Consider the following 247,423-nt stretch of genomic DNA (forward strand, 5'->3'; position numbering starts at 1 on the left):
CGGGAAGCATATATCCAAGACATAATGTGTCTGACAACTTGGACAGCAAACATGCATCTTCTAAACGAACAACAGAAGTTGCACAAGTCAGAATAACATGTTAGGGGCAAAATTAATGTTCTTTGATGTCAATATACATTCAAAACAAGGTTTTTTGTGCAATGAGTGATGTGTGATTGGCAGCTGCTGCGATGCTCTTAGGGTCTTTACCTTCCTGGATCAGGCTGATGAAGTAAATAGGATGGCCAGTGCTTGAGCGACTCCACCCTAATTTAATGATTTCCTGCTGGGCTGCAAACAGCCTCCTGCTGTGTCTGTGTGAGTTAGTGTCTCCCAACTTCGCTCTCTCAGCCCGGACGCCAATGACAACAAGCAGCCAGACAGAACCAACATTGACTTACCCACAATTCCACAGGGTAGTGGAGCCAGGCTGATGGGGAAGGAAGGCAGTGGAATGCATCAGGTCTTCAACACACACACACACACACACACACACAAACACTGGTATTCCTATCACTGTGGGGATATTCCATAGACATAATGTTTTCTATGCCCTTACCCCAACCCTACCCCTCACACAAAACTTTCTGCATTTTTAGATTTGCACAAAACTTCTAAAAACAAAAATTCTAACCACAAACAAAGAAATTAAATAAATAGAAATAGTCAAACATGCATTTAACTTTATTATATATTCATACAGTATATTATGACCTCTGGATTTCATCCAAAATATCTTAAATTGTGTTCCGAAGATGAACGAAGCTTTTACGGGTTTGGAACGACAGGGGGGTAAGTGATTAATGACTAAATTTTCATTTTGGGGTAGAGTAACCCTTTAAAATCCTTTAATGCACGGCTAGCCGTTGATTATCCTGCTTATTCCATGGTCATTTGCCAAGTTATAGACAAGTTAAAACTTGTCTTGCTCGTTAGCGCTAGTATTCTGCCTGCTTCAAATCAGACAAAGATGAAATTAAACGTTAAAACCACATTTATTTGAATGAACAAAACTAAATAAATTCAACTCAAATCAATATTTCATGTCCACATATTTATTTATGTGTTAAGTAGCTGTATAATAATGTACAGTCATGATCACAAAATAAACCACTTTTTTACCATAGTACAAGTCCCCAAAAAACAAACCTATGGTAATACCATGATACGTTTTTGATGGTAAACATTCACTAACCCTTATTTGAATCAAATTAGAAGAAAAACACCTGAATAGCATCATCATAACCTGAACAAGAGGACCGGAGTTACATTACAGGAGCTGTGATACGCATCAGATTATTATTAATATTATTACAACCTTCCATCGAAACATTCATATCCATTATATCAAATCTGTATTCTTCAGAGTCAACAGATGTAGTCTGGCTGAAATTAAGGATGCTGTATATAAAGTAGAGATCAACCAAAGTGTTTTTTTTTTATATATATACCATTATTTATGCTAATGACCAATAGAATGCTGATATATATACACAATGCAATTTAATGACAGCAAATGAGATTGCTTAAATTAAATATATGCTTATTTTGCATAAAAATATTTAGGCCTAAATTGAATATTTATGTTTTTGAAATGCATATAAAATTTGGATTTAACATTAACAAATTTAATGTGACGCATATTTGTAAGTCATACAGAAATGAAACAGGTCTGCAAGCAAGAATCATAGTTTATTTGCATCTGTTTGATTTTATTTAAATAATAATAATATTTAATTCCTTAAAATCAGCATGCATTTGTGAAATCAATCACATTTATGCAGTTCAAAATGTGACTATTTAAAACAGAAACAAACAGGATTTATTAATAAATTAAATATATAAACTTGGTTAGTGTGCATTTAAAACACATTTAGGTTATTTGGCCTGTTTCATTTATATATGATAAATATGCATCACGTTAAGTTTAATCCAAAGTTTTTATGCAATTCAAATAAATAAATCTTCCATTTAGGCCTAAATATTTTGTTGAGTGCATCTATTGACTAAGATAAGGGGAACCATAACTAGTTTTGTTCAGTCAAGTCAACTTGGTTTTCAGCAGGTAATCTCCAAATGGCCAAATATCGGCCAATATATAAGTCTATGGCTAATATCAATTGTGCATAAAAAGAAACATGCATCTTAATCTGTGTGCTATGCTTCCACCTAGTGGAGGAGGATAAGTCAAGAACAGAAACGTCTGTAGAAACCTGCACAGACATCAGAAGTAGTATGTAGTATATGAAACCTCTGCCTATATCGGTCACACTGGTTTTCTAACATGGTTTTCACACATTTAAATGATCAATAATGATGAACGAAAGCCCTAGACGATCAGAAAGGACACTCGGAGTGGTGTAGCGTAGCGACTTGAGGATCCACTAAACGTCACAGCAGCATTCGCTTGGAAAATCCAATAAATAACATCAGTCAAAACACACTGTGGTGTTTAGAACTTGCTCACCTTGTGATTTACAGATTAAATGTTAGGTTTAAGAGCGATGAACAACATTCACATGCCATATTTGTACAGTAGCTCGGCTGCCGGCACCCTTTGGTTACACATTCATGATAAGTAAGCCTCAGTGTCGGCACTCTGTTGACGTATGCGACACAGTCCAGCGTCCGGGCCGTTAGCACTAAATCAAGGTAGGAAGGGGCCGTTTCTTGTACTCGCTCGGTCCGGAGAGCTTCATTGGACAGAATATAGCTGTTCATCATCCAGTCCGTCCTGCCTGCAGCACACACACACACACACACACACACACACAGGCAAGCAGGCAGGTTTACAGCCAGCATCAAGGCTTGTGCTTGAAATGAGCCTCAACTGCAAAGAGAAAGAGATACAGTCAGTTTCTCAGATTCTGATTTGGAGAGTTTCCTTCTGTCGAGCGAGTGTGTTTGTGTACCTGCGTACTCCTGTGGCATCATGGGTCGGTTGACGACTCTCTGAAAGGCAGCAATCCAGTCTTTCTGCTCCGCTTCAGTTTCACAAGCAAACAGGAACTTCCTGTCTGGGGTTTCAATGGTGATCCCGTACTTCCAGTGGTATCCTTGGATCGAGGGCGGCAGTCCGGGTACCACGGTATAGCTGTTCTCTTTACTGCCGATGAACACCTCGCCACGTGCATATGCATCCTAAAAGAGTCAATATAATATTATATACTAATTCAGAAATATAAATAATATATATTTTTTATTTTTTTTATTACATTTTTAATTGTATTATATTCTATTATATTAAATATGCAAAAACAGATAAATATTTTTTTCAAAAATATTTTTTATTATATTGGCATGTTTTTATTGTGTTAGTTAGCTGTATTTTTTTAGTTATTTTTACTTTATCAAAATAACCCCAATGCAGTTTGATTGAGTTTAATTGTAATGCAGAATAAAAAAACATGATTTTTGAGAATTGTTCAAACGGATTTATCTGTTTTTGCAAATGAACTCTTCATATATATTACATTATCAATGTAATGTAATATCATAATACAAAATAAAAATTACATGTTATAAAAATGATATTTCAAATTATAAACATTTTATTAAAATTATATTTTAGTACTACACATAGCATATTCTAATATATAATATAATATAAAATATATAATATAATATAATACAATAAAGAAATAAAGAACATTTTTTCTTGTATTATATTTTACAAGTATCTTAAATGTAGTACTACACACTAATATAATATAATATAATATAATATAATAAACTGTAAGTGATATTACATTATTTACATTATATATAATACAATATAATAAAAAATAAAATGTATAAATAAATAATAGAATATAAAAAAAAATAATAATAAATTAAATTATAAAATATTATTCAAATGAGATTTTAGTAGTTAACATTTAATATATATAATATAAAAACAATATTTTATTATGTTACATGTAATAGTATATTTAATGTGTACTAATATAATAAAAGTAAATAATAAATTATATTGCATAATATAATAAAATAGCAATTTGGAAATGGAATATAACCAGAAAAAAGACTAAATAGCACCACTTTTACTCACCAAGGGATCTTTAAAGTACATTAGTCTCCTATCATCCATGGTAAACCATCTTTTCTTAAAGCCCTCTGTGTGCTAAAAAAGAGACGACTCCAATATGAATCAATGTTTAGAATGGCATTAGTAAGGGATAATGTCCAGTCAGCAGGTCAGTATCGTCCCTGAGGACTTTATTTTGTGATAATGACCAGCTGACTAGACATTATCTGCCTTATTACACAGCCACTTATCAAATAAATACATGAAAGGATATGAAATATTGATTTCACTTAAAATTATTTACTGCGCCAGAAAAAAGAGTGAAATGAAACTAGCAGAATGAAGCATGATTTGGACTGCATTTCTTTTCTGAATATTTATTCAAGATGATAAGTACAAACTCTCACCCTTGGGCCTGTTTTCTCCATGTAACCTTCCTTCATGAAGTTCCTTGTGAGTCTGGGTACCAGCTACATCATAATCAACACAGACAGAGAAAACATATCAATAAGAAAACATATGAATAATATATTAGCATGTAAATAGACGTGGATGCTCTTTAAACATGCACAGATATTTAAATCAGTATTATTGACCTGGTTTCCAGTAAAAATGTCTATATACATATAGGCTACATTTACACATAGCAGATCAAATTAAAATTGTGTACTATACGACTTATGAAAGAATTAAATAGTTTAAAATATATACTTAAAACCTTTATGTACAATACATTATTCATGATTTACATTATAATGCATTATATTTGTTCATAAATAATTGTAACTAAATTTAAAATGCATTATAGTATTTGCAGATTCCTTGTTGCATCTGAAATTGGTTGTTTGTAATGCATTTGAATGCATTATACTGTATTTTCTAAAGGTGTAACTATGAATAAATAAGTATTATAACTGTGGTGCATTATTCATAAGATCATATTATAAGGTGCATTACAAAGCATAATTAATGCATTAAAATACTTTCATAATGCATTATAGCCTATATAAAGGCTTTAAAGTGTTGTTTTTTTCTTGTTTTAACTATAAAAACCTTATTAAATATGTTGAATCTATGCTTAAAAACAATAATAAAGCTTTCAGACGTCTTCTCCTAATATCTTATATAATTCAGCTTCTCAAGTAAATTTTATTTGTTTTTACAAGATTAAAATGTTGAACAAGACGATGATTGTTTGCAGTGTAAGAATGAGAAACGTGATTTAGTGCGTGCGTTCACAATCATACAGTGAGCTTCACGCTCATAACTCATTTTTATGTGTCAGTTACTGGAAGAGATTTGATTCACATACGTCCTCATCATTAGCTCCAGGAAATGCCACCTTCTGGTAATGAAACCGTGTTGCCCGGATCGCAGTGAACCAGTCCACCATTTCCTGCACACACACACACACACACACACACAATGAGGACTACAAGCAGATTTTGCAGTGTTTATCTGCAGCCAGCAGAGGATGCTTTATGGTGCAATAACTTCTGTATGACCGCCACACGTGACATTACAGCTCCACCTCAACCGCAGCCAGAAAATATCTCTTCATCTCTTCTGAGAGCCAAAGCAGTTTCTTTATATTTCAAGATATGATTCGTTTCAGGTTCTAAGGAATGATTAATATTCATGTTTGTGATAAAGCACACTGGTAGTGTGTGCGGTGAAAGAGGAAGAGCATTTTACAGCTCAAACCACTGATGTTTGTGGTAGAAGCGATGTATTGACCAACGCTTGACCCGAATACCCCAGCATGCTGCTCTCGCCAAATCTATCTTCATCCGGCATACAAATGAAAAGCCAAAGCTAAGAGGTTTACACATGGATGATCAGCATCTCATCTGATTGACATTGGGTGAATGCAGGTCTGATTGGGGGGGATGGGGAGGGCATAGATATAAAAAATATAATATTTTCACTATACAAATTTTAACTATAAACTATTAAACTATATTAACCCTGTGAAGAACATATCGTTAATTGGAGTTGGTACACAGCTAACAAAAAAGTAAGATATGTGTAAACTTTGTCAAATATATACACACTGTACTTGAAGACTTTGCAAACAGGCTGTTTTTGAGGAATAGGGCATTTAAATGATCATTTTCAACCCATCAATAAGTACTTTTGCTCATTTCACATTTACATTTCTATAGAAGTCTAAAAGGCCAAACATTAAAAACAGGCAATTTAATTATACCGGTTAGTCAGAGCGTGGAAAATGGTCATGAAAAACTAAAATATGACCCGTTTGGGAGCAAGACACATTATAAGTGGACCTCAGGGGAAGAAATGAAATGCAATCATATCAAACTGATTCCTCTGAATAATAAGAGTCTGAATACAGGCTGAAGCAGTGATGGTTATACACTGAAACATTTCACAATACGACCTTGAGAGAGACAGTGACTGTACTGTAGTCTATTGATAAACTGTGTTAGTTTGGAGAAAAGCATCTGGCAGATGTACAAACATTCAAGAGCACAAGCGAAGGAATTTGATGGGCCTGATACCTTACTGTCCTCATGGTACACAAAGATATTCCTGGTGCTGTTGTCCCTCAGATAGGTGATCTGCAGGCCGTAGGGGTTTCCTATTTTAGCCGGCTGGAAAGTAGCATTTAGAGTTTCAATCCTCATTATGGCCTTTGGTTCTTTTGCCTGGAGGATAAAAGAAAAATCTCCGCTATAAATGCACGCTTTCCGGACAACAACACATTTTGAGAACCAACCAAAAAGTCCCTGGAGTCACATTACAGATGTATAGTGCCGGTGGACCGGGATTGCTTTGGGTAAGCACAACTTACAGTAGTGTGTGTGTGTGTGTGTGTGTGTGTGTGTGTGTGTGTGTGTGTGTGTGTGTGAATTTACTTTGGAGACAAAAATTTTCTCTGATTCTCAGATGTTAATATGACAAATCCTTCCTTTGGTATCATCAGGGAACATTCTCAATGATAAATTCATTAAACTAAATATTACAATAAATATATTTTTTTATCAAATATATGTTACATATGTTTATAAATGAATGATAATTTCGTAAAACACACTTTAATATAAATTAAAAACTAGTGTTTTATGTTTATAAATTAATATATTTATATTCATCAGGGGGCATTCTCAATGACAAATGTGTAAATTAAAATATCAAATTAAATTTATATTGTAATATATACTAAGTGTGTATAAATGTAATATAGAAAATTTAATTAAATCTAAGCTGGCTCATTCCATACTTTCATATATATTAATATATATATATATATACGTATATTTGTTTACATTTGTTATATTTGTATAGTGTTATCAGTTTATATATATAGTTTTAGTTGTAGTTATTTTAGTACTTGAAATGAAAATTATATATATATATATATATATATATATAAAAAAAAATATTTTTTTTTTCTTTTTAGGTGACAATAATTACTTATATGGTCCTAGTTTTAGTTAACTATAATAACCCAGTTATATATAAAATATTTGGTAACACTTTTAGATTAGGGAACACTATAACTGGTTGCTTATTAGCATGCATATTACTAGCACATTGGCTGCTTATTATAATGCATATATTAATGTCTTAGTCTGCATAACCATATCTTACATCCCTTAATCCAACCCATACCTAAACTTAACAACTACATTACTAACTATTAATAAGCAGCAAATTAGAAGTTTATTGAGGGGGAATTCTTGGTTAATGGTCAACACATGTTTCCCTAATCTAAGGTGTTACAAAATATACTATATATTCTATATAAATCCAGCATGCATTCCTCATTCAGATGAGTAAGCGTGTGTGTGAGAGAGACTAACTTCCTGCTTGTTGAAGTACTTCAGCGCTCCTTCTCGTTCAGACAGAATGAACTTGCGACTGAGGAACTGCCCGTTGTCTCGACCACGTTTCCACAGTAAGCCCTCTCTGTACCCTACAAAAGAGCGAGAGCGAGAGAAGAGTGAAAAAGAAAGCATGAGGAGGAGTGTTTTCCACCTGCAAACTTTTGCAGCATCTATGAATATCTACATCCTTAAAATATTTTTGTAAAAAAGGAAGTTGTATCTTACTATACATGAGCAACGTCAAATCGGAAATAGATAAAAAATAAACACTAAAGGCATCTAAAGAGTTCTGCAGCTTGTAAGTCCACGTCTTTTAGCTTTAACATAAAGTAATATTCTCCTAAAGTATTGATAAACTGACTTTTAAAAGCCTCTGAAAACAATAAAAATGACTGATGACTCATCCAGTACTAGAGATTTCTGTCCAATCAAATGCTTTCTAGAAGGAGACAGAGGTTTAAAGGATTAGTTCACTTCCAAAATAAAATTTACTCACCCCCATGTCATCCAAGATGTTCATGTCTTTCTTCAGTCGAAAAGAAATTAAGGTTTCTGAGGAAAACATCCTGGGATTTTTCTCCATATAGTGGACTTCAATGGTGGCTAATGGGTTTTAGGTCCAAACTGCAGTTTCAATGCAGCTTCAAAGAGCTCTTATCTTAAGGGTCTTATCTAGCAAAACGATCGATCACTGTCTAAAAAAATAAAACATTATGTACTTTTTAACCACAAATGCTCATCTTGCACTAGCTCAGCGATGCTTGTCCATGACCTTGCATTAGGGATGCGCAACACCGGTATATATTATATTTCAAACGGTACGATATCATAATTTTGCTCAATTCTGTATTTCATACGCTGCAGTTGCTTCTCAAATTGCTCCACAACCAGTAAATGTGACAACAGAACAACGTGATGGATCATCAAACAGATTAAACTCTATCAACGCACCCAAAATTAATAAATAAAGAGAACAGTAGAAGTGAAATATGGCATTACTTTGCATACAAGTCAAGTCAAGTCACCTTTATTTATATAGCGCTTTTTACAATGCAAATTGTGTCAAAGCACTGCACAATATCAAAAAAAAGGAAAATAATGTGTCAATAAGTTTAAATAGTGTCTTTGCAATAAGGCATACAAAACAGATGATAAAGGTGAAGGAACTGAGCTTACTGCACCTGTATGCAAGCGTTGCTATAAATCATGTGTTTCCACACAGACAACACATCAAACATTTTTAAGCACTTGTCGCTTGCTCATCCTGATCTTTTCAGAAAATTAAGAGATCGACAGGTGAGTGCATCATTCATAAATTCAGATTTAATTTGAACTTTTATTTACATCTGATCAACGCATACAGTAAGCTCAAACGTGCGTGTGTGACGCACTAGAACCAGTGAAGTTTTGGTCACGTAATATATGTACAATCGAATATTAATTGGATTTGAATTGAGCAAGAATTTTGCTATATTAATTTTAGTATCAATAATATGAAGGGAATGTTTCTGGCAACCGCTAATATGAAGCAGCAGAGGGAGTGAGATTTATTTAAAATGCTTTTTCTTTGGTTGAGTCTGAAATCTGAAAACAATCTGAGAGAGAGAGAGAAATAATAATGTGATTTTGAATATTACTTTGACTGTTAGAATAACGCTTTACAATAAAGCAATATTTGTTGCATTAATTGCGCAACTTCAGTTGTATTTTTTTCTTCAAACTCAGTCAAAATGTAACCTATGTTCCTGGTAGGGGTTTTTTTTTGTTACATTTTGAGACATTTCCTTTGCACTGAAAATATAAGAAGATTTGAATATATATTTTCATCTTATTACTTCAGTTAGCCTATTTTTTTTTCTCCAACATCAAAATATAACCTATGTTCCCTGTAGGTTTTTTGTTAGTTTGATACAAAGGTATTAAGATATAAATGTGTTTTTATTATTATTATTATAATTATTATTAATAAAATTGTTTTAAATTCACTTATCTTTTGAGGTTGGTTATTTGTCACATGGTATCGATACCGATGTATTACGTTCTGCCGAAGCCAAAATTATGGTATCGAGCCATCCCTACTTCGCATTATCGGAAAGGGCTTTCTTTGCACCTTCACTTTGTAAACACTGGGTCGGTACTTCCATCTACATCATGTGTGACCTTTCCAACGTGACGACGTAATGCGAAGTCTTTAAGCTAGTGCAAGACAAGCATTTGTGGTTAAAAATCATATAAATGTTTATTTATTTTAGAAAATGAGCGATTGCTTTGCTAGAAAAGACCCTTATTCCTCGGCTGGGATCATGTAGAGCCCTTTGAGGCTACATTGAAACTGCACTTTGGACCTTCAACCCACTTTATGGAGAAAATCCTGGAATGTTTTCCTCAAAAAACATAATTTCTGTGAGACTGAAGAAAGAAAGACATGAATATCTTGGATGGTATGGGGGTGAGTAAAATATCAGGAATGTTTTATTCTGGAAGTGAACTGATCCTTTAATGCATACGGTTGGGTTTTAAAGTCCCTAAGCAATTGCAATGTTTACCTTAGTGTGCACTAATAAGGAGCTGGTCTCTATCTGTCTCTCTGTTTTCTGGTGCACTAGTGCTCATGAATCATTCACTCTGCATGACCTCATCAATCGATAACCGCGCCTCTCCACATGACCCATCAATACCACTATTGGTCAGCGGAGGAGCACACACATCACAGACTCCCAGACAAACACAGGTGATTGTGCGTGAGTGTGTCAACATTCACTGAGCTCACACACACAGCTCCACGTCTATCTGTCTATATATCAGTCTTGAGCTGTGCATCAAACGTAACAACACGTAACGAAACGTCTCGTCATGGATTCAAACAGGCTAGTGCAGGAGACGAGGGGAAAGGACAGCGAGCGAGAAGAGAAGAAAAGAGAAGAGAAGAGAAGAGAAGAGAAGAGAAGAGAAGAGAAGAGAAGAGAAGAGAAGAGAAGAGAAGAGAAGAGAAGAGAAGAGAAGAGAAGAGAAGAGAAGAGAAGAGAAGAGAGGGGAGGGGAGGGGAGGGGAGGGGAGGGGAGGGGAGAGGAGAGGAGAGGAGAGGAGAGGAGAGAAGAGAAGAGAAGAGAAGAGAAGAGAAGAGAAGAGAAGAGAAGAGAAGAGAAGAGAAGAGAAGAGAGGAGAGGAGAGGAGAGGAGAGGAGAGGAGAGGAGAGGAGAGGAGAGGAGAGGAGAGGAGAGGAGAGGAGAGGAGGGGAGAGGAGAGATATGGAGATTATAAGAGAGGCCTTTGATTCTTTATAAAGCACTTCTTCTGTTGGAGACGTCTGGATTCTGCTCAAACTGTTCTCCATGATAACAGTCCAGAATATGCAAAAACATTTGTATGCCAGAAATAAGTTTATAATTTGCTAAATTAATTTTTGAAAAATCCTACAATGAAAATAATATAATATAATAACATATACAAAACAATGTAGTACAAAATATTACCATTTTAGTTGGTAGCAATATAAAATACAGCTAGTTTAATTATATTATTAAATTTTATTATTAATATAGTAACAAAAATTCACATGTAATTATGTATGTACGGTATATAGTTTGGGGGTCAGTTTTTTTTTTTTTTTTGTAATGCAATTATTACCTTTATTAATCAAGATGCATTAAACTGATCAAAAGTGACAGTAAAGGCATTTATAATGTTACAAAAAAATTCAATTTCAAATTAATTCTGTTCTTTTGACTTTTCTATGCATCAAATAATTCTGAAAAATAAAATGTATCACCGTTTCCACACAAATATTCAGCAGCACAACTGTTTTCAACATTGATAATAATCAGAAATGTTTCTTGAGCAGCAAATCAGCATATTATTATGATTTCTGAAGATCATGTGACACTGAAGACTGGAGTAATGATGCTGAAAATTCAGCTTTACATTACAGGAATAAATGACATTTTACTACATATTCACATAGAAAATAGCTATTTTAAATCATAATAATATTTCATAATTTTCACTGTATTTTGATCAAATAAATGCAGCATTGGTGAGCAGATGAGTCTTCTTTCAAAAACATGAAAAAATCTCACTGGCCTCAAACTTTTGATTAGTAAACAAACTACTTCAATACTATTTTTAATACTTGAGATGGTAGAAGAAGAGATGAAGTGGGGAAGAGTGGGAAGGTGGAAACAGAGTGTCTCAAGCCGGCACTGAATTCAGTCTTGCAAAAATACCAATGCCCACGCCGTAGCCTCCAGACAATATACTCCAGCATTCAGATCGCACAGTTCTGTCGGGATCCAGCATGCTATTAGATTGCAAATGGCCACACTGTGTGACTAATGCTATTTACTGTACACCCACTGCAAAAACACCATTACACACACAAATGCCTTCAGTGTGAATATATAAACACATCAGCAAATCTCATGCAGTACAATGAAATTCCTGCAATGCAACACAGAACACAGATGCATGTATGTTTGTGCGTGCATGTGTGCTAGTGTGTATCAAAGATGAGATCATTGTCAGCCAATGAGACCTCGCTTCCCAATAAATAAGGCTGTAAGCCATGAAACTGGATATTCTGAGTGGTAATGAAACTGACTCTCCCAGTTAGACGCAGCATGGACCTCTGAGACAAAACTCACAAGGTCAAGTGTGCATAGTCAGGAACAAATAAACATCTAGAGATGTGACTGAAATGAGAGAATGAGACTGACCTCATAGTGCCCCGAACCCACAAAAACAAAAGCTAACTGCATGAGGAATCACAATGCACAACAAAGAAACAAGTGTGTTTGCACGTGCTGCACTCACCTGCTGAATAAGGCTCTTGTTTCTCGATGTGTATAAACTCCTGTCTCTCATACTTGGCTCTGATCCACTGCTCCCTCAAAATTCTGCCCATGAAAAAATATTCATATGTCAGTATTACATTGGACCCTCAGGCCATCCAAGATGTAGATGAGTTTGTTTCTTCATCAGATTTGGAGAAATGTAGCTCTTGCTCAGCAGTGGATGCTCTGCAGTGAATGGGTGCCGTCAGATACATGGATTTGTTTCTTACAAACATGCAGATTTTAGCTGCACAAGATGTTAACTGATGGACTGGAGTGGTGTGGATTATTGTGATGTTTTTTTCAGCTGTTTGGACTCTCATTCTGACGGCACCCATTCAATGCAGAGCATCCATTGCTGAGCAAGAGCTACATTTCTCCAAATCTGATGAAGAAACAAATTCATCTTTATCTTGGATGGCCTGAGGTTGAGGACATTTTCAGCACATTTATTTTTGGCTGAATTATTCCCTTCAAAAACTGCATGCACAGTGAAAGAGAAAATGCAGTCTTTGTTGATCTTTTGTTGGTGTAAACAAAAGCATTAATGCCTTTATGCTTTTTCTTATTTTGTTTAAAGATTTTTTTAACCACAGCGAGCCTTAAATCAACACTCACCACCTATTTTACTTCTGTAACATGACATATTTCCAAAATTGTGAAAGATCACACGATCATTTTGACCAGCCTTAGAGAGAGTAAAACAAATAAGAAGATAATTGTGACTTTGCTTCTTTCAGTCGTGTCTTATGTATGTTTCTGCAATGTCATAATTTCACATTTATTTCACCCAGTTGTGACTATATTGCTTGAAATTGTCACAATGTCACTTTATTTCATAGTGGGATTTTTTTTTTTGATCTGACAATGACCTTTTTTACTCTGAGGCAGAAAAAGGGTTCATACGCTGAAAAAATGGTGTACGGTTTACCAAGAAACAATATGTTTTACAACATTGAAAAATCCTTTTACAGTGTAGAAAATGATCCCAAGTAACATCCTTTAAAATGATTATCTTTTATTATATATAATATAATAATATATCTATTATTAGTCTAAAAATGGTCAAAACGAACATGTTTAGCATTTAAATATGGTCTTTATTTTGTTTTTCATAAAAAGAAGTCTACATTGCATGTGAACACATGCGAACAGAATATTTTGGCCAAAGTGCCACTCATCATGAAATGCAACCTACAAACAGGAAGGAAGTAAACATCTACATCACTGGACCACATTCTCGAGCCATGTGTGACGGTTCAAAATCCCCCACAATGCTGCTGCTGCTGCTGATGTCAGAATGACCACAAGAAAGCAAACACCACCAGAGCCTTAACGCTACAAGACTGTAAGTGCACTCAACAGGGAACAGGAAGAAACAAGCCTGGCACAGCAAGAGCAATCAGTGTGTTCTTGGAAACGATGCTGTACAGTATTAAGGTGTTTGAGTCCTACCTGCAGTCTGTGTGGGAGGGACGGTAATAAAACGGAGGAACTTGCTGTTCATATTTGGCCTTTGCTGCTTCATTCCCCATAGATGTGATAAACTACAGGAATAGAATGCACTGCATGATTTATAGGCACAATATTAAACAAACAGCAAACACTTGACAATATTTGTTAACATTAGAACTGTGAGCGATACATCAACAGCATTTATTAAAAGAATAGTTCAGCCAAAAATTTAAATTTGCTGAAAATGTTCTCATGCTCAGGCTATCCAAGATGTAGATGAGTTGGTTTCTTCAATCCATTACTTGTGGATTATTGTGATGTTTTTATCAGATGTTTGGGGTCTCATTCTGACGGCACCCATTCACTGCAGAGGATCCATTGCTGAGCAAGTGATGCAATGCTACATTTCTCCAAATCTGATGAAGAACTACATCTTGGATGACCTGAGGGTGAGGACATTTTCAGCAAATGTTCATTTTTGGGTGAATGATTCCTTTAATCTCAGCAGCGGAAGTCTTCATAGTTAGATAAACTTCTATATGTGTTCCCATTTGCTCAAACTGCAAGAGAAAAACTTCACGACTTTCTAAAAGAGGAAAAAATAGAAAGAGACTGATAACGTCAAATTTACCTTCACTTCCATAGATGCTGTGTTAGAAACACACTCGCATTAGAGTTAACTAGTTTTTCTGTAGTTTGATGCAAAGCTAAGATAATACACACTAAAGCTAAATGTACAAATGATATTTTAAAAATGAAAATATAAAAAATGTAACACTTAAAACGTGTAATCACAGTCTGTGAAAAAGGTTCGTAGACACTTTTTAATTTAATGATCCATTTACTTGTGCACCTCTTCATTATTCAACGGTTTGATGGCTCTGTTCAGATTATCACAAACATCAGCTCTCTTTGGATTCCCAAGCTTATGTTGAGCCCTAATGGTTTGCATCCTCAATCTTTTAAATAGGCAAAGGGCCAATCAATCTCTGTGGCTCTTGAGATTACTGCAGATTTGGATTTTATTCAGGAGATCAGAAAGAGCTGGTTTCTGCAGTACATCCAGCCTTGGAGCAGTAAACATCCTTCAGCCAAAAAATAGAAAAAAACCTGCCTGTGGATCGTCTGTGACTCACCTCGATTTCTTTATCTTCAAATGTGTCCTGGAGAACAGACTTCACCTGGCTGAGGTTTTCAATGCTTCTGTGGATGAGCGAGCATCCCTGACACACGAACACACCCAGCGTCACAGACACCCAATCCGGCTCTGAGGAAGAAAGAAGGAAGGAAGAAGATTTATAAATATTTGCAGTTTGCATACTTAGATGAAGTATGAACAGTTTGGAAATGCAGTGCGCTAAAAGGTTAATGCTGTATCGCGTTTGAAAATACTATTTAAATCTGATTTACTGTGTGGAGACGTGCTGATATCACATTTGGTCTCGTTCTGTATCGTGTATCTTGTCGCTTGCTTGGCCATTTGTTGTGGAAAAATAAGGAAAGTGTGTCCAGTTAAATTCAATTAGTATTTTGTTAGATGGGTATAAAAAAAGCTTAGTTTACCGCGGCAGTTGTCGTGTGAAGGCCTCCTGATGACCGAAGAGTGTAAAGACTCATTGAAACCGGCAAAGGATATAAGTATCACTTTTTATTTCTCCTCTTTTCTACTACTTGTTTCACTTCTGTTTCAGGCCTACATTACACGTGCAGCTCTGGCAATTTGCACTAGGTTGCACTAATTCTATTCTTGCTTACTATTTTTGATAGTATGCATATTGGCACACAGACAATAAAGTCATTACTATACCATTTATTTTTATATGTATCCGTATACAGACCTCTTGTAGAGACCAAAATACTGAACACTAACTGCAGTAAAACCTCTTTAACAACTGGTTAAAAAACAGGGTGGTCTTGTGTGTTTCTGTTCCCTTCACAGTTGATGCTGAGGTCTAAGTGGTTTAAAAACTACATACACACAACAGAGGTTATTTATAACAATAAACCCGTTAGTCTCAGATGAAGTGTTAAACGCAAGTGAACCCACAATACGATGGCGACAGGAAAGAGTGTAATGTCACCCACTACTCACACACACGCGCACAGACAACAGCTCAGAGAAACTGTGAGTTTGACACACTTCAGGTGCGAGTGTTGCTAAACGCTGGGAACTCCTTGAGTTGAACAGCCTGAGGCTCGCACGGGAGTATCGGCTGTGACAAAGCAGGCATAAACAGAAAGTCAGGTTTTTTGACTTGTTCAAGTGACGCAATCCATGAGAAACTGTGTCATACTAGTGTGTCTATAACACTCACTGTGCAAAAAAACACTGAGGTTATTGTTTGAACGAGAAAGAGGGGCGATTGGAGGGAGCGGCAGAAAGGAAGACAGAAGATAGAGAGGCTTGTGATCAAATAAAAACGGACTTTGTTTTGCCTTTTACCCACTTTTAGTTAATATTCTTGACCAGTTATCTGTTGATCAAGGTGTGGCTCCCTCTGCAAGCAGACTACACACCTTAAAACCAGCTGCCAGTGTGACTAGTTACTCATAAACTCATAAAGTTACTAGACTCTGTTTCACAGCTCGTTACACATACACAACACATACAAGAGCACAAGAGCACAGATTTTTTTTCACTTGGTCTTAAAGGCATAGGGATCGAATTATTATTCATTGTCATCCTTTACTCACTCTTATGTCATTCCAAACCCATATGACTTTCTTTTTTCTGTGAAACACAAAATGAGACGTTTTGAAGAATGTGCTGTTGCTCTTTTCCATGCAATCACTCTTAAATGGGACTTAAGCTTGAATGGACACAAAATCATTACATTACATTTAGTCATTTTGCAGATGCTTTTATCCAAAGCGACTTATAAATGAGGACAATGGAAGCAATCAAAACCAACAAATTAGCAACAACATGCAAGTGTTATGACAAGTACACGTAGCAAGGTTTTCTTTTTTTTCTTTTTTTTTAAGAAACAAGTAGATAGAATAGAAAAAAGAAAGCTAGTGTTAGTATTTCAAGAAAAGCTAGCAGTTAGAGAATAAAAATGCAATTGATAGAGGGTCAAGTGTGTGTGTGTTTTTATAAATAAAAAGAACATCAGATTTACGTCAGATTTGAGGGTGAATCATGCATACCATTTTTTGAGCCGCTCGACTGGATCAGTGAAAACAGGTAGAATGAAAATGTTTTAAACTGGCCTGACGACCTTTAAACTTTATAATGCATGTAAAACATTTGGCGCCCTGTTAGATCACAAGTGTAAAGATGTGAGTAATAGTTTAAAAGGGGTCGTAGATGATTTGACGTGTGTGATGGCAGTGCACTGAACGCTCTGACCTTTACTCATCGAGTGCCAAAGTGACAGGCACCAACAGCGTGCTTCACCAGAGACTGAGCTGTTGCACGCACCGCAAGAAGCGTCTGTGAAACCATAAAATACGCCAGCTTTCTGAATATAGATCATTGTGCTCTCTATGTGTTGCTCAGTGGCTTCAGTTATTCTGAATATGCCACATTTCTGAAAGATTTGATATTTTACATTTTGGGACAATATAAACAATCAAGCAGTGGAGATTTGCTATATGCTGTTGTGTATATCACTTTAAATGAATGTACTGTATGAATGTGGATAAAGTTGGACTTACTTATATATCCAGCTTTATATAGAGAGTGGGACAAAAATATAGTTACATTTTGTAAAATAAATAAATAGATTTTTGCTAGATTTTAAGATTTTCTGAATAAACTTGAGGGATGTATTTTGGGTGGTTGCCAGGGTGTTGCTGGTTTTTAAGGGGATTTAGGTATTCGCTAGGTGATTACTTCTAAGTCCATGATATTATTGTATTTAATTATTTATTTATACTGTTTGATCATCTGACCAGTTTAAAAATGAATAGCATACTGTATGAGCTTAATGCTAAGGGTTCGGGGTTTTATTTAGAAGGCCGTTAAGATCTCCCAACGTCTCACGGCTTGTCAGCTGGACATAAGCTCATTCTCCGTCCTCACCTGCTGCCTGTCCTCCGGTACCAGAACCTATGCAAACGGATACAAATCGCCTCTCACCTCAGGGCTGTGCCTCTACTGCGGAGTTCCGGGGCACTTCATTCGGGTGTGCCCCTCTCGCCCCCACGCCCAGCGGTGAGTACCCTCCAATTGGAGCCTGCTATCTCTACCTTGCCACTGCTCACGGTACAACTGCTCACCCCACGTCATTTCATTTCAGTACCTGCCCTCGTGGACTTGGGATCCTCAGGCAATTTCATCTCATCAGGAGAGGATTTTCTTTCTGGTACTAGAGGGACCTACCGTCGATATCATCCTTGGATGCCCCTGGCTATCTCAACATTCCCCTGAAGTCAGATGGGATACCAGCGAGATCCTCCGATGGAGTAAAACCTGCATCCAAAACTGTCTCTCCAACGTCCCTGTACCCCTGGTTAGTAACCTGAAGCTCCAAGTTCATTCCACCCTAGTGGAGAGCCCCGAACCTTGTGAGGTTCCGATGATCCCATCTGACTACCTGGAGTTCCTCCACCTGTTTGTCATCGTGTACATATACTCCCGGAACCTGGCCGAGCATCGCTATCACGTGACGCAGGTCCTACACCAACTCAGGAAACATCCCCTCTACCTGAAGCTTGAGAAGTATGAGTTCCACCGCCCCACGGTCCAGTTCCTAGGCTACATCCTCAGTGTGGATGGGATCCAGATGGACCAGGGGATGGTCCAAGCCATCCGGGACTGGCCCCAGCCTCAGTCAGTAAAGGAACTGCAACAATTCCTTGGCTTCGCAAATTTCTACCGGAGGTTCATTCTGAACTTCAGTCTCCTCTCAGCCCTCCTAACTTCCATGCTCTGTCAGAAACCCGAGTCTCTGTTCTGGAACTTCGAAGCTCAAGCCGCCTACAAGAAGCTCCAGGAGGCCTTCTGCACTGCTCCCATCCTCTCACATCCCGAACCCCAAATCCCATTCATAGTGGAAGTGGATGCCTCCACCACCGGCGTAGGAGCAGTGCTGTCTCAATACCATGGAGAGCCTCCCCGACTCCACCCTTGTGCTTACTTCTCCAGGAAGCTTTCCCCAGCAGAGCGGAACTACGATATTGTAAAACGGGAACTGCTCGCCATTAAACTGGCGCTGGAGGAATGGAGACACTGGCTGGAGGGAGCTCAACACCCCTTTACGGTCATCACTGACCACAAAAACCTGGAATATCTCTGAAGTGCTAAGAGGTTAAACCCCCGGCAGGCTCGCCGGGCCCTCTTCTTCACCCGGTTCCAGTTTTCCATCACGTATTGACCCGGAGATAAGAATGTCAAGGCAGATTTCCTCTCACGTATCCATGCCCCCGACGAACCCTCCACACCTGAACCCATACTCCCTCCAGCCATCCTTGTGAGCCCCATCTGGTGGGCCCTGGATGAACAGATCCGCATCGCCTCCATCACCGAACCCGCTCCAGTATGGCCCGGGATGTCTCCCAGTATGTTCATGGATGCTCAGTCTACGCCATCTCCAAGACTCCTCATCACTTACCCGCCGGAAAATTAGTCATTTACACTCAGATAAGCCCCAATAGACTTTTCCATTTCCCACCTACTTACCCGGACTTACTGCTCATCTCATTCCCCTCTGCTGCTTTTCAATAAACCTGTCGTTTGTATTGCCCTTACCTCTGTGTCCTGTGTCTATCTGCTGACAAATATACATATATAATATATATAGCATGTGTGTGACATGGGTATGACATAGGTATTACAAAGAGAAGGTGACTTATGAAGACATTGCCCCATGTCTCCATTTTTCAAAACGCTTAAAAATCATACAGAGTGAGTTTTTTGAGAAAGTAAAAATGCACAGTTTCCTGTGAGGGCTAAGTTTAGGTGTAGGGCAATAGCACATAACGTCTGTACAGAATACAAACCATTACGCCTATGGAATGCCCCCACCTTTTACAAAAACGTGTGTGTGTGTGTGTGTGGGTGTGTGTAATTTAAAAATAAACAAAAACTGAAACAAAGAGCAAAAACTAATATTTAAAATAAACAAAAACTTTACATGCACAAAAACTAATAAAAATGACAAAATCACTAAAACTTTAACAAAAAGCAGTTTGAATATTCACTATTTTAGTGATTTGCATCTACTATTGTATTTACTGGTTATTATTATTGTACAGAAACCAACACTAGGGTTATTATCATTAACTAAAACTAAAACCATAATAGAAATGTATTTAATACGTTCATTTAATAAAAAATTACTAAAATAAAAAAATTAAAAGTTGAAATAGTAAAATAACTAAAACAAAATAAAGCATATAATTAATAAAAACAATATAGACATTTTATAAATATGACAAAAACATAAAAATGACCAAAATCTGAAACTAAAATTTACTTCAAAATATTAACAAAATCGATAATATTATGTAAATGATAGTAAAATAACACTCATGTTCGCATCTCCCTTGGATCTAACTCCTCCATCATTCAACACTGACACATATACATCAGAAGTGAGGAAAACAGAAGTGTTAAGGATGTCATCTTCATTTGCTCTAACCCTGTTCACCCTGAATCATCTGAAGTGTCTAGCATGTGTCATTCAAACCACATCCATCGCTCCGTCTGGCCTATAAGCTGTGTTTTCCTCCGGCCTGTAAAGCGCCTGCAGTCGTAATACGGTCAGAATGGGCCCACATCCAACGCTGGGCAAAAATCCCAGAACTCTCTTGTGAGAGTCACCGTATTATTAGCGTCTTAATAGGACAGTGTGTATGTAAGCGTGTGTGTTTGTGTGCGTTATACTGTACTGAAATGCTGCAATGCAGAGAAATAGGTACAGTATGACACTGCATCTGAATGAATTTGAATGAATTTTCTTGCCTAAAATCAGTAAACACACACTCAAAAACGAGCTGGGCAGGTATAAGACCTGAGAATAAAGCTGAGTCACTCACTCTCTGTGACTCACACACACACACACACACACTCACACATCCCTCTGACAACACCCCTCAGATCTACCACAAACTCCTGTTTAACACCTCGCATTACAAACAACATGCGTGGCTCAGTGCTGTGTGTTACCCAACCAACTATGTGTGTGTGCATGGGTTAGTATGTAGAACAAAAATATTATTATCATCACATCATGAGGAACACATGTCTGCTCCTGAAACAAGAGCTCAGTGAAAATGAAAGCTCTGTGTTGTTTCCCTGTGAGGCACAATGATGACATGTGACTGTGGCTTCATACGCAATGCTGAATCACTTTAATGACACTGAAGTCCCCAATATGAAGACACAAACATGTGGTCACCGCTAAAGAAAGTGTGTAATAAACAACATTTATTTGGCATGAAATTACTTTGGAGCAGCTTACACGCTTTCTATCAAAATATACACAGCAATTAATAATATAATTAAAAATAAATTTATAAATGTAAATGTATATATAATTTTATTTTAATAATATAACAATATAATGTAATATAATGACAATACATTACGAAATTAAAATAGTAGCATTAAATACATTTAGATAATTACAATTTTATAAAATATATTTCATAAAATTTAAATATTAATAATGCTAATTATTATAATATTATATTATTTACAAGTTCTGCTATATATTAATATAACTTAACTTACTGTCACATTTATATTATTTTATTTTTAAAATATAATATAATGACATTACAAAGTACTTAATTAACAATTTAATAAATAACAAATAGAAATTAAAAAGAAACATTTCACAAATCAAAATCTTAAATATAATGCTTTATTTATTATTTATTATAACTTAACTTACTATATATATATATATATATATATCATTTTTATTCTACTAATGACATTACAATATACTTAATTAAAATGCAATAATAAATAACAAATAAAAATTAAAAACTAAATATTTCATAAATCATATTAAATGACCTGTATAAAAATATAACACGATTTATTATATATTATAACTTAATATATAATTTTATAAATAAATTAAAACTAAATATTTATATTGTATGTTTATAACTTTTCTTACTACATTATATAAATCGTTTTTATTTTAATAATGTACCACAAGTATAAATAAAAATAAATAACATAATAAATAATAAAAAATTCATAATATTTACTGAAAATTAAAGATATAGCCTAATCTTAAAATAAATGTTATAAATGGGGGTGGGAAAAAAATCTATTATATATTATATTATATTATTATATATTATATACCTATTATACTTAATATATATATATATATATATATATATATATATATATATATATATATATATATATATATATATATATATCATATTTTACATACATTTCATAGCATGTGTAGCCCTCTATGCTCTGGGCCTTTCACAGCAGGTGCGAGAGCGAGAACAGGTGCGGCGCCTCGAGCCTCTGTTGTCCAGGTGAGATGCTCTTACCTGCAGCGCCGCAGTCCGCGCACAGCTCGTTACCGGCTCGCTGCCGTAGATCGCGCAGAAGGCAGCTGCTCCGCTCGGGATCTTTCGCCATGACTCGCCGGAGGAACGGATCGATAGTCTCCGCTGGGCTTCTCTATGGCGAGCAGGTTGAGGAATGGAGCAGCGATGAAAACGTTCAAATAAGCACCAAATAGGCTCGTCTAGTTATGAAGCCCGGGGCTGTATGTCCACTCAGTGATGGAATAGAAATGGGTAAAAAAAATAAAGTCTTTCTCTTCCTCTTTGTGTTTGCGCTCAAGGTTCTGGCGGTGAAGAGAGAGAGAGATCCTTTCCTTTCACTCTAGAGAATTTATCAGCGTCTTATCGCCTCCCTCCTCATTATACTAGAAATACAGAGACACCTAGCGGAGACTTTCAGACTCACTACATTCTTCTGTTGAGTCAGTTTTAATATATATATATATATATATATTAAAGTCTGATATTTGATTAAAGTCTATATTTGACAAGTTAAAAATTAATATAATATTGTCATTATTTAAAATTCTGTAAATAAACATAAACTAAACATTTCTCCGTCCTACATGGAACTGTTGTTTAAAAAGCTGCAGTGTTATTCAATTTTTATTTTTTTGCTTGAAAATATCGGTATCGGATCAAAAATTTAAATACCCTGTACAACTTTTTTGCACATTATTTTTACACATTCCTCTTATTACTATTTAAGTCAACAACATACTGACCTGCACATTTATATTTATATTTTTTATCTTATCTTTTATTTTATTTTATTCTTCTATTTTATTTTTTCTACTTTTCTTCTTTTAATATTTGTATTCTATATAATTGCACTGTCCTTGGAGCGGACCTGACCTACATTTCACTGCTGGTTATACTCTGTATAATTGTGTATGTGACAAATAAAACTCTTGAATCTTGAAATAAAATAAGAGGTATCGCCCATCCCTACTACATTCTACCGCAAGCGCACGTGAGCTCAGCTGATCAGATCACAGACACAGAAAACAACACCCGGACTCTGTTTTGATCATTCTAGGGGACTTTAATAAAGCAAATCTCTCCCGTGAACTGCCAAAATACAGACAGCATGTTACATGTCCCACCAGAGACAGTAATATACTGGATCACTGTTACACAACAATTCAGGATGCATATCACTCTGTCCCACGGGCAGCTTTGGGGCTCTCTGATCACTGTTTGGTTAATCTCATACCGACCTACAGGCAGAAACTGAAATCAGCTAAACCTGTATTAAGGACTATAAAGAGATGAACTCTGAATGAGACAGAACGGGTTTTACAAGCTTCTCTCGACCTTAGTAAGCCATAAAATATATAATTAATTTACAGTGTGTTTTTTCCAATTTGATACACAATAAGCCATAAAATATATATAATTGGTTTACAGTTTTTTAGTCCAATTTCATCCTCAATAAACGATAAAATATATAATTGATGTACATTTTTTATCAATTTGATAAACAATAAACAAAAAAAATATATATATAGTTGCATGCGAAGGTTTGGGAACCCCTTGGAGAATCTGTGAAAATAATTTTAACAAAATAAGTGAGATCATACAAAATGCATGTTATTTTTTATTACTGTCCTGAATAAGATGTTTTACATAAAAGATGTTTACATTTAGTCCACGAGACAAAAAAATAGCTGAAATTATTCAAATAAACAGGTTTTTAATACTGTGTGGTTACCTGGATGATCTACGACTGTTTGTTTGTTTTGTGATGGTTGTTCATGAGTCCCTGGTTTGTTCTGAACAGTTCAACTGAGCTCTGTTCTTCAGAAAAATCCAGGTCCTGCAGATTCTTCAGTTTTCCAGCATCTTTTGCATATTTGAACCCTTTAGCAGTGACTGTATGATTTTGAGATCCATCTTTTCACACTGAGGACGATTGAGAGACTCAAACACAACAATTAAAAAAAGGTTCAAACCTTCACTGATGCTCCAGAAGGAAACACGATGCATTAAGTGGGGGTGAACATTTTGAACAGGATAAAGATGTCCACATTTTTCTTACTTAGTACTGCCCTTCGGAAGCAACAGAAGATACTTGCATGTTTCCCGGGAGACAAATTAAGTATAATTTACCTTGATCTTCAAATTCAAAAAGTTTTCACCCCCCGTCACCCACTCTCCGTCTTCTAGTTCCCTCACAGGTACATCACAAGCCCCATAAGAACACATCAAATGTCTATTTTTCAGCACTTTTAAGGCAGTTCCTAAGGATTTACAGGTAAATGACGGTGTTTCCTTCAGGTTTCTCAGAGGATGTTGGTGTGAAGAGAGGAGAGCTGATCCCAGAACATGAGTTTGCGTTCTATATAGGCCATTAGGCCTATATATATATGTATATATATATATATATATATATATATATATATATATATATATATATATATATATATATACACACTGTAGAAATATGGAAATCATAATATACTTTAAGAGAGTATACTTGCATGTGAACTGAATATAAGACACCTAACTGCATGGTATTTACAATTATATAAAAATGTATTATACTTTACATTTATAATGAATGGAATTATCTGAACTGATAATTTCTTCTGTTGTCTTTGAAATATGTTTTAAGTGTTGCTGCTGAATGTACTGAACAAGCATCATAAACTAAATGTATTGTCGTTTCTATTGAAACCCCTGTTATTTATTTAAATACATTTATAATTACACATTATAAATAAAAAACGTTGCAATTTTTTTTACATTTAAAATGTTAACTTTAAATGTAATATAAAATAACACTGGACTAACACTGTTCGAAAGTACTTTTTAAAAATGTACTTTAAAGTATAGTGCTTTACACTTTTAAGTGCACTTAAGTTTGAGAGAAAAACTTCCTTATTTTATTTTTTATTCAGTGGCGGACACGGGCTTCCATACATTAAGCGCACTTCTTTTTCACAAGCGTACCTGCAGAAGATGAATGATTTCCCATGAGCACAAACACAGTATGCTCCCTACATAGACGGTGTTGTCGCGCACTATCTAGTGTCACCGCGCTGGTTATGTGACGCGCCCGCAGTGCATGCTGGGATATGTCGAGCGCACTCAGCTCCTCCCCACGTGTTTGAGTGAGGGCTGCGATCAGCAACATGGCAGCAACATCTCTCATCTACACACATACAGAGATCCTCACACAGTCCAGCTGAAGAACTTCAAGACAACTTCAGTAACGCTGGGTTTAGAGCGGGGACGCGCACGTCTGCTGACGCACAGCTTAGATCGCAACTTCAGCGTCAGGCTCTTATTGATGTAGTGGACCAGCGAGGCCTCGGTAAGTGTGTGTCAGTTGTGTTCAGAACAAGCTGGCAGTCACAGTGTAGTATCAAAAGTTACATACGTATAAAAAACATGTATATAAACATACACAGATTGCTAATGTTATGAATTTGAGGCGTTCTGCGCGCGTGTTATGTTTATCTGTGGAGAGCTGCTAGCTCATCTTAGCATGTTGTTTATTTTGCTGACTCTCTTCATCTGTGATTTATTTAAACTTTTTACTTATATATTTAGTGTGTTTCACTGTGATCGTGTGTTATGGAGCTGCTGGCTGTCAGTGTCGTGTTACACGCATCATTCATTAATCAGGAGTCGCCTGCTAATTATCATGACAAACTGATTGATTGACGGTTACAAATGTGTTTATGAAAGTATGTACTTACATGCATGTTATTGAATCCCATAACACTGGTAATTAATAATTATGACAAATAGTCGAAACTGTGAAATATTATGAGGTAAAATAAAAAAATAACTTTTTTTGCCTCAGATATGACTTTTTCATCTCTGACATTTTATGTATTAAATACAATATATGTGTGTGTTTGCAGGTTTGAAGTCCACTAGAGGCGGTTCCTCCTCCGGTCTTCATTATGGCCAGCGGAGATGATGATGATCCAATTATACAAGAGGTAACGTTAGATGTGATGCTGAGTGATCAAACTGCAGAGTTGTTGTTGTTTTTTAGCATCTGTATCATTCTTACTGATCTCTCTCTTGTTAGATTGACGTGTATCTGGCCAGAAGTCTTGTGGACAAGCTGTATTTGTTCCAGGTAAAAAAAAAAGGTTATAGCTAGTGGTTCTCTCGTATCAAAACTGACATCAGATCTGTTAAAGCCTGTGTAAAGTCAGTTCTGAGAATTGTTTGTAAACGCATTATAAATGTTAGAAATTCATTGCTGAAGACTGTGAACTATATAGTGCTTAATTGTGGAGTTTCACAATTTTCGTGATCAGGATTTTTTGGGCGGGGCTAAATCATGACTCTGACGCAATCGAGCACGGCCCCTCCCCCAACACTATAAAGGCATCGCCGACGAATGTTGCTTTCACACCGAGCGCGAAACGAATCGCCTTGTGCTAATTCACGCTTGCACACTAGGGGGCGCCGCCCAACGATGTATTTTTCCTCCGATATGTGTGTCGTATATGGATTTAACATCTAAATTAAGATAAAGTTGGTTCTACACAGGGTGCGTATTACAGAAAGTTTCTTATCTTAGGTCTTAACTTAAGAAATTATATGTTAAATTAGGATTTTTCGCAAATTCGTATTACAGAAGCAAATCTTAACTTGATTTGGGATTCTTATCCTAGCTTACAAAATAGTATCTTATCTCTAGTTAGGAAATCTTAAATGGCATAATCAAGCTGGACAATCCACTCTCAGTCTGTTATCAAGCAACCAACACTGAGCAAGCTGCTGATGAGGGAAACAAAAGCTACTACGGCCCGAGTTTTCGCTTTGCGAAACTGAAAAGATTCGTCGGACTGGACGAAAAAAGAACTTTTGCATTTTCGGTGTGTGTGGAAGCATCCGTAGGAAGCTGTTGTTTTATTCCAGCAGGTCATCGCGTCTGAAATTCATTTAGCTTTTTCACGCTCAGTGTGGTAAGGCCTTAAGACACGTGTTCGAACTTGAAGCAGCGCTACAGAACGATCAATGTGTGACATCAAAGTACAGTGAGAGCTACAGAGAGCAGACGCTCCTGATGCTTTCGAATCGCTCTCGCGGTACTTTGATGTGATACACTGATCGTTCTGCAGCACTGCTTCAAGTCGAACACACCTAATAACTAGAGCGCACTAGTATCGGTGGTTCACGGCTCAATCGCGACTTACTGTCATTACCGTTAGTTACTACAGCCTACAGTTTGTTAGCTAGCTGTGCCTTCGTCACGTAAATGCATAATACCTGGTTGCGAGCATTTACAAAACAGCTCGGTCTCCTTATTAAATAAACTGCTAGAGGAAGACGGCAGCTTTCCCGAGAGTGGGCGTGGTTTCAGTGCCGCCAGTGGACACGCCCCCAGCGTTTGAGAGCAGAGAATACTACTTATTTTTTGGTACCTTATTTTATTTACTTGGCTTTTTTTTTTTTGGCATTCAAATTTGGCTGGGTGGTTAATAACACATTTTTCTGTGTTGTGACAAACTTTTAATTTTACTTTTAAAACTTTTTAAAACACATTTAATTTTTGACTTTGCACGGACTTTAATATTTATGTATTGGGAGTTTAATGATGGTCAGTACTTTTTTTTTTTTTTTTTTTTTTTTTTTTTTTTTTTAATAAAGAAGTCTTGTTTTGCTCACCAAGGCTGCATTTATTTGATCATAAAATACAGTAAAAACAGTAATATTGTGAAATATTATTACAATTTAAAATAGCTCTATTCTGTGTGAGTATATTGGAAACTGTAATTGATTGCTGTGATCAAAGCTGTATTTTCAGCATCATTACTCCAGTCTTCAGTGTCGCACGATCCTTCAGAAATCATTCTAATATACTGATTTGCTGCTCAAGAAACATTTCTGATTATTAGCAATGTTAAAAACAGTTGTGCTGCCCAATATTTTTGTGGAAACAGTGATGCATTTTATTTTTCAGGATCCTTTGAGTAGAAAAATCTTTTGTAACATTATAATTGTCTTCACTGGCACTTTTGATCAATTTAATTTCTTCTTCTAAAAGAAAAAAAAAAAAGTCATTCTGATCTTAACCTGTATTGTATTTTGCATCAAGAAATTGCTCATCCATAGGCAAGGCTGGACTTTTGAGTGTAATACAAAGGTCACAGTTATTGACTGATAATCGTTAAATATCACTAGTTGCATAACTTCTGTAGTCACTGCTGTTGATGTTTTGAACCTTTTCCTCTCCAGTATCCAGTGCGTCCTGCTTCTATGAGCTATGATAATGTGACTCATTTGTCGGCCAGAATTAAACCCAAGCAGCAGAAGGTAAACTGGTTTTCACTGTTCATTTCTAAAGTTTCTCCTGTTAAACACACACAGCTCATGGGTTTCTTCCCTGCATCCAGGTTGAACTGGAGGTGGTTATGGACACCATGAGTCCGAACTACAGCCGCAGTAAAGGCGAGCAGATCGCGCTCAATGTGGACGGCACGTCCTCGGAGGACTCCAACGTTTACTCGACGTGAGGAGCATCAACCTTTCTGATGTTTACAGCCAGACTTTGGTGTTCGTAGTTTTAATCTTTTCCTTCTGCTTACAGGAAAATGATGGACAAGCAAACGTTCTCCTCGATCCAGGCGACCACTAACACGTCCCGCTACGCTGCGGCTGTGTTTCACAAAGGTTGGCTTTTGCAGCATCGCATTCCTGATGAGTAGAAGCAATTAGCATGTATGTTGTGATGTGATGATCTGCTATTGATGTTTTGGTGGCAGGAGAGCTTCATCTCACTCCACTGCAGGGAATCCTCCAGATGAGACCCAGCTTCACCTACCTGGATAAAGCTGATACTAAACATAGAGAAAGAGAGGCGGCCAATGAAGGTGCGGGGTGTTTTGGGGTCACTTCTGGGGTTTTTTGGTACATTATCCTGTCTAGATTTGATCTTAGAGGGCAAATGAAGATTATATTTCTAAAAATTAACACCATTGAAAGAAACACAAACATTGTGTGAAATCAACTAAAATGGAAACTTTATTTCAGCTAGTTTCCAAGGCAGCATCTCTCATTTTAATTTAGTTTAACTTGATGCACTAAAATAACTAAAGCTGAATTAAAATTAATAAACACTATATATGTATATTTAAAAAAAGGACAAAAACACAACAGTTATTAAAATACACTAAAATGAAAATTGAAAATAGAAAAATAAAAACTGATTCAAAATATTAATAAAACAATTAATGTTCATAAATATTATATGATGGCAGTGATACTGAAAAAACACTGTTTAAAATCTATTTTATTTGTCACACATAACTATACATATGATGTGACGTGAAATGCTTTTTTCAACTGTCTAAACATTGATTACAATTTTACAGAAAAATAAAATAAGAATAGAAAATGTTAAAAAAATCTGAAATAGTTTTAAAACAAAAAATTATATATAGAAACATTTGGTAGATATATAGATACAATATACACACATACCAGCTCATATACTTACTTGCCAGCAACCTGCCAAAATAAAAGCTTGCTGATTTTAGGTTTGAAAATATTGAAAATTCAACAGTTAAAAAAGCAACAACAAAAAAAATGTAATTAGTATTACTATTACTATTATTAATGATATTGTTTATGGTTATATTTAGCGGGTCAAACTATGCAGTGTGAGCACCAAACCAAATCTCAAGATGCTCTCGTGAAAACCAGACTGGAAAACTGAATATTTCAATATTGTGGAGTTCAGAGCAGTATGTGAGATGCATTATTAAGATGAACTAATGAGTGTGTCTATTTGCAGCTGGAGACTCTTCTCAGGATGAGGCAGAAGAAGATGTTAAACAAATCACTGTAAGACTTCATGCAGTTGTTTTCTTTTTGGAAAGTATCGAACAGAATGCTGAGTCATGATCTGTGTTTGAGCCAGTGCTCCTGCTCATTGCTCTTATTGTTGACTTGCCCTTTAACCAGGTGAGGTTTTCCCGGCCTGAGTCAGAACAGGCCCGTCAGCGCCGCATCCAGTCGTACGAGTTCCTGCAGAAGAAACAGGCTGAAGAGCCCTGGGTTCACCTGCATTACCACGGTGTAAAGGTGTGTGTGATCATGTGACCCACCGCAGCACACTTGACTGACACACTCATCTCACTGTAAATCACATCAAACAAACACATGACATCTGCATCGTTTTTACAGCTCAGAAATCACATTTCTTACACTTACAAAGATTTTGACTTTGCTCCTGAAATCACAGTAAACTTGCCGTCTCAATGTTTGAAAGTGAAGAACTTAAGACATAAATTTTAGTATTAGAACTTGTGTAAAATAAAAATGTAATATTTTCTTTATTTTGCAGTGCAGTTGTAATTTATAACTGTAATAATAGCATTATTATAATTTTTCTTGTTATTAATGATAAAAAAATGATAGTGATTTTTGTTTCTAAAAAAATGGCTTTCCAATTGCATGTCATGTGACCATTAACTGACAGCAGAGAACTGTGAACATGCAAATGTGTTGTTAAATTATTGAAATATTAGCATTAAATCTCTGGGACTTCAAGTAAGGTTTGGTTTTCAATATGTGATAATATTATCAAAGATTTGTTTTTATTTTACAATACAATTTCAGTAAATGATGATAATAACATTATTATTAATAATAAATTATGATTGGGTTTAAAAAAAAACACAGTGAATGTTTGGAACAAGAAGGTGAAATGTTTATATCACAGTTCAAATCACAATGCAATCGCAATATTGTATAATGGCAAAATAATCGCTATACTGTTTCATTTTTGTTCAAGGCGTTTAGCCTATATACAAAATAATTCAAATAAATCACCAAAAGAGATTAAATATTTAACTGTAAACATTAAGCAGCATCAGAGAACTGCAAACTCAAATGTGTTAAATTATTGAAATTAACTTGGTCTCATCTAATATTTTATCTGACACAAAAACGTTTGGGGAATCATTCAGTGTGTATTATATTATTTCTGCATTCTCGTTTATTCTGATTCATCTTTAGGACGGGCGTTCTGAGCACGAGCGCCAGTATCTTTACTGCCAGGCCATGGACACTGCAGAAAACACAGAACTGGTGAAAACACCATGGTTAGTGCCTTCTGTCATTTACCCATGAACACTGGCGGATCAGTTTGTGAAATGTGTGTTCATCTGATGGATTTTTGTTTTCTTCTCAGTGAATATCTGTCCATGCTCATGCCTCCTTTGGCTGAAGAAAAAGTGTAAGTAGAAGAACGATGCAGTGAGGTGTTTGTATTTTTCCCATGTTCCTGTTCTTATGTTTTCGTCTCGTCCTCTAGCGTCAAGCCCATGGGTCCCAGTAACGTGCTCTCCATGGCTCAGCTCCGCACGCTGCCTCTGGGGGACCAGGTCAAGACGCTGATGAAGAACGGTGAGCTCGGGTTGCTTCATTGTATATGGTCTAGTTCAGGCATCCTCAAATTCCAACTGAGCTGTGAAACATAATGACAACAAGTAGCACCAATGTTTCTACCGTTTAAAGGCAGGAGAGGTGATTTATTTCAGATCATTTTTTGTTATGCTTGTTAAAAGTCTCTTCATATCCCGATAGCATTCACTAAGTGAAGTGGTCTAAATGTATTTATATCTGTGGAAGGCATAGGATCCTAAAATGTTCTATGATAGGCTGTATTACCTGCCTGTCAACGTATGTATTTGCCAGAGGTTGCGTTAACCGAACATTTTCTGTCATTGACGGAATTTTTTTAGCAGTGACGGAAAAATCTGAATGCCGTCCGTCCTTTTGACAGATTACACTGAGGGTGATCTTTTGTAATTTGTAACTGTAACTCCCACCCTTGTCCAGTTGGTGGCGAGTGCGCTCCAGTGTGGCAGCAGAGCGCGGGATCATCAGCTCAGCTCCAAAACAAAAATAAAACTGTCACAAGTCTTTTGCAATGCGTTTGATTACGTACAGGCGAGTACCCACTAGTACCCGAAAGCACTTTGCACTGCCTGCTTCGTTTGATCTGAGGCGGTCTATCACGCCACATTAAAGAGCGCCAAAACAGTATTTATTGCTTGAATTTCCTAATAAAATGGACCGAATTTGAAATCTGAGACTGTTTCATGTACATGTACAGTTCATTCATCAACTGAAAAAAACAGCATCGAATGGGGTTTAAGAATCGACATTGGGTCATAAACATGAGAATCTATTAAAATCGAGGGGGAGGACAAACTATTATGTGAATTAATAATATGATATAACCTGCGTAAGTTATCCCGAAGCTGAGCGAGATTTAATGAATCCTGTTTGGTCATGATGAACTAGCCTATTCATAAATTTCTCTAGACGACGAGATAGTACTTTAGCATATAATTTAACATCAGTCCCTATCAAAGAAAGTGGCCGGTAACTAGAACAGGAAGTCAGATCTTTATCTTTTTTTAACGAGAGAAATAACAGCTATATTAATAGATGGGTGAAATGAGCCTTGAGTAACTGCAACATTTATCATATCTAACATGAGGGGGCCTAAATCAGACCAAAAAGTAGTATACAATTTGATTGGAATGCCATCTATGCCTGGGGATTTCCCCTTGTTCAGAGATCGAACTGCTGACTCCAGCTCCTGAAGAGAGATCGGTTCTGCCAGGTATTCTGAATCTGACAGCTTGAGGATCATCCACTGAACCTTGGTTAATTTCAATAAATTCAGCAAATTTATTTCTGAACTGACTGCAAAAATTTTCATCCTGTAACAATTTAGTGGCACGAGATGGCCGATGGATCAAAGATAATCTGCACAAATTTCCATCATGATCTGACAGAGACGAGGAACAGATATCGGCATCACGAACAGCTGAAGATAAAGAAGTAGAAATGAAAATAGTCAATTCGTGAATAGGATTTATGAGTAGCAGAAAAGAAAGTGAAAGATTTAGCAGAAGGGTTTAATAAACGCCAACTGTCCACCAACGAGGATGAGGTTACTCATTGCCGAAGTTTGTCAGAACACAAAGCTTGAGAGTGATTCCTTTGGTCCAGATCTATCTAGGATATGCGACATTACAGAATTCGTATCTGCACCCAATACAATTTCAAAATCTGAAAACCTCGAGATAGTTTGACAAAACAGAGAAAAAAGTAGGGTCAGGAGTACAAGGGGCATAAACTGAGAGAAATACAATATTCCTATTCTCCACTATTGTTTTTATGTGTTATTCTACCGTCTGTATCACAACTTTTCTCTAAAATAGTAATATTTAAAGTCATCCGCACCAATATTAGGACACCCTTGGTTTTAGTATCCGAAGATGAGTGAGATGCCACTTCATAAAACGTATTATTACACCTGCGTATACAGTATATCCTCCTGTTTCAAATGGGATTCTTGAACTAACACTATATCAATCTTTCTTCTTCGCAAAAAATCCAGAAAACCTGTACGTTTGTGAGGGCCATTTAGGTGTCAAACAGAATTACTGCATAATAAGACAAAATACAAGTTTGAGAATAAAACCAGTTGAGTCTACCATTAAACCACCCCCCCCCACCCTCCCCGTTACCATTCAAAAAAACATAAACACATTCCCATGAACTATGACCCCTTAATATGGTCCGTGGCGTCAACAAAAACCTGCACATTACTGTAGCACCAACATTTGACCCTTAACTTCTTAGGATATTTCTTTTGCTAATTACTGCTGTACTCTTCCAACAAGCATTGTGCAGACCCCCGCTAAAACCAGACCTCTTTGTCAGAGGTATTCAACGAAGGTACTAAGTTTTTCTGTCTCTATATAAACGTTTTCTTTTGCTCGTAGTGAAGGTGATGCCGTTTGCCAATCTGATGGGGCTGCTGGCCTCAGGAACGGACTCCACCACAGTGCTGCGCTGCATCCAGCAGGTGGCGCTGCTCGTCAAGGGCAACTGGGTCGTGAAGAGGTGAGGATGGCATTTGTTTCCTTTCTGCATAGTTAATGCATGATGTTTTTGTAGATGAAGTGCTAAACTTCTGTGTGTGTGTGTTTTGTCTTTGACAGTGACGTGCTGTATCCCAAAAACACCTGTAGTTCCCACAGCGGCGTTCCTGCTGAAGTGCTCTGTCGCGGCCGAGACTTTGTGGTCAGTTTCATTTGTTTTCTTTATTTTGATTTTCTCCACATGAACTGATTGTCTTACAATTACAGATACTGTTGATTGATATCATTAGCTCTCTATATACATGATAATATGAAATCTGCCTCTCTAATTAATATTAAGGTCCATGCTGCAAAAGAAACAGCACAAGGTTACTTACAAGTAAAGTAGAGCAAGGTTATATGTGACCCTGGACCACAATACCAGTCTTAAGTCGCTGGGGTATATTTGTAGCAATAGCCAACAATACATTGTATGGATGAAAATTATCAATTTTTGCCAGAAATTATTAGGATATTAAGTAAAGATCATGTTCCATTAAGATATTTTGTAAATTTCCTTCAGTAAATATATCAAAACTTAATTTTTGATAGGTAATATGCATTGCTAAGAACTTAATTTGGACAACTTTAAAGGTGATTTTCTCAATATTTAGAATTTTTTTTTTTTTGCACCCCCAGATTCCAGTTTTTCAATAATATCGGCCAAATATTGTCCTAGCCTAACAAACCATACATCAATTGAACGCTTATTTATTCAGCTTTCAGATGATGTATATATCTACATTTTAAATAACCCTATAAATAAAATATTAATAGGAAAAAAAAACAATATTATAATAATGATAGTAGTTACATGAATAAATGAGCCGTAAATAGCTTGTCATCCAGCAGCATTTAGTTTAATTTCACAAGTGTAAGGGTGGGTTTTTTTTCTTTTTCTTCTCTGTTTTGGCTGAAATATGTGAAATATTGTGGTTACATAGCCTGAGATGATTCCTGTGTCTTGGTTTGAAAGTAATGACAAGCCGTGTCATATTTGGTGATCTGAAAAGTGTTGCTTTGTTGATTTTCATAAATACATTTCATCCTGCACTTTCAGATGTGGAGATTCACTTTAGAACGAACCCTGATGAGAAAAGAGGTTGCTGCCATCATAAAGGTTTGTGTGCTGAATTGAAATGAGTGCTTGAGTATAACAGAAGATGGCGCTGTAAGGACAAGATGTGATGTTTTACCCTTTATAGTCTGGCGATGAAAGCTAATTCATACATTTTAAGTAAAAGGTATTTTAGTGTAATTGAACAAACATCAGCCTTCAGCTGGTGCTTCACGTGTCTTTTCTCTGTCAAATCTTTACTGATTTTTATCAACTAAACGTAAAAATATCTTCAGTAATATCTCCAGATGAGCACTTACTGGACTGAAGCAGCTCAGCTTTACTTGATTCTCCATCAATCATGTCTTAGAAAAATCAGGGTGTCTCAAATCTGATCCTCAGGATCTTTTGAGGAGCGTTTGTTTCCAGAAGCTTTACTTTCACTGTTCCTCAGCGGAGGAATGATCTTCACAAACCTCCAGAACATCTCACGTCTTCTGAGGAGCGTTTATTTCTTCATCACTCAATCAGCATTGCATTATATGTTTGGATCATTTCAATCTCATCTCACTGAGACATATTATTGGAGATATAGAGTGACAACTGATATTTGTCATGTTATGTCAGTATCTGCTGTACTGTTATAAAGATCTCATTGATTTACATTACAAGCATCAGAATTTCATCTAAATATCAGAATCCGCACCAAATTGCATATTTTTGCTCAGTTTTTGCTTCAATTTCTCATTGTCAGATTATGAGCCTGATGTATCATATGAAACTTAACAAAAACACTGTTGCAATCTAATATATATATATATATATATATATATATATATATATATATATATATATATGTATATGTATGTTGTCTTCTGATGTTTTTCTCTGTCATGTGTCTACAGCTTCCTCCAGAGGACGTTAAGGACTTCCTGGAGCAGATGTCTGTCCCTCGATTAAACCGAGGCTGGGAGTTCCTGTTGCCCACGGATCATGATTTTGTCAGAAAGCATCCTGATGTGGCTCAAAGGCAGCACATGCTTTGGCTGGGCATTCAGTCTAAGTATGACATGACTTTGCAGAATTTGACATTAAACACTTATTTTCTTTATTCTATGAAACACAAAAGGACTTGGTCTGAATTTTGATCATCTAAAAGTGTGCAGGCACTATCGTACTTTGTACAGGTTTACAACAACATGAACATTTGAACTAATGCTTTCGCTAAATAAGATAAATAAAACAGAATATTAAAGATATCGTACATAGTTTAGTCTTAATAGGAAGTGAGAATCTCTGTCTCTGTTTTTCTAAATAAACACTATATTGCAGGTTGGAAAAAGTGTTTAACTTCTCCAAAGATGACTTCGTGCCTAAAAAGGATGCTCCGATGGGTATGTTCTGACTTTTTACTTTTTGAGGTCTGTAAGAATTCTTAAGCTCACAAAGGCTACATTTATTTGATCAAATTTAAAATAGCTGTTTTCTATGTGAATCTATGTTAAACTAATTTATTTCTGTGATCAAAGCTGAATTTTCAGCATCATTACTCCAGTCTTCAGTGTCACATGATCCTTCAGAAATCATTTTGCTGCTCAAGAAACATTTCTGATTATCAGTGTTAAAAACCGTTCTGCTGCCCAATATTTTTGTGGAAACCGTGAGACATTTTATTTTTCAGGATTCTTTGATGAACAGAAATATCAAAAGAACAGCATTTGTTTGAAATGGAAATCTTGTGTAACATTATAGATGTCTTTACTGTCACTTTTGAACAGTTTAATGCATCCTTGCCAAACTAAACCTGCTGAACCCAAACTTATAAACAGTATTATTTCTGCGTGTTCATGTGGTGCTGTGTTGTATGCAGAGCCCGTTCACATCAGCGGAGACCAGCGTCTGAAATCAGCAAAGGAGAATGCTAGAGAAAATCGCGCTGGCATGCAGAGGGAGCTGGACGCTCGTAGACTGAAGGAGTCCAGACACACGGGCTCGTCCGGTGAATCTACCGCCCCGGTGCAGGTCAAACAGGAGCCCATGAGTGACTCTGAAGAGGCCATGGACACGTCAGGCCCGTTCACAAACGGCTCCATCAACGGTTACCCCAACTCTACCTCTCCGGTCTCGGACCCTCATAACGGACACGGTCACGCCTTCACCCCGGAGCTCCAGGACTTTGTGCGGAGCACCTTCCAGAAGCACTATGTTTTGTGCCTGAGTGAAGTGAAGAGGCTGTTTAACCTGCATCTGGCCAGTTTACCCACGGGGCACTCTGTGTACGGCCATGTGACGGACCGCATGCTGCAGGACACCATCCTCCAGAGCCAGTGCAAACAGATCCTGGTGCCTGTAAGTACTGTGGACGATGGGCGTTTTTAGTGCACCACATAATGCTTTTTTATAAATGGATTTAAAATATGTATTTGGAAAACATGTATAGATGCACTGATATTAATATTAATTACAAACCCAATATAGATTGTGATTGAACTATTAAAAATATGCACTAGGGTTTGTCAGTATTTACATTTATTAATTTTAGCAGATAGAAAACTAAGCTACATTTACATCACAGTGATTTTAATTAATTTGACCATTATTTTATTACATAGTTTGGTGACACTAGTTTAGGGACCAATTCTTTAAAGGGTTAGTTCACGCAAAATTGAAAATTCTGTCACTAATTACTCACCCTCATGTCGTCCCGTAAGACCTTCATTTATCTTCGGAACTCAAAATGAGATATTTTGGACTACATCTGAGAGCTCTCAGATCCTCCGTAGACAGCAATGAAGCAATGCTCCCAGACCCAGAAACGTAGCAAGGACATCAGTAAAATAGTCCATATGACATCAGTGGTTCAACTGTAAATTTACGAAGCTACGCAAATACTTTTTGTGCGCAAAGAAAATAAAAATAACGACTTTATTCAACAATTCTTCTCCTCATTAGTGGTCGTCCGATTTTTTTATTTATTATTATTTTACAGCCGATGCCGATATCTTGGCATAAGCAGGGTGGCCGATATAATTTTGTTTATTTTAATGAATATTTAAGAAATTTGAAATCATTTGAAAATGGATTTAAAAATAAATGTTACTTATACTTTAGATGACGAAGTATTTTTCACACATAAATATTTAATAACCGTATAATTAAAAAGGAATAAACACCGTAACCAACAGGGCACTCAGTATTCTGGGAAGTTTGTGTGCATTGGGAATCCTATTTTTTTTTTTTTCAAATAAAGCGAAGATAAAACTCATTTTACATACAGAACACTGGGAAAATGACATGAATATGAAAGTGCAGCATAGTTGAAATCACGAGTTTAAAGTTTGTCGATCGGGCATCTCTAGTGAAGCTGAACTCTCCTCCTGTCCGCTTTCAATTCACACGGACCGACCGTCACACAGAGCACACGCGATCATGCAGGATACACATGCACACTTCACAAGATCTCACAACTGGATTCAACTAAGTTTGCAAGTTTTGAGAAATTAAATGTTCATTAGACATTCAAAGATTTGTTTAAATCAGGGGTAGGCAATGTCCTGATGTCCTGCAGAGTTTAGCTACAACCCTGAAGAAAACCCTCACCTGCCTGTAGCCCTAGTAATCCTGAAGACCTTGATTAGCTTGTTCAGGTGTGTTTGATTAGGGTTGGAGCTAAACTCTACAGGACAGCGGCACTCCAGGACCGATGTTGCCTGCCACTGGTTTAAATGATATAAATGCGTATTTGCTGAATGCTCACGGTAAACGAGAAAGTATTATAATGTTTTCCTTTGTTACTAATAATATAAAAGCAATTGTTATAATACTTTTTGTATGCACGTTAATTCCTTTGTTTAACAGTTCTATCTGATTATTAAACAGACCCTTCTCTCTGTATTAGATAGAACTGTTCGACAGCGAACAAGAGGAATGTGAGCATGTATATATCTATGAATGTGAGCACTATGTGCTCAGACGCTGCCGCTCTCAGCACCGTCAAAATAAATGTCAGGCGTGCTGTCAAAATAAAAGTATCGCCTCATGCATCAGCCAAACAGAAAAACTTATCGGCCGATGCCAATATCTGAAAAATACCAATTATCGGCCGATAAGTTTTTCTGTTTGGCTGAAGCATGAGGCGATACTTTTATTTTGACAGCACGCCTGACATTTATTTTGACGGTGCTGAGAGCATATATTTATCGGTGCCGATATATCGGCCTTGGCGCTATATGTTGGTTGACCACTACTCCTCATTCCGTCTGCAGCGGCGAGCCGCCATTGTGGAGAGAATATCACAAGGCATGCGCTGGTTTCCGGTTCATGTAAACAATGCATGCACACGGCGCTGCTGCTTACGTAATACGCACATGCATCAGCACGCGCATATCTTAATATTATATATTGATTGTATTCCTGTATTGACCAGTGCTATTATGGTCAGTGATGTGAGCAACTCTAAAAAGAGGTGAACCGTTTTCTGTTAGTTTCTGGCTTTAACTGATTTAAGTCTATGTCCTGCTCATTAAGTTAATGTGTTTGATTTTAAGATGTGGTCTGGTCCTTTGTTCTTAAGGCTAATTGGATTAAGGGTGTGTGTGTGTATAGCTGGTAAACAGTACTTATGTAACTACTCCTAATGGAGTTAAAGCTCATTACAAATGAGTCCAGAGACTCCAGACTCATTTCTGAGAGTCTGAATGATGTGTTCCTGTCTCTTTGATTCTTAAAGCAACATGTATATTCTGATGTCAGGATATACTTACAAATATAGTTATAATGCATTTCTTTAAAATGTCTTTGTTGCATTGTAACTGTCTCCAAATTGTCTGAATTGTGAGCCGAATTAACTTTCTCAAGAAATTGGTGCTGTCTAGGACTAGATGATAGTCAAATATAGATTCTGATATTTACGTGCATCTGTAAAATATTCTTATTGCTCTGAAATGGCTTAAAAGGGTATTTTTGGTCAATTAGATTGAAAATGTTTCCTGCTTCAAAATTATTTGTAATGATGCAACTAACATGCACTTAAAATAAATGGCCAAATAAAAAAGGATTAAAATCATGCACAATGTTCCTCAAACCTGAATAAGTCACTGTGTGGTCCAGGTCTGTCTGATGTGTGATCGTGTGTGTGTGTGTAGTTTCCTCCTCAGAGCAACGCTACAGCTGACGAGCAGAAGGTCTTTGGCCTGTGGGAGAGCGGAGAAACCTTCGACAAGGTGATTTCTGAGAGCTGCTGTCGGATTCATTGGGATTTTCACTTTTTTGCATGTTAATTGTGATTTTGAGTATATGAGTATATGCTTTTGTTCTGTCCGCAGCACCGGCAGGTTCTGTTCGAGATCTTCATGAAGAACTATCGCGTCAGAAGAAACGTGATCCAGACGCGCCTCACGCAGGAGCTCGGAGACGCCGTCACCAAAACAGATGTGGATCGACTGCTCAAGGTGCCGTTACGATATTTCATTCTAGAGTTGTCATGCTATAAAAATGTTTTAACTGTAAATACTTATTTTATTTAGTTTTTGTTGTATTTTCTTGTCATTGTAAAAACAATGGTGTATAACCTTCTAGTATTTCTCAATTAAGTAAATATCGTTTTTCCAAATAAAATTCCAAGTGTTAGACAAATAAAAAGTCAGAAAAATAAAGAAATAATAAATTTACAAGCAATAAATCAGATAAAAAATAAACTGTCGATAGCTATTTTTTCGTTCTTTTTGTTTTGTTTTATGAAAACAATGTCAACTTCATTTTTTTCTTTTTTTAAGTAAACATTGCTTTACACTTAAAACTATTTGGAAAAACAAACAAAAAGTCAGAAAAAGTAATTTTTCAAATATATAGTTAGACAAAGACAATCAGAAAAATAAAATTAATAAATCGCCCATCATGTAAAAATTTATTTTCACCAATAAAATGTTTTGCACCCATATGACAACAAATAAGAAAGGTCAAAATATATGTTAATGGTGATGCAACATGTCAGGCATATAATTTAGCAAAGTTACTGTCTGAATTTATTTTTTAAAACAATATATATTTAAATCAATTTAGCCTTCAAGTATTTTTCTGTTAAGTAAACAGAAACATTATGTAAATCCATAAATAAATGACGAATTACAAGCAATAAATCAAATAAAAGTAATGCAACAAATTTAAACATTCAGTAGTTGATGGAGAGAAAGATATTTCATTTATTCTTATTTTTTACATAAATTAAGTAAAGAAAGCACTTACATATTAATGCATGTTTTTAGGCTACCGTTAACAACCTGTAGAAAATAATTTTAAAACATTCATGTAATTGGTCGCTCTTTTGTCTCAATAAACTCCTAATTTGCTGCTCATTAATAGATGGTAAGGTAGTTAAGTTTAGGTATGGGGTAGGGATGTAGAATATGGTCATGCAGAATATGTGCACTAATAATCAGCCAATATGTTAATAAAAGGCATGCTAATAAGCAACTAGTTCATCATGAGAATTGCTCCCTATACTAAAGTGTTAGCATGTGTGCCAGTCATTGTTAACCCTTAAACCGTCTGCTGCTAGTAAAGTGTGACGTGCGTCTGAATGAAGGGTATTGTTGACGTGAGACTGGGCTGACAGCAGTGTTGTGTTTGGTTCAGGAGTGCTGCATGAGTTTGGGAGGGATGTGGTATCTGAAGGGAACCGTTCCCTCCTGACAGGAGAGCCGGAGCGCCACAGATCCCTCCCTCAGAGTTCAGTGAGAGTGAACGCAGAGCCAACACACCAACCAATCACTGCCCTCGGCTGACACCACCGGCCCGGGGACACGCCCACTCCGGAGCATCTGCATACGGTCACCCTTCTGGATGCACGTCTGGTCACATGAGCATCTCACCAAAAGGGCTGAAGATCCATTCGATCCTGCGTTTGCGGAAAATTGAAGGACTAGAAAAGGAGTTGTGTGTTGAACGCATACGATCAGTTATGCTGGTTTTCTTTTGCTTTCTTTTTTATGACCTAATATGAAAGTAGGTATTGCCAATAAAAACAACAGGAGATCATGATTCAGCTCATTTTATCCTGCTTGTGGCCTTTTGGAGCTTGTCGGCAGATTTTGGCCTTGTTTCTTACCTTTAGCTGACTGAAAAAAGATGTTTGGTTTGTTTTTTTTTTGTATTTTGCCCCACATTTAAGAATGACTTTACTGTAACCCAATGAAAACAGGCAGCAGGATACAGACACATTTGAAGAGCACTTGATTATAATAAATCCTCTGAAATATAAATTTCTCTCATTGGGTCAAATGAAGGTTATGAAGCTCCCGTTGAAATGTTTACAGCTACAACCAAAAGAAAGGACAAAACATTGGTTGAGTCTGGGGCAGTTTAGATCAATTCTAACAGACAAACCCTGAAAATCTAATATATCTCATGAATATTTATTGGACCTGAAGAGAGATTGACATCGGAATGTGAAGCTCTGAATGACATTTGCAGTCTTGTTCATTTTATTTCAGACCGTTTATGGCATTCTGCATAAATGCAGAAGCAGTTTAAACATAAATTTCTTTTGAAAAAAAAATTTTTTTTTCTCTCTCTCGTCATGCAAGTGATCTGGGATTTTTGCTGAAGTTGCTAAACCTGTGTTTGGGTGTGAAAGAAAGTGCCTCTTGGTTATTCAGGGGAAATATTCTATCAGTATGATTTGCAATCTTACAATTATGACTGAAATCACCTTCACATGCACATGTCTGTCTCTTCCACACCTGCATATAAAGCATTCACTGTCTGTTTGTTTATTAAGCATTCCACATATTCATATTCAGGATATCGTTGCCAGGTCTCACACTACAACAGCAGAGAACCCCAAATCTGACCTTTTTTATTTGTATGTCGTTCTGAATAAACGTTGCAACTGACAACTCCTCTTCAAAAGTTCTTGTTTTATTTTTTATCCCACAAAAGACAATTTCCATTCAATATTATTGATTTAACTGCAGTGGTATTATCGGATGAGAACAAAATGTGAAATTGAGCTGAAAAATTCAACTCTTGTCTTCTGTAGAGCTGCTTTGCAGCTGAAATTGATTTCATAATTGATCGATTCTACAGCATTAACACTGTTATTTGTCTTTGTTCACTGTCCTGTCTTTTTTGTTTGTTTTTAAGCTGCTTTGAAACAGTCTTTCACTTTAGTTTAAGGTGTCCTTGTTACGGTGTATTTATACAATTAAATACTAAACATTGTTAATATTAATTAGTTCACATTAACTTTATATAGGGTTTGGTTTAGATTTAGTTGCATGTAATTATGCATTATCTGCTGTTATTACTGTAAATACAAAAAATGTGCAACAAGGACACTAAAATACAGCCTGGTTACCACTTTTTTTTTTTTTTATCCTTCTATCACAAATTGAACAAGGCCAACACACTAATTGATAAACACGAATGCTCAGTTACCTACTAGACTGAAACTCACATTATTATACTTAATTTTTATTATTGATTTGTCAAGAAAATATTTTATGAAGTATTAAAGAAATACAGGGCTATATTTTTGTTTTTGAGGTTAATAATTTACATGTACACAATCATTGATTACAGTACTTCATATTTCTCCCAATATGCTAGAAATGGTTCTTTTTTTAAGTCTCAAAATAAGTCAATTCTTCTATAATGTATGTTTCCTTAACAAATTCTACCCAGTGTCTAAGCTTACAACATGCTTTGTAATTTTTCCATTTTAACTTTAAACCAGAGTGATCTCTAATGTGCAGTGCATCTGTATTGAAGATAACAGACGGTGCATGTCAGCCTGATAAATACATTACTTAATGCTGCGATGTCACTCAAATCTTATCAAGGGCCTTGATTACAAGCAGCCTTTCCTCTGGAACTGAAGACGATGTTCTCTGACGTCCAAGAGTCTGGGAAAGTCCATTTATGTGCAGAATAAAGTTCAGTCTTCTCATTTGCACTGATACAGGTGAAAGTTCAGATGCAAACACTCGATTGGAGACGCTTGCCCTGTTATGGGGTTATGAATGAATGGTACTAACATAACCTGAAACAAGGTTCAGGCTGAAATGTGAACTACTAGTGTCACAAAGTTCATGAGCCAATAAAGTAATGGTTTGACACCTTTAAGATAATGGAATTCTTTTAACAGATGCAACAAATGCACGGATCAGTAATGACTAAAACACTAGGCTTCATCGTAAATATATCATAAAACATTAAACAGAGAATATAAATAATCATTATTTTCATGGCAAATAAGCACTCTTTCACATTACTGTAATGCAGACCAACAAATGATGCATTTAAATAATAAAACATCTATATATATTTGTGTTCATCTAATGTTTGCATCTATTTCTGGTCTGGGTGATTTTCAAAGTAAAACTACACAATTGTAAGTATCTTTACAGAGCCCAATTTTATTACATTATTCTTCTTAGATCATTAAATAATGTTCATTGACAGTTTGACATTTTTAAATTTGCACAAAAGGCAATATTTTTATTTTTACTATTATTTTACTTTTTATTTATTGTATAGATTTATATACTTATAGAGTATATAAACCAGAATATACTGATTGTATAGATTTATAGAAGTAAGATTTATGCTAATATCATTTTTTCTACTGATTATGTGGTAATATATAACCTGGAAATGTTTTTGTGAGATTCACTGCACTATAAATACACAAAGATTTAATGTTTGCTTCAGAAATCAGTTACAGTACATTTAAGTTTACAGCTTTTTTTTACAGTAACATTTAGAAATATTTACAAAGTGCTTTATATACACTCACCAGGTAATAAAAGCAGACAGGACAGTATCTGGTGTAAACCTGTCGTATCAAACCTTTAAGATCTCGATACTAGTTCTATAGCTATAGACGCAGATCAGTGCCTCATTCAACCTGACCGGGCTTGATCCAGTTCTCCTTCAGGTCCTTTTTGCTCTTTTGGATAAAGGTGAAAATCTCCTGAAACAGGGCCTTGTACTCGGGCTGCTGGGAATCGTTCTGTGTGTTTACACCCGGCGAGTGTGTGTGCGTTTGGACAGTTTTTTGCTTCTCTGACAGCTCCAACATCTCACCCTGGCAGCGGCGCAGCAGCGTGTCGTATTTCTCCTGCAGGGCGGTGTATTGAGCATCCACCTCGTTTAGCAGAGAGATACCATGATGCTTCACTGCAGGCTGCTCGTCACTAAGCAACTGCCTCTCACTCAGGCTCCGCCCCCTGTGTCCGGCCCCGCCCGCTTCATCTTCCAATGGGAGGAACATGTTATCTTTGCTCGAGCGCAAAAGCAGGCGGAGCTCCTGGACTTCAGCCTCCTTCTCGGCCAGGCGCTCCTTGTAGACTCCGAGCAGCGCCGCTTTGGGCTCCAGCTGGCTGAGTTCATGCGCCAGAGCATCAGCTTCCAGCTCGGCCGTCTCTCTCTGAGCATGCTCTGTGCTCAGCTGCGCCTGCAGGGAATGAACCGAGCGCTTCAGCTCCCAGTACTCGTCGTGTTCCTCATGCTTCAGTGACGAGCGGCTGGTGGAAGCAGAGCGCTCATGGGAAAAGCACCTGAAATACATGCAGCATGGTTAGAAATCAGAGCCGTTGGTCAGATAACTGAAGATCTAAATATATGAGAATCCTAATGGTATGAATATATCAAAATAAATTTACAAATAAATAAATTCATGTTAAAAACAACAACAGACTACATTTGACTGAAATCTGGAGTTGTATAGACTAAAATATTTACTTTTTCTGAGATCAACCAAAAGAGACTTTAAAGTCAATATGAATTGCAGTTGGCAGCCTATTTTAGCGTATTTCAGAATATTCAATTAGAAAAACTGAAGGATGGGACTTAAAGTGTTAAATGTAAAGACACAATCACAAACAACAAAGTCACAATTGTTAGATATTAAGTCGTAAATTATAAACAATGAAATCCCGATTGTTAGTTATAAAGTCGCAGCTGAAGTTGCAACTATTTGATATAAAGTCTAAATTACATACAATGAAGTCAATTGTGTATTGTGAACAAAAAAGTCACAACTGTTAGATATAAAGTCGTAATTACGAAAAATTAAGCTGCTATTGTTAGATATAAAGTTGCAATTATGAACAATGAAGTCGCAATTGTTAGATGGGAAATAAAGTTCTGAAATTTAAAATTTGCAATTGCAAGGAATAAAGTTGGAAGTGTGAGATGTCACAATTGTGAGAAATAACATTGCAAATGTGAAAATTGTGAAATCAGACTTATTTTCTTGAGTGCATGTAACACAATATATATTTTCCTTTTCTTGCGCCAAACAACAATGACACTATTTCACGTTTTAACTTACTGTAGCACAAAACACTGTGGGGGTTTAAAATGTGCAAAAATGTATTGCAGAAACGTACTTGTGTAACTGACAGTTCTCCTTGCAGCATGTGAGACCCTGAACACTATCACCATCTCTGGACCGGGTCTGTTCAGCAGAAACCAGCTTCAGCTTCTGCATGTCTCTCTGGAGCTCCTCCACCAGAGTCTGCAGCCCTTCTACCGTCTCTGTGAGCCTGCCGTCAGGAAATACACCATTTAAAGCCTTTTATCCTTGGCTTGATGCATTCATTTACAAGCGTTTCTGAAGTCTTACCCTTCGATCTTCATCTGAGCCGCTCTGTTCTCCAGCACCAGTCTTTGGTTTTTCAGCTCCAGGCCTTGTGCGGTTGAATCCAGCTGCTCGTAGAGTTTAGTGTGCTGATCGTTCACTGACCTCAGCATATCCACCTGTTTAGAAAGATACTGAACAAAGGAGAAAGAAACATTAGACTTTAATCTAGCAAGTTCAGATACCCTTGCCTGTCTTATTTAAAGGCTTTTCCTCAGTTATTCTTAAAATCTAAAGTTTTATTGCCTTTTAAGAGAAGTCTGAATCAAGTTCTAGCTATACTTTTGTTCATTGAAACTGTTTAACCATTATGGAGGCACTAATGGCTATCAGTTGTGCTTTGCAAATATTGACACTAAGTGAAAATCTGGCACAATATCTAAAATATTAGGCAATACATTCTCTATTTATGGCCTTTAGCTACAATACATCTAGATATCTGTCTATTCCTGTGAGCATTGTATTTTAAAATGGTTTATCGCTGCATGGAACAGACAAAGATTTATAAAACCATAAAATCAACTGATTATACAGAGAATGTAGATGGAACCATGTCAATAAAAGACAGCTTTTCTGTGCATATGGTTTTGGTTTACTCAGAACAAAGGGTTATTCAAAAAATATATACATCATTTATTGATTCTCCCTAATTCTTCTTTTCCATCTTTTAAATGTTCCTTTCTAAAATAGCCTAAACTGCTTCCAGTTTTGTGGACATTCACGCAAACAACAGTCATTAGTCAGATGGATATATTTAAACAGAAAACTGAGACGCCTCACAGCATTTGACCACTGAACTTACAAAAATGATTTCAGTTTTATGAAGTGTTTTCTGCACTTTTCAACATTGCATATACTACTGATGAACACTAATTTATTTTTATTTTATTTATCACTCAGTGGTTATTTAACCATGTATATGTCTTCAGAAGGCTTTTGTCTTTCAAACACATTAAAATGCACAAATTCATATTATATTACTGAGATTTTAAGGTAATAAGTTAATAATTAAGTAACATTTGCATGTTCACAGTTCTCTGACATTGGTTAATGGTCACATGACATGCAGGTAAACAAACATAATATTTAATCTTTCATCAAGTGTTTTATTTCAGTTGTTGTTATTTTAAAATTATTTGTTTAAATTTTACATTTTTACGATTTTCATTAAACTCACAAACTCCCTGCAACTGATAAAATGTTAAATGCATTAATTTTGTTAATGACAATGAATGGAATAGATTTTTTGTATTTTTTTATCAGTATGGTACAAGATTATGCTCTTTATATCACTGTGACAAACCAGTTAGGTCAAAAGTAATCTAAAAGTAATCTAAAAGTAATCTAAAAGAGTGTAATGTAATGGATTTGGAATCACTAACCCACTACAATTTTCAAGTAATCTACCCAGATAAGATAGATAGATAGATAGATAGATAGATAGATAGATAGATAGATAGATAGATAGATAGATAGATGGACGGACGGACGGACGGACGGACGGACGGACGGACGGACGGACGGACGGACAGACAGACAGACAGACAGACAGACAGACAGACAGACAGACAGATAGATAGATAGACAGATAGATAGATAGATAGCAGCACCTCTATCTCCTGTATCTGTTCCTGGTTGGTGATGTTCATCTGTTGGAGAGTCTCTTCTAAGTCTCTGTTCTGCTCCAGTAAATTTTTACCCAATTCTGCGGCCAAATGAAGATCTGTATGAAGAACACGAGGAGAACATCTAATGAGCAACCAAAACTGAAGGCAAAAACACTCAATTAAAATAATTTTGAACCATTTATAATTGACCATTTTTAATTTATGCACAAGTATTTGTAAATCTGGTTGATGTTGCAATCATTTTGGCATCAGGTTATCTCTGTCAGGAGCTGTTTAGTAACTTCTCTTCTCCTTTTACTTCACAACTCTGTGGTGGAGAGTCGAGCACACACAACACACACTTCCTCAATCATCAATGCTGTTTTCATCAACTAATTACATTTCTTAGAAGACTATAATTAAATGGAGACTACTTTCTCAATCAATATAGACTTGTTCACAAAATAAGCTAGCACATTTTTCATTTCAAAAGTGTTATGAACTTACTTTTACAGAAAGTCAGATAAAGAATAACTCACCGTGTTCCAGATCTTGATGATCGTACCATGGTTCTTCTTCTTTAATATCAAATTCTCCTTCTATAATATCTGGGAGCATCTTTAGTCAGTCAAATTTCTCGTTTTTACGGTAAACTTCGAAATGTTTAATGTAGGCTACTTAATCTCCTGTCAGCAAATTTATATGATCTATTTCTTTTAATAGTTGAAAATGATTTCTCTGAGACGTAGCGTGTGTAGAACCACCGTCTCTGAACCTGGACTGTGCACGCGCACGAGCTGGAACTCGACGTGGAGCGCGCGCGCTGTGTGAACGCGCCTGTTATCTGCGCGCAGTGTAGAGTCTAACCTACAATCTCTGTGGATCTTTTTTTTTTCTGTGCACTATATATGAACGACTTTAGGTTGCTTTAAAAGTTAGCAGTTAAAAAGTACAAATAAAGTTGAGTAGGCTACAGTTCGGACAGAGATGGATCAGTCCGATCCAAAACATTTGATACAATTGCCTTCATGAATTTATACATTTATTTTAACTATTGGTAGCTGGAGCATCCTCTTGATGCGACCTTTTAGCTATTATGTGATTTACAGTGTTTGTTTACAATATAGTTCTAGAACGTTTTCAATCAATCAATCTATCTATCTATCTATCTATCTATCTATCTATCTATCTATCTATCTATCTATCTATCTATCTATCTATCTATCTATCTATCTATCTATCTATCTATCTATCTATCTATCTATCTATCTATCTATCTATCTATCTATCTGGGTGCCATTAGCTTGAAACTTCCCTTTCATATTTAACTATTTAAAAGGTAATTTTAAGATCATTTTATATATTTATTCATCAAGGTTTCTGAGCGGAAGATGGATGCATTTTTCTCAGTCAATTCATCTTTTAAAAAACGTTTAAAAACGTTGTTTTTGTTTTTAAGAAATCATCATTTCTGCAAGCAATGTGTACTTTCATATATATATATATATATATATATATATATATATAAAACACACACAAAGCCATTTTTAAATGCAATGTAATTTATTAAACGGTTGGATAAATGATGGGCAAAATATAATAGAACAAAATGTGGTTTTAACGTTGTATTTTTTATTTATTTATTTTAATAAAAACAATTTAGTAACAGGAAAGAAACGTAGTTCCTCACTAATTAGTTTAAAAGGCTTATAAATCGGCAATATCATGTTGCAAACATTAGAGCGCAAATAAAACAATCAAAAAACATGAAATATATGCATTTATGCAGATGCGATAAAATGCTGAATTTTATATCCTATACATCAGGGGTCACCAACCTTTTTGTGAGTGAGGGCTCCCTGAAGGGATAAAATGGTCACAAGGGCTACTTGTTTAATATACTCTAAATAAATATATAAATAAATAAATATCATTTTATTTATCATTGTCACATATACATACATACATGACATTACTGTTTTCTCACAATTTCTCTTTTTCTCTGCATGGCTATTTCATATGAAATAATAAAAACATTCTATACAAACACAAATCTCTTTTTTTAAGAACTGGTTTGACAAAAATATTAAATTGTTTAGTCAGTTATAAAACGAAGAAGGAACACTCTTATGAATTCCTTTCTCTTTGTAAAATATCAATTCCTCAAAGAGAGTTCTCAGTTATTATTGGTTCAATCCCTTCAGGTATCACATGTTAGGTATTGATGAAGATCAGCGTCTCTTGATGTTACTAATGTTTTTTATGTTGGTTAAATGTGTTTTTAATGAAGTAATAATAAAGCTATTCATACTTTTTGTCTCATTGGAACTCTTTATTAAATGGAAAATTGATTTGCTGGAGAAAAGTGTGGTTGTTACCGCAGAAATATCAGAAATAAAGAAGTTTCTTATCAGCTCATTCACAGATTTTAGCAAATCATTATTTACAAAAATTATTGTATTTTCTGCAATGACTATGAGGAAACTGCAGATATTTTGGCACTGTACATATTCACTTACACTATGGTGTAAAGTTCAACATTTTATCAATGAAAATATTCAGTGTTTAAGACCTTTTTTACTCCTATTTTACTTCTTTCCACAAGGAGCAGTATTTTGTACTTAATTTATTTACATATACTTGAACCAAATTTAATCTATAATAAGAATCTAATGTAAATCTAATAAGAAACCCAATTTATGGATTTGTTGGCTGAACTATATATACATATATATTGACAGTATCAGAGACTCTTAAGAAAGCTGTAAGGACTTTGAAAGCTTGCGAACTTTATTTATTTGATTTTGATATGTATCTTGTGTCTTTGAACTTTTATACTTACCTGGCAACTCCTATTTGTTGTAATTTATTTTTATGTTTTTTATGTTATTTCTTGATCAAATATTGTATGTTATTGTTCTTTGAATTTAAAATATAAATCGCGTTTCGAGGGGGTCCCCCGGTAAAATCCCGCCCCTGGTGCTTAAAGGTTACGTTTTTTGGCGAGGTTTCCCTGGTAAAATTCGCATTGCAGAGGCTAAATATCACTTTATTGGGTTCACTTAAACCCGTGGACATGAAAAACACCCGCGGCAACTGATTTAAAAGTAACTCAATTCCGAGGGAAAACCGCGGACCTGGCAACACTGATGTATCGGATATGAGCGGTCACGTGTTTTGTCGGGCTCTTTTAAATGTAGCACAGTCAGGAAGTCAATATTTGTATGCCACCCGCCATAAAACAAGAAGGTTTTTTTTTTTTTTTCCGAAGGCACTGAGCTGATTTGTGCCAAATGTGTTTGCCGTTCAGATTATGCATAATAAAGATGTGTTCGTGTAAACAGCACCACACCTTCAGGTTAGTTAGTTAGTTTGCTGTAATTGTGGTCCGGGTCATATTTCTTGACTAGTATCGCTCGTGCAGTCACACCGTCTCTGTCGCTATGTGTCATCCACAGATGAGGACGCTGATCTTCGTCGCTTGGCTGCTGTTTTATGTGGGTTTTTTACTGGGGATGAGAAAGATGTGGTCTGGACGGTATGTTCGCAGTCCTCTGGCTCGAGCTCTGATCATGAACATGGAGACTGAGACGGACTCACCTGGATCTGATGATGAAGCCCAGAAGGTCAGTGAGTGATGCAGGGCTTTCCAACACGAACTAATTTGGTATGCAATATGTTCAAACATTTACCACGGTAGCACCATGATGTGAATATATATATATATATATTATTTATTTTTTATTTTTATTTTTTTGTAGCCTACCATATGTGACCCTCTCTGTGAAATCCAGGCTAAAGTCTCAAAATCTAATAATGAGATAACAAGCATCAAAGTTGGATTTCAACCATTAATTTCACTATAATTGAAATCTTTGACATGGCCTTACTCAGTCAATATTAAAGATGTAAAGGTTAAATTTTCACAGGATGTTCTTTACCTTATGAAAGATGATATTGTGTAGAAAACAGTAAATTTCAAAAACATGACTTTAGCTGGGTTTTCACAGAGAGGGTCACATGTATATGAAAATACCACGGTATTGGAACGTGGTTCATTTATTCAAAGTACCTTGATAGTTTTGGTACTATGGTATTGGTATTTGAAAACATTGTTGTGGTTGCAAAAGTACCATGATATTACCATGTTTTTGTGAGATCATGATTTTGTACATTTATCTTTAGCATTGCTTTAAATCCATTGGAATGCCATGCATATGTAATGGCATGGTGTTTATCAAAATACCATGGTATTGCCATATTGAAAGCATTACTGTCGTGCTTGCTTTAACACTACTAAAATGTACCATGGTATTAGCATGTAAATGTAACCATTACATAATCATTACCACAGCCTTCATCAAAATACCATGGTAATAGGGTACAACGGGGCTAAAGGTACCCCTTAAGAAAAAATGGGCTATTCACTGCGCCTAAAATGTACCCCACACACGGGGTAAAATATGTTAATATTTAACATTAAAGTGTGTAATGTAATGGATTTGGAATCACTAACCCACTACAATTTTCAAATAATCTACCCACATAAGATAGACCCAGAGTGATGGGACAGGCAGACAGACATATAGACAGACAGGCAGACAGGCAGACAGGCAGACAGACAGACTGACAGACTGACAGACTGACAGACTGACAGATAGATAGATAGATAGATAGATAGACGGACGGACGGACAGATATATATAGACAGACAGACAGACAGATATATATAGACAGACAGACAGACAGACAGACAGACAGACAGATAGATAGATAGATAGATAGACGGACGGACAGATATATATATAGATAGACAGATAGACAGACAGGCAGACAGATATACATATATAGACAGACAGACAGACAGATAGATAGACAGACAGGCAGACATATATAGACAGACAGACAGATATATATATAGATGGACAGACAGATATATATAGATAGACAGACGGACGGACAGGTATATAGACAGACGGACGGACGGACAGACCATTTGAAACGGTCACTACTGCAGTTGCATTTACACTAACAAAAGTACCATGATGTGTTTGAAATCAGTGAAGTACTATGTAAATCTTATAGATCAAGAATACAGACCATCATAATAGTTTTTTTTTTTTGCAAAGGAACTTCTTATTATTGTTAGCTTCTTATAGCAAAGGAACTAGCTGTTGTTGTATAGTATGGATGTGTTTGCAGTGGTACCACTGCTGTCCGGACCTGCTCGGAGAACAGGTGCGCGCTCAGTTCATTCAGAGTCACCTGGACGAGGACACACAGGCTTTTCTCCGCCAAAGCGTGGAGAAATCCGGCTGGCTCTTCATGCAACTCTACCACTCGCTCTTCTCCACCATCTTCAGCCCCGTCGTGTCTCGAACCTCCATCAACGGGTAACCACCCCTGACTCTCTCGCAGGCTTCAGCGCTGCTTCAGATGAGCGGCTCCTCATGGCCTCCTGTCCTGTCCTGTCTGTCCGCAGCTTTTTGGGCCGTGGCTCCATGTTTGTTTTCTCAAAGGACCAGTTTCAACGTCTTCTCCGGCTTGAGCCGGAATGGAAAGGACAGAGGATGCTGGATCTGGGAGCCGGTGACGGAGGTGTGACTGAAGTGATGGGCCATCACTTTCACGAGGTGTTTGCCACTGAAGTCTCTACACCAATGAAGTGGCATCTCCAGAGAAAGAATTACAGGTACACACACCTCCTGCATCAGTAGAAATTAGGGATGCACTGAATGTTTGCAACCAAAATTATTTATAAGACCAAATAAATTGCACCAAACAATGATGGGACATGATCAAATAGAGGCGTGCGCTAATGCAGCAAACATGTCACAGTGTGGAAGCATTTATAACTGTCCGAGAGAGACTAAATAATCATTACAAGCAATGACAACAAGAGACTGTTTAGCGCTGTATCACATGTGTCCGATGACAAGAGGAAGGGTGGTTGTTGCTGGTTACCGTATGATGATTGAAATTGCGAAATAGCCTTAAACTATTAGTAAATAAACTGCAGAATGTTATGTTTTCTAATACACGCACGAATTGCATGCAGCGCCGCTTGAGCTTGTGAGGGTTCAAAGTCCAAAGCACAAGGAAAATCTGCGCTGAAATTATTTTTACACGGCATGTGACAATGCGATATGTGCGACAAACAGCTTCCGACATTCATAATGAGAATAATTCATAAATCTGCTGTTGTCAACAAAGAAGCACTGAGGTCTTCCTGCGGGTTTACGCCAAAATAAAAGCTCCATCGGTATTCATAAATCTTAGTATTTGTAATTTTACTGTTGTTCTGTAAAATAAAATAAGTTGGACAATAATCATGAAAATAATAATTACAACAGCTCTATTCATACATTTATTGTAACATTCACACGTAGTGTTCAAATTAGGATCTGTAATATTTCCAAGCTGCATTTATTTGTACAGTAAAAAATATAATTTTACTAATTTTAAGTTACGTTTTGCTTTGTTTCTATAATATCTGCTAGAATGTTAAAAAATGTTCAGTGTTAAGTATATATTTTAAATAGTTGTTTTTTCTTTGAAAAGCTAGACGAAACAGCACAAAGCACATTTTGGCTATTTAATTTATGTAATGGTGAAAACATTTGTAAAATACATGGGGAGGAAACGTGACAAACTGTATTCAGCCTTCGGCCCAGTGTTTGTTCGGTTTCGGCTTCAGCAAAGAATATTCATTTCGGTGCATCCCTAGTAGAAATGCTAATAAACTGAGGTGATTGTGAGCCTGTGCTTGACTTTGGATCTCCAGCTTGCTGGGAATCGATGAGTGGCACCGAACGGGCTTCCAGTACGATCTGATCAGCTGCTTGAACCTGCTGGACCGCTGCGACGAGCCGCTGCAGCTACTGCAGGACATCAGGAGATCGCTGCTGCCGCACACGGGACGCCTCGTCTTAGCGGCTGTGCTGCCCTTTCAGCCGTATGTAGAGATGGGTAAGATGATCGCTGCAACCACAACTACTGAGCAATTCATGAGTGTCTGCTGCTAGTTGCTTTATTATAGATTAGCACACTTACAGAGCTAACATCTTGTAAGAGGAAATGCTCGAGATTCGACTTGTCAGTGAAATCAGTATTTCATGTTTTTATTTTTTTATGTTTTTCACAGTTTACATTACAATTTTTATTATTAAATAATTAATAAATTTATTTGTGTTGCCAGCTTAACACACCATATTTTCTCTATTGTAATTTCTTAATTTAATGAGACTTGTCATAGCACTTGCTTATTATTGCTCTTTTGTTGATTCTGATTGCTTCCATTGTCCTCATTTGTTAAATCACTTTGGATTAAAGCATCTGCTAAATGACTAAATGTAATGTTTATTCAAAAATGAATACCATTATTAAAATGCATTATACATGCAATAAAACTCATAATTTTAATTCAGAAATAATAAAAAAAAAAAAAGTTTTAAAGAAACAAATTTAGAATTGGATTAATTTTTTAAAATTTATAATCTTGAAAAGAAAACCTTAAGTATTTTGGTATGATTTATAAATTATAAATTGTTATTAATGTTGGTAAAGTCATGTGAGGCAACCAACATGCAGAATAAAGCTATAAAATGGGAAATTATCTGATAGAGGAGAACCCTTATTTTATTAAGAATTAATAATTATCATTCTAAAAATAATTGTACTTTTTAAATTTTATTTTAACTTAATTCATAATTATAAATAATTGCCATGAATAAGGAAAATAAAGAATAATAAATGTAGTAATTATACAACATATTATATATATATCATGATTTTAAAAGATTTTCTTTCTTTTTTTGCTATACATTCTTGTTTCTGGTTTAATTTGTGACTTATTCTATTGTATTTGAAGGCGGGGCCTGGGTGCGACCCAAGGAGCACATTAAGGTGGAGGGCAAGACGTGGGAGGAGCAGGTGACGTACCTGAGCACAGACGTGTTCCTGAAGGTGGGGTTCGAGGTGGAGGCCGTCACTCGCCTGCCGTATCTGTGTGAAGGAGACATGTACAAGGAATACTATGTGCTGGATGAGGCCGTCTTCGTGCTGAAGCCTCAGGAATGAACCGGGGTTCTTTTAGGCAGAAATGAAAGGGCTTAGTATAAGAGGAATGGTGTTTCTTGTCTGTTACGTCTCAGGAAATTGAAGTCTTTGAGAAACAAATGATTATCTTATTGCAACTAATGAACAGTACTGTAAATGTACTACACGTGTAGTACAGCTGGTGGGAGGCGTTCCCTGTGGGGGAAAGATTAATAAAATATCATATCTAATAGAACATAGTTTTATTAATAGAGAGGTAGCTATTAAACTCAAAATCTCCTTCTGTGCCTCCATTGTTTTCTGCATTTGTAGTGAATTTCTCATATGAAGTATGAGTTGTCAGAAACATCTTAGGACCAATATAAGACCATTGTTTTCTTAATGAATAAATAAAATGATGTTTATTGTTAAGTGCACAACACGTGTCTCAACATACTTGTATGTAGGTAACAGTTAATTACGGGATGTGATGTTCTGTTTGTAAACATTTTTAATTTTGTAAATCAAGTATTCTCCTGTATTGATTATATTTACTGTGTAATAAATCCATGTTTGTTCTCAGTATTTGGTGTCAGCTTTCGTTTGTGATGTAATCTTGACAGTATACATGATGATGAGATGAGCAGAATTTTGTTTAACTTCTATATCCTTGTTTTAATGTTAATAAGACAAATAAACTTATTAAACAAAGACGAAAGCTAATTTAAATAAAGCTTTTAACTGAGAGAGATTATTGCGCTTTCAAAAATGTATTATAAAAACCTTTCTAATTGATTTTTTTTTTAATGCTAAACCAGCCAGTATTTCATGCACTTCTGGTTGATTCTGGCCTCAAATGAAAAGCTTTCCTTCTAGTATACATTCATAAAAACAATGGAGTTAAATATAAAATAAACAGCATTATGATGGAAATGAGAAGTGACAGAGAAACATTTCTGGCAAAGCAATGACGTGACAATTGCATATATAATATGACGATTTATTTATAGTCTTTATAAAATATATTAAATTCAGTTATTTAGTTTAACAATTTAGATTTTTTTTAAATACATAAGTACATATACATTATAATTAATACATATAAATACAATATTAAAATTATTACTAACTAATGAATACTATGAATCATTATGAATTAGTAATTAATTGAACATTATGATTAATATGAGTACACACATGTATGCAAGGTGTAAAAAAAATATTAAATTGTAACTTATTTGAAAATTTATTTATAGTCAATAAGGTAATTGATAGAAATGTGTTTAATTCAGTTCAAAAAATAGTTTTCTTTATTTTTTACTATTCATTTTATATGAATTACACTATATTTCTGCACATTCTTACATTAAGATTTCAATAACATTCAGACACACACGTATATATTTTTCGTTTGGTTTAGGTGTGTTTGAATAGAATTGGAATCTAAACTCTACAGATCCTCATGAGCAGGATCCAGCAAACTTCCCACACACCCTTCCCTGGCCACAAGTTTACAGAAACAGAAAGAAACCAGAGGAAAAGACATCGACAGGACAGGAGAGTCCAAACAGGCGGGGCTTATCCCTCATAATAATGCAAAACAGGAATTATTGTTGCACAGTGTGTAAGCTGCATTTCATGGCCACAAGGCATAAAGTTCAAATACAAACTATAATGGCACATTTCAACAACTGAACACATTATTAGTGTTGATACAGCAAAAAAAAAAAATAATAATAATTAAAAGAAAAAGAAGGGTGAGGGTCTTATTCTTACAAGAAAAACAAGTTTCTGTCCGTCATGTAATGAAGAGACTTCACAAATATCTTCAGTTCAGTCTTCCATCCGTTTAAGTGGGGGTTAACCTTTAAAAACTTACATCTATGAATAAAGTGTTTGCACAAAATAATTAAGAAAGTCTAGGTTCTTATGTTTCAACAATACTCCAACTTTAATTGAGACAACAGTCAAAGGGTGTATTGATTTATGTTTGGAATGAAGCCAGTTTTGAAATTCAAGCCAAATATTCTGTACAATTTCACACCGGAAACACATATTTGACCCTGGACCTCAAAACCAGTCATAAGGGTATTTATTATTGTTATTAACGAGATAGGACAATATTTTAAATTGATAGGACAATATTTGGCTGAGATACAACTATTACTGGGGGTGCAGAAATAAATCAAAGAGAAAAGCACCTTTAAAGTTGCCCAAATTAAGTTCTTAGCAATGCATATTACTAATCAATAATGAAGTTTTGATATGTGTACAGTAGGAAATATCTTCATGGAACATGATCTTTACTTAATATCCTAATGATTTTTGGCTTTAAAGCAAAATGTATAATTTTGACCCATACAGTGTATTGTTGGCTATTGCTACAGATATACCTGTGCTACTGATGACTGCTTTTGTGCTGCAGGGTCACATCTGTTCTGCTGTCCAGTAGCTAGCTGAGCTGTATGATGACTGCTTTTGTGCTGCAGGGTCACATCTGTTCTGCTGTCCAGTAGCTAGCTGAGCTGTATCCCTTCTAGCCGCAACCGGTTCTCGGAGCCTCCGTGCGCCCCTAGAGGAAAACCCCGTGTGTGCAATCAATATACTCTCCTCCCAATGATGAGCTCCGAGCATCATCCATCGGTTCAGCCAACCCGCTGTCTGTCAGGCGCCACGTCGCGCTGCTCTCGCCATCTTTCAGTCGGGAAAGCCGTGTTTAAAGCGCGCTGCTGGGGGAAGATCCGCACTCGAGCCGCTTCCAACAAACCCTTCACCAGAACCAAAGAAACATGAACATATTCAGACTGACGGGGGATCTCTCCCATTTAGCAGCCATCATCATCCTCCTGCTGAAGATATGGAAAAGCAGGTCGTGTGCAGGTGAGCAACGCAGCGATTTTAGCAGAAAACGCGCACTGGGCACTTTTTAGGGCTGTTTTTTGAGTGTAGCTTCACCTTTGGTCAAAGTCTGTTTGTGTGATTTGTTTCTGTGGCAGCTGATCCGCTCGTTTGTGTTGTAAACTCATGCACTAGGCCTCATTTGAGTGAATTAGAGCAAGTGTTGGTGTTTAACTTCAGTTGTTTTCATGCATGTGAGTTGGATTGCTCCTGAATTCCTGATGTTTTGTTTTAGAGTGAGTTGCATTGAGTTGTATGGCATATAAATGGAAAGCAACAGTGATTTGAACCAGATGAATGCTGTAAACTTTGGAGTTTTGCTCCATTTGGGTTATCAGGCTTTAGATAACTAGTGACTTCATTATTCATTCATTGTGATTGCATGCTCTGACCTCTGACGTGGCAGCAGGATCTCATTAGAATATTATTTATTTTACACTGACAGTCACTGTAGGGTGATCTGGGTTTATTGCAATCTTATTGTACAAGAACTCTTCACTTCTGCATGCTTTAGTGATGTTATAACAGCCTTATTCATGTTAATGACTTACTAAACAAACTGAAAGTGTGAAATGGGCTTCAGATTGCATTAAGGACAAAGAATTGTGTTGAAATTCATGTTGTTGGTGTGTTTTTCAGGAATATCTGGGAAGAGTCAGATTCTGTTTGCCTTGGTGTTCACCACTCGCTATCTGGACCTTCTCACGGCCTTCATTTCTTTGTACAACACCACCATGAAGGTGAAGATGAGCAGATTAAAGTTGTAAACATGCACACATTCATGCCTTTTTCACAAACCCAACAGACCTGTCATATAAGAAAAGAAGTGAGAAATCAATTAAAAGGGCCAATCAGAGTTTGTTTACTCTAGAATATGAATGTGCATGAAGTCCACCTTGTTTTTTTTTTGTGATTTGCGCTGAAATTATTTTCAGTGGTCAGAACAGAAACAGTAAGTGTATATTTTGTTTCTGTAATATTTATTCTTTCATATTTCGAGTTATTGGAGTTTTCATGGTGTCAATTATTTTTTATATAAAAGTGCAAATATTATAAAAAAAATAATAATATTCTAATAATAGTGTTTGTTAAAAGAGCAACACTTTTTAAAAAATCCAATGCTTGGTGATATACTGTATATCATTTAATTTATAAATGTTTTAATGTATTTTATAATTTTTATATATCATGACTGAGTTGTAGATTGTATCTCAAAAAATGCTTTATATTTTTAATTTCCATGGAGGTCATTTCTGACTGTAAAGTTTACAAGCGTATTCTAAATGTGGAGATGGTTAAAGGGACTTTTTTGTAACTCTGTTTTGTTGCATGTTCCCATGCAGGTCATCTATATCGCATGTGCCTATGCCACGGTTTACATGATATACGTGAAGTTCAAGGCCACGTATGATGGGAACCACGACACGTTCAGAGCGGAGTTCCTGGTCGTCCCAGTCGGCGGCCTGGCCTTCCTCGTCAACCATGACTTCTCTCTTTTGGAGGTGAGAGAGCAAATCTGCACCTGCATTCATTCACTCTCAAGTTTGTAGGGCTGCCCCCTAATAGTCGACTAACGAAGTCAACCAGAAGAGGCTTTGTCGGCCAAAATTTTATTAGTCGCAAAAAAAAATAAAAAATCCACAGGCGAAGTCACACAGTCCGTGACGGACAAATCATTAGCGGCTGGTTTGTGTGGTAAAACAGTACATCCAAACTATCATTCATTGACCTCAAATATGGCTTATATCATCTGAAATATGTTAGTAGCTGCAGCTTTAAATTGCCGCTCAATCTAATGTTAACCTAGAAAAATGTGCGCTATTGAAGTGTCTGTGTGGAAGGTGAACAGTACAGTACAGATGGAGGTGGTCACTTGCTCTTAAAATACGCCGTCATTTTTGCTCATCCAGATTAGAGTCTGTAAAGACTCTACGTTTATCAGCGTGAACTCACAATAACAACAAAACATTGCGCTTTTGTAATATAATGAAAGCAAGGATGCGTTTTAGGCCATCTGTGAATCTGAGCGCGAACTTCCAAAACTCTGTGTATACTTGCCTTACAAACATGAAAAATATATCTATAAACAGTGAAATGTCTATTCAAATGGAAAACAAATATTCTCAGATTATGTAATCCGTATGAAAGGAGCATCCACTACTGCGGAGATGACAAATCAGTGTCACTGAGTTCATCTCTTAAGCCGAAAACAAAGTTTATCAATAAATTATTAAAATGTTAATGACACATTCATAATCATTACTTGCTGTGGTAAGCTTTATGTGTGTACTGCATTGCATACTAGGCACATAAAGGCACAGTATTATGATTTAAATGGTTTATTAATAAATGTGCGATTAGTCGACTAATGCTTAAAATGAACGACGACTAGTCGACCACAAAAATCTTAAGTCGAGGGCAGTCTTGTCTCAAGTTTATCCATTTATAATGTCATCATCTCCTCATTGTAGATCATGTGGACGTTCTCCATCTACCTGGAGTCCGTGTCCATCCTCCCACAACTGTTCATGATCAGCAAGACCGGAGAAGCCGAGACCATCACCACTCACTACCTGTTCTTCCTCGGCCTCTATCGCGCCCTGTATCTCATCAACTGGATCTGGCGCTTCTACTTCGAAGGCTTCTTCGACATGATCGCCATCGTGGCAGGCGTCGTTCAGACGATCCTGTACTGTGATTTCTTTTATCTCTACGTAACAAAAGGTGAGTGTTTTTGGTTTAAAAACCCTCAGGTGTGTTCTTCGTTCAGACTCAGAATGCACCTGCTAGTGTAAATGGTTTTAAAATACAGCTATAGAAGTGATCAATCCTGAAAACATCATAACATGGGGGTGGTGATGGCGCAGTGGATAAGACACATGCCTTTGGTGTGAGAGACCCGGGTTCGAATCCACTGTGAGACACCAATGTGTCCCTGAGCAAAGACACTTAACCCCTAGTTGCTCCAGAGGCGTGCGACCTCTGACATATATAGCAATTGTAAGTCGCTTTGGATAAAAGCGTCAGCTAAATGAATAAATGTAAATGTAAATGTAAATAACTCGAGGTACTCTGTCAGGTACTTAAGTTAACAAAATGACAGAAATGTAAATGTAATACAGTGGTGTAGATCATGCATTCATTCAACCTGTAAGTGCATCATCACAAACTCTCATCCAGTGGGCTCTTAACGACATGCTTATCAGGATCTAAACAAATGCTTTGCAAGACTGTTGTAGCTGTCTTAATAAATGTTCTAATCTGATCATGGGAAGCAACTCAAGTGCTTCTTTTCATTATTTCAGTGTTGAAAGGAAAGAAGCTGAGTCTGCCAGCTTAAGTCTGAAAGAGCGCGACGCACGAAGCGGCACGGGACGCAGAGGACGAGTAAGATGCCTGAGACGGAGTGCGAAAGAAGACATCCAGTCCTGTTCACATCAGGTGCTCTGGAACGGCTCTGGATTCAAGATTCAGAACCACGGCTTCACAAAGTCTTCGGATTCCTGTTTTATGCATCTTATCTTACCCTTTTTTATTATTCTGTATCAAAGATAAGGTTTTCTACATGACACGTGTACTATGATTTGACCGACAGCATCATAAACGAGCTGAACGTTGCCTCAGTGCTAACAGGCAGGGACTGATTCTTATGATGAATATTGATTTTGTTTGTAAGAGTATTTTCAATCTGATTAAATGTACATGTTTTCAAAAAGATTATGGGAGTATTTGTAGCTCCATGGGATAAAATTGAATAAAAAAAAAAATGTTATTGCAATAATCCTTTGTTAAAAAAGGTCAGTCATAATATAGTGGTTCCCCAAACCTCTCATTTAATTAGGTTCAAACGGTACAATCTCAATGTTTGCAAGAGGGAAATGTCAAATTTGTACTTAAAACAGCTCAACTGTTGGGAACTGTCTGTCAGCGTACAGTATTGACACTGCCTTTATCACTGTAAATGGCTTCATGAACCAAAAAATAAATTGTACAAATGTTCTCAACGATTTTTATGCAGTTTATTTTATTTTTATTTTTTATTGATGTAAAATATGGTGCAATATGCTGGAATGTGAACTGATGGACAGACATTGATCATGAATTGATCCTGAATCACTTTTTCAGCAGGAAGTCTTTACCAGTATTGCCCATACTATATTAATATCAACACATGTATTGGTGAGATGTTCATTTTTTTTCTGGTCTATATGATCAGACTTTTAATGCACACTTTTTTTAAACACAATAATGACCACAGCCAGGTTTTAGATTTGCTTTGAATCAAGCTTTGCATGGTGGCACAACCTAAAATAAAGATTTTATGGGAAACGTTGCTTGTTTTGAAAATTTAATGCACAAATCATTTTTGATCACGACAGGACTCATGAAGCCACATAGCATCACATCATTAACATAAAAAACAAAAACAAGTTTGTAAATATCAAACAAGAAACTTGTCCTGTGACATTGTATTGTTGTGAACAAACCGGACCGGTTCAGTGCATCATTTATTGGTTTATTCACAAGCAATCTTTTCCAGAGGCCTCCCATGAAAAGTGGAGAATTGGCAATTTGAGTAATGGGAAAGGTATACATTAATTTTATTTATAATCCATATATATATATATATATATGGGTAGTTGATAAATAAAAATTGGACTGTGAAAAAAAACATACAAATAATATGAGATAATATGTTAGATAATATATATATAATAGATAATGTTACAAATAGCATGAGAGAGGTTTTTTGTTTTTACAAAAATAAATTTTTATACGTGTGTGTGTATATATATATATATATGTATATTTTATTTTATGTACACACGTATATGTATGTATGTGTATATATATATATGTATATATATATGTATATATACATACATACTGTATATATGTATACACACACACACACACACACACACACACACACACACACACACACACACACACACGAGTGTATATATATATATACATATATATATTAATAAAAATTACTTTTCAAAAACCACAAGGAAATTTAGAATGGATGTTTAAAACCGTTACATAATAAACTACATTTTGCTTTACAGTAACGCAATAAACAAACTGTACGAAATTCACTGAAATCAATCTTTCCATTATTAGATCTACTTGAATTCCACACGGAACTATTTAGCTCCTGGAGCGTCATCTGACGGAGTCGGACACATTTCGGTGCTACACAGAACAGGAATAACAAAGCGAGCAGGTCTGAGATGTTTGCTGATGCCAGACGTCAGTGAAAGAGGCGTTTATTACTCACATGTCGCAATATGAAGAGCAGTTACAGGCTGGCACAGTAATGGGGCTTTGTAATGCTTGCTGCCATACACTGATGACGGCGAAAGGAAATCTGTGTTGAAGTTGATCAGAGGTCAGTCAGGATGCCCGGGCTGGTGGTGTTTGGACGCCGATGGCGGATCGCCAGCGACGATCTTGTGTTTCCTGGTGCCTTCGAGCTGTTTATCAGAGCTGTGTGGTAAGACACTCAAAACAACGAGCTTCTGAGCTTCCTACAGTCTTTAATACCATAGTACACACACCGTGGTACCTAGAAATACCATAATACACAAAACGCACACTTACTGTGGGGGTGATGATAAGATATTCACAACTTCATGACCATAAATATATGTCAATACCATACTAATGATCTAATATTCAATTGCAGTACTATGTGCTAAAACCATATGTGCTCATAGGTACTTGAGTGTCATCTCTTGTCTTCTAGGTGGATTGTGACTTTAGTTCTGTACACTAACCATAAGGGACGATTTGACTGTCAAGGTGGTGCATATTTGCATAATTACCTAGTAGTTCTTCTGGTTCTGTTGGCTGTCATTATTTTGACACTTTGTGCAGTCGTCTACATCAGTGCTCAAGGTAAGCGAGCAAGCGAACGCATGCTGTGGCTTCTTCACATCTGGAGGGCTTGTCAGTGTAACGCTGCTGTGATCTGGTTTAGGAACCATCATGAATCCCGGTCCTCGGCGCTCTATGCCAGCTCTGGTGTATTTGCGCGCCCTCCTGTACTTCCCTGAGTTGATCTGGGCTTGTCTGGGGGCCGTTTGGGTGTCTGACAACAGCACAGGGTGTAAGCCGGAGGAGGTCAGGGCTGTGATTGGAGCTGTGGTTTCCAGGTAAGGAAGAAATCCTTTTACGAGATATTATTACTTTAATTCAGCAAGGATGCATCAAATTAATCAAAAGTGACAGTAGACATTTATAACGTTATAAAAAAGCTATATTTAAAAAAATGCTGTTGTTTTGAACTTTCAATTCCTCGAAGAATCCTGAAAAAAAAAAAAAAAAAAAAAATCAGTTTCCACAAAAATATTGGGCAGCATAGCTGTTTTCAATATTGATAATAATCAGAAATGTTCCTCAGCAGTTAATCAGTATATTAGAATGATTTCTGAAGGATCATGTGACACTGAAGACTGAAGTAATGATGCTGAAAATACAGATTTAATCACAGAAATAAATTAGATTTTACAATTTATTCACATAAAACACAGCTATTTTAAAATGTAATAATATTTCACTTTTTTCAGTATTTTTGTTCAAATAAATGCAGCCTTCATGAGCAGAGGAGACTTGAAAAACATAAAAAAGACTTTTGAACAGTAGTGCATGTTTACAAATTTAGCTGAATTACTTTTTAGTTTTCATAAAGACATTTTTCTAAACACTTTAAGTTTTTATGTGGATTTGTCCTAAATTGTGTTTAAATTGTGATTAAAACAAAATATAGGCACATAAAAGCTAGTATTCTCTCTTTATATTTCTATATAATAATACATTTATTGTGTATTATTATATAGGCTTGTGTCTCAACCTGTTGCAAGTGCATATGTTTCCACTTTTCTTCCCTAAATCAAAACAACTTTGTCATAGTAGCATCATCGTCCTTTCAAGATAAGGATAAGTTAATTTCTCACATTTCTCTTATTTTCTGTTATTTTTAAAGTGAATATCTGCATTAAATGCTCTTTCTAATTGGCACCTTGTAGTTTCACGACCTTCAGCACAAGCTTATAAAGTCAGATTATACTATAAAACTGTCCCTCTTTGAGAATACAAAATTATATCCTAAAATGTATTAAGATGAATTGATCTTATCATGAGATGGCACAATGAACGTATTATCATTTGCGTGATTGAATGTCTTTACTGGAAGCTGGCATAGAATGACTGAGATTGATTGTAAGCTTAGATAATCATACAAACCCAATCTTTCTGCAGGATGAAGTGTTTAGCTTTTAAAGCTCTGCGTGTGTGTGTGTGTGTGTCCTCAGCTGGATCATCCTCCTGTCTATGGTGGTCGGTGTGCTGGTTGTGTTCGATCCTCTGGGCAGTCAGAAGCCGGGGGCTCTGCCGGACGCTCCTCTGGGCGTCAGGGATCTGGAGAGCAGCGAGTCACCTCAGCTCACGGTGGCGTCTCGGGTGTGGGAGAGCCGTCTGCGTCTGCTCTGCTGCTGCGTGCCGCAGGACAACAACCACCGTGCCGCCTTCTCCAGCATCTCCCAGCTCGTCAGCGGCTTCTTCCTGGTTCGTTGTCTTTACCACATAACGAGTGCATTACACTGAAAAGTCACACAGTTCACATAAATCTCCTCAGGCTTAACTCCAGAATCAAAATCACTAAGGGTGCTGCTTATATTAGTGGCGTCCATTGCTATGGCGCAAAGAGCGCTCTCTAAAAAGTTGTCTCCCATCTTAGTTCACCATGATCTCACAAAGATACATTATCAATAAAGTTCTCTACGCTGCACAATGCATCAACACTTTGTTATAATGAGATGATTTGTGCTGAACACTATATCAGAACAAAAACTCCGGCGATTTGAGTGGTCAGTGGATCCTAACTTAAAGGGATAGTTCACCCAAAAATGAAAATTCTGTCATCATTTACTCGGCCTCAAGTATTTCCAAACCTGTATAGTATTTTTATACTATATAGTATTTTTTTCCTACTATGGAAGTCAATAGTGCCCCAAAACAGCCTGATTACAAACTTTCTTCCAAATATCTTCCTTTGTGTTCAGCAGAACAAACACATTCATACAGGTTTGGAAATACTTGAGGCCGAGTAAATGATGACAGAATTTTCATTTTTGGGTGAACTATCCCTTTAAACTATCCCTATTCAAGAAATCAACAGATATGTCTGATATTAGCTACATTGCTCAACGCTGCAAAAACACATTGAAATAGAAATCCATCTCCAGAGCACAAACCACAACGCACTGGATAATTTGCAAAATTTAAAGCAACTCTTACAAAAAAAAAAGAATTCTGGTCCAAAAGAATTAAAAAGCCTTTATTCATATTCTGGCCAACATTTACTATTGCATGTGTAATACAACAAAAGTTGTATCTGTTAATATTATTTAATACACCTGAGTTGATATGAATTAACCATGAACAGGTGTTCTTATTTAGTTATAAAAATAAAGTTAACAAAGATGAATAAATTCTGCAATATAGGTGTTTCTCATTTTTAGTTAACTAATGTTAACTAATGGGGCCGTATTGTAAAGTCACCTATAATTTTGACCAATACAATTAAGTTGTTAATAATAATATGTTATGGCTGATAACAGATAAATGGCTGATACTAAAATTCTGTGCTATATTGTCTAAATTTAATTAAAAATGAAACCCTAAAAACTAAAATCAGCCATTTTCAGTGCTATCAGTGAATTTAGACACTGATGGCGGTCTAAAATAGAGGAAGTGAGCATTCACAATTAAATATACTATATCATCTGATAGAGTTATTAAAAAAACACAGCAACATTGGTTTCTAACCTAAATGATACTGATTATATTTGTGCATCACTAAAAGTGTTATTTTAGTAAAATTGATATACTGTTGACTTAATTTTGAATTAGATTTTATTTTTATACTTCCTATTTTCACTTTAATTTTAGTTGATGTTTAGTATTTTTGTTGTCATTTCTATTATTCTTTGTTGCTATTGTTATTATTTTTATATATGTCTATATACTCAGCTTTTATTTATTGGTTTCACTTTGTTTAGTTTTAGTGATTTTAGAACTTCAACTAGTAGAAATAAAATATTTTTATGCTTGGTTTTATTTCAGGTTAAAGTATTTTTTTTTTAATGGTTTTATTTAGTGATAAAAACTCTAATAATGATCCTTCTTCTTGCTGAGTTTAATGTGAGGCTGACTTGTGTGTCTTGTCTCCAGGACACAGACCTGGTGCCCAGTGACATCGCGGCTGGTCTGGCTCTTCTGCTTCAGGAACAGGACAAAATGGAGCACTGCAGGGACCCCGATGAGGTCCTGTCCCACAGCCCGTCCTCCCCTATAGTGAGTCTCTATCGCTGCAGTAGCTGATGGATGTGCAGTGTAGTTTGTGCGTTGGGTGAGCTCACACCTCCTGTGTTTTTCTCAGAGGGAGGATCTGGAGCTTGAGCTTGAGAAAGCCACTCACTTTATGCAGTTTGCAGCGGCTGCATACGGATGGCCACTGTACGTCTACTCAAACCCGCTCACAGGGCTCTGCAAACTCAGCGGAGACTGGTGCGTATGACATTTGCCAGCTGAACCCTAGCAGTGTTAAATACAGAGCTGCACTCATCTGAGTCTGCGTTTCAGCTGTCGAAACCGTCAGGCGGAGTACGATCTGGTCGGAGGAGACAACCTGGGCTGCCATTTCACCTCCATCTTACAGAGCACAGGCCTGCAGTACAGAGACTTCATCCACATCAGCTTTCATAACCAGGTGACGTCTCGCGTGACTCCAGAGTACTTCAGAATGCCTGTGTTTCGAATACAAAATATCAAAATAAAAATGATATGGCTTTGTGATTTTCAAATTGTGCAGGCTGTGATTTAATTAAATAAATGCACAGTTTACAGAATGAAGCGTGACATTTACAGACGTGTGGTTCATGATACTATGTTTCAGTGGGGCCAATTTTTCTTTTTTTTCTCTCTTTTATTTGCTGGCAACCCGTCAAAGTAAAAGCTTGATGATTTACCATTTGAAAATCAAGAAATAAGACGCATATTAGTATTGTAATTTTACAGCAAATTAAAATATTTTATTATCCCTTGTGCATCCTTAGAGACATTTTTTTCTCTTTTTCATTTTTTAATATAAATTTAGTGAAAAATGCGTATTTTTATTGGAATTTTAATATTTTACCCTCATTTACTCTCATGAATGTAGGGCTGCAAAACGATTAATCTCATTCAAAATAAAAGTTAATGTTTACATACTATGTGTTTGTAATGTGGGTATATATAAGTACAGACACATATATGAATATATAAAAAAAAAAAAGTATGTATATACGTATATTTATACTAGTATATAATTTATATTATGTGTAAATATTTATATATAAATCTAACATATTTTTCTATAATATATACGCGTGTGTGTGTGTATATATACATAATAAATATACACAGTACACACACATAGTATGTAAACATTTTTTACAGTGAAATTGTAAAAAAATAAAAATTGTAAAGCCAACAGAATAATTAATTTTATTGTAATAAAATAATCTAAAAACTAGTAAAATAATACAACTTTTATTATATTAATGCATTTTTCAATAAAATTAATTTATTATATTAAAAGTTTTATTACTTTATTATTTTTTTAGATTATTTTTATTACAGTAAAATGAATCATTCTGTTGGCTTTACTATTTTATTTTTTCCTCTTGATGGCACCATTTTCTCAGGTTTGGCCTGTAGAGCACATACTCACTCATACATAGTTTTTTTGAATTTTTAATCAGAACTGATGTTGATAAAAAGATTAATATTTTTAGGACTGTGTTTTTTTTTGACATGGACATTTTTGCCCTCTAAGAACCACTGTGTAACTTTTTTTAAATTGACTCTCAAGGGTTGTTATTACTTCAAATATTGTGCAGTCTAAACTACAGCAGTGTCTGTTTACTCTGTAGATCTACGAGATCCCGTTTTTCGTGGCGTTAGATCACAAGAGAGAGGCGGTCCTGGTCGCTGTGAGGGGAACGCTGTCGCTGAAGGTGAGTTCAAGCATCAGTCCTACACTGATAATGATCAGAGAAAGCAAACATGCTTAATGAAGCAGCCTTCTGCAGGTGTGTTTGTGCTGAACGGTCAGGCTGATATTTCCCTAAACAAATCACACTCTTGATGCATGCCAGTCGTTCCTGAGCTGACCTTTTATTCACTGCTGTCGAGGTCATTTCATTTTCAAATGCGCCATTTCATAGTTTGCATAAAGTGTCAATATTAGTAGTTTTTTTTTCCTGGGCTTGTACTATAGCTCGTATTTAGGGTTGAGAGTTGCTAATCCTGTGCTGTTTATGCCACAGGCGTAATGATTCCTCTGATCATGTGGCTTTCTGAGGAGAGCTGTGATATAGTGGAAAATATTCATTTATTTAAATGTGCATTACCCCCCCCCCCCCATATTTTTTTACTTTTAAATGACTTCTTTTTGTTGTTGTGTAGCGCTCACTTAAAGTTGATCTGTTACATTTTATAGTATGATTTCATTTGTTAAAGGGGTCATATGGCGTTGCTAAAAATAACATTATTTTGTGTATTTGATGTAATGCGATATTTATGTGGTTTTAGGTTCCAAAAAACACATTATTTTCCACATACTGTACATTATTGCTCCTCTATGCTCCACCTTTCTGAAAAGCGTTGATTTTTACAAAGCGAGGCGTGCTCTGATTGGCTAGCTATCCAGTGCGTTGTGATTGGCCGAAAACCTCAAGCGTGTGCCTTCTTTCTTTGCATACTCGTTTGGGCGGTGTTATGCAAATCTTCCCACATCGTGAGGTAGACGTGGGGGTGTGTTTGAATGAGCCGGTTTAGGGGGGCGTGGTTGAGTTTTAACTTAGATATCTCTTTGGTTTTGAGACTTTAGTCTTTGCAACTTCAGGGATCTTATCTATGCACAAACAGCTTGTAACACCCCAAAGAGAAAGGAAAACTTGAAATCACATCATATGACCCCTTTAACATTACTTAACTGCATTAGTTAACATGAACTAACAATGACAGCAGTTATTAATTAAAATTATATTAAATGCTAAATAAATGTTAATAAAAAAAATTAAAAAGTGGAATCAACCTGATCTCTCTGTATTACAGTGGACTTGATGTGGTTTGTGTGTGTTTGCAGGACGTGTTGACGGATCTCTCAGCTGAATGTGAGAATCTGTCTGTGGAAGGCGTTTCAGGAACCTGCTACGCTCACAAGGTGACAAAATCACTTACATCTGTCTCAACATTAAAATCATCAAAACATCAGTTATGAAGCATGATCTCTCTCACTGAATGCTTATGTTTGCTGGAATGTCTCTCTATCGCAGGGCATTTGTCAAGCTGCACATTACATCTACAAGAGACTAGTGAACGATGGGATTCTGAGTCAGGCGTTCAACATCGCACCTGTGAGAGCGGTTCTGCTGCGCTTTCTTCATCCAGCAGGAGAATCGGCAGCTGAATGAAGGTTTCTCTTGTGCTTGTGTGCAGGAGTATACGCTGGTGGTCACCGGTCACAGTCTGGGAGCAGGAGCGGCGTCTCTGTTGGCCGTTCTCCTGCGCAGCACACACCCCACACTCCAGTGCTACGCCTTCTCTCCACCAGGGGGCCTGATGAGGTAAATCACACAGAAACACTCTCAATCTGAGCGCAGCGGCTCATGCACATACAGCCAGGGTTGGGAAGGTTGCTTTGGAAATGTAATAGGTTACAGATTACAAGTTACCTTATTTAAAATGTAATGCGTAGTGTGAAACATTTAAACCAGGCAGGGTTTACTGTAAGACTTTCAAAATCCTTCATTACTTAAATTAAGGTTATAATAATTCAATTTTAAAGCACAGCCACCACAAGACTTTAGCACCATCTTTTACTTTGAGATCAATCTGAGGTTAAATACAGGTTTGATATCATAACAAGAAATTGTTTAGATACTGTAGCTATGATACTGTTTTTGAAATCAAATCTTTGCACAGCTATGACAGAAAACACTGGCATCTAACAAAGCCTTGGAAAAGAAACAGTTTCATAGATAAAACAGTTATTGAATAAGCACGTGTCCTACTCTGTGTCCTAAACGCCTGAAACATTGGTGTCTCGGATTTTAGAGTCAATGCAATTTGCAAAAGAAATCAATTAAATGTTTGTGTGTGTGAAAATATTCAGATGTAATTTGTAATTTATTCCAGTCAAAACCCTTTGTAATCGTTAACATTTTCATAAGTAACATTTGTTTCTCAGTAACTGTAACTGAATACGGTTACATTTATTTTGTAATTAGGTAACTCCGTTCCATGTAACTAGTTCCTCCCCAACACTGCATACAGCGCATGTTCTGCTCTTACAAGACACTACTGTGGTGACGCCACTGAAGGAAGTACCAGAATTTGAGATATACACTACCAAAAAAGTTATTCAGTGGCGGCTGACGGATCCTCCTTTGCTAGACTTGACAATTATTTTGGTATAATCATATCAATATTAAAAAAGTAGCATTAAAAAGTTTAAGTAATAGTCTAATTTTCTACCATACGTCTGAATAAAATTAGCAGCTAGCTAACAAATTGCTTTGTGCTGGTTTCACCTCACTCCAGACTAAACTAAATGATTTTATAGATAATTTACTACACATTGAAACTGTGGATTATTAAGGCTAAATTTTGATTGTACAATTTTACAATCATTGAAAAGCATAAATCATAATGTTAATAATTAATTATACCATATAATTGATTATATTTATTAAAAATAAATTATGTAATTAATAAATGAATAATTTGCATAGTATTCATTTATAAATTACTTAATTTATTCCAGTCAAAAAGTATATTTACAAAAAATATGATTTTTAAAAATGCTTTTAAAGAAGTCCCTAATGCTGAAATATATACATATTTTTTATTTGCTCAAAATTACAGTAAAAATAGTAATATTGTGAAATCTTATTACAATTTCTCTGTGTGAACTCCAGTCTTAAGTGTCACATGATAATTCAGAGATCATTCTAACATGCTGATGTGCTGCTAAACGATCAATTATTGGTGGTACTCAATTATTAATAAGGGTTCTTATTATTATTATCAGGGTTGAAAACAGTTTTTGCTGCTTAAAGTTTTTTTTTTTTGTTATCTATTGTAACGTCTTTTTTTTTAACACGTTTGATCAATTTAATGCATTGTTTAATGCAATAATAATAGTATTATTTGAATTTTTAAATATAATTTTTGAATCGTAGTGTATCATTGTTTCCCAAAAACAAATAGAAGGGATTCCTATCCTTTTATTTTACTGGTAGTGATATATGATATAAGGTTAGGAATGGAGTACCACTATACATGTCTGTATGTGAAGAGTTCAGATTCACTGCCATTTGAAATGTTCTTCAAAAATTTGAAGTATGTAGGTTCAGTAGTTTCACTTTAATGGCAATAAAAAGGTTTTTCTCATTGCCATTAATGTGAAATAATTGAACATAAACATAGGAGCCTGATAAAAATGCTAATTTTAGAAGAAAGTTTCAAATGGCACTTTTGCATCTGAACTCTTAGTGATGGCCAACAATATTTAAACTAGTATTTTCAGCAGCTAAAAATGGTTTTAAGTCCGTTATTTCTATCTTTTACTGTAGTGTGCCAGTAGGAAATATCAGTTTATATTACCAAGCATTCATTTTGTCATTAATTGTAATAATCCAGTGAGATTTTTGTCTGACAACAGCCAGCGCTCCACACAGAGATCTGATCTGATCATCATCAGTCTGTCTGAATGACATGAAGAAACAGAACCAACTGAGACAGACTCAATCCAGAAGAACTGTGGCAACGTCTCCAAGATGTTTCAAGAAACCTACCTGCAAAGCTACAGTACTGTTAAAAGTTTTAGGCACTTGTGTAAAAATGCTGTAAAACGAGGATGCTGTCAAAAATAATGTCATAAATAGATTTTCTTCATCAATAAACCTCTATTAACTAAATTAAATCAACATTAGTTGTGAGCATCCTTTGCGTTTAAAGCAGCTTTTGCCCTCGGTGCAGTTGCGCATAGTTTCTCAGAGAGCTTTGCAGGTAGGTCCTGACAGTCCTAAAATACAAACCTAAAAACACTTGCAACCCTTTTACAGAGCAGTTTGCTAGCACCATTGTACACATCCAAAGAAACATAACGCTGTATGTCAGTTTAGAGTAAACAGCACAGTTTTAGCTGGTGTCTACTCTCTCTCCTCAGTAAAGCGCTGGCCGATTACTCGAAGCAGTTTGTCGTCTCGGTGGTGCTGGGAAAAGATCTTGTACCCAGGTGAGATTTAGTCAAACGGCCACACGGTCACCAATCAGATGCTTGCTTGATTTCATTTGTACGTGTTAAAGTGTGGCTATATTTAGAGCGCCTGCTTCTGGCTACTTTTTTCTGGTGGCTTTGATCGTATCACTTCCTCAAATTGTGCTCATTTTGTTTCTGTAGATTGAGTATTCCTAACATGGAAGACTTGAAAAGAAGATTACTAAAAATGGTTTCCAACTGCAGTAAACCAAAGGTAAGATCGTTCACTCAGTGTAAATCAGACACTCTGCCTGCCTTTACTCTATCAGTAATACATTTCTGTCTCTCAGTATAAGATCTTAATGCACGGCTGCTGGTACGAGCTGTTTGGAGGAACTCCTGATGATTTCCCTACGGAGCTGGAGAACCGGCGCGAGGAGGTGCTTAACCAGCCGCTGCTAGGCGAGGAGAGTCTGTTAGTTCACCGCTCAAACACCTACCAGAGCCTGTCATCCGACGACTCGCCCTCCCAACCCACACACCTGCCCCTGTACCTGCCCGGACGCATCCTGTACATCACAGAGGACGGGCCCACTCGCAGGTCAGTGATTTGATCAGACTTAAAGGGATAGTTCACCCAAAAATGAAAATTCTGTCATTAATTACTCACCCTCATGTCGATCAAAACCCGTAAGACCTTCGTTCATCTTCGGAACACAAATGAAGATATTTTTGATGCATTCTGAGAGCTCTCTGACCTCCATAGACAGCAAGGATCTTAACACGATCAAGGCTCAGAAACTTAGTACGAACATCGTTAAAATAATCCATAAATAAACCATACATTTACGAAGCTACGAGAATACTTTTTGTGTGCAAAGAAAACAAATATAACGACTTTAACAATTTGTCTCCTCCACGTCACCCACATATGTACGCGGATAAGTTGTTTACGTTCAGATCAAAGCATAAACAACATATCCACGTACATACATTGCATACGTTGTTTACATATGTGATGCTCTCCAAAAAGGCGCCAGGGTGATGCTGAGGAGAGGAATTGTTGAATAAAGTCATTATTTTTGTTTTCTTTGTGCAAAAAAGTATTCTAATTATTATAAACTTTGTACATTAACTGTAAAGTATATAAATCAACTAAATCTACAAATTTTAATGCATGTAAATTAATGAACAATTTATTTGTTGGTTCGTAATAATCAACCCTTTTAACAATCCTAATAGCTTTCTTTTGTAACATATATATTGGTTTTATATGTGTGACCCCACACCTCCACACAATAAGTAATGTATGGAATTATGAGCGCACAGTACATTATATATAAAAAGTTTTTTCATTCAAAATATGTTTTCTATTTAATATTGCAATGGATTTGGACATCTTTTTTTTACATGATTAATATGTGCTTTCCAACATCATTTATGATCAATTATTATTATATAATACTTTATTTTCGTACACCCTTTCTATTTCCTAATTATTAATCATTAGTTTGACTTTGTTACTTTGCCGATTAGTGAGTATTATAAACTTTGTTTTACTTAAATTCAGTGAAAGTCTGTTATCATCAAACCATTTTTTGAAAACCCTCATTTCGATTTCCACTGTATTCAGAAGCTGTTCCAAACTTTTCCCAGAACAATATAAATTAGTGTCATCAGCAAACAAAACCATTTTTAATACTTTAGACACTTTACAAATATTATTTATGTACAGTATAAACAACTTGGGGCCTAGCACCGAACCTTGTGGAACACCACAAGTAACTGTCATTAAATCTGATTTAACATTATTAATTTGTAAAAATGGAAATCTGTCATCGAGAGAACTTTTTATCCAAGCAAAAGCTTTCCCTCTTATACCATATCTCTCCAGTTTCATCATTAATAATCATAATCAATAGTGTCAAAAGCTTTTTTTTTTTAATCTAAGAACACCCCACAGTACATTGATTATTATCCAATGAAGAAGAAATCTCTTCTACCAGTTCCATCACAGCCATTGAGGTCGACCTGTTTGATCTAAAACCATACTGATGATCACTCAATAATTTGTGTTTATCTATAAAATTATCAAGCCTGCGCACAAATATTTTCTCTAAAATTTTCGAGAATTGGTCTGTAATTGGAAAAACAGTGACGATCTCCATTTTTAAAAATAGGAATAACTTTAGCTGTTTTCATATTTCTAGGGAATATTCCTGTTAAAAAGGACTGATAACAAATGTGTGTAAATGGTACTCTGTTCTATAATATTTTTTATTAACGACATGTCAATATCTTTACAATCAGTGGAATATTTAGTCTTACAGTTGTTAAAAATGCTGAGTATTTCTTTTTCATCAACTCCCCTTATAAACATTGAATAATCATTACTGGAAATATTCATTTCATTTATCCTATCCCCAGTTCTTTGCTCCACGATCACTTTTGCTAAATTGCTCCCAATATTTACAAAATACTCATTAAATTCATTGACAATGTCATTCATTTTATTTATTCTTAATTTATCATCATTAACAAAATAATTTGGGTAATCAACTTTTCCACAAAATCATCCTCACTTCTTGAAGACTCCATTTTGTATTGTTTTGCAATTTTTTACGCAACGGATTAGTTAATACGCATTGGACTCGGTGTGCAAGGTTTCTGTGCATGACAAATTTTTAGGATGACGAAAACTAAAAAACACATATGAAAATTTTGGACTCAGTATGCAAAGACCTTTCAGTAAAAATTCTAAAATATAATTGCAATTTAAAATAGCTGTTTTCTATGTGAAATTGTTAATGTAATTTATTTCTGTGATCAAAGCTGTATTTTCAGCATCATTACTCCAGTCTTCAGTGTCACATGATCCTTCAGAAATCATTCTAATATGCTGATTTTATCTTTTATCATTGTCGAAAACAGTTGTGGTGCCCAATGTTTTTTTTTTTTTTGGAAACTGATACATTTTATTTTTCAGAATTCTTTGATAAATAGAAAGTTCAAAAGGATAGCATTTATTTGAAATTTTGTATCATTATAAATGTCTTTTAATGTCACTTTTGATCAATTTAATGCATCCTTAATGAATATTTATTTATTTTTAAATGTAATGACCCCAAACTTTTGAACAGTAATTTATATATATTTATAGGAATATATGTATTAGGGGTGGACAATATGGACACAATCTTCTTCACAGATTATATATTTATTTATTTATTAACTTGGTTGCAAACCAACAAAACAAATGATTTGAAAATGAAAACAATTCCTCTGGAAACAGCGCAGTTAGCTTCTTCTAGTGCACTTGAGTTTAAAACCAAAGACTGGGAGCAATGAAAATGATATTATAAAATGTAATCGATAAGACAGCCTTGATAAAATAGCAGACATACTGTACAAACACCTGTGTGTCCTACAACTGATAACTACATTGATATAAAACTGTACTTCAACTGTAACATGGTAAATATTGTCATACTGTCCAGCCTTAATATAATTACTCCTATTGACATTTTTATTTTCTTGTCTTATTAATAGCTTATCACACTTTATTAGTTATATCTGACTGACTGCAATCATTCAAATAAAAAAAAAATCAATATATAATAAAAAACAATAAAATTTGACTTTTTAAAAATATAATTAAAAATAAAAGTTAAAAATCATTTAAGAAAATATTTAAAACAATTAAATGTATTAATGTCTGTAATTAAAAATATAATTATTAAACAGTAGTTAATAATAAAAAATAAAAAATAAAAAAAAATATATATATATAATAAAAACAATTACCTGTTACCAATTATCTGTAATTTAAAAAATAATAATTAAAAATAATGGTTCAAAAATTATTAAATAAAATAATGTACAAGATTTCATGTCTGGAATATAAAAAAAAGAATTAAGTAAAAATAATTGTTAAAAATAATAAAAAAATAATTAAATGAAATATATAATAAAAAAACAATTCAATAGTTTCATGTCTTTCTTTATTAAAATCTTTGACAGCTCTCTCTCTCTGTACACAGACACTGCTTCTCTCAGGTGAGATACCGTGCCGAGTGGTCGAGTGAGACATCGTTCCGTAATGTTCTGATCAGCCCGCGGATGATCACCGATCACATGCCTGATGTGGTTCTGCGGGCGCTGTGCAGTCTGACCCGTGAACAGCCGTTTGCTCTCTGTCCGTCCTCCATGAGCAACAGCCACCTGAACGTCATCTGAGCTTCACTCTGACCGCAGCATCTCACACGCAAAAGACTATCGGGAGCAAGTTTTACTGGACTCATTTTATTTTGCGTATTTATTTGTGCATTTATTCTCCCATTTGTGTGTCTGCTTTTTAAAGTCTTCATGAACTGCCATATATTGCCATCTTCCATAAAATTTATCATCACATCACATTATTTGCAATGCTGTGTTGTTCAGCTGTAGGAGTTACTTTCATTTTTGTGATTGTTCAATGAGGACTCAAGCAAGAAAATGTCAGTGTTATCAGTGTAATGGTGCGTGATGTTTTTTGTGATGTATCTTCGCCAAATGAGAATTGGTTGATCAGTTTGCAAAACGCCATATGAGACTTTGATGCATGGCACCAAGCGCATGAAAACCTTTCTTCTGATGTAGACGAGTCTCTTCATTTACTCCTCTGTTGCCTTTTCAGGATATCATGCATTTTTCAAAAATAAAAATGCTGAGAAAGATGGTCTGTTCATGTTGCAAAAAAGTGAGACTATGAAAAGTGCATGTTTGTTTTAGTGGTTCTTGCAAATAAGTCCAAGTTATATAGGAAACAGAATATCATAGGTGGTGGTGGTGGTGAAGAAATGAATCCTGGATCTCGCGTGTGTGTGTGTGTTTGCGTGCATGCGTGTGTGTATACATTTATGTTGTATATATATTAGGTCTTTCTATTCACCACATTAATTTACAGCCACATAGTATTCGTTTTTTATTTAGAGTATGAATTTGTTAAATTATTTCCGTGTGTGTGTGTGTGTGTGTGTGTGTGTGTGTGTGTGTATACTGTGTGTGTGTGTGTGTATGCTGTGTGTGTGTGTGTGTATGCTGTGTGTGTGTGTGTGTGTGTGTATACTGTGTGTGTGTGTGTGTATGCTGTGTGTGTGTGTGTATACTGTGTGTGTGTGTGTGTGTATATAGTGTGTGTGTATGTATATTCTGTGTGTGTGTGTATGTATATTCTGTGTGTGTGTGTGTGTATGTATATTCTGTGTGTGTGTGTGTGTGTATGTGTGTGTGTGTGTGTGTATACTGTGTGTGTGTGTGTGTATGCTGTGTGTGTGTGTGTGTGTATACTGTGTGTGTGTGTGTATACTGTGTGTGTGTGTGTATACTGTGTGTGTGTGTGTGTGTGTATATAGTGTGTGTGTATGTATATTCTGTGTGTGTGTGTATGTATATTCTGTGTGTGTGTGTGTGTATGTATATTCTGTGTGTGTGTGTGTGTGTATGTATATACTGTGTGTGTGTGTGTATGTATATACTGTGTGTGTGTGTGTGTGTGTGTGTGTGTGTATGTATATACTGTGTGTGTGTGTGTGTGTGTGTGTGTATGTATATACTGTGTGTGTGTGTGTGTGTGTATGTATATACTGTGTGTGTGTATGTATATACTGTGTGTGTGTATATATATACTGTGTGTGTGTGTATACTGTATGTGTGTGTATATACTGTGTGTGTGTATATACTGTGTGTGTATATGTGTGTATACTGTGTGTGTGTGTGTATATACTGTGTGTGTGTATATACTGTGTGTGTGTATATATATACTGTGTGTGTGTGTTTATAAAATAAATAAAAATGTAAATAAAAACATTAAAAATCACAACGCTAAAATATATAAATATGTGTTTGTTAATTTATATAGTTCGTGAAAATAGTTTGTAGAAACTGGTCACTTGTTGATTCCTTCTTGACACGTGCAGAGAATGAAATGTGATTTTCAATCAAAGAGCTGTATTTATATGCAAATATATAAACGCCAACTGCTGGAGTCAAATAAACGGAGCAGAAAGCATAAAGTTGTCAACAAACAGCATCGATCGCGTCTCGCGCCGCCCCTCGAGCTTCTGGCGCGTGACGTCATCATGTGACACGGTCAGGTCCACTAGTCGTCTCCTGTCGGGACTGTACTTAACCACCGCTGTTTAGTGCAGATTAACCCGGTCAAATAACTGTCCTCGAGGACCGGGTACGGTTAGCTCGGCGACGGAGCAGGTTTTCTCTCTCTTTACGTTGGAGTGGCTTCCTAAAAGTTCCTCGTAAATGTAGTCCAACAGCAGCAGACGTCGCGAAGTAAACAGAGATCTGGACAGTTAGCGAGCTGCTAGCGAGAGGAGCGCGTCTTAAAGACTTCGGAGGTCCAGACAGCGGGATAAAACGAGGAAAATGGAGTTAGAGGACGGTGTCCTTTACCAGGAGGACCCAGGCTCTTCGGCGATGATGTCCGAGCGGGTGTCCGGCTTGGCGAGCTCCATCTACCGCGAGTTCGAGCGGATGATCGGTAAATACGACGAAGACGTGGTGAAGGAACTTATGCCGCTCGTCGTGGCGGTTCTGGAGAACTTGGACTCGGTGTTCGCGGAGAACCAGGAGCATGAGGTGGAGCTGGAGCTGCTAAAGGAGGACAACGAGCAACTCATCACCCAGTACGAGCGCGAAAAAGCGCTGAGGAAGAGCGCCGAGGAGGTGAGATCCCAGCTTTTGACAACACGAGTCAAACTAGGCCACTTTAGTCGCTCCTGCGAGCTTTAAAAGTTCATATCATCGCGTACATGTGACGGAGAGAGTCAGAGTTAGACACTGAAGAAGAGTCTACGCAGACGAGGGGTAAATAAAACAGGTTTAACCTCTCAAGTGCCTGAGGGAAGGTCAGCTGCTTTGATTGTCATTATGACTCAATGCACTCATAAACATGTTTCTCTCAAGTCTGCAATCATAAAGTGTTTTTTCATGCACTGGAGATGTTATGCTAGTTTCAATGAGTCAGACTAGTGGCAAGACAACTTCCAAAGTACACATTTAAGTGTTGATTTTATTGTGCTTCATCTATTTGCGTCTTTATATGTGACCCTGGACCACACATTTTATGAAATTGAAATGTATACATCATCTGAAAGCTGTATGTATGGTTTAAGATACAACTATTTGAAAATCTGGGGGTGCAAGAAATTCTAAATATTGAGAAAATCGCCTTTAAAGTTGTCCAAATGAAGTTCTTAGCAATGCATATTACTAATCAAAAATGATTTGTGGCATAAAAGAAAAATCTATAATTTTGACCCGTACGATGACATTGTTGGCTATTGCTACAAATATATCCGTGCTACTTTTATGACTGCTTTTGTGGTTCAGGGTCACATTTCAATTCCAATACATGATTTTTTTTTTTTCTCCTGTACTGTGCCAGAAACTAACTGAAACCAAACTTTACAGTTTTGTTCCTATCTATATTATGAAGGATTTTAAAGAGGGACTTGTTCATATATAATGCACCTGATTTATATAACACTTTAATCCTAAAAACATGGTGATCTTTTCTGTCTGTTGACAGCATTTTGTGATTCATGAAGTGTCAAAAAATTCTGTCAACAAAAGCAAATGAGAATTTTGAATCTGGCTTTATCAGTGGTCAGATTTAGCTTCTGGAAATGTATGCAAATGACCTCATATGCAAATGAGGCATTGTCTAATTAAATATCTAAACATACCATTTTAGAAAACTATTAATACCAAACACTTGTCTTAATGTACTGTGATTAATCAGCTGGGCAAGTACGGTGGTCGATTATTGATTTTATTTTATTTTTTTATTTTTTACACAGAATCTACTTCCCTAACTAGTTTATCTCCAAATCTGTTCAAACTATATTGAACTACATCTAGTCATATTTGATCACACCTGACGCTGTTCATAAAAAGCCTCATGGAAAGCCTAGAAATATCAGGGGATTTTAAAATGATGATGCGGTCTTAGTGGATTTTTAGTGAACACTTCTTTGGCTGTAAATGTCTCTTTGTGAGTGCAGTCTCTATCAAAGTCCTTATCCAGTATTTAATGCATGGGGCAGAAGGTGTGGAAGCCTGTCAAGGTGTTCGGGTTCACCTGACAATGACAGGAAGATGCGTGAGACCAGCATTGGCTCATTGTCGCCCGTAAAGTGGCATGTACTGAGCAAAGGGACAAACCCCACAGAGTCTAAGTATAGCCGGCAAAACTATGATTATGTCAGAAATAGACTCATGCAGAATGTTTCCAGTGGTCACATTACTTCTGTATTTTTCTCTTTGGATGTGTCTGGCCGTCATGTAAGGAAGGGAAGAGTCTCGCTCATGCTTGCAGGTGTGACACACCTAATAGCTGTCAGGTCGAGCAAGCCATGTCTTGCAGCTGTAATGTGATTATGTATTACATTATGTTTGAGCCAAACACTGTTAATTTTCCTGACATAACTTTAGGACATTCGGCTGTGGTTGTAAGTGCTTTAGTCTACGCTGAATGACTTTTGGAGCATTTGGATATTAACAGGACAGGGAAAATATGCAAGTGCAATGAAGCTAATGCATTTATGGTCTGCTTGAAAATATTTATTTTAAGAGGAATGTGTACTATATCACAGCTTTGGCATTCAAATGCAAAGAGGATGTTTGCTGTCCTGCACACAAGATATATGGTTACTTGAGCCATATTAAATATATTAAATCAAACACTAATAACCATAACCTCCCAGTCTGTTTTGGCTTGAACACAGTTTGAAATTATTTTAATGCAACATGTTTTAAAATGTTACGGAAAGCACAGTTGTGCATTTGGTCAGGCAGTGAATCAGTGAATCGCCAACACTAAATGCTTCAGACAGCTCTGAACAATAACGTCTGCCAATGAACAACCGGTCAATATTTACACTAATTTAAGTTTCAAGAGCCTTAAGTACACAAAACACGCTTCATTTTGAGATAACGCCACTGAAAGTAATAAGCAGTAGTTCAGTAAGTGAGTCAGATGTTGATTCAGTAACTGCTGTGACTGATTCAGTGATTCATTCAGAAAATGATTCATCAGACTGCAAACAGGTGTTATGAATGTTTCTCTACAACAGGTTTTCTCATGCTGGGGTTAATGAGTTGGTAAATGTTCATAATGAATAAAAATAAATAATAAACATCAAAATAAGATTTTTTTTTTATATATAAAATTATAATTTATTAACTGATATCAGAGAACTGTGAACATGCAAATGCATTGTTAAATTATTGAGATATTAACCTGAAATTTTAGGGGGTACTTAAAGTAAATATGTCTAAGCTTTCAGAAAGGTTTGGACATTCCTGCTTTAAAATAAATGTCTCCTAAGAAAAATTAGTCTGAATCCGACTACACTGGTCACGTTGCAAGTACAGACCACTAGAACTGTTTTGGTACACTTTTTTTTTTTTTTTTTTTTTTTTTGTGAAATTCATTTCAGACTGCAAACAATTCATAGATTGGGTACAATATTTTATTTATTTAGGTAGTTGTTTGGTTGGTTAGTTAGTTGGTCAATGCTGTAAATTTAGTAGCGTCAGAGTGATGCCATTGAAAAGCAATGCAGGAAACACTGCTACTGGAGACATAGTATTTTGCAACTAATTTTTAAAATAAATTTTAGCTGCCCTCAAACTGCCAATATGCCAGGGGCTTTACTTCTCACTTAAGTCACCTGTTTGTTAGGAAACCAGAGAGACGGTGCCCTCCTTCTGCTGCTCGTCCTCCTTTATGTGCCTGTCCTTCTGTAGCCGTATGAATGCGCTCCCCTCTGAGACGGGTTAACTTTCAGCTCATGTGACTCTTTGTTGGGAGCGAGTGAAGTGAAGAGCCTGCCGCATGAGCATGTGTTCTGCTTTAAACTCCAGGCCTTTGTTTTGTTTGCTCCCGATGCTGCCCACTAGTCGTCTGTGCTTTCACTCCAAACACACTGTGCTACTCTTGTGTTTGAGACAGAAGCACACACTGAACACATACAGTACGAGCTTGAATCAAGAGCATTCGTTTGGCGAATCACACAGTATAAATGTCCAAGGGAGAGACAAGTAGACTAATATTACAAATCATCTGTACTGTTTAATAGGCTTGACCTCTGATGGGAAATTGAACTTTTGTTTGTGTGCTCATAGTGATGTTCATTAATAATCGTTTTAATGAAACCCCCAATTTTGTGAGGGCAACTCTTCTATAAAATAGGGATGTGCAAACTAGTCAATTAGTCATGGTGCATCATTATTATAAAATTAGGTGAAATCTGTTTTGTTTACTCTCAAATTCCATTTTTTTTTTTTTTTTTTTTTTTTCAAATTCCATGTTTTCCCTTTCATTTTTTTTGAGGATTCCATTTTAATGGTTTTATTAAATATTTAGTAACATCATTTTAATAAAAAGGGATGTTTAATAATTTGAATTGAGAACTTTAATCATTTCTGGAAACTTGTGCATTTTTCTGGATTCTGTGTTTTATGAATTAATGCAAATTTATTATCAAAAATTTCTGCAATCAAATGAAAGCATAACATTTTAACAATTGAATTGAATCTTTTAAAATGTAATCAAATAAAATTTTATCAATTCCTTTTAATTTTATTTTTGGCCAGCATAGTTCTGCACAATAGAGGCTTTCTGTTGAAATTAAAACGTGGAAGAAAAATTTTGAAATTCCTAAAGAATAATGTTTTAACAAACTATTATTGTTATTATTATTGCCTTGAAGCAATAATAAATGCTTTGAGAGTACATTTATACATTTCTGTCATCATTTTTGAGTTAAACTGAACTTTAGTTCACTCAGAGAAATGTTGGCAGGTTGCAGTGAAGAACTTTGAGTTTCTGTGTGTATCTGCCGCTAGTTTTCTCAAGTGAACGCAGCTTTGGAGATGAAGTTCATGTGACTTCAGATTTCAATGACATTCATTTTTTGCTTTAATATTAACAGACACTAGTCCAAATCACAACCTGATTGTGTAGCTACAGCCCAACTTTTGTGTGCCAAATTATGTGACATTGTATTTCTAACTGGATTCTGTGATTACGTCTTTGTTTTCTGCTTGGCGCAAATTATAGGGTCCTACATAATTGCACCTCTGTTCAATTTGCTTGATTGCTGTCATATTGACAGACTTTGACAGTGAGATGATGATGACTTGAATCAGTATCTGAAGTGATGCTGCATTATGAGTGTTCATTGTACCGTAGCTGTGCTTTCTGCTGGACATTCACGAGTTGTTTAAATTCATGGGCGGTTACTGTAATCCTGTGTCTCTGTGCATGCTAGAACCAGATTAATTGTTAATGTGACAATCTGATTACAGCTTGAGCGAGTTAGCGCTTTACTGTCAAACAAGTTTCACCTTTGTGTGAGAACATCGCTTAAGTGCCCCAGGACCTCAGAGCCTTAAACCTGTTTTATCACCCCAAACTCTTCTGTTTTCCTCATGCGGTACATCAGATTGTTTTTGCTCTCATTGCCAGGGGTCTTTTATGGCACACTGTAGGATATACATAATAGGAGTTTGTCAATATTCACAGTATTGATTGGGCGAACGATTGTGTCAATTATTCATAATCATCTGTAATATTGGACTGCTTTGGATATTATATTTTTTTGTATCATTTAACATTGAATAAAATCTGTAATAAATCCAAACATGAATCTCTAATATATTGTTTGTGTAAATGCACTGTTCTACAGTGGAAAGGTTTTTTTTTTTTATTTATTTATTTTTTTTTTTTTTAAGTTTAACATGGTTTGGAATTATTTTAAATATTAATACTAGGAATTTTATTCTTAAGGTTTTACCTTTTTTTTTTTTTTTTTTTTCTTTTTTTTTTTTTTAAGTGTAGTAGAGTGTGCATGATAAATAAATAACCCAGAAACTAGATGAGGTAAAATACACCCTGCATAAGAATTGATGTCCTCTTGATTTGTGTTTATGTGAAAGTGCAGTAAATCTGATAGTTCTAAAATGAGAACAATCATGATTAATAATTGTGATTTTTATAATTTTCGAGCAAAATAATCATGATTATCTTTGTGCAGGCCTAATATACAGTCAGGTTTCTCTGCCAAAAGTTTGAAGAGACTCTTGCTGGGCAGGTTAGGTTATATAAACATCTTCATATGTACCTCAATAATAATGCATCTTTTTAATATGCATAATTTTTTCAACTCCGTCACCCCCTTAAAGACTGATGTTTATTACTGCCGTAGTAACGCAAGAGCCATGTGAAGCATGGACAATAGTGCGGTTGCAGTGCATCGGTCAAGCATGTTTGTGTATTTTGCCTAGGGTCTGCTGTTTGCATTCGTATTTGTAGACTCTGGAAGGAAATGTCAGGGAAGGGCTTCGAATGTACCGGAAGAGGAGCTTCCTGAGTTCCTTTCTTCAGTCAGGATATTTCTGAGATTCTCGCTCTTTTCTTTGCAGTTCCTGAAGTTCCTTCACAGTAATTAGACTTCAACATGTGCCGATCTTACAGTCTTGCATATTTGAATAGAAAAAGCTTAACTCTGTCAGCCTAGTTTCCTTGTGCTTTTTAAAAGTTTATTAACCCTATAAATGGACTGTATAATATTTGATACATTAATTTCTAAAGCCTCTAAATGATCAACATGATGAAAACTGATAAACGTGTTGCACACAATCTACTCCATGCCTTCTGTTGCCTGATTGATAGTTATTTTTTATCAAGTAAAAGGTCTTTTAGGCTAATAGTACAATCATTCACCTTCAGTTGTCTTTTTGCTGTCAAATCTTTACTCATTTTTATAAGTAAACGTCAAAATAACTGTAGTAATATTTCCAGATGAACACTTACTGGACTTTTTTTTTAGAAAAATCTTTGAGTCTCAAATCTGATGCACGTTTGCAAGATTTATCACCCGGTCCATGCCTCACCTCATGTGACTCTACCTAACCCAGTTCAGAGTCAATGAATCCATGCATGACGCTCAGCTCAGATAACCGAAGCGAGGAGCTCCCGCACTCAGAGCGTCTCTCGTGACCGTTATGAACGATGGCTCTGAGCCCCAGGGGAAGTGCAATGAAGGCGCAGTTGACTTAAAGAGAGCTCTATCAATAGAGCGGCACTACACAGCAGCCTCTATCTGTGGTGGCACAATGGGGATATTATGTGGAGCGGAGAGACTGAAGTCTGTATGCAGCCAGACGCTCTTCCTCTGCTCAGCTGTCATATGAGCGCTGTCCTCCGGATCATATGATGAACGCGGACGCTTTCACAAGCCTGTGGCGCTTCGGCCGCTGTCAAACTTTTCAAACTGGCTTTCAATCAGACGGTCGTGCATAAGGACTTCCTTCGAAATGACAAACATCAGACCTGTCGTGTAGAGAAGAACAAGTCCATTATGTGTTTTAAAATTTGTCTTTATAAAGCCAGACCCCTGTGCTCTGGTCGCTAATGCCCTTATATTAGATTTTGTTCCAGTTTACTACTACAGTCACAAGTCTGTGCGTTTCCCATACAAACTGTGCATGTTATTTCTTGACCTGCATAATCCGTTCAGCATCCTTTCCTCTAGGGCTGCATGATGAATCGTGTTTGTATCGTGATCACGATTTCTGCTTCTCTCGATTATTAACCATAATCGCTTGCAATGTTTTCCCATTGGCTATTTATTCTGAATTTGTTTCATTTTAATTTGGCTTTTGCCTACATTGATAACGAGCCTCTGCAAGCTTTCATGGCTGCCAGATGTCAAGCGTTTAAATCCCCTAATCAGAGCTTTTTTAATAAATCTCTGCTCAGTGGATTACTTGATCTTCCCAGTGGCAACCATGCACACATGCTCTCTCTACATGATGGGGAAAAAAACACTGAGCTGAAAACACGGCAAACATGTAAATTTGGATTAAGATCATATTTTGCTTGAATAAAAATGGTATACATCCAATATGCTTTGCCGTTTGCTGCAACTAAATGACAATGACAATCTGTTTTAACTGTTATCGTGTAGCCCTACTTTCCACAGTGAGTGACTTCCCCTTAAGTGTTTTAAAGCCACTCTGTTATAATAAAGACATTCATATGCCAATTATGCTTTTTAAAAACCTTTGCTTTTTAATGATGGCCCACATGCATACTGACGAGAATTTCCATAATAAAAAAATCGAGATAGAGATTAGAGGTGGCATAATACAGTAATAAGTCTTAAGTATATATTAAATAATGATGTTGTGGTTGGTAATGTTGAAAGACTGCATATATCTGGTAAAGATGCAATAAAATTATTAAATATTGTTACACCTTAAAATAACTGTTTTCTATGTGAATATATTGTGTAATTTATTTCTTTGATCAAAGCTGAGTTTTCAGCATCATTACTCCAGTCTTCAGTGCCACGTGATCCTTCAGAAATCATCCTAATATACTGATTCGCTGCTCAACAAACATTTCTGATTATTATCAATGGTGAAAACAGTTGTGCTGCCTCATATTTTTGTGGAAACGGATACATTTTATTTTTCAAGATTCACAGATGAATAGAAAGTTCAGAATTTATTTGAAATAAGAATATTTTGTAACGGTATAAATGTCACTTCAATTTAACACATCCTTGCTGAAATTAACAGACCACAAACTTTTAAATAATAAATTAAGTCACTTAATTTAAATAAAATACTACTAACAAATCTCATGTATATCTGTAACTGCTTATATGCACAAGCAAGTAACTACAGTGGTTTAAGTCTTGCAAACCTTGTTGTAGATGTGTTGCAGTAAAATTAGAGCTATATTTGTCATTGCATGAATTTTGTGAGTGGTGGTAGGAGGTTAAGGGGTTCTCGTAGTTCAGTCAGAGGTTTCGCAGTGAAGACGTGTTTACTTGCAGATCTGAGATCATAAGATGCTCCTCATGCATCAGGACTCTCTGATGTCTCGGGGCCTGCAGCATATAATGGCTTTTATCAGCAGATACACAACACAGAATACACTTCTGTCTGTATGAAGTTAAAGGCGATGGCTTGATAATATCATCAGGTAGACACTCATGTGAGTGAGCTGCAGCACAGACTCTGAGGTTTGATGATCAAAATGAAAAGCTTTGAGCTGATAAATGTATGTGCTTCACATTTTTAGGGGTGATAATGATAAGATGTTCTTCTGCTGCTGCTTTTGAGTTTAACCCTCTAGTATTCTTAACTTAAGTGATCCTCAGCAGGCAAAATAGAAAGAATAACTTGTTTTTAAAATAAAGTACTATATTCTGTTGTAGTAATATTAATTATTTAATATTTTGTATTTTGAAGGGATGTCATGGTTCTAGACAATATTCACCTCTAAATTATGCAACATTTATTTCTATATCAAATACAAATATAACAATGTATATTTTATACAGTTTTCTGTTAATATAGTTTAATTTAATAAATCGCAAAGTTTATATGTATTAGGGCTATCAAATTGGCTGAAAAACTGGGAACATTAAAAGAGCTTAAAAAGAAATATAATTTATATTTCACACACTTTTTAAGCTCTCTTATTTTGTAATGTAATGCGTACCGAACCGAAAGCCTCGTACTGAACGGTTCAATATGAATACGCATATCGTTACACCCCTAATTACTTTTATTAGGTTTTTTTTATTTGATTTATATATTTAGACATCCCCATTTGTTTCCAATGGCGGTATGATTTTTGACCTGAAAGATGTTTTTTTTTTTTTTTTTTATTATATATATATATATATATATATATATATATATATATATATATATATATATATATATATATATATATATATATATATATATATATATATATATATATATATATATACACACACAGTATCTCACATTTATGTAAATATTTTATTATATCTTTTCATGTGACAACACTGAAGAAATGACACTTTGCTACAATGTAAAGTAGTGATTTGTACAGCTTGTATAACAGTGTAAATTTGCTGTCCCCTCAAAATAACTCAACACAGCCATTAATGGTGCACCCCCATCAACGCACATGGCAAACACAAAAAATGGCGGTTAGCACAGTTATTAGTGTTGTGGTCCATTGCACCATGTTGCTGCAGGGTTTGGGTGACATCTAACAATAGAGATGAGGACATGCTGTGTGTTTTGGAGCCTGGAAGGAAGGGAAATCCTTTCAGCTGCCCTCGTACACACAGGCCTCGCCCATCACTGGCGTGTTCATCTTTGGCATATGAAAGAGTGAAATAGGAATGAGTAAGCCGGGCAGGCATCCGCTCTGAGTCACTGGCCACTAGACTCCAGCCATTGCTGGGATTTCAGCTGTTTTCAGATTTCTGCTAGTAGCAGAAAGAGTTGATTATGACCCCTGGTTCACATCCCACTCAGACTCCAATGACTGCTGTGTTGACCTTCTGTTTTCATTTGACTCTTATGTGCTCCAGAGGCCTGACCCTGCTGTTTGTGCATGATAGTCTCATCCCATGTGAGCTATGTATGTGCTTTTTTTTGACCATGCATATTCCTTTTGACCATGCATATTTTTATTCCTCAAATACACACAAAAAAATTGAACAAAACAAGGAAAAGAAAAACACTTTATTTTTTATTCATCAAGGATGCAATGAATTGATCAAAAATGACAGTAAAGACATTTATAATGCTACAAAACATTTATATTCCAAATAAATGCTGTTCTTTTTGAACTTTTTCTTCATTAAAGAATCCTGAAAAATTAAATGTATCACAGTTTCCACAAATATATGAAGCAGCACAACTGTTTTCACCATTGATGATAATGAGAACTGTTTCTTGAGCAGTAAATCAGTATATTAGAATGATTTCTGAAGGATGCTGTGACACTGAACACTGGAGTAACGACGCTGAAAATACAGCTTTGATCACAGAAATAAATTGTTTTACTATATATAATATAGAAAACAGTTCTTTTAAATTGTAACAATATTTCAGAATATTCTGTATTTTGCCAAGTAAATGCAGCCTTGTTGAGCACAAGTAAACTTATCTCAAAATGTTAAAGGAACAATATCTCAGTGTGTAAAATCTCTTCTCTGTCTCCTCTAGAGATATATTGAGTCTGAGGATTCTCAAGAGCAGGAAAAGAAAGATCTACAAAGCCGTGTGCAGATGCTGGAGGCTCAAACCAGACAGATGGAGCTCAAGACCAAGAACTGCGCAGACCAGAGTAAGTGACCTGCGTTACCTCACCTCAGCTCTTCAGGGCCGGATGATGGTCAATATCCACAAATCATTCAAATAATTGCTTGCATAAAAATTATAAAGGTTCTTTGAAGGTGTCCTTATGGTGTTGTAATAACAGAGACAATTTTTTTAAAGTTGTAAATATTTTTTTTTTAAAGTTTTTCAACTTTAAAAATTCAGAGTGCAAGTTCTTTCAGTGGAAATTTTACATCAGTTTTATTTATATGTAGTAAGAAAAAGATTATTAGTCTGTATTATATTGGTGTATATCCATAAATGATTGTAGGAATGTATGAATTTAATATATAATTTCTCCATGTTCATGTAGGGAAAAACAATTTTCATATCCTCCTGTCGTCAGCCTGTGAGATCGCTGATACACAATATCATCGTGATAAATTAATTATTTATTTACTTGGTTTCATTGCCGGAAAGGGAATCAACTCCAGCGTAAGGATAAAAACAGCCTAATGTTTTTAATATGACTGAATTTGTATTTAACATTATAACAATTCAATAGAAACTTTGCAAGTTACTAATCATAAGGCTTTAATTTCCTCAAAAAGCAGCTACAGAAAATGAGCAAAGAACATTTACATTACCAAAGCACATCATCACTGACTCAGTCTAGCTTGAGTTCATGCACTTTAAAAAAAAAAAAAAACACTCCCATTATAATCTGTGTGATGAATAAATCTCTTATACTTGTATCACATGTACTTCTGCATCTGCAGGGTAAGAATTCAGTCAGCGCGCGCTGAACAACAAAACTCCGCTGTTTCAGCGACGACTCAACACCTCTGATTGGCCATTGCATTCGTAAGCTCAACATAATCGTGTGTGATTGGTTATAAAGCGCAACACTGTAAAAACGCGGAAAAAGAAATACATTGGAACAAATAGCCCTAATTAGGGATGCAACGATTATAGATTTTGCTGGTACGATTATTGTCTGATGAATAATCACGGTTTTACGATTATGACGATTATTAGGCATTTATTCATTTCCCAACATTAATAATGTATACAATCACATGAACACTCTTTAGATGTTAAAGTGTTATTTATTGCTGGCTTTTGAAACAGAAATAACACAGTAACCAACAATACAGCACAAAATAATAATAAACAAACAACAAACAAAAGTCCATCTCTTCCATTAGAATTAAAAAAGGTGACCGCTGCTCTGTAAACATCCATGACAGTATTTCTCTTTTGAAAATAATGAACGAAAGAACAATAGGTAGGTCCCATTTGTTAACATTAGTTAAAGCAGGTTAACATTAACAAAGAATATTAACTACTGCAACAATTAGCTATTGCACATTTTTAGTTAATGTTGATTAATAAAAAATACAACTGTTAGTTAATGTTAGCTCCATTGAATTATATTAAGACAACTTTTGATTTTATAATGTATTATTAAAAGTTGAAATTAAGATAGCATTATTAATAAATGCAGTGATTGTTTTTTTCATGTTAACTAATGGACCTTGTGTTACTGAACAATAATAACGAATCAGTCGTTGATGTATAGATAGGCCCACTGTTCTCTATTATAGATCAGTGGATGGGCCATGTTTTAGCTTAGAAACAATGTTTGAAAATAAATAGCTCATCAAGTTTTTAAGTAAGAATTATTTGATGCTATTGTGAAGACTAAAGCGAATATAAATATCTAAATGACTGTGAGTGTGAAACTTTATTTACACAGTTTTAGGAAAGTAGCGCAGCTGATTTATTTACTGGGTTACCGGGGTAACGGCAGCGCCCTCTAGTGGCGAATGTGCGTCATTCAGCGCGTCTTCACTTTAACTCGCTCCGCTTTTCTTCTCATCTGTGCTCATTTAAATTAAACCGTTGCCTTTTTAAAGTTCTAAAGTAATCATATGAGGCTGCATCGCAATTTTTCCATAAATAAACAGAATACATTAATATGTTTGTTATAGGCTACTGTATAAGTTAGGCTGTTTTGTATTCGCACTTGTGCTCCTAAATACATTTTCCAGTTCGCACACATCTATTTTTAGTCGCAAATGCGAGTGAAATGCTCGCACTGTCGAGCCCTGCACACTACTATCGACAGGCATTTCTCTGGTGGAAATAACGTTAAAGCTTCGCTGTTTAGTCCCTCTGTCACTAATTTAATTAGTGTAGTAGCCTCCGTGTCTCTGATAAGCACGTAATTTTAAGCTGGTGCACCACTAGTGTGACTTTGTTTTCATTTTGCACAAGCTGCAACAGTTCAGTTGCGTGCAACAGAAACACTCGGTTTTGCGAAACCTTTACGATTAATTAACCGTGACGTTTTAAAGCGCGGTTAATCGCGGAACCGGTTAATCGCTGCATCCCTAGCCCTAATATTAATTAGAATTAATAAAATACCATTAATATATTGATAATTTGTTAATTTAAATACTCTGAAGTCATCCTGCTGCAGAATTGATGCATCTACATTTTTACACTCTCTGTATCAAGATATATATACTGAATATCCTCAAAGACAGTAAAAAATATTGAGGTGTAAATTTATTTTAGCTGTCTTGTCTTCATAAATCAGCTGGAAAATGCTCCCTGTTTTTGGATATGGTGTTCAGCAGGTGAGCTCTTATCTGAAGCGAGACACAGCTTTCATTCTCTGGAATACCTGACCACAGTTGGTCTGAGAATCACACGCAGTGTTGGGCTGTGAATGGGCTGAGCTGGATTACAGCTTAAGGGCCGCTGAACTCGCCCACATGATGGGTGGATGACCGTGTTTACTGCCAGGCTCTGCTCCAGGTGGGCGGCACGTTACGTAAACACATCTAGTGAATGCCATCGGCGTCCTGAATGAGGATTAAAAACGTGTTCTCTGTATTTATGACATGAAGTGATTCAGTCCATTGTGTTTGTGAAAGAACTTCCCATTTTGTGGTTAATGCAAACACTTTTCTATTTCCCTACTGTGACCATACACTTAAGTTGTCAGTGGGTCAGAGGATTTTACAGTTTGATGTATTGGAGAAGTGTGTGATGATGAACGGCTTGTCATGGACACACACTTTCATTCACTCACTGTGTTCTCATATTCTCATAGTTTACTTTTATATGCCTAGATGTATAGCAAATCAACCTTATGAAGCCTTTATATTTTCTAAATAGTAGTTTTGAATTTTGACTCAATAATTGAACAATAATTAAGACCAATCCGCTTTTGCTGCCATATAGATTAACACTTTTTAATGCAAAAAAGAGAGATGCATTAGTCAAGGCAGGAAATTAGGAAGAATGATATTTAATAATTTTTGTTTGCATGCAGCTACAATACAGTTCAAAATTTGTATTCAGTAAGTTTTTTTTTGTTTTTGTAAGAAAATAAGTACTTTTGTTTATCAAGGATGCATTAAATTGATCAAAATGTCAGTAAAGACGTTTGTAATGTTACAAAAGATTTCTGTTTCAAATAAATGCTGCTTTATTTTACTTTCTATTCATCAAAAAAATCCTGAAAAATAAAATACATCAGTTTCAGTTTCAAAATATTCAGCAGCACAGCGGTTTTCAACTTTGATAATAATACAAATCAGCATGTTTTCTGAAGGATCATGTGACACTGATGACTGCTTGTAAAATGTAACTTTGCATCACCAGAATAAATTACATTTGAAAGTATTTTCACATAGAAAACAGCTACTTTAAATTGTAGTAATATTTTACAATATTACTGATTATACTGTGATTTTTGATCAAATAAATGCAGCCTTGGTGAGCAGAAGAGACTTTCAAAAACGTAAATCTTACTGAAACAATGCTTTTGAGCAGTCGTGTATATAACAAGAAATTGGAATAAACTATTGTTTTTTTCTAAAACATTTTAATACTAGAAAAATCTTGAGTGATGACATGAACACGTTTGAATCAGTTCTGAATCTATTCACTGATACACATACAAACTCTTTCATGGAAACTAATCTTGCCTTGTAAAGTTTACATCAGAGATGAGGATCCTGAAACTAGTGTCAAGACAGCTTTTATAGGAAGCTTGATAGTCATTAATCATCATATTCACAAAGTGGCTATATTTATTTGGTATCTCCAGTAATTCATCTTGAATATTTGAGTTCACTTCACCTCGGGTATTTACATACATTTATTGGCAGTAAAACCAAACATGATCTAATGAAGGCTTATTCTTATTTAAGGAGTGATAGGGTTCGGCTCTGATTGAGGATGATGATGATACACCACAGGAACTTCTGCTCTCTGTCATCCTCCTTCCTTTAATTCACAGTCATCAGGTCACATGGGGTTTTTCTCACAGTTTCATGCCACATGTCCAGCTATGAGACACGTTCCTTATCTGACCTCCTCTGAGATGACATATAGTTGTAAGGCCCTATAATAAAATATTTAGAAGATGAATTTTTAGTGTACGGAAGTCACAAGTTTCCTGGATCAGTTTTATTTCTGTTGCTCCACTGACCCCTTCTGGCTGTGTGTTGTTACTACAGCATGTGACCTCTTTCAGATCCTTACAGGAAAGCCTTTCTGTCTCTGAAGCTGAATCACAGTAGACCTGTGTTTATATTTAAACAAATAAAAATACTGCAATGTCACTCCTCTGTTTTTAGTTGGAAGATTAGAGGAGCGTGAAGCCGAGCTGAAAAAAGAGTACAACGCCCTCCATCAGAGACACACAGAGGTAAGAATTCCTTTGCATTTGCTTATGCATTTCAATAATTGCATAAGCAGTTTATTACAAAGCCAACAACAACAATTGTAGTATGCAATGCCATGTGTATAAAAAAAGTTAGATTAGGAGACAAGCAGAGCAAAGAAGAGAGAGAGGATTTATTTATTTGTTTGTTTTTCTTCAAGAGCAAAGGTTGTGGACCGTTTAAATACTGAAAGGTGTCTTCTGCTGCTTCTTGGCCCTGTTTACACATACTATTAAGATGCTAGAATGTATATGTGTAGCAGAATTATTTTAGTCATGCAGTAAACGTTTAAAAATTGTTTTGGGGGGAAAAAAGTAAAAACTGTTCAGTTCATAAGTAAATTACACAATCTTATTTTACAATATTAGATTGAAAGATCAGAAAAAGCTTACGTAGACTGGCCCATAGACCCTCCCCTCAAAAGAAATCATGAAGTGGGCCGAGGAGCCAGATTAAAACACCAGGTGTGAAAGGGAACTCTCATCTACTTGTGATCCGATTGACCAAAACGCATCTTAATACCAGGTGTAAACAGGGCCGTTTAAAGTTGTGATGGTTCAGCTGTTCTGGTGTAGGTTGTCCGCTCGTTCCACCAGAGAGGAGCAAAAAGGGTCTGGAAATAGTCTTTTGCATCATTGTGAAGAAACAAAGCCGTAAAAGATGCTTTTGCATACAGTCTTTTGCTGGTGTCATCAAAGAATACTGTGTGTTTGGATTCACAGATGATCCACAGTTACATGGAGCACTTGGAACGTACCAAATACCAGCAGATGACGGGAGAGACCACAGACACTGCGAGTCAGAGCAGAATTAGGTGAGGAGGTTTCTGATCTCACTCAGAAATACTACACTATATTTGATCCACCTACACAGTTTCTAAAACCAGTTTCTGTGTGTATAGCTATAATTAATAGTTTTTGCTTTACTGTTTATGCCAGTTCCATATAATGTGGCTGTGAATAACCCTAGTGAAGTCTCCCACATGCATGCACGCAAAATCTGTGAGCCTCCCCTAATGTAGGTCAGCGGTTTGTGTGTGTCTCGGCTGAGTGTGATATGAAGGGATTGAGTGAGAGAGAGAATCGTCTGGCAGATGTTAATGAAGACAGAAGCAGTGGGATGGATGGATGGTGATTCTGTTATAGACTGACAGCATGAAAACTGATGCATGAAAATGTGTATTTCACAGAGGCTTCTCAAGCATAAAGTGACATGGTTTCTACAGGGGTTTCAGTGATGCTCGGCTCTAATCTGTTCATGCTTATAGATACAAACATTGTAATAATAAGGATCCCTTAAATTGGTGATCCTATAATATGAAGGCAGTTATAGTTTCACTATATAATTGATTGCTGTGATTAAATAGAATTATCAGCATCATGACTTCTTCAGTGTCTCACGATTCTTCTGAAATCAGTCTAATTTCTAAAAAAAAGAAATAGAAATCTGTTGTATCCTTTTTGGTCAAATCTGTTGACCAATTTAATGCATCCTTGATCAATTAAAATAAGTAAAAAAAACAAAAATATAATGACCCAAACAGAGAAACAATTTAAAGTCCATTTACATTTATTTGTATAAATGTATAACTACATAAAAACATGCAAGTACAAACCGTTCTTCCTTGTTGTTGTTTTGGCAACACTCTACTTAAAGCTTTTATGTATAATGCAGTATAAAAGTAGTTTTAATGCATTAATTATGCCTTGTAATGCACCTTATAATGCATTATACAATCTCATGAATATTAATTGTAACCACAGTTAATGCATTATAACACTTTATCAATTCATTGCTACACTATGCATTTAGAACTTGATATAATGTAGATAAAACAAGATATAATGTATTACAGCGCACGAGTTATAATACATTATACCCTTTAATATCTCTGTATAATGCATTACATAAAGGCAATATACATAAACAATCACAGTAAATCTCATGATTTTCAGACATTAGAAAGCAGAATGAAACTGTAATAGTCAAATTCGGTAAATATTTGCTTTTTATACACTCAAATTTTTCAGTGTACCTCCAGACTGGACCACAGTTTGAAAACCCCTGTCCTAAGCCCTATTCGCACGGGATTAGTATTATCTCGGGACCATGTGTGATTTTGAAATTATTGAATTATTGAAATCCCCCCACATCTGCGTTTCGTGTGGTGCATTCGCACGGGATAAGCGAAGCCTGTGATTTTACTCAAATTTACTGACTTTTCTCCCGGATGTCAAGGCTTTGAGAGTCCTGTTCTATGGTGCAATTAGATGGATTTTAAAAAAAAAAGAAAAGAAACTAATATAGTTTGTGCCCCGCGTCATTTACATTTCACCAGGTTAAAATAATATCTCAAGCTTTATGCTTGATTTATTTGTAATGCATTAAACCTTTTCAGCTTTCTCTTTTGCAAATTGTATGGTGTAGTGATCTGACAGCACCCAAAATACTATCAAACACAAAGGCGCACAGGAAACAAAAACCTTGAAAAAATGATATACGACCTGCCAAATACTGGCCAAATCACAGAGATGCCGTTTCGCATGGGACGAAATATGGTAGGTCATTTGCGGGGGAATTTTTACTTTACAAATTACAGACATGACCGATTCGCACGGGATTAAGATCACAGACAACCTCCGCAATTATTACAAATGACTGGAGGTCACCAGGTAATACTAATCCCGTGCGAATAGGGCTCTAGACTGAACCATGTTACGAATGTTGTGAGAATCATGTGTTGCTTGTGAAGGACATGACTGTTGGTTTATAGATGGATTCGTCCGGAGAGTCCATCTGCTGAGAGGATTATGGGATTATTTTAAAAATGTGATCATGTCGAATCAAAGCATTCGGAAAAACAACATTATGTGGTTAAAAAGTCAGTCCTTTCACAATTCAAGCTGATTTTAACACTGATACTAGTTTTATTGTACAAAGAATTATTTTTATCTCAGCTCTGACTCTAAAGAACAGTCTGTTTTATATGGAAGCCTGTTTTTAGGCCACTGGTAATGCGCCTTTTTATCTCGCAGTTCTGACCCCTTTTCTCATGCTGATGATACACTTTTTGAGCAATGTTGTTTGGGCACTTTATCATTGAGAATGGGTAACAAATTTCCATCTAGATATTTTAGATCGTTCGTGGGCCCTGTGTTTCACCTGGTTGCCCGTTGATGGCAACATTTCCCAAAGGTGATGAGCAACATTGCTCAAAAAGTAGCTCAGTGTATCATCAGCCTCAGAATTGCGGGTTTCTATCATGCTATTCCGAAAAAAGAGGTCAGAATTGTGAGATAAAAAGGCACAATTACATGGTTTTGTTTTACTCATAGTTGCAAGTTGCAATTGTGAGATGTGTGAGTTTATAACTCGCAATTCTGACTTTATAACACGATATTGCGTGTTTATATCTCACAATTCAGAATTTATTTCTTGCAATCGCAAGTTTATCTTGCAATTTTGACTTTGTAAATCGTGATTGTGTTTATCTCACAATTCTGACTTTATAACATGCAATTGTGAGTTTATATCTCACAATTCTGAGAAAGTCAGAATTGCAAGATGAAATTTTTTTTTTTTTTTTTTTTTTTTTTTTTATTCAGTGGTAAAGTCAGAAAAACCTTGCTGTGTTTAATATGCATAATGCCAGAAAGCAAGTTGCACTTTGTTATATTTTACATTGCATAAATACAATACATGCACTTCAAAGTCAGGGATTGATTCACCTGACGCTTGTTAGCAGGTGGTTTGGGCTTTTGTGCTCTCTGGAGACGAGCTGGAGTGTTTGTCGTTCTCTCTGATCTGCATATACGCATCTATTCCCACAGCCAATCAGCTGTGGGATGGAAACCGGAAAACGCATACAGAATCAGTGCATAAGAGCTGTTCATTAGGCAACAGACCGAGGAGTGCGTGAGCAGCACAGAAGAAAAGACAGCTGCTGCAAAGCCGTTCGTGTGTGTGTGTGTGTGTGTTCGCTGCTTGGTGGAGTGGATGATGTCACAGCAGTGAGAGGCTGCAGAGCCGCACTCACACACGCTCTGATCCTCGCACTGCTGTGTCGGTGTTGATGGGATTGTTTTTGCATTTCGGGGGGCGGTGGGCGCCCCATAGTGCGTGGCAGCAGCCATGAGTCCGGGATGCATGCTGCTGTTTGTCTTTGGCTTCGTGGGGGGAGCGGTGGTCATCAACTCTGCCGTGCTGGTCTCTCTCTCTGTTCTGCTGCTGGTGCATTATTCTGTCTCTAACGGCCTGCCCGCCATCACACACTCCCTGCCCCGCATCAGCAGGTACGCAGCAACAGCGTGTGTGTGTTTGTGTGGATGATAGCCTAGTTTTATTTTTCACTGGCTGTGTTCTATCCTCATTATGTTAAGCTTCTATTTTCCCTGCATTTCTGTCAGCTTGTGTTTGTATGTTACTGCATTGCTTGTTTATCATGCGTTTAAGACCAGTCGAGAGAATGTAGTAAACAGGAGTGGATCAGGCATTGATGTGGTGAGAACTGGCAGAGCTGAGAGTCACACAGCACAGAGTTAATTTTTCTTGTCAACACAGTGCAGGTTTCTGTCTCTGTGCTGGTGTTCTGTCAGAGAAATGCGTATCATTCTATCAGGCAGACTGTTTATTCTGTGTGGCTTCACTTTGTTCTGTACTTCCATACTTCCTTAGTGCACTAGAGTTGCATTCAGTACAGCTGCAATTGAACACCTGATATTGCTTTGAAGAGCTTTCTGTTGATTGTTTGGAGATGTTAAGCAGGTTTCGTGTGTAGTGTAGTGTTCGGGTGATTAGAATTGTAAAACACGTAGACATTGTAACATGAGATTTAATATTTAAATTTAAAATAAAAAAATAAAAATGAATAAAGATAATAAGGCCTACACTAACACTACTGTCAGATACATATATAATATATTTATAAATGTATTCATCAAGGACACATTCAACTGATCAAAAGTGACCGCAAAGACATTTTATAATGTTACAAAAGATTTCTATTTCAAATAAATGCTGTTCTTTTGAAAATTCTCTTCATCAAAGAATCCTGAAAAATAAAATGTATCGTATCAATATTTCACAAAAATATTGGGCAGCACAACTGTTTTCAACGTTGACAATAATCAGAAATATTTCTTGAGTAAATCAGCATATTAGGATGATTTCTGAAGGATCATGTGACACTGAAGACTGGAGTAATGATGCTGAAAATACAGCTTTGAGCACAGAAATAAATTACATTATACAAAATATTCATAGACAACAGCTATTTTAAATTGTAATATTTCACAGTATTACTGTTTTACTGTATTTTTGGTCAAAATAGCCTAAATGCAGCCTTGGTGAGCAGAAGAGACTTCAAAAATCTTACCAACCTCAAACTTTTGAACTAGGCTATAGTGTATTTTAGCATCATTAAGATGACTTGGAGGTCACAATGTGCTTAATTGTCATGGCAGTGTGTCATAAAAGTTTAAATTAGTTTCCAATAGGCTTTATTTTGTTATGCTAATATTTATTGTTCTATCAGGTAATTCTGTAAAGCTGTCAATAGTTTTCTTTTCATGAGTAAAGCTTAAGTCTGATAAATATAATTTGGGTAATAAGAAAATGGATACAAATGTGATTTTAATATTCAACAAATACCCATTTCTGACTGTGATATGCTAACATAACTTCAATAAATGTTTATTGATTAACTTCAGAAAGCTTGTATCCTGCTGTTAACTACCTCTAATTGATCCTGACTCCAGAGAGCAGCTTGCTTTGGTTCATCGCAATAAATGAAATACTTGCTTTCTGTGTTTTGATTTAAAGGGAAATTGTTCTTGCTTTTGAAGACATCAAAGATTAATCTTTTTCATCTAGCTCTTATATAATTTAGTTGCAGAGAACTGGACTTGGCTTGCTGTTCCAATGCAAACGTCATTTTAGTTGTTTTTGACCAGTTTCCTCCAGGATTACTTCAGGTTCTGCTTTTATAAATAATCTGAAACAGAAACTGTCTGTGCTGTAATATCTCTTCATGAATTGAACTTTGGACCTGAAGTTCTACAACTCGACCTTTTTATAGCGTGAAGTGTGTGACTGATGCTACGTGTCCTCTGACGTGTGTGATTACGCAAGGTTTTGCCCTCAGCATGAGTATTGATATACATTCATGGAGCTCTGTTTGATGTACAAAGCTCTGATATGCCATGCAAGCCTAACTGCATTCATTATTTATTTTTCTCTTCCCACTTAACACACATCACTGAGGTGCACTCGTCTTTTGGGACGTTTGTTCCTCGGTAGAGATGCAGCACGTCTGATTATTTGCTTTATCGCAGATTTTTGTGGTAGTAGTTGAATTCACACTTCCTCAAATTTGGTTCTTGTTTCCAACCTATAGTTTACTCTTTCCTTAGTGTACTGTTCCAGCTGAATAGAGTGAATCCTGCTCATGTGAGCAGATCCGCTCTGAATGTGCAGTCAGCAGGTTCAGCCTCTGAATGCAGCTCTATGGCAACCCTCAACAGGAAGACAGACAATCAGAGAAGACAAAAGAAAAGTCCCATCAATCAAACGCTCCTCTGCTCTCCTAGAGGAGCTCTAGAGGCACATGCACCTAAAACTAAAAACCTGAAAATGTGCCCCATAGACTTCTATTGAGACATGTATTTGGATCAGAAAAGCATAAAGACTCATGTTGGCAAATTGCCAGCACCCTAGTTACTGGTCCAAAGACCAAAGACCTCAAAACACCTTATGAAATACTGGGAAATTTGTCAGTCCGGTTGTAAGACTGTAGCAATACGTTTTTCTCCAAAAACTATGTAAAAATGCAGTGAAACCAATGCGATATGGTTTAATTTCCACCCTAAACTTGATATGAAATTGTTGAGAAACATGCTCAATTCATATCTTTATAAATCTGAATACAGGACGATATGCAATCTATAATGTTTACTATTTAGTTCATAATTCGTTATTGCTGTTGCTCATATTTCTTACACCCAAAACAGACAAAAAATACAGACTTGCATTTAGATGTGGAGTGTTAGATGTCATCAAGACTTGAGTTCGCTTTTTGACTTGGCAACACCCTACTTACCTCGACAAACACCCTGGAAACCCCTTTAAACTCCTTATGAAATACTGGGAAGATTGTCAGTCCAATTGTAGTGGTACCATCATAGTGGTAGAGAGTCTTTAGTCAGAAAGCACCACTCACATTTCCTTCAGAAGAGAAAAAAATGGTATAAAAATCTAGTTTAAGCCAATGTAATTCTTGTTTTGGTAGCAGTATAGTGTCATTATCTACCAAATACTTGATATGAGCTGCTGAGAAAAATGCTCTGTTGATATCTGAATATCCAGACATTATGTAATCCATAAGGTTTCTTGCTTAAGTGTCCAATCGTATGTTTTGTGTGTACTCAGGAAGGAGCGTCCTGTCTCTCTGGGTATTTTTTCATTGCCGGGAAGTGATGTGATGACCCCTGATCTGCACAGGCAGGCTGTGGAGACTCCAGGAACGGACACATGGAGATATAACAATCTCAGCCACCCGCGCTCCAACACCAGCCTTAAGGTGAGAAACACACCGGTCTGCAGATTTACTTATATTACATCCCTAGTTTGGGAGCGTATGGTAAAAATTTACCTCATTTTTAAAAATATAAAAAGCCTTCAAATATTCCTTGAGAGTAGGGCTACAAATATATTTGTATCTAAATCTACATTTAGTATAAATGCACGAACGCTACAACTAAATCACAAAAAATACTGTATATTCCATTAATTCTATTTTCTACATTAATAATATAATAAAATTCCATATGAATATCCCACATTTCTGAGTCAAAGCCACGGTGCAGTTAGTTTTACTACAGTAAATCCATGCTAAATGATGATTTGTAGATTGAAAAGCCTTCTGACTGTATTGATACGCACAGTGTTTCTCCTGTTTGTCTGCCGTTTCATCTGAATTTAAACTAGCTTAAATCAGAGAGCCATTTGTGTTCTTCGCTGAATTAAAGCGCTTCACATTGGATCTAACAGCGCTGTTTAGTTCTCACGTGACTGATTCTTATCAGTGAATAAACGCATCTGCTCTGAGCTCACGCTGCGCTGCCGTTTGAACTTTGAGCCGAGAGGATAAATGCTCTGTGTAGTGCGCTTCAAATGAGTAGCACTGTTTCGTTCCACTTTTGCCACATAAACATTATTAATGGTCGACTGATATATCGGCAAGGCCGCTTTTTCTATTTGGTCGACCTGTTCGAGGCAGGACTTTTATTTTGACGGCACTGAGAGCGGCAGCGCCTGAGCACACAGTGCTCACATTCTCCCTCTTGTTTGCTGTCGTCATTAACAGCTCTGTCTAATACGGATAAAAGTCTAATAATCCGATAGAATGGTTAAACAAAGGAATTAAAATGTATACGAAAAAGTAGTCCATTTTAACGATTGCTTTTATTATTAGTAACAAAGGCAAACATTATAATACTTTCTTGTTTACCGTCAGCATTCAGCAAACAGTCTTTGAATGTCAAATGAACATTTAATTTCACAAACTTTAATTAACATTTAATTTCTTTTCACAAAAGATATATATATATATAATAGAGAGAGAGAGATATCTATATAGAGATATAGATGAATGGTTATCAAGTCAAATCAAGAGCTCGTGAATCGAATTGAATTTTAAAATATGTGCCAATTCCCAGCCGCACTAGCAAATCATCATGTGTCATCATCAGTGCTATTCTGTTGACAACAGCACTCAGAGCTGGCTGTTGTCTGCTTCCCAGAAAGTGAACATGGGTTTGGGGGAATAAAAGCGATGACGACACCGTTAGTTTGTATCGAGAGAGTTTCCCCCTCTGAATGGATCTGCGCAGAACATATGTTAAAGAAGCCTGAGCGGCACTGCCAGCGGGAAGGAAGCTCAATCTGAGGGCCTGCTGTGCCCTGCATGCTTAAACGGAGCCCTAACAGGGCCAAGAGCCAGACAAACAGGCCAAGTCTGATCCTGGGTCAGTTCTCGGCATTACAAAACATCCTCTTTTTCCTGCTCTGGAACCTTCCATCTCCCATAGAGATACATGGACTAGGCCCCTTCATACATATTCATGTTAATGAAGTAATCGTTTGCCATCAGCCTCTTCCTGCCGTGTTTGTTCACAACCCTCTCAAAACTCAAGACAAACAAGCCACTCAACTCATGTGCTCCCTAACTGGATCGTTCTCACCAGGAAGATTTTGAGGAACAATTGTAGAAGTTATAGAATCTGCCATTGGGAAAACCCATCTTGACCGACCATTAGACTGATCTGAATCCTTTCCTCTCCCCTGATTCACATTGATTTAGTCCGCAACGATGGCAATGTCAATCTCTCACGTCCTAGAATAGACTGACCTTGAAGCCTGTCTCAGTGTTGAGGCTGATGCAGGAGTTTTTGAAGGATGACGGTCATATTTCAGCTCTCAGAAGCAGAAGAGTGCTTACACTGCTGGAGTCTGATAGTGTGTGATGAGCATTTCTGCCCTCAGAAATCCTTGTTTACTTCTGTACCACCTCATTTTATTCTCCCCCATAATGAAGATTTAATTCTTTTCTACTTTATATGCACTTTTTACAGTTCCATATCTCACTGTTTTTCATATACCAAGTATTGCTTCTATATTTTCCCCTTAATTCTTGTTTGTGTGAAAAAAAAAAAATTCTTGACTCTGCTTTTTGTCACCATTTGACCTACTTGCTTTTATATTTTCATCTAGAAAGATATGAGAACAGAAGGTAAAATGGACATTATAGCCACACATTAATATTTTTTATTAATTCCCTCATATTAATTTTATTTATATCAAGAAGTCTTTTTTTTCCACTTAGTCATTGAAAATTACAGAGCCTCTTCATTCAAACTTATTATTTCAGTTAATAAGACTTATTACCAAACAATCAATGCTGTTTTGTATATTTTGTATGATAATCTTCATATAGTGTGCAAACAGCATTGTTTGTTTTGTTATAATGAACATTAACCATTCTTTCCAATTCATTTGCAAGAAAGTGCCCATCGTTTGGCAGCTTATCAGTTTATGAATATTATCTTTTCTGCTTTATCCGCATTACTTCATCGTGACTCATTGATACATTCATCAGTCTGATGTCAAAAAGTTGTGAAAGCTTAAGCCTTTTTTAATGCATAGTCTTTTGACTTCTGAAAGTCACAGTTGGAGTACATCAGGCTCTGTTCTTTCAAAAGATCAATTAATATTTGATTTCTCATAAGACCCCATCAAGGCCACTGGTGCGTCATCTGAGTTACAGAAGCACAAAGACTGCATCAGACTCCCACTGTGGACTGATACAGACTGGCCTTTGTGCGCTCCGTGACTCTGCATTTCTCTCCATATCATCCCCCAGAGTCTCAGCGCTGCTGCTTCTGAGAGAGATGAGAAACTAGGCCATGACTTGCTATCAGCCTCTCCTCAGGTTAAACAGCTCTGAACTGCCACATTGAGAAAAAGTGGGCACATGCTGCCATGGAAACCCGAGTATGGGAGCGTCTTGCAGCCAGGGTTTTGTGTGTGCGCACTTGTGCTTTTGTTGGCTTGTGCGCATATGTCAGGGGGAAGAAAGAGTGCTTTGAAGTTTATGCTTTCCAAACAGGAGTGTAAAACCTATTATCGGTTCCTGCCGCTCCCTGTGGATTAGTTGTACCTCCATAACCGATTGATTTTAACAAGAGCTTTGGCTCTTTTTATAGAGCCCAGTCACCAGGTGTAGTGCTGTTTGAAAAGTCACATTAATAAAACATCTCATTATCTGAAGAGCTGGATGGCAGTGGCCTCAGAGCTTGAAAACTGGCCTCACAGTTTGCCGCTGTACTATCTTTCCTCTGTGTAGACAAACAAAACAAGAAATATCAACATTCACATTTTCTCTCATGTATCTTCTGATATTCTTTGTCAATAGAGAGAGACATTCGGAGCATGTGAGCGTTCAGGCTCATTGAAAAAACGTAAAAATATACATCTACATACAAGTCACCGCAGTTTCCAGCTGAAATGAACATGAGTGGCAGTAAAATACCACAAACTTTTATTCCTTTTCAAACAAATTGATTAAAGTGGCAGATTATTGATTTAATAAAGACTTTTCACATAGTTCCTTACTATGCTATGAGCTCAGAAACACTTTTATTGTAGTGCATAATTTGTAAACCAATACATTTTGATATTTGTATCTCATAACTCACTTCATATGTTCACAATGTGTGTATGTGACCCAGTAAACTTGCTCGGAAACGCACCTGGTACAACATTGCACTTGTCAAGTGAAAACAGGAGAAAAAGTTGAAACGTGAGATAAAAGGACATGGGTGATTCAGCGAATGCGTTTTTTTTATCACATTATCGGGTTAGCTTTAGGGTCGGGTTAGGGTTCAAAATGTGATACAGCATTAACCTTTTAGTGCTTTTAGTGCGATTCACATTTATGTTTTGGATGAAACAAAATAATTTTTTATCGCCACTCACTGGACGTTTCACTTTGAAAGAGTATCTTCGCTGAGTATCTGGTTTGACTCGGAAATGCATCACATTATGGGAATTAAAATGGGTTCCCATTGTTATTTCATGTTGATTTTAAAAGCTTTAGTTCAATCTAGCTTCATTAAAAAAGTCCTCCATAAAATACACAAAGAAAGTTTCCTATAAACTGTCTGTCAAGCTTTTGATTGACCATGGGAGACAGAATATGTGTAGTCCTGGCCTACAGTTCATTTTACTGTAGTTACAGCTTAATCTGGATTTGACAAGCTGGCTCCTGGTGCTTTTTGGGGAAGGACTGGCCTGATTTTAATTTTATATAATGCTAATGCAGTTCCCATCTGGCTTCATGATAAACCGAAATAAGGGGCAGTGTCGCCCTACCAACGTATTGCTTACTGTACGTTTCTCTCTGGGCAGCTGGAGGCGAATGAATCCCTCAGGAGAGGGGAGGGTAAGAGTTCACAGGAGAATTTGGAAACCCAGTGGAGTGACTCCAGTAAGGTAGTCCCGTCTGCTAGTCCTGCAGTAACCTCCATGGCAGCCGCAGTGCAGCATAGTGTGTAGTGTGCTCTGTTTGGCTCGGCTCCACACCCCTTACTGTTTTTGTATCGATAGTAAAATGTGCATTCATAGTCCACAAACTGCTGGCTGCAACCATATACTAACATTTAAACAACAAATGGGTCAACTCATGGGAGAGACCACCGAATAAATAGCTTACAAATGTAGTCAATATCCCTGGTGATGTTTGAGTTAAACTGTAGTTTTGGTTGCAGTCAGCATCTGTGTGGTTGATGTTACTGCTTGCAGTTTCACTTGCAATTTTCAATGTGGTCAAAATAATATTCCCGGTTATTTTCAACTTCTAACTTCTCAAAATAGCAACAGTATAAACAGTCTTCACAGTGCTTTTGTATCCTTTATGAAGCTTGAAATATCTTTATTTAAAGCTTCAGTCTCTATTCATTGTATTGGGAAAAAAGGCCAGTAAATTCTACCGAATAATAACCTGGAATATTTAAGTTTATATATTGTTTATAATGCCACTAAATCATGTGTTTTGTGTGTCAGTGTTTATTTCCCCACTCAAATTCTGTACTTTCTGTCATGATTTATATTGGTAAAAGTTCAAATGAATTTCAAAATGGAGACAAAAAAAATCATATTTTGTTTGCTGCTTTTTCCTCTCTGATCATCAGTTTCTTAATGTTTTTGAAAGAACTCTCTTCTGCTCACCAAGGCTGCATTTATTTGATCAAAAATACAGTAAAAACAGTGAAATATTATTGCAACTTAAATATTAGTACAATTTAGCTGTTTTCTGTAAATGTAATTTATTTCTGTGATCAAAGCTGTATTTTCAGCATCATTTCTCCAGTCTTCAGTGTCACATGATCTTCAGAAATCATTCTAATATACTGATTTACTGCTCAACAAACATAGATTTTTTTGGAAACGGTCACATTTTATTTTTCAGGATTCACAAATGAGCAAAGTTTAAAAGAACAGCATTAATTTGAAATAGAAATTGCTATACATGTACATTTATAACAACATTACATGTCTTTACTGACGTTCCTGAACAATTTAATGCATCCTTGATGAATAAAACTATTAATTTCTGTAAAAAATAACTTCTGATATGTAAGTGAAGATAGTTTATCTCTGCTATATAGTATGAGTAGGGTTAATTTAATTTCTTAAAGCCAATTATCAATCTTTCTAAATGAATCTGCATGTCTGTCCTCATCGCAGGACGAGAGCATGGTGTGCAGAGCATGAGGTGATGATATTGTGTTAGTCTTCATGATTAATGTGGACCGTGCCCAGTCTCATTTAGCACATATGTGCGGTCGATGACTATTTATTCATAAATACTTGATGTGACTCTGTGCTTATCGCTTATGCTGCTGGTAATGCTTCATGGGTTTATTTTCAGGATGAACTTTCTGATGCCGGTAGGGGAGAGTCCAAATTCGGCACGCCCATGTCTGCAGCGACGTCAGATGTAGCGATGGCGTCGGTGGGCACGCCGCGGACAAAGGAGGCCGAGGGTTTGAACGGGAACCTGGACTCCAGCAGCGCTAAACCAGACAGCAGTAAGAACATCGGCGTACAGGGCGCTGTGGCATCAGAGACGCCATCTTCAGGTGACTCCTAATGTCACAGGCACAGTAGCCCATCCAAATGCAATTTGTTTCCCTCCCTTTAATGCTGTGCTTTCACTGCTTTGCTCAAGGTTTCCATTTGTTTTTAAGCCTTGAAATTTAGTTTGATCAAATTTAAGGCAATAAAAAGCAAAACAATCTGAGATGCACAGTTTATTTTATTGATATGATTTTTTTTTTTTTTTACAGAATTAGATTTACTTACATTCTTCATTATAAGTGCCACAATAAACTGCCTTTTGTGAGGCAGCAAAACTTGGAAAGACTTGGTTTTTATTTGATATTAGCACCATTTGCACAGTTTATTAACATTTTTGTGTCTATTTTACCATTTATTCTCCATAAATGGTACTGTGGCTCACTTAAATTGATGTCAGCTCCCGTTTGGAAACAAACTGCATTTATTTGATGTACATTTGATGAACTACAATCACACCGTCTGCACCAAAGCCTCTAGTGTGAAAGTGAAATAATGTATTATATAGATGAATTTTAACACGTTAGACCATTTGAAACGCATACGTTTTTGTGCTCAGGAGCTGATCAAAGTGAGAATGCAGAGCGCTCAGAGGTCCAGGCGATCATTGAGTCCACACCAGAGCTGGACATGGATCTGAGTGGATGCAAAGGCTCCAGGTGCGTCATCCACACTGATTCAGTCACTCACTCACAGTGCTTTCCTTATCCCACCGACCCAGCAGCTTATATTTTCTGCTCTCAGAGGTCCTTCAATCCATATGCACTTTTAGCAACCATCTGGACATTGTTAGGCGAAGTGGGTTTCTCTGTCTTATGTCTGTTCTTCATCTTGGTTTGTTTCTAGCACTCCCACTAAAGGCATTGACAACATGGCCTTTGACCGTAACACTGACTCTCTCTTTGAGGAGCTCTCGTCAGCAGGAACCGATCTCATAGGAGACGTGGATGAAGGCGCTGATCTACTGGGTAAGTTCTCAGTCAACCAGAGCTCAGATGAGCGTGCTTTCTGCCTTAAACTGAAGGAACAGTTCAACCAACAAATCAACATTTACTCACAAAACCTGTGACTTTCTATCTTAAATGAGGGATTTTTGAATAATATCCTGGCCACTCATCAATATTGTGAAAGTGAGTGAGATGAGGCTTTCATGCTTGATAAAAGTATCATAAAAATGATATAAATAACTTATGAAGAAAAGTTGTAAAGTTATTTAATTCGTTTCCTTGCATCTTTACAAGACTGACATCTGATTTATGAAGGAATTGGGAATTGTTCTCTTGAAACTTAACAAAAAAAAAAAGTGAAAGCAACATTAATAAACTTATTCAAAACATTGATAGACTAAATAGGCATATAAAAAAGTGTAATAAAAATGACAAAAACACAAAAAATTGGATAATTTACAATTGAAATGAAAACTGAAAATATTGAAAAGCTAGTTAAAAAATTTATAAAAAAAACTATACAGGCATATTTAAAAAAAAAAAAAAAATTACAAACTAAAAATTTTATTAAAATTAAGAAATATAAAAAAAAAATCTAATGCAAAAAATGAACAAAAACTGTAATAGTCTCTCAATGATACTAAAACGTCTACTTTTGAGTTCTCTGGAAGTCCAAATTGCATGTTTTGTGTGTGGCTGTTTTTATTTTTTCCTTTCCGGTTACTTTTGTTCATCATCTTATTTAAACCCATCATTCCTCACTGACATTCACAGCCCATCTAATCATGTTGTTTTTCCTCCATGTTTGTGGCGCTTCATTTGTGGCTTTTCTTTCCCCCCAGACGAGTTCTCTGGTGTGTATGCTTACACTCCTCTTTATTTTGTCCTCTCATTTTCATACATTGTATCCTCACCAGGTGCGATACGACAGGTTTCTAGCAAGTAACATGTCTGTCCACACTAAAGCAAAAATGTTGATTAAAAAAACAAAAGGAAAACAACAACCAAGCCACCAAAACAAAACCACTGCTTGTCGCAGCTGTTTAAGACAAATTCATTGTTGCTCTTTTTGTATTGCATCTGGTTAAGATACAGTTTTTATTTTGTAGATCCTTAGTGATTTAGTGTCACTCTTAATTATTTAGATCATTGACTGACCCTTTCCTTGTTTTTTGGTTTGCATGCCAATTTTAGACCTTAATTTCTTTGGTAAGCATGATTTCTTGATTATTTCTATTCTCCAGAAAAGTGCTCTCGGTCTCATAAATGGTCAAATCAGCATTTGTGCGGTTTTCAGAGACCTGTGCTTGATTATTTTGTGTCAAATGTAATCTTTGTATTGCTGTCATGTAGGTATGGGTCGTGAAGTCGAACACCTGATCCATGAGAACTCGCAGCTACTGGAGACAAAGTAAGTCATACTATGGCATTAGTTTGTGGCCTATGTCATCTGGAAAGCGCTTTGCATTTAGTCCAGTTTTACTCCACATGCAATGCTTCTACTGCCATCTGCTGTTTTAAAGGAGTTGCAGCAATGCTTGAAAGAAAATCGCATCAACTGGACTGAAAAGTCGTAATGACTGCAGTGATCTTGTTTTGCGAGACATTAGATTCAAATGCCATATATTACAACTGAATGCTAATATGAAATCAGTATGAAGAATATAAAGTACACAATTCTTGGTTCAGGTCTGACTGAAAGTAAAAATGGCGTTTCAGTCAATTAAAGACATTTTCACTGATAACTTATTAGTTAGGGACTGGATTGTGAGTCTTTTGAATGATTCATTGAAAATATTTGGTTCCTAAGAGTTAATTGCCTGTGAATCAGACATCACTGGACCTGCTGTATGTCTGTTGTCTGTCTTAATACAATCAAGGAGGGTCAAGCAATAGAAATGCATATTTAATATCTGTGTAAGGAGAATACTGACTGCTGTGCACAGGCATAAATTATAAAAAAAATACGCAGATATATAAAATGCTTTTGTTTCTGAAAGCTGCATTGCTGTGTTTGCTGCAGGAACGCTCTGAATGTGGTGAAGAACGATCTGATCGCCCGTGTGGATGAGCTGGTGTGTGAGAAAGACGTTATTCAGGGGGAGCTGGAGGTCCTGAGACAGTCCAAAGACAAACTGGAGGAGAAGAACCGAGAGCTGGAGGAGGAGCTCAAAAAGTTTGTCATTAGACACCGAGACATATATCAGCAATCCAGACGAACAGATTTTATTTTTATAGTGATTCTTGTATGTTTTTGTCCAAACAGAGTCCGAGCTGAGCTGGAGGAAGCCAAAGTGAAGACGAAAGAGGACGATGATGTAAGCCAGAGTTTTGGATGCAGTGTGGATAAGGATTGCAGAGCATTAGACTCCTCACTCTTCCATTAGATTTCAGTTCAGGAAGTCAAGATGTTATGCCAAAACCATTCTTGATGATTTTTAAATTAGTGTTGTCGCGATACTAAAATTCAATACTAACGTCAATACAATACTTTTGAATATATCTGTATTCAGTACCATTTTAGATACCACAGTGACAAATTGGCACAAGATTAAAGGCAAAACATTTCAACAGTATAAGATCTGAGATTGGGATATAATACCAACAACAGCAGCAACAACATCAACAATAATAGTAAAGTAAAATAAATGAGTATTTCATAAGTTTCAGTACTTCAGTACTTAATTATTCAGTACTTATGACTTAATGTCACTTGAAAGAATTAAGTTTTTCTTATCAACTGAAACCGTTGTATGATATTTAATAACATTTCTAAGACAGCAATATGTTACTGTTTTAATACAACTGCACTGTAAAATTAAAAAAAAAAGAATATTTCATAAGTATATAATTATTTTACTTAAAACTAGTAAATTTACAGTACTTATTACTTAATTTCTTCCTTTGAAAAAGTTGAACTCTCAAGCTTTGATATTTTCAAATCAACTGAGATTGGGACTCTATGATGATGATGATGATGATGATGATAATTGTTAAAAATATTAATATTATGATACAACTGCATGGCAAAATATAAATATTTATATTTTATAAAAATTATATAATCTTTACTTTACTGTAGTAAAATTACAGTACTTATGACTTAATTTCTTCACTTGCAAGAATTAAACCCTCAAACTTTAATATTTTCTTATCAATTAAAACCGCTGTCTGCAGTCTGAGATTTAATCATCCTAAAACAGAACAAATATTGCTATTTTAATACAATTTTTTTATAATAATTCTATTAATTTTTACTGTATTGTACAAAATTACAATATGAATGACTTAATTTCTTCTCTTGCAAGAGTTAAACCCTAAAGCTTTAGTATTTTCTTATCAACTGAACCTCTGCTGTCTGAGATTGAGAGAAAATGTTTCTAAGACAGAAATATATTACTACTGTTATGCAACTGCACTATAAAATAAATATTTCACAAGTATATTAATTATTTTACTTTGCATTACAAATCAGTTAAATGCTGCGTAAAATTGGGGGAAATTATGCAAATGTGAAACAAATGCATCATATGTGCACATTGTGTCCCAAATACAGGTTAACTCACAGCACATGCAGAGATGTATCGATGTATAAACAGTATTTTACACAATACTATTTCAATGATCAGTTTTACTGTGCTGAACAATAAGAGGCCGTGTTTCCAGCAGAGCGACGTGCCGACAGCCCAGCGGAAGCGCTTCACGCGGGTGGAGATGGCCCGGGTCCTGATGGAGAGAAACCAGTATAAAGAGAGACTGATGGAGCTGCAGGAGGCCGTCAGGTGGACAGAGATGATACGGTCCGTCACTGTAATCTCACACATGCTCAAACTGTCACAGCTCTGCCCTGCATCGACTGAAGTGTGTTTTGTTCAATGCAGAGCATCAAGAGAGAATCCGGCCTTGACTGAGAAGAAAAAGTCCAGTATCTGGCAGTTGTAAGCAGCCCTTTTTCGTTCTCCTCAAAGTTTGTGTTCTATTAGTTTGTGCGGTTTGGCGTTCAAACTTTGTTTTCCCCCTCTCATTTTATGTCCCTCTTTTATTTGTTTTCCTTCTAGGATGTAGGTAAATCTTAGAAATCCTAGTAAATCTTGCACTTGGTTTGATCCTTGAATCCAAAAATGTGTTCTTGGCCATGGGAATGGTGTTTCTTTAAAGCTTTAACAGCGATAGAACAAAAGCATAACAGGAATTTACAGCCAGACCGTTACATTACATTAAACTTTACTAATGCTCAAGCATTCATTAATCTTGTTTTTAAAGGATTTGGCACGTCGGTGTCAGTAAGCAGCCTGCGGGGGGCTTGTTTTTGTTGGTTTGAAATGCCATTCCCAGGTCATGCTGGTCTAGCTGGGGTTTTGCATTTGGGGGCATTTAAGGTTTTGCATCTATTTTAAACCCATTCATTCTTCTCTTGTGCTCCTGTGTTTTCTGTAACCCCGTTCATGTTGTCCTGTGTGTTTGCAGAAGGTGTGTTGGGTCAGGGGACGGAGATTTTTTTTTTTTAGATCTTTGAATATTTGAATATTTGTGGAAGGATTTGCATGGTGTGGTTTGATAAAGTGCAGTTATAGAAGATAGTTTCAGGTCACATTTGGCTAACAGCTCCTTCTAAAAGCCTTTAGGATTAAGATTATTTCATTACATAAAAACAGACCATAATATTATATCATAGTTTTAATTGTTTATTTATTTTAATTTCTTTTAGTTATTTTTTTCCTGGAAATTCATAATTTATAAAACAACTGTACACTACTATTCAAAAGTTTGGGGTTTGTAAGATTTTCTTTTTTTTTTTTTTAAGGTGCCATAGAACACATTAATACAATGTTTTAAATTGTTCTCTGATTTCTACATAGAAGGTATGTGGCTTAGGTAAGGGCAAAAATTCTCCAGAAACGGTTTTACTTGTCTATTTACAACCCTAATATTTCTCCCTAGAATGAAATCGTCTGTTGTTGGCTTATTTGGAAGGGTCATGAATAATAATGTTGAGCTCTGCTCTGATTGGCTGTTTCACAGTGTGGCTCATTTCAGTAGCTCACAGGAAGGAAACACAGGGAAAATATATATTTCAGTACTTTCTCGTGCAGTTATATCATCGGGTAATTATACTGTAAATCAATGTTGAAAACGGTTGTGCTCCCCAGTATCTTTGTGGAAACCGTGAAGCATTTTATTTTTCAGGATTCATAGATGAATAGAAAGTTCAAAACAGCATTTATTTGAATCATTTGCAACATTATAAATGTCTTTACCATCACTTTTGATCAATTTAATGCATCACTGATGAATAAAAACATCCCACACTTTTGAACAGCAGTGTATTGAATGGTGTAACACAGAAAGGAAGTGCCTCAGAGAAGGTTTATTTGCAGTGTTCAGCATGTGCTGTCTGCATGTTTTGGTCGTGGTTAGATATGTGACGGTTGGGTCAGTGGTTTGTCGCAGGACTGTGTGAAGGGCTTGGCACATGTTTGGGACGTGACCCTACAACCCCATAACGGTTAACCTTTGACCTCTAACTGCTGCTGCGCATGTGTCCGTATATGAGTCTCTGTGTCTGTGTCTCTCTCCCCACGTCCCTCAGTTTCAGCAGGCTCTTCAGCTCTTCAACCAGCACCTCAGCAAAAAAACCAGACGCGCCGGTTAACATGAAGTACAACGCTCCCACCTCACACGTCGTCCCTTCGGTGAAGAAGAGGAGCAGCACCCTCTCTCAGCTGCCTAGTGACAAATCCAAAGCCTTTGACTTCCTCAATGAGGAGTGAGTGACTTCCTGTCTGACCTCTCATTCAGATGACTTTACACTACATTATACATTGTGTATGTATTTAGATTTCTGTATTTTCTAACCTGAAGTATGACCCAATGACCCACGTGAGTTAAATAAAACCGAGGAGAAAAACACTGCTATAGCATTTTCAAAAATTAACACTTGACAAGCGTTGAAATGCTTTTACACGCAAGCAGCTTATGAATCCAGTGTTTTTAGTGTCGCTTTGGTTCAAAGTAGATCTCTGTCTGTGCAACAGTCCATTTCCAAATTTGTAATAGGAGTCGTTTATAAACCTATCCTCAACAAAAGTAGTTTCTGTAGTTTTACATTTGAAAGCAAAGTAATTAAGAGCCATATATATATTAGTATTGTAATTTTATTGTTGTTCTGTAAAATTAAATAATAATAATTGTTGTTTTTAATAAGAATAATACTAATACATGTTAAATTTACAGTACAATAGCATTTATTGATTTGATTTTTGAATTTTTATAATTGAAGCAATGATAAAATACAAATATTTTTCTGAAAAATAAAATAATTATTACTATTATGATTATATATTACAGTAAAATAGTATTAATGTAGTAGAATTATATTTCTTTGATTTGTCAAATGCTTTGAATTTAAGTAATAATAAAATAAAAAATATTGAAAAAAAAAACCAATCATTTTAATTTAATGCTTAGAATTAATTTTTTAAATATAATAAAAAAAAAAAAATTATTTTACAGTACAATAGTATTGTGTACAGTACACAAGTATATAATGTCCGCTGTATCTCTTTATTGATGATTATATTTATAATTTTAATGAATAATAACTGCATTATTATTATTATCGTCATTATCAAATAGTCTTATTGAATGGAGGTAAAACAGGTTTTCTTTTTTGTCCTTGAACTGATCAAATTTCTGTCATCTGTTGACTTTGTGTGTTTGTCCATGTCCCGTAGGGCTGAGGTAGAGAGCGTAGTGTCGCGTAGAGAGCAGAAGAGAGCTCAGTACAGACAGGTGAAGGCTCACGTGCAGAAAGAGGACAGCCGGATGCAGGCGTACGGATGGAGTTTACCTCCAAAATACAAGGTAACGTCTCTGACGCTGTGTAACAGAAACATGTGCCATGCATATTAGGAGAAAGCAAAGATCACAATGAAAAGTTGCCTATTACTATATTAAAAAAGTTAGTTTTTTTTATATCTAAAAAAGTATTTTATTTATCGTTATGCTGTTTTCAAAGGTTGCAAATGGTGGACAAGGAGATAGTAAAATAAAAAACCTGCCAGTGCCCGTCTACCTCCGACCGTTAGATGAGAAAGATGCTTCCATGAAGGTGAGACTGTTCTCTGATTGAGTCCTGAGCTCAGTCGGTGTTGTAGTTTGACGGTTTGTCGTTGTGTGTTTGTGTGTGTGTAGCTGTGGTGCGCTGCTGGAGTCAATCTCTCAGGTGGAAAGACACGAGATGGGGGCTCCATCGTAGGAGCGAGTGTGTTTTATAAAGATGTGTCTGGAGGAGAGAGTGGCTCCATAATCCCCAGGAAGAAGAGAGGATCACCGAGCAGCCTGGAGCGACTGGAGCAGGAACTCGAGGTCAGGAGCCCCAAAAATCACGTACAATATTCATATGTCATGAAGAAGGAAATGCATGCAAAACCATAGTTTTTTGGGGGTTTTTCACGCACTTGCCAATTTTGAGATTTTGCTTCCATAACACGTCTTCCTTCAGACTAGTAGAAAAATACACATTTAAGTGTTTATTTTACTGCACTTCATCTATTTGCATTTGTAGATTTAAATTCCAATCCATATGTTCTAAGGCTGTTTTGTTTTTTTCACTTTAGCATCACTTACATACACCAAACTTTACAGTTTTATTCCTGTCTATATTATTTGCATACACATATGCATATCTGAAGAGTTTTACAGAGGAGATTGTTCATATATCGTTTACCTGACTCATTTTATCCCCAAAAACATGGTTCTGTTTCTGTCTGTTGACAGTATTTTCTGATAAAAAGAGAAATACAAAATTCCATCTGGAAAAACCTATAATTCTAACATGTCAACAAAATCAAACAAGAATTTTGAATGTATCCGGTGTTCAGATTTCTGTTCTGGAAATGTATATCAAATATGCATATACACAAATGTAAAAAATAAAAAAAATAAAGGGTATTTATATTTTTCCAGTGTTCATATTTCTGTTCTGGAAATGTAAATAAAATTAAACATTATTAAAATATATGCATATTTAATTAGATAATACTTTGTGCAAAACTATTTTCATAATGTAAAATATAAAATAACCAAATTAATGTATATTCAATTTATATTTTTCCAATGTTTACATTTATTTTCTGGAAATGTAAATAAAAATAAAATTTTAAATTATTACAATTAAAATATATGCATATTTAATTAGATAATACTTTGTGCAAAACTATTTTCATAATGTGAAATAAGCAAATTAATGTATATTTAATTTATATTTGTCCAGTGTTTACATTTCTGTTCTAGAAATGTATATGCAAATATTTAAAAAAATCCCCTGTGTAAAACAATTTGTCAACAGAAATAAACAATTTTGAATTTATCCAATGTTTACATTTATTTTCTGGAAATGTATATGCAAATATGCCAATAAACAAATTTAAAGAACAGAAATCTGAACATTGGGAAAATAATCATGTTACGCTTCATTTGCATATTTCAACATAACATTTGAAAACTTGTAATACAAAACAGCTGTCTTAATGTACTGTGATTTAATCAGATGGGGAAGTATGATGATGTGTTTTCTTTAACATGTGTACTCTGTTCACCTGTGGGGTCTTGCCGTAGTCTTTAATGTTGTGTTATTGTGTGTGTGATCAGGAGCAGGAGAAGGAACTGCGGCATCAGGATGAGCTCTCCAGCCTGGTGTGGATCTGCACCACTACACACGCCACCTCTAAAGTCATGGTCATCGACGCCAACCAGCCCGGAAACATCCTGGAGAGCTTCTTCGTCTGCAACTCTCACGTGCTGTGCATCGCCAGCGTACCTGGTCAGACAATGCACTGAGACCGTATTGATAACCTCCACAAGTGTTCTTGATTTGAACCGGTTCTCTGTGTGTGTTTGTCAGGTGCTTGTGAGACGGACTATCCCGCGGGAGAGGAGCTGAGCGCAGACGGTGAGGCTTCTAAAGTCAGCTGTGCGGCAGCAAACAGCTCCACGGGTTTTGACGGAGGTCTGGATGGCATCACTGTCATGGGCTGCTTTGCAGAAGGAGCTGTGGCGATCCCTCAAACCATCTGCACCAACTCCATAGAGTCCTCAGACACTGGTAACACAGCCTCTGTCACAATAACATAATAGCAAAAAATATCATTAATGCATGTTTTATTTACTCCATTTTTCTCCATAGATACCTTTCCTTTAACATAATGAAACACTGTTCTATGGCAATAGCAAGAGTATTGGAAAAATAAGCCGGTTACACACACAAACAAAACACTTCACAAAAATTAATTAACAAATAGTTCCTTAACACGTACAAAAGACATGAACATTTTTACAAAAAAAAGAAACGAAAAAAGGGTCATGTTATCCACAACATGAATGTATGCAGAATGTTAATAAATATCCAGTCTCTAAAACAACTTTTTAACCTGCATTGTCAATTTGGATTCAGTCGATAAATGTATTTTTTAATCAGAATTAATGAGTTAATGTAAACTGAGTTGCAAACTGTATTTCATGTTGACTTGAGGACCCTTGTTTTATCTTATTATTCCTTGTATTACCTTAAGTTTGAAGCTTAAAAGATGAGTGTACTGATACACCAGATGAGAACACAACTTGAACTCAATTGAGCTAAATAATAACACCGTTATCTTCTGTAGAGCCACTTTATGAATTTGTTTCATAATTAATGAACTTTGCAGCATTGACACTATTAAACTGAATTGATCCAAGTAAAGACACTAGAGCATCTTTACAGCTGAAATTTGAAGTTGTTTCAAAATTGATGAATTTTACGTTAACACTGTTATTTTCCTGTTTATTAACTCTTTCCCCGCCAATGTTTTTTTTTTTTTCAAGCTGCCAACCACCGCTAACATTTTAGATTTTAGTTTAATTCTGGCCCCCAGAATATTTTGTTGTATGAATATCTGAACTTGCAATTTGTCAAAACAAAGAACACAGCCTCTGCTTAAAAAAGATTTTTAGCTTCATGCAGTCGTTTTTTTATTAAGCAAAATTTTAACAAAAAGCTGAGAAAATCCTGTTTTTGTAAAAGACACAGTAGATCACTTCCATCAACACATACAAAGCTTGCACGGTCCTGTACCATTTACTGGATTGACATTTCATTCAGTAACGTTAGACTGTTTTAAAATAGTGTTATTTTACACATGCATCTGCTTACATACGCGATTGCTTGTTTCTGCTTCGTCTTCGCCGTGTTTTGATCCAGACGCTCAATACTCTTTTAGCGCCTCCTACCATACACCATTGAAAACCCTGAAAGCCGGGAAATTCCATCAGTGGAGAGGAAAGAGTTTATGTAAAGCTGCATTGAAACGTTCTGTATTGTATAAAGCACTATAGAGATGAATGTGACGTTACGTCTGTCTGCAGATGAGGTTTTGGGGCAGCGGCAGCAGGACGGGGTAACGGCAGCAGAAGAAGCTCTGGAGGCCACAGAGAGCAACAGCAACACACCTGCAGACGAGAGTCAGCCTGGGATCTACACCGAACACGTGTTCACCGACCCGCTCGGCGTGCAGAACAGCAGAGACACGCCATCCAGCTACACACAGAGGTGTGTGGCACCTCGTGTCTCTCAGTCTGTGTTATTATAATGTAGCTGTATTCAGGTGTACTGAGATGTAATGTTTTGGCTCTGAAGGGAGTGTGATCTGGTGAAGGACGGCGTCAGCTCGATGCCCGATGAGCAGGATCTCATGAGAGAGGAAGCCAGCAAGATGAGCAGCGTTCTGCCTACAATGTGGCTCGGGGCTCAGAACGGCTGGTGAGTGTCCGGCAAACCCGCCCTCGGTGTTTCCACCAATCACCTGCAAGTGTGAAAAATAAACGGGGGCTGCATGATTAATCGAAATAAAACCAAAATTACAATATAGGTCAGTGAACAAAGATTTTTAAATGTATGTGCTGCATGTTTCAGAGTGAAGCTCAGCACTTGTCAGCAGCGTTTGCAGTGTTTTTAGCATCTCAGAGAAGCTCAGTTCATAGTAACTGCTGCTCCACGTGAACTCTGTCTGTCGCTTTAATGTTCATTTGGGAAACATGTCAACCATATTCAGCCAACTTGTAATGAGAAACGCTTATCAGCAAAAGAGAAGGTTTAAGAGCTGTCTTAGCGTCAGTTTAAGTTTAACATTTGAAAATGGAAATCAGATGACTGATATATTGAATATACTGTGTGTATAAATTGGATATGTAGGCTATATAATATTTTTATTGTAATTTGACAGGTACAATATAAAATAATTTATCATTATTATTAAATAATCAATTGTTTTTTTATTTTACAGTGAAATATAATAATTATTATTTCGTTTTTATTTACTTACGTTAATTTTTATTTAGTAAAAATATCATCAAACTTTTCACAAAATTTAGCAGCCCTTCAAACAAGCACAGCAAACCTGTGCATTTTTTATACGCATTTTAAAATGCAATTTTTGTTTTTGCATTCCCACCCAAAATCATTCAGTTCTAATTCCAAACAGTCTTGGAAAACCTGGAAATTAACAGGAAATTGGTGGTGTTTTTCTGAAAAAAGTCATTGAAATGAATAACATCATCATTAGACCAAAAAGAAAAAATCAGGTTAATTTCCCCAATTTTGTTTCCCCCCCCCAATTTTTATTTTCAATTTTTTAATTCTTTATCATATCTTAAGTCATGGATTTTTTTTTTTTTTTTTTTTTTTTTTTTTTTTTCTCCAAATATGCATTTTCCTAATTTTAATTCCATTTTAATCAGTTGGATGTCTCCTAACTAAGTAAAACTTGCTCTCAAGCTGTAGTGCTGTAGGTTAAGCCAGTTCATTTGCTTCACAAATTGGTCTGAATGATTCAGAACAAAATCAAAATTATTTGTAAAATCCTTTTTCAGTAATCACAAACAATAGGAAAGGTAATGGAAATGCACCGATTAAGAATGGAGATGTATTGAGTGTACTCTGTTGCAGTGTATACGTGCACTCATCTGTGGCGCAGTGGAGGAAGTGTCTTCACTCCATCAAGCTAAAGGATTCCGTCCTGGGCATTGTGTAAGGAAACTCTCATCATCTGGATACATTTACATAAATAAACTAAAGCGCTTCCTTCAGCGGCAGCTGCTCATTACTCATTCTTTTCTTCTGTGAAGTCACGTGAAAGGACGTGTTCTGGTAGCTTTGGCTGATGGCACGCTTGCAATCTTCCACAGAGGTGTTGGTAAGACTTATTTCTAAAAACTAATGTAGTACCTTACATTCACCCATACTACATATATAATGCACACCAGACCAGACCAGAATAAATGCTCTTTTAATGAGCAAGAGCTGATAAAAATGTAAAAACTGTAACTTGAATGCAATGCAAGTCGCTTTAGATAAAAGCGTCTGCTAAATGCATAAATATAATGACAGATATTTGTGTTACAGATGGCCAGTGGGATTTGACCAACTACCACCTGTTAGATCTGGGCCGTCCGCATCACTCCATCCGCTGTATGACCGTAGTGCATGACAAGGTCTGGTGTGGATACAGGAACAAGATCTTTGTGGTGCAACCCAAAGCCATGAAGATCGAGGTACAGTATGACTTTTCTGTGACATTTTGTGAGGTAACGCATAGATATATAAAGATTTCTATTTCAATTAAATGCTGTTCTTTTGATCTTTCTATTCATTAGAGAATCCTGAAAAATAAAATGTTTCCACAAAAAATGAAGCAGCACAACTGTTTTCAACATAGATAATAATCAGAGATGTTTCTTGAGCAGCAGATCAGCATATTAGCATGATTTCTGAAGGATCCTGTGAAAATTCAGCTTTGATCACAGGAATAAATTCCATTTTAACAGATATTCACATAGAAAACAGTTATTTTTAAATTTAGAAAAACTTCTTTCAAAAACATTATAAAACATTTTTATTTAATAAAAAAATAAAACGAGTATTATTTAAAGTATTATTTAATCATTTTATTGTTTTCTATATGGACTCAATCTACAAATGACTTCAATTCATATTTAAAAATCTTACCCAAAACTTTTCAACATTGGTCCATGTTCAACATTATTATTGAAACATGTTTTTTATTTTTAGAACTTAAATGATTATTTTTCAAAAATGCGGTTGAATTTTTCAGTTTAAATTTGTTTTTGTTTTTTTTTGTCAAATTACTACATAAACATGTATTTTCATGAAATGACATGCTGCTTCTCTTTTAAAATCAGACTCCTGCTCATGAATCCTCCTGCATGTAATGAAATCAGTGTAACTCAGTTACAAACCTTATTGGTTTACTGTGCCGTTCCTCATGTACAGAAATCGTTCGATGCTCATCCTCGTAAGGAGAGTCAGGTGAGGCAGCTGGCGTGGGATGGCGACGGTATCTGGGTGTCCATTCGTCTGGACTCAACCCTCAGGCTCTTCCACGCACACACATACCAGCACCTGCAGGATGTTGACATCGAGCCGTACGTCAGCAAGATGCTTGGTGAGCGCTGCGTTATCAAAGCATTTGAGAGTCGTGCAGTGCCGTTCAGATTGACTGATGCTGTGTGTGTCACAGGCACCGGTAAGCTGGGCTTCTCATTCGTGAGGATCACCGCTCTGATGGTCTCCTGCAATCGCCTGTGGGTAGGAACCGGAAACGGCGTCATCATCTCCATCCCTCTGTCAGAGAGTGCGTCAGCCGTGTGCTTCCAGTCATGACATCGATGGTAATGTAATTCTCTGTCATGAGAGTAATGTCATTTTTTATTCCCACAACAGAAAGTAAAGATGCAGCGGCGGCGGGCTCGAATCGTCCAGGCGGTGCGATCCGTGTCTACGGTGATGAGAGCGGAGATAAAGTCACGACAGGCACGTTTGTGCCCTTCTGCTCCATGGCTCACGCTCAGCTGTGCTTCCACGGACACAGAGACGCCGTCAAGTTCTTCACCGCAGTCCCAGGTACAACGGGTTCAAGCTTGTAGAGAACTATGAAATGTTTTAATTATTTTTTTTTTTTCGTAGGTTTATTTTTTCTAGGTGTTTTTTATATTCTTTATTCTTTTTATATTAATTTTTTTTAAACAACTTTTTAAAAATGTGGGGTCAACTAACATAGTAGTACAAGTAGCCTAGTACAATGGAGAGGAATAATTAGAAAACTAGACAAGTGTCCGTTTATTATGATTCCATTTAAATGGTTAAATTAATTTGTCTGATTAATTGAAATTATGAAAATTGCAATTTAACAGCAATTGTAACATGCCTGTGAATTTGTTTTGGTTTTTTTCCCATATATATATATTTATTTATTTATTTATTTCTTTGGAGGGGGGAAGGGTGCTTTTTTCACATCATTTACGTTTATTCTACACCGCTCTGTCCCTTCTCCTTTTGAACGCTCCAATGATTTCCTGGTTTTATGAAGCCCCTCCCTCAGAAATACGCGATGGTCTCTGATTGGTTAGCTGGCCCAGTGTGTTGTGATTGGCTAAACCGCCTCTAGTGCGCGTCTGAACATCCCGCCCCTCAGCTCAGCTGCATGTGCTCTGGTTGTATTGTAAACAACAGCGTCGTCTGTATTGCTTATCAATTTGAGCCCGATCGAGACGCAGAGAATTGAAGAGGATCGCGCAGAACCTGTGCATGCACGGCTCTTAATGGTATATTTGTTTTGTCTCATATGCTGTTATTTGTAAATGCTACTGCTTATGTTAGCTTTTAATATACGGTTTTATCCAGATTAAAGCTTTAATACAGTACGGCAACTGCACGCGCATCCTCATAGCTATGTGAAAAATATCTGTCTGTCTATATAAAGTGTAGAATTGGAGCTAATGATCAGGTGAGAGAGGGAGAGAGATGCAAAGCAGGGGGGCGCGAGGGACAGGATTAAGAACTGCTGCTTTAGAACATTAATTTTGAAACTTGTGAATCCATTAGAATTGTTAGAAGACAGAATCGCAATTCATATATGAATAGATTTTTCCATGCACCCCTAGTTTTGACGGAATGGTAACAACTTGCTGAAAAATGTTCTCGGGGGCGGGGTTTATCAGGGTTTGTGACGTCACAAACCCAGGAAGTATCTCATTGTAGTCCTACCAGCTGTTTTTGTAGGCATTAAACTGCCAGAATTTTAAAAGACTTTCAGCATCTTAACTTTGCAGACATTGCTTATGCTCAAACAGCAACATTACACACTAACTAACATTTAAAAAAGTGAAATCGCAATCAACCACCCCTTTAATCATTAAAATGTAATCAATGAAAATGTACCCATTTTTATTTTTTGGCAAAGTGCTGCATAACAGAAGTTTATTGTTAAAACTAAGAACCAGCTGCAGCTTCTGTGCCAAAGATGGATTTTGTTAATAACAGACCTATACCAAATGTTAGAATCTGACATATTAAATGTATGGGTCATGTTTTAAGGTTAGAAAAAATGGAGACAGAAATGATCCAGAAAGTTTACTTTTGTTGCTAAAACAATGTAGTTGTTGATTCTGAAAATTAGATTTTTTTTTTTTTTATTATTATTTGAAAATTTGATTCAAAACTTAGAATCGTGACCCTAGCGATTCTCATCCCCAATAAACACCCATGTTGTTTTTCTGTTTTGTAGGGCAGGTGATTCCATCTGCAGGGTCAGGGGTCGAGGCGGCTGCTGACAAATCCTCCGACTCACCCTCGCCAGAGCTGGTGAGGTCAGTGCTGGTCGTGAGCGGAGGAGAGGGTTACATCGACTTCAGGATGGGTGAGTCGGACGCCTCCCGGTGCTGCGGTCCCGTTTGAATCGCCTGATCACTCACACATTCCTCTCTTCCTATCACAGGAGATGAAGGAGGAGACACAGAGAACATCGACAAACCCACTCTGAACCTGCAGCCCTTCCTGGCCAAAGCCGAGCGCAGTCACCTCATCGTGTGGCAGGTCATGACCGGCGAGGAGTGACGTCGCTCCTAGGACCTCTTTTTCTCTCCCTTCTGCTTTAAGACATTTTGTGCAAATCACGATTATCGACGAAGAATGAAGTATTCATACTGTTTGTGCTTTCGCTAAGTTTTCTGAAGACCTTCTCACATCGTCTTTGGCAATACAACGGTTCCTTCACGCAGATAGGATGGCAAATAATGGGCGATTCAGTCTGGGCGAGAGCACAGCAGGCTGATGTACAATGCACTATATCGTGCCTAGAAGAGCTTTTGTGTTTGTTTTCGCTGAAGAAGTGCTTTCTCAATCCTTGAATCATCCGGATACTGTGAGCGCAAATGCAATATTTTCATATGAATGTCGCACGGTTACCAAAGGATCGAGAAAATGATTTAATAGCCTCATTGATGGACAAACTATTTTATCACTTCCCCGTCACGCAGGTCCACGTCACGTTTTGCTCGTTCTCCGTCTTTTTTAACACTAGAGTGGTTTTCGCAGAAAGTAGCGCGTAGATGAATGTGCAGAGACAAACGCTTATTTTTATGACACTTTTGTACACGTCTTTTTGACTCTAATTTGATTGTGATGGCAGGCGTCCTGCTGATGCTGCACTGCTGTTGTGCTTGCGTTCGTGCTGAGCTGCTTGGTTTGCAGGAGAGCAGAAACAACTTCCTATCGCAAACTAGCCATTGCAGTATTTATTTCTATGAACGAGCCTTTGTAGTTCAGAATGTAACTTTGTACATTGAATATAAATATATACGAAATACAGATATGTATATGAAATGTAGACTGCTTTGATTTGAGTTTTTTTGATAATGTAAATCAGGTTGATTTGATTGATTGTGGGCGGATCAATCTTAATAACGGACTACAGAAATGTACTTTCACAGAGCTATGCACTATTATTAAAGAACAGCGGGGGTGTGTTTGTGTGTGTGTGTTGTGTTTAGATGAGTGTGTTATGCCAGCATTTTGTGGACCGGAAGAGTGCGCTGTCCCATAATCCTCCAGGTTTGGGCACTTCCTGTCTGTAAGAATGGAGCGGACATCAGCGTCACCCAGTATCCTCTGTCGTCCCTTCAATATGTTCATCTCCTCCAAGCTCATCTTAGCCTTTTAGTAATCTATTAAACTGACATTTTTGGGGAACTTGGTTTGTTTTTATTATTATTATTACTACATTCAATATACAAGATTATTTACATTTAAATACAATTATTTATTTAGCATTTTTTCAAATGATTAAATGTACAAAGTTTGTCCTTTCCTGAGAAGTAAATAAGTAAAATAAAATAAAAAACTGATAATAAAACAAAGCAAATTTGATATAAAATTGTTCATTGAATCTGATGGCCCATTACATACTGCACAACACCCAAAAATGTATTTGGGTGCTAAAAATGTTCGTCGTAATTACTGTATATTTTACATTTACAACTTTTGCTCCAGAAATGAAGCCAAACCAGTTTTGAATCAGTTTATTGAATGATTCAAATTGTTCGTTCATCAAGTGTAACAATGTAACCTTCAAAAGATCAACACCTCTAAGGACAGTCTGTCTGGAACACAGACAAACGGAGTGATACAAACAATCAAGAGATTTCTTCCAAATGATGAAACAACAGATATATCGTTTAAAACGAAAACATCCTGGTTGTGAAACGTTGGTGGATCATATTGATCGTGACTAAGCATCTCTGCACGTTTGGTTCCTCTGCTGGACACCTTTGACTTTATCCACCTTATTTTAAGCATTTAGTCAGTGTGTGAGACTCATTCGCTTCGTTATTTTTAGCAGTACAAAATAGCTCCTTACACTGCTATTTCTTATGCTATTTTAATGTATTATTGTAGTCATAAACTGTTTTTATGCGCAAATAGTTTTACTGTTATTCTTGTTATTTACCTACAGCAGCTAATGAAGCAGAAGTCTTGCACGTTCACAGAAAACAGCTTACTTCTGTGGTGAAATGAGGTGAATACAGACAGCTGGTGATTAAAAATCATCGCATATGACTTAAAAAAACTGACATCATTCTGAAAAAGGTGTTCTTGTTACAGTGTAGTTACACATTCAAGTATTGAGTAATATTAATCGGTAACACTTTATTTTAAGGTGTCCATAATACAGAGTAATTACCTAATTAAGTACTTAGTAGTAGCCTTTGAACTTGCATGAAACAATGTACTTCCCATGTAACTAAGCTATGGAACAGCCTGTAATTACAGTTTGTAATTATGTAGATGTAAATAGCAGCTACTGTTACACATATAACAGACCAAGTCCGTTACGCAGCTATACGTAACCAAAAGATTGTTATATATGTGACCCTGGAGCACAAAACCAATCTTCAGTCGCTGGGGTATATTTGTAACACTAGCCAACTATACATTGTATGGGTCAAAATGATCAATATTTCTTTTATGCCAAAAATCATTAAGATATTAAGTTCATGCTCCATGAAGATATTTTGTAAATTTCTTACTGTAAATATATCAAAACTTAATTTTTGATTAGTAATATGCATTGCTATGGACTTCATTTGGACAACTTTAAAGGCGATTTTCTCAATATTTAGATTTTTTTGCACCCTCAGATTCCAGATTTTCAAATAGTTGTATTTCAGCCAAATATTATCCAAACCATTCATCAATGGAAAGATTATTTATTCCGCTTTCAGATGATGTATAAATCTCAATTTTGAAAAATTGACACTTAAGTCTGGTTTTGTGCTCCAGGGTCACATATGTGCTGCAGACTTTATACAACATAATTATAAACGTAAGTACACAGACATAAGCTACTTAAAATAAAGTGCATCAAGACTGTACTTCATGTGTATCTATACTGTACACCTTAGTTTGATTTAACCCACAGTACACAGCTTAAATACATATAATACCTGTCTAATTACATTACAATTACAGAATATTACACAGGCATAAGCTACTAAAAATAAAGTGTATCAAGATTGTACTTAAGTGTACAAGTATCTGTGTAACAGACTCGGTCTGATTCATATGTGTAACAGTAGTTGCCTATTACATATACATAATTACAAACTAACTACAGGCTGCACCATAACTTACATGGTAAGTACATTTTATTTCATGTATGTACAGCGACTACTACTCAGTACTTAATTAGGTAATTACTCTGTATTATGACACCTTAAAGTGTTACCCATTAATCAACTACATATACATACTTTATGGTTAGGTTTAGGATGAGGATTTGGTTATGGGTTAGTTGCATGTAATTATGCATAATTTATTATACTATAGTAAGTACATGTAAAGTGTAACAAGGACACTGTAAAAATAAAGTGTTACCAAAAAACTAGCTTTTTTTTGTAGGTGCTTCTTGGTTTTGATGTTTTGTTATGAACATGCAGACATTTCAAAGTGTGACTTAAGGCAAGACAGTAGAGGTTAATAGAGTAAAAATGATGTATTTTATGAAATGCTGTTTAAATGTTCAAATGAGGCGTTATCTAATTAAATATGGACTAATTTGCATGACTTCAAAAATCATGTTTTTTTTTATCCTACATTCCAATTAATATCTATCAAACTGTCGTTTTGATTAAATAACTAAATAAAATACAGCTAATTAAGACAATAAAAAACATGATTTATTAAAATTATTCAAAACGAAGTTTTTGCAAACGAACTCTTCATATATTTCCAGAACAGAAAAGAAATCTAAACATTGGATGAAACCAGATTCAAAAGTCCTGTCTGATTTTGTTGACATCAGATGTAAATTGTTTTTTTTTTTTTTTTTTTTTCATCACTTAATGAAAAATAAAATACTGTCAACAGAGAGAGAGAAAAAAAAAACCTTTTTCATGTTTTATAAAATATGATAAAAACCAAAAATGTGAACAAACCCTTCAGAATATAGACAGGGATAAAACTGTAAAGTGTCTGAAAGTGCTGCAGAAGTGGAGAAACGAAAAACACCACATTTAAACATATGAATTATTGAAATCTGCAGAAGCAAACAGATAAAGTGCAATAAAATAAACCCTTAAATGGGTGTTTTGAATGCTTTCTTTCCACTAGTCTGAAACAGTCAAATCTGAATGAAAAACAATGCTTTTTCCTGTAGTGTCTTGCCTTAAATGTCCAAATCCATTTCAGTATGTATAAACCTGATGCTGTAGAGGGCATCAGCGCACCGCTTCTTTACTGCCTTTGAAATGACTTTCAGCTGCTCCTCCCCCGTCTGTGATTGGCTGCCGCTGGTACACACAGTACATGTTCTGACACAACACACTATTGAACTTCTGAATCAGCACACAGGCATCCAATAACAATGCTGAAAACTGAACCATGAGTCCTTATGAGATGCCTCACTCGTGTCTGTCTCCCCAGCAGAAATCACCACAGCCCTGTACACAGAGAGGGGTGATCAGGTGAGACACGTGGAGCTCCAGCAGCCCTCCGTCTCTTACGTAACCCGTCCAGCTGGTGTATCCAGGGAGGTTTCCCAGGACTTAGGGGGCGTAATTGCCCGGCGCAGTGAGCATGCCTGGGGCTCCTGGACACTTCTGTGAGGTGTGAAGACTTTTTATGTTTGGACAGTCTAGAGATGAACTGACTGTGTCGTTCTCTTTATAAAGCTGCACATCTGTCATATGCAGAAGTTTCATTTCAATCCCTCGCGCCAAACAAATAAGCCCCCAGATTTGAGAATTTTAGAGCTTTGGCAGGTTTATATTGGATTGAGGTTTCATCATTTGGAGCGTTTCGGCCTGTGAATGAGCCTGGTGATATTTGCATTATTAGGATTTAGATGTTACATAATGCAGCGTCCCAGCGGTGCAAACTTGTCTGTAAACACTTTCCCGCTGGCGTTTTACTTTTCCACCGGCTTCATTTGCGGTTAGTGTATAAAATCAAAGTTGACTGTGTAATTGGCCATGAGAGATTGAGTGTAATTAGCCTAATGGAGCAGGAATTACATCTTTGCAGCTTTCATGGTAAACGCTTTTATTTCTATTTTGCAGAAATATTGTGAAGAAATAAATATGTAAAAAAAAAAAATGTCCCAAAATTGGGTAGATGACATGCAATATGTCCATGGACAACTTCAAATATAACTTTTACATAATTTTTAATCACTTTTTCCCTTCAGTAGTTATGAATGATCCTGCAGTGACACATAGATTTCTTAAAGTGAAAATGTATCACTCAACGAGGTCATAAATGTTGCATGCATATTTATTATTATTAGCAATATTAATATTATTATTGTGCACGCAAATAATAATGCCATCACTAAATATTTATCCTTGTAAATCATTATTATTTACATGCACCTTTTGTGTCATTTAATATTTAAACTTTTAATGTTATTAATATTTATTATTATTGCACCTAATAATAATCACTAAATATTTATTCTTGTTTTATTATTTTTTTATTATTATCATGTTATGTGCATGCAACTGTTGCTGAATATATATATATATACTTGTAAAAAATAGTATTTATTGTTATTATTATTCAATATATAGAAGAAAAGTTTCAGATAGAATATAGCACATCACATCAAAGGGCATGATTTTTACTACTTTTTTCATATTTCATGTTACTAATCCAGTTATAAAAAATGTCAATCTACAATTTCTCTCGTGCAGGGAATGAAATGAATTCATACAATGCAGTTATACAGTAACAAAGCAGAATGCAAATTCATTTTCATTTCCTTTGGCTCTTTATAAATATTTATGTTATCAAATCTCTTATCAGGATATTGCAGACAGCAGTGAATACTATTTTGGATGGCATGTATTGTTCAGAGATTGAAGTGTATTTGTTAGCAGCCGTGGAGAGATGATGCTAAGGCTAACATCAGGCTTGTTTTATCATCGACTGATGTATAACTGCTGGTAGGAAGTGACCTACAGGATCTGATGAGCTGCTGTGGAGCTCTTTATGGTCTTCTCTCTGGTAATGTGATGTGAGTTCTTCACGTCTGTCATGCTGGATCAAAGGTGAAAGGTGGTCTGGCCGTTCTCTCTCATTCAACCCTCTCAGACCGCTTGTGCTCAAATAAAGAGGAGCCCAAATTAGACTCCAGCAGGAACGTGTGAGACGGAGAGAGAGAATACATTAATTTTCACCTGTCTCAGACACCTTCCCTTCTACATTCATATCAATTGTAATCTAAAGCAAAAAGTCCATGTGTTCACTACCAGTCAAAAGTCTGGAATAATTATGATTTTTAACATTTTTGAAATAAGAGTGTTATGCTCGCCAAGGCTGCATTTATTTGATAAAAAATACAGTACAAAAAGAAATATTACAATTTAAAATGGCTGTTTTCTGTGCGAATGTATGTTAAAATGTAATTTATTTCTGTGATGCAGCGCTGTATTTTCAGCATCATTACTCCAGTCTTCAGTCACATGATCTTCAGAAATCATTCGAATATACTGATTTACTGCTCAACAAACATTTCTGATTATCATCAATGTTGAAATTGTGCTGCTTCATATTTTTGTGAAAACCATGATGCATTTTATTTTTCAGGATTCTTTGATGAATAGGAAGTGCAAAAGAACATTAAAAAGAAGTCATTTGTAACATTCTAAATGTTTTTTTTTTTATTATTATTATTATTGGCACTTTTGAACAATTAATGCATCCTTGGTAAATAAAAGTATACTTTTTTTTTTCTTTTTTTTTTGTAAAATCTTACCCAAAACATTTGAATGGTAACACATAGTTTGCATAAAAATAATTAGAAATGTTTCAAATCAGCATATGAGAATGATTTCTGAAGGATCCTGTGACACTGGAGTAGACTGCAGTAATGATGCTGAAAATACAGCTTTGGTCACAACAATAAATTACATTTTACAATATATTCACATAGAAACCAGCTATTATAAATTGTAATATGTCATAATTTTTACTGTATTTTTGATCAAATAAATGCAGCCTTGGTGAGCAAAAGAGACTTCTTTGAAAAAAAAAAATAAACATTGTAATTATTCCAAACTTTTGTGTATGTAATGCAATAACTACCCACATGTTGCTCTCAAACAAGGCAAGCACTCAGAGGATCAAAACACGCTTGCATTTGTGTCTTCTGACACTTCTAGTTTTTAAAGTTCATCTCCCGTAGGGTGTTTATGGACACTGCTAGACTGCAAATGAAATGTGCCGTAGTGTGGCTTCATCAGTTATCCGGTGAGCTGAGCGAGTGCTGAAATGTTTGGATTTGTGGAAGCCGCCATCTTGGCTCTGTGCCAGTGACAGCGGCGCTCCAGTGAGCATGATAGGAGAGCTTAATGAGGGAGAGTTATATCTGGAAAGGGGATATAACACCCACTGGACGCGTCCACCCTTCCTCGCTGTGGCCGTCCATCACTCGTGTCCGGTCAGAGATCCGCCGCCTCCTCACCGGTGAGAGCTTGAAACAGTACGTCACACGAGCGATGATCTTGTGCTCACGTTTCAGAGCACATCAGAAATGATCCAGGGATCCATCCATCAACATACAGTGTTCTCAAAGAACACAATGTGTACTCCTGTTAAACAACAGCTGCCCGGCAACGCACTATAAACAATAACATGCTGAATATAACAGAGACACTATAATGAAAGTGGAAGTCCACTCGATGCTGTAACCCTGTAGTCACACTTTACAGATAAAAGATCCATTTCATTTTAGTCGTACATTAAAAAGAGCCAATCACTTTTCTGATGGAAGAAAGTCCTGCCTTACAGTAAAAAAAGTTTTTTTTAATAGAGAACTTGAAGTCCCACCTTATATACAAGAGCCAATCAGCTTCCTGACAGAGAAAATTTCCGCATTACAATAAAAGACCCAATCACCATTTTGACAGAGAAAGTCCCGCCTTACAGTAAAAGAGCCAATCAGCTTCTTGACAGAGGAAGACCCGCCTTACAGTAAAAGAGCCAATCAGCTTCTTGACAGAGGAAGACCCGCCTTACAGTAAAAGAGCCAATCAGCTTCTTGACAGAGGAAGTCCCGCCTTACAGTAAAAGAGCCAATCAGCTTCTTGACAGAGGAAGTCCCGCCTTACAGTAAAAGAGCCAATCAGCTTCTTGACAGAGGAAGTCCCGCCTTACAGTAAAAGAGCCAATCAGCTTCTTGACAGAGGAAGTCCCGCCTTACAGTAAAAGAGCCAATCAGCTTCTTGACAGAGGAAGTCCCGCCTTACAGTAAAAGAGCCAATCAGCTTCTTGACAGAGAAAGTCCCGCCTTACAGTAAAAGAGCCAATCTGACAGAGAAAAGAAAGTCCTGCCTTACAGTAAGATCTAATCACTTTTCTGATAGAAAAAGAAAGTTAATTAACAGTAAATCAATTCTGCTGTTTTCCAGCAGTCAAGTTCAGTTGTAATTTTATTATACCAGGATTTTTAGTTGTTTTTCATGTAATTCAGTCTTCAGAATGAGTAAGCATACATTTCAGTCAGTAAGTTGCAAGTGGACTGAACTCAGATTTGTTTGAATTTGTTTTTAATCAATTCAGTTTCATTTGCTAAAAACAGTATGTTAACAGAGCTAGAGTAAATATTACAGTACTGTTGAGTTTGTTCAAATTACAACAAAATTGTATTTTCAAACCACATAGTTGTTTAGAAAAAGTGGTGGGAAGTAATTTAAAGGAATATCAGGTTCAGTGCTCGGTCAGATGAGCCTCAATGGCCTGTTTGCTCTCAGTCTCCGCTGACCTCGATGTGTGTACGCCACCTAAATCTGGACCTTTCCACTTGAGATCTGGGATGTTGGCAACAGAATCGCTGTCACTCTTATTGCCCGTTGGCTGCAGAAGTTCGTCGGAGTTTTGTCCATGCTGTGGGAGCGAGTTTGATGTGTATTTTGACAGCTGGAGGAGACTGAGTCACGGCCTTCTCTAGAGCAAGATGCTCTCTGGAGTTCAGAGATGATTCAATCGCCCATAGCAGACCGGACCACAGACTCAACTCCAAAACACACTCGGATAAACAAGCCATGTGCTTCATACAGGCCTAGCTGTGTCACGATTGGCAAACTCAAGCATCTGTACCCTCAGGTTGGGAGCCTGTGTGCTCAAACACTGAAAAATAGCTTGCTGGAGTCGACACATTACCATAGCTGTGGCCTGAAGGTCATCTGATTAACATGGTCCAGGCAGACCTGCTGGTAGATGTCATAACTACACCATTATGGACAAAAACACGTTTCTCCGTTGGCGACCATACAGATGTAGCTGAGTGCTTATTATAGCAACTGCAGCATGTTTGTCTTAAACATCATGAGCATCAACCTTAGAGCCGTATTTCACCCCAAAATGAAAATGTTTTAAACCGGCACGACTGACTTTCTTCTGTGGAATGCAAAAGAGGACATTTTGGACGCCAGTGTGGTTTGGTCGCCGCTGACTTTCATTGAAATCTTATCTTCATTGAGAATATCTTCTTTTGTGTTCCACAGAACAAAGATATGTTTGAGATATGCATTTGTACATTTAGCAGACATTTTTATCCAGAGGGAGTTACAAAAGAGGAACAAAAAGAAGGAATCAAAGGACAAACAATATTAATAATATAAGCGTGTTTTGATCATGAATTTAGTGCTGATAATTAATTGTCATACAAATAATTGTATTTAATGATTTTATTCTGTTTGGTTGATGTTGACGTTCATTTTCTTTTTACTTGGAATCATATATAATATAAAAACATTTATAATAAAAATGAGTTCCTATGATTTTCTTTAATGCTGTGAAAAATGTTTTTTTTTTTTTTTTAAATCATGAAGTTTTTACAATATAATTAATATAAGTGTCCTGTCTGGAAGGCAAAATGATATTGAAATTCATTTTTCAATTGCTAAATTATTTTTGTTATCTAAGATAATTGCGATTATATCAGATAAATATGATCAGATAAATCAATAATCACAACAGGCCTATGGTAAGAATCTTCCTAAATAAGGACGATTTTATTGTGTATTGTTCATGTCACTTACAATGTAAGCATTATTATTATTATTATTATTATTTTACTTAGTTTCATATGTAATGATAAAATGTATAACAAAAATAGGCCCATGTGGATCATTTTCATGCTATATATATATATATATATATATATATATATATATATATACATACACACACACACACTCACCGGCCACTTTATTAGGTACACCTGTTCAATTGCTTGGTAACACAAATTGCTAATCAGCCAATCACATGGCGGCAACTCAGTGCATTTAGGCATCTTGATGTGGTGAAGACGAGTTCAAACCGAGCATCAGAATGGGGAAGAAAGGGGATTTAAGTGACTTTGAACGTGGAATGGTTGTTGGTGCCAGACGGGCTGGTCTGAGTATTTCAAAAACTGCTGATCTACTGGGATTTTCACGCACAACCATCTCTAGGGTTTACAGAGAATGGTCCGAAAAAGAGAAAATATCCAGTGAGCGGCAGTTGTGTGGACGAAAATGCCTTGTTGATGTCAGAGGTCAGAGGAGAATGGGCAGATTGGTTAGAGATGATAGAAAGGCAACATTAACTCAAATAACCTCTCGTTTCAACCAAGGTATGCAGAATACCATCTCTGAACACACAACACGTCGAACCCTGAAGCAGATGGGCTACAGCAGCAGAAGACCACACCGGGTGCCGCTTCTGTCAGCAAAGAACATGAAAGCATGGATCCATCCTGCCTCGTCTCAACGGTTCAGGCTGGTGGTGTAATGGTGTGGGGGATATTTTCTTGGCACACTTTGGGTCCCTTAGTACCAACTGAGCATCGTTTAAATGCCACAGCCTACCTGAGTATTGTTGCTGACCATGTCCATCCCTTTATGACTACAGTGTACCCATCTTCTGATGGCTACTTCCAGCAGGATAATGCACCATGTCACAAAGCTCAAATCATCTCAGACTGGTTTCTTGAACATGACAATGAGTTCAATTTACTCAAATGGCCTCCACAGTCACCAGATCTCAATCCAATAGAGCATCTTTGGGATGTGGTGGAACGGGAGATTCATATCATGGATGTGCAGCTGACAAATCTGCAGCAACTGTGTGATGCTATCATGTCGATATGGACCAAAATCTCTGAGGAATGTTTCCAACACCTTGTTGATGGTTGTAATGCCACGAAGAATTAAGGCAGTTCTGAAGGCAAAAGGGGGTCCAACCCGGTACTAGCAAGGTGTACCTAATAAAGTGGCCAGTGAGTGTGTGTGTGTATATATTATGTAAGTTAGAATGTTACATATAACTAATATAAAATGTTTAAAATAAAATGTGATTAAAATGTAAACTAATTGCTAGATCAACCATATTTAGACTAATAAGGCTGAATATAGGTGAGAAAATTCATAGGGAGAATAGGCCTAAATGTCGTTTGGAAGCATGTTTTTCAGAGATGTCTCTGTTTTCCTGTCGACTCAGTGCTGCTGACTGGAGTTTGAGGTCCATGATGGTGGTTGTTGATCAGCCGTGATTTAGCGCTGGCCTGTAGGGAGCACTGACGTGTTATCAGTGAGAGATAAACACACAAACAAATGCACATGGAGTCTCCAGCCTGCAGCTCTGCTCAATTAACGCCTTGATGGTGGGGCTGGACATGCTTCCTTCTCCCACGGCGAGACCGGCTGGAGCTCTGTATGGGATATGCCGGAGAAAACCAACCTTGAAAACATACTGCTTTAGTATACTTACTTTTTCACATCCACTCATCTGCGGAGCGAGTATTGATCGGATGTCCAGGCAAGGCTGGGTAGATATTGATTTGCAGTCTTTGGCAAGGCAAATATATAGTTTTCAGTACTTTCGATGAAGTGAAACGTCATATGGCTTCCTAATTTGGGCTCGTTTTCACCTGCATGTGTAATACATTATGCATGTAAAAGTGCAATACTTTACAAAATCATCCCACAACCTCCAGTCTGATGCCATCTGTAAGCACAGCAGACATTGCACTGCAAATTATCTTCTTTCTAATACAAAAGTCTTGTTTTCTTAAGATTAAAACAAGAGAAAATGCCTGTTAATTGGGTAAAAAAAAAACTACTTTTCGCTTTGAATTAAGTTTATTTTTCTGACTTCATAGCCAGATACATTTTCTTTTTTAAGCTTAAACTTGTAAATTTGGATACGTTTTTCAGAAAACAAGACTTAATATCCTGTCATTTAGCTTGAATCTTGTTTTAAGAATGATTAGATATTTATACTGGAAAACAGGACAAAAATACTAAGAAAATAATGTTTTGCAGTGCAAACTCATTAAACCAACCCAGGCTCATTAAAAAGGTGCTTCTACCTGCCAAAAATGCACCTGTACGTACAATTAAGCTGAAATGAATAGTAGTGTAATTAAAACGCCAACAACTTGTACTCCTTTTTACGCAAATTATGATTATGGTGGCAGATTATCAATAAAGACATTTTAATGTGTTTTTTATGCACAATACTATGTTATGAGCTTAAAACACTTTCACTGTAGTGCATGATCTGGAAACTAACACATTTTGATGTTTGTATCTTATAACCAGCTCCTTATGTTGGGCTTTTCTGGCTTTTCTAACATAGTAAACTTGCTCGGTAGCGCACCTGGTACAGCTCTGCACGTGTGATGTAAAGCACTCGGGTACGAGTCCGTTAAACACGAGTCACGATAAAAGAGCTCAAAGACTTGTAGAAGCAAGATAAAATGACATGGTTGCTTCAGCAAATGTGTTTTTATCTCATGTTTGCTTTTGTTAACACCATCGGTTAACTTTAGGGTCAGGTTTAGTTTCGTTATTTTCAAACGGGATACAGCATTAACCTTTTAGCACATTGCATCTCCAAACTGTAGCTATATATACAGCAACCAACATAATATAACACTGCCAGATTCACATTAATCAGTTTCAAGTAAAACAAGTGTTCAAACAGTTTCAAGTGAACGCTTTTAGTGCCACACACTAGATATTTTACTTTGAAAGTGTGTGGAAACAATGTAATATCATTTTGCAGATATGCAAAAGCATGTTTTTCCAATGAGTGCGAGTTGCATTAAACTGTACTGACTGTAAAGATGACAGCGTGAGTGTAATTATCAGTAAAAATAGCAGTGTGTGTGTGTGACGGTGCACGTGTTTGTCACTTTACACACTATTGCTGACCTTTCCTGATGGCAGGATCTTCTCCGTTTCACTGAAAATGGATGCTGTTGATTTTCATTTTAGTTTACCAGCAGTTCGGTCTTGCTGGGTGAGTGAAATACAATAGCTCCTTGATAAACACACATATTTGTGAAAAAGGAGCCCTTTCACTCAAAATGGTGCACATGCACTGGCTAAATTTGAGCTTGTACTAACATATAATTTCAATATCTGATTTCTTTGGTCACGTCGCCTTATTTTCAAGGTCTCTGATGGTTTGTGCGGTAAGAAGCCATGTGATCACCACAAATGATATCTGTGAGAAAAGCGGCGGCGTCGATTGCAATGCTCACTGTTTTTATGAGGGAAAGATTGAACTGGAAGTGCTTAGTCATCTGTGTCCAACATAATTAGCACATTGCACAACTGAATTAGCATTAGCAGCTAATGTTGCAGTCCTATTGGCTCTCTTTACATCTGGCTTTAAAAGGATAGTTCGACCAAAAATTATCATTTTGTCATCATTTCTTTATCCTCATGTAATTCAAAACCTCTATGACTTTATTTATTTTGTGAAACGTAAGAGAAGATATTTTAAGAACTCTTTCTGTTCATACAATGAAATATATATATATATATATATATATATATGTATATGTGTATATATGTATGTCAAACCAAAATTTATTCAGATACCTTCAACATTTCTCACATTATATTCACTATAGTTTAGAAAAGAGTTAAACTGTCAGAACAAATTAATCTTGATAATGTCAGATAATTTTGATAGAAAGGTATATGTCACAGCTTACTTTATTTTGCTATCCTTATATAAATGAACTATAGTGTCCCGTATATTATATCTTATTATATGTCTTAGAAATATATTGTATGTACTATAGAGTATCTAATGGAAAATGTGTATATATAGGTGTAAATGCAGTTGTGCTAAAATGTATATCCAGATATGTTTGGATATGACACCACATGTAAATGTAATATGTCACCTCAACCCAGAGTACGATTTAAGTTGTTTTACTCTGTCATTCACTAAGTGCTTGTTTAATATTGTGGTTTATATAATGACCCCCAAAAATGTGGCCACTATAAACAGGACAGACTCGTACGTTTGCATGTTGACATCCTGAATGACAGAATGACTCCATGTTTGACGTCTCATCAGAGTTTCTCTGAACATCTCCCGCACGCTGTGGCTTCTGATTGGCTGGCGTGAGGTCGGGTCAGAAGTAAATAGTTTGTCTGGTTGGAGTGTGTTTGTCGTTTGATTGTGCTGAGCGCAGAAGTGATGTTCCTGGTGTGGTACTGTAGTTAGTAAGTGAGGTAATGAGATCTTCCCTGCTCAGGTTCACTTTGACCTAATTCTGTCTCCACCGAAGGAGTTTTTCCATATCTTTGCTGGACGCTCCGACAGATTCTTCGATTAATACGTATCTGGGGGTGATGCTGCTGAATCCCAATGTTCAAAAATCATTTCAGCACCTGTTCTGCAGCTCATATGAGCTCAGTCCAACAAACATCTGAAAACAAATAGATTGAAACGAATGATTCTGTACATCAGGTGAACCGCAGCCAAATGTGCAGCTGTTCGGCGATCTTTGAAATATACATGAAACGCTCCTGAGTGCCAGACAACTTAAACAGATGGCGTGTGTTGTTTTTATTTAGTTTTGCTCATCAGGTTTTTAATGCTTCAGCTATTGTTGTGAGGCTCAGAGCTGCCCTAGATGTGACCTCTTGACCTCTCGACACACCCTTCAGTCCACTGCTCCAATCACGCGGCTCATTTCCATCACAACACCCGGCTGGCTGAATGATTACATGGACATGGTCACCATGACAACATTAAAGGACATATGACAGAATAATTGGACAGGTGGACAGTGTTTGTGTGCATATCCTCTATTCATTCATATGTGATTTCTGTCAATGTGCATTTGCAGTATGTTTGCAGAAGGCTTGACATTTTATGACATTCATATCAAGGTTCAACAAACATTAACAGTACAAAATGGTACTGTAAAACTTCAATATTAAATTAGTAAAAATATTACATATTAATAGAAATGTAAGAAAATATACAAATGTTCAATTTATTTAAAAAGTTCCAGTGGCAATGGATATTATATAATGGATGGATTATTTTATATTATATTATTAATATAATATAATATTTTATTTTATATATATATATATATATATATATATATATATATATATATATATATATATATATATATATATATATAATTAATAACTAATTAATTGCACATTTTTCTGAAATTAATCGCGATTAATCCCACCTAACATTAAAGTTTTTAAATATACATTTATATTGCAATAATTTCACATTCAATCTTCAAAATAATGTTATAACATATTTTAAAATATTTGTTTAATGGCATATTTTTCTATGACTGAAGGCCAGTATCACTGATGCCAATTAATACTGATTTCCCTATTAAAAAAATTCCCCTAATATTTAACCATTGACTAAAGCCATTAAACATTACAGTATAATTAAGAGCTATCTTAACAATCTTCACAAACCCATTATAATAAATGTCATATTTATCTACCTGTGCCCCTCAGCAGAAATATACAGAAATTGAATAAAGTTATCAAACACTAAATTCTAAACTAAATACAGATAAACACTTACAGCTATATAAAAGTTATTGATTTCCTCTCTTTTTTCCACATCACAGCCTCTGGGTTATTTGCTTGTTTTTGGCTGCTATTTCTTTAAGAGCTGCAGCTGCTAACGTGACGTGGATCTGACACGCATCGTATTTTCTCTCAACTCTTATCACCTTTTCTGACCCATTTCAGTCTCTTCTAATGAGCTGACGAGTTGAATCGGGTGTGTTAGATGAGGGAGACAGTGCTAGGATGCTCAGGACAGTTTTGAAAACCATTTAATAAATAATAAATTTGCCATTTCCAAACATTCCAATGTGATTGACTTCTAAACTAAAATATAATGTAATTCAATTATAGTATAATAATTCAATGAAAACGTGCTCCTACCATCCTTGCACTTGCTCAACACCTGTCTATGAGAGAGGCCTCCTTGGCTCCTCTCTGGTCACTCAGAGAAGAACAATAGTGTCCTGTGGATCAGACACCCGTCCAAGGACTCGTGCCACCTCAGGCATGCAGAGTACAGCTGCCATCTGATCAAACTGTCATGAGTGGGAGGAACCGCTTGAAACACACCTTCAGAGTAATAAAGCGTATACCCATATATACCCATCTAACAAAATACTAATTGAGTTTAGCTGGACACCCTTTCCTTATTTTTTCACAACAAATGGCCAAGCAAGCGACAAGATACGCGATACAGAACGAGACCAAACGCGATACCAGCACGTCTCCACACAGTAAACAAAAGAAAATTAAGTTATAAGGTAAGAATTGTGTGATATAAAGTCTTAATTGCAAGTTTTAGTCATAATTGTGATAAAAAGCCACAATTGCAATTTATAATCATAATTGTGTGATATAAACTCACAATTTGCGAGTCAAAAAGTCATAATTGTGAGTTTTATTCATAATTGTGTGATATAATCGCAATCACGTTATAGTCATAATTGTGTGATATAAAGTCCGTTGCGTGTTGTAAAGTAATAATTGAATGATATAAAGTCGCTCTTGTGAGTTTGTGAATTGTGAATTTACAATTGCGATTTGTAGTCATATTTGTGATATAAAATCAATAAAAAAATCACATATTATATCATTTATATATTGCATATATCTCTGATATATCTCAATATTATAGTATCTTGCAAATCTTTTTTTTTTTCACAATATTAAAACTATTTAAAAAAAATTATAATTATCTCAATGTGGAAATGGGCTTCCATACTGAACTAAACTTTGTGAGTGATAGTGTGTGTTTGGCGTGGCACCTCCTGTTTGCTGAACAATGAGAGAGTTCTGGCAATCATAATGGTCCAGAGAACAAGCTTCTGTACTTAGCGCTTGTCTTGTTTGAGTGCTAATGCTAAGAATAGAAGTGTCCTGCTCCAAGCCACTGACCCATAGGCCCAGAGCAGAGGGATTGAGGTCAGCCACACATGGTGTCCAGGCCAAAGAACCTCTTAGAAAGTTGCACGATTAGCACTCGGCTAAGATTGGCTTGCATCTCTCATTGATCCTCAGGAAGACTTTACCTTCCAAGAAAGGAAGAGATGCCTGAGAAAGTCCTGGAGGAGAGAGCCATCTTAAACTATAGATAGTGATGCTTGTGGACTCACTTTGATGCTGAATTGAGAAAACCTAGTCTGAACGTTTAATGTAGTTTTACATTATAGGTTTTAAGGCTATGCTGCCTCTGACAGGCAAACAGACCAATAGATTGCAATGCAGTTGCTAGAGCTTTCTGAGCCTTTGCTAAGGCAGTGCTAGGGTGTCTGGGTTGTTGATAGGCGGTTACTAGACTGGGTAGTTGCTGAGGTGTTGATAAAGTGCTCTGGGTGGTTTCCAGGGTGTTTCTATGCAATTCATAGGATGGTCTGGGTGGTTTCTAGGGTGGTGTTGTTTTTTTGCGCTGTTGCTAGGGTGTTTTGGGTGATTACTTGGGCGTTGCTATGTGGTTGGTAAAGCAATCTGGTCAGTTGCTATGGTCTTTCCATGTGGTTGCTAGGGTGTCTGGGTTGTTGCTAGAGTGGCTGAATGGTTTCTGGGGTGTTGCTATGCAGTTACTAAAGTGTTTTGGGTGGTTTCTAGGGTGTTTCTATGTGATTCCTAGGATGATGTTGTTATGCAGTTGCGAGGGTATTCTGGATGGCTACTATGGTGTTGCTATGCAGTTGCTAGGGCTTTGCTATATGGTTGCTATGTTGTCTGAGTTGTTGCTAGGTGGTTTCTAGGGTCTTCTGAATGGTTGCCAAGGTGTTGCTCTGCAATTGCTAGCATATTCTAGGTGGATACTAGGGTGTTGTTGTTTTGCATTTGCTATGGTGTTTTGAATGATTGCTAGTACATTGCTATGCAGTTGGTAGGGTGTGTGGGCTGTTGCTAGTGCGTTCTGAATGGTTGCTAGGGTGTTGCTATGCAGTTACTATGGCTTTGGAATGCGGTTGCTATGGTGTCTGAATTGCTGTTAGGTGGTTGCTAGGGTGTTCTGAATGGTTACCAAGGTGTTGCTCTGCAGTTGCTATATTCTGGGTGGATGCTAGGGTGTTGTTATGCAGTTGCTAAGGTGTTTTGGGTTACTGCTAAGGCATTGCTTTGCGTTTGGTAAAGTATTCTGTTTGTTTGCTATGGTGTTGCCGTTTGGTTGCCATGCGGCTAGGGTATATGTGTTGTTGCTAGTGTGTCCTGAATGGTTTCTTGGGTGTTGCTATGCAGTTACTAAGGTGTTCTTGGTGGTTTCTAGGGTGTGTCTATGTGATTCCAAGAATGATGTTGTTATGCTGTTGCTAGGGTGTTCTGGATGGTTCCTAGGGTGTTGCTATGCAGTTGCAAGGGTGTTTTAGGTCATTGCTAGGGCATTGCTATGTGGTTGGTAAAGTATTCTGGTCGGTTGCTATGGTGTTTCCATGCAGTTGCTAGGGTGTCTGGGATGCTGTTAGGGTGTTCTGAATGGTTTCTAGGGTGTTGCTATGCAGTTACTAAGGTGTTCTAAGAGGTTTCCAGGGTATTTCTATGTGATACCTAGGATGTTGTTATTATGCAGTTGTTAGGGTGTTCTGGATGGTTGCTAGGGTGTTGCTATGTAGATTGTTCTCCAGTCTTCTCATGTCGTATGCTAGTTTTCTATGAAATTTTAGTTGTTGCTCATTGATAATCAACCTTAAAATTTTCCCAGCAATGTGTTTTGTGACTAATACATAAATTTCATTTTAACAGTACAAGAGTATTTACAGAAATACAGCAGTTATGCATTTGGAGACAGTGCACAGTTTTTGATTGCAGCTGCAGGAGTGAGTTTTGGAAACTCTCACAGGTCAGTGTGTTTATCCAGATGGTGAACATCAAGATCCACATGAGAAGTGCTAATTGTTTTCCAGTGTGATGCTTCGCTTTGATCGCTATCAGCTATCATTGTTCAATATCTCCCATCTGTCTGGAAGCATAAGGAGGCTGCTGGATCCAAACAGCGGGTTCTCTCCTCACTCTTATTCCTAATGACTTGATATCAGCAAGTTTTAGTGCACTCCCAAAAACTAACAAGGACATGACTGTGGTTATTAAGTTCATAAATCTTCTGATAAACTTTTGGCCTGTGATTGTTCTCGATACTCATTTTTGCAGCTCAGGAACTAACTGCTGTTATGATCTTTAACACAGTACAAAAGAAATTGTAAAAGCCTACTCACATGAAATAGTAATGCAGTGGGGGTTAAAAACACCAGTACAAACCTTTGCTTATATTGCTGAACATGTATAATGAAGTGATTTGGAATTCATCATAATTCCTTTTAATCTATCCGGACATAATTTTACATTACGCATTCAAGGCTGTGAAAATGTCTCCCAGAAGGCAGCATTGATGTTTATGTGCATAAGACTAGACTGGACTAACAATCAGTATGTCATTTTTCAAAGCCAATGTTTTTTGTTTTGTTTTTAGAGCTCATACTTTTCCGGGTTATAAGATGGACAACTGTCATAGATTCAGAGAACTTCAAGAGAATTATTACCACTCCAGTGTTGCATATTTCTCTGTGTCATTCTGTTCAGCAATATTCATAATATGGCCTTAGATATTTTTTAAATAACTTGCGGAATGTTCATAAACAACAATATATCATGATACACTGTGCAAAAGAAACAACATAAGCTCATATTTTTTGAAAACTCTACAATTCACTGTCGCTTCCAGCTGGCAGTAAAACACCAACCTTTTGACACAAATTATTATTACAGTGACAAATTATAAATTAATAAAGACCTATGTGTGATTCCTTGCACAATACCATGTTTTGAGCTCAAAACTCTTTTATCATAGTGCATGATTTGTAAACTAATACATTTTGATGTTTGCATCACATAACCAGCTCCATATGTTTGTCTTTTCTGATGTAGTAAACTTGCTCGGTAGCTCACCCGGTACAGCATTGCACTCGAGATGTGAAGCGCTCCTGTGATACACGAGTCACGATGAAAGAGCTCAAAGACTTATGAAGCAAGATAAAATGACACGGTTGTTTCAGTAAATGTGTTTTTATCTCACGTTTGCTTTTGTTAATACCATCGGTTAGCTTTAGGGTCAGGTTTAGTTACGTTATTTTCATACGAAAATCACTGGACATTTCCTTTCTGCACTGTAGCAAATTTTTTATTTTATTTTTCCCCAATGAGCCCGAGTTGAAAAATAATGACTGTTTTCAGACTATGTCCCTGGATACTCCATTAATCTGTCATTGGTCAGGCAAACAAATCCCAAACTCACACAATTGGTTGATTGGTTGCTATGTCAGAGTAGCCAGGATGAATAGAGAAAACAACAGTTCCACAAATAACTTAATTATGCTTGTCACTGCATAATAAATATTATTATAAAATTAAAATATATTACAGACTGATTATATTCTAAAAGAAACTTTCAGTAAGCACTCTGTATTTCTAAAATATTCCATATGGAGGGCTGTAAGGAGTTAATTGCACCAGGCACATATATATTTAGAGACATAAATGGGATATGACATTAGTGACAAGTCTATTTTAAATGTTCACATCACATGCTCATATTGACATGCACTGTAGCTCTATAGCAGATCCTCTTGTTTATAGCGCACAGCTGCTGTGTCACACAGTTGGAGGCGTCTGTTCGTAGCTCAGGCACCTTTGACCTTCTGACAGCGCCAGGCCTCGCCAATCCCTGATCATTTGGGAAACCCTTCCTGCTTTCCCGTTTCTCTCCATGTACATGAGCCTGTGACGACACCTAATCTGTCAGCAGCGCTCCTGTGTAAGAGAGTCAGGGCTGGAACTCCTGATTGGACGTAATGGTGGTACGCTACAGATCTGCTGAGGTGTCACCTGTGTACGAGAGCCTGACTGATTGCTGAAGCTCAAGGTTGCCATCGCTGATACCAGCTGCTGTGAAACTCCAGGAGTCAGAGGAAAATCCTCAGCACAGGGATATATATATTTTTATATGTACCCGTGCTTATTTTGCAGAATCCAGTTGTGGATGGCCTACACACCTAATCTTTTTTATGCAACTGAAGTGAAAATATCTTGATTTACTGTCCACTGATGGAAGGTTCAGCATTCAGACCACAACTTGTTACATAGTTAAATTATACTGGTTGTATGTCAGAGGTCAAAGAACATAAGGGTCAAAGGTCAAATGCATTTGTACTAAACAGTTGTACACTTACAGAACATTTGAGAAGTTCTTCATCCAATTCAATACGAAATTCTGCAAATTACAAAACCAAGTGAAAACGAAATATGTTGAGTGTCATGATAAAGTGGTTCTGATGATTTTATTTACAAAAAAAAAGAGTAAAATTTTATACTATCCTAATTACATACGACACAATAAAGCATTATATAATAAAGCAAACAGTTTTATCCGATGCATATTAACGTGAATCTGGAACCATTTTATTACGTTGGTTGTTAAATGTATTGCAACAGTTTGAAATAAAATGAATGATGCATTTATATAGTGCTTTATTGTGTATTGCTGTACACCCAAAGTGCTTTACAATCATATGGGGGGATTGTAATGTCTGACGTAACTAAACCCAACTGATAGGGTTAACAGAAGCAACCATGTCATTTTATCTTGCTTTTACAAGTCTTTGAGCTGTTTTATCATGACTCGTGTTTGATGGACTCGTACACAAGCGCTTCACATCATAAGTGCAATGCTGTACCGGGTGAGCTACCGAGCAAGTTTACTACATCGGAAAAGCATACAGAGCTGGTTATGTGGTGCAAACATCAAACTGTGTTAGTTTACAAATCATGGACTACGGTAAAAGTGTTTTATCCTCATAGGCATGATCTGCGTGAAAATGAATAAAAGCTGTTGGTGTTTTACTGCCACTAGTGTTCATTTCAGCTGGAAACTGCAGTGAATTGCATGTATAGGTATGTGGTCTGCATCTAACAATCCTAATAAGGCTCATTTGGTATTAATAGAGTGTTTTGAGGACAAATCCTTGGCTCAGTCTGACCGTTTGACTGATCTTTGTGAGCCAGTTTGTACAGTTTCAGTTTGCACCTGCTGTTGTTGAAATGCTCTGCGTATTTCTGCTTTCATACGTAATATGTATCATGAACATTTCACCAACCAGCGATGGGGTGCTTGCTCGCTTATAAACTTTAGGCTACATTTCAGAGGATTGGAGGCTGGCTGAGAAACAATAAATAATCATGATGTCTACAGTGTACTGAAACTCTATATCAGTAATTACTGAGAACATGTTTGCTATTCTGATGCTGACGGTGACTCAGCTAAACATACGGAGGAACGCCGATAACTTAAGCAGCTGTTCGAGCTTTTAATTTCCCTTTTCAGCCTCCTGTGGTTTGATTCACCTAAGAAAATCCTACTAGTGATCGCTTTGTGAAAGTGTATGGCACAAGGCCAAAAGAGAAAAATATGCTCTTTCACGATCCCCTGAAGCGCAAACCTGCCCGTGACAGTTGTCTCTACAGTTCACCAGATGTCTAGAAAACACACATGTCTGGTTTCCCGTCCAGCTTGGCGTGTGTGTTTTGTGTCAACAGGCAGATTCATCACAGTCTGCTATTCAACAAATTATCTGTGGATTTGAAAATGTATGACTTGGCTCAACGCCATGAGAAGAGAGACAAATTAGCTTTGGACTGCTCATCTAAAGCTCTGTTTACCAATTTCTTGGGAGAAAACATCACAGAAAACGGCAATTTGCGACGTGCAAATCTGCATATCGCCGTTTATTCAACTTAACAAGTCTGTGGCATGATTTGCGGCTGTAACCAGCGCATCGGGGTTTGCGTGTTAACCTGAGGCACTTAACAAAGAGTCTTACAGCAGAGCTAATCGCGTTTCGGACATATGAGAGAATGGCTGAAAGTGGATCTGTGTTCTGGGCTCAATAGCGGGACGGTTTGAATGTGTCCTGTCATTCTGGTATCTGGTATCTGACAGACTCCAGCACTTGCTGATGGCTCAGCTGCTGCGAACAGCTGACGCTGCAGGCCTCAATCAGGTCCAGAACACAACACAAGCAGCAGGTGCCAGCGCTCCGGCCTGGACAAACGCTTCCTTCTGTACGGTGAGGTGTGGATCCAGTAAATGCCCTTATCATTAACTAATCACTTATGTGCATGTTTGCCACAGATATAGCGTGCATATGTCAGCCCACCTGTTGCACTCGCTACCTCCTCCATATACAACATCACGAACACTTTAGCATATGTTTAAGAAGGAAATAATGTACGTTTAAGTGTAAATGATACGTTTTCAAATATTCATTTGCAATTAAATGAAAATGTGCTATAGTTCAAATGTACATACAATTAGAGTGCTTTTCTGTCCCACTTTATATGTAAATGCATAATGCACTGACAAGCATTTATGGTAAACTAAAATATACTTTAACATAATTTCTATTGATGTTATATTGAATAACAAACTACAGTTACAAATTATAATCTAGTTCTTTAAATGTGGTTCAGTATGTTAGACAACACATACAAATAAGTGCACTTCTTTAATGCACAACAAAACATACTAAATATAATTATTTAAAATGCATTTCTAGGTAAAACTTTTAATTTGATATTATTATAATGTATGTTTTGTACATTTTGTGTGTTAAGAAACTTAAGTTCTAAATTAATTTTCTCTACCTTAAAAATTATAGAGTGCATCACTGTTTTTAGGCAAATAAATGTAGATCTAAAATAATGAACATATAAGTATAAATATATATAATATTATATGTTTATATATAATAGTATATGTTCATATATTTTATATCTATATTTCTCTGCCTCAAAACAGTGATATTTATATATCTACATTCATAATTTTTTATCTATCTTTTATTTTTTATCTATATATGCACACATACAAAGACCGTATATATTTCTGGCCAAAAACAGTGATATTTGTACATATTTTATATTATTTATATAACAAATTATTGTTGAAGGTAACTTTAAGGTACAACTTATAATTTGACATTACAAAGTAGCTACTTAAGTGTCTTAAAACTCACAGTCATGAACGTGTCTCTCATTAAGCCTCTCAAATGGCCTTTTAATTCATTAGTATTATATTATCTGCAAGTATCCCTACAGTTTTTAAAAAATATACTTTTAAAATTAAGCACGATTGTATTTCACAAGGCTATTTTATTTGTTCATGAATGATCATTGCGGTCGGTTGGAGGCTGTTTATCTGAATAACCATTAGAGGAGTCCATCACTGTAAAGGTCACAGGACTTATTAAAGCACACACACCTATTGAAATGATAAACCGGACACTGAGGGTCCGGTGTGAGAGAGGATGAGGGCAGGTGCTTTAGGGGACAAAGGGTTTGGGTTTGTTGGCTCTGTGGTTCAACAGCAGCGTTGCTTTTCTCTTTTCTGTTTAAATGGCTGATGGCGGCAGGAAAAAAGAGTGGGGATGTTCTAGACTTTTCAAAGCTTTCACAAATGTTTCTTTTTCAAAGCGCACTTTAATTCAACACTGTGGATGGCCTGGGAGAAGATAATAAGGGACAAGGCATATTGTTATTCAGAAAAGTACATGCTGGGCCTGTAAATGAAGGATAGAAATCACATTCTCTTCGACTTGAATTTAATCAGTAGCATTTCTAACGGTCTACGTTTTCAACAATAGTTTTACTTTATTCTATTTCTTACCGTACCCTCCTGTTACTGTGAACCATTCATTGTGCATATAAATCCAGAGAATAAAACACTTTGCCTGTGTAATCTTCAATCAAATGTTCTTACGCGCAGGCTATTGGAAGATGTTTACCGATAGCCAAATAGCTTAATGGGTGTTTCACACTTTACTGTTTGCCAATTGACAAACAACTGAAAATCATTAATGAGAGTAGCTGAAACAAGTAATTATTATCAAACTGGCTGTTCAAGTCATTGCAAATTAAACTAACTTAAAAAATTTATTTCTTGTTCAATTATTTTGATGAGTTAAAAAATGGAAAAATATGTGCTATATCATGACTTATTCATCACATTTTTTTTATTTTTATAAATTTGTTTTCTGTTCTAAATGATTTTTGTATAAACTATTATACATATCACTGTTTTTGGCAAAAAAAACAAAAAAATATTATAAAATTGAATTAAAATAAATTAAAAAGCCGAACGTTTTTTTCCTCTTCATGATTTTATGTGTTTCAGATACTTCAAAATAATAAAATAAAAAGATAGAAAACATTCCATTTAAAATCTTTACCTATTTTTTTATAATAATAATAATAATAAAAATATATATCTTTTTTTGTCAAAATCAAATGATGTGGCCTGCGATGACCTTCTGACCTCCAGTGATAAAACAGCTGTCATTGTGAATGAGGCATTTGGTATCATTTTAGCAGGCTCATTCTTGTGTAACATGTCAAAATTACTAAAGGAAAAGGTTTGAAAGTGTGTAAGCAGAGATGTGTGATTTAAATACATTGACATGGACTCACACGAGCTGTTTTATGTGTGCCGGACAGAGGGCATGTTTTCCTCTTCACGATGGCTATTTGCAGTCTAGCGCACACGTCTAATGACGCATATATCTTTGTCAGATCTCCATGCTCACTAATGCAACAAGAATAGCAGCACCAGCCGGCTTTTTATGTGTGATACGCAGAGAGGAGAGAGGAACAAGCCTTGCAGCCCATTAATTCATCCTGTATTGTGTATATTGATGTGCAAATCCTGCCTTTGATCAATTGAGCAGTGTTTTGTCTTACAAGTGTGCAAGGGTTTACGCAGCACATCTCAAATAACCTGATGAGGAGCTGAGCTCCTAAAAACATGATGCACGTCAACATACAGAGCGATGACTTCGCAATTAACCAAACAGACGCCTGTTTTAAAGCATAGATGGAGAGAAGAATGAAAAAGAGAGAGATGAAGGGGCTTTTCTGAGATCATGGACTGAATTCAGATGGACTGATCTTGCCACCTGCTCATATGCACTTTCCTCTGTTCATTGGCTGCTCGTATTTGTAGCATGCCGTCATCCCAAAGTTCTGCTTTGATCGCTTTATAAGAAGTGCTAGCAAAAGAATTTAACTTAAAAGAGTCCATTATCATGAGGACTCAAATTTCCTTAATTTTATGAGACTAAAGAGCTTCATGCATTAGAAAACATAACTTTCAGAGCTCAGGATTTCTTTCCCAGTGGGGGAGAAATTAAGCTTTCATAACTTTCTGATGAAAACTGGACAATCTTTTCCACCTGATGAGAAGAAAATATAATGTAATGTTTTTAAATAATAAAATAAAAAAAGAATAAATCCCGCACACTATGTATCAAAACATAAATTCATTCATTTACAATATTTTGGTCCCATGAAAATTGGACAATCATTTCCAGCTGCTGAGAAAAAATTAAATGTAATTTTTTTTAATAATAAAAATGATAGTGTTAATAAAATGCAGACCTAAAAAATTATAATTTAATTTATTTAATTTACATTTCTATTATGAATGCATAATACATAACTTTCTGATATAAAAAAATTAAATGTACCATTTTTACATAATAAAATACACTAAGAAAATAATAAAATGTTAACTTTAAAAAAACACACATATAATATAATTTTTTATATATAATATGAATGTGTGAATATACAAATATTGTAATATGAATATATTTAACTGATTTATAATTAATTACATACTTTCATTTATTTAATTAAATAATTTTAAACATGGCAAAGGTAATATTATTATGGTTTCATTCATGCTTTTTAAAGCCCAAAAAGAAAAAAAGTCACGAGATCTTCAATATTTCTCAGAGGTTGGGTTTGAAGTATAATTGGTTTGAAGTAATGGTGCTTCATATAACGTTATCCAGAAACAAGTGTTCATGATAAATTCCTTGTGATGTTTGTACTGGATACTGTATACAGGCCACCAGGGCACCATACAGAATTATCAAAGAATTTGCTGATTTTCTATCTGAGTTAGTACTGGCTGCAGATAAAGTCCTTATTGTTAGTGATTTTAATATCCATGTTGATGATGAAAAAGATGCATTGGGATCAGCATTCATAGACATTCTGAATGCTATTGGTGTTAGACAACATGCGTCAGGACCTACTCATTGTCAAAATCATACTCCAGATTTAATACTGTCACCTGGAATTGCAGCAGAGTGATGATATCTCGGATCATAGTCTTGTGTATACTCCATATAGCTAAAGCTGCAAATTCAACTCCTTGTTACAAAAATGGTAGAACCATCACTTCTACCACAAAATACTGCTTTGTAAATAATCTTCCTGACTTATCTCAATTCCACAGCATATCCAATAGCTCAGAACAAATTGATTATGTAACAGAAACTATGGACTCTTTTCTAGCACTTTAGATACAATTGCTTCTTTACGCTTAAGGAAGATTAAGGAAAAGTGTCCGACACCATGGTATAATGAGCACACTACATGCCCTAAAGAGAGGAAAATGGAGCACAGCTGGAGGAAAACAAAGTTAGAGGTATTACGTATTGCATGGCAGGAAAGTACTTTCTCCTACAGAAAAGCCCTAAAAACAGCTAGATCTGATTACTTTTAGTCTCTTTTAGAAGAAAACAAACACAACCCCAAGTATTTATTCAATACAGTGGACAAATTAACTAAAATATAACATCAACATTTGCAGACATTTCCCAACAGCACAGTAGTAATGATTTTATGAACAACTTTACTTCCAAGATCAATACTATTAGAGATAAAATTGTAACTATGCAGCCGTCAGCCACAGTATCTCATCAGATGCACTGTAGATCCCCTAAGGAACAATTCCACTCATTCTCTTCTATAGGGAAGGAAGAATTTTACAAATTTGTTAAATAATCTAAACCATGGTTAAACCAAACCTTGGCATGGTTCAATTTGTACTTATCTGACCGCCATCAGTTCGTGGCGGTGAATGAAGAAGTATCATACCAATCACAAGTGCAGTATGGAGTACCTCAAGGCTCAGTACTAGAACCGCTTCTTGTCATGCTTTACATGTTATCCTTGGGAGATATCATTAGGAAACATGGTGTTAGCTTTTACTGTTATGCTGATGATACTCAGCTCTGGGTGTGCTGTTTGAATCTTTGCTCCGAAAACCACGTTTCAAGCTAATTTTTCCATCTCAAAAATATATCTAAATTATAACCTATGCTGTCCGTGGCAAATGCAGAAACGTTAATTCATGCCTTCATGACCTCAAGGTTAGATTAATGTAATGCTCTATTGGGTGGTTGCTCTGCGTGCTTAATAAACAAACTCCAGCTGGTTCAAAATGCAGCAGCTAGAGTCCTTACTAGACCCAAGAAGTATGACCATATTCTGTCAACACTGCACTGACTCCCTATTAGCTCCCAAACTCTGGAACAATCTATCAACACTATTCGGGAGGCAGACACACTCTGTCAGTTTAAATCTAGATTAAAAACCCATCTATTTAACCTGTCTTACACATAACACACTAAAGCCCTATTCGCACGGGATTAGTATTATCTAAGGACCTCGTGTGATTTAGAAATTACCCTCTAAATTTTGTGTGGTGCATTTGCACGGGATAAACGAAGCCTGTGATTTTACTCAAATTTACAGATTTATCTAACGGATATGATGTCAAGGCTTTGCATAACATCATACATCATAAACAGAAGAATGTTCCTTACCGCATGCTGCTATACATGACATCCATCTCCATCTAATCATTCTTGTTTTCACTCGTCTGATGGTTTTCAGCTTTCTTGTCATGAAAGTGCAAATTGTATAGTAATTTAGCTAGTGTATAGTGATACAACCCAGCACCCAAAATACTTCACAGCCTCCATTTTTCGCAAAAGATGAAAGGCGCTCAGGAAACAAAAACCTTGAAAAAAAAAATGATATATGACATTGTGAAATACTGGCCAAATCACAGAGAAGCCGATTCGCACGGGACTAATATTATCACAGGACCTCGTGTTCTGAGAAATATGGTAGGTCATTTGCAGGGGAATTTTTACTTTACAAATTACAGGCATGGGTGATTCGCACGGGATTAAGATCACAGACAACCTTCGTAATGATTACAAATGACTAGAGGTCACCAGGTAATACTAATCCCGTGCGAATAGGGTTTAACACATTTCTATCATTCAAATCCGTAAAAGGATTGTTAGGCTGCATTAATTAGGTCAACCTGAACCGGGAACACTTCCCATAACACACAATGTGCTTGTTACATCGTTAGAAGAACGGCATCTGCGGTAATATTAGTCCGTTTCATTCTTATTCCGAGGTCACCGTATCCACCAGATCCAGTCTGTATCCAAATCAGATGGTCACTGCAGTCTCCCGGATCTAGTCCATATCCAGTCCAGATGGTGGATCAGCACCTAGAGATGACCTCTGTAGCCCTGAATGTCAGCGGAGATCAGGACAACTAAGATGTACCCCAGAAACAGATTCCCTCCGAAGACCTCGTCACCTAGACGGCCATCGGGACAAGACCACAGGAACCAGATGAGTCCTCTGCACAATCTGATTTTGTTGCAGCCTAGAATTAAACTGCTGGTTTCATCCGGCCAAAGGAGAACAGAACACTATTTCGACACACTGTTTCCCTGTTTAATACTGTAAAGCTGCTTTGGCACAATCTGCATTGTAAAAAGTCCTATATAAATAATGGTGACTTGACTTGAGATTAATCAGAACAATTCTATAAGGATTATTGTTAATAAATTCTATAAACAAATCCTATGTTTTAGCAATACAAATGTTTTTCAGCTTTTTCTTTAGAACTCAAAAAAATATAAATGACAACTATTTTTTTTTTTTTTTTAAATGTTGCCTTTATAAAATATCACCCTTAAAGGTTTAGTTCAACCAAACATTATTATGTCATCATTTAATCAGCCTCATGTTGTTCAAAACTGTACCTCTTTCTTCATTCTGTGAAGCATATTTTAAAATATTATTGCTGATAACCACGAAAGAAAGAAAGTCATACAGATATAATATATCAAATATAATTTTATAAATCTAGGTTACGACATGAGAGGGAGTAAATGATGAAATAATGTTCATTTTTGAGAGGAGTAAAATCTATTTTATTTTTCCTAATTTCTTTCGCATTAAAAAGTTTGGATTTAGACGTGCATTTATACCTTCTAACCTTACTGTATTTCCAGACTAACTTTCTGTTTTTACACAAATCTTTTTCCTACAGTGTTTCCTGAACCATTAGGGAACATAATGGACACTTCTGTCTCATTCATCTCATATTTGTATTTATTTGAGCGTTGTGAGCTGCATCACGACTGCTGTCAGTGGTCTGCATTTCCTGATACGCTTTCTAAAGTGACTCATTCGACTGCATTACATTTGCATTCAAAGACATTGAGAATGTATGCACCTCCTCTGAACGTGATTGCTTTATCATGAAATATCATTTCAGACCAAGACCAGAGAAGAATCCACTTCTGGAATTGGTTTCGATGCATCTTAAGACTTAAGACATTTTACACAGACTTTCAGTAGTATTTAAATACATTAATAATGGATGCACTATAGTAAGCGTCTGCAGTCTGACAGGCCAGAATGAATGCATTCATTTTTCCTCACATCTTCCGTCTTGCAGTAACTTGCATCAGATCTTAGTGCGCTCCAAATTCTAATGAATTCCTATCAAACAGATCCAGTCTGTGAATTCAGTCTCGGCTCCAAGAAGGAATTAATGGCAGTCTGTGAAATGATTGAGCTCAGGACAAGGCTCGTGTTAAACACGCTTCTGCTTTGTGACCAATTAATGTTCTCGTGACTCAGAACACGCTTCTATCCGTCATGCATCAGAAACGCTCACCTTTACCTGCAGCTTCACACTGTGTCGTGACAGTAAAATCTATCTTTCTATCCAAACACTTCTATGTAAATGCAGCGTAACCCATAATTCTTCCCTCGGGTCCGGTTGCGTAAGCTCTCGCTCTTTCCCACACACGTTCACACACCTTTTAAACAGGATCGTTCCAGCAGAAGTTAAAGCCAAATTCAGATGGCATTAACTTTAAAAGCATTTGCTTTCTCTAATATTACAGATGATGAAAACAGTGACAGACGGAGAGTAGGCTTTAAAGCTTTGTGATTTTTCATTCTCTCCCTCTGTTTTTCTTTCTCTCCTTTTATTATTTATTTATGCATTTGTTAGGAAACAACATGCATATTATGGCAGAACAAACAGTAATTATAACCTGCTTTAACGGTAAAATTATTAATGTTCTGTCATCACTACTCTCTGCACAAAAAAAAAAAAAACAAATTCCAGTAGGCAATCTAAACATTCTTAAATCAAGATATATTAGCTTTATTATAAAATGTGATTTTATTTTATTTATTGTTTTTGGAAAATGTAGCATATTGAAGTGAGTTGTTTAAAAAAATATGCCAGTGGTTTAAGAAAAATAAATTAGTTTTTCCTATGAATTATGTTGATTTTTCTGACCCCATTGTCAGATATTTTGTCTTGTTTTAAACTTATTTTCCAGAAAGCTAGACAAGTCATTTTGTTTCTTAAAAAATGTATCTCGATTTAAAAATGTTTAGATATTTGTACTGGAAAACAAGACAAAAATACTGAGTAATAATATTATTTTTTGTGTCTTTCAAACCTCAAAAGCACTTTATAAATATAATAATATTTTGAATTACGTTTTATTAATTCTTTATTAATATTAATATTTATTTTAAATATGTTTACATTTTAATTTTAGTTAACGTTTTAGTAATTTTGTTTTAGTAAATTTGTAGTAACTTAAAATACTGTTTTTTATGTGAATATATTGTAAAATGTAATTTATTTCTGAGATCAAAGCTGAATTTTCAGTCTTCAGTGTCACATGATCCTTCAGAAATCATTCTAATATGCTAATTTGCAGCTCAAGAAATATTTCTGGTTATTATCAATGTTGAATACAGTCGTGCTGCCCAATATTTTTGTGGAGCATAATTACTCAAAAAAAAAAAGACCACGAGTGCATGGAAAATTTAGTCTTTTTTCATGGCCTAAATAAGTTGAACATATTGCTTATTCATGGTATTCTCAGTTATTTTATATGTAAATATCAACTTTGTCTCAGGTGTTTATCCTAAAATAGGAAAAGAAACACAAGACAAATCATGAGTACAGACCTATAAAGTATAGATGCTGTAGCTCAGAATTGGTCTTGGAGGAATTTTGATGACAGATCTCTGGCTTTTGATCAAAGACTTTGGTATCTTGGCAAATCGGAGCACAGTTTGAGACCTTGCTGAGAAAATGATGTGCAGAAACAGAGAGATGTGTCTGCTCTCTGTTCAGCCTCATTTGAGGGACTGAACTGAAACCTAAAATATATCTCAATATTCTCACTATCACAACACTTTTTTTCAAAGGAAGAGCACAAAGGTCTGACACATGCGCAAATGAAGGTCTCCGGGTCAGACCTCTGCATTCATGCATTACCTCATCGCCATTGATTTTTCCTTGTTGCTGTTCCTCTGAGCCATATTGATATTGCTCATATTGTTACTCTCTTGGAGATTATATTGCTTTCAAAAACAATAATTCCTGCGAGTGGACAGGCGATGTTTTGAACCAGTGTGATGAATCAATTTCAATTATCTTGCATGCAATAAATAACACTCTAAATGTTAGGCTCAAATATTTAACAATTTAGCCCGAGGATATTTTCCATCAGTGCACTAATTTGAAATTCAAACACGCTGACACTGAAGAGCAATGCATTTGCTGAAACAGACTGAATCAGAGCATAAATGGACTGAAAAAAAGCCTTGTGCAAATCACAATAGGTCTGTTTGCAAATGCACCATTTATTATGCAAATCGAAATCTGAGCTCAACTGTATTTGTGTCTTGTTTTCCAGTAAAAAAATAAAATCTAATTTTTTTTTGTTTTTGTCGTGCTCTTAAGTTAAGATACATTAACTTGAGATAAAAAATCACTTAATTATATATATATATATATATATAAAGAAAGATATATAAAGAAACTTCTCAAGTTATTGTATCTTGATACCCCACCAGTAGAGTCAGAAAAATCATTTCCCAGTTGATTTTTCCGAACCCATTGGCAGATATTTGTGCTCATTTTAAGCTAAAAGTCACCCCATTTTGATAATTTTTTTCAGAAAACAAAAAGTCAGTTTGCTTATGTCTTAATTTAACAATGTTCAGATATTTGTCCTTTAAACTAAGGCAATTTTAATCATTTGGAGTGATTTTATTCCACTCCAGGTCAAACATATTCAGCAACAAAGGGCTGCTAGTGAATCTTTATGCAATTGGTCACATCCTCAGGAGGTCTTATGATGTAACTTAAGAGATGGCCGGCTCTAAATTGCATTCTGCTGATCCTAAGTCTTCAGCTGGCTGTTCGGCTATAAAAAGAGCTTGTTTGTGCCGTGGGGTGAGACGCACCAACCCCCACCGCCCAAACACACAGGGCCACCTCATCTGTTATCCTCCCCAGCCCTGAGCTCACGGCCCGTGCAAACACCAGCCCAGCGTCGTGAATTAAGCAGTAAACAACCTTGGCTCTCGCATGAAATGGATCAAATGTTGAGGTCGTGTCGAGAGTGTTTATTGGGTCTTGCGTGTTGGTCGGTCATATGAGAGGTGCTATTTTCCCCGTGTCTGTCCACACACACTCACACACATACACGCCTCCTAATGGACACACTCTAGTTTAACCGTATCCTGTTTTGGTGAGCAGCAGCGATAGTATCAGTTCTCATATGACTGCGAGTCCAATGAGAGTCTTGACCCGGTGAGATCATGGCAAAATAAATTGTGATTGTTAAAGGAACAGTTCAGCCAAAAATGAAAATCCTGTCAACGTTTACACATCTGTTTCATTTGCACCCTCGTGTCATTCCAGACACTTTTATTCAGTTAAACACTGGAGAATATAATGAAAGTGAATGGGGACTGGAATTGTCAACCGTGCAAAACACCATTAACCCAGGTAACAAATTTAGGTTATAAAAAGGTTGTGGGAATATTATTTTGAAACGTTTCTAAAATGCTGAAATGTCCAGTTTTCTTGTGGGGATCAGAATGTTTTTTTAAAGGGTACAAAAATATTTCTTACAATATTCTACTAACTTTATTTTTACCTAAAATGCTCTTGTTGTAAATATAACGTTATTTAAAAGTTACAAAATAGTTTCTTAAAGGTTTCTCAATGTTATGAGAGCGTATATTAATAAAGTTATGGGAACATTCCATAAACAGTGCTTTAAGAACATTTTGTCCTAACATTTATAAAACTTTTAAGAAACATTACTGAAGTTTGTGAGAAGCAGGCTATATGAATGCACCTCAGGCTCACTGGAAAAACGTGCCTGTGGTGGCATTTCGACAAATTATATTCCTTTGCTTCTTGCCCATTTTGCAACACTTTTAAAGTGAAATGTCCATTGAGTGGCACTAAAAGCGGACTCCATTTTATCTGAAACTGACAGCATTTTATTACACTGGTTGTTGTTCATATAACGACAGTATCGAAATGAAATGTGCTAAAAGGTTAATGCTGTATCGCATTAAAAAATAATGTAACTAAATCTGATCCTAAAGGTAAATGATAGTGTTAACAAAAGCAAACGTGAGATAAAATACACATTTGCTGAAGCAACCATGTCCTTTTATATTGCTTCTAGTCTTTGAGCTCTTTCATCATGACTCGTGTTTCACAGGAGCGCTTCACATCACAAGTGCAATGCTGTACCAGGTGTGCTAACGAGCAAGTTTACTACATCGGAAAACATCAAAATATGGAGCTGGTTATGAGGTGCAAACATCAAAATGTGTTAGCTTACATATTATGCACTATGATAAAAGTGTTTTGAGATCATAACATAATATTGTGCAAGGAACCACCTAAAAATAATCAATAAACTGCCCTTGTAATCATAATCTGTATGAAAAGAAATAAGGTTGCTGGTATTTTACTGCCACTCGTGTTCACTTCAGCTGGAAACTGCAGTGAATTGGATATAAATGTACATTTTCTAAGTCTTGCAAAATTGAGGCACGTTTTACTGTTGATCCTGAGTCGTAGGAATCGAATACTATATTAAATGTCTGCTGAAGTAATACAGTTGCTTTGTATGAAAAACATATGGAAATGCAAAGGGATAGTTCACCCAAAAAGTGAAAATTCTGTCATCATTTGTGCCAGAATCTGATTGCTTATTCATTTTCATATATTGAGAAATCTGCCGATGACACGAAATGTCCAAAAATACAATTCAAGCTCACCAGAAAAAAACAACAACTGGGAGCAAGACTTGTCAGCTGTGAATTTTTCACCTTCGTTCTTAGTCATCACCGACTCTCTCTGGCTATTTCCATATTCATCGAGTTCATTTGTATGGCTCATCTCACCAAATTTCCACAGCAAACAAAATAGCCTTTCAAAGAGTCCTCTGAATGTCTGGTTACGTTGAGAGCTCCTGCTCGGCATGAAATATTGAGAAGTGAACCTCGGGAGCATTGAAAGGAGGGAGCGAGATCTCGTTCCTCTTGCACCTTAGCAGCTGTCTAAAGAACAAATGAGATTCAAAACACCTTCAGCATTTCTGCATGATGGACTTATAATCACACTAACAAACATGAAGGTAGTCAACTTAATTATGCCGCCTTCTAAGAGAGCTTTTTTGGCTAAATTCCAAGAAAGCTTTACATGTATCTGTCAAGGACAAAACAAACCTGGGATGCATTGCGAAAGTGACGTGACGTGGCCAAGTATGGTTACCCATACTCGGAATTTGTTCTTTGCAATTAACTCATCCAAAGTGCACACACAAGGAGCATGCTGCGGCGCCCGGGGAGCAGTTGGGGGTTCGGTGCTTTGCTCAAGGGCACCTCAGTCGTGGTATTGAAGGTGGAAGAGAGCGCTGGACATTCACTCCCCCCACCTACAATCCCTGCCGGACCTGAGACTTGAACTCGTCGCAACCTTTAGGTTACGAGTCCGACTCTCTAACCATTAGGCCACGACTTCCCCACAATGTGTTCAGTGAAAATAAATAAAAAATAGAAAATTAGGTAATCAATGCGTGTGTGTATAACTTTTTAAATAATTAAAATTAAATAAATTATTACATAAAAATAAAAATAAAGTTATTGACTATATAACACACACACACACACACACACATATATATATATATATATATATATATATATGTCAAGTCAAGTCACTATTATTTGTATAGTGCTCTTAACAATGCAAATTGTGTCAAAGCAGCTTTACATCGGCTTGATATAGAGCTGGGTGGCTTTATATCAGCTTTACAGTATTTAGACGGGGAAATAGTTTGTCGAAATAGTGTCATTCTCCTCTGGCCAGACAAAATCAGCAGTTTAAATCTAGGCTAAAGCAGAATGAGATCTGGTTCCTGTGGTCTTGTCCCGATGGCCGTCTTGGAGACAGGGTCTTCACTGGGGATCAGTCTCTGGGGCTCATCTAGGTGTCCTGGTCTCCGCTGACGTTCAGGGCTGTATATATATATATTAAAGCTATCACCGTGTGTGTGTGTGTGTGTGTGTGTGTGTGTGTGTGTAAATATACAATTTCTTCTGCTCACCGGCTTATTTAATCAAAAATACAGTAAAAACAGTAATATTGTGAAATATAATTGCAATTACAATTCTTATTATCAGTGTTAAAAACATGTGCTGCTTCATATTTTTGTGGAAATTGGGATATACTGCCATTTGAAAGTTTGGGGTCAGTAAGATTTGACTTTTATTCATAAAGGTTGCATTAAATTGATCAAAAGTGACAATAGAGACATTTAAAATGTTGCAAAAGATTTCTACGTCAAGCAAATGCTGTTCTTTTGAACTTTCTATTCATCTGTGAATCCTAAAAAATAAAATTTAACACGGTTTTCACAAAAGTGTCGGGCAGCACAATTGTTTTCAACATTGATAATAATCAGAAATGTTTGTTGAGCAGCAAATTAGCATATTAGAATGATTTCTGAAGATCATGTGACTCTGAAGACTGGAGTAATAGAAAACAGATGTTTTTAATTGTAGTAATATGTCATAATTTGTACAATATTTTCTGCCAAATACTGTAAATGCCGCCTTGGTGAGCAGAACAGACTTTATTTAAAAAATATATAGGCCTTATGAGGTTCCCCTTACAGAAAAACCACATGAACTAAACTTGTGAAAATCACATGTGACATGGAACATTTTCATGGTGTAAATGTGTGAAACCCGTGTGTTCACATGTGGTTTTTCTGTAAGGGTCTGTTTCATTTAGGATGCTGCCTGTAAACATGCGTGACATTAAGTAAGAACACTGTCATGTTTCTGTCCAGTAAGGCAGTGGCATGAAGCGCTGTTATTCCGCGTCTGTGAGCAGCGCAGCAGCAGACGGTGAGTTCGCGGAGAGCCGGTGTCCGCGGAGGAAGCGCAGGTGACCCGCCGCGATGCCAAGCTGCTCTGAGCGGGGGCTTTGCTTTTCCTCCCCCGGAACGGTCATCTGTGCCTGCGGAGAGCAGGTTTGGCCCTGGATCCGCACCAACGCCGCACAAGAAACAGCGCGTTCGCTCTGAGCACATTTCTACAAGATAATACCCGCTGTAATGTTGTGTCTGCACTCAGACCGAGGTCATTTGCATCATAACAGGACGCCCGTGGCAAGATTGCAGATGGCATCTCATTTAAAAGAACACGATGAGATTTGTAAACGTTTCGTTGCACGAGCGTACCTGACCCCGGATGTCCTTACAGTGGAGTTGCATGCGTGTGTTTGTACTGCAGCGAGGCTAGAACCTCATCCAGCAGCGGCTCTCAATAATGCATGATTAATTAGCGGACTCTGAACTAGGGCGAAGCTAAAAGAGAGACTGGAAACGGGAGAAGCACGGCGTCCCGAAGGGGAAAATGCGCACGCATGCACACGCACAATGCAAATACTGCTACGTCGGCTGTTTTTGGACTGTTTGTCTGGGAAATCGTGACTCTGTGTGTGCAGCGACCAGCACAAAGAAAGTGATCAATCAAGTTATATGTGAGCTGAAAAGCTTGCTGTGACTGTCACGCTCACACACATATAGGCTATATGAGTTTCTCTCACACTGGTTCACCTAAAGCAGAGGGCTTCACACTGGGGTCCATGGGCTGCTAGGGGGCAGATTAAAATAAATAAATAAATATTTTATTTAATACTTTTATTTTTCGTTTCTAAAAAAAAAAATACAAATCAAACTAAAATATTTTTTCATAAATATTTTAAATATTAAATACAAATATTTGTTTTTTGTTATTTACATTTATTAAAATAAAAATACGTTTTAAATACTTTAATAAACAAGTATTTTCACTTTCATTCAATATTTGTATTTTTCTATTTTTTAAATATATAAAAATGTAAATAGCTTAATTGCTAAGACTACCTAGAAAATAATAATAATTGTGACGTTTATTATGTGATGAAACACAAGCTACTCGATTGAAAGAAATATTTTAGAGAAAAAAGCATATCTATCTGTCTATCTGTCTGTCTATCTATCTGTCTGTCTATCTATCTGTCTGTCTATCTGTCTGTCTGTTCATCCAGAGAATTTTTCTTAGCATAAATGGTTATACATGAAAATGTATAACTGCCTTTGAGTTTTAGTGAGAGGTCCCATGCAAAGGCATCATCATATTTGGGGGTCTGTGGCATCAAACTTTTGAAAACCCCCAGTCTAAAACACTTGATGAATCCATCGTTATTTGCATTTGGCTATAAACAGCTACCAAAAGCTCTCAAATCATTTGCCAAGCACAGCATGTCAGTGTCTGGAGGATGAAGGACATTTGAGAATGTTATTACTTTTGAATAGAGAATTACTCATGCATGCTTTGTTTTGACCCTTGCGTTCGGTTTCTGAGCTTTAGAGACGATTACTGTAGAATATAGCAGAATTTTAATTTGTCATTCATAGAGGACATATTTCGGCTTTCCCCCTCACTTAATGTACATTGTTTTAAGCAATTCATATCACTGCACATTGTGCTATATTACTTTTCCATAAATAAAAGAAAATCTAACAAACTATCCAACACTACTGCAACTGATTTGAACCCTGTAAAGCCTGATATATATATATATATATATATATATATATATATATATATATATATATATATATACATACATACACACACACACACACACACACACACACACACGTCAGCTTTTATGGCTCATATAGTCTGATATAGTGAGACTATGAAGGGAAAAAACAGCTCAGTTTTATTCAGAGACTCAAACTGACCAAAAATATGCCATTCATTGCAGATGCTGATATTTGATGAAAGTCTGATGTTTGTAATGTAAATCAATGAGATCTTTATAGCAGATACTTACATAAAATTATATAAATATCATTCGTCACTCTATATCTCCAATAATATGTCTCAGTAAGATGAGATTGAAATGATCCAAACATATAATGCAATGCAATGCTGATTGAGAGATGAAGAAATAAACGCTCCTCAGAAGATGTGAGATGTTCTGGAGGTTTGTGAAGATCATTCCTCCGCTGAGGAACACTGAAAGTAAAGCTTCTGGAAACAAACGTTCCTCAGAAGATCCTGATGATCAGATTTGAGACTCTTTCTAAAAAACGACTGATGGAGAATCAAGTAAAGCTGAGCTGCTTCAGTCCAGTAAGTGCTCATCTGGAAATATGATTTAAGCTATTCTTACGTTTACTTAATAGTAAAGATTTGACATAGAAAAGATACGTGAAGCAGCAGCTGAAGCTGGACATTTGTACAATTACACTAAAAGAAAAGATCAATCAGAGACAGAAAGCATGTAGTAGATTGTGTGCGACAGCTTTAACAGGCCTCTTACTGTCTCATAATCATTTAATCATTTAATACACTGAGATAATGGAGAATCCTTTCATGTACAAGAAGAGCATGCAGACGGGTTTTGTGAATCTGGCCAGAGACGTGGTCAGACATCGTCCCATTGTTTGTTTTCCTCTTCTTTCGGGAGAGATTAAATATTCATATTCTCGCGTTCGCTGCTCGACATAAGAGCTGTTTTCAAACAGATGGGCTTATATAGTCAACTGACATGTGTTTCTCTGAAACGCTGGCAACACTCTCGCTTTCTCCGTTTCACACACATTCACATAGAGTTTCTGCTAAATACTCCTATTTTTAGCGTCGAAACAAAGTCTTTTTTGGACACGCCAACCTCTTCGGATGCCTGAAGAATATTCAGCGATGAGAAGAAGAGAAGTCAGTCTATATGTGTGCACAGGCCCTGTTTACTTTGGACTAAACCTAAACACAGGCTTCCCATGAAGAACCCAGCGTCTGAGGAGAAGGAAAGGCTTTAGTGATTCCTTCAATCTGTGGATTGGGTGATGAATGGCTTTTCACACCGGCTCTGAAGCAGTTAGCACGGCCGCGCGACATTCTGAGCTTAGCTCATCTCTACAGACAACAGCCTCTTCAGATCAGATTTCAGAGATGTGCTTATGATTTCATTGCGAGGGCCTACATTCAACATGCATGTATCTGAAGCCCCAGTGTGGAGCTTTTGGCTCATTTTAGGATCATTGAAGGGACAGTTCACCCAACAATGATCATTCTGTGATCATATCATGCCATTCCAAACCTGGAAGATATTTTGAAAGATACTTTAAAAACTGTTTTGTCCTCAAAGTCAGTGAGGCCTGGACTGGACACTGGACTTTAATTGAATTGAAAAAAAAAAATTTTGCTGCAAGTGACAAAAGTGTTTTTAATACTTAAATCCTAATTTTCACACTCATTTTCTTCTGACAGAAAAAGTACAAATATTAGTTTTTGTGTGTGTGTTTAATTTGACTTAATTTCTACATTTTTATTTTATATTATATTTTAATACACTGAAAAAATGGTGAAACGATATTCACTCAGAAATTGCTAGTAGACTACATTTCACAAAGAAATGGCAAGCAGCAATTAAATATGAATTAAACATTGAATTAAACATTTGAAACTTTTAAACGTTGAATTTCTTTCATTTAAACACAGTAAAAAAATTGAAATAATATTTCCTGTAAAACACTTTTATTTTATTTACATCTTCAAAACGGTGAATTAGTATTTAGTATCTTTGAGATACTAGTTTTTTTAATGTTTAGAATTTTATTGCATTTTATTTATATTTTCTGCTTTTATGCTAATTTTAGTTAATGTTTTAGTAATTTTGTTGCTTTTTAATTATTATTATTATTGTTTTGTTTTAGATATGTCTGTATTTTAATAAATGTTAATTTAGTTTTAGTTATTTTACACCCGGTTAAACTTAACGAAAATTAGAAATGCTGCCTTGGCAACTTGCTCAAATACAATAAGTTTAATTTTTTTATACATTTTATTTCAGTTAATTATTTCATTTCAAGTGAAAATTCTTATTTTTTTAATGGTTTTCATTTTAGTTTTAATTAACTTTTTATCATCCTGCTTTGAAATTTTTTTTTACAGTGTAAGGGGAAAAAGGTAGAAAAATGGATAATGTCCTGGCAAAAAATTACAAGTACATATTATTTTAATTTTACACATACAGTGGGGAAAAAATTATTTGATCCCCTGCTGGTTTTGTATGTTTGCCCACTGACTAATAAATGATCAGTCTATAATTTTAATGGTATATTTATTTGACAGAATAACAACAAAAAAATCCAGAAAAAAAAAAGTTATAAATTCAAATAAGTATTTGACCCCTTCGCAAAACATGACTTGGTACTTGGTGGCAAAACCCTTGTTGGCAATCACGGAGGTCAGATGTTTCTTGTAGTTGGCCACCAGGTTTGCACACATCTCAGGAGGGATTTTGTCCCGCTCCTCTTTGCAGATCCTCTTCAAGTCATTAAGGTTTTGAGGCTAACGTTTGGCAACTCGAACCTTCAGCTCCCTCCACAGATTTTAATGTGCTTGTTCTTGAGCCACTCCTTTGTTGCCTTGGCCGTGTGTTTTGGGTCATTGTCATGCTGGAATACCCATCCATGACCCATTTTCAATGCCCTGGCATAAAGCTAATTCTGATTCTGATTAAGTTGATGCCAAAGAGCTGGATTTTGGATGGAGACAGGTCTGTATATGTGCTTTCTTGAGCAGGGGGACCTTGCGGGCGCTGCAGGATTTCAGTCCTCCACGGCGAAGTGCGTTACCAATTGTTTTCTTGGTGACTATGGTCCCAGCTGCCTTGAGGTCATTGACAAGATCCTCCCGTGTAGTTCTGGGCTGATTCCTCACCGTTGTCATGATCTTTGGAACTCCACGAGGTGAGATCTTGCATGGAGCCCCAGACCGAGGGAGACTGACAGTTATTGTGTTTCTTCCATTTGCGAATAATCACACCAACTGTTGTCACCTTCTCACCAAGCTGCTTGGCGATGGTCTTGTAGCCCAATCCAGCCTTGTGTAGGTCTACAATCTTGTCCCTGACATCCTTGGACAGCTCTTTGGTCTTGGCCGTGGTGGAGAGATTGGGATCTGATTGATTGATTGCTTCTGTGGACAGGTGTCTTTTATACAGGTAACAAGCTGAGACTCAAATACTTATTTCACTCATTAAAATGCAAATCAATTTATAACTTTTTTGAAATGCGTTTTTCTGTTGTTTTTTTTGTTATGCTGTCTCTCACTGTTCAAATAAACCTACCATTAAAATTATAGACTGATCATTTCTTTGTCAGTGGGCAAACGTACAAAATCAGCAAATAATTTTCCCCCACTGTATTTCAAACCTTAATGTTTTTTTACAGTTGTTTTACTTGTATATTGCTAGTGTTTATAGCAAAAACTACTAAAACAATCTATATGGAAAAATCCTTTGTATTAACATAGTACATTGGATCCTTTTTTATAGACTTTTCTTAGAGTTTAGATGTAATCCACCAAGGGTTAAAACTGAATCTAAGAATTAAAAAGAACCCAAGATTTAGTGTAAAATGTAATCGTTAAGCTTTAGAAAGACAACAGAAGGAGAAAAAGACTAGAAGGTCAGTGTAGCGGTTTCTGGTCTAGACCGCTTCAGTCCCCCTGAGAGAGCTGAAATAACAACTTATAAAGACGGGCTGCGACAAAAGAAGCTGTAATTGAATTTGAGGACAAAAACAAAAAGGGCAAGATGATGTGCTCCTGAAACAGCCTTTACATTTCATAAATCTCACTGACATTTTCCTCAGTGAAGAGGCTGTAATTAGACTGTCCACCTCGAGTGCAAGCACGCTTAAAACCAGAAGAAGAAAGAAACACTTCCATCAGGAAACAGCCATCAGAGAGTCACAGACACTAATGGAGCTGAGATTCCCGAGGAGCAAAACTCACAAAATATACAGATTCATGAGGATTTGGTTCGTTTGAGATTTTAAAAGGTTCAGGTCAGCATATTGGTTTTAGTTTGCATCTGCTGACATGAATCAGTTTGATCTAAAAAAAAAAAATGTGGGACTAAAATCAAATTCAAACCTGAACAGAAATCTTTAGGATGAAAAAAATAAAAGAAACATTCTGAAAATGTTTTCCATTTAAGACTAATAGACAGTTTTTCACTCCATATGTTCTTTGGATCTCAAATCATGGAGAACATGAGCATCAGGTTTCACGAACTAAATACTAAAACATTATGAAATACATGAGAATTTATCCAACTTTTCACTCAATTGTTATGCTGATAATAATGGTCATAAGAAAAATATATTAAATTAAAAATAAGTTGTAAATAATACAGATTATTGGAGATTTCACAAGAAAATACTACTTCTTTCTACTTCAGAACTTCACATTTGATTTGATGTGTTACACTGAAAAAAAAACTGGTGTAGAAACAGTTTTGTTTCAGAAATGGCTAGTAATTTACACAAAAAATAAATAAAGAATCAACAAATGATGCATTGACTGAAACATACAGATTTAAGCAGAAAGGCTATAATAGTATTGTCTTGTAAATTTAGTATTGTTATTGTTAATGTATTGTCATTTTTATATTTTTTGTTTTAAATATATCTATATATTTAGTTATTTTAGTACATCAAGTTAAACCAAATGAGAAATGTTTCCTTGTTAACTATCTGAAATAAAATATACTGTTTTTTATTTTATTTTAATTAACATTTAATTTATTTCAAGTATTTTTTATAGTGCTGTCAAACGATTAATCGCATCCAAAATAAAAATAGTTTATATATGTATATATACTGTGTATTTTTATTATGTATATATAAATACAAACACATGCATGTATATATTTAAGAAAAATTTTATGTTTATATATTAAATATATTTGTATTTAATATAATATAAATTTAATTTAATATAAAAATATAAGAATATAAATATATAAATGTATATACATGTAAAAATATATTCTGGATGTGTGTGTATTTATATATACATAATAATACTATATATAAAAAATATAAATATACATATAAATATACATAATATACATAATAAATATGCACAATACACATACATATATTATGTAAACAAAAACTTTTATTTTGGATGCGATTAATCATTTGACAGCACTAATGTTTTATGGATTTAGTTTGTTTTGATGATCTATAATAACCTTACCTCAATTGTATTACTTTATTTATTTATTTATAACAGTGTAGGTAAAAATTAGAGAAGAAAATACTATTTCTATCTACTTCAAAATGTCACTGTTACACTGAAGAATCGGCAAGTAATGCACTGAATAAAATAAGATATTTTGAAGTAGAAAGGCTGAAATTATATTTTCTTGTACTCCAATGATCTTTGCTTTATTTACAACCTGGAAAAATCTTTTTTTTACCATGTACCTGTTGTTTCTTTGTATTATTAGTGAAATTTACTCGCAATTTTGAAGTGATTTTTTTGCACAGACCTTAAAATGCTTCTCTTATGGCATCACGAAAACTTTACCTTGTTCTGTGAGGCTGTGAAACTCCTTCTGAATGCTTTACTTTCAGAACAATGTTGTTGGTTTTGGGAGGATCCAGATCTGAGGACTCCACCACATCTCAACATCCAGAGAAGACTTCACTCCATCCTGGAGGTTCTTGTTAAGGCTCTGCTTGGTGTTTGTTAGATAACCGGGGTCATTCTTCTGCAGGACGTTAGGCTCTTATCACTAACTAAACTGTTGGCGGGGCATGATATGAGCTCATGTGGACTCGCCCTGAGAGACAGGAGCGACCGGCCGGTCAGACCACACTGACCGCATTACCATCCAGATATATAACCTGTCAACATCAGCTCACAACAAAACACATTATTATATTATCATAACTGACTGTACTGGGATGGAGGAAACGCTGTGCTGGACTCATGAGTGACGATGAAGTGGGACACACTATGCTTCTGTAACGATGGGCCAACAAGTACTTTATTTTTCTGACCTCACTGGCACAAGTTCACAGCTATAGCTGAAATAAAATAAGCGTATTTTTATTTCAGTTAGCATTTCTTTTATTTAAAGCAACAATGATGTTATATTGTGCAAACAATAGAGCGTCGAAAGCATTTGTTCTCCTCCTTCCTCTCTCTTCTGTCATCTGTCAGTGAATCCAGCTCATTACACCTGCAGTGTGTTTAGATTTACATGAGAATAAAAAGATGGAAATGTAGATTTGAGTGCTTTAGGAGGCATTCAGTCACTAATAAACATTGAGTCGGACCGCCAAACTTCCCTTCTTTCTGATCATTGGCAGCTATAATGTGTTGCATAGTCAAGTGTAAAGCTGTTTCTGATCACTAACTGAGAGCAGAGCAGCTGATCTGCTAGAGCTGCAACACAGATGTAAATATTATAGCGTCTGTATGATTTGTACGGTGGTGTTCAGGCCTTTGGCAGGAGCCTGTGACTTCAGTAAAGCTCCTCATTAAACAACTACTGAATGTGAAAGGGACTTTGAAATATGAAGGTAATGATAATAAAAAAAAACGAGATATTATTCCATCCGGCATTGTTTCAAAACAAGTTTTTTTGTATTATTATTTTTTGCTTATTTTATACTGTTTTCCTTCCAGTACAAGATTACTGGAGATGCAAAATGACTTGAGATACTACAGTAAGTCTTGTTTTCCAAATGAAAATAAATAAATAGTTCGTTTTTGCTTACAAAAACAAAAACAAAACATCTGACAATGGTATAAGAAAAATCATATTAATTCAAAAGGAAAACAATATTATTTTTCTTGCCCCCTGGCAATGTTTTTTTTTTCTTATTTTAAAAACAAAAAACTTAATTTTGATTCATTTATCAGAAAACGAGACTTACAAGACTTATGACTTTTGCTAAATGTGTCTTGATTTAAGAATGTTTAGATATTTGTACTGGAAAACAAGACAGATTGTTTATTTATTTATTTTTTTGCTGTGTAGCACATTTAAATACACACAACAATACAGCTTGTAGTATATAGATCATAAATAAATAAATAGTGCAATTAAAAGTTTTAGGGTCAGTAATTTTTTTTAAAGAAATTAATACCTTTATTAATCAAGAATAAATGTTTTTCCCTATTCATCAAATAATCCTGAAAAATAAAATGTATCACATTTTTCACAAAAATATTAAGCAGCACAACTGTTTTCAACATTGATAATAATCAGAAATGTTTCCTGAGCAGCAAATCAGTATATTATTATGATTTCTGAAGATCATGTGACACTGAAGACTGGAGTAATGCTGAAAATACAGCTTTGATCACAGGAATAAATTACAGTTTAACAGAGATTCACATAGAAACAGTTATTTTAAATTGCAATAATATTTCTTAATTTTTTACTGTATTTTTGATCAAATAAATGCAGCCTTGGTGAACAGAAGATACGTCTTTCAAAAACATGAAATCTTACCAACCCCAAACCTTAGAAGTGTGTGTATAAAGCTATAAGACATGGACTAAAATCTACAAAAAGTCTTATTTTGATTAAACTGAAAGCACGTGTGCCGTATATCTCATTGCTAACAGTGTTGTGTTGTTGATGCTCTCATCACTTCATGTAAACGGCCTGTTCCACCTCCACTGGCGGAGCTCCAGCGTGTGAGTCAGTGAATGCTGGAAACGCTTCATTCACACCCCTGCAGAGGAGCAATCTGGGATCTCGTACCCTTCTCTACCTGTTCAGCCGTCTAACAGCATCTCAAACTCACGGCGTTCCTTATATCTCACTGCATCAGCGACAGAAGCATAACAGATGGAATGAGCAGGAATGCAAACATGGCTGGAATGTAGAGCGGCCGCTACGAACTCCTGAAATAACCTTAAGAAAGAGCAGGGTGTGATCAGTGTTGACTTCAAGTGTATGTCATGAGCAGGGAGGAGCCGCCGTTTGTTTTATCTGGGTATATTTGTTGTTGCTATGCTACAGCTTCTACGTCATATTTATGTAAGGAACAGTAAAGAAAACGTTTCACTTTCACGTCATCCATCAAAACTAAATCCAAAATCTTTCAGAAAATAAAAATGTAAATGTATAGGTCAAGTTTTGTAAAAAGGATAGTTCACCCGAAATAATCATTCTGTCATCATTTATTCACTCTCATGTTGTATGACTTTCTTTCTGCTCTGGAACATAAAAGAAAATATTTGTTAACCAAACAGTTTCGGTGCCCATTGAACAGAAACATTTCTCTAAATACCTCCTTTTGTGTTTCGCAGAAGAAAGAAAGTCATACTGCAAATAAAAATAAAAAAATAAAAATAATAATAATATATATATATAAATATTTATTTATTTTTTGAAGACTTGATCAATTTAATCAATCTTGAGATGCACAATGACACAAGATATTTTGTGTCCTGCAGAAAACTAGGTGAGTTTTTGCTTAAAACAAGAATAAATATTCCCTTATAATATTTTTATGACCACATTTTTATTTTTATGTTTATTTCTATTTCCCTGGCTGACATTTTTGGCAAAAACAATCTTAATTTTAACGATGTCTTGTCTATACCTTGAAAAGATTAGGTACTCATTAAGAGGATCGGGAAAACAATTCTTTAAGACGTGGCAACCTTTCATTGATTATGCTGACAATTTTAAATAATACCCTTTCATTGATTTGAATTTATATTTTGTTTTTTTTTGTATTTTATCTATTTATTTCCCTCTTTTCCCAGATGTAGACATTTATATGCATGCACTGATTTTTTTCTTTTTTTTTTACAATTACTATCATCATTATTATTATTTATTTATTTATTTATCTTTAAACCTGTAATTCCTTTTTGAATTATTGGACAGCATGAGAGTTACTCTGAGGTTGGTTGGGAGATTGTTAAACTAAAAAAATATTCAAACCAAAAACACACTTAATTTTAATAAATCTGTCAGAAAATCATAAATATTTTGTGTCATTTAGAAAATTTAACGAGCATAAACACTTAAGAATTTTAGCTTTTCAAGTAAATTATTAAAAAATCTTGATTTGAAAAATGCTTAAATATTTGGATTGGAAAACAAGACTAAAATACTAAGTAATATAATTTTTTTAGTGCACAGAACAATAATAGGATGAGTAAATGATCATAGTATTATCACCAATTGCTTTATATAACATTCAGCTTCTAATAAACTATAGCACACAGATTTAGATGATTGATATTGGATAATGGAAAGCTCATTTGAATTACGAAACGGGGTTTTACAGCCTCACATATATGCTGAATGACAGTGTTTGGCTTCCTAGGCGTCATAAAAGCATTGAGTGTTTTTAATTCCACAACAACCTTAGAGACAGGCCGTCAGGTCACATTTCACTAACCACCTAATCAGCAGTCAATAGAACCAAAAAAGGTAATAAGCAGGCGGCTGATTGGCCGCGTCGCTCCTCCCTCCTCCCACGCTGGCTTTTTCTGAACTTTGAACGTTCACAATATCCCTGCTAAGCAAATGAGCTTATCCTGACCGCCGAGTTTAGCATTCTGCAGTCATTAGCATGTTCCTTGGTGTCATTAGGCCAATAAGAAAACGTTGCTTAGACAAACACCAGAGTAAGAGAATAGATGCTAAAATACACAATTTGGGATTGCATTAATTTCTGTTTAAGCCCAGAGTGCAACTCTCTTATAAAACAGAAGCATCATGGTGTTGTTTTGTGAGCCTGGAGTCATTTCCCAAATGTAGACAGAACTGGAGTGTATGATATTCCTCTGCAATCCTCACCCATATGGAACAAAGTTTATTGTGTACACAAAGCCTATATTTGGATGGGCTTATAACAATTCATGACGCCAAAAACCTTAAACCTCTTGCACATGGGAGCTTGGTTTACCCAGCAAATGAAATCTGAGACGTGTAAGGCATCAACATACTGATACTATACACGGTTGTATTGTGTTACTATATATGTAGCACAGATGTATAGGCTAATTGGGTTTTGATTTACACTCAGCCATAGACTATGCTTTAATATAGAGCTTGTTTTTTGCAAGTTATTTGACTATTTTTGCATTATATGCATGTCGTTTAAAAAGCAATGCATAGTGCATAACTTGAAAAGTCACAAGGTAAACCTACAGAAATGAGTGTACTAGTGTATTTGCATAGATGATGATGACGAAAGCACGGCCAGCCAATAGAGTGCCAGGATCAAAACACACAAGGGCAGATCACACCTCAGTGGACAAATGACCAAAGTCACTCCGCTCTGCGCTTTATGTGTTTATTTACAAATTTTTATGAATCCAAAAGATCCATTATTCAGAGGGTTTTATAAGGTTTATATATAAATATCGTATTATACGCTGCAGCGCTATATCAGATTTAGCGATAAACTATAAACATCGCGAGGTGTCTCGATAAATCAAATACACAAAGGAGCCAGTGTATTATTATTATTATTATTATGTTTAGATCGCCTACGTATGGGAGGAAGGCACATAACTAGAAACGCCAGCCATAAATGTACTAAACGCTTATTGGTCGAGGGGCGGGTCTTTTTGGTTATCGGCGTAGCTCTGAGCCAATCAGCACGGAGAATTCGGAGGCAAATACATGACGAAAGCGCGTTTGTCCAATCGTAAGCGACGTTTGGGTTTTGACCTCTGAAAACCGCATCACCGCCCCCGTCATGTCCGTGGCGGAGGAGCGCTATAAAGGAGTTCCAGTCAGGAGTTTAAAGGGCAGAGTTGTAAAAACTCCCAGGCAGTGGGGAGTCGGAGCCTGACGATAGACTCCAAACAATACCACAATTCTCAAAAGAAAAACAGCTAATATTGATGCAACCTAACTGGAATAATCTTTTCGATAACTGTTAGCTAGGAACCGAAGCGGAAGCCACCAGGAGACAAAAACACGGTCGTTTAATGTAAGTATCTGGCATTGAACAGTCGCAATGTGTCAAACTGAGGCGTTTGTTGTGGGTTAAGCAAACGTATATGTATATATATATCGTTGCATCTCAATGGCATTGCGTCAAAATGCTTGTTTACTCCAAAAATGTTGTATTTTTATGTGGACCACGAAAAGAGGCGTCAATGACAGCCATTCGCTTCATACAAAATACCTCGAAAGTCAACAGTGACCGAAGCTGTCAGTAACGTTAGTCTAAAATATTCATTTTGCGCTCCTCGAAAAGAAGGCAAGAGCAACGAAGGCAAACATCCGAGTGAATTTCTATTTGAGTGCGCTATCTCTTTAAGAAGCCGATTAATTCCGATTCTATTGCCTGCTTGAATGAAGACCTGGCTGTTCTTGATAAATGATCGGTTTTCGCATTAATTCGAGGCTCTCTAAAACCGTGCAGTCATGTGAGTCTCTCTCTGTTTTCAGTGTGTAAATGTTGTCTTCTGTTAGAATCCTAAAACATGTACAGCGTCGAAGTTCATGTATGTGAAACCCGTCATTTATTTGTCTGGAGGCTCGGCGCTATGTGCTGTATATTTCCAGAGCTCGTCTGTTTACAGAAGACGTCCAGAATGTTCCCGATCCATCTTCATCATAACAATGGCCGTGTCTCAATATCTGCGTTCGATGCTCACTAGTAGCCGAACAGCTGAACAGACGCACTACTTTACGTCTTTCGCTCGCTCTACGTGACCAAATATCGAAGCTCTATCAAATATTTAGCGTTATATTTGGTGTATATTTGGTCAAGGCTACACACCCCGAGCGGAGCGTCACGCTATTGGTCGCGACCGATCTGTTGCGCAATGTGTGTCGCATTGTGTTCGCATGTCCTATATTAACATAAAGGCGTTTTTACCAACAGTTGACGGAATAAAGCAGGGAAGAGAATCCTTATGTAATCTCCCTCGAATCCTGTAGATGCACGGTGCATTTAAACCGACTTGAGCACGCATTCAGGCCTTTTATTGAGCTGTGTTTGTTTACATGGGTGACCCTGGACCACAAAACCAGTCATAAGGGCCTTTTTTTTAAAAAAAAATAGATAATTATACATTATCTGCTTTGCTTTCCATTGATGCATGGTTTGAATATGACATTTGGCAGAGATCCAACTATTTGAAAATCTGGAATCTGTGGGTAAAAAAAAAAACAAAATATTGAGAAATTCGCCTTTGAAGTTGTCCAGATGAAGCTCTTAGCCATGCATATTACAAATCAAAAATTAAGTTGATATTTATGATAGAAAATTTACATCTTTGTGGAACAAGATTTTTACATAGTATCCCACTGATTTTTGGCGTAAAAGAAAAATCTATAATTTTGACCCATACAGTGTATTGTTGGCTATTGCCATAAATATACCCGTGCAACTTATGACTTTTTATTTATTTTTTTATGCTGCAGGGTCTCATTTGTAGGCTGATTAGTCACATTCATCTCAATACTTTGCCTCTCTTCCCCCTTCAAGGAGCACGAGAAGATTTTCCTGCGGAGCGTTTCTCGTCCACCAGCACTTCTGAGTCCCCACTGATCACTACTGCCTTGGAGGTTTCTGCAGCACTCAACGAAAGCAGCTATGCAGCTTGAAATCCAAGTAGCGCTGAACTTCATCATTTCATACCTGTACAACAAACTCCCGCGGCGGCGAGTCAACATCTTTGGCGAGGAGCTGGAGAGGCAGCTGAAGAAGAAATATGAAGGACACTGGTACCCCGACAAGCCATACAAAGGATCCGGGTTTAGGTGCATCCACGTGGGAGAGAAGGTGGATCCGGTCGTGGAGGAAGCAGCCAAAGAAAGCGGGCTGGACATCGAGGACGTCCGCAATAATTTGCCTCAGGACCTCAGCGTTTGGATCGACCCTTTCGAAGTGTCCTATCAGATCGGGGAGAAGGGAGCGGTTAAGGTGCTATACGTGGACGATAGCGGCGAGAACGGCTCCGAGCTGGACAAGGAGATCAGAAACAGTTTTAACCCGGAGGCTCAGGTCTTCATGCCAATCAGCGACCCGGTGGGCGTCTCATCCGAGTCCAGCTCGCCGTCGCCACCGCCATTTGGCCAGTCGGCGGCCGTCAGCCCGTCCTTCATGCCGCGCTCCACCCAGCCTTTAACCTTCACCACCGCCTCGTTCGCTGCAACCAAGTTCGGCTCCACCAAGATGAAGAACAGCGGCCGAAACAGCAGCAAAGTCGCACGCAGCTCTCCCACCAACCTGGGTCTGAATGTCAACAGCCTCCTCAAGCAGAAAGCCATCTCCGGCTCCATGCATTCGCTCTACAGTTTCGGCCTGGGAGCTTCGCCTCCGCAGCAGCAGAAGGCATCTGCGCTCTCGCCCAACGCCAAGGAGTTTGTGTTCCCCAACCTGCAAGGCCAAGGGAGCTCCGGAGGCACGACGTTCCCGAGCGAAAACCCGCTTAGCCTCAGTCCTCTGCAGTACAGCAATGCCTTCGACGTGTTCGCGGCCTACGGGAGCATCAATGACAAGTCTCTCATGGATGGCTTAAACTTCAGTCTCAACAACATGCAGTATTCAAACCAGCAATTCCAGCCGGTCATGGCTAACTAATGATTGTTGGCAAAAGGAAAACGAAAGGCGAAGACGCACAACTGTGGATGTGGAAACCAAGATCCCTATTAGTCACTGATAAGCGCATGTGCCCAAGGGTGTTCGTTTCACTTTATTTTTTTATTTTTTTTTAACCCTTCGATCTCTCTCTCTTCCCCCTTGAGTTTGTACTAAAGCTTGTGTTATATACACACACACACACACACGTCCACGGCCAAGCTCGGTCAATACGCGTCATTTCTTTTCCTTTTTTGCCAATAAAGCAAAAAATGAATTTTTTACTAGCCTTTTGGAAGAAAACTACTCTAAAACATTGGGAAAAAAAAGAAACCGAAGCTTCAAGTTCTGGCCTCTTACAGTATTTTAAAGTTGGTAGGACTTGGCTGATTTTTAAGAAATTGGCTCTAATGCATATATATCTGGGGTTACGTGGTCTTTTTTCTAATTGTATAATTTAATTGAGTACAGAGTTTGTAAAATATCAGAGTATATATATTGTTTCTACAACATGGTATTGCATTTATATCTTTTTACTACTCCAGTGATCTGTGATGGCTGCAGAAGCTTTATGTTATAATATATTTTGTTTTTCTTTTTTTAAATTGTTAAATTCATCTTTAAAAACTAGATCAAATTCTAAAGATTGTGTACAGAATATTCCTTAGTGTTGGAATTTCAGTGTAGGAATATTTGCTTTTTTGAAACAAAAAGAGTTGTATTTTCTGTTAAGAGTTCAACAGATTTTTGCTATATTATGGACAATGTAATCGTATATATTAATTTTGTACCTACATTGTGCAATACTTGATAAAAAAAAAAAAAAGTGGTATAACAAAGTATTTTGAGTCAGTGTCTTACATGTCAAGAGGGACTGAAATAGTTTATTAAGTTTGTATTAAAATGCTTGAAATATATGCTTGTATTTTATTTTTGTTTTCTTTTTTTATTTGACCTTTGCACCCTGGCCTTTTTCAATAAAAGAAAATTTAGGCAAGAATAAACCAATGGCGTTCCTTTTTCTTCCATGTTACGAAATAAGCATTGTTCATGAAATATTTAATAGTCTTGTTCAATTTGGAGGATCTTACCTCACTACCTCCACATGCCTAAATAAAGATTTTCAAAGAGAATATGATTCTGATGCAAAATGATCGCCAAATCTAAAACACAAAATGGCTTCTAATGAGGAAGAACATGTAAGTTACTCAAAAACGGACATTTTTCCTTGTTCTTGAATGTTTGTAGCAGATTAACGAGGACAAGAGCAAATGATGAGCCAATATGTGTCCATGCAGAATCTTGTTTGACCTGCTCGTAGATAAATGCATGCATTAAGAGACTGAACTTGATTCCTGTCTGAAAGCAGCTGAATGTTGTGCTAAAGAAAGTCAAACATTGCATTGCAAAATGAAAATGAAGTCTGTGAATGTGTGCTTTCTGTAAGGTGCGGCGCAGGTGACCTTTAAAAGACTAATAAGAGCTTTGGCTGATTCACCACCTCTCATTCATTTCTGTGTCTGTTATAACTATAACTAATGATCAGGTGACATTTCCTCATGGCTTTCAGGTGATAAACTCTTCAAGATCGGAAGTGTAAACCATTTTGGAGCATGTTGGTCTCAAATGCGGTGAAGGTTGAAAAATCACTTGTGTTTGCTCTCATTGCATTGCATTTCAGCTCCTGCTGTGAGAGGCTTATTGCTATAGTGCAGAGCAACAATTAAGCTTCAAATGGCCACTTTGTTTTCGCAGCTGAAGTGCAAAGCCTCTGTGAGAGCGAGCGTTTTGAGATTACACTGGTCATGGCATTCACAATGTGCGCTTGTTTATTTTTAATACTGCAGTTTGAGACTTTGCTGATGCCAGCGTGGACACAGATAGAGCACCATCTGCTTATCTCGAGTATGTTTTGGCAGTGGGAATTATTTTGGTAGTAATTTAAGCATATCACATGAGAAAAACCAGGTTATTCGACGTCGATAATGTGTTTTGGTTGTATGCACTAGGCCTGGTTCAGCAGTCATGGACAAACACCAACTATATTTTCATTACAGCAACCTGATAAGTGTTTGCTATTGTCTGGAGTGACTCCAAACATGTATATATTAAGGGCATAAAAGAAAATAAATTATGCATATTAAAATAGAAAGTCCACGTGATTTACAGTATAATACCCATATGGCAAAAATATACATTTTCAAATATTTTTTTAAATATATATTTCAAATGACAAACACAAAAAATATTTACTAAAATAAATTCCCAAATATATTTACATAAATATATTTTCTACTAATGTATTGTTGGCCATTTGTTTTGTATATTTTAAAAAATATATTTCAAAAACACATTTAAGATATATTTTGCCCTCCATATATTTCAACCAAGAAAATACATTCGGAAAAAAATATATATATTCGACAATATTAAATCATTGTAAATTGGCTATAGGCTACTGTCAAATTGGAAATATATTTTGGTATATGTAGTTTGAAACTAAATATATTTTCAATTTCAAAAAATATTTTATTGAGCTTAACTGCTTATAAATATATTTAGCATATATTTAAAATATATTTTGGCCAGAAAATATGTCATATGGGACGAGGCACAATGCAGGCGATATTGAAAGCATTTCCTGAGCATCAGGATTTATTTCAGGTAGAATGTTTTAAGCATAAACCTATATGTAATATTACACAAAATATTTTAGATTGAGATTCCAGCTCCTTCTGATCCATCGCCAGTGTCCATAAAAGGGAAATATACTATAGTAAAGTGCAAGCATTCCAGTGTGTTTTGGAAAAATGTGTTTTGGTAATCGGACAAACCTTGGTCAGTATCATTTTGAAGGCAGTGCCAAGTCACTTTACCACAACAGGATCTTTCCCAGCGTGCTGTAGATCGTTCAGAGACACACTGTACCCTATGAAAGCACTCCATCAAGGTCAGTAACAGGTCAGTATCTGAACACAGTCAGATCATAATACCTCAGGCAGGACTGTAGGGAATAAATGCGCTTTTACATCAGCCGCAGTACACTGCCCACTGCAGACATGCAAACGGGTTGAGCTGCATGTGAACTGCATTGGCATGTTAATATTACTCAGTCAGTGTGTTTTTCTGTAGTTTTTAGGTGGAGTTTTGCTCTTATGTGTGTGAAGTTCAACACCCTCTGTAAAAATGTGTGGCATCTGCATGAAGAAGAGCTTGAAAGTCAGGAACATCTGGTGAATAATACTGGATTTTTTTGTAACTTGTAAAAAAAAACAAAAAGTTGGAAGTTTTAAAACAATGATTACTGGAGTGCTTTAATATTTAAAATTTCATGTTTAATTAAATTTGTTACTTGGATTTTCTTAATTATTTAAAAATTTCCTTGCAAGTTCTGAGTGAAAGTGTATGTAAAAATGTTTTAGATTAATTCCAAAAAATTAAAATTTGTCCCCCAACAATTGTTCATGCTCATCTCACGTAATAATTATTATATATTATACTGAATAATATATTCTAAACATATTCAAGTAATTATTGTTCTTATAAATTAAACAAACTTTATTTATTTATTTTTATGTTATATTCCATTATTATTATTATCTTTTTACTTCATACTGAATGAGAAATAATGTAGGGCTGGACTTGATTTTATCCATTAGGAACTAATTGGATTGTAACATGCCAGTGGAGAAATTATGATAAAAATTGATTTTTTAGCACTTTTTTCCCACTTAGTGAATAATGCACTAAGTTTAAAACTTTTAGGTAAGATTTACATTTTTTAAAGCTATTACTATAGATTACACTATTGCACAACTAAAGTCAGATACATAAGTATATCCAGCTTTATCCGCAGACACACAATCAAATCTCACATGCTTGATTGCTAGAATTGTATCAAAAGGAATAGTATCACACAGCTCTAATCTGATAAATGCAACTACAAGGCATGATGATATCAAGATATTAAACATTAACAGCATGATTTTCTGTGAAGCTGCTTTGAAACAACACATGTGAAAAACACTAAATCTATTGACTTCAAGAGTCATTCGCCAGACCAGGAGCATGCATTAAACCACTAAAAAGGGTGAATTTTAATTTAATGTTGACTTGATCTGAATCAAGGTCTCGTAGGTGCTTCAAACACTTCATCTATAGAAGCAGTATGCTAGTAAACACAAACAAGATCTTTCACAAAACACTCACACACACATTTCAGGCCCGATTACAGCAGAGTTTATGGCGTGACGTGAGAAGAATCGTTCCTACAGATGGCTTATAGCTCAGCTCATAACACTCAGCCGGTAACAGGCCGCAATAGCAGCGCTTAAGAGCTAAAACGGCTCAGTGATATCGCAGTTACGACAGACACAATGAATGACAAGCGGATCCCGGCCGATCCCGGAGCTGTTTGTTTTCTGGCCTGTGTAATTTCATCTCGACGCCTCCCTAAACACCTGCACTTCTAGTGGAAGCTGCAACACAACTCCCTGTGTAATCTAGCTCAAGAGAGATGGTTTGAGAAGCAGCTGTAACTTCAGCATTAGCTACTAAGCTTGTGTCTGTAAACCAGCCTTGGTTGCATCAGAACTGAGCTGATCCTGTACTGACGTCAGAGCCAGTCCTAGACTTCTGGGGGCCTTATGTAACATATGTGTTTAAGGAGGACCGACACTGACTGACGTCTACGAGATTTCATCTTGACTGACAGCAGCTACATTTTTAAATCCTATTCATTCTAGTGAAGCAGTTCATTCTAATCTGTCCATCTCTCACGCATGTAGTGGCATGAGTCTAGTGAATTGGTTAGTTTGCACTTTTTTAAACCAACAGATGCACAAAAAATTATTTTATAATTTTCTATAATATTTTTAATAATTAATTTATAATTAGTAATCATTTTAGTATATACTATATCTAACAGTTATTTGAATTTTAATATTTTATTGCATTTAGTATACACTTTATCTTTTCAAGTTTTTGAGATTCAATGATTATTACATTTAATATAGTTTTTGAATGAGCTAAACTATGGTCCAATTCAACTGTTTTTGACTATTATAATTTTATATTTTATATTTAAATATTTCTATTTTAATTAGTTATAGTTTTCATTCTAATTATATAATGATAGTTATTAATATTGAAATATATTATAGTCAGTAATATGACACTGTAAGCCTTCCTTTAGCTCTTTATAAATGAGTTTGAGTTCAGGAAGCTTTGAGTTCACATGTTTACACCCACCGACTGAAGGATGTGTGGAAACACCCCGTATGTCAAACCCGAGGAATTCCTCACTGATTCAACACAAAGGAATCCCGGTCAGGTGCTTTGTGATGTATAGGAAACCATCCGCAGGGCATGACCTCAGTGTCACATGACACACGCTACCAATGCTGTGGTGAAAATATTAGGCTTTTCTTAGCTCGAGGGCCATGTTTTGGCTCTGTTTCTTGGAGATAACTTGTGAAACCTCAACTGAATGTGGTCTAATGCAACTGCAATGTCATACTAGGATCCGGCGAGGTAAGTAAATCAGTGCAGCACTCCGAGGATCTCACCCCAGTCTAAATTATTCAGCAGCACAGAAAGCCAAGGGCTCACTGATGTGCTATATGATTTTCAATAAAGGTCATAATAGGATGGAAAAATCCATGACTCTTATGACTTCTCCTGAAAGAGTAGAAGCACATATCATTACAGCTTTAAATATCATGGGTTGTACTATTTAAAAGTAACCCAGTTATTTGGAATTGGGTGTAAAAGCCTGTTTTCCCACAAAGTTTAAACTGCAAATAATCTGTACAAACTATTTTTTGTCTTGGTGTACAAAACCTAAAAAATCCCCAAGGTCACTAATTTAGGAAGTAAAAATATTTTAAATGTTTCTAAAATGATTGTTGTGATTATACGTTTAAAGGTTACAAAAAAGGTCCAAATATAATGCAATCAGATTAAAAATAATAATAATAATATTTTAAGAACATGAAAATGTGTCGTTTTCTTATCATGTTTAGAACATTATTTAAAGGTTATAAAATGTGTCTTAGAACGTTCAAGTACTAATAACATCATAAGGACATTTTGAGAATGTTGTTTTTTCTCAATACTTTTTTTCTCAACATTATGCGAATATATATCAAATATTAATAAAGTTATAAATGTTCCATAAACATGACTTAAAGAACATTTTGTCCTAACATTTATTATTTTATAAGATATTAAGACTTGCTTTCTGAAATGTATCATGAGTTTATGCAACAATTGTTGTTTTCTTAAAACAAGAAAAATATATCTTCCAATGGGGTCAGAAAAATCATCTTTTTTCTCTTTTTGAATGAAGTCTATTTTTTTTCTATTTTTTCAAAAATCATTTTTTTTTGCAGTGTACCAATTAATTTTGGCTATCCTGTTAACTTTGAGACTGTATTTGCTTTTAAAAGTTTAGCAGATATACATTTATGTTCATTCTTTCTCCTCCAGACCAAAAATATTGACTTATTTTGTTTGTTAGGCAATTTTTTGTTTTTTTACGCACACAAAAAGGAAAATCCCTTTGACACGTCATGTGCAAATTTCAAATCTTCAAATATGGGTTACAAACAGCAAATGCATTGGTGACAATATTGAAAAATTATTCATATGTTTTGGGAACAATGCTAAAAATAATCTCACTATATGCCAAAAATATATCTAAAAAGAGGAACGATGGTCACAAGTCAAAGCGAATTGAGAAGGAAAGTTGCTAAATACTATACAAAATAAAAACGTCACAGATGACCAGATAACTGAATCAGTACTTTTGTGTTAACCAATCTGTCATGAGGTTTAGAAAAAGATGATTTATGACACAGTATTGGAAATGTACTTCTTTCCAATGTAAACAATGATGGATAACCTGTTGTAAGGCCCACAGTGCATGGAAAAACACAAAACTTTCACCCTATGTCTAACATTTGGAGAACGCCAAAAGAGGCCTTCAACCTGCAATGTACATGGCCAGCTGTTAAACATAGCAAGGAATCTGCAGATGGTATGGCCGGCCATAATGTGGGAGTCGTCTGGTCAAATGATCGGTCTGTGTGGTCATATAATGGCCGTGGAAAATGAGGCCATTTTACAGGACCAAACACATCACGGTTCGCTATGATGTTCCCAATCTGAAACAAATTATGAATACCACTGAAGAACCTTGTTTCAAAATATGGTTGAACATTTATGGGACATTAGAGTTGATTTTGACCTCCTACAGCCCTCAAAGAAAAGGCTTTGTTATTTTTTTATCATGCTCTGTATGTATTTATCGAAGCCACAAACAATATTGACTGTAATATTGACCATAAAATGTTCTATGCACTCTTAAAAATAAAGGTTTTAAGAGGAGGTTTTTGCAAACTTTATTATTAGCTCAACCCCTTTGATCTAAAATATTTCATTGAAGTCCCCCTGAGATTTTCATTTAATATTTCCATAATTTTATAACACACTAATGTTGGATAATGGTCACATGCAGGTAAACAAATTAAGTATAGAAAAAAAAAAAATTCTTTTTCAAATTATTATTATTTTTTAAAAATTGTTTTTGTGAATTAATTACTAGCTTTTCATCATCTCATAAACCCCTTGCAGTTCCCTTGTGAATGGAAAATTCAATTTGAGTGAATGGCAATTTTTGGTGTCCATATGACCCTCCAGTAAACAGTTTACAAAAGAATATAACATTTTAGCTGCACTCCTTAGTGCCACATGTGTCTTAAATATCTTTGCTCTTTTTTACATCTTTGGTTCCATGAAGAACCTTTAACATCCATGGAACCTTTCCATTGGATAAAAGGTGCTTTATAGTTGAATAAGGTTCTTTGGATGTTCTTCATACTAAGAACAATGGTTATTTTCAGAAATCTATATTGAGAAGTCTTTTGCGGAATCCAAAGTGTTTCTTCTGTGGCAGTGTTGTTAGAACCCTCTTTTGAAACCTTTATGGTTTCCAATGCAAAACAAATTGTATTTAAAGAGTTCCATCGTTTAAAAAAAATTAAGATTCCATTGTTTCAAAAATAAAAAATAAATAAAAATCCACCAGTGAACCATTTTTAAAAGAACCAGTGCAGAACCTTTAACATCTATGGAATCTTTCCATTCCACAAAAGGATCTTTATAGTGGAAAGGTTCTTTAGATTATTCAAATGTTCTTCACACTACGAGAAAATGTTTTTTTGTTTGTTTTAATTTTTTTTTTAGAAACTGTTGACTGAAAGGTTCTTTGGGGAAGCCAATCTCATTCTTCTATGGCAGGGGTCACCAGACTCGGTCCTGGAGGGTCAGTGTCCTGCAGGACCAAGTTTGGTGACCCCTGTTCTATGGAATTGCTGCGAAAACTCCCTTTTGGAACCTTTATTTTTTATTTTAACTAATTAAAGAAACTTTCCACCATAAAGAACGTTTTATCCAGTGGAAAGCTTCCATGGATATTAAAGATTCTTCATCGAACCTTCCATGCCAATAAATAACCTTTCGTTTTGTACGCAATTGGAGGGAGGGGGGGGGGGGGGGGGGGGTCTGAGACCACAATAAAAGGCTGAAAAAGTTCCATTCAGATTGATATGTCGAGAAACTAGGATAGATGCAGTATTTTACAAGTGGTCTGAGACATTTGTCCCGTTCGCTCCCATGGTGTTCTCGAGTGTGTGAGAACTCGAGCCGAATACCTGGCAGCAGCTCAAGCAGGATGAATTACCGGCTAAGCGTCAGTATTCAGCACTCGCCTTTCATTCCTGTTTGGTGCTCATGACTGCTCAGCCTCAGCACACATTCACTCAATAGTAGGCATATACTTAAACTCACAGCTTGGCCCAGTGATCAGTCAAAAAGAGAGCTGAGGTCACCGAAGGACTGTTTAGAAAAGAGCGCACATAATTGCCACCATGCTGGGAAGCCTTTTAAAGAGCCTATTCTTGTACATGAGAAACCTTCTCTGACTCCAGATTATTGATTCCCTTGTGTTTGTGTTGAGAAAGAAGGCCTGAACAATAACCTTGTGACTTAATACACTACAGGCTTACGTTTTACGGCAGATTTTTACCTTTTGTGTTCTATAAGTATGTGTTTGATAAAAAGGCATGAAGTTTTCTTCTCCGTATGGATTATTAAAACAAGATATTAAGCCGCTGAAGGACTTGGGAACCTATTTTTTACTCTAGGTTTTAGTTAGGCCATGCATTATGATTTTACACTTGCTACACTTAAAATAAAATGGTGTAGGAGTTACTTTGAAACAAATCATTTGAGATGCAGGTGGTATTAGAGGGAGGGGCATGAAAATTCTACAGAGCACCTGATTGGGCAATTGTGTTGGCCACTCCCCCAAGTACAAGATGAGTCATCAGTATTTGTGCTGCTGAAAACTGTAAACCTATTTTTAAATGTGAATTTTGTCTACATTTAGAAGTACTAACATACAGATTAGATCTACTATATTTGGTCTTCATAGAGCCCTTTTCAGAATATCGAAGGTTTTATATCTCCTATTTTTTAATGCAAAAGGAGCCATCTTTTCAGAGTTATACTGTATGTTTTTATGTATTGAAGAGAAGGATTGATGTGGATGCTCAGAATAATGCATGATTACATCATGTAGTCTGGAACTGGAATAAGGCCAAAATTCCTTTCTAATATTTTATGCTCCACACATTCTCACTGGGGAATGGAATTTTTCAAGGCATAAACCCTTAAATGAATAAGAATATGTTGCTGCAAATCTGTCTAATTAAAGACACTAAAAATAAAGAGCGTAAAGAACGTCACACGTCTTTCCTCGGCTCTCTGTGGTTTGAAGTTTACGGTCGTCCACTGCCGGACTAAACCGTGGCCTGAAGTCCTCACCTTATCTGACTGACCAGAGCTTGTCGTGTCCAATTAGAGAAACACGGCTCTGTTCTAATCCCAGCTCCCTCAGGCCAGTGCTGAATTAAAGTCCTAGATGAAAGACACCACATAATGGAGCTCTTCAGGGATTCTGAATCCACAGTATTCCAATCTTCAACTGATTCAGATTTAATGCCAGGATATTGGTGCAAGTAATTTCTGAAATCCGTGTAATAACACGACTGGAATTTACTAAAGAGATTAAATTACTTTGTAGGATCGATGCAGATACCACACAGTTGCAATTACGCTCATTCCTCATTAAAGCTAAGCACGTCAGCGCAATACATGTAAACAGGGACCCATTTGCATGTGAACAAGACTGAATATGTAATGGGTTCATGGGAGGTTTTTGTACAGATTTTTATTGTTTGGCACACAGAGGAATGGCACAATAATTATAAATGTGCTGCTGTTGCAAATGCATGAAAATAAGTATATTGTTACCCAGCTAACAAAATATGCTCTGAAAATGTCTTTCTGACTGTTAAAATGATCCAGTTTTATTTATTTATTTATTTTTGGTGTTCCTGGTCAAAAAATGACCTCAAAAAGCATTATTTGTGGATAATTTTGGCAATTTTCACTCAAAAACTTAAGCGCATGAGCTCAGATCAATGGGGCCTACGATCAATCAGATCCAAAAAGAAATACAAAACCTGTGCTAATTGAAATAAAACAAGTTGACTAAAAGTTTTTTGTTTGTTTGTTTGTTTTTATGGACAAAAAATTCTTAAAATATTTTTTATAGAATGTGTCAGTAATATTTCATATATATTCTTGCAATGTTGAAAGGAAACATTGTTAGAAGAATGTTCTCGGAACATCCTTATGAAGTTATTTCTCATTCTCAGAACTATATGCTCAATCACATTCTTCAGTAATAACAACAGAACATTCTCATAATGTTTTCAAAATTATAGAAGGGAATGTTCCTCTAACATTCACATAACCAAGAAGAAATGGTCTTAATACATCAAAAAAATGATAAAATTACATTTTGAATTTTTAAAAAAACATTCAGAAATAAAGATTTCATAACTTAATGTTTATTTTTTTTTAGGGTAACGAGGTGGGAAAAAATCCCAACAAAGCATGAAAATGATCATTATTATTAATATTAATTTAAGTCCAATGTGATAACATTAACTAGAATGTTTTGGGTTAAAAAGAGTTCTCTCTGGGTCAAAAACACCAAAAAAACGAAACAAAAAACTTGGTTATGTGAATAGAGAAAAACATCAAGAGAATGTTTTATTTTAGCATTTTGCAAACATTATGGAAATGATATTTTTGAAAGTTCTCTGAACATTCTGAAAAAGCAGTAACATTTAAAAATGTTAGACAAACGTCCAACTAAGGCAAGGCAAGGCAAGTTTATTCATATAGCACATTTCATACACAGTGGTAATTCAAAGTGCTTTGCATAAAAGAAAGTGAAATAGTCATTAAAAATAATAATCACAGCAATAAAAACAAGGAATTAAAAATAATAATAAAAACAAGGAATTTTAAAATGATATAGAAATTGAATCTGAGTGGTCTGTTAGGTTTATATTCAGTGAGCATATCTGCAATGTATTTAGGTCCTGAGCCATTGAGTGACTTACAAACGAGTAAAAGTACTTTAAAATCAATCCTAAATGTAACTGGAAGCCAGTGTAAGGACCTGAGGACTGGTGTGATATGCTCAGATTTTCTGGTTCTAGTCAGAATCCTGGCAGCAGTGTTCTGGATGAGCTGCAGCTGTCTAATGGTCTTCTTGGGAAGGCCGGTGAGGAGACCATTACAGTAATCCACCCTGCTGGTGATAAAGGCATGAACACGTTTCTCCAAGTCTTGACTGGAAACAAAACATCTAATTCTTGCAATGTTTTTGAGATGATAGTATGCTGATTTAGTTACTGCTTTGACATGACTACTGAAACTAATGTCTGTCTCCAGAATCACCCCAAGACTTGTTGAACTAAAACATTTGAGGAAAAAAACATTCCATGAAAGATGTATAAATGATGTTTATGCGCTGACATTCTGAGAACGTTGAATGAAATGTTTTGAAAGAAGGTTTGTTCATAAGCTTGCCACAACGCTTTGAGAAAGTTCCCTGTTCCCTGTAAAGACTCAAAGTGACACCGGCCGACTCTCTGTTGACCAGCTGGGAAAGGTTAGTGCGGAATTTATTACCTCAGCGCACACACTAACTGCTGGGCTCTTGTTTCTTGCCTGGTTTCAAAGGTCCAGGGTAGCAGATTGTAACCAGAGAGTCAGAATGGGATGGAATGTTCCATGCGCTGAGTTTACAGTCCAGCACCTGAAGCCTCATTGTGTCAGAGCCTCAATCTTGTTGATGCCGATATCATCATAATCCCTCAGGCCATGGATGGATGGGTATATTTGTGCATGCAGTCACCGCTCGGCTGTCTGTGATCCGGTGACTCTTGTTTTGGTGCTGAGCGCACGAGCAGCGCAGTATCACACTAATGGGACGGCACGAGCCAAACACTCAAAGAAAGAAAAGCCAGTAATGAGATCTCTTTAACATCTCAAGTGATTCTTCTAGACAGAAATGGGATTGAATAGAAAGTAAACTGAGGCCTCCTGCATCTCCTGAGAAAAACACCACAGATTCTCACATGGGTCTCCCCTCTATAGGGTTTCAGAAGGGATCTCAATAATGTCTCAAACTAGTCTCAGATCTGAGGACGAAATGCATTGAGTTCAGTATGAGCTCAAATACTTGTAATCGGATTCTCCCAACAACAAATTAGTGGTTTGCATTAATATGCTTTTAAGACTTGATTATGTGAGCGAAAAAAAAAAATCTAGTTTCATATTTTCCTTACACCTTGTATAAATGTGTCTACACATTGATTTATAAATAAATAAATAAATAAACCATTACTTTATAAATATCATGTTTTTGGATAGTCACACCATGAACTGTATTGTCTTAAAATATCAAATTATCAGATTTTTTTTTTAAAGAATTATTGCAACAGTCATGAGAGTATTTATTTATATTTTGTTTATTGCATTTTTATTGATTCTGCATGTTGCTTGCATGATATGGATAGTTCCCCTTCAGGAACTCGAGCTGTGTCCGAAGACGCTTAGGGAACGCCTTCAGCGTGACCGCGCTCTGAATCATCTGTACAATCAGTCCAATGGAAGGGCGAGGCGTCACGGGCGGGTGACGTCACGACCAGGAAGCTATAAAGGCACGTGCGGCAGAACCGGCTTCAGCTTTCTGTCATTCAGTAAGCGCTCTGTGTGTCTGTCAGTCCGATATTTGTTTTGTGAGTCTTATTTGGTGTTGTTTGTCAAAAAAATAAAAGCACTATGTCCAAGGCCACAAGTACACCAAAGCATAGGGGCGATCTCGGATCACGCTTCAAGCTGTGTGTTCCTCCCTGCTCTCACTACAATCACGAGCGGGGATACACACAGTTTGCGCGTGGTCTGCCTGGGCGCGAAGCATGCGGAGTCGGCTCTCGAGGGACGCTCTTCCGCTAGGCACGCTTAGTTCCCGGAGGGCTCTCTTCGAGAAGGGAGCCTTTGCGAGTGTTCCTCACGGTGCTGGCCCCGCGGCTGCCGAGGCAGAGCGGCGGCTGTACTCGTGGGGCTCGCACATGGATCATCAGAGCCAGCGGCGCCCGCTCTCTGTGTTTAGAAGCCCCGCCCCGCGGTTTCTTCCCCCAGACAGAGAGAGGGCTCGACGCTCCGCTTGTCTTCCTCCGAGGAGGTGGACGTGAAAGACGTCGATGAGCTTTGTAAAGCTGCAGTGTTTGCACAAGCATATTATGAATGACGACATCATTATATTCGCGCTGTCAGCTCTAAGGCTACGTCCACACGAAGCCAGATTTCTCCCTATCCGATCTTTTTTTTTTTGCCTCAAATTCCGTAAACACGGAGTCGTCTCAGGAAATATCTGCATTCACACGGAATCACTGAAAACGACTGAAAACGATGTAGTACACATGCCAGACCAATATGTGGCGCTGTAATTTAGTGACTCATGTTGTAACCCCTTCTGTATTTCTTTTTATTTATTGGTTTAATTTATTTATTTATTTATTTTGTTTATTTCTAAATCATATTTAATTATTGATTTTAATGATGTACAATGTATATAACTTGTATATAATTATATTGTATATAATTTTTTCTATGTCTTAAGTTTGTTCATTTAAAGCCTATTTTGCTTGTAAATTTTTTGATTTTTATAAAAAAAAAAAAACCGTGGGCTGATGACGTCATCGTTTCAGAAAATATACGGATTCGCCGTCCACACGAAAACATGAAAACGGCGTTTTCAAATTTATCCACCCTGGGACCCGGTTTCAAAAATGATCGGTTTCACTCTTCGAAAACGCCGGTTTCGTGTGGATGATACGCCTATACGGTAAAAAATGTATGCGTATACAGAGAAACCCGTCTTCGTGTGGACGGGGCCTAAGATAAAGGGCTGATTGTGCTTTTCCCCGCCGTAAGATCTCGCGGTTCCGGTCCGGCACTGCTGAGGCATGGCGGCGAGTGAGATCGCGGGGATTGCAACATGGATCTAGCGGATGGGTTGGAGACGGGTTCGCCCTATCTCCACCTGCATTCCCCAGATCTAGCACTCTCGCTTGGGGCTGGAAGCCCGCGGTGCGGTTCTTCCCCCTTTTAGTGAGAGCTCGCTGTTGCAGTGCGCGTTGCCGGGGCGACCATGTGCATTACGTCATTCTCATTCTTATTATGAATCCTTTTCATATCAGACCGTGTTTACTCGTCTGGTTGTCTTTTTGCATTTAATTTCTGAGGAATTAAATGATGTATTTCATCTAACTAGGAGAAGTTAGATGTGTGTGTATATATGTATACACATGTGTATATAGGAGCCTCTTGGGACTTTTCTCGAGTGAGAGCACAATGCTTTACCTTTCTTCCTCTGAGGAGGTTGAGGTGATCAGCAGTTGGCCTTGCACTCTCACCCCGCACTTTTACATCAACGATTGGTTGATTCTAGCTCATTTGGAGCAGCTGGCGATTCAACATCGAGGTGTCATTCTCGCGCACTTGAAAGGCTGGGGTCGAGACTGAACGCCAAGAAAAGTGTGCTTTCTCCAGTACAGAGAACCACTTATCTAGGCGTAGTGTGGGATCCGACCACGATGCAGGCATGCATTCCCCTGCTCGGATTGTGTCGATCCTCACGTCAGTCAAGAGAGTGAAAGAGAGCCAGTCACTCACTGTCAAGCAGTTTCGGAGACTGCTGGGTCTGAGGGCAGCTGCGTCCAATGTGATACTTTTTGGCCTGCTGTACATGAGACCCCTACAGTGGTGGCTCAAGACCAAGGGATTTTCCCTGAGGGGAATCCACTTCGCATGATCAGGGTCTCTCGACAGTGTGTGCGAGCCCTAGACATGTGGAGGAAACCTTGGTTTTTAAATCAGGGCCCGGTGCTGGGAGCTCCGTGTCGCCAGTTATTGTTAGCGACAGACGCGTCTCTCACCGGTTGGGGAGCGGACATGAGTGGCCACCCTGCCCGTGCTCTGTGGAGTGGCCGCCATCTGACATGGCATATCAATTGGCTGGAGATGCTGGCCGTGTTTCGAGCACTCGAACACTTCCTCCCAGACCTAAAAGGTCACCATGTGTTGGTGCGCACCGACAACACGTCGGTGGTCTCGTACATAAACCACCAGGGAGGTCTGCGGTCGCGACCCTTGTACAAGCTGGCGTACCAGATCCTTGTGTGGTCCCGGGCAAACTCCTCTTATTAAGAGCAGTGCACATTCCTGGGCATCTCAATGTGGGAGCAGACGTTCTGGCCGGGCCGAGTATGGTTCTCAGACCTGATTTCTCTCCTCGACGGCACTCCATGGGAGATTCCCGTCCAGAGAGATCTCCTCTCACAGGCGGGGGGGCACTATCGTCCACCCTCGCCCGGAGCTGTGGAAGCTATGGGTGTGGCCACTAAGGGGGCACAGCTCATAGCTTCCGGTCTCTCAACCGAGGTTGTCGAGACCATCCTCCAATCCAGAGCTCCCTCTACGAGGAAACTGTACGCCCTGAAGTGGACACTCTTCACTTCATGGTGCGGAGACCGTCAGCTCAACCCAGTTAACTGCCCGATTGGTACAGTTCTGGAGTTTCTGCAGGCCCGTCTCTCCGCAGGGTTAACCCACTCCACCATTAAGGTGTACGTGGCGGCCATTGCGGCCTACCACGTTCCTGTCTGTGGTCAGTCAGTGGGTAGACACCCCCTAGTTACACGTTTCCTCCGCGGTGCGCTGAGGCTTCTGTCCTCCTCCCTTCAGGGAGCCCGACCAGCAGAAGCTTAATTGTATGTGTCCAGTGTGAGCACTGGGCACGTACATCCACAGAGCTGCCCTGTGGAGAAAGGTGCTATGGTCCTCCTAAGAGGGGTCTTCCTGCTACTAAGCAGACCCTCAGTAGGTGGATAGTGGATGCTATTAATATTGCCTATGAGTCCTCTCAGCTCCCCTCGCCGATGGGAGTCAGAGCTCACTCAACCTGAGGTGTGGCGGCCTCCAAGGCCTTCCTAGCAGGTGTGTCTATGCAGGACATCTGCAACGCTGCTGGGTGGTCCACGCCCCTCACTTTTGTAAGATTTTATGACCTCGACATTCGAGCCGCTCTGGGCTCTTCTGTCCTCTCGTCCTAGTACACACTAGACAGGGACTTGTCAGTCTGGCAGCGTGGGTATCTTGTTCCCTAATCGTCTTCGGACGCAGCTCGAGTTCCTGAAGGAGAACGTCTCAGGTTACGCATGTAACCATGGTTCCCCGAAGGGAACGAGACGCTGCGTCTCGAAGCCACACATCCGGCATCCCTGCCAGCACTTGCTTCATTCCTAGAAGCTGAAGCCGGTTCTGCCGCACGTGCCTTTATAGCTTCCTGGTCGTGACGTCACCCGCCCATGACGCCTCGCCCTTCCATTGGACTGATTGTACAGATGATTCAGAGCGCGGTCACGCTGAAGGCGTTCCCCTAACGCATCTCGTTCCCTTCAGGGAATCATGGTTACATGCGTAAGCTGAGACGTTTTCAAAAATTAGTAAGCAATTTTGTTCAGATTATATGAAATAATTAGAAAATGTTATGCCAAACCATTAGGTTTTCTTTTCTGAAATTCATGCAATTTCATTTATTTAATGAGGCTTTTTCTTTATCAGGACAGTTGTATATCACCCTGATATTTGTGAATATCCCCAAAAATGAATTTAATAAAAAACAATTCATTCACAATAGGTGATGTTTTCAAGTCACTATGTATGCATTGCATTTTAATGTATGTTTTTAATAAATTACTAAATCCAGAGGCATCACATCATTAACCTGAGACAAAGTTGATTAAGAACTCTACATTTTTATTGAAAAAAAGATTGTTTTATTGAGACCTGTTTCCACCACTGAAAAATAATAATAATAATATTCAAAAATAAATAAATAAATATAGTAATTGCAACTTAACTTTTATCTTACAATTTGGACTTTGTTGCAATTTTTATAAAAAGGTCAAACTCACAATTTGGACTTTTTTTTTTGTTTTTGTTTTGCCATGGAATAAAAAATAAAGGCAATTGCTAATTTTTATCTCACAATTCTGAGTTTATATCATGCAATTCAGAAAAGTAATTGAAAGATGAAAAAGTTGCAATTGCCTTTATTTATTAATTTTCCATGGCAGAAACTGGCATCTGTTTTTGTCTGGATGGTCTGAAAACATTTTTCTTTTGCATTCTCTTTAGTTTCTGTAAACTCACAAATACGAAACGAATGCGTTGTGGGGTGAAAACTCTGATATAACGGTGAGAGTCACTGCGGGGTCAAGAAGGGTCGTGGTGAGGGTCAATGCTGTCTGTGTACTTTTGCAGCTAAAATTAGCTGTGTTCTCTTCACCCTCCATATTTCAGCTATGTGAATGTTAAACAGCCCGATCAGCATTTAAACGTCTCTGTGTCTGATGTCAACAACACCCTGATCTTGACTCAGCCTGCTTCTCAGTCCCTGGTTTGCCTCCTGTCGTGTATGTGCGTCTCAGGCCAGCTGGACGGTTGCTCTGGCTTTAATTTTAGCAGTAGGCCTCACATTCACTCCGGTGTGATTAATTGAGCCGGGCTGACTGCGTAATAAAGATATGTTCCACTAACTCCTGTTTGTTTTCTGGGAGCGAGTGCGCACCGTGCTGTGCTGCAGCGCATACTAAACAGCGAGCGTGAGTCCAGTACATGAATGTTAAAGCGATGTGAAGCACACAGGCTTGTTCCGGGTAACAGGAGCCGTGCAGGGCTGAATAAAAACAGCCATTAATGTAAGTCCAGTCTGTGAACAGAGGGAAACACTGCTTTAATGCTTCATTTCACATGCTGGTCAACACAAAATATTTGCTGAAAAAATCACACTCATTTATTTTATTGCTTACGTCAACTACAGATACTTTAAAGAGCACTAACTAACTTTTTGTGAGTTTCAAATCCAAGTAATGAGTAGTTCACTTCGGTCATACTAGTGATCTAAAGTAAGTGTTTTATTACCATGAGATCACATGACAGGCTGAATAAGATTATTTTTGCATTATTATGACATCATACTGCAAACAACAACAACAAAAAACTACTTTTAATTACTTTAATACTTTAAAAAATAAATAATTATATATATATATATATATATATATATATATATATATATATATATATATATATATATATATAAAATTTAAAAAATCACATTTTAATAATTTAATGCAAGACACGACTGGCAAAACTATTGTTTTTCATGCCCTATTTTGATCTCTTTTGTTTCCATTTCTTCTTTCAGTCTAGTGGAAAGAAAACATTCAAAATACACATTTAAGTGTTTATTATTTTATTACACAATCTATTTGCATCTGTAGATTTCAATTCCATCCCATATCTTTAATATATGGACATCATATGTATTGTTGAGATTTTTCTCCACTTCAGCAGCACTTTCATACACCAAACTTACAGTTTTATTCCTGTCTATAATCAGGCTTTTACCGAGGGGTTTGTTCACACTGATTTTTATCACATTTCATTCCAAAAATATGGTGATAATAGATTTGTTTTCTGTCTGTTGACAGTATTTTCTGATTTATGGAGTGACAAAAAGAGAACTGCAAAATCCCTCTAGTATGTTAACAAATTTAAACAAAAACTGAATTTATCCAAAGTTTAGATTTCTGGAACTGCATGCAAATTAGTGAAAATTAGTTAGAAAATGCCTAATTTGCATATTTACTTGTATACTTGTAATAGCTACAAAACAATTTTGTAATTCTTGATGCCAGTAATCAGCTGGGAAAGTGATATTTATTAGTTAACATTTTTACCATATTAAATTTGCTGACTTGTCTTTATGCACCAATGTAAATTTATGCACCATATAAATAAGTTTGCACCGATTTAATATAAAATCACTATATTTCAGTTTTGTTTTACTCCAGTTCAGTATGCATTCATTATCATACGGCAAAATCAAATTCTGATTACTGTAATTATAATACATTTTCTAAATGACTAAATACATTTCTGATTTAACTTTTTTTTTTTTAAATCACTGTATTACATTATTGTTTTACTCTAGTTCAGTACATGATATTATCATACTGCAAAATCTAATTCTCACCATTGTCACTAAATTACTATAATATTACTAAACTTCTACTGATTTAACTTTTTAAAAATCACTGTATTACCGTATTGATTTACACACACAAAAAACTATTACAGTAATAGGAATCTAATGAGAGTCACCACTAATAATCATTTTATTATTAAAACTCAACAGTAAAATGGACATATTACAGTATTTGGGAGATAAAAGGACATATTTCGTGCAATGATCTTATAATAGCATGCAATGATGTTATTTATGCCATTTCTATCCATTTTCCAAACCACTTGTCCTCTTAATTTTTTTTTCTAAAACTATAATTTTTTCTTTGCTTTCTAGAGTAAAATAGGATTTGGACACTGCATACTTATGGAAGATTGATGTGAATGTTAATGGAGGATAGTTTTGTTGAGATATTACATGTCTCACATGGGGTGAATTCAGGTAAACTGGGACACTTTTTGCTGGATGAATAACCAACAACAACAATATTTTTAAGGATGTCATGTTTGAGCAGAAGTATGAAATCAAACAGCTGAGTGAACACCGTGTTGACACAGATGTGACTGTTAATGTCTGTTAACTGGATGAACGCCTCATATATAGAGGTATCATGTGGACTGAGATGAAGCGATACGAGAGCAGCCCTTGAGCACCTGGCTGACTCTCTGCATCTCCTCCAGGATTATTTTTAGAGTTCTTGTGTCACAGACAGCGACAAATGTCAGAGCGGCAGATCTTAACTGGCATCTAACATTTCATCCCAAATTACCTACGAGGCGGAGGAGAGCAGGGCTGCTCATTAACCATCATCATCCACATTACCCCCGTTCCTGACGACAGTAAAGTGATGGCGCCCTATATAAACAGCAGCCTCCTGCATGCGCTGAACTTTACAGTCGCGCCAGCTTATTAGTTGTGCTCCAGAGCTTGTTAGTTTGTGCGTGATATGTTACCCAAACCGGCGTCTGGATATGATGGGTGAAACGGGGATGGGGACACTTTTGGGGTTTTGCTCCTTTATTCAGAAAGCGTTCGCCACAAACCTTTGAAATTTTGCGTTTTTTTTTACTTTTTTTTTAATTTTGCATTGACATTTTTGACATACATAGAGTTGCAAAGAATCTGGAAGTATATGTGTATATATAACTACAAAACATCCTTAGGCATCTATTTTTATGATTACGAAGGTCCCTGGGCTACATATTTAAATAAGCTCAAAATCCCAAAGATACGTTTTTAAATCAATAGGAACCTCCCTAAAATACAGCCTTAGTTTAAATAAATTTATTATAAACAGTTATGGCAAACGTATGCTTGGTTGTGTATAAGAGAGCTGTTAAAAACAAGAGAGTCAGATTTTTGCATTAAAAAAAAAATCTGTTGCTTTTTATAATCATATGCGGTGCAAACCCAAAATGTATGAAGGAAAGACAACTGCTTTAAGTGGTGTAATTTTTATATTACTTAAATTTTATATTAATTAAATTATATTATATTATAATAAATAAAATTACATTCTATCATAATGAAGAATATTTATAAAACACTCAATTATTTTGAAGGAGAGATAATATTTTATATTATACATTTTATATTATAAATATTACACACACACATATATAATTAATATTATGCTATATTATATTAGAAATAAAATTATGAGCCTAAAAAAAACAAACTTTTTTTATGTCTCTCAGTACTGAAATTGCACATTAGGTCACACTTTATTTAAGGTCTAATTCTCTCTATTAACAAACTATTACCTTTTTTTTTCCTCAATAAATTCCTAATTTGGTGCTTATTAATAGTTAGTGAGATAGTTGTAAATTTAGGTATGGGGTCCGAATATGAGATAAATGTGCTTTTTAAGTATTAATAAACAGCCAATATGCTAATAATATGCATGCTAGTTAATAGTGAGAATTGGTCCCTAAAATAAAGCGTTACCACCCATTATTTATAGAGGGCTACATTGCATAAACCAGCTTCAATCGATACGCTGCACATTACATTAGCAGCCATGCATTTATTGAGCAGAATTCCCTGCATTTACCGGCTCCCAAACACTGCAGACATTACAAAAGCTCCTGCCAGAACATAATTACTGTACAGAAATCACCTTCTCAGTTTGACTCTCGCTGTCGACTCATTCATAAAATTCATTTCAAACACATCCAGTATAGAAGTGATGAATAGTGTAAGTACATTTCCACACAAATGACATGGATTCTCAACATTAACGGAGCGGCTCGTGTAGAGAACGACTGATTAAAGCCGATGCCCCTCGGGTGCCAACATCACAAACACATCAGCTGCTATTTATGGCAGCCGTTCCTCCAGAGGGACGTCCATGTCATGGAAATCACTGCTGATCAATGCATATGAATATTGACTGTAAAGCAAGCCTGCATACTGTAATGCAAAGATTAGTGGAGATTTTAGCTTCAGGCACAAGAGCAGATATTAGATATGGAAAGGAATTAAACCCTCCAAGTCTGGCAAAGGTTTGACGGTATTCAGATTAGGTGATGGTATATCCAAGTCTCTCTCTTGCTAAAGAGCAGCCATTTTCCACGATTTAATTTATTTCAAAGCCAAATTTTTTCTGCAGCACAAAGTGAAATTGGAAAGGATTCATCACAACTTTCTAGCAGGAGGCGCAGACAGAGTCTGACAATCTAAAGTGCTGCGGAGGAGGAGGAGGAGGAGGAGGAGGAGGAGGAAAGACCGGCCGTCTGCTTTCTCTGGGCTTCAGCAAACCTTTGCATTGCTAAAAATGGCTTCATCATTAATATTAAATTAAGTTAGTTAAAGAAGCATTTCATGCCAAAATGAAAATTCTGTCATTATGTTCTTGATTCAAACACACAAAATAATGACATTAATAATTTGTAAAAGAATCTTCACTCACAGAGATTCCAAAAAAGTCAACTTACAAAAAGGTAAAAAAAAAAAAACTAAACAAACAACAACAAAATAAAGATGCAAAAAATAAAATAATAAATTAATAATAATTAAAAAATAGTGAATGTTTTTTAAATGTTAAAAAAAAAAAAATATTTTATGAAAAGTTCAGGGGACATTTCATTTTACCATTTTGCAAACATTAATTTAAATCTGGAAATAAGCAGAACATTTTAGCAAAAATAAAAACCATGAAGTGGAACAACAACTTCTGAAATTCAGAAATTAATGTAAAATAAGAAGTTTTGACTTGTTATAATTATTTAAAATGGGATCTTTCGTGATTTCAAAATTGAAACCTGGAAATAAGAAAATTATTTTAGCAAACATTAAATATGGTTATACAATAACGATAAAAATTCATATATATATATAATTTTTTTTTAAACAGTTAATATTAAAATAATATTAGAATTAGTATTTTCTATTTTTTTTTCTTTTTTGCAAACATTATGGGAACTTTACTTAAATATTTGTGGGAAAATGTCAATAAATGTACACTAATGAATATTTTTGGTAACATATTGTTTATTTTTCAATACTGGAAGATATTAGCTATTTAATTAACAGACCAATTTACTTTAATCTTTTAAAACACTAATATTGTACTTTATAACACTGTTAAAAGTACAAATCTGAAAATAAATATAGGTTTTCAAACTGTATATTATAATGTTGTAATGGCTAAATTCACTTGTAGCATTTGTTTAACTTTAAACAAAATATTATGGATAATATTGCCATTAATTGGTTCTAAGCCCATAAAAAACATCAACATTATTGGTATGAGCCAGAATATTAATATTGTGCATCTCTAAACAAATAATTAACAATAAGAGCAGAAACGTGCATTAATAAAGTAAATAGGGCCCATTTTAAATTCATGTTGATTTTTTAAATACGTTTTAAAACATTAAATTTTATCATTTTGCAAACATTATGGGAATGTTACTTTTAAATGTTCTGAAACCTAGTACTTACAAAAACAAAAAAAAATTTGGAGGGGGGGCAGATCTAACTAAACTAAAACTAAAAAAAGTTTTTTGTGCTGATATTTAGTAAAGAGTATTAAAGACCAGGCAAATTTGAACAAATGTTCTATTAATGTTACTGGAAGAATGTTTGTTCATAACTTTGCCAGAACATTCTCCGTTAGCTGAGACTTCATTGATAGCTTTGTGTTCTGAACAGACAACATTCCCTGAAATACACCCTTCACTGCAGCTCGTGATTCAATACGGCAGATACATGATGCCTGGTTACGAGAAGATGATGTTTGATGGTGTTTTTTGGAGCCTGACAGCCTGTAAACAGCCAACATATGAAAAAGATCTTTATGAGGACTTTTTAATGTGTGTTCCATGAATACATTACAACATCAGGTTATTAACTTTATACTAGGTGAGCTTTGTGAACATAATGCAGCTTAACAGCAGCTCCAGGCATAAAGTATTGTTATTAGCTCAGCCTGGCTTATAGCTGTTGTACAAAACGTCTGTATTCTGTGGAAAAAGAGGAAGATTAAACGTGTATCTCCAGCACTGATGTCTTTGTTAGAGGAGAGTCTGATTGTGTCTTCATCTGATACTGTACTTCCTATCATTCAGATATTCTGCCTGCACGTGGAACTCAGTCGCTGGGGTTTTATGACTCTATTAACAGTAAATACGGGAATGCCACCATTCCTTTCCTTTTTTTTGTGAAACTATAGAAATAATTGACATCTGTTTGTTTTTTGTTCTCCATTCAAATGTGAATGAGCATGGAAATTAATATAACACATACTGTACTTGCAGGCTTCTGTATATTATAAATACATATATAATATACAGTATATTATATATGCCTAAACTTATTTCAGCATCAAAAAAAATAAAACAAAAATTAAATAAATATAAAAAAAAAAAAAAAAAAAAAAAAAAAAATATATATATATATATATATATATATATATATATATATATATATATATATATATATATATATATATATATATATATATAACCCCCTAAAATTAAACAAATGCTAAATAAATAATGCCAATAATATTTATTTTGAGATGTTAAAGAATACATTTATGAACATTTATGTTAAAGTATGCTGGATTGTGTATAAGAGAGCTGTTGAATTCATAAAGACAAGAACAAGACATATTTCTGTGTTATAAATATGTTGTTTGTTCTAAATATTATATTATATTATTATACATTTTTAGATATTTATTCAAATGAAATTACTCCCCTAAAGAACATAATGAAGACATTTGTGCTTATCTCACTCAAAACAGTTTTGAAAGTGAGATAACTGTGTAAAATGCTGTCATTTTTAATATTATATCAGATTATTTTTTATAAATTACACCGCCAAAATAGCAAAGATCACTCAAACACAATTTGAGGGAGAGGTAACTGCTTAAAATAGTGTCTTAAAAAATAAATAAATAAATAAATATGTATATATATGTATGTGTGTGTGTATGTGTGTGTGTGTATGTGTGTGTGTGTGTATGTGTGTGTGTGTGTATGTGTGTGTATGTATGTGTGTGTATATGTATGTGTGTGTATATGTGTGTATGTGTGTATATGTGTATATATATGTGTGTATATATATGTGTGTGTGTATATATATATATATATATATATATATATATATATATATATATATATATATATATACACACATACATACATATTTTAACAACATGGTACCAAAAAAATGTATCTAGTGCATATTATTGATTTTCTTTCCCCCTAATATTCAGTCTTTTCATTCCAGATGTTTAAAATCTCACCCGTTTTCTGAATATCCTGTTGCATCACATTTAAGAAGTAAAATGGATTGAAAACTGAATGGAATTGATTCCCTTTGACTTAAACATTCAATCCACTTATCTCTCCACAAATAAAAGCACTGAATTGTTTATTGTGCCGTACGAACACTCACATCGCATAAACCTCATAATGAAATGTCCTGTCTGTTTCTCTCCGTCACGTCGTGTGTGTGAGTTGTTGGCGGGTCAGGTAAAGGCCGTAGCCTGTGGGTTAGTGTTGAGTAACCGGTGTCCTTCCCCCTGCTTTATCTCGCTCTGTAAATCCCCAGGATGCATTACTGGGATTGCCTTATGTATGATCTCTCTGTGCTCAGCAATAAAGCAGAGAAAGCATGGATTGTAACATAGCGTTTTGACATGAAATGCTGCCGTGGCTGAGAGTTCAGCCCAAATCCAATCTATATGCAAAACTGACTATTAATCACACCACTTCCTACAGATGTGCACAAACATCTCACACGGTGAATGATTCACTATCAGCACTGGGGGCTGAACCATATGACACTTTTTTATAAAACAAAATCAATATTTTTTTAATGTGGTCCAGGTGATGTATGATCTGCCATAAGTGACCAGCACTAATTGAATACACTTCAACCATCGAATCATATTTGATATGGAGGGTAAAATATAGTCAGTCCAAATATAGTCAGGTTTGAGACAACAAATAATGGGATTTTTCTTACATTTTTATTTTTTAATTTAAACCTGGAAATAAGCAGAACATTTTAGCAAAAATTAAAACCATAAGATGGAACAAAAGCATCTGAAATTCAGAAATAAATGTAAAAAAATATATATATATATTTTTTAATTTGTTATAAAGTGTTAATAAAATTATTTTAAGTAACAGGATAGATTTTATTATTTAATCTTTGAAAAATGCTGAATATTTGAGCAAAAAATAAACATTTATGTATTATAATAATAATAATAATAATAATAATAATAATTAATAGAATAATATATACATTTTCATGCAACTTGTCATTCTCATATTCTAATTTGTTTTGAATTATTATACTTATTATAATGAATTATTATACTGCAACGGAAATGTTTTTAAAAGAGGACTTAAGCAATGGCTAAAAGTAAAGCAACAGTGCTCACATGAATTGCCTACTATTAATAGTCTTTGATTCTGATGGTTTTTTTTTTTTTTTTTCTCCTTTCTTTCTCTTGTATTGTATATTTGATATTGTATTCTTTTGTTAAAAGCCTCCCGTGGACAGGTGTTGAAAATTAGCATGTGTGCTATAACACTCATACTAATACATATGGTTTGTCCTATGTCATTGTATGTCCATGTCAAATAAAAGATCAATCAATAAATATTTTAAATAGTGGGATTTTTCCTGGAATTTAATCCTGGAAGTAAATTTTTTAGCAAACATTAAAGTCATATGGTTACTCAACAACCATTACAATTCAAAAACATAAGAATTGTCATTTGTTTTGAATTCTTCTTATTATTATTTTTTTTTTTTATCTGGAAATAAGTACAATGTTTTAGCAAAAATTAAGACCGTAAGGTTGTACAACTACTAGGATTCAGAAATGTATGTAAAATAAATAAAAAAATTATAAAAAAATCACTTAATTGCTGATAATCTAATTTGTTTTGAATTGTTGTTAGAATTATTTAGATTTTTTATTACAGCAAAAATAGGTTGTAACTAAAAAAATATATGTAAAAGGTTTTAGTTTTTTTAAGGAGTTTTTAATTAAATTGTGGAAACTTGGAAATACATAATTTTTTTTTATTAAAAGAAACATTTTTCTAATTTTTTTGACCCCACTGGGCACATTTCATTGTGTAGAGTTTGCATTGTCACAAATGGGAACTACATCCTTTGTAGAGTGAAATCAAACAATAAAACACAAAGTTCATACTCGTTTGTTATGCATTTGGTGAAATATGTTGGCTAATAGGAATAGAGTTGACTCAGATTAATTCTGCTCTGCTAAACTCAAAACAAACCGGCTCTCTGAGGTCTCTGCAGAACGTCATCCGTGACGTTATAATGCAGGCTAACTTACAAATAATTAATTTAGTAAGCCCTCGCAAAATGGCTTTAAGCACAATGGAGACTATTATATAAAAACATAATCATTTGATGTGAGGGAAAGCTGAAGCTGATCTTGTGTGCGAGCTGTCAGTCTACAAGTACTGCTCCTTGCAGAGCCAGCTCCCCTTCTCTGGAGGTCCAGCTCCACCTCTGTGTGACGTAATGGGTGGAGTTATGTTTAGTGATAGGGTAAGGGGTAGGGTTAGGGTGTGGTTAGGTGTCTGTCACCACCCATTACCTCCAGCGAGGGGGAGCTAGAGAGTCTATGGTCTCAGCCATAGAAATATATATGTAGATGCCTCATTAGCGACTGTTTCTATGGGCCGCTATACGTAAGCCGTCTGCCATATTGCAGCGGTGAACTTGACGTCATTCACCATATAGTAATCACTGAATATTCGAACGATGCCACAATCCTGCACAGAACGGCTCAACGGCTCTGTGCGAACCTACAGTATGGTGAATGATGTCAAAAATACCGTTCCAAGATGGCGGGCCGCATCTACGTGCCTGGAGCGGTCGAATAGGGCGTCTATATATGTCTATGGTCACAGCAGCCCCAACTACCAGAGGAAGATCAAGGAAACACTCCCAGAAGGTTCACAAGGTTACAGTATGCCCGGGATATGTTGTGCTGTAACAACAGTCGTCAGAAAAACCCCGAACTACAATTCTATTCGATCCCAAAGAGGTTAGATCGGCGGAATAAATTGTTGGCTTCAATCAGAAGGCACCGCTGGCAGCTAACGTACGGTCAGAAAAGGGTAATAAGGGACAATTGTGATTCTATATAGGAGAATAAAGCACGCTAAACTATTTGCATATTTGCATAGGCTATGTAATTTGTGTCTTTACTGAAGTTAAGTGCATGTGTGTGTGTGATATATCACATTTGTTTTGCTAAACCTATTTATTTATCATTATATTGAATTTGTCATATAAAAAAAAGAAAAAAGTAAATTACTTTTGTGAATTGTGACTGGCTGCACAAGTGGTGTAATAATTTAGGACATAGCCTACATACATATGGCATACATTTCGAGAGCATAACAACTGAAAGTCTGAAACGTCAGTCAGTAAAGCACTTTTTTTAACAATGGCAAAATTTTGAACTGAAATATTATTGCAGCCATGTAGCCTATGAATAAAAATGAAAATGCATATTTTTAATTAAAGAGAACTTAGTGTGGGCTGCTTTTGGTGCCTGAATTTGTGCTTCAATAATGAAATCCACACTAGAAGTGAAAGACGTCTTTTTCTTGGTTATTTCGTACGTGGCACTGTCATGAAATTGGCTGTCCAATCAGATTTGAGCTAAGATCACGTGCCCAGAACAGCTGCTGTTGCACAAAAAGGCAAGAGTGGTGGCGCTGTTTCAAAAACCAGTGTAAACACACACCGAACAAGAGTATTCTGAGTGGATGCTGAGTTATCATTGGTATCTGAGAGCAGATTTATTCTGTCGATTTTCTTCCATGTGAGCGAATGTTATGAGTCAGACCGCATTCACTCTCTAGATCTTCCGTATTAAAAAAAAAGAGTGAAACATTTTTCCACACATGAAATATGAAAGCAAATAGACATGATTATGACGATATATATTCTGTATGTGTTTGTATGCAGATCCTGATATATTTATAACAACAATAATGGATGTTTATGACAATAATCTGTGTGACATTATTAAACATACAAAGAGTGCATGTCTGCCTTTTATACAAACAAAATCAACTACAGATCACAATCAGAAGTTAATATAAGCACTCGATGATGGTTTAAAGTGGGTTTTAAGCAAATACATTAATAATTACATGCATTTTCAAATGTAGCTAATTGTACTTATATTTATATTTTAAGAGGAAGCATTATAGATAGTTTTTGTTTCTGATGTAGAACCAAACTTTATTTATCTGAATTTAATGCTGTATATTGGGCAGCGCTGCAGCGGACGATGTTAAATCCATAATACGACATACATATTTGAGTAAAAATATATTGGTCGGCGCCACCTAGCGTGCAGGCATGAATTAGCAGAAGGCGATCAATCGTTTTGCGCTCACACCGTTCGTCGGCGATTCGCCTCGCTTTTTCAGATTCAGTCTGAAACAGCATTTATATTAAAAATTGTCCTGGCTCTTGATATTCAATTAAATATTCAATAGCGGATTATGCAGGTTGTAGGCATAGCGTAAACTCCGTTGAGAATATGCTAGTCTCGTGAGAACCAAGATTCGTTTACAGAAAAGGAAAGTCAGTCTCCTATTGGCTCTTATCAAAATCCTCCAACATTTTTCTTTACAAATGCTCATTTTGTATTTCTAATTTGTGACCAGTGTTTTGTTTTTCTCTCTCCTCTGAGCTTCTGTGTTGATCAATTCTCACTCGAGTTTACATCCTACGTCATCCGCTGGAACGCCACTCTCTCCTGAAAACGTATACGACAGTCAGTAGAAGCTAGAGATTACGGTTTATAAAGTTTTATATATGGATATTTTTTTACACAAACGCATTGATTCACTTCAAAAGGCACTTTTTATGATGGATGGATGAAATTAATTTGACTTCTAGTTGACTACTGAATATCAACTGCCATTCACTGCTATTATAAAGCTTGGAAGAGCCAGGGCATTGTTTTAAGTAGAAAGTCATATACATCTAGGATAGCTTGAGTGTGAGTAAATCATGGAGTAATTTTTCATTTTTGGTTGAGCTATACCTTTAAGGACTCCATTAATGTTATTGGAAGAACGCTTGTTCATAACTTTAAGAGATCCTTGCCAGAAGTAACAGAAGAACTGTAACACAAGACTGTAATACAAGTAGTAATAGAATAGAATATATACAGTCAAGTCAAGTCACCATTATTTAGCGCTTTTTACAATGCAGATTGTGTCAAAGCAGCTTTACAGTATTAAACAGGGAAATTGTGTGTCAAAATAGTCTGCCATTCTCCTCTGGCCAGATGAAAACAACAGTTTAATTCTTGGCTGCAACAACGTCAGATTGTGCAGAGGACTCATCTGGTTCCCATGGTCTTGTCCCGATTGCCGTCTAGGTGACCTCTAGGGGTACATCTAGTTGTCCTGATCTCCGCTGACATTCAGGGCTGTAGAGGTCATCTCTAGGTGCTGATCCACCATCTGGACTGGATTTGGACTGGATCCGGGTGACTGCAGTGACCATCTGATCTGGATGCAGACTGGATCTGGTGGTTACGGTGACCTTAGAATAAGAACAAAAATATAGACTAATATTAGGATAGATGCCATTCTTCTAATGATGTAACAAGTACATTGTGTGTTATGGGAAGTGCTCCTGGTTCCGGTTGACCTAATTAATGCAGCCTAACAATCCTTTAACAGATTTGAATAATAGAGATGTGTTAGTGTGTTATGTTATGTGTAAGCCAGGTTAAAGAGATGGGTCTTTAATATAGATTTAAGCTGACAGAGTGTGTCTGCCTCCCGAACAGTGTTAAGTAGATTGTTCCAGAGTTTGGGAGCTAAATAGGAAGAGGATCTGCCATATGATTTTGATATTCTAGATACAATCAGATGGCCAGAGTTTTGAGATCGTAGTGGATGTGAAGGACATTAATGAAATAAGAGCTCGCTCAAATACTGAGGTGCTAAACCATTCAGGGATTCATAGGAAATAAGTAATATTTTAAAATGTATACGATGTTTAATCGGGAGCCAGTGCACTGTTGACAGAACCGGGCTAGTATGGTCATACTTCCTGGTTCTAGTAAGGACTCTAGCTGCTGCATTTTGAACCAGCTGGAGTTTGTTTATTAAGCACGCAGAGCAACCACCCAATAAAGCATTACAATAATCTAACCTTGAGGTCATGAACGCATGAATTAACATTTCTGCATTTGCCATTGAGAGCACAGGTTGTAATTTAGATATTTTTGAGATGGAAAAATGCGGTATTACAAATACTAGAAACGTGGCTTTCAAAGGAAAGATCGCTATCAAATAGCACACCTAGGTTCCTAATGGATGATGAAGAATTGTCAGATCAGGCATCAAGTTTTAGACAGTGTTGTAGGTTTTTGGTCCTATAATTAACACATCTGTTTTTTTCATAATTTAACAGTAAATTTTGTAAAATTTTTATATCAACTAAGCATTCCGTTAGTTTTGCAAATTCGTATGTTTTGTCAGGCCACGAAGAAATATAGAGCTAAGCATCATCAGCATAACAGTGAAAGCTAACACCATGTTTCCTAATGATATCTCCCAAGGGTAACATGCAAAGCATGAAAAGTAATGGTCCTAGTACTGAGCCTTGAGGTACTCCATACTGCACTTGTGATTGTATGATACCTCTTCATTCACTGCCACGAATTGATGGTGGTCAGATTAGTATGATTTGAACCATACCAATGCACTTCCTCTAATGCCAACATAATTTTCTAGTCTATTCAAAAGAATGTTGTGGTCGATTAGTGTCAAACACGGCACTAAGATCCAGTAGCACTAATAGAGAGATACAAGTATATAATATATATATAAATGCAGCAGAGTGAAGCGCTCTGTTAACTGCAGTCATATGCTGAGGGCTGATATCATATTCGATGTTGTAAACACTGGTGGAGGGATGATATAAAGTGAGAGAGGAACTTGATCTGCTCAGCCTGGTTAACAACACACAGTCAGATCTGCTAATACTCCACTAACAAGAGAGCGATTACACAGGATCCCACTGCAGCGGCGCAAACGAGCCAAGCAAACAATGCATGAAGGTCAGCGGCTCTGCTCACTTACTGAAATGATCTTTCTGACCTGTTGCCCACAGGGTAAGTGTCAGTGATGCAGTCATGTGACAGGGCCCACACTGAGGGATATACAGTTGTGTGTGTGTGTGTGTGTGTGTGTGAAACATGTCTGAGTGAACTGGCACAGACACTGCTAGTGCGGTTAAATGTTTTAAGTTGATTATCTGGTTGATCACTTCACTATCAGTTAATTGTGCTTAAAGGCCCCTCCTCCTGCTCTGGATTGGTGGGTAAGACTCAGATCCTCTCAAGGTCAGTTACGGTGTGAGAATGAGTGCATGAAGATCAGCAAAGATTCCAACACAATAACACTCGCAGAGGCCTGTTTTGTAGCTTTGAACTAGTCTTGAAATTTAATTTACTCAATTTGCATCCAAAACGTAACCCATTTACACACAGCTCAAATCCAACGTGAAGATATAAACTGCCTAAAATGCTATGTAATTTGCATAAATTCTGCACAGATTTTTTTTTTTTAACACAGTGGATAGTTTGCTCAGTTGTCATAAAAAGCGATTTTTAAAAACATAAAATTAAACTGTAAAAAAACCTATATTTATCTCATACTAAATATTTACATATATTAAATGCAACTATATTGTAGATTTTAAAATATCAAACATATTGTTTCATAAATGCCTGTATGCAAAAAATTGATAAAATATTTATTCAATTATTTTTAATATAATATTGAAATATCTTTTAAAAAAGGTTTGATAAAAATATTTATATTAAATATTCTAATTGAACTGTTTTATAGTGTTTGTTTTATAAATAATAAATGCCTATATGCAAACAATTTACTAAAATATAGTGTTGATAAAAATATTTATATAATTATAATATTTTAAATTAATATTAATAAAATTAATCATTTATATTAAATACATTTAATTATTTATTACAGCGCAAGTATAAAATTAATGAATAAATCGATTAAATAATCTGCATTGATAATATTTATTTTATATTAAATATTTAACATTTTAAAAACTGTATGTGCTACAGTAAAACCAGACGAACTTCAATGTTGTACAAGATTGTATACATAAAAATTATTTTATGAGTGAATAATATTATGTATATGTATTCATAAAAATGGTTTTATGAATGAATAAACTACTCATCCCATAAAACATTATACAGTATATAACAGATGTACATTTTGGATGTAAATTGGAAGTAAATCTAACAGAATCAAATATTAAAATATGGGCTTGCAGTCATTGATTATGAATATCAAAAGTGAAGTTTATTTCAAAATATTTATACTCTAAAAAAACTAGTCTCACAGAGCAGGGCGACAGACTTGAATCAGTGTAATATATTTTTGTTCATTAATTTCATTTTGGATTTTAAGAGAATTTTATTCTACCAATTAATATTTATGCAATCATTTATGGGATTGGAAAATGTATGGGTTTTTTTTCTCTCTCTCAATTTTTTGTTATTGTTTTAACCAGAATGATTTCTGGAATGGCACACTATCTGTACATCATTATATGTAAATTTTCCAAGGCTTTTGATAAGTACTGGTTATAAAGGACGCCTCAGTCACGCAGCTGTAAGTACCTCAGAGCGCTTTGAGAACCTATCACAATAAATGGCTCATAAATTGGCTGATGATAAGAGATCTGCCGGAGCCGTTGCTAACCGTATCTCCATCAGCTGAGCTGTACAGGTGGAGTTTAATCAGTGGCTTATATTACTCCGAGAGTTATTAAGCCAAAGTGCATGTACAGAGTCTCTAGCCATTTATTACCTGCCATTTACTCAGACCCAACAGAGGAAAGTTTGTGAGCCTGAAGAGTTTAAAAACCAGGTTTAAAAACAACCAGTCTTTAGTGATTATAGAATTGGCTTATTTTGATGTCAAATGTGCAGAGCATATCCTTTGCATCAGAGAAATGTATAACATATATATCTTCTACATATATATGTCTCTTCTGCTCACAGAGGCTGCATTTATTTGATCAAAAACACAGTAAAAACAGTAATATTGTGATTTTTTTTTTTTTTTTTTTTTTTACATATTTAAAAATCACCATATTGGAATGATTCCTGAAGGATCATATGATACTGACGACAGGAGTAACGATGCTGAAAATTCAACTTTGATCACACAAATGAAATACATTACATTTGAACATATATTCACATAGAAAACAGCTATTTAAAATTGTAATAATATTTCACAATATTACTTTTTTACTGTATTTTTGAACAAGTAAATGCAGCCTTGGTGACCAAAAGAGATGTATTCAAACAGCAACAAAAACAAAATCGTAATTATTTCAATCTTTTATCCAAACTCTGATCCTTTTATAACAGCTACTAAATTCAGTTAATAAATTGCTTCTCAGCTCTGTTTTTGTAGATTTTTCCAGCAGCCAGACTAGAGGTTTTTCATCAGGGATTATATACTGTCCTACCATTTTCAGCAGAAAGAAAAAGGTATTGATCAAATATAAGTGGTTCTGAGTGTTTCGTCCCAGCTTTCTTTCTATTCCCAGTTGTAGTTGTAGGAGAAAGTCCACTTGGAAGTATTTTGAAATGTGCTGGAATGAATATTTCAATTGCAAAATTAGTCCCAAAGATCAGATTTGAAAAACACAAGGGAATTGTCTATCCTCCCTGCAGGCTGACTCACTCTTTCTGTCATCAGCTGAACTTAAACTTGCTAATAGAACTGCGCTGGTGTTCAGATTTAAGGTGAAAGACAAAAAACAACTATGTCAGAAAGTTATTGCATTGTGTAAATCTATACTCAATAATTCTCATTCTACATTGTGATTGCATTGTATTATTTGTTGTTACAGACCACAACGTAACGGGTACTCTACCTCCATGTGCCTTATATCATTTAATAGATGTTACTGCTTGCCTGGAATAAATAGCAGTGTTATTGGAGACACTCATCCCGTGCATGATTCTTTAACTGGAGTCAATCCATGTTTGCCCGCTATGATAACAGACATTGAGTTAATGTTGGGAGGTGCTACCTAACAAACCGTTTCTGACGGGCTAGAAGCAGCTGAAAAAGCTGCTGACCATCAGGTCCTGAAATTTATGGAGACTTTTGAAAGGAAAAAGTGTTGAAAACTGAGCTGTAGCCAAAAAACATTGCTTAAAAGCTTGTATGATACTACAGAACCAACTAACAGGGAGCATTCTCACGTTTTATTTTTATTTTTTTTAAGTTACGTTAATGTTAGGACAAAACATTCTTAAAGGAATGGTTGTGGAATGCTTTATTAAAATTTGACTTACTGTATGTTCTGAGATCAACATTCTCAGAAGGTTCTTATGATATGAAATATTCTACACTCTAAAAATTGATGGGTTAAATACGGTTGGGTTACTGCAAAAACGTTAAAATGTCTAGTTTTCTTGTCGTGATTTAGAAAGATATTTAAAGGGGTCATATGATGTGATTTCAAGTTTTCCTTTCTCTTTGGAGTGTTACAAGCTGTTTGTGCATAGATAAGATCCCTGAAGTTGCAAAGACTAAAGTCTCAAAACCAAAGAGATATTCTTTATAAATGTTAAGACTCGACCACGCCCCCCTAAAACGGCTCATTTAAACACGCCTCCACATCTCTATGTCACTGTGTGGGAAGATTTGCATAACACCACCCAAACATATAAGCAATGAAAGAAGGCAGAACTATTATTCTGGCTGTAGTACTTTTGCTGCCGCCATGTCCTGAACCTGGGAGGAGCCTGCCAGCTGTGCACAAAGGCTGTTTCTATAAAGTGGGGCAATTCCAACTTTGCAAGGACAGTCTGGTGGTTCTGACTCACAGCCTGTAAGTATGTTTTCTTATTTACAGAATTTGCCACTGACTACTCAAGCGCAAGTTTTAAGCTGAGTAGAGTAGTGCTTGTTGTTTAACCGATCACAAATGCAGACATGGTAATGTTTACGTGGCACGATGCAACGCGTAAAAAGACAGTATAAGTCATTATAATCAGTAATTATGTCTCCACTGGATGCAACAAATGCCTCGTTTATAATGGGTTTTACTGTTTTTGTGTTGGGACACAGCATCACAATACGGTAAGGGGGCGTAACATTTCCATCTCACGCTTGAGGTATTCGGCCAATCACAAGGCACTGGATAGTAGGGGTGTAAGAAATTTTCGATACAGAAAATATCGATACACGTGAGTATCGTGATATTTTGTTTGGCGATACTGTATCCATTCTCCAAAGCGGAATATCGATATAAAAAAATAAATAAATAAATGATACAAGATTCATGGCAGTTGTTTCATTTTGAGTTCATATCCCGACCGCTAGTCTTCATCTCTGAACTTAAACAGTGACAGGAAACACTAGCATCAGGGCACTCCACTAATGTTAGCGTTAATAGTTCACTGCCAGTAATGGAGGATGAAAGAATTGTTCCAGTTCTCGTTTGATGTACAAAGCTGAAGTGTGGCGCCATTTGGGCTTTTGTGGTAATGCTTTCTCTCGTAATTCGGGGGTGTTTTATACAGTTGGGGCGATTCCACGCGGAACATAAATACAAACTGAAAAACCTAAGTTGAAAAGTTCTGAGAATGTTTAACATCTGTATTTATTTGATTGTTTTACAATTGTTTTGTTTTCTTTAGGAATCCTGCAAGCTCTTTATTTTTCATTGATATTAAGCAGATGTCCTTTTTTGTTCAGATCAAATGTTATGACATTAAAGGTTCACAGTTTAAGTTTACAATTGTGACATGCAAAGTAGAGTCTATAAATATATATTTTTATCTTTTTATAAAATACATTTTATACATTTAACTAAAGAATCATGCAAACGCTTTAATATTTCCCCCTTTACTCGTACTGCACAAAAAGTGGGTCAATAATGTTGAATGTTATAGGGACTGATTATTGCAAATGCAGATCCCAGTGTGTTCTGGTTAAACTATTTTTTGCTGAGGTTTGCATATGGTGGTGTGTTCTTAATAACAGCTTTCCTAAAAAAAATATATCCTATTCCTAAAATAAGAAATATCCCAATATATCACCTTGCTTACAGTGTCGCAACCCCTGTATCGTGATACGTATCGTATCGCCAGATTCTTGCCAATACACAGCCCTACTGGATAGCTGGCCAATCAGAGCATGCCTCGCTTCTCAGAACGATGAGCTTTGTAAAAATCAACATGTTTCAGAAAGGCGGAGCATAGAGGAGCAACAATAATGTAGAGTATGTGGAAAATAATGTGTTTTTTAACCTTAAACCGCATTAAACACATTGCATTACACCAAATACACAAAATAATGTGATATGACCCCATTAAAAGTTACAATGACATTTCTTACCAACTTTATTCTCAACCAATTTACAATATTATTTGAATGTTTGTTTGAAGATTCTAAGAACGTTAAAATGTCCAGTTTTCTAATCATGATTAGAATGTTGTCTAAAGATTACACACATGTTTCTTAGAACGTTCATCAAGAACAAATGACATCATCAGGACGTTTTGAAAATGTCGGTCTAAGAACGTTGTCTCTCAACATTAAGAAAACCTATATTAATAAAGTTGTACGGACATTCCATCAAACATCATATAACTTGTTCGTGAAAGTTGTGAGAAAGAACCCCATTCAAGCCAACAGGGAACAATCATCCGCTGTTATGGATGGTATGATACAGATCATCCACAGTTATTAACGCAAAACACATTCAAATCAGCAAAGTGAGGCCAAAACGTCAAGCTATGAGCGGATGTATACGCCTGCCTCTTGAGATGCATACAGAACATCCAAAGCTTAATCGACTCCAGGCACCCCAAGACCACGTCACCCTCTTTTTTTGGCTGTTGGACTAAAAGCCTGGAGATAAACTCCAGAAATAGAGGAGAGAGAGAGAGTGAGTCATCCATATCAGCTGCACTTGTCCCTGGGTGAATGTTAGACTTAATGCCTTTAGCGCTCACACACACTCACACACACACACACACACACACACACACACACACACACACACACACACGTGTAGCAAGAAAGCACACAACCACTTTCAAAAATACAGTAATATTGGCAAATATTATTACAATTTTAAATAACTGTTTTCTCTGTGTTAATATCTGTAAAAATGCAATTTATTGCTGTGATCAAAGCTGAATTTTTCACACGATTAAAATCCTTCAGTTCCAAAGGATTGTTTATTTCACACAAATGCTGTTCTTTTGGACTTTCTATTCATCAAAGAATCCTGAAAAATAAAATGTACTGCAGTTTCCAAAAAAAAATAAAAAACTCACCAGCACAACTGTTTTCAACATTGCAAATGTTTCTTGAGCAGTAAATCAGTATATTAGAATGATTTCTGAAGGATCATGTGACACTGAAGACTGGAGTAATGAGCTTTGATCACAGCAATAAATTACATTTGCACATTTATTCACATGTAAAACATTATTAAATACAGTATGTAAAACATTTAAATTTTTTACTGTATTTTTGGAACAATTCAATGCAGGAGCAGAAGACTTTTATTCCAGACTTTGTACTGGTAGTGTATATATAATCCTGCATATATCAATATATATTTATTGCATCAGTACACCATTGTGTTTTAATCCTCATGCTGCATGTTCTCAGCTGTCAGATGAACAGAGCATCATCTTGCCCCAGTACATAAGATGATCCTGATGAAAAGTACAGTACGGCTGGCAAAGAGCTGCTGGCTTTGTCTGGGCTAAAGTTCAGCACTGACCTGCCGTGTGTGAACGGATGAGTAGATCTCCAAACCACTGCTGCTCGCTCAGTGTCAGTTCAGTGATGCAGTCTGTCCTTTTTTGTTTCCTCCTGACCAATTGTAGATTTATTTACTAAAAAAATGCCAAGACTTTATGTAAGTGGTGCACATTTTTTTGTCACCCATCCCATACAGCAAAAAAAAAAAAAATCTGTCCAAATATATTTTAAACATTTGCAAAATGTATATTGTAAAAAGTAAAACTCAATAATATATATATTTTTCTTGAAATTCTTGATGTATGTGAATGTATTTTCTTGACTGAAATATATGGGGCAAAATATATATTTTAAATGCTTTTAAAAGACATTTATCTTATATATTTAAAAAAATTTGCAAATCATTGCCTGAAAATTCATTGAAAATATATTTACATAAATATATTTTAAGACATATTTTATCAAATATATTTTAATATTCTGAATATTTGACATTTTTGCCTTATGAGATATTTAAGTTGCAGCTTTCGGTTGCAACCTTTGTTTAATTTTAGCTCATTTATTCTTTTCTTCTATTTGTTTCTTACTTTTTATTGTATTTTTGTTATTTCTTATGAGCCATAATACAGTACATTAAAATAAAAAAATAAATACCACTGTATGAAATGTGCTATATAATTAAATTCTCCTCCCGATCCTTGCCTTGCCTTACAGTAAAGTTTCAACACTGTCTATTTTTCATGCAGAGAAAAGTCCCTTGTAGCTCACTGATGATAACCATGTCATAATTTACAGCTGTTATTAAGCGAGATCCTCAGTGTAGTAAATCATCTGACTTTCTGTACAGATCTGCAAGTCTGAAGTCATTCTGACAGAAATGTTTGGAATGGTGTTTGAGGCGTTTGGGGTGTTTTCTCATTGCAGTTCCCTCAGCTTTGCTTTGCTCTCGGCTGCTGCTGCTCTGGTGTCGCTGCACTTTTACAGCTGACTTGCATGCTATCGGTGTCTCAGCGAGGACTGAAGTCTGGATTGTACGCAATGTACTGAGGCACATTTTCCTGGCTGGGATTCAGCAGCAGTGGTCTGTGTGACTGGGACAGCATCTCTACAAATAACCAGCGTAAACCAACAGATTAGCTTCGGAAATTATATCTGTACATGTTTGAACAGCACACAAAAACAGCCTATTAGCTATTCTGTGTTGAAATGCAGTATTATTGTCTATGACCTTGCTGAATAAAACATTAAACTCAACGGACAAAAAGGGAAGTTGTTATATATATTCCATGTGTGTCTTAGTTTTCTGCAAACATTTTGGTGAGAAAACGAGCACAAACATCAAGAATAATGGTAATTATGTGGTTTAAATGGATACTGCTTGAAAAAAGTACAGAAGTTCACTGAAAAAAGTTTTTACTCAGGAATTGCAATTAAATTTCACAAATAATTACAAAGAAATGGCAAGTAACAGAATTAAACATGACATTAAGTAAAAAAAAATTGAATAGCATTTTTTATGAAACAACTGCATTAATACATTTTTCTTATTTACAATTCAGATTTTTTTTTTTACAGTGTTGGTATAAATGTAAAAACTTTGTTAAAAAAAAAAAATCGAACTTACAAATCTACACCTTTATATGGCCACTCGTTTCCAACACTAAATAAGAAAAATATTTAGCTTTTTTTCTCAGAACTGCAAGTTAATATCTCACAACTGTGACTTTTTCTTGCAATTTCAAGTTTATATCCTGCAATTCTGATTTTATAATGCAATTACTTTTTTTTTTTTCAGTGGCAGATGTCCCAAAATGTGTTCAAAAACATTTGTCTAGTGTTCCTAATAAGTTATGAAAATGTTGAAGGAGTGGATAGCAGATCTACAATGGCCTTCATAATATTTCTTGAATAATTATTAATAAAAGTTAAATTTATGCATGTTAGAGAATAAGTTGAATATGGCTTTAGTCTGCCTTTTTATTCTCTAAGAAGCTGCTCTCATTGTGTGTGTAACCATGCCCGATAAGGTTTAGGGCAGAGGCAACCTTGACGTAAGATAAGTGTTTCACAAGTTCGCACTAACATATAACATGATTGAGCAATTAGGAAGCATATTTGGCGTGCTGTCCGGAGGGAGGGCTCCGAGCTCGGGATAGAGCTCGAACCCAGAGAACTCCCCAAAAGAAGCTAATGACATGGAACAGCAGTCGTAGAGAAAATTGTTAGTAGCCCCCCAAAAATATGCGTGCAGTGAAGAAAAAATAGGTTGTGCGAGGAGGCGGAATGAGGAGCACGATGGAAGGCCAGGTGAGGGCTGCGTCCGAAGGGAGCTGCGGCTCTGCTGCACCGGAAGGGAGAGTCCCTCTTGCAGCTGAATACATGGTGTGGTTTGAAACGTCAGATGGAGGGCTCTCACTGCGACCGAAGGGAGCCACGGCTCTGCTGCGCTGGAAGAGGGAGCCCTGTATAGTGCTGAATGAGCCTTAAACTCGGAACAACAGATGGAGGGCTCCCGCTGCGACCGGAGGGAGCCACGGCTCTGCTGCATCTGAAGGGAGAGCCCATGGCAGCGGTAGTATCAAATGAGCGGAGCACTGCGGCGGCAGAATCAAATGAGCAGGGCACTGCAGTGGTAGTATCAAATTAAGCGGGGCACTGCAGTGGCAGCATCAAATTTCATTAAACTGATCAGAATTAGATGGGCTTTCTTTGTGAAAATTATTAGTCCTGATATAGCTCTTGAAGGCGTTCGGTGACCATCGACCGAGAGCTTGGAGCAGCTGTTGAATATGAATGGATGGTATTGGGTGAACCTGCTTGGAGGAAAGAATTGAGTAACATGTCGAGGAGAGGTTTTGAAGGATGTGTTATAGGCAGGGTGCGATTTGTAGGGGGGGGGGGGGGATTTCCCTCCCTCTGGTTTATGCATCCCTGCCTCTGCTGAATTACTTTTATCCCCGGTGGGGATAAAAACATCCCATGAAGCCGCTCTGACGTCCCGATCTGAAATCAAATGATTCACGATACACGATCCTATTGGAGTGCTTCGAAACAGTGAATCATTTTGCAAAGCAATGGTTTAACGGATTCTGAATTTCAAAAAGCTCCGTTGTGTTCTTTGCTCGCTTTCTCTATATAATTTATTCATTGCTTGAATAACTGTGGAAATGAAGTCATTACAATTAATAGGCCTAACGTATTCCTACAATGTTTTTATTAAACTGCGATCACAAACTGTATTTAATGTCGTATTAAAAACATTTATAATTTTCAAAAGCATCCCCCCCTCTGGTTTTTCCACAAATCGCTCCCGGTTATAGGGATTCGAGTTGCGAACAGTGACGAACTGGGGTTGGTGATGGGTATGCCTCCGGAGCCAGCATTCAACATTTCTGCGAGAATCTGAGACTTGATGGTATTGGCAGAGGGGGTGGCTCCGGAGATGCAACATTCGATGGGGTAGGTAGCGGGACTGCAGTGAATGAAGTGTACTGGGGTTTAGATTGGAGAGAAGGGTTAGAAGGAAGATAGGGAGGGGCGAAACCGTTTCCGGAGGCAGACTCGTGCAAGGATTAGCCTTTGGTGCTTAGATAAGCACATAGGAAGAGGTAGAAGGAAATGAGGGAGAAGGCCAGTAAGCTTGCGTTGCTGGCTGATGATGCCCTATACCTGGATGTCTGCAGCAGGGGCTGCTGGCCATTGATAGGGACAAGGAGTAGCGAAAGGGTAAGTGTAAGGTGGCTGAGCTTGAGTGGCTAGCGGAGGCAGCCTCACGCTAGCGTCTGCCACCAGAGGTAGAAGGAAGGGAGTGGGAAGGATAGGAGTTTGGGAAGCCAAGCCACCGGGCGACGTTGTGTGCAGTGCTGTAGCTGAAGGCGCCGCAGTGATTTATTGAGAAGAGGTGAGAGGCAATGCAGTGTGAGGATCGGCCGAGTCTGTGGCGTGGCCCATGCTTGCGGACGACCTGCTGTGTCTTGAATCTCAAGGGGAGCCGGAACTTGATCTGGAAGACAACGTTATTGTGAATGAAGTAGTGAACTATGGGGGAAAGGAGCATGCGACACAGTTAACAGCAGGGTAGGGCTGTCAAAATGGCTGAAATGAAATTTTCCACCTAAATCTTATAAATATTCAAATTCTATTCGAATTTGTGAGGCATCATTTCAGTTAGGGGGAAAAAGCTTTTGGCTTCTCTCCTGAGGCCACGTCGAGCAAAATATTACTAATGCATGTTTAAAGCAATAAAACATGAAAAAGTGCATAATCTTTATGAACCTTAATAAATTAAGTTGCTCAAACAATGATGAACAAAACAGCATCATGTATGCATAGTTTAATACAAAGAGACGAGAGCCAATTAGACTTTCTATACATGCTTCTCTTGTGCGAGATGAGTCTGAGTGATGTCACTCTAGAAAATGTGCAAAATATGCGTTGTATGTGCCACTGATAAGGCTGCCTGACACACGCCTAAAATTCAAATGCATCATTTTTGTATTCCAATGAGGATTATTTTGAATTCGACAAATATTCAAAATTCAAATTTATGACAGCCCTACAGCAGAGGCAGCCTGACTTTTAAATCGGCCTCTGGGCTAGTGTCTGCTATGGGAGCTAGAGGTGACTGAAAAGAAAAAGGGGTTATTAGAAACGGGAGGAAAAGCCTGAGATGTGTGGGCCTGATTTGCAAGCGGAGGCAGCCTCATGCTTCCTTCAGCTATTGTAGACCACGGGACGGGAGTGGGGTTTATCATATCCTGAAAAGCCTGTGCAGCTAGCTGAGGCAGACTCATGCTGGCGTGTGCTATGGGAGCTGGAGGCCACTAAAAGGAAAAGGATTAGAAGTAACAGGAGGAAAAGACTGAGATTTGAGGGCATGTGTTGCAAGCATAAGCAGCTTTGTGCTAGTTTCAGCTGCTGTAGCCCGCGGAGGCTTGTGATATTCAGAGGAAAAATGCTGGAGAGCCTGTGCAGCCTGCGCAGCTAGCGGAGGCAGACTCACGCTAGCATGTGAAAAAGCTATGTTTTCCCAAAAGTTTGTTTTAAAATAAATGTAAAAAGTAACATTATATTTTGGTTGAAAATAAAGTTAGTAGAACGTCTTGGTAACCTTTAAATAACGTTGTAATCATGACAAGAAAACTGGACATTTTTATAACCTAAATTTATTACCTGGGTTACATCAGGTGTGATTTGGACTTCAAAGCGTCTCTTGTAAGTCTTGTCTTCTCTCTCTGGATGCTTCTGGCAGATGTTTGCTTTCATTTCATGGACTCGAGGCTGTGAGAATGTACCTGGGAAATCAGTTTGTAACAGGATTAGCTACACTGAAAATGAACAAATTACTCTGAAATGGCAAACAACAAAGTGGCTAAATGAAAGCTTTCTATGAGGCGATGTTTTAACAGGTTGAGAGTGTCACAGGGGTTTAGCTAACCGTAAAATGACTGATTCACAGAAACTGCATAACATACACGACAGAATGGGACAGCATATCACGCAAGATGCTTCTAAAACAATGAATCGTGTCAATTACCCTACACATATTTGAAAACAAAAACAAGCCATCATCCCTAATTGGAGAATTTAATTAGTTTTGGTAAAAGGATGATTATTTTGCTAAATGATACATGGCTTTTGTCCAGCGTGTCAGTGCTGTCATCACTGTGTGTTAAAGATTGAGCCGGGAGCAAATGCATGATCTCTCTTGCAAAACAGTGAAACATGTCCAGAACATGCTAGGGTAATGAAGAAGATGGTGTATCTGTGTATCAGCATGATCGCTCCAAATATAGCTGCTGCTCATCCACACATGCAGCCGGCAGTGTCAGTGTTTCCATGCATCCTCAGATTCCAGCAGAAATACCTGCTACAGCAGGTGAAGCAACCTGATCGATAAAGATAGATTCAGCAGAAGAAACAGTGGCTGTTTAATACTCTTGATCAGTATTTAATAAATCAGTATTTTGGTCTTGTTTCCCACTACAAATATCTAAATTGCTACAACAAGATGTATTTACTAGAGAAACTGTGTTGAAATGTTGAAATTAATTTTAGTTTTTTCACCATCTCTATAACTTTAGTCGTTATATTGAATTATATTAGCGGTTCAAGAGAAGTAGACCAAACACAAGGGGTAAAATTACTACAGAGTAAATTATTATTATATTATATTATATTGTAAGACTTGATTTCAGATAATTAATATTCAATACATATTTTGTAACCCAACTTCCTTTTTCCATTTTCTTGTTTTAACCATAAACATCACTAAACTTGATTTAAGCCTAAAAAAAGGAAAACAACAAACAATAACAAAATTTATCAATGGGATAAGAAAAGTAAATTAAGTTTCCTAATGGTTTGTCATTTTTCATTGTAAGACTTGTTTTATAAGATGTTACAGTCTCTGTGAGCTCGTCCAGATCGGTGGCAGCATTTTCAAAAACAGTCTAATCAGTGAGAGAGAAACAGGCTTGTAGATCCCGCTCTGTTTCATTAGTCCATCTATTAACAGTTCTTTATACAGGATTTGCAGATTTAAGTTTCTGCCTGTAGGTCGGAATAAGATGAATCAAACAGTGATCAGAGAGTCCTAAAGCTGCTCGTGGGACAAAGTGATACGTGTCCTTTATTGCTGTGTAACAGTGATCCAATATATTACTGTCTCTGGTGGGACATGTGATGTGTTGTCTGTATTTTGGCAGTTCAAGGGAGAGATTTGCTTTATTAAAGTCCCCAAGAATGGGAATCAAACCCGCGATCGACGGCGGGTTTGATAGAGTCATGGGTGGCAGACTTGCGTTGGCCGCTGACGGCGGCTGCTCGTTGTTGACCACGGACGACTGTGAGTTCGGGAGACAAGAGGTAGATTTCAATGCTGACCGGACAGATGTTACACATGGGTCTAATACTTTCGCCCCCAGGTCAGCGCTGTTGGAGGTCCACTTACGGGCTTGCGGGGACTTCAGGGAATGTAGGCGACCGCCGTCATTGGTCAGGCACATGGGGGAGATCTCGGGAGCAAGACTCTCCAGACACCGGATGACCGTCTCCTTCCAATTCAGGTTGGAGGTGTCTGGGAGCTTCGTGGGTCATATACCCTCTGCCTGTCTGGCCAGGCCTAGAGTCAAGGTCACGGAACCCCTTGATCCACCTTGGCCGCCCGAAAAAATAAGGCCATGCCTCCCAAGTCCCCGGATCCGCCATGGCCGTCCAAGCTCCCAGATCCGCCATGGATCCCGAGTCTCCTGTCCCGCCATGGCTTCCGGAATCCCCTGATCTGCCCTGGAGGCTTCCCGTGTCTCCTCCCTTTCCGCCTCCAGGGCAACCATGTGTATGTTACGGTACGGGACGCACCTTCCGGGAGGGCGGCGATATCTGTCACATGTCGGTTTCCTTTCAGTTCTGTTTAGCCCTTATTTGGTAGTTCCTGCCCTTGTTTAGTTAATGATTCATCCGATTCACCTGTCTTGTGTTAATTATCTCGTTTGCTCCTTTGTTCCCTGTTCTTTATAAACCTTGAGTTCCTTAGTCTGGTTTGTCGTGTCTTAAAGTTATGTACGTTGTTGGAAACGTTTATTCTCTGCTCTTCATTAAAACTTCTATTCGTCGAATTCCTGAGTCCTGTGTTCCCTCAGAGTGAAGTTACGTAACACCTGGTCAGGTTTAGAGTGGATTTTAACATTATGATGCTTACTTTTAAAGCATTACATGGCCTGACACCTCATTACCTCACAGAATTATGGCATCCTGACACTCCTAGTCGTAAAGTGCGACTAGGACCTCTCAGTCAAACTGGTTGGTTGTTCCTCAAACACATCTAAGATCTATGGGTGACAAGGCTTTCTCTTTCTATGCCCCTGTCCTTTGGAATTCTCTGCCTCTTGAACTTAGCGAAGCTCAGAACTATAATGGTTTTAAAGTTCAACTTAAGACATATTTTTTAAACTTTCATTTGCTTATTAATTTTGTTTTGCTTTTTATAGTATTTGATTACATTGTGTTCAGCGCTTTGAGAAGCTGCTTTTAAAGGCGCTTTAGTTTATTATTATTATATTATATTATATTTCAGAGAACCAACCTTTACAAACATATTATTTCACACCAAACTTGCTTTGATTTAAGGTTAAAACAAGGGGGGGGGGGGGGTACCAGAGGGGTAGGAAAAATAATTTTCACAATGTTTTATTATATATAAATAAATTAAGACTTGTTTTCAGCTAATTCATTGAACAAAGTATTAAATTCTCATATTATATTAATTTTATTATATTATGACTTTCAGATTTTTTTAACCATATATCTCACTTAACTTGCTTTGATTTAAGCTTAAAGAAAAATAAAGTTTCATAGTTTTTTTTAGTATGTAAGATATTAAGACTTGTTTACAAAGAATTAATCTTGAATACATTTTTTTTACCCCACTTTTTCTTTCTTCTTTTAACCATAAATCTCACTACATTTGCTTTGATTTATTGCCTACTTAAAGCAAGGGGGGAAAATACATTTTTATAAATTGGTTTGTATGTGTCGGAAACAAGTCTTAAACAGTTTAGCCAGAAATGTTTCCATTACCCAAGGGTAAATATTTTTTCTTTCTGTTTTTAAAGCATTCTTCATTTTTGGGAACTGTTCTTTTAATATCCCACTCAATTCTTATTCTTTTCTTTTTTTCTGCATGTTTGGATGTTTTACAGAAAAATGACTCAGATTATTTTGCATTGGTGCACAGAACAATCAGATGTCAAATTAATCTGAATCCGCTGACTGATCATGTAGGTTCAGGCCGAGAGGTCACATGCTGGTTCTGTGTCTGTGCATTCTATGTGTGAAGCTGAAAGCTGATTGCGTAATTGGAGTAACACGGGCAGTGGATTTTTGGAGATATATATAAATAAATAAATACACACACACACTCACTGGCCACTTTATTAGGTAGACCTTGCTAGTATCGGGTTGGACCCCCTTTTGCCTTCAGAACTGCCTTAATTCTTCGTGGCATAGATTCAACAAGGTGTTGGAAACATTCCTCAGAGATTTTGGTCCATATTGACATGATAGCATCACGCAGTTGCTGCAGATTTCTCGGCTGCACATCCATGATACGAATCTCCCGTTCCACCACATCCCAAAGGTGCTCTATTGGATTGAGATCTGGTGACTGTGGAGGCCATTTGAGTAAAGTGAACTCATTGTCATGTTCAAGAAACCAGTCTGAGATGATTTGAGCTTTGTGACATGGTGCATTATCCAGTTGGAAGTAGCCATCAGAAGATGTGTACACTGTAGTCATAAAGGGATGGACATGGTCAGCAACAATACTCAGGTAGGCTGTGGCGTTTAAACGATGCTCAGTTGGTACTAAGGGACCCAAAGTGTGCCAAGAAAATATCCCCCACACCATTACACCACCCGCCTGAACCGTTGAGACAAGGCAGGATGGATCCATGCTTTCATGTTCTTTATGCCAAATTCTGACCCTACCATCTGAATGTCGCAGCAGAAATCGAGACTCATCAGACCAGGCAACGTTTATCCAATCTTCTATTGTCCAATTTTGGTGAGCCTGTGTGAATTGTAGCCTCTGTTTCACGGTCATTGCTGACAGAAGCGGCACCCGGTGTGGTCTTCTGCTGCTGTAGCCCATCTGCTTCAGGCTTCGACGTGTTGTGCGTTCAGAGATGGTATTCTGCATACCTTAGTTGTAACGAGAGGTTATTTGAGTTACTGTTGCCTTTCTATCATCTCTAACCAGTCTGCCCATTCTCCTCTGACCTCTGACATCAACAAGGCATTTTCGTCCACACAACTGCCGCTCACTGGATATTTTTCGGACCATTCTCTGTAAACCCTAGAGATGGTTGTGCGTGAAAATCCCAGTAGATCAGCAGTTTTTGAAATACTCCGACCAGCCCGTCTGGCACCAACAACCATTCCACGTTCACTTAAATCCCCTTTCTTCCCCATTCTGATGCTCGGTTTGAACTTCAGCAAGTCGTCTTCACCACATATAGATGCCTAAATGCACTGAGTTGCTGCCATGTGATTGGCTGATTAGCAATTTGTGTTACCAAGCAATTGAACAGGTGTACCTAATAAAGTGGCCGGTGAGTGTGTGTGTGTGTGTGTGTGTATATATATATATATATATATATACAGGGCCGTGCTCCCCCCCACTTTCCATCTTCTCCCCTCCTTGCTGATCGATGAGACACAGACCCCACAGACACACACACACAACGTGATTTGTGCTCCCCCTAGAAGTTGAAATGCCCCCCCGATGGAGGTGACCTGGCACCGGCTCTGTATATATATATATATATGCACGCTGCTTTAATTGACTCATGCACACACATTACTCACACACACAAACTTGTCAACACTACCCCGCGACTTTTATTGTAATAAAATATGACCCTCTCTGTGAAATCCAGGCTAAAGTCTCAAAATCTAATTATGAGATAACAAGCATCAAAGTTGGATTTCAACCATTAATTTCACTATAATTGAAATCTTTGACATGGCCTTACTCAGTCAATATTAAAGATGTGAAGGTTAAATTTTCACAGGATGTTCTTTACCTTATGAAAGATGATTTTGTGTAGAAAACAGTAAATCTCAAAAACATGACTTTAGCTGGGTTTTCACAGAGAGTGTCACAAATATTTTCCATACTGAATCATACTGAATATTTCTCATCAACGACGTGTTTTTGAAGTAAGACTAAATTCACAGTTTCATTGTTTGTAGGGACAGACAAACAGATGCAGATAGCTACTTAACACGCAGATTTCATCTCTCTGTCTCTCTCTGAAAATGGGCATATTTTGAGAAAAAAAAGTTGAGTAGTTGCTTCACTGAATATAACTGTCGGTCATTTTAACATTTCTATCGTAAAACAGTTGACTAGCATTTCTAATTATTGGGGGGGACAAGTCCCCCCCAAGTTGTCCCCCTCAGTGTCTATGGTGGTCACGGCCCTGGCTCAAACCCTGATGAGTGAGTTATATAAGAGAGCACCCTGAAGTGTCGCATACGGAGAGCTTCTGATAGTCTTGGTGAGGTAGGCTGGATTAACTCTAGACCTGGTCCCACTGGATCATGACGGTTCTGCTCAGACAAGCTCTATTCCTGACTACAGCACGCGCTGGGCCAAAAATAAAACGCAACAACTGGCTTCTCACATGCCGCAATGTTGTGTTTTGGTGACGTCAGCGTAACTCTTTGCTTAGAGATAATGGGTTTGTGAAGGTGGTCCGACCCGGACGCCACTGTAGCGCCACCAAGCGGCCACCAGGTGAACCGCAGCTCAAATCTGCGAGTGTTTGCATGGAAACATGGTGCTTCAGAGTGTAAATATGAGCAGAGGTTATTGCAGGAGCTCGTGTCTACATTTATGATGCTCATAGTGAGAGGTTTCCGTGTCAAAGAATTGTCACATATTACTTAACACACTGAGACATGCGAAATGAAAGGGTAAAACATTATCTGTGTGCATATTACCATAATGTTAATGTGACTTAAATCTCATTATATGAGCAGTTAATAATACAGGGTACAATTAATGTAATAATATTTATTTATTTTTATTTTTATATATTATATAAATGATTTATAGTTATTCATATCTATTAGCTTATTTATTGGCATGTTATATATTGTTAAAGCTTTAAAAAAGTTGTAATATAAGGTCAAATATATATAAGTATATTATTATATTACATTATATTGAAACTATAATTATATATAAATATATTGTGCAATTATTAAACCTAATTATTTAAATTGACAAATAAAATAAAGACTTATATAAATGCCAGCTGATCCAAGATCATGCATGATAATTTTACAGATATCATGTTTCATAGCATTCTATAGCCTCTATGTTTAATGAAAGAATGAAGCCATTAAAACATTGTGCACAGGCTGCATGTTAAAGGGCAAATTTAGACTGTAATGAAATACTAATCACTGAAGAACACAGTCTGTACGACACTGACATCTACTGATGAGATCAGAACATGACATAGACCAGCATCATACAGCTGATTTTTAACCTTTATTTAACCAGGCAGGATTATTTTTTACAACAATGTATTGGAAGTGTTTTTGGCGAAAGGATGGGGAACAGATGTGAATGAATAAAAACTAAATTCTATAAACTACATCAGAAGTTAAATAAATTTAAATTATGGGTAATACACAAAGTATATTAATCATAAACAAACTACAGCTGCCAATATTCACCGACGGACATGTTATTTTATTATCTTTACAGGCTGACCGATAGTGGATTTTACCAATAACAATGACTGGCTGGTATCTGATTAATTAACAATATTTTTTTAAATGGATACTGAATGACAACAAACATAACACTCCAACTAAAATAGTGCTTAATTTTATTACAAGAAAATGTAGGCTACTGTACCTGTTAAATATAAATAGGCCTGCAGTACATATTAGGCTATTATATTGTTAAAGGGGTAGTTCACCCAAAAATGAAAATGTGATGTTTATCTGCTTACCCCAAGGGCATCCATGGTGTAGGTGACTTTGTTTCTTCAGTAGAACACAAACAAAGATATTTTAACTCAAACCGTTGCAGTCATATAATGGCAGTCAATGGGACCCACGGCTTTGAGAGTCTAAAAAACATACACAGACAAAACCAAATTAAACCCTGCGACTTGTAACGATATGGTCAATGTATCATCATGAGCCGCAGGTTTTAATTTGGTTTTGTCTGTGTATGTTTTTTTTTACTCTCAAAACCGTGAGTCCCATTGACTGCAGTTTTATGACTGACAGACTGCAATGGTTTGAATTAAAAATCTTTGTTTGTATTCTACTGAAGAACCAAAGTCACCAATATCTTGGATGCCTTGGGGGTAAGCAGATAACCATCAAATTTTCATTTTTGGGTGAACTATCCCTTTAATTATACCTTGATCACTCGGATTAAAGGGTTAGTTCACCCAAAAATTTACTTTTGGACTGTTGAACAAAAACACCCACCTACCCCATTCTACCTCTTGGAAGAGCAAGGAAAATATTTTAATATAACTCTGATTGGATTCGTCTGAAAGAAGAAAGTCATAAACACCTAGGATGCTTTGAGGGTGAGTAAAACATGGGCTAATTTTAATTACACAGGTGGTATGTACACTCTTCCATTCCATTTGCTTCTATTTTAGAACGTTTAACGATTATTTAACAGTGACGACAAAACAAGAATTGAAAAATGCGTTACTGGGGTATTTCTGTCAGTGCATGAATGTAGGGCACCAGTTTGCTTTCTCACATCACTAACTATAAACTTTGCTTGCTAACGAATGCATTAAAGCCACCATGCTTGATATGAACTATTGGTAACAATCGTGACATTAAACATTTGGGTCGGCCTCACGTGTCTAAACTAGAGCTGTCAGCGATAACGCATGCGATTAATTTAACACTTTACGCAAAATTACTGAAACAATTTCTATTCTTAGTGTCTCTAGAGGCCGCTCTCGCACTATATATAGAGACAGCAGACATTCCCAGTAGCTCCAGCAACGGAGCAGCCCAGAAAACTATCGGCATGGATTTTTGCCGATAATAACGATTATTCCAGCAATCTGCTGCCGATTGATCTGCAAAACCGATCAATCAGAAGACCTCTTGATTATAATATTTTAGATTTAATTTTTAGATGTTCTGTTTTCACTTTTATAGATTTTTTATTTTTAAATGTCTATAGTTTTACTCATTTTTATTTTAAAGTTTTAAATTATTTAGTTTGAGTTATTTTCAGCTTTAATTGAAAATGAGAAATGTTAGAATCAATTAAAGTTGGTAAAGATAAAATTTTTTGCAAATTAAGTGTTAATTTCCTGCTGTTGTTTCCAGTCATAAGAGGCAGCAAAAGCAGAACAAAGACAGTTTTGTTGAATGAACATTCAGAAGAATATAACTGACTGATCTAGTACAGTATATGTAGCATTTTTCAAGTAATATTTTGTCAGAGAAGGCAATATTTGAGCCAGTGAATGTCATATATTTCAGTTTATTACAAAACAGTTTAACTCTTTAAAGCTGCATTTTGTGTGCATATTTCTAAAGCATCTAAATAGTCAGCATGATCACAACTTTGCTGTTAAACCTGTTTTTCACAATCTACTGCATCTTCTGTTGTCTGATCGACCGTTTAAACTTTGTTTAGCAAGAAAGGTCGTTTAGTATAATTGTACAAACTTGTACAAAATGACCTTCCCAATCCTCAAAACATCTCGTTCATCTCTCAATCATCATTGAATTGCATTGCATTATAAGGTTATGATCATTTAAATGTCATATTGGAGATATAGAGTGACGACTGGCATATCATTTTATGTAAGTATCTGCTGTACTGTTATAAAGCACATTTTTTAAAGATTTTTTAAAAAGATTTTGCCTGATGGTTTAATAAACGATTTCATTTATAAAAAAAATTTATTTTCAGAATTTTATATGAGGCTTTAAAAAATAAAAATATGCTGGTTGCTTTGAATGTATGGTTTTTCAACAATTATTGAGTCTCAAACTATTTTTTTGTGGGAAAAAAATGAAATACAATGACTTGCATTAAAAAACAAAAAACATATGTGACCCTGGAGCACAAAGCCAGTCTTAAGTTGCTGGGGTTTATTTGTAGCAATATCCAAAAATACATTGTATGGGTCAAAATTATCCATTTTTCTTTTATGCCAAAAATCATTAGGATATTAAGTAAAGATCATGTTCCATGAATATATTTAGTAAATTTCTTACTGCAAATATATCAAAACTTCCTTTTTGATTAGTAAAATGCATTGCTAAGCACTTCATTTGAACACCTTTAAGGGAGATTTTCTCAATATTTAGATTTTTCTGCACCCTCAGATTCCAGATTTTCAAATAATTGTATCTCGGCCAAATATTGCCCGATCCTAACAAACCATACATCAATGGCAAGTTTATTCAGCTATAAATATGGTGTATAAATTTCTGTTTCGAAAACATTGACACTTAAGACTGGTTTTGACTGGTCACATATATGAAAATACCTAAATAAACTCTAATACCTTTTTGATCTAAAAAATCAAAGCACAAACACATGCTGTGCATATCAAACCTCACACAGTCTGGCAGTTGTCTATTTTGTTCTCTGGCCAAACATTTCTAATGCCAAACATGTAAATAAATGCACACAATTACACATTGTGTTTCTGAATAGACTCCATGGTGTTATTTGAGGTAACATTTTTGGATAATATCCCAGTGTGTAAACAACACTTGAATAGTAATTATGGCTCCAAATTTGACTTTCATTGAAACCAGTACTATTCCCTATAATTATCAACCAATTAGGCAACTTTTAACTAGCAAGGCAATGTTTGCTGATTGTAATATTCAAGTTCAAGTTTATTTGTATAGAGCTTTTTACGATACAAATCGTTGCAAAGCAGCTCTACAGGAAATTAAGTTTCCACAATATATTTATATATTGCAAAACCTTAATATATTTAACTTATGGCAAAATTTGGTAATTCTGTATGTTGTCTGAGCGTTGGCATCCTCTGAGGTCATCTGAGGGGTTGGCATCATCTTTTCTCAGGTGTTCGGTCATCTCAGATCATTTAAGGGTTGGATCCAGACTCAAGCTTCTGTAATTCTGAGTTACCACGGGATGTTAATCAACAGAGAAACAAATAGAGACATAATTAGCGTAGCTGCTGTTCCATCTAAGCAAAAATGATTTGTTCAACCCAAGCTAAAGAATAATAATAATGTACATTTGATCAGATATAACTGCAGTACAAGATTATAAGATGCATTATGTGAATGCTTGGCTAAAGAGATGTGTCTTTAATCTAGATTTAAACAGAGAGAGTGTGTCTGAACCCCGAATGTTATCAGGAAGGCTATTCCAGAGTTTGGGAGCCAAATGTGAAAAAGCTCTACCTCCTTTAGTGGACTTTGCTATCCTAGGTACTACCAAAAGTCCAGAGTTTTGCGACCTTAGGGAGCGGGTTGGATTGTAGCGTGGTAGAAGACGAGTTAGGTACACAGGAGCTAAACCATTTAGGGCCTTATAGGCAAGTAATAATATTTTGTAACTGATACGGAACTGAATAGGTAGCCAGTGCAGAGACTGTAAAATTGGGGTAATATGATCATATTTTCTTGACCTGGTAAGAACTCTAGCCGCTGCATTTTGGACTATCTGTAGCTTGTTTATTGAAGATGCAGGACAACCAGCTAGCAGTGCATTACAATAGTCCAGTCTAGAGGTCATGAATGCATGAACTAGCTCTTCTGCATCAGAAACAGGTAGCATGTTTCGAAGATGGAAGAATGCTGTTTTTGTAACATGGGAAATATGATTTTCAAAGGATAAGTTGCTGTCTAATATAACACCCAGATTTTTGACTTTAGAGGACGTGACAGTGCATCCGTCTAGTTGCAAATTGTAATCCAAGAGATTCTGTGTACTGTTTTTTGGTCCAATAAGTAATATCTCTGTTTTATCTGAATTTAATAGGAGGAAATTCATTTGGATTGTAATATACACTATATGCATATATTACCTTGGCAAACATCTGCTTTATGATTCGGTGTTAAACGGGGACACGACGCTGTGGGTCCTTCGAGCCTGTGGGGCCAAATCGAAGAAGCAGAAACCAAGGAACAGGAACCACCAGGTGAAATTCATTGAACAAGGTTTACATAACTCAGCACACACTTGGCAGATCAGAGACATGCGTGAGGTTCCCATTAATCTGAATTGGAACGGCACACATAGTGCCGTAAATTTTCTTTTATGATGCCAGGAGGATTTCAGCTACAATGAACCGTTTCAACGCTGCCATATTTACAACAGGAACATTCAGAGTACTAAGGGAAGCCAACATGTTTACTTTGGGTGAGAGAAGGTATTCCCTGCTTCATTGCAAGTTATTACTATACCTAGAAAACTTCAGGGCATCCCAGGACACGTCCCAATCTCTCTCTTCTAACAGAAGGACGTTAAAAACTGTCGTCAAAATACTCAAGTTTTACTCATGAGCTGTAATTCTGTATGACATCGAACTGGACGGATTCCCACATAATTCTACTGATCTTTCCCTACGGCCCCCTCGATCGGTCTACTGAGCGTCTGGCAACTAAAAAACGTTTTTGATATTTTTCTATTCTGCCACTCCCTGCCTTTAAGGTCACGGGTTTGCTTTCCACCACCTGCGGCAGGCGTCTTTTGAAGCCCACCCTGAAAAACTATAAGGAAACCATCTGTTAGGGCATTAGAGGAAGTCCCAAATGGTCAAAGCTGATATCCAAACAGCTCTTCATCTTCTAGCTCCCCCCGTATCTCAGCATGGCCCTGCGTCTGGGCTGGAATGAGCCGAGGGGCCCCATCCATGCTGGAGGCAAACATCTACAACATCTCAAATGCGATGCTTTAAGGCAAAACATTACAGGCACATGTAATGCTTTTTTATGCATTGGTCAGCTTTGAAATTTTGGGCTGTTTGGCTTTTCCTAATGTTTGTTTGATTGCACTTCATCTAGTTGCATCTGTAGATTTCAAATGCAATCTTTAAATGCGTTTTCTGAAAACGTTTTTCTCCACTTCAGCAGCACTTGCATGCACCAAAATTTATATTCCGTCTATATTCTGAATTTTTTACTGAAAGATTTGTTCATATATCACTGACTTGTTATATAGTTAACATTTAATTCCTGAAAACATGGTGAAAATGTATTTTTCCAGACTACTGGCATTATTTTTTTTAATTTATGGAGTGATAAAAAGAGTAATCCAAAATCTCCTCAGTAGAAACCTTTAACTCTAATATGGCAACAAAATGAAATAGTTTTTTTAAACTCGGCTTTATCCAATGTTCAGATACATTTTCTGGAAAATTATGAAACTTAGTGACTATTTAATTAGATTACATTGCATATTTAAACATAATATTTCAGAAAAACTTGTAACACACAAAAAAAGGGGTTTGCAATTCTTAATGTAATCAATCAACTATATAAGTATGGTGACATGTATTAGTACACGCTATTCATCTGTAGTGTCTTGCCTTACTAAAAAACCCTTAACTATGTTTGGACAAGGTAAAGAAGTCAAACTCAAATAATTAAATACTGCTTGTTTTGCGAAAGAAGATTTCCTTCCAAACATTTGGCTTAGAAAATGTTTATGTAATTGGTGTTGTGCACTTGAAAAAGTAGAAGAATTAGACTTAAGAGTTTCAAATGTTTATTTTGGTGTCACTTCACAATGCAAACCATGACAGACACCAAACGAGAAAGATAATAAAAAGACAATTGTAGAAATACATAAGTGCTTGTAAGAAATGCTTTTTTGGTTAAAAAAAAAAAAAAATCTAAATAAATATACCTTAAAATAAATGCAGTCTGTGCTAAATCATATACACTCAGTTCTATACACAAGTGAGCCTTAAAGATGGATTAATTCTCCTACTGAAATTGATCTTATATTCAATATTGTACAACTTATCTAAGTGCATTAAGCAAATCTAACTCTATAATTCAACAGTCATTTAATTACTAGGAACAACAACAACAAATCTTCTGCCATGAAAGGTCAACCAAGCACAGAGGGGGAAAAAAAAACTATTTATCAAAATCATCAGATGACACAACATTTGTGGGATTTTTGGGTGAGCAGATGGGTTTGATTAATGTCCACAATGTTCTTTTACTTTAAACTGTAAGGGCAACTCTTATAAAAACCTTCCAAGTTGATGTGAGAATTTCTATTCAAGCTGGAGAAACATATCTAACCTTGTCAAAGCAAACAGTCTGTACATAAAAGACCGATTCTTAGAACCCCAGAACAACGATTTAATCGTTACTTTATGTGACGTCAGACATCTGGAAATAGTCCTACTGGATGAACTCTTTCAAAATGTCACAGGTGTTTTTATTGATGACCTCGCGGAGTTTACGGACGCGTCGGACACTGGAGAGGACGATGAAGCTGTCGGGCTGCAGGACGGCCATGCCGTTGTTGACGTCCCCCATGATGATGATCTGACCGTCGGAGGCGGTGACATTCGGACACGGACAGGCCCAGTCCATGTTCTGCAACGTCACCTCCAAGGGCTCATTGCCAAAGAACTTCAGCCCCATTTTGTCGTCCTTCAGGATCTCCTCCACGGTGATCAGAGCGTGCCCCGAGTCCTGGTCCTCGGTCAGCTCCGTCATACGTCCCAGAATCACGAAATCGCTTTTGCAGAAGCTAGTCACCATCTTGTGCCGTGGCTTGCACGGCTTGCAGCGATGGTTCCTCGGGAACGGGCAGGCATCCTCGCATGCATCTTTGGTTTTGAAGTTGTTCTCGTTGCCTTTGCAGCCGCCATATACGAACGGTTGGCATTGGCGCTGGGATCCGCTGTAAGCCCAGCGAGGTTCGTATGCCTTGCAAGGTCCCTGGTAGATAGGAAGGTTGCAAGGAGCGGCGAGTTCGTCTCGACAGGACGACATGCAGGTCTCGTAAGCGTCAAAGTGATTGCGGTTTTTGCTGCAGTTGCCATAGGTGAAGGTGTAGCAGTTGTTCCTCTGGGGGTCGTAAAACCAACTCAGCTTTTCCTCCCCACAGTCGTCGCTATCAGGCACCTTAAAGCACTCCTCTGCTGGGAAACGAGTGGAGTTCGACTTGCTCAACGTGACTGTGACTGGCTCTTGCTCAACTACGGATAGTGGAAAATGTGCTTGGATGGATCCTCCTGCATTTGTGGCCGTGCATGTATAGATGCCAGCATCTTGCAGTTGGGCGTTGTAGACCACCAGCTGGCCGATGTTGGTGACCACAACATTCCCATGCACGTGATTGGGTTTCAAGACTACTTTTCCTTGCCCGTCCATCGGCTTCTCCCAGGTGATCTCTGGCTTTGGGCGGCCAGCGACTTCGCAAAGGAAGCTGGCCGTGTCACTGACGACCACGGACTGCTGCGATGGGCCGTTCACCAGGACGGGAGCGTGCACATCTACAGGAGTGGTGCGCTGCAGCGTGGTTGTGGGCAATGCGGTGGTGCCTTCCGGGAGAGGACTAGTGTTGGGCCAGGTGAGGTGGAAGCGGCACGTCACCACCGATAAGGAGATGCCTTTAGAGCACGCTTCCGCATCCATGTAGCACTTGTTGTAGTAGGTCATCCCGTCTGAAGCGCAGGTGAAGTGGGGCTCTCTCTCGCAGCGGTCGCGGCACTTGCACACGGGCTGGCCATCCCAGATGTCGCACTCGGAGCCCTGCTGAGTGCACATGAACTTGTCACAGGACGCCTCCTTTGGCATGCCCATGGGCCCTTTCTTGCCTGTAGTGTCGATGTAGCGGGCCGCCACACAGCTGCGATTGCCGCAAACATTGGCACAGCACTTTTCAAACGTTTTACATTCCTGAACAAAGCAAAGACATAATGAATAATTTAGCATGATATTTCAGTTGTATTCTCTTGATAATCATGATTACACGAATGAAAAGAAGTATACATAACAATAAATTGTTATTTTATATATATATATATATATATATATATATATATATATATATATATATGTGTGTGTGTGGGTATATAGAAATAAAGTATATATATTTATATGTATACAAATAAAATGGAAATGCATGCAGGTTGAATATACACACACACACACACACACACACATATATAATATTGTATGTATACATATATAAATGAAATGGACATGCATGTAAGTAATACATGCATATAAAATATTGTGCATATATACATATATATATAAAGGAAATGGACATGCATGCTTATAATATATATATATATATATATATAGAGAGAGAGAGAGAGAGAGAGAGAAATGTGTAAATATATACACATGTATGAATGCATAAAATATAAAAACTGTACATATATATATATATATATATATATATATAATATATATATATATATACACACACATGACATTTGATTATATACAATTAATTTCAATGAAATGAAAAGGCAAACCTGATCAGATTCACATTCTCTCGTGCAGGTGCTCATTGCATCAACCCACAAGTTTGGGTTCATGTCGTTTGGACAGATCCCTGCGTGGGAATACGCAACTCTTTGCAAAGTCATGCCTTTCACGCATTGCCTGTCCACAAATAGCAGCAAAAACTGTCCCGAGACGAACCAGATCCAGCGAGGAAACAGCATCCACCACATGCTGGAGGCAGAAATGAGGACTTATTTTGAGGAGTTACTAACCTAATTTTATTGAAACAGCTGAGCCAGAATTGTGCGCCTCCAGCTTCCAAGCAGCAGGAGACAAGAATAAAAATAAAATAAATCTCCCAGTGATTCAGAATACTGTGAGTGAAAAGTGAGTTTAGATCTCTGTATTTATTCTATTTAATAGTTTTGACTTCTTGAGCAACAAAGGCTATTCTCCTGACCACAAAACTCGCCTTACGCGCTATGACAGTTATGAATTACTCTGTAGTTCTAGAGAGAGGATTAAAAACATCTGGTCCAGATTTGGGTTGGTACTGGGACACCTGCCTCTCTTTGAAAGTGCTCTAAGCTGCTGCTTTAACCCTTTATCCACGTGATGCGCGCTCGCGAAGTGCGCGCGCGTGGGAATTGCGCGCACAAGAACCCTTCAGCGTACCACATAAGAATCCAAAAGCAAGAACTACAGTTTTCAAATATCAATGTTTAAGTAATATACACCCGTTTAACCAATCACAGATCAAATCTCCATCACTTGAGCAATATAAAGGATTTTCCGGACAAAATGCGCGAGGTAAGAAAAGATGTCACAGCTGAGTTAGTATTAATTTGTGATCTTGAAGATGGACAATAAATCAGAATCAGCAAGTTCTTGTTTAATCATTAAAAAAAATCAAATTTACATGTTAAATCAGACAAATACCGACTGTGCAAACCATCAACTTTATGTCAAAGTTAATCCAAATGTGCTATATAACACTGCAAGTGTTTCCCTTTGACATGTGGGTTATTAAATTAAACGTTTATCGTGTAATTTATCAATACAGATCAGATATATGGCATAAAATCTAATCCTGTCACACAAACCTCCATGTTCAACTTTCTTTAATCAATATTTAAGGAGTAGCCTAAGTATGTGAATAACAGCCTAATAACAATATATAACACAATATAATAACATGCTGTTGGTATAGCCTATTTTAACACACACTAAATAAGACATAAGGGTACAACACAACTAAAGATGTAACTATGCGCATAATTTGATTCTCTAAAGGCAGAAATGTTTAATGTTTAAAAAAAATAGATATATGTAGCAAATGAGGATCATTATAATTACACAATATATTTTGATACAAATGTATTTTTAATGATTTGATGCATTTTTTTATTTTTAAACTGAATATATTTTAGTGACAGTATATAAGTGAATAAATATAAACGGCACAATTTTGCTTATCAAAATAAACAGAATATCATTTAAATTTGGCTGAAGGGATTGTCTTGAACAAGTATTAACCCTTTTTTTCTTTACCATTGTAGCTGCATTTGTATAAATACATTTATAAAAGTTTAAAGAAAACAAACTACTTTTATGATTTCCCACAAAATGTGTTTCTCCTTGTTCAATAATGAGATATTTATTTTTCTGCAATCATACATTAATGGAGAAAATGTACATTAAATTATGTGCATTAAAATTAGGGTTTATTTTAGGTAGAACACATGCTTTGAATAACACCACAGCCTGTGAGTAAAACTCAAAATCTATTTATGCAAAAACACTAATGCAGATTAACGAAGGGCTGCAAGACCCTCATTAGTCCTGCCAAAAATGTGAACAGAACAAAGGACGTTTCATTCACAGTGCACTTAAGCTAGTGAGTCATGCCTTATACAATAAATAAATAACACAAAATAAGACTGAAAACACTGCTTGATAATAAATTAGAAACATTTTAACTTTTTGTTTGTTTCTTCAATTTATATTCTCAAAAAAAGTTCATTTTACTAACCATTTTAATTCTAAAATATCTAAAACATATATATAACACAGCAGCTACTGAGCGTCTTTTAACACTGAGCTGCTCATGAGACGCTTCACCTTATTTTACCCCTGTGACCAGAGATTAACTGTAACAGTGCCTTGTTGTTAACTTTAACTGTTTAATTCCTTGTTCTCACATATTGTTCCAGAGAGGAGAAAAAAAACTTTCAGGTTCTCAAGTGTCAAATGAGGACAAACACTTTATGAATTACACTTTCTTTCCTTTCTCCCTTGCATTTTACCTCACTTAAATATCCAGACAGCAGACTGACATTCAGGGAAGATCCACTACAATTTGGCCATCAACAGTTATCCATATGATATTTCACGCCTCAGGAGTTTCGATCCAAATATATCATTACCCGAACCTCTAACAATCAACTATTTTTTCCCCAAACATTGCAGAGGAAGCGTGTTTGAGTGAAGGATCCAGGTTGAAGAGAGTATCTGGCCTCCAGCAGGAGTAAAGGCTTTGAGGAGCCGCTTTAATTGCTGGCACATTGATAACATACTGCAACAGCAGCTCTTCTGCGCTCGGTGTGATTGATTGCTGAAGGAGCTGCATTCTCTCACGTACCCGCTTTACCTTACTTGCCCTCTACGGAGGCAATGTGGGATGTATTTGTTTGAGGAAATATTGTAATGGGAACAAAAAATTAATAAACTCCTGTCAGTCTGAACATCTTGAGTGAGGACTGATGCAGCCTCAGGGTGTGCCATTAAAATAACAGGATAGTTAGTTGTGAAAAACTTGGGAGGCTTTAACACAGCAGACTGAACTATACTAATGATCTGAAGACAATCAATATCACTTTAAGAAATGGTAGAGAGATAAAAACCGATGGACAAATTAAGCAGACAAATGAAAGTTCTTTGGGGTACTATTCATAACCGTGAACATTAGTGGTTTTAAGATAACGACCCTTCAGAAATATTTCCCTAGCTTGATCATTATTAATTTCAGAAATGAATGAATTAATAAAGTTACACTAATATGCTACAATGTAACTGCAAAACAAATGTGTAGGCTGTAACGTTTTTAAAAAAAAAGAATGTAAAAACTTTAAATACATACACTACTGTTTAAAATTTGGGGTCAGTCTTTTTAAATGTTTTTGAACGAAGTCTCTTCTGCTCACCAAGGCTGCCTTTGGTTCATCAAATACAGTAAAAATTCTGAAATATCATTCAAATAGAAAACAATTTGTTTTAAATAGTATGTTGAAATATAATTTATTTCTGTATTTTATTTCAATGCTGAATTCTCCAGTCTTCATGGTATAAATTTGTCAAACCGCCAAAAGTTTTCAAAATAGCAGCACAGGAGATGGGAGTACAGAGCTAGTTTTTGTAGCTAAAATAATAGTCTACCCCAAAATGAAAATTTGCTGAAAATGTCCTCACCTTCAGAGTTTGTTTCTTCATCAGATTTGGAGAAATGTAGCATTGCATCACTTGCTCACCAGTGGATCCTCAGCAGTGAATGGGTGCCGTCAGAATGAGAGTTCTTCTCCAGATGTTAACTGATGGTGTGGATTATTGTGATGTTTTTATCAGCTGTTTAGACTCTCATTCTGACGGCACCCATTCACTGCAGAGCATCCATTGCTGAGCATTTCTCCAAATCTGATGAAGACACAAACTCACCTACATCTGCACGACCCATAATGACTGAAACTATTATACTGTTTATGCATCTAAAGAAGTGTTTTCATCACAGAACACACGCTCAGCACGTCTTTAGATCCAGGAACGTACGTAACCCTGTAGTTCTCAGTATCAAAACAGCATGTCATATTCTCACAAACAGGCCCAACCCTTGCAAGAAGGTTTATTTCCCAGAAAACACCTTCCACGCCAGGAATCATTCACAAACACCACAGACCGTCAATGCCACAGACAACTAAATTGGGAAATGCGCTGACAGTACGGAGATAAATTGGCCCTCAATAACAAACCAGCGCTTTGTTTTATATCGTAAGTGAATCTTGCTTTGTCACCGGTCCATCGAACACACCCGCCTCTGCTCCAATCTTTCTGCCCGCAGCGTGAAGTGATCGGGCAGGTAAAGAGGAAGAGCCAAACCCATCCATATTTCATGTGCTCAGCCGGAGGGAGCCAATCTGCCTCGCATTTACATCCTTCTGTGTCCATCATCATCTGTCAGCGCGGCGGCGGTGAGACAGCAGTCTTTAAATGAAGTAACACCGCTGATCCTAATTAAGAAACTGACATTAAAGGACGGCCAACACTCAGATCTCCAGCGCAGAGCGTGAGGTGTCTTGTTTGGAGATGAATGGGAATAAACAGCCCTCCTGTCTGGATCCTCGCAGGCCTGCCAATGTTTGTCACTGAAAGGAGCCGCATGACTGAGGATATTTAAGGATCTGGGATTTTTTTCTGCCTCCAGGAGATGTTTCGTGATTAAGCTTGCTCCGTGAGCCGAAAGGAGCCGTGGAGGGAGTTTTGTGGGCTTGTGTCACTGAATTGGGCAATTTCGTTACTGAAGTGTTTGACATTTGGAATGATTTTCTCCAGATCTTTACGTCTGAGAAACCAGTCATTGAGAGTCTGATAGACTCGACAGTCATTATCACATCAAAAACATACAGGGTTATGCATGCGCCGCTCATAAATTTCTCTTTCGATTCTGATATAACTGCTTATTCAAAAGGACACCTGCCGATACCATTAATTTGGATTTTCACCCAAAAATGAAAATGACCACATGATTTACTCACGCTCAAGCATTCCTAGGTGTATATTACTTTCTTCTTTCAGACGAATACAATCAAGAGTTATATTAAAACAATGTCCTGGATTTTCCAAGATTTATAATGGCAGCGAATGGCTGTTGATATTGTGAAGTCTAATGAAGTGCATCCATAGGTTAACTATTCCTTTAGGGAAAAAAAAAAACTAATGCTGTAGTGTAAACTATACCGGAACCCTCTCGTTTGGTACATATCTATAATATTAGAAGTTAGACTATTAGAAATGAAGTATTATGCTAAACGGATATAATGATCATGCTCAAAAACTGAAACATTTGTCTAAAACTCAGTTGCACATCATAACTTGTCTTCATGTCAGATTTATTCAAACATACATATATGATTAACTAGCTCTCGCTAGTGTTTTTATTGTTAACTAACAATGTATGAGCACTGGATAACTTTCCTGAGGTAGGCTAAATGTACACAAGCTGATTTATTTGATGTCTTACAATGAATGATCAGTTAGATGAGACATGATACATTTTTTCTTCCAACAACTTCTGATGTTCCTTCATGTTTGTTTCGTGCTGCAACTAGTAGTAAACAGAAAGAAAATGATCGATGCACATGCCGCTTGAACTACAGCTTAACTTTTTAATTAAAGAGCATGAAAACCACATTTATTGTTTGAATTTTGTGACTAAATTGACAGAATTTGAGAGCTGAGATTTAGTTTCTTATTAAAAGTAACAAAGCTTCTGTGATTACTGGATGGGGGGTGCGCCGTAAATAATGTTTGGTGAAGGGAAAACCACAGATCTGGCAACCCTGACATGAACTACGAGTGATTCAGAGAGACAAATAGAGCTATTATTAAATTGCGCTATTATCGCGTTAACCTCGAAAGCCCTAAATAGTCTTTGATTCTACTCGAGAGACATTTTCTTCACACACCAGCTGCTTCTGATTAGTTTTTCTGCTCCCTTTTGATTGACAGGAAATAATTGGCCCTGATTTTAAACAGTCGCCCAATAGTGCTTTAATTGTTTGATACATCGGAGCATCCCATTAGCCTAAATACATCTAGTACTAAAACTTTAAACCATAAAAAAAAAACATTCATTGCTTGAAACAAAAATAATTTATTTCTAGTTAGGAAACATTTACTAAAACCTAATAAAACTTAAAAATTATAATAATCAAACTAAAAATAAAATCATATCAAAATTATTAGTATATCAGTGATACTAAAATGACCCTGCTTTTTTACTACTTTCCTACATTTACTTAATTACATTAAATTGATTTTTTTACACATTAAAAGTTCAAAAGTGAGAGTATTATGTGAAATAAATGCTGTTCTTTTAAACTGCTGAAAAATCAGTAAAGCAGCATATTAGAATGATTTCTGAAGGATCACACTGGAGTAAAATTCAGCTTTGATCAGAGCAATAAATTACATTTTACTACTCATTCACATAGAAAACAGTTATATTGAACTGTAATAATATTTCACAAATTTGACTGTATTTCTGATCAAATAAATGCAGCCTTGGTGAGCAGAAGAGACTGAAAAAAAATATTACTGACCCCAAATCTTTGAACAATAGTGTATTTTTACATAACTTTACATGTGAATGTAGTCAAGTCAGTCTGAACTAAATCAAATCCGTTTCATTGCTTGGCACGATCTGTTAGATCTTCAGATTGTTGGTCTTGTTCCTCAGGTGTTTGCAGTCAGTGGAGCTCAGAGGAGACGGACAGCAGCTGCGTCCAGAATGAGAGGAATG

At 36.5% G+C, this 247,423-nt stretch overlaps 9 protein-coding genes across 21 annotated transcripts; 6 read left to right on the plus strand and 3 right to left on the minus strand.

The window, feature by feature from the left end:
* Positions 1-977: 977 nt before the first annotated feature.
* Positions 978-22,979, minus strand: LOC306857789 (arf-GAP with dual PH domain-containing protein 1-like). Its single transcript, XM_079397942.1, has 11 exons — positions 22,638-22,979; positions 15,299-15,429; positions 14,163-14,254; positions 12,688-12,770; positions 7,855-7,967; positions 6,550-6,696; positions 5,340-5,423; positions 4,435-4,497; positions 4,052-4,123; positions 2,913-3,141; positions 978-2,830 (listed from the first exon to the last, which is right to left on the minus strand). The coding sequence occupies exons 1-11, from the start codon at positions 22,726-22,728 to the stop codon at positions 2,802-2,804; spliced, it is 1,134 nt and encodes a 377-aa protein (XP_079254068.1). The 5' UTR covers positions 22,729-22,979; the 3' UTR covers positions 978-2,801.
* A 2,753-nt stretch (positions 22,980-25,732) lies between these two features.
* LOC306857890 (DNA-directed RNA polymerase III subunit RPC5-like) lies at positions 25,733-43,537 on the plus strand. Its single transcript, XM_079398157.1, has 21 exons — positions 25,733-25,974; positions 26,531-26,611; positions 26,704-26,754; positions 28,866-28,943; positions 29,024-29,139; positions 29,218-29,300; positions 29,393-29,500; positions 30,424-30,473; positions 30,594-30,713; positions 31,650-31,735; positions 31,825-31,869; positions 31,948-32,039; positions 34,439-34,559; positions 34,658-34,739; positions 35,637-35,696; positions 36,539-36,696; positions 36,966-37,027; positions 37,504-37,982; positions 40,778-40,855; positions 40,958-41,083; positions 42,267-43,537. The coding sequence occupies exons 2-21, from the start codon at positions 26,573-26,575 to the stop codon at positions 42,321-42,323; spliced, it is 2,091 nt and encodes a 696-aa protein (XP_079254283.1). The 5' UTR covers positions 25,733-25,974; positions 26,531-26,572; the 3' UTR covers positions 42,324-43,537.
* A 557-nt stretch (positions 43,538-44,094) lies between these two features.
* Positions 44,095-49,679, minus strand: LOC306857359 (cerebellar degeneration-related protein 2-like). The gene is made up of 5 exons (XM_079397268.1): positions 49,424-49,679; positions 48,888-49,000; positions 47,263-47,411; positions 47,027-47,182; positions 44,095-46,192 (listed from the first exon to the last, which is right to left on the minus strand). Exons 1-5 carry the CDS (start codon positions 49,500-49,502, stop codon positions 45,532-45,534), a joined length of 1,158 nt encoding a protein of 385 aa, XP_079253394.1. The 5' UTR covers positions 49,503-49,679; the 3' UTR covers positions 44,095-45,531.
* A 2,387-nt stretch (positions 49,680-52,066) lies between these two features.
* On the plus strand, positions 52,067-57,504 carry LOC306858140 (protein-L-histidine N-pros-methyltransferase-like; the record flags this gene model as incomplete). Of its 5 annotated transcripts, none has more annotated exons than XM_079398539.1 (6): positions 52,067-52,242; positions 52,343-52,551; positions 54,087-54,277; positions 54,367-54,576; positions 55,669-55,853; positions 56,755-57,504. In XM_079398539.1, 5 exons carry the CDS (start codon positions 52,522-52,524, stop codon positions 56,961-56,963), a joined length of 825 nt encoding a protein of 274 aa, XP_079254665.1. In that variant the 3' UTR covers positions 56,964-57,504. The 5 variants fall into 5 exon arrangements, with proteins under 5 accessions (XP_079254665.1, XP_079254666.1, XP_079254664.1 ...); XM_079398540.1 differs by having other exon boundaries at positions 52,083-52,242; positions 52,343-52,510; positions 54,070-54,277; XM_079398538.1 differs by having other exon boundaries at positions 52,083-52,242; positions 52,343-52,510.
* Positions 57,505-59,532: 2,028 nt separating this feature from the next.
* LOC306858013 (ER lumen protein-retaining receptor 2-like) lies at positions 59,533-64,152 on the plus strand. Its single transcript, XM_079398350.1, has 5 exons — positions 59,533-59,801; positions 60,459-60,559; positions 61,163-61,321; positions 62,291-62,543; positions 63,125-64,152. The coding sequence occupies exons 1-5, from the start codon at positions 59,711-59,713 to the stop codon at positions 63,157-63,159; spliced, it is 639 nt and encodes a 212-aa protein (XP_079254476.1). The 5' UTR covers positions 59,533-59,710; the 3' UTR covers positions 63,160-64,152.
* Positions 64,153-64,997: 845 nt separating this feature from the next.
* LOC306857306 (diacylglycerol lipase-beta-like) lies at positions 64,998-79,894 on the plus strand. Of its 2 annotated transcripts, XM_079397187.1 has the most exons (15): positions 64,998-65,319; positions 65,572-65,723; positions 65,806-65,980; positions 67,139-67,391; positions 69,060-69,182; positions 69,268-69,395; positions 69,471-69,597; positions 70,802-70,885; positions 72,019-72,096; positions 72,209-72,289; positions 72,372-72,499; positions 75,106-75,174; positions 75,340-75,412; positions 75,489-75,739; positions 79,179-79,894. In XM_079397187.1, exons 1-15 carry the CDS (start codon positions 65,225-65,227, stop codon positions 79,372-79,374), a joined length of 2,013 nt encoding a protein of 670 aa, XP_079253313.1. In that variant the 5' UTR covers positions 64,998-65,224; the 3' UTR covers positions 79,375-79,894. The 2 variants fall into 2 exon arrangements, with proteins under 2 accessions (XP_079253313.1, XP_079253314.1); XM_079397188.1 differs by lacking the exon at positions 72,209-72,289 and having other exon boundaries at positions 65,010-65,319.
* A 1,346-nt stretch (positions 79,895-81,240) lies between these two features.
* On the plus strand, positions 81,241-128,793 carry LOC306858056 (C-Jun-amino-terminal kinase-interacting protein 4-like). 6 transcript variants are annotated; one of them, XM_079398422.1, is made up of 30 exons: positions 81,241-81,858; positions 92,230-92,350; positions 96,981-97,051; positions 97,790-97,881; positions 104,493-104,643; positions 109,032-109,115; positions 110,554-110,764; positions 111,319-111,418; positions 111,606-111,727; positions 113,060-113,117; positions 113,730-113,882; positions 113,973-114,024; positions 115,373-115,506; positions 115,588-115,644; positions 117,297-117,473; positions 118,441-118,570; positions 118,725-118,817; positions 118,901-119,074; positions 120,359-120,530; positions 120,612-120,812; positions 122,111-122,294; positions 122,382-122,504; positions 123,690-123,770; positions 123,869-123,936; positions 124,146-124,294; positions 125,034-125,205; positions 125,281-125,394; positions 125,484-125,663; positions 127,327-127,458; positions 127,537-128,792. In XM_079398422.1, exons 1-30 carry the CDS (start codon positions 81,559-81,561, stop codon positions 127,653-127,655), a joined length of 3,975 nt encoding a protein of 1,324 aa, XP_079254548.1. In that variant the 5' UTR covers positions 81,241-81,558; the 3' UTR covers positions 127,656-128,792. The 6 variants fall into 6 exon arrangements, with proteins under 6 accessions (XP_079254548.1, XP_079254549.1, XP_079254550.1 ...); XM_079398423.1 differs by having other exon boundaries at positions 115,376-115,506; XM_079398424.1 differs by having other exon boundaries at positions 110,554-110,713.
* Positions 128,794-178,092: 49,299 nt separating this feature from the next.
* Positions 178,093-181,933, plus strand: LOC306857942 (protein Tob1-like). 3 transcript variants are annotated; one of them, XM_079398231.1, is made up of 2 exons: positions 178,093-178,323; positions 179,833-181,933. In XM_079398231.1, the coding sequence occupies exon 2, from the start codon at positions 179,941-179,943 to the stop codon at positions 180,928-180,930; it is 990 nt and encodes a 329-aa protein (XP_079254357.1). In that variant the 5' UTR covers positions 178,093-178,323; positions 179,833-179,940; the 3' UTR covers positions 180,931-181,933. The 3 variants fall into 3 exon arrangements, with proteins under 3 accessions (XP_079254357.1, XP_079254358.1, XP_079254359.1); XM_079398232.1 differs by having other exon boundaries at positions 178,137-178,323; positions 179,769-181,931; XM_079398233.1 differs by lacking the exon at positions 178,093-178,323 and adding an exon at positions 178,663-178,765 and having other exon boundaries at positions 179,769-181,923.
* Positions 181,934-238,785: 56,852 nt separating this feature from the next.
* On the minus strand, positions 238,786-241,082 carry LOC306857629 (WAP, Kazal, immunoglobulin, Kunitz and NTR domain-containing protein 2-like; the record flags this gene model as incomplete). Its single annotated transcript, XM_079397655.1, has 2 exons — positions 238,786-240,294; positions 240,882-241,082. 2 exons carry the CDS (start codon positions 241,080-241,082, stop codon positions 238,786-238,788), a joined length of 1,710 nt encoding a protein of 569 aa, XP_079253781.1.
* Positions 241,083-247,423: the final 6,341 nt, after the last annotated feature.

This window comes from Barbus barbus (assembly GCF_936440315.1).
Source record: "Barbus barbus genome assembly, chromosome: 38".
Classification (NCBI taxonomy): domain Eukaryota; kingdom Metazoa; phylum Chordata; class Actinopteri; order Cypriniformes; family Cyprinidae; genus Barbus; species Barbus barbus.

What these genes read in the sequence shown, in the direction of transcription:
- LOC306857359 (XM_079397268.1), bottom strand. Translation starts at nt 49,502, where the DNA reads ATGCTCCCAGATATTATAGAAGGAGAATTTGATATTAAAGAAGAAGAA. An exon ending in TCATCAAGATCTGGAACACG is followed by an intron (nt 49,001 to 49,423) that starts GTGAGTTATTCT and finishes TTCTTCATACAG; the next exon opens with ATCTTCATTTGGCCGCAGAA. An exon ending in GCTCAGATGAAGATCGAAGG is followed by an intron (nt 47,183 to 47,262) that starts GTAAGACTTCAG and finishes TCCTGACGGCAG; the next exon opens with GCTCACAGAGACGGTAGAAG.
- LOC306858013 (XM_079398350.1), top strand. Translation starts at nt 59,711, where the DNA reads ATGAACATATTCAGACTGACGGGGGATCTCTCCCATTTAGCAGCCATC. An exon ending in TGTACAACACCACCATGAAG is followed by an intron (nt 60,560 to 61,162) that starts GTGAAGATGAGC and finishes GTTCCCATGCAG; the next exon opens with GTCATCTATATCGCATGTGC. An exon ending in ATGACTTCTCTCTTTTGGAG is followed by an intron (nt 61,322 to 62,290) that starts GTGAGAGAGCAA and finishes TCCTCATTGTAG; the next exon opens with ATCATGTGGACGTTCTCCAT.
- LOC306857789 (XM_079397942.1), bottom strand. Translation starts at nt 22,728, where the DNA reads ATGGCGAAAGATCCCGAGCGGAGCAGCTGCCTTCTGCGCGATCTACGG. An exon ending in CGCGGACTGCGGCGCTGCAG is followed by an intron (nt 15,430 to 22,637) that starts GTAAGAGCATCT and finishes TTTCTTCCTCAG; the next exon opens with AGCCGGATTGGGTGTCTGTG. An exon ending in CCCTCCCACACAGACTGCAG is followed by an intron (nt 12,771 to 14,162) that starts GTAGGACTCAAA and finishes TTTCATGGGCAG; the next exon opens with AATTTTGAGGGAGCAGTGGA.
- LOC306857942 (XM_079398231.1), top strand. Translation starts at nt 179,941, where the DNA reads ATGCAGCTTGAAATCCAAGTAGCGCTGAACTTCATCATTTCATACCTG.
- LOC306858056 (XM_079398422.1), top strand. Translation starts at nt 81,559, where the DNA reads ATGGAGTTAGAGGACGGTGTCCTTTACCAGGAGGACCCAGGCTCTTCG. An exon ending in ATCAGAGACGCCATCTTCAG is followed by an intron (nt 110,765 to 111,318) that starts GTGACTCCTAAT and finishes TTTTGTGCTCAG; the next exon opens with GAGCTGATCAAAGTGAGAAT. An exon ending in TCGCAGCTACTGGAGACAAA is followed by an intron (nt 113,118 to 113,729) that starts GTAAGTCATACT and finishes TGTTTGCTGCAG; the next exon opens with GAACGCTCTGAATGTGGTGA.
- LOC306857306 (XM_079397187.1), top strand. Translation starts at nt 65,225, where the DNA reads ATGCCCGGGCTGGTGGTGTTTGGACGCCGATGGCGGATCGCCAGCGAC. An exon ending in CGTCTACATCAGTGCTCAAG is followed by an intron (nt 65,724 to 65,805) that starts GTAAGCGAGCAA and finishes GATCTGGTTTAG; the next exon opens with GAACCATCATGAATCCCGGT. An exon ending in ACATCAGCTTTCATAACCAG is followed by an intron (nt 69,598 to 70,801) that starts GTGACGTCTCGC and finishes TTTACTCTGTAG; the next exon opens with ATCTACGAGATCCCGTTTTT.
- LOC306857890 (XM_079398157.1), top strand. Translation starts at nt 26,573, where the DNA reads ATGGCCAGCGGAGATGATGATGATCCAATTATACAAGAG. An exon ending in GGCAACTGGGTCGTGAAGAG is followed by an intron (nt 34,560 to 34,657) that starts GTGAGGATGGCA and finishes TGTCTTTGACAG; the next exon opens with TGACGTGCTGTATCCCAAAA. An exon ending in GTCGCGGCCGAGACTTTGTG is followed by an intron (nt 34,740 to 35,636) that starts GTCAGTTTCATT and finishes CTGCACTTTCAG; the next exon opens with ATGTGGAGATTCACTTTAGA.